Source organism: Amblyomma maculatum, chromosome 5 (assembly GCF_055883805.1).
Source record: "Amblyomma maculatum isolate TAMU_Amacu chromosome 5, ASM5588380v1, whole genome shotgun sequence".
Taxonomy (NCBI): domain Eukaryota; kingdom Metazoa; phylum Arthropoda; class Arachnida; order Ixodida; family Ixodidae; genus Amblyomma; species Amblyomma maculatum.
Genome location: NC_139348.1, coordinates 134,451,381 through 134,706,940, shown reverse-complemented (window position 1 = coordinate 134,706,940; position 255,560 = coordinate 134,451,381). Strand labels below are relative to the sequence as shown.

Sequence of the window (255,560 nt, the reverse complement as noted above, 5' to 3'; positions counted from 1 at the left end):
CTCGAGTCCACTGCGTGTGGTCGGCGGTCGGGGCGTTCTTGCAGAACTGCGCAACGGTATCACCGCGGCTCAAGCGTGTTGCGCGCGCTCGAGCGCACTGTTGTGTCCTGGTCGCCCTGGAGACCAGGGCAACGCATGGCCAACCACGGTCGCACCAAGGTCGGACCTGCGTGGCGCGCCACGAATGGCGATGAGCTCAATCAGCGCTTGTTGCACTACCAGCCCACATTCTAACACGCTCTGTGACCCACAGGACACCACATCGGCATCTATGCAGCAGGGCATCGTCAATGGCTACCATCCGGCCAGCAGCAGGCGCATGACGCAAGCCAATGACGTCAATCGTTGTGAACGATGTGATTGGACATTGCGCATGGCGTAATCGAGTTTGTCGTTGTAGGCTGCGGGAGAACGCATTACATGAACACAACAGCAAATACCTTGTCTAACTCCTTGCTTGTTAAGTGACCAGCGAGACACCAATTGTCGGTATGAATTACATTCAACCATTAAATTTTAGACGCAAGAACAAGCAAGAACTGTGATATACCGGCCGGAAAAGCGCGGACTTCAGCTCCTGAAGAACGAATTAATGCAACTAAAACAAAGAACCTAGTCCTTCGTTTAGGTTGCGTTTTTTTGCTCGCCCACCCGTACCAAGTCGTGCACTATGCTATTTTGACTTCAGCTCACCTGTTGTCAGCGTTTGGTTCATCCTGCATGTACGGTTTATCGCTTTATCCACTTTATAGAACGGTATTTCTCTACTCTTGCTACAGTAACCAGAGGTAACCTTTTTTTAACAAACGTGCCTTCGATCAGCCTGAGAAAACCATGTTTAAAGCAAAGATTTCAACATAATTTCGCCTAAAACCTGCACCCAAAAGGCAAACCTGTTTCAATGGGAGCCCGGAGCATAGCGTATACTGCCAATGAGGACTGGGCTAACTAGTTTTATTTTACCGCCAATAGAGTGGTCAAATGCACACTGTACCGTCAGCAGGTACAGCTGGTTAAAACCCTTCCTCTAGTAATGTGCACTACGACTGGTTTTGGTTCAGCTAGCCTTAAACCTGGTTTTGAGGATCACATAAAACTTTTATGGCGCGTGGAAACAAACTCGACAAACAAATTTTTGAAGGTGACTGATGCTAAAAGAACGACATTGATGAACATTTATTCTTCAAGTTTTGTCGTAAGGGCTGTAGTGATGAGGACGGATATTGTCTCTTAGTGAATGACCGTTTCCAGCCCATTTTCATTTGTTTATTTTCAAGTAACTTAAGTACACGTTGGCTGTCTAGACAATAAGGTACACCGATCTTGGAAATCTCTTTTAGTACTGCGGCAATTTGCGGAATATTGCAAGTGAATCTTAGTAACGTATTTATCGGGATGATTCAGTCTGCCGAAGCGTAGTAAAACCTTGCTTTTAAAGCCCGTTATACGCTCACAACAGTTAAGACTGCCATGAACCAATACTTTGCATTTTCGACCATGAATAGCTGCAGACTACAAGCTCCTTGAGGGATGGTCAGCGAGTGTGTTGATTGTTATGGTTCACTGTTGTGACCTGCAACAACATAGTACCCATGGGCGTTATCCTGCTGAAAAAAATGTGCTTCTACACAATTTCTGAGCACTAAAGATTTTAAGAGATTATCACACACAAGGAAAACATGCACAGTTGTGCCTTGTGAGCGTTCTTGTATCTAAATTACCACGTCTGAACTATTATTAATTAATTCTAGGCACAGGTCTTGCGCGTAGTGCATATTACGTGTCCGATTCTATCATGTTCTATGGGACGTGGTTGGGTTGGTTTGGTTTGGTTTCCGGAGTTTGACTTCCCAAAGCGACTCAGGCTATGAGAGACGCCGCATAGGGGAGGACTCCGGAAATTTCGACCACCTGGGGTTCTTTAACGTACAACTGACATCGCAAAGCACACTGGCGCCTTGCTTTTCGTCTCCATTGAAAAGCTGCCCGCGTGGTCGCGATTCGATCCCGCATCCTTGGGTTCATGAGTCGAGGGCCCTTGTCATTGAGCCACCCCGGCTGGGCTCTGTGTGACGTGCCACCCGTTATTGGAAGCCAAAAAGGTAGAATAATCCTAACTGCGCTTTAGCTTCCAGCCAGGCTTATTCTACCTTTTTGGCCAGCTTTCCAGTCATCTGTTTCATTGTGTAAATAAAAACTCAGTATAAATGTGAAGTTCTATCATTATCGAATAGCATCTCCTAACGTATAGATGGATTTTTACTTCGTAGAAGCCGAGCGCCACATTCTTAAGCAACCATAAAATAACGACAAGTGAACGTTAGGAGCAAAATATGTCCAATTTAAGGTCGACGCCTCAGGGCGCCTGGTAATGCATGCTGTGTGTTGTTAAGCAGCGTAATTCTAAGATACTGCTGCGCTATCGCCACGCCGCAAAGCAATAAGTTTCTCGCCGTTTACACGTCACGCCAGTCGGCAACGCGTGGGCAGCTCTCTCTGTACTCTTCTAAATGAGTCCGCCCGCACCGGGTCAACCTAGCGTAGCGAGCACCGCGACTTCGGAATATACATTATCCTCGGGAGGAGGAGGAGGGAAAGGAGTGGGGAGAAAGAGATATCCGAGGCGTAACGGGCGGTGCAGGTAAAGCGCAGCCGGTGCACTAACTGCCGCTCTGTTATTTTTGCGCCATTCCGGAACGCCATACCTGTTCCCTTCGATCTCCCGCAGCTCATGCTTTCGCCGAATGACGCCCGTTGGTCAACGTCACCATCTCCGTGCGCAGTGATGACGATGGTCGCGCGCGCCTCCGACATGACTCCTCTTCGGAGCAAATAATCGCACGCGGCGTGGAAGGGGTGGCGCACAGCAGGATTCGCGACCTTCGCGCACGCGATGTAGCGAGCGAACGACAGTCGGATCGAGTGAAATGGGAGGACCACCTATCAAGTCTGCTTGTAACATTGGCGTGATTCCGGTTCGAGTGGATCCCGCTAATCGACACTTCATCTCCGTAGAGGAACTTTAGCGTGCGCTCTTATAAAAAGCATTGCAGAACGGCTGTCACTGTGTAATGCTAGTCAAATTGAAAGAGGTTGTTTGTGGTGGGGGATATATTGTTTACTAATTATGATGATCAAGATCACCATATTTATTCCTAACATCGTAAAAACTAGATGTTTGCCGTCAGTAAAGAAAACGTCACAAAGAAACGCTTGTCGATGGCCGTCGTCACCCAAGGTTTGTCCCGACAGGGAGACTGCACCAATGACAAAAAAGCAACAGTTCAAAACTCTAGTAACGTTCATAAAAGGAACATAAGAACGAATTCAACAGTTTTACTGCAAAAAGAAGCTAATGACATGCAAATAATTCGCAACGTTTCCGTAAAGCAAGGAGAAGCGGATACAAAATAAATTTCAAATGAACGTTAACAACGTAACTACGCCCCGCCGGTGTGGCACAGTAGTTACGACGCTCGACTACTGTGCCCAAGGATGAGGGATCGAATCCCGGCTGCCGCTTTTCAATGGAGGCGAAAAGCAAGGCCATGGGCAGTGCGATGTAATTGCACGTTAAAGAACCTCAGGTGGTCGAAACTTCCGGAGCCCTCCACTCGTCTTCGTAAATTGGTTGATTCAATGGAGGCGAAAAGCAAGGCGCCCATGGGCAGTGCGATGTAAGTGCGCGTTAAAGAACCTCAGGTGGTCGAAACTTCCGGAGCCCTCCACTATGGCGTCTTCGTAAATGGGTGATGGTTTCTGAACAACTATTCAGTTCAGCTTTTTTTTTTTTTTTTAGGTGGTATGGGCCGGGACGTTTTATATTTACTTCTTTTTCCATACAGTCAACAATATCGAAATATTCTTGAAAATAGACGCCTATGTAGTATTTAGACTACCTGAATCTGTTGTCTGTCGTCTTCTCGGACACAGGTAATTAGAAATTGTCATGTTCTTAGGCAGCGTACACATGATGTCACTGTACCGGTGTGTTTGGACCACTCAGCATGTCTCGTTGAAATGACGGCATACGCGACGTCCGCGCGTGATCTCAGAAGCGAGAGACAGCCTTTACTGGATTCCCACGCAAAATGCAGAAATCAGCATATCGATGTGGTTGTGCTGCTTTTAGAGCGCGAGAATGCAGTGACCAAAACGGTTTGCCACACGTGAGAAACCAGGAATTGAAGGCCACTGCGACGTCTCTCTGTCTTATACGAAATTTAACGATAAATTCTGCTTGCTAATGCATTAGGCAAATTTTTGTGAGCTTACGATGCTGTCGGAGTTAGCCATTCGGTCCTCTGTCTAAACTACTTAGTGATCTAAATTGCTGCGTCTTTCAGTTGACCGGCGAGGGCGTGTTTGTGTTCCCGGAGAGTTTCACGGAAGTTCCTGTCCCGGAGGTTCCCGCAATCCCGACAGTTTCTTACTTTCATCTGTTTTTAATTTCTGAGCAAGAAATGGTTCAAAATATCGGTTTCTATTCGAACCAGCATATTCAAGACAGTGACGAACAAGCAAACTTTTTTTATCATTCTTCATGGCTCGTTAAGTGGCCGTAGTTCTTTGCTCTTCACAAGAAGCTTGGAAATTGTGTTGCGGCGATTTTGGACTAAAAACTAAAGAGGCTGCATTAGGCAGCAAAGAGATAGTTTGCCTCAAAAGTTTTACCTGCTGTGCAGGGGTTGGTCGTTATTGCAAACGCAACAGCAGTGCGTCGATGGTAAGGACGCCTCTTGCACTGACTTCACGCGGAAAATATGCCTTCATTCAAGGACAACGGCGAAGAAAGGGTAGTCCTATCTACTGCATTGCTGGGTATATTCTACAGAAAGAGAAACTGAGTGCCTCAAAGTGGCACTCATATTCGTCCGCCGAACGCGGTTCCAGAGAAGTCGACGGCGCCTGGAATGGCTGGGTGTAGGAACCCTTGGGCGAGTCCGTCATGTTCTGCGCATGCCCTTGGCGAATGTGCCCCGCTTCCAACTTGCGAACCTCCCGCACTCTGGCGACGGCTCTCTAATTCCGCGCAGCGCGTTTCAAAAGCCACACCAGTTCTAAGACGTGCCCGGTAGTAACAAAGTCCCACATTTCTTCACGGCAGAAAGTCGGACAGAAACATTTTCACTAATTAAGTTGATGCAAATAGAATTTCTATACCCAAACAGCTACTTGAGTACTCACAGGTGTTGTGAACTATTCGACGTCGACTGTTACTTCTCCAAACTGATGTACAAGCTTTACATTTCAAGCATTTTTTTCTTGCATTGTGTTTATGCCGTTTTTGAAACCTTTGTCATCACCGGCCCGTGAGCTCAGTGATATTGTTAAAGTTCAGCTATGGAGGCTGTCTTTGATATGCCTGGAAAATATATATTTGAAACGAATTGAAACGGATTTGGACGAACGAAAGCCCCCCTGAGACAGGGGCTTTTCGCGACGCGAAGAACAAAGTTTCTTGGCAGAAAAAAGGTATCGCGGCGGAACAGTGAGCCTAGATTCAGACAGCAGAAGTAGCAGTACCTTTCCTGCGCACTGCAGATAACTCCAGAATACAAATGTATCGACCGTGGAATGACACGAGTTTGCCTTTTCCGCAGAAGTAAGTAGTTCTGGTGAAGAATGCCGGCCGGCCGGTCGTCCGTCTGCGCTCAGCGGCGGCCATCTTCTTCGCGGAGAGAGTGCCCGCCCATGTCTGGTCTGCTGCGCCCTAATCGCGGCAATTACGCCGTGCGCTGTTTTCTTCTGCCGTCATCGTCGGCATCGTCGTCTCTAGCGTCGCGTGAACAAAACGCGCATCTTGCACCCGCTGACCTCGGCGGCCAGACAAGCGACGCATATACGCCGGGGAGGCAAGAACACAGCAAAACAAGCGGATTCTCGTCGGTAGCACCGCTTCAGATATAATGTTGCATTACTAGGCGGGTGCGCCCGAGGGTTTCCTTCTGTTGCTTTATCGGGAACGGGGAAAGCGAGGTGCGGGGGAAACGAGACAGAGTGATGAGACAGAGGGACGTACTCGGGTGCGCACTTCTTTTCTCGGCGTGCATCATGGTGGTCAAGCAAGGATGCACGAAAAACATCACACCCTTAAAAAAAAAAAAAAAACGCTTTTCAGTGTGTGGTATCATATGATACGGTACGATACGTTAAGGAATGGTTCAGTACAGTATGGTATGGTATAGTATGGTATGGTATGGTATGGTATGGTATGGTATGGTATGGTATGGTATGGTATGGTATGGTATGGTACGACATGGTATGCCATTTGCAATGAAGGAAGCCGTAGTGGAGGGTTCCGCATAATTCCGACCACCTCCGCGTTTTTTACCGTTCAATGACAACGCGCAGCAGACGGGAGCATATGCACTCACCGCCTCCGAAATGCGGCCGCCAAGGACGCTGTTCGAACCCGCGATTTTGGGCTGCTCAAAAGCCGAATGATCTATAGTCCACTGAGCCGACTTGGCGGTAGATGAAGTGTACTGTCGACTGCGTTGAACCAAACTGAGTCATGCACGACATTTGCGCTCGTTCCTGTCTTCGCTCAGTTTTTATTTCTTGTCTCACTGCGCTATTTTTCTCAGTGCAATGAGCGGTGTGTGGCTTTTCCTTTCCTTACCTGATTACCGGCGGTAAAAAAAAAAAAAAAAAAAAAAAAAAAACTTATTGCGCCTTCATTCGTTAACTGCTAAAAGGGCTTGACTGTAAAGATTCAACCAACCACGGAATAATTTTTCAATGTCTTCATCTCTTATTTGAAAAGCCTGTATCGGACGCAAATGATTACAGAGACCCCGCCGGGGTGGCGCAGTGGTTACGGCGCTCCGCTACTGTTCCCAAGGGCGCAGGATCGAATCCCGGCCTCGGCGGCCGCTTTTCGATGGAGGCGAAATGCAAGGTGCCCGTGTGCTGTGCGATGTCAGTGCACGTTAAAGAACCCCAGGTGGTCGAAATTTCCGGAGTCCTCCACTACGGCGCCTCTCATAGCCTGAGTCGTTTTGGGACGTTAAACCCCACAAACCAAACCAAATCAAACAGAGACATTGGCGACAAATTTAAGTTGACCGCGTTTCATAATGATTTCCCTGAAAAAGGATCTTTACAGGATGAAAAAAAGAAAAGAGAGCCAGCTGCCATCTTCACCATTTTTTTCGGCAGACAAACTGAAGTCTGTCAAAGCAGTTCGCAACGCAGATGCCTAAGGAATTATTAGTTACACCGGGAAGTAAGCGTTACACGAAGCAGGATCGAACGAAAAGCGAAAGCATGCGTTAGACGCACATTGACGCACAGTGCCACGGTAGACTGTCAGACTGCGTGCATGTATTTGAGAGTTCTGAAGTGACAGCTTCACTACGCGAGGTAAAGCCAAGGTCACCGTGTGCTTCCGATGACCTTCAAACAGCTTCAAGGTCAAGTTGGAACTTCAGCCGCAATCATTTTGGGTAGCTATGTCCCCAGCAAAGGTCACGGTAAAAGGTCAAAGACCAGCTGACGTGGGAATAGTTTAACGCGTGAGCAGCTGCGTGGCGAGACACGTGATCGCTGACGTCAATCTCGACTCTATCGCCTCACGCTAGGTTTAATCGAAGCTAAACCACAGCCATTTTTTGTGGCTAGGTGCCTTTTTTGACTGTTCTCCTTTTCAGTGGCATACTGCGCGGTTGATGCACATCTGTGTTCGCTTTGTTAATTAGGGGCTTCGCACTGTTTTGTGTTTTTCCCGCACTCGCACTTGTAGACCGGCATCTTTGTTGCAATCCGATGGTTCTTCGTGTCCTTTATTTGACACGTGAGGCACTCGAGGTGCTTACTTCCTCAGAGCAACCTGTTAGCACTGTCTTCTTAGTAAAGGTCAGCCCAGACAAGAACTATCGCCTAAATATTATTTCCTTGTTATATATATATTTGCTCGTTTGATTGGCCCTGCTTTTCATTAGCCGGCGTCGTTGGATTAGATTGCAAGTGAGCTGCAGAGGTCCCTTATATAAGCTTTGTATTCCTTCACGAATAGTGTCTGAAGCTTTCCTCAATATTCTTTAAGATGACAGCAACGACAGGCCTCAGCGTCTGCACAGGCAGCCATAGCCAAGTACACAACAGGTGCAGCGGTGTTCATATGGCTGTGGACGCTAGATGCTTCTTCAATCAACTTAGGTTTATTTCTGCCGCCGAGGCCGGGATTCGATCCCGGCCTCGGCGGCACCTTTTTGTGGAGGCGAAAAGCAAGGCGCCCGTGTGCTGTGCGATGTCAGTGCACGTTAAAGAACCCCAGGTGGTCGAAATTTCCGGAGTCCTCCACTATACGGCGTCTCTCATAGCCTGAATTGTTTTGGGACGTTAAACCCCCTAAACCAAACCAAACCTTTCTTATTAGCCGAATAGCGACTCATGCTACGCCTCTGCTCTACGCGAGGCAGGTACTGTGGCCATGAGGTGGTAATCGATATCACCGGCGTTCAAGCCTTGAATGGGTTTATTTTGAAGCTATAATTTTCTCCATGACTCCTTACCCATTTCAGCCTCTTTCAACAGCATGCAGCCACCTATAATATGGCTTCAAGTATATTATTTACCGTTATATCATTGGCCCAATAGCAATTATGGTTATCGAGCCCTGTTTAAGTACAGGGGTTATTCGGACGATCAATCTCATTCAAGCACGCTTCAAAAAGGGCCCTGAGCCAAGTCCCAACTATCTCAGTCTCACAAACTTAAAGTGAGAAGCGGAAGGGACAGCCATTAAGCCAAAATCCGGCAATACTTGGCTTCTTCTTTACACGGCAGAACAGCGTTGCCATGCAAGAAGAAAAGAAATAGCTCCTTCGCCCCGGAAGCCTCGGAAGCGTCCATACCTCGCAGCGCGATCTGCCGTCATCAACTCAACACCGGATGTAGCGGCTTTTGTCCCCGCTAACATAACAGCCCCTAACTACGCGGGAAAAGTGCGCAGGAAACGAGCAGGCGCCTTGAAGGCTGTGCCAGTGCGAAGTGTGCGTTACACGCCGCACCATTATCGCCGCTAGGATGAGGAGGAAATTAGAGGCGGCCGCCGCTCACGGCGCCCTTGGAGGAATTACGCCGCGTTAGGTAACGTGAGCGCGTGTCGACGCCAGCTCGCACAAACCAAGGCCGCGAAGTGCGCGCCACTCAAACGACAGCGCGGCTGAACACGCGCCTTCCTACAACAACCTCCGATTGGGACCGAAGACGCCGGCCTGGTCTACCCTCCTCAAAACGCTGGAGAAAAGGAAAACCATGAGACTGTTCTTGGCACGGGCCGTTTGCGGGCTAAATTACCCCGACATCTTCTGCCAAGAGGCCAGTCTTCAATGTGCCGGTGCATATAGCAGGATTGTCGTGGGAAGACATAGTAAGCTGGTTGTCCAGTACAACTTGGACTGACCGTCATTCTAAGCAGTCAAATTAGGGCTTTTGCAGAGCTCCATACGTGTACGCCTAAGCTTGCATGCGGAAGTTTTCATCCCTCAACTTCCTCGGTCAGCAGAAAGGCTTTTTTGCCCCTTCTTACACTGAGAACGTGGAGCTGAAAGAAATTATAAGAAAGACGGTTCTCAGATTCTTGTCTTGCAGTGACTTGAGGTGGGAAATATCGGATTCAGTGTACTGTAACGAAGTGGAAGTTCATGCCGGCTCCGCAGTTAGTATGGGCGGGCGTTAGTGAATTGCATGACTTATAACATCGCCCATTTACTTTGAGCGGTGTTAGGCAGCATATACACTGATGTAATAATATATATATTAAATGAGAGAGAGCAAAGAAATTAATCATGCAATGAGACGAACGCCATCTTTTGAGGCGCAGGTCACAGACAGCTTCGGTTTTGGTGGCCTTACTTTGGTAACCCTTAGCTTTGTTAAAATTCTGAGGATCATATTTTTGACTTGACAAAATGAGCTTGCCGCCACCAATCGCTGGAATTCGAACTCTAGATCAGTGAGCACCATTCGCGATTCGCTGGTAAAAGCACTTGCCGAAGGCTCATGCGAGGCATCGAAATGAGGTGGCCTGTTTTCTTATTTACTAAAACTTAAATGCAAAGGCCATCTAAGCGCAGCTTGCTGTATCCTCAAGACCTCGTGCTGGTCATTTCGTTCATGAACAGCGGACGCGTTCCTGCTTCGAATTATTTAATATATGCAATGCATTACTTTCCGCGGACGCTCAATTCACACAAAAAAAATTTAGTTCTCTGGATTCCCTTCTCTTTCCTTCTTTGTGGATGTTGGCTACCCTCTGATATGGGTACGTATTTGCGCTGTGTTAATTTTGCCTATATTTCGGGCAAAATACGCCTATATACGCCTAAATTTTGCCTATATTTCGGGCTTGCTAGTAAATATTGTTAACATGCCGCTCCTGTAACAGCCCCAGAAAGGCTCCCGGTATTTTCAAATATTGGAAATAAATAAAAATTACTAAAAGCTTCGCAGGCTCTGCCAAGTCCACGCAAACGCTACAGGTACCATCGCTGCCTGCGGAGGATCACGTCTCACCGCTCGGCGTCTCGCCTCAAGGCTTCCTGTAAGCGTCAAGCCAAGGAAGGCCGCATTCCTACTGGGAACTGCTGTTCGGCTCTGCGTCTTCCTCCCTGTGAATCTAGATTTTCTTTTCCTCCTGTAACGGAGAGGCGTGGTGCCCTGCAGGAGCAAGAGGCGAAGGGACCTCAGCAGGCAATGGGACGTGGGTGCCGCCTTTTGAATGCCAGATGAGACGACAGAAACGTGACTTGAAACACAGCACTCTCTGTTTCCGAGCAAAGTTTGACGATGCTTTATGGCGGCGTTGGTGCTCGCGGTGTACGGAGGCTGGAATCCCTGACTGTCGTTGAGGGACGAGGGGTTTAGGTAGGACCTAAGGAATGTTCGGATCTATGGCACCTAAAAGAAGAAGCTTATGAAGTGATGATCTCCGTCAAGAAGTGCTGGGAACTGGGGAACTGGGCCTTTGAAAAACATAATTTGAAAGGAAGCGCTTCATAGGCGTACAGAATTGTGCTAAAGAAACGGACATAGACGTTAAGCGCAAGATTGTCACCCCTATTTTGACAACACAGTAATTTTGTCCTGTGCAAATGATAGCATAACGCGTGAGGTTGTTGGGGCCTTCGCCATAATTTCAGATGAGAGGGAATACGCTAGCTCCTCGTCCGTTGCGCTCACTTGAAGGGAAGTAGATTTCCTGCGCACGAATAAACTAATGACACGAGTGGCTCCTAAGCGTGTGCTTCTGTTGGGTGAGGAAGTTATTGATTGAAACTTTTGGTCGTTTGATTTATTCCGTCTTCACGGTCATCGCTGCATGTTTTGGTGGTTTGTTGCTTTTTTCCTGTTAATCGCCGGACCATTGTCACGTGTACTTGATTTCTTCATTCCGATCCTCTGGAATAAACACCCAGTTGGTAGAATTGCACTTAACCTTTTCTTCTTCTTCTTTCTTCTTCTTCTTCTTCTTCTTCTTCTTCTTCTTCTTCTTCTTCTTCTTCTTCTTCTTCTTCTTCTTCTTCTTCTTCTTCTTCTTCTTCTTCTTCTTCTTCTTCTTCTTCTTCTTCTTCTTCTTCTTCTTCTTCTTCTTCTTCTTCTTCTTCTTCTTCTTCTTCTTCTTCTTCTTCTTCTTCTTCTTCTTCTTCTTCTTCTTCTTCTTCTTCTTCTTCTTCTTCTTCTTCTTCTTCTTCTTCTTCTTCTTCTTCTTCTTCTTCTTCTTCTTCTTCTTCTTCTTCTTCTTCTTCTTCTTCTTCTTCTTCTTCTTCTTCAGCACACGGTGCCACGGTCGAACTCCTGGCTCCGCTGTCGGTGGTGCCACACCGATGGCTCGAGTTTTGTAGCTTTCGATACAAAACAAAAACAAAAAATTCCTACCGCTGTGCAGAGGGATTGCACGCTTCTTTCCACCGCAAGAGAAGCTCGCGTCGTTTCAGCACTTCGAGAAATTGCAGCAACGCTCACTGTAATGGCACGGCAACCTCTTCCAGCTTATATCGATCTGCGTATTATGTATGGCAGTTGACCATCACCATCACAGGGAAAGGCACGCGACCTTACCACTCAGCACTCGCACGCACTTTCCTTTGCACTGTCGGAGGTGCATGCTCAAAGCCTCATCGTAGATTCGTCAATTCGCGGCAGTATTGAAGAGCAGCGAGTTTCGACTGCTAATCCAATTTTATGAGCGTTTTATTGGCTTCTGAGGAAAGGGAGGGACGCAGTATTTCTCTGTGGACCCTGGACTGCGTCGTAAGGAAAGACACGAAGAAAAAGGGAGGGAAAGAAGGAAGAGAGAAAGGTAAGTTATATGTTACGTGAACATGATCTCAACAGGAGTGGAGTCGAATTTACATGCTTTCAGAAAAGAGTCGAAGCGTCCGAATTGATTGTTGGGGTCTCGGGCAAAATTTCTACAAGCCGACGAGTTATTAACGTGCACTCACCCCGCACAGTACACGGGCGCCTCGCTTCCAATCAGGCGCGGTAGATTCGGTTGGGATTGAGCCATGCGCGACCTTGGGCTCAGCAGCTTAGCACCCTCCCCACTTGCCCGCGTGCTGCGTGCAATTTAGCACATGTTACAGTTTCTCTCTTTTGTTCCACAGGGTCCTTCCACCCATCGCCATCCTCTTCCTGTCGCTGTCAGGAGGCTCTGCATGCGGTACATGCTTTGGTACTGTGAGTATTCAGAGAACTGGACACCTGAGCAACCGGTTCCCTGCTGTTGGTTTGCCTTGATAAATTCCGTTTAATCAAGTGGATGCAGCTAGCACAGAACCGGGTTAAGTGTAGAAACATGGGAGAGGCCTTCGCCCTGCAGTGGGTATAGTAAGGCTGATGATGATGCTGATGATGCTGATGATGATAATTTCTGTTTAATTATCGTGGACGAGCAGTAGCTGGCTTCAACGAGCTGAATCCTGAACCCATACAGTCATTCGCTAATTCATAAGAAAGCTTCCTAATCAGGGATACAATAAACATGACCGAGACCAATTATAAACACAATTGAATCTCCAGGGCAAGAAAGACGCTCGCTCAGACGTTGGCGTAACATCAAAAGAACCCTGGCTATGATGCTATGCCGAGGTCATGCGAGCCCCCAGTTGGGTGAGAGGGGCGAGCTATGGAAATGCGGTAAATGAGAAACTCTATATATCCAAACCAGATGATTGGCTGAGAGCACCAGGTAATGAGCGAAGAGAGAGAAATAAGGCAGCGAGAAGGAAAGAAAACGGGAGAAAGGCAGAAAGAAAACGAAGAAGAAATAAAGAATCCACGAAAAAAAAGTACCATAGCGCGCAACGAGGATGAAAACGCCTTAAATCCAACCTTGGGACTAGTATTAAGAACTCAGGGCAGCTGTTGTGTCTTAAATCAGATATGTGAAGAAGTGAAACAGAGAAGGAGGTAGAAAATCAATCAGCTGTGCAGAAAACGATGGACGAAGAAGCGAACAAGCTGGTTCACTGTCACTAAAATGAAGGACACTTTAGCAAGGCTTGAATCCGAACAGCATCGGTAGGGAGTACCGCCCACCGACCTGGACCCAGACACCAATAGTGCACGTACGACTTTTTTGAGCTCACCTCTGCTTGGTCTATGCTCTTTCTCAACGACGCTACCGTGGTAACTTGTCTCCTAGTCCGTGAACTATTTAAGCATCGCGGTTGAGAAAGCTTGGCTATCTTCGATGAGCTCATGTATTGTTTCGAGGTCTCGAAGCCCGAGAATAAACATGAAAAAGCAAAGTGGATCAAGAACAAGTAGGCGACTCCTGTGAATGCCTGTTCGGCGAAGTCGCGTTACAACACCCCACTGCCGCGTTCCCTCGAATGCCAAGGACGTACACACGCAGTATCATCGCCGGCACTGTGGAGGCCGCCGCCTCGAGAGCGGCGGGCGGACGTGATCCGCATAAAAGCAAATCAAGATTTCTTTGACTGCGCTGCTCCTCACCCGTTCAGTCACTCGAACGCCGCTGCTTGCGCGGTGCTCGTGTAGTTAGTACACTCCGCTCGCGTACCTTCCACGCGCGGAGGAGGGCGGAGAGCAAGAAATGAAGGTCTCCGATCTCGGTTTCCTCATTGCTGCGTTTGCTTCGTGTTTTGCACAGCGCGCGCGGAGCCTTGACTTTCGCACCGTCGTCAACGCGTACAGTGTCCAGGATCTGCAGGATATCGCTGCTGTTACGCAGCTGTAAGCCCGTCCCCACGTCTGTGATTTATGGGCCGTGACGCCGATTTTTGCATCCGGGCGCCTGTGCTTGGTTTGCTCAAGCCCATCAAGTAGAGACAAGACGCTGGACTGCAAACGACCAATCAGGAAGCGCTAGGAAACGTTGAAAACAATATCCCGACGCCTGTCGTGACCTCATCAGCTTCGCGACGTTAATTAACCATGGACGCGTATTTCGTAAACTTCAAACACATTAATTACACCGATCTGGCACTTCTATATTTTTTTCGATTTTATTTCTGACCGCTTCTCTCCCAAGTGGTACGGGAATACAAATCACGATATATATTCTCTGCTTTTTCCTTGTGCACTCCTACAATGTTCTTTTCTTTTTAATAATCCAGATCTCTATTGAAGTGATGTGCCAAGTTTCCGTACGACCAGCTACTCCCGATTAACTGAAGTGCAATAATAACGGTTGTTTTATTTAATTTATTAACGTAACTCTCTCCCTATTGGCTGCCATATGTTTCGTCGCCATCAACCGTTTTCGTTAAAAAAACTACGCTGAGTTAGAACAGTTTTTCTTTCGTGAATTCCTGGCGTTAGGCCTCACCACCATTCACTTACTCCAGACCACAATACTTGATTAGACTCAATTGAAGAGACAGGGATTATTAATTTGCATTATTCCTGCAATCAATTGATCTTCTACTGTAAAACAATCCTGCTAGCCCCAAAGAGCCACAACATTAATTTAGAATAAAAAAAAAATGGATGTACTTGTGATCCTGCATGATGTCCCTTCAGCGGACAAATAGACACGAAAAAACGTTTCCGATGTTTTCAAGCTGTAGATGACATTTAGTGCTGACTAAAAGATTAACCTGAGGCCATAATAAACAATTGTCATCCATGGAGCCAATGCCCATTTTTTATTTCAGATACATTTCTGGCATTGGCCACTGTTGGATGATGACGCTGTGGGTTTCAAGCATCTGTGGGTAGCCACCGCAGCAATGGCTCATTTTCGAGCTGACAATGGCGAGCTTCGTAGTGCGGCAAGAGCACAGTGCGAAGCAGTGGCTATCGTCGACGGCACGACAACAACAACAAAAACAACAACAACGGCACACTAAATTCTGATTTTTGCGGCTGGCCGTTCGCTGCTTTCCTCTGATGCTACCGTCGAACTAATGTGAGAGCAAATGAATGGAAATTTAATTTTGAAAGGATTGACATAAAATACAGCCGCTGTCCAGCACATCACGTTTCGGCCTAGCATGGTTGCTTCACTGAGTCCAACCAAAATATACTTTGTTCACAGGCAGCGTGCGGAGACATACAGGTAATGAAATAATACTCTGGGTAAGAGCCAGAGCTAAATGCTAGGTTTTTACTGTCACGGATACCGCATTTGGGCTCATGACATTGGCACAAAAAAAAAAAAAAAAAGAGGGAGAGAGAAAGCCCAGGCCTACGGCTTGTGATAAGCGAGACTGTAAAAGAAACGCTACACGGGTTGCTAGTTTGTTTTCTTTAACCACTGTTTCTATGTCCTGATTGTTTTTCTCGACAACCACGTGCACAGGAATGCTCCGTTCACGGGAACAGGAAAAAAAAAAAAAAGCTAGCAACCTTTTCTGTTTAGCCCCTTATCTTTCAAAGTCCTTGTGCCTGAGCGCGCAGCTGCTAACAAAGTCTGCCGAAGAAACCACGACGTTTGTTAACCTACCAAACCACACTCAAACGAAACGAAAAGTGCTGCTCCCGTGAAGCAGTGCCTGAAGTTGACCTTCAAATTACGTTTTTTTTTTATTTCGGCCACTGTCAGAAGCTGGCACCACCGTCGTCTTGAGGATGAAAACAGCTTTGTAGCGTATAACAGGACCTGTGAGAGCTTCAGAGGCCGCGCACATCCGTTTCAAATCATGTTTTAAGGATTACAGCCATTGCCTGATGAATTGTCGCTTTATTGAACTGAAAAAACCCGCTCCGGACGCTGATTACTATCTAGAAACCAATTTTTGGGTTAAACATCATGTGCCTGTGATTGAGACCTTGTTTTGCCTTATCTTCTTTCCCTTTCTATTCTGTATATTGTTCATTTCTTGTGCTTGTTGATTACATAGCCTTTTCTGTGCATGTTTAGGCTTACTAACTATACTAAGCATTTTCAATAATCAATAAATGTTCAGATTTCTGGTGTATGCTATGTGTATTGCGCTTGTGTTGTGTTTCGTTTGAAAATAACTCGTCAGTCTTGTAATTTATTCATCTCTGTGTCAAAGAGCGTCACTGCCAGGCACTAACCCCTCTTTTTATGTCCACGTAAATAAAAAAAAAACCGAAATCTTATTAAACCTAACAAGACAGATCTGATGTTTAGCAAGGTTTGTGCAAGCCCCCACATCCGTTTATTTTTAAATAAGAAAAATTAACCTTGCGTGCGACAGGCGTATTACCCAAGCAATTGAGCAGTATCTCCACCACCTCTTTCTTCTCTCACAGTTATTTTTTCTTTTTGTTTTGTGGACGGCACTGACAAACTCGAACTGTGTCCGGCTTGCACGCATAACGAAGCCTTTGCACACCTGCAGTGCTTACCAATGTCAGTGCAATGTCGAAGCACTGCGAGGATCAATTAAAGCTTATCGAAGGTGCTCCAAAAGTGAGCACAGTGTAGTCGAGGCACAGCTAGGGAATCAGCATTAGCAGTCGCACTGGGCGAAAGGGAGACATGAGGAGAAAAAGAAGCCGAAACGGGCATCGCGCGGAGACGGAGGACGCACGACAGCTGAAAGCCAAAGAAGTCTCTGCACAGCAGGTGTGCGAGGATGGAAAGGCGTGCCTTGTCCGTTATATTCTTCGGTGGCCTGAGAGACAAGCGAGACACGTATAGCGTGCGGACTGCATGTGGGGCGGCCGGAGCGTGAAGCAATCGCTCATGGCCGAAGAGTGGAAAGCTACTGGCGCAAGTGCGTGCAGAACAAATTTATGTTGGTATATTGTCCCGTCTGTCGTAGCTTTCAGACTCTGTGCTGGTGTCAGACTCAGCGTTGCGCAAGTAGTGCACTACAGAAGGTACTGGCCTGCTTTATAAGCCACCCCTACTGCCGAATTGCGAAAAATGCAGGGTCAGCGGAGTGTAAGAATTCCAGTGTACCTCGAGAAAGGAGGCTTGGCCGAAGACTTGTTCATCAGTGCAAATTCGTTGCATGTTGCGATAACATGGAGCCATATAAAAATGGGTCGTATTCCGGCACACTCGATGTCACGTGCGATCGATGTGTCCTGAAATATGGCGATCATGTTGTATGAACCCAAGGTACAGTGTTTGGCTGGCCAGTGTTATGTACACTTCTGTCCGTTGATATAATGGGCGTCTAAACTATAGGGATCTCAGTAAATCTTCTTTTATCCTTCTTTTTGTATTTCTATCTTCTAAAACTTTCAGATCGGCACTGGGATCCTGATGGCTGAACCATCGCGCAAAGTTCGAATATTTCGTGATGCATAGCGGAGGAAACGCAGCACCTGTAAGCCCGGCTTTACACTTTGAGTTAGGCTCTCCTGTGTGCCATTGATCCTATTCACGCATGTCTCTCAGTGGGCTGCAATTCTCTTTTTCCTTACACCACTCCTCTCCCCCTCCCCCCTTAAGACACTATCGGTTTTCTTGTTTGCCTGTTGCGATTCGGGAACCGAGTTGCGAGTTGCTCATAATTCCTCTGCGTTCGAAATTATCGCTGGCGGCGATGTCTACTAGCTTTTCAATCAGCGCCATTTTTGTCCCAGTGTGCAGAAGAAAAATATGCCTGCAATGGTAATGGCTGCCGTCTGCGGGCTCCTCTTCCGAATGTTCGTTCGCTTTCATGCTATTCGTTACTTAACTACTCGCTTAACCCTCAATCTGCGCCTTTATTGAGGCGGAAATGAGCTGCGGAAATATCAGCAGGAAATTTTTGCTAAGAAAAAAAAAAACATCCGTCTCCATTGGAAACTGAATCACTATTCATCCGATCTCCGGCCGAGCGCGAGAAGCCAATTGTAATTCTCCTTATCAAGAGTGAGGGTGATAGTAGCGATGACAACGCGATGCAGTTAGTGATAATGATGAAGGTGGCAGTAGCGACGCCAATGACGGCGCATTTAGTTCATAATAGTAGCGATGACAATGACTATGCAGTTAGTGAAAACAGTCCTTTAATGTGGTTTCCGCCATTTCCGCTCTTAAGCAGGCTTGAGCGCTGTCCTGTAAGTTTTTCTCGCTCATTCTCATTAGCAATGTAGTCGTAAGCTTCAACGTTATGTGGAAGACCAGCCGACATATATAAAAAGCTCCTCTTTAACGAAATTGTGAGGACCTGTGTGCGTGACATAAGAGTCTGTCTCGAGAGTTAAGGTAAGGTTTATTCCCATCTAACCCTCCCATCTGAAAGGAGAACCTAGAGTTGGCACCGTCTGCCAACTCGACATTGCATCGTGTATGCAGTTTCGTGGCGTCACACAACCCGCCGCCCCAATCACTGCCCGGCCATATTGTCTACGAACTACATTCTAGAACCCCGCCGGGGTGGCGCAGTGGTTACGGCGCTCGACTACTGTTCCCAAGGACGCGGGATCGAATCCCGGCCTCGGCGGCAGCTTTTCGATGGAAGCCAAAAGCAAGGCGCCTGTGTGCTGTGCGATGTCAGTGCACGTTAAAGAACCCCAGGTGGTCGGAATTTCCGGAGTCCTCCACTACGGCGTCTCTCATAGCCTGAGTTGCTTTGGGACGTTAAGCCCACAAACCAACGAACTACATTCTAAAAGCGAATACGCCTACACGGGAGTAAAAAAGGAGTAGCTTACCCCCTGGCGCACTCTATTAAAATCTGGGCATGATGCTCGAGCGCTGTGGCAAATCACTAGACATTGAGAAGCCAATGTTCCCTTCAAAAATATGTGAAGTTCTACCAAAGTAATTACCAAAATCAAAAATTATGGTACAGCGGTTAAAACTCTCCTTTCATGGCTTATTACATCCAATAAATATTATTTAGGAAGAGAATGTGCTTAAGTTACCAAAGTGTGTCATTCCGTGTAGTGAGTGGCGAAATTCTACCTGAGGGCTTGGAGAGAATACCTTGCTCCTACAAGCGAATGTGTTAGAGGATATGTTACTCCATATTTACTCCTTTTAGGCTTATTTTCGTCTAGAGTGTATACCATCTGCCAGATACATGCTATTGATCTGTCGCTCATAGTACCGACGCCGGATTTTCGGAACAATTGCGCCCTTAAGTCTATAGAGTTTAAACGGGTCTCTTTGGACGTAATCGCCATGGTAGATCATTTTGAGGTATATGCATGGCATATTTCTGAGTTGGTGTTTACGTTCGTACAATGAACGTGGGTGGCAGCAGTCGCGTGAAGTGATGATGAGAACATGTCCAGTTTTAGAGAAGAGCGAACGACAAGATGATAGTATGGATGGCGTAGGGCGCTGCCAGGAGACCTAACACAGCTTTGTACCCGTGGCTAACCGGTTTTCTTATCTCGGGAAAGAAAAAGGTTGTTTACGTTACCCTAATCATCTCCCATGCTTATGCGTTTTACGAAAGGTGGTAACATAGTGTTGAATTGCGAGCTCTTAGCGAGAAGCTGGAGTGTTGCTTCCCTTATCAAATTTGGCGCAGACATCGCTTTCGAATCTTTGTTATTTTACTTTTGGCTAACAGTGGTGGTGGTGGGAGTAAGACCGTTTATTAAAAAGAAACAATTTCACCTAGTACTGTCGGTTGTCTGTTTATTCAAGACCCAAAAGGCGGCGGCCGTCGCTTTCACCCGCTCGGCCAGATATCGCTGCTCGTGGCGCTGGAGGCGATCAGTTGCTCTTCCCATGTGATAACGCAGCACGTCTACTAAAACGCTGGCATGTACAGATGTCGCGACGATCGCTGCGTCCCACCCACGTAACGTCACACATGAGTATATATATGGACGCCAACACTGAGTAAAGCAGTTCCCTCCCTGGCATGACTCGCTGCTGACGTTAAAACACCATAAGACTGTTGGTTACGGCGGCTTTACGTAGCGTAGCACTGCCATACCATATGGTAGACGGTTAGTATATCTCCGTAGTGTGGCCAATTCGGGTAGTGCAAATGAGGACGGGGCATGGGAGAAGGAAAATAGAAAGGGCTTCTGCGGCCCTCATGCGTCTCATGCGGCACACACTCGCTGGTTGAAAAAGCGGTGAACTGGATGGCAGAGCTTGCGAGCCATGCATCATGGTATGGGTCATCTCGTGTGAGCGAGCGAACCCGCTCGTTGCAGGGAAGGTCCACATATCCTGCAACCAAGATAAATTCAAGAAGTACTCCTTGTTGGTACTAGGGGAGTGATACCATAAGGATTACTAGAGTGTCGTGGCTGCCGGTATGCCGCTTGCGCATTCGTGAAGATATGTATACCTCGTTGAGTGTAGGCAAAGGAGTTGGTGGTTACTTGCGCACATATGTTTCTCCATACTACATATAGTTTCGTGCATAACTCGCTAGCTCGCATTGACTACCCGTTACACCTGACACAGTTCGCTACCATTTGCATTACCGGCATTTTAGCATCAGTTTGTGCTTGGTGCAGTGATACCATCTCCCCGGACGCGCACTGAGCGGCGACCTGAAGGTGATCTCGTCGACCTACTTGGACTGAAAGGCGAGGCTGTTCGGCTCGCTCTGCAAAATCCAATGACATCGTGCGTTATCTGCTGCGCCGACACTCAGGTGGCTTGCTGCAAATCACGCGGGACGAGTCGGTAAATTTGCAGAGATGGGATTCTTGGCAACACTAGACAAAGTGAGCAAGTGGGAGAACGAAACTTCAGTGCAGTAATCAGGCGCTGGTGTTGTCGGCGCTGTCGGCACAGTGAACGAAAAATCGCGAGCATGGTACTGGCAGGGAGTCCTCAAGTAGCACCAAAATGTTATAATAAAGTTATTTATTTGTTTCAAACAAAGCTAATAGAATATTTTTGCATCGCTTTATCTAACGTTGCTGAAATGGTACACAAACCCAATTATAACGTTATTCTAACCTTATGATAAACTTTATATAGAATTCAACCAACTCAAAATAACCTTAAGATAAAAACATTGAGAGGCTAGAGCCAGTAGATGTGGTATTACGCGCATGCGCATTGACAGCTTGAATAAAACTTGGCGTGAAGAATATGATAGAAGAGTAACAATAGCCCAGTAGAATATGGCACAACTATAAGGCATCTAATACTCAAGCACTTACCTGATGCTATTAACATAAGCTCATGCTAAAATGTGCATGTTACCCATGAGCAGTACCCGCAAACGTGTTAGTGTCGAAGGGTAAATGAGTACGGTTTTTAAACAATTCTTGAAGCAAATTTCCGGAGCCCTCCACTACGGCGTCTCTCATAGCCTGAGTCGTTTTGGCACGTTAAACCCCACAAACCACCAATTCTTGAAGTATATATTCTTGAAAAAAAAAAAAAAGAGAGAAGACATCCGTTGTGTCTTCTTTCTTTTTTTAGAAGCTCAAAATTTCTGGGACAAACAAAAGTGAGTTTAGATTTACCTTAGCCCTGGGGCTATATAGGCGCGGCTGAGGACACCAAGCAAGATGCAAACTGCTCCAATTATCTCTCTAATTAACTAAATAAGCTAGTCAACTATTTAATTTAGGGTGTATATTGTATTTGCAGAATTGGAACTCGCCCTTCAGATAGTATAGCCACGAAGAAAGATTTTCTTAAAATGAGTTGTAACGCTCATTATAAGGCCCTGAAATGTCCCCCTGACAAGCTGTTTTACGCATTAGCACAACGCCTGTGACGTACATCGCTCCACCCAGAAATTTCGTCACTCTGCTGGCATCACCCTAGGCGCCCGTGTGCTCTGCGATGCCAGTGCACGTTAAAGAACCCCAGGTGGTCGAAATTTCCGAAGTCCTCCACTACGGCGTCTCTCATAACCTGAGTTGCTTTGGGACGTTAAACCCCATGAACCAAACCAGAGCCACACGGGTGCACGACGGTTCGCTGTCAATTTTGTTTCGACCGCGGCCTCGTGATAGCCGCCGCGTCGGTAGACAATGAGCGCAACCGTAGCGCTTGCAGTCCGGCCTCAAAGCGCGCTTCGGCAGAGCGATCAACGTCAGACGCGCCGCCTGTGCTGTGTGACTGAGTGACAATATTGACCGCCTCTCAGGGCCACATTTATGGGCCCGAAATGCACGCTGATATTTCGCTTTAAGAAAACCTTTGTTCGCGGAGGAGCTTTATTGTCCTCTATAATATATAATTGCTCTCATCAGAAGCAGCCAGGTTTTCTTTCTGCAGTCTACCTGCCCTGGCAGTTTGTAGACTTCAGGTGAACAAAAACAATGGGTACGCTTACCGCAGCCTCTCATAGTCGTAAACGGACGAAACGTGATAACGCGAGCGCATCGCATGCGGCAAGTTTTACTCTTCATAAAGCTTAAGCACTTCGGAACGCGCCCGAATATATTTAGTGAGACGACTCTGGTTAGAGTGCCGTAAACGACGTTAATTGCCCGCACAAGAAGTTTGGGTCACCTTGTTTCGTTCGTTCAATCATGTGCCTCATCCATCCACCCCATCCTTATTTGTCATACAGTATACCATGAGTATAACTTGAGAAATTAGGAGCCACGAATAAAAAAAAAAGTGAGGATGCTGAGGCACATCAATAAGCACGTCTTCAAAGTTGGCAGTTCTTGTCAACACGACCGTCTCCTGCGGTACCTTGACACAACACACGCCGCAGGGCAATCTTTACTCACGGCCGCAGCCATGTCTCCTGGCAGCTGTCACCTGTAAACTCACACCTGTCAGATGCCTGCTCATCCTTTCTGACTCCATCCGACGAAAAACCCCCACGCCAGACCTTTAACAAAACGGGGATCTTAACTCTGTTGTATAGAATGCAGCCCTGTACTACACAAGGCAGCTATTAACAGCATTATGGAGGAACCAGCCCATAGAAAAGCGCCTAATGATTTATGACGATGCACTGGTCCCTGTGAACGCGTGCTGTTAACGCGAAATATCGAACAGCGCGCTTCCGATCGTGTCGCCCTCGAGCTGCGGACTACGGTGCGTCTTCAAAGCGCTTGAACAAACACCCTAAGGTAGATTGTTCTTGGATATGCTCTGAAGTTTGAGTCGAAGTGCATTCGCAGCGGATGCTGCTTACTTTCGTACGCAAATGTCTAAAAGGGGAATTATGATTTCATTACTGTGAGCATCCCTCCCCGAGCAGCCGGCGAAGCTGTCGCTTTGCACGCCGCCTACAGTGTTATTGTCGCCTTCAGCATCTTCGTTTCACCATCGCCAGCGCTTCGTACTCAAGGCTCACTTCGTTGACATGACTACACAGATGGATGCCAAGTTGGGAAGACGTGAAACGTCGTCCACTCGTAGTTTGAATAAGGCAGTTGAACATGACCATTATCGTAAGCAAATAAACGTACGAATAAACAAAAAGAAAACATCAGTTATACCGGCGAAAGTCACACCTGGGATAAGCACTTAAGATCAAAAGTGAATCATTTTGACGGACACCTCTAGAGAGATAAAGAGCAAGGGCAGCAGCAGCACACTGAGGTTGCGTGAAAGAAACTGGAGTAAAGAATAAGGAAGAATATATGAATAAACGAAGGCTAACTTCCGCTTCGCACTGTGCCGGCAGGTCTCCTCTCAGCAGCGTCTATCCTCCTTCCTCCGCGGAGAAGGAATGCCGGCGACAGCAGCGGCAGGCCTTGGCCGACTGCCGCGCAATATGTAATATCCGCGCTCGCGCACTCTCCCGCCTCCGTAATGCCCCGGCACAGTGCACGGCGGCAGCGCGGAGGCCGCCGATGGCGTTCGCGCCGTCCTTGCTGTGTTTTCTTTTAGCTGGCGGCGGCGGCGACGGCGTCGAGGGGAGGCAATGCCAAGGTGGGCCGCCAAGGCTGCGACGGCCGCTTCCGAGCCGCTCCATCCGCCGGCCTCCTATATGCTCGGCCGGCGGTCGGCCGCCTGCTCACTGCCAGCCACCGTGAGACATGCACGCTGAATCGTTTAACTGCACCGGCTATTGGTTTATTAATGCATCACCCATTAACAGCAGCGCTCCTGATGGGAACCACTCACGCCGCAGACCCCACGTCCACTCTCGCGTTGCAGAACGGATGGTTCATTGTTTATGGGACATCTTACACCACTGGTCACGTGTAGCGGCCCCACTGTGGTGGTGCAGTGATTAGACGCCTTTCTACTGTGCTGGATTTCCCGGGTTCAATCGCAACCGCCGGCGTCTGCGTTTCGATGGAGGCGAAACCCGTGTGCTGTGTGATGTCAGTGCACGTTAAAGAACCTCAGGTGGTCGAAATTACTCCGGAGCCCTCCATTACGGCCCCACTTTCTCTCTTTCCACTTTCATTCCCCTCGTTCATTCCCATGCGGTGCGGTTCAAGTGTCCAAAGAAATAAGTGTGACAGATTCGTTTATAACTGGAAGTTAAATCAAGCTTTTAAACAGGAGGTAAAAGAAAATTTAAATTCTCTTCATGAATTATTTAATCTTACCAGAAGCACACATTCTTATGTCCCAAGATGTACAGAACAGTGGAAGGTGGTAACTCCGCGAGCGAATTATTCTACACAAAAATTATCATACACATTGCCAACATTTTTACATTCGTTTCAAAAATCAGGTCTTGATTTTCATACATGTCATGTACGAGCATTACGTGAACTTTTTTTAATATGCTTTCTTAAATAGCTAAGCAGAAATTTTCAGGTGATTTGTCTCTCTTGATGATTTTATTTTTTGCATATATTTCGCATTAGTCAAGTGCTAAGTATGTCTTTTTCTTTTTCTATCCTTGCTGGCCTTGTAAAGGAGGCTGCGGGCTTTGTCAAGTCGCTTGCTTCTAAAGCGACTTTTACCCGCAGCCCCCTCCATCATTGATGGAAATAAAAGAAATTTTATTATTATTATTATTATTATTATTATACTGCGCTTTTCCTTTCATGTGAACCAATTATCACGTGTAGCTCTCCCGCCAATCGTAGGCGGTCGGGAAGAGTGGCAGTTCCTGGCCCTACGGGGCTGGGACGCTAGGTCAACGCCGCTTGCGGCGGGGGTTAGCCAGCCACCGAATTTTATCTTTTGTAGGCCGTCATTGCATCCGCCACTGCTTCGGTAGTGGACGACGGCTGTTGTTGCGGCGCGCGTTTTTCTGTCCATCTTCTTTTTCCATTCTTCTCTATTTTCTCTTCTGTCCGCACGAGGCAGCGGAGGTGGCTCAGCTACAGGGCCAGTAGCAGGCCCGTGCATTTTCTTTTCCTTCTTCCTACAGCCACAACAACAACCCGCCATTCGTAACACCGACTTGCAGTCAAGTGTCCAGCTCTGGTCCCTTCCCCAGCATCCAGCCATGCGCGCCCTGCACCGTGCAAATTTAAGGGATTGACGAAGGACAGAAGAGTTATGAAATACAAATTTCGCGATTTCTTTGTGCGCAGCATAACGGGCGTAAGTCGCTTCATTAGTTTTAAAATGCGCACTAGTGTCTCCTGCTCATTTGCTATTGTGCTGCAGGCTTTGAAACAAGTGCTTTGCTGTAAATCTAATTGCTTGCTCTGGATAACAATCTCAGCAGATTGTCAGCACCTGTATAATATATATATATATATACATACATACATATATATATATGCGCCGTCCCCTTTAAAGGCACAGCTTAACTGTTCACCGAAAAAAAAATCCATTTGCTTTCTTTTCTCTCTCTCTCTCTCTCTATATATATATATATATATATATATATATAGAGAGAGAGAGAGAGAGAGAGAGAAAGGAAAGCAAAGGGATTTTTTTGCCACATCACATACAAGGCCTCGCTATAATAAAGCCGTGCGAACATGTCTGCGTGGTGTAGGGGTAAAGTAGTAAATGCAAGGCTCCTGGCAGGCTGATTCTGATATCACCCTTCTATATGAAGGAGAGGCCTGGGTGGGCAGCTCCTGCCAAATATAATATCAGGCGCCCCTAACGACCAGTTAGTGCTCGGCCATTTCGGCTGCCAGCTACGCGCCTAACAACGCCATTGTCATGATTTCTCGCTCCCAATGCCAAAACGGGCGCCGGATTTTCGGTGAACGGGGCCTTTAACGTTATCACATTAAAACGACCACATACCTCAGATGGGACCAGAACTCTCGACGTATGAGTCAAGAAAACAGCCACGATCATGTAACTATGCGCTGAGAAAGAAGGAAAAGCGCCAAACTTTCAAACCTTCTACCGCGACAGTGGATTGCTTCTTTTGCGCGTTTGTGGCGCTGAGCAGAAGGTCCACGGGTGATAACAGGCTTGTCAAGGACGGCAGCATATAACAATTCATACACTGTGCGGCAACGATTAGTTCCGCTGACCTTGCCGAGGCTGCTGTCCGAAATGTCTTTCATCAGACACAGTGTAAGTGGGGCCCCCTCCCCGTGAATGGAGATAAAGGGGTGCCGCGTCTCCTCGTTTGTTTTTCGACCACCGAGTAGCGCCCGCAGCACTCATCGATGTCGCTTACACATGCGTCGATGGGTTTTCAGCGGGATATGACAGCGCCCTTTCTTCGCCTGATCAGCGGGAATAGACTCTGACGCGGCATAACCGTACTAGACGGCGTTCGTTGCCACGTAGCTGCTTTCACCTTCACCTGACCAACCCTCCCACAGAGCGCGTGCATCAAGCCGCACACAACATTTGTTGTCGCAGGGTGACAAGCACAGTCACCGATTGCCTCTAAGCGTATCTCGGACGCTCTGTGCTCATTTGCGCTGGGGTTGTGAGTAGATGTGAGACTCGAGATAGTAGTCTTAGAGGGAGTGGATGCCTTGCCAGTTGTAGTTTGGTTTGGTTTGGTTTGTGGGGCTTAACGTCCCAAAGTGACTCAAGCTAAGAAAGACGCCGTAGTGGAGGACTCCGGAAATTTCGACCACCTGGGGTTCTTGAACGTGCACTGACATCGCACAGCAAGCGGGCACTTTGTTTTACGCTTCAATGCTAAAGCGGCCGCTGCGGCCTGGGACTCGATCCCGCAACCTTGGGGCCTTGCCAGCACTGTAAAAGAAAGAAAACGAAAAGGATTAAAGTGGCAAAGATTAAAGAAGCGTTTAGGCTTTCTCCCGCTGAATTTCACGACTTTGGAATCGTTGTGAAAAAAGAGTCAATTTTTGCTTTGAAAAAAAAAACATTTATTTATAGGAAGGGAAAGGCGCGGTAACAGTCTCACTTGTTTTTCTGTGGACACCGCAACCGCGCCGTAAGGGAAGGGAGGAAGATGGGAGTGAAAGTGGAAATAAAGAAAGAGGAGCCGTAGTGGAGGGCTACGGAGTAATTTCGACCACCCGGGGATCTTTAACGTGCGCCGACATCGCACAGCACACGACGCCTCTTCGTTTCGCCTCCTTTGCTTTAAAACTCAACACAGGCAACAAGGAAGCGGAGCGGAGCTCATTTTGAACGACCCGCCCCGCCGGGGTGGCGCAGTGGTTACGGCGCTCGACTACTGTGCCCAAGGATGCGGAATCGAATCCCAGCCTCGACGGCCGCGTTTCGTTGGAGGCGAAAAGCAAGGCGCTCGTGTGCTGTGCGATGTCAGTGCACGTTAAAGAACCCCAGGTGGTCGAAATTTCCGGAGCCCTCAACTTTGGCGTCTCTCATAGCCTGAGTCGCTTTCGGACGTTAAACCCCACAAACCAAACCAAGCCATTTTGAACGAGCCATTTATCGCCGCACTCAAGAATGTTTCTAGATTGCTGGGCGCGCGTGCTTTTTTATTATTCCGTTCCCATGGGTCGTGGCACGCACTGTGCCTAGCCCCTGGTTGTCCGTGAAAACTTTGCAACGCCCAGGAAGCACACAAGGGAGTTCTCGCACCCGACCTCATACGACAATGACGGTGCCCAAATAAGTGTCTCGCAGCATCTGGCGAGGCTTATGCTCCTGTGACAAAAAAAAAATCAGGAATAAGAAGCTAAGATCACTCACATGAAGGGATTTGAGGAGGATGAGACAATTTCATCAAGTATAGGAAGTACAATGCGCACACTGCGTGCGATTGCAAAGCTCCTCCAAAGGCGGGGCTGGTTGTGGATTGCGGCATGCCACAACAGCTGCAACATGATGACGCTGTCGTAGCCATGGAAGCTCCCTGAGGGGAATCTGTCGTGACACCTGTAGCTCCCGACGTGAGCACCATTTAGGCTTTTTAAAGTTGTACTGGTTTTGAGAATAGTTGCTTCGCTTGGTCCTTCGGTGCCTTGTTCTCATTTTCGCAAGGTGCATCGTACAGCCGGGCTTTCGACCATGGCGGGAACTAAGAGCAACAAAAGTTCAATCGCTTGCCCACATAGTCATATTCCCAGTATGCTGACCGGAAGCGGCTTCAGTAAGAGTGCGTTTCTTCCGTAATAACAAGGAACTTACTTCCTCTTTCGAAGCTCTCTCCATTGGGCGTTGTACTTCCTATTGTTCAGCTTATGTCCTCTAGCGAAGATGGTACCTCAGCGTTAGCAACGTTGAAATTTACATGTATAGTAAGCCAGAGCTTTAACATGACAACAGAACAACGCTAAAATGTCCCTAATTTGTCGCTGTGCAGTTGTTAGAGAGCTTTTTTAACGCATGCTGCTTTGTCTTGCGGTGTTCTTTCGCGTCGCCCTAAGTGAAACGTGGCGGACGCGGTTGCAGATTAATCTTTCGCATACTTCGGCCGAGTGAGAAACCATCTGGACTCCTAAGTTTTTCGAGAAAAATATTCAGGAAATGTATTATGCGAGTGATACTGTAAGATCAGAATACTTAAATACGTCCTGTCACTACGTTCTGCCCCTCTCCTTATCCAGAAATGTTGGACATTTTTTAGAAAAGCTTTTTTTGAACGTCTTTAATTTTTCTCGGATATTGTATAACTTCACGATAACAAAGAATATATCCACCGATCTTCCCTCGATAGTCGTTTAATTTCTTCCTATAAATTTTCGAAAACGCGCGCTATTGGTTTCCCTTGGTCATTCGACTTAATTCTTGTGAGCTAAAGACAAACTCCAGAAGCAAAACTTTAGTACGTACCTGCAACTTGGATGATTTATATCAAATATGTTCATGAAAGTATCTTCAGGTATTCCGCATATGCCTAGCAAGTATTTAGAAACGCATCCAACTGACTTTTTATGCGGAACTTCATTACTCGTTGTGAGCGTAGGACTAACTTAAGATGAACTGTCTCAAGCTTAGTCCATTTATATTACCCAGGTTGCGCAGCTGAAGCCCTGTAGCCTTCAACCGAATACCTGACTCGGCTGGACTCGCCTGCAATGGTGAAAGTGAAGACTTTCTGTCGATAGGTTCATAAAAAGCATATTACAATATGTTACAGCTCTCTCAGAAGTATTACGAAAAACACAGTTCATTTGGCTTTCTATGGTAGTTTAAAGAATATTGCAGCTGCGAATGTGGGGGAAAAATTTCATAAGCAAATTTCATCCACGCATCGGAATCGTAGATAATTCCGGTTTGGTTTAGTTTATAGGGTTTAACGTACCAAAATGATTCGGCTATGAGAGAAGTCGTGGTGGAGGGCTTCGGGAATTTCGAGTTCTTTAACGTGCACTGACGTCACACAGTACACGGGTGCCTTGAATTTCGCCTCCATCGAAAAGCGGCCGCCGCGGCCGGGATTCTATCCCGAGTTCTTAGCTTCAGTAGTCGAGCGCAATTAGACAATTCTCATCATGTGCATAACAGTATCTTATAATATTCCATTGTATAGTCTCATAATTAAATGTTGTCCCAGAATCCTGCCTGCTCCCGTGACCTGCATTTACAAGATAAATTAAGGCGTATATACGTAAACAGTACACGCGGAAAAAAAGGGTACTGCTGCTTTCCTCTTAGTACGCCTGGCGAGTGACCCTAGCTTTAAATGACCTTATCTCACACATGCCTCCCTGTCTCGTGACCGCACTATCAATTTCAGCTGCAACGCATTTGAAACGATTCGAACGCGTAATTTTTAGCCGAATGCCAGAGCCGAGAGATGAAAACAGAAATCTTCGGGGTGAGATCATCTGTACCAAGCGCCACGGTTTGGACGACTTCCAAGAAAAATACCTCGCCGCTACAGAAACCAGCAGGACCACACCTGTCTTTTTCTCCTTCTCGCTCAACCTGCTCAGGTTAGCGCGATGCCCTCCCATTGGTCTAGACGTGCACCGGAGGGTGACGCAACCGCTAAACTAAGTCGCCCTCATTGGTCTCTGCAGGTGGCGAGGGAGTACTCCACGACGGGCATTCGTCTTTGCCGATGCTACGGTTCCGCCCTTGGCGTTATCAACTTTTGTGACGATCAAATAGAAAAAAAAAAAAAAAGAAAAAGTAAACTTGAAAATTTCTTCCTACCTTTTCCGCCCCCGGAACGAGGGGGGTTGTTATTATCGTGATTCAAAGCTAACCCTGAGTAATGATTCGTGGAACAGCTATTATAAAGGTCAATGATGGCAGCCTAACGCCGACCGAAATACGGTACTCGAATGAAAACAAAAAAGCGGGTCTTATCTTTGCTCGATCCATGCAGCACTGTTTTGAGTTGCTTCCCTTTCCAACTGCTGTGTATCATCTTTTGCAATTTTTTTTTTGCTGATCGGATTGCTCTATTTCTACCATACAGCATACTCAAGATTTCCAGCACATTCATGCGCTACTTGCGAGGCATGTTTATCAGCAGTAGTCACGGAAAGGTGGGACAAGCGGGGACATTGACAGCGGCTCGCTTGAGCCCGCTGTTCATCTTCGAAAGCGGGGGGAAAAAAGTAAGCATAATGTCGAATACGATCTGCGATAGCCGCCTAGCACACTTGTAAACGCACGCTGCAAAGGTATACAGAGAACAAATACAAAAATAAAAATAAGACAAGTCGGTTACAGCTCGAAAAGCTGTAAAGGAATGCTTCTTATGTGCCATAAGCCTTCGGTTTCGCTATGCTATTGAGAAGCTGTAGAGAAGCTGTAGAGAAGCTGTAGAGAAAATGAAGTACCAAAAATTGGGCAACACTTCAGCTCCGCTTTTAGAGTAGGACACTAACATTACAGCGTTAATGGGTCCCATGTGCGGCTCCTATGCGTATTCTTGCTCGCGTACATGCGATTTGCAACTCACTTGACCACAAATCTTTGAATTTTGCCTCCATTGCGTCACGCATTGCTTCACGCACACACGCATGTGTGTAGCAGTGAACAGTGAAATGGCACAGTGAAATACCACCTGAAATAAACATAAAGCCCCGTTACAACCATGCAGTAAGAATGGGCGAGCATATGTCTGTTTTATCAAGCTGCAAGGGTTTCGGGTTTGATTTCCATCGCATCCTCTCATGCATCTGAAATTAGCTACGCCAGGTGGCGCCACTTTTCACTAGGTTATGTCACGTGGTCTCGTGATGTCACACGATCCGCGGTCCAATCAGCACCCGGTATTTTTTTGGTCACAACGCCGGCGACAGTTGTCCATGCCGGGATGTCTGCAGAAGGGGGTATTCAAAGCTTTCGCGTTAAAATGAAAATTCAAAGTAGATAGATAGCCAAGCGATCAAGTATCAAGCCGAAAATTTGCGGTATATAATTTCAGGCAACATATTCCTTTATAAATGTCAGTTATTTGCGTCCTCACCGATAGAAACATTTTGTAAAAGAAATATATATATATATAGGAGGACTTAGAAGTGGATGTGACAAAAATAAACGTAAAAAAAGCAAGCTTTGAAGGCAATAAAAGAGGGAAAAAACGGCAAGATAACATCAATTTAAGAATCAGCGTATTTTACCCAGTCTGCTGATGAATTATTTCACTCGCCTCGAAGACTTCACGTGCTCTTTTGTCAGAGCACCATTTCCGAAGTGAAATCTTGGGAAAGATGCGTGTATACAACAACGCTGAACACCTTTTTCCCCGCTTTAAAAAAAAATAAAAGAAGACTGCAGTTATATGTCACCCTCTGCGACTGGCTTATCGCTGTTCCATTGCACGAACACTTTCGTCAACATTTAACTTGTTTAAAGAAGCAGTACTGACAGAGCATCACGCTGATTTGTATGCCGTGCGTATGAGGCATGCCGTGTGCGTAACTAATAAAAGCTAAAACTTAACGAGGTAATAAAACGTGTATTTCGCTGTTAGTTCGTTGGCGTATGGATCGAGAAAGGTGCTGAGGGTAGGACGCAAGCGATGATGCAGAAGGACGCCTGTGGGCAAACGCCAACAGTTTTTTTTTTTTATTTCTCGGCTCCATAGAGGCCTGTTTGCGTCAGGACTAAGCTCAACTCACTCGCCGCAGCAGCCCCTTCTCATTGCTTGGACAGTATAAGGCAATCATCGCAAAGCACTACGAGAGGTGAATGTAAAGAGCAAATTATGTCATCCACATTGCCACGGAGAGCCTCAGACAGCACAAGAAAATGGTCCAATATTGGGAACAGTGACCAGTAGTGACCAGCCGACAACATCAGAAATTTATCTAGTTTAGAATTCGATATACTAAATACGGTTTGAGAGGACCATTATCAGTGCATTATGCGAATGTTCGTCTATGTATAGTTGATATGAGGTACGGAAGAAAGTTCAGAAAACGGGTTTAACTTTCGGGGAGAGCAAAGGGGTTTGTTACCTTTTCTATCGTCATGTTCTAGACTATCAAAAATAAAAAAAAAATCTAGAAACAGCGGGGGTAAGTTTATCTGCGCACGACGTACGCCTTAAAATGGGGGTAAGTCAAATAACTGTATGTGAGGTTTATGCTTCTTTATGACTCGAAACAAACTCTGAACGACAAACAGTACTGGACGATACGGCATTATTACTGGTTTCTCTGCAAGCAAGTGCGGAGATAACCCTTTCTTTTAATAAAATCTAGCTAACCAGTCGAAGTAATGTGGCTGTATGTACGATACCAAAATGGTTCCGGAACCATGGTTATTACTAAAGCTTGCCCTTGCCACGTGCGTGAGGTTCCTCCTGCCTTAGACTTGTTAGCAGGACGACTACCAAGGCGTTCGACAAGCAGGAAAAAATGCCAAGGGCACCAGATATGTGCACGCCCGTGGATGGTGCGCTAACCTTCGTCAAAAGGAAAAGGGAGGTTATGTAAGAGAAACTTTAAAGTGACAACTCCGCGTACCCCGTGTCGCCTTGTATAGGCACGGCATTTCGGTGCAAGTGATTCCAGTAATCCCGACCTACAGAGATCAGTTTTACTACTTCATGAGTACAGGCCCAAGCCTTCAGTCACGTGTGGTGACCGGAACACCACTACCTCTAATACCTCGCCTGATTGTTTCTTTGCCACACAAAAGCACAAGGATCTCTACTCGGACTGATGCCAACTAGTAAGTACCCTGTACAAAGCCGAGACATCCCTCAACGCATGGTTCCAATCAGAGCTCATTTCCAAGATATCAGTTTTGAGATCGCGCACTCCATTTGCTTTTATATTATATGGCACTGCGTAAAAAAAAAAAAAACGATTTTTGGTCGGAACCAGAAAACAAACAAACAAACCTACGCGTTTGACTCCAACCAGGGCATAACCACAACAATTCACGTTAACAAAACATGAATCAAAAGCTACCTCTACATATATGTTTTACATAATACAAATAAAAAATATCTAGGGCTCTCACGAAGTATCTGCTGTTGAACAAGTTTGTTCTCGCGCCCTAACAGTTTTCGTTTTCAGGACCCACGGGCGTAAAAACTTACGGACATTGATAACGTTTTCCCTATACACTGAAGCTTTATTCTGTACAATATTGTTGCAAAGTAGCGATAGGCAAAACTAATTTAATTACAGGGTATAGAAACGTCGCGGAACGGTCAGCGAACGGTCATATACTCAGCCCACGTGCCTCCTCTCTTCAAGCTCTTCATCTTCATCTCACTGCTTCTGAGCGCAATGCATCAATATATTTTATTTTTCAGAACAACAGATAATGACCATAGGAATCACTGCTGTTGATAAAGTTTTCCTCTACTACTGTCATCCGGTGCCTTAAGCCCTGGCCGTGAAGGCACAGGTTGTGTCCTGGTGCAGCGCTCTCGCCGTTGGTTCAGAGGCGCGGAGTGATGGTCCTCCCCCGGCGTGGCCGCAACCCGCGAATGCACGCAGCAAAGGAACGGGTTTTTCCCCCCGCGCGCGTCGGACCCGGCGAGCGAGCGCGGCGGCAGCCTTGGCCGTCGCCAAACCAACGCCGCCGCCGTGGCGACTTCACGCCGCTTCCAAGGCGTCGAGGTTGCGCAAGGACACCCTCCGAGGAGCGTGCGGGTGCTGCCGACGCTTGCTCCCGGCGCTCTGACAGGAGGGAACTGCAGCATCCGACCCTGGCGCCGCCTCCAACGAGGAGGAGTCCAAGAACGATCGGTGCGCGACAACCAGTGGCCCTCTCCTCGAACCCTGCGCCCATAAGTCTCTGACCTCAGCAGTGCGGCTGAAAAAAAGTGCGTCTACCAAGGAAGCGGTGACCTGTGTACTGCCCTACTCGTCGATGACAGCTACTCTCCCGCTCTGTGTGTTCGACCGACTTGACCACACGGAGCAGAGTGGGGTACAATATGCACACCTCGGGACCTCAGCATATCATTTGGTGCTACTTTCCCTCTGCAGACGGTGTTACAGGAAGAATACGCGCGGCTTCTCGTCGGCAACATTCGGTATCATCGGTGAGGCCGGTGTCCGCTACTCCAACGTCTTGCCCACGCTGCACTGCTGAAGGTCCTGGCGTGCTTCAGCGCGCCTAACTTGTGATCGAGTGTTCCCTCTTCATTTTCCAAGCCTTTCCGCGATATGATGCTCTTTTCTAAAGTTCCTTCACAAGTACCACTCTGCAACGTCTCCGTGCCTCGAGGCAGCCGTCACCAAGCAACGTCATGCGCCCTGTGCGCAGGTGTCGCCAGCGGCAAGTGTGCCTCCGATTGGTAATCCATGGTTGCCAGCTGGTCCCCAAGGCTGCTGCTCACCGTCGGATCGCTGCGCGGCTCGAGGACATCCGGGGTCTAGTTCCCGCGCTGCCCGAGACGACTGCGCACCACGATGCCGTTAAAAGCTCAGCGCGCAACGTCGCAACATTATCGAAGCCCATCTAGCCATCAGTGCCCATGAGTACGAAGTGGACGTGCTTCTGCGTCTCCTCTTCGTAAGTTCGAAGTGTTAGTGCCACTGTGCCCCGGATAACCGAAGGCTGATGACATTGCCGCCCTCTCTCAGCACTGAAGCTTACTGATTCGCACTGTGTTGTGTTCTCTGCATGATAATTGCTTGAAGAAGCCGACTCTCGGGCAGTTCCCGTGTTGTCGCCGAGTGTAGTGATTGTGTCCCTGTTTGCCCACCGTTGTGTGACAGTGCTCCCTCAAAAAGCCTGGCGCGATCCGCCGATTTGAACAACATCGAGATAACCGGCGTTTTTGCGAGAAGTCCGTCGTGCCTTTTGATCTCACATCTACGCATCGCCTTCCAGCTCGAGATCCTAATAGCTACTAGCGGCTCAGCTTTCTGGAACGTCGGGAGGACTGTGTCTTGACACGCCGTAGCGCACGGGCGAGGCGCCGTCCTCCAGGATTACGGAGTACTCCATTGTGACTAGCGTAGGCGTTCGCACTTTACGCGGCTAATATCGGAGAAATTCTGGCGAGTAACGAAGGACGGAATTGTTTTCGGGCCCAGCTGAAGCGACGTTTTCTACTCTCCGTGAAGTTTTTGAAGTTTGTCTTTCATATTTTGGGACATAATTTCTATTCCATCACACGCGCTTCAATCTTCGATGGTTCTCGAGCTGTCTACAGGCAGGTGTATTTGATTTCTCATTTTTTCCTTGCGGCATTGCAGTGCCAGTACAACGAGTCTCGAATGCGGATGACACTCGGATGCACAGAGGTTTGGCAGGAGAGACGTTTTCCTACTCAGTGATCGTTCGCTGCAGTAATTGAAATTTTCCCCGTATCATTTCATTTCTTTGCGCAGAATTTATTAAAAAAAAAAAGAGCCTTCGAATTTTTGTGCCAATGGCCAATAATTTCAAAAAGCGAACTCTCGCTATTACGAATCCAAACCCCTGTCTTTCATTCTAGCGCACCCACTACTGTGCATACTCAGAGCATACTGTTATAAAAACTTGTATTGTTGGTATAATCTGATTTAGATTAGATTTCTTTGAAGCTTGTGTATAGCAGACATCTCTAACGTGTGGCTGATCACTGTGTTTTTATACTGACTGCAAAAGTACGGACTGAAAATTTCAGAGCGAATATCTAACGTTACCAAAGTTGTTGCTTTCAAAACACTGTTTTAGTTTTTATCTGATACGCGATGCACTATTCAAGCTGCGATAACTGATACTCATAAGCGGCATATCGAAAACACGGAATATTCGGAACTCAGTGCAAAAGCAGGTTTTAGAAAACTGGTAGGATCACCACGAAGCAGTTGTCGTCGCATGATACCATTAGCAAACGCATGATCCTGACACGCTCGTTCGCGCGCGGCTTATCCTTCGCCGCCAGATTAAAAGGGGCAAGCTACTTAGGGGGGCCAGTTTTCACGACCAGCTCTAATACTTGGTCTCCGCGTGCGGCGAAATTGCCGGGAAACCGTCCTCAGGAATAACAGGTTTCTCTCGGTGGCGACACGCAACTCTGCGCCCTTCGCAGCATTGCCGACAGGGCGATCCGTTCTGTGATACAGTTGCCATAATAAATAGGCAGCAATTTGGCTGTCAGTGGCTGCCTCGACCATTGTTGGCACAGAGAAATTAAAAGAAATGCCCTAGTTTGGGATTTGGGGCGCCTTCTGAGGAGTTTGAACAATTAGTTAACAGTGTGCGCAAGAGATAAATGAATTAATGTATCCAACTGTATGTACTTATCAACAAAGAAGAGAGAAACTGACTTTCGCTTTTTAATACAATCGAAAAGATTTGAAGAGCCTAAAGTGTTCTTTGGGAATAACGTAACAAAATTAAAGATAACGGCCAAAGTATTGAACATGGAACACACATAGCATATTGCATTTACATGTGTGAAATTCTCGCCCTGTCCCGAGAAAACAGATAGCAAATAAGCTGTTAATGACGCGCCAGTCCAAGTAATTCGCCTGAGTACATGTCTCTAAACTTCGTGTTAACTTTACAAAAGTTAAAGTTGCAAGCTTATTGATCACTTAAAAATAACATAAGCAGTGGCAACGAATGGCGATAGCCTTTGTAACTGTAAGAATCGTTATCGACGAGCTGTCTTCCAGAAAACCTGCAAGGCTGGCACAAATCGAGTGACAAAGAGAGCAACCGCAGTAATAGTAAACGCGAGAAAGCTCTCCCAAAAACGCTGTGGCAAGATTTTGTCACCTACCAATCGCAAGGCTCTCTCCCACCTACTGCTTAAGTCCATAGCTCTAGAATCCTACACTTCGGAATGGTATTGACTGGTAGACTGATATTTTGGGGGTAAAACAAAGTTTTATCTTTATCTAACTGGGCGTAACTTCGTCCCCAGAAAGCAGGCAATTTCGGAGATATCAGTGGAGAGTGAACTAGTGTAGCCCTCCAACTCGGGTTCGGCGAATTCGCGCTCTCCAGCTGAACATTTCATGGCCCTTCTACCCCGCCCATCTGCCGCTGGCTCAGGCTTGGCGATCAAGATTTTTTCGAATACCTTTGTTTGTTTCCAGTCTGAAATTTCACTCGCACCACTCACTAGTCACCTTGTTCCGGCCACCTCCTTGCGTGACTTCAGGTGCGCAGGCAGCATCGCAGACTCCGTGTCAAATATGCTCCCCTCTTCTTCGTGCATCGATCTTTTCTACAGATTTTCGGCCGTACAGAGCGAGTATTCCGCGGTGATCGTTTCCGGTCCAGGCCGTCCGCAGCTTCCCTGAACTGCTTCTCCACACTCCGCTGAGTACCCTTCCCCGTTCCTCGGTAGGCAGTCCTTGATCTCGAACTGGGCCTTCGTATCCTTCGAGCCTAGGCGGCTGGACTCGCGGCCTTGTGACGGCCGCTCCCTGCTGTGCTCGGGTAGGGCACGCTAACCCAACCACAACGTGGCGAACATCCAAGCTCCAAGGAGAAAGCGGTTCGGTCGCTTGTCACGCCGCTCGTCATCTTCCTCACTCGGCCTTCTCCAATTCGCTTCACACTTATCTGGTACCTCCGGGCGCGCCTCGCGGCCGAAAAAACGTGGAAATGCATCAGGCTAAGCCATAAGCTTTTATCAAGCGTCTATTTGCGCAGGTCATCACAAATTCGCGACGGCTTGCTTTTTTTTTTTTTTTTTTTCTCGCTCAAGCCTTGACCGTGTGAGCCAACGCTGGCTAACTGAACACCTTTCTCTGCAAAGTAGGGGCAAAAAAAGCTTGTAAGAAAGTAAGCAGAATCCAGTAGCGTGTCCACTTGTGTCCATGCCTGTGATCGATGAAGCTTTCGAAAAACTAGATTGAAGCTTTGACTGAAAGGTTCTTTCGTGCTGCGAATTGAAGGATATGGCATCAGCTTCATCATGTGTCGAAGCGTTTAGAAAAAAAAATGACGCTTAGAATGGATGCAGAGGAGCCAAATTTGGCGGCATAAATACTTATCACCATGTACCTGCAAAGACCTCGATAATTGTATGCGCGCGTGATCCCTCGAAGTCTTCGGATTACGCATGACGTCATCACGGAGTCCCAACAGGAGAGTGTTCTTATGCGCCTTCGAAGCTCCGAAGAAAGCAGCCACGTTGGATCCAACCAAGAACAGTGGTCACGATGTGAGTAACGACTGGAACCAGAAGTGGGCACTTCTATGATATGTGCAGTGCGCCGAATGTTTCTGTTAATGTTGTGTCCCTAGCAAGCATCTCTTAGTGTCCTGCGTGTCAGGTTGCACTCGACTTTTAGTGACGTCACCACTTATGGTGATCTTTCTCCCCTGATCTCATCAAAGTGTGTTTTCTCTCGTAACTACCATCTGAACAACAGTGTGACAACGGCACCGGGCCCTCACGCGTTTTGTGACGCCTTCTCTAGCCTGTTTGTGCTCAGCAAGGGTGTTGAAAACGTGGGCATCTAGGAAGAATGCCGTGCACAGTGCTTATGACGTAAGCTGCGCCTAAAGCACTGTGCATCTCTGTTCAGCGTCTGCCAAGAAGTGCGACGTCGATGTGGATACCATTCTAGCAGCGAAACCTGGAAGAACTTGCTTCGCCCTGGCCCAAGAGCGCCACAAATATGTGACGACGACCAGGTGAGCGAATTTCTCACATTCAGTGGTGCGTCATGATTATATTAGATCTGCCTTTAAAGATTGATACTCGGTAAGACTGGTGCTAGGTTGTGGAGAAAAAAATGTTTATTAGGAACACGCGCACAGTCTGCGCAAACGTTGTGTAGAGCTTCCAAGCAGGGTGTATCGGATGAGGACAACTGCAGATTAAAGGATGCAGTGTGATTTCAAGTTACAGTTACCATTCTGACATTGCTTCTAGGTATATCTAGCTCTACAGCTGGTCAATCTTGCATCTAGAACATAGCAGATGAGTGGAGGCAGTGTCGCCTTCTGTGCAGCCAAGTGCACCCCTAGAGCTTCTCCACAGTGGTGACGCACTCTGTACGCCGTTAATGCACAACACAAGAAAGCCTCTTGTCCTAAATCATTATAGTCATGACATCACAGAATGAGCCCGTTAGTTCCAACTAGTTTGAAATCAAAAGTTAGCGTCCCCTGCGTGAAAGGGCAGTCGAAATAGCTTGAGGATTCAGTTCTCGACACTCCTGACACTCTTCACATCGAATATCAAATCTCTGAAAACTAATCAGTAAAACCCAACTTGCAAAAAGTTTTTTTCTTGCAAGAAGACCAAACTGTGGTTCTCGTTTGAAGCAGTTCATTTAACTGCTCGTTGATAGGGTGCGGTCATCTGCGACCATGTGCAGACCACACATCCTATTATAAAGCACTGGGAAGCAGGAGCCCTTCAAGGTCTTTTTCAGCTGTGACCTGCCACCTCCACGGCTGGAAGGTCGCAGAGAATATCAGGGGCAAATCCCCTTTCCTTTTCCATGGAAACGAACGAATGAGCGCTGTCGGCCACGATGCGACGAAAGGTTCCTAAATAAACGTTAATATTCCGAAATAAAGCTCATTCGGCAATGTTAAGCTGTCGACCTAGCGACGAATCGGGCAATATGGCAGTATAAACGGTATTTTTATTGCGCTCAAAATAGACTGAGTTACAAACGACGCGTTGCAGTTCACGATAGGGATCCATATGTGCGTTTACTTTGCTTCTTTAAATATTCATTCTGACAGAACAACTTTTGAAACTGCTTTTTATTTTTACTTAAGCACGTAGCATTTAAGGAGTTCGCCACTGCTTGCAATTGCTTAGAAAAGAAAACAAAGCAGGTACGAGTAGTACTCGGCAAAGTCTAGCATTGTGACTTTGATTAAACCCATTTCACAGCAGGAAAGGACAAGAATCTACAAAAAGAACGCAGGTAAAAATGATAAAGTTTATAAAGTGCTGTAGGAAAAAAAGTGCTGAGAACGGGAAATTTTTGGTTATGACACGAGACCTGCGCGTATAAATGTGAAAACGCTTCGAAATGAATATCCCAGAGTGGCACCCGGGCTGCTACAGGACGACAGTTTTGGGCGGAGGCATCCATGATAATCTTGATTTACTGCTAGAGACTGCAGTGCGCCAATTGACATCACATCGTTATCAGTGTGTTCACCATAAGGATCATAGTGTGATAAGAGTGTAGCATACAGGAAGCAATCCCAGAGCTGAACGCAATAACAAAACTATACAGTATCTATATCATAAATCACATAGCGCAGCAATAAAAAGTGCAAAAATATTTTATTTGAAGTCATAAATTGGTGAAATCAATTACATGTCAAAAGAAAGGAACATCATTTAGTGCGCGCGAATATAGTACGTTAAATCAAAGGAAATATCAGGCAGTGTATCATATAAGAACTCATGGCACGAACACGGATGAAAAAAAGCGGTGGGGTTTCACAAAAATGGATTAATATTATTCTGTTATAAACTACACATTACGAATAGGTTTTTGTAGCCTGATAAGGTTGCCATTTTATCATTTAAACTATTTTCATTACCACGAGTTTGTTTTAGTGGCCTTCTATATCCTTGTTCTGTTTCTTTAAGTACACTTATCATGTCCTGTTCCATAGCGCTGTGCATTGTCCTAAATTCAAGTTCAACCCTTTTTGTCAGCCTCCATATTTCTGCCGCATAATATGCCTATTAAATACAACTGCTAATTTGAGCGCGAGCTTCACAGCTGGAGCAAAGGACGCTGGTGTCGAATTAGAGGAACAAGTGGGATCACGTGACTCCTTTTACTGCTGCTGGAGCAGGCGCTCGACTGAGTTTGTGCAATTTAAAACTGAATGTGGCGTTTTCCTGTTATTTTAAATACTGTCTTTGTGCAGGTCTCTGTTCGGAAGTTCGAGTATGTTTACATATCTGTCTTCTAAACACTAATTCCCTAATGAAAGCATGACTGCCGGCGAGCTGAGATTGTGAGTGTACTGAACTTATTCAGCGCTCTGGTGGAATAAGACTGCAGCTGGTGAAAGCTAAGTGAGGCGGTTTTCTAGTGAAGCATGCACTTAGTTACGAAAGAGGTTGGGAGTCCCCACAAATACCGAGCATTTAATTGGGGACAGATTAGCATGCGATCACAGCTTCAAGTAGGCAACATAAGAGCAAGCTTTCTCCATTGTCTTATCAGCGTTTGTGCTGATCGAAATGACAACAAATCAATTGGAACACTTGGAATCTCACTCGATTAAAATGCATAGATTTCATATTTTTCGGCAAAATTATGTATCCTACAAACTCGGTACTAGGAAAAGCGCTCATGCATACAAGTCCCAATGTGTATTCACCCAGAAAATACACAGAAGCGCGCCGCGTCCACCTTAATGAAAATATAAAGAGTCTGTTTCCAGATTGAGTAAGCCATGGTTACCGTGAGTAAGAGTGGCTACCCCCCAACTCCCTACTCTCACGAGTTCAATCAATTAGTGCTTTCTGCGGCCAGTGACGCCAAAACTATTAGGTAATTCCACTCGTCAATTCCGGTATCGAATGTATGCGCTTAAAGCCAGTGAAAAGAGACGAAACAGACACAGAAAAAGTCATAATAAATACAAAGTAAAAATGCAGGCTCAATATATGTGCAAGTGGTAAAACCTACTGTACTCTTATAATATATAAAAAAAATTCACAATAACTCTTACGAGAGCAAAATAACATTTGCTACCTACCATGTCATTTCCGGCCTTCTGTGGAAGTTGCGAGGAGCCTAGGAAAGTTCATCAAGCAGCGAGCTGTATTTGGTGCAGCGTACTATGCAAATTTTTACCTTAGTGAGCCCTAAATAACAAAAGAGAGATGCAAAATATCCGCCGCCTTCCGTAACCAAACAAGCTGAGAAAAATGAGCATCAGGAGGAGGTCCGATCACTTCCTTTCCAATCTATTTGAAAGTAAGTTGAGCACGAGGTGACCACGTGCATCCCAAATTTTACGCGAAGCATAAACAGCTCGTTTGGTCGAAACACTGGTAGCTTAGTATTAGCAGCAGCAGTTCAGCACCGCGTGTCGGAAATATTCGAGCGGGAAAATCCTGATTGGTCGACAGGGATATGACGTCACAACCACATGGCCTCTTGTGGAAATTTCAAAAGCCCCACATTCAAAATATAGCCATATAACGAATCGGGGAACGGTCCAAATGAAGCTAAAATTGTTGAGGAGGTTTCTCTAATTGAAGAATTTCAAAAATAACAAGTAATTCAATGAAATAAATAGGTCGGTCTTCTAGATGCCAGGCGGTCAAGCAGCGCATAGACCACGAATAGTCGTTGGTACCCAGCGTGTTCGAGGGGCCCCTAGTGAACGCGTTGTGATTCGTTTTACTAACTAACATCTATTTAGGATGTGTCAAGATATTGCACTAATATTATTTTAAAATAGAAACGATTTAATCAACGAAAATTCTTAAAAATTCCTGAATGAAAACCAAGTGGTAATGGCGCTATCGCGCCTGCTCTTAACGCATGTCTTTCAAGGCAATACAACTTCGCACTGAAAAGCAGCGCTGCCTTTGCGTGAGCACTGAATGAAACGGCGAAACAGTGAGTAGGTTTTGTTAAATTAGCTTTTGATGTCCTTTTATTTTACCTTAATAAAATATATTATAGCGTCTTCTCAATAGTTATGCTCTAAGGTTTTATTCATTAGAAATTGTGTGAAAAATCTTAATATAGTTGGTTGGTTGGTTTGTTCATAGGGTTTAACGTCTCAAAGCGACTCAGGCTATGAGAGACGCCATAGTAGAGGGCTCCGCAGGTTCAGACTACCTGGGGTTCTTTAACGTGAACTGACATCGCACAGCACACGGGCGCCTTGATTTCGTCTCCATGGAAAAGAGGCCGCGATTCGATCCCGCATCCTTGGGCACAGAAGTCGAACGCCTTAACCACTGCGCCACCACGGCGGAGGGGCATCTGTTACTTTCAATTTCCGCATTCTCACTTCGCCGTTGAAATTATGTTATGTACATCATGCTTTTTTTAGAGGAGTTCTCCCTGACAGGCTCACTTCGCGACCCCCGTTTGTGTACTTTTAATAATATAACTTGAAGCGCACTACAATAACCGTTCAACACTTACAGATTGGCATCGCACAGCAGTGAACTTGTTCACATGGATGGTTAAGAGAACCTAGTCGACACACTGAAAGGCAACCGAAAATAACGCTTAGACTTACTTTTACATGCGCTCAACTTTGAAGGAACCAAATTAAGTGCTGGTCTGAACTAACCTGATGCTCGAACTGAGCGAGTTCGAATTAACCGCGTCACACTCGCAGCATCATCTCTGACAGAAGGTTTGAAAATGGTAATAATAAATGGTAAGAACTTCCCCCCCCCCCCCCCCCCCCCCCCCATCAAAACAAACCCAGAACAAGGCCACAGTGGTAGCTACCAGTGGTGCAGGAAGCCTACTAAAACAATACAGTTACTAAAATGAGGCCTAGAAAGCAGCACATTTGTCGCCGTAATATGAGCACTTGAAATGACTAAATATGGATAAATTTATTTTTTCAGTGATAAACGTTTTGTCCACAACGCTTCAAAAATATTCTTTCAATGGCTGTGCTTCAGGGGCAGATCAAGCTAGGTAGATATAGAAACAAACGCTTCTTTTTTTTCACGCGAGCCATATGGCGCTGATAATTCAAAATGACCGCGATAATTTTTAATGTTCGGCTCGCCCCATTAATTTATTAAGTTACTATGGTTGTGCTAAACAGTCGATGCCAGCACAGGATGCATTTTATTGATTATAGTAGGCATAGAGGAGGCAATGACGGTCATGATCGTTATCATGTTCACGCAGAATATATCTAAATTAACTACTGTTATCAAAATCCCAAGTTTAACATTTCCTACTCAGATACGTTGTGAACTCTCCTTTGTGGCCAGCAGACAACGCTGGTCGTTTTTTTGTCAAGGAAATCTAACCATGGAGAGTGACACGTATCAGCGTCGAAGTGATGGAAAAATTGGCACATTAGCTATAATACTAAGTGCCAAGAAACAATAGTACTGTTCAACGCTAGAATACTTTCTTTCGCATGCTCCACATTGATCTGGGGTGCCTCAAGTTCCACGTCTAGCATTGAACCAAACCTAGCAAGGACGAATGTACTGATTCATATTTGCCAACGCCTTATCGTTATATATCGCTCATTTATCATTGTTTTCATATCGGGCTACTTACAAAAAAATACCCCGACTCAAAAAACTTTTTTTTTAAGCTTTTGCGCAGCCTATGGAATGAGTACATCAGAAAGTAATTTAGATGCTTTTACTGGGCATATTTTTAGTCTCAGCATGCCTCTGAAGTAGACGCAGCAAGGCAGGCAAAGTAGAGGCTTGGCTGGGACCATGTACGTGTACCTTTGCCAGGCCGTTGCAGCTGCGAATATTTTCAAAAAACAGAGGGAAACTGACACGGCACTAGCAAGGAAGATGGCGTATTTTATGAAGTCTGAAAACAATATGTTTACGTTGTTCTGCGTAACTCGGACATCTCTACGGGTGCAAGCGTAAAGATCGTCTTTATTGCGCTTTTCGCAATATTTCATTAAGAAAATGACGCTTATGCCAGTACTCGGTAAATATCCACAGGCTGTCGAAATATATCTAGAGCCCGCCTCCACTATCGCACCACTTTATGGCTTTCTTCTTTATCTTTCTCCTTGACTGCTTCCGTCAGGTGCAGCTGAACATGTAGTCTACACAGACTGCAGTCAGGTAGCCAACTACTACAACTGAACCACTACTCAACCAAGGCGTGGTTCGGGCGTTCACCGTAATGTGAAACACTTCAGTGCATACTTCCTTTTATTTTGAATAATATATAATATATCTCGCATGCATCCGAGGAGTTTGGGGCTGGCTTAAGATCGTGCCTCCCATCCGTCCACAACCAATGATGCACGAGGATAAAGACAAGATGTGGTCACGTCATTGCCGGGTATTAGCCAGTCGTAGCCAACCAGAGCTATACATGTGATCACTGACGGCAGGTGTTCGATAAAGCTCTCGCGGTAAAGGGCCAATTCTCTCGCTGCAGCACCCGCTCCCAGCTAGCGACTCACCTCTCACAAAGTGCGCCGTATAAATGTTTATAGCTCTCGCATTAGTCGTTTACTGACGCTCTGGCAAAGACAGCACGTGTAACCGACGCAGTTGTTTCACACAAAAAGGGCGTCTCTATGAGTAAAAAAAAAAAAAAGAAGGGGGAAGGGGGGGTCGTACACAGGCTATGCTGTGTAGGCGATCGCGATTCAATCGGGAACCGGGAGTAGCAATAGCATGACCGTCCGGGCGTTTGACGTGCAGCGCCCATTTGCGGTTGATACGCCTCGTCGCCATCATGGCCAGAGTAACAGGGCTTCGGAGACGTGCTCTGCTTACAAAATTCAAGGTCGCCGCAAGGGTCTCCAGATGCTCGGCAGAACGGGAGTATATACGCCGCTGAAGAGAGCAGCGATAAAGAGAAGGAAGGGCTGGGTCGGAGCACTCGTGTTTATTTCGGAACATTTCCACCTTGCGGCGGTGTTTGTTTTTGTATGCGTGTGGTGGCGACACTTAAAGTGAACACCGTGACAAGTTTTCACATCGGGTTCTTTTACGAGAGACGCTCTGCATACTTGGCTTGCCGCCTTTGGCCACGAAATTTAAAACGGGTGGTTAAGGTTCTCTTTTTCATTTAGATTTAAGCGCTTAGAGTGTTTATTTTGGTTTCCGCAATAACACCGTTACGCGTGACTTAAAATCACGTTTTGAGAAAAATGGCGGCTGACTATGGTACATAAAAAGGATTCGTTGCACACGGCACCAGTTCCGAGATGTAGCCAATGTGCACAGCAATCACATACGACTAACAGTGTATTTTGGGGCTTTGCTCTCAGCAATGCACTACTGATAAAATAAACTAATCTGCAACATGTACGGGAAAGAACTAGAAATTGAACTTTTTCACAGTTGTGTTAGGATGTGCAAAACAGAGGCTGCTGCAAGGGAAAAGGAATAAATTTGAAAAAAATATTGAAGCCATTTCAGAATTCCTTGTGAATGATATTACAACGGTGGTGAAAGAACTCAAGTTGGATACTGGGATCCCCCACTTTATTTCATTACCAACAGCCTTTCAAAATACCTTTTAACATATACATAAGGAAAAAACAAACAAACTGTTTGCTATGATTTATCTGAGCATCCTGATCATTGTTTCTTTTTGCTTATTGGTGCTTTCAGTTCACCTTTTTTGTGTTCTCGCTTCATGACCATTGCTTGCTCAGCGATCTAGGTATAGGTAATAATTGAATATTTTGGAACCGTACCACGTAGAGCGACTGCCTGTGTATGTGTTGCGAGGTTCAGTAGAACGGAAAGCCAAGGCGAGTTCCCTATCACAGTAATAAGCAAGGCTTAAACTTGTGAGCTTCCTCTAAGATGAGAAAGTATATCCTGCCTGCGCTGCATGCTTGCGCCATCCTGTACGCAGCCATGGGCGACACCCAGGACACCCATCTGCAGCAGTACCAGCGACCGAGCCATAGCCAAGTGGCGACCTGCGATCCAACCACCGCAGTTGCCGCCACCACGCAGCTGGCCGAGCCACAGCCCGCCGTCGCCTCGCCCGCGGCGGCCGCGAGCTCCACAACCAGCGCGTCGGAGCCCGGCGGCCACAAGCCGTGGCCTCCGCGCATTTGCGGCGTGTGCGGTGACCGAGCCAAGAGCTACCACTTCGGCGGCATCTCGTGCGACAGCTGCAAGGCATTCTTCCGTCGATCAGTGCAGAACGAGGCGCACTTCCAGTGTCCCAACCGGGGCAACTGCCGCATCACTCTGGCGTCCCGCAAGAGCTGCCAGGCCTGCCGCTTCGCCAAGTGCCTCGCCATAGGCATGGAGGCCAGCTGGGTGATGACCGAGCAGGAGCGTAGGGCTCGCATGCAGCAGCGGCTCCTCGCCAAGGGCTGTGAGAGGCCAACGACGCAGCGTCCTCGCGAGATGCCCCCGTCTGCCGAGGACGTGGAGCTGCTGGAAGAACTGGTGCACGCCTACGTAACTGGATGCGCCTGCGCACCTTTTGCCGGCCACCTCCATCGTGACGAAGAGAAGTCCAGGACTGAATTGCTCGACGTGTTCTTCACTCTCGTGCACCAGATCAGCGGATTCGCTCAGGGACTGGACGCTTTCACACGCGTCCCCGAGTCTGACAGACACATCCTGCTGAGGACTTCGGTGCTGGAACTGTGCTTTCTACGCAGCGCGATGAACTTTGATGGTGGTGACCGGTGGCCCTCGAGGTTTCAGTTCGGTGATGAGGCGACCTCCGTGCCTTCGGTGCGCGCATCCGATGTCGAGCGCCTAGTTCCGGTTGACCTGTGGACACTGCACCGAAAGTTCTTGCTGGCCACGCGCCGACTCAAGCTCGACCCGCTGACCTTGTTACTGCTGTCGGTGATTGCCCTGCTGTGCCCGGACAGAGCTGGGCTCAGAGACTTAGAGACTCTGTCCGTTCAACAGGAACGTTATTGTGCGCTACTTCGAAGGTAATGCCCTAATTATTTGCTGTGCTTTTCGAGGCGTGTTCCAGGGTGAGTGAGCAATAGACAAACAGGTTAAAACAAAACATGTTCCGATAGGTTGGCCTGAAATGGGCGAGAGGACTCGGAAAATATGAAAGGGAAAGGGGATGCTTAAGAAACACGGACATCAAGTAATGACTTACGTGTTATAGATATGTTGCCTCCATGAACCAAAACTGTGCTTTGTACGCCTTGAACTTCTTCCGGCGCTGGTGGAACAGTTCGAAGGGTTTTGAATCGTCAAAGGGTGTGCATCGAGGTAGCCTAGAGAGCAGCACATCGTGTCTTTGGGCGCAAAACATAAGGCTTGTCCCAAAACATATGCCATATTCTCCTCCCATCCCTGTCGCTAATTGTGCCGTCAAATATAGGCCGCGGTACCGAGAACTGCAAGACGGCGGCCTGAGCGTCTCGCTTTTATTTAATCTATAGAGCAACAACGATCTGCTACGCAAGTCAGATGCGGCGGCGCTGCTGCCACCACGCTGGGCAGACTGGGGGTGAAAAGAAGGTTTGGTTTGGTTTGGTTTGTGGGGTTTAACGTCCCAAAGCAGCTTTGTTAAAAGCTGCTTTTGTTAAAAGCAAGTTTTGTTAAAAAAAGCAGCTCAGGCTATGAGAGACGCCGTAGTGGAGGACTCCGGAAATTTCGACCCCCAGGGGTTCTTTAACGTGCACTGACATCGCACAGCACACGGGCGCCTTGCTTTTCGCCTCCATCGAAAAGCGGCCGCCGAGGCCGGGATTCGATCCCGCGTCCTTGAGAACAGTAGATTAGTTTTTTTAGGAATGTATGGAACCAAAACATGTCATAGCTGTTTTCTGATTTCAAATTTCCTCATAATCCCGTCACTTGGTGCGGACTAACTGTGAACATCGTAGAAGAGATTGTGGAGAGGTAGCGGCCATGCGAATGAGGAATGAGTACCGATTTGTGAAAGCTACAGCGCGCCATAAAGGAGAAAAAAAACTTGTGTCACGTCGTGGTAGATCAGACTGAATAACAGAAAGGTGTAGTTCACCGGAAACAGAATAGCGCTACGTGCAGCCCTTTCCACCGGCCTGAAATTAGTGCTCTTCGGCACATACGCACCCGCACGAGTATGCTGCGGAAAGTCTTAATCGCCCTTGACAACCGGTTTGGTCCCTGAATAAACGCGGGCGAAAGGTGAGAAAAAAATAGCCGTCGCGACGGTTCCCTTTGCATCCGGTCCTGCTGACCTACACATAACGAACTGTTCGCCCTCATTTTTCTTTAATGCTAAGCTCGTCCGCATTGCTTTGTTTCATAAGTGGCACAGAGGCTCGTTATGTCGCTTGCACGTGTTTCTGATTACTTCGCAGTGCATATTTGTGACGGCTGGTGCATAAATATTGTGCTCCTGGGCCAATTCGTTTTTCTTGAAAGGGACGACAGTCCAGAATAAAAATATTCGTGTTTTTTTTCTGCGATGTACCATCTAGATGGGCCACGAATAAGCTCGCTCACCAGTTTCAAAATGGGCACTGAGGAGAGTTTGATACAATTTTTCTGCTTAAATAAATTCAGTTTATCACTTCTCTGAACATGCTAATGTTTTCTCGAAAACAAAAGGAGATATAAGTTCTGGTTTTAAAGTCACATTACTTTTCACGCGCGCGAGTCGCTACCTAAACTTGAGATGTCGAGGCTAAAACCGACTCTGTGATCACAGTGTGGAAATTAAAGGCGGTGTAGCCCAGCCTAAGGAACCCGTGCGAAGAAAACTATATTGACTGCCGTTTTCTTGCAAACAGGCTATGGGTTAAGCGTAGACTTTGGCTTTGGAATGTGGTGATCTATCGATTAAGTTTCAACTGATCCTCAAAATTCCTTAAACATTGTTCCTCGAGGCTGCATACGTAGTCCATATACATGTGCAATCCAACGGTACACTTCCTCGATGTGTTTTATTTTTGTTTGTTTTTTGCAGGTACATCGCGTGGCGCAAGATGGCGCCCATTGAGTACGCCAAGGTACTGATGAGGTTGCCTGACTTGCGCGAACTCGCGGACGCACACGCTGACTCGGATCTCATGTTCGACCCGAAGGAAGCCGCCGACGTGCAGAGGCATCTCTCTAACGTCGTGGTGAGAGGCCGCTCGCTAATTTTTATATGATAATCTGCTAACGCCCAGACATGGAAATCGTAGAAAAAGAAACACGAGATTCCTGTATGCTGAGAGCGCGAATAAGAGGACATGCAAAACGCCCGTGCCGTGCGTCGCGCTCACATATTGATTTTTATTTAAGAAGCAATGAATGCACTAGATCGATAATATACCTTGCGAAAGTTTAGGATTTCAACTCTATATGCATTAATTGCACAAAGAGAACGAAATTCTCAGACAAACACAATCGGAACGTAATTCAAATTAACTAATGATAACAATCCCGTCTCGTATTCGAATGATAAAAACTGGGTTTGGACATGCAGGACAGCACATTGAATAAAGAGCAAAGTTAAAAACTGCTCTGTCTCCCTGCAATGCAGTTTTCCAACAGATTGACTGCAACCCCTTTTTACATTATGGTCAGCTTATCTATTATTTATTCAAGTTACCCTTAAGGTCCTGCATAGGAGAGTATTACACAGGAGAAAGGGAGATACATTATTATTAACAACCGCGACACGCATCAGAACAAGTGCAACAAGAAACCTTACTTTCATATGTAGGTTGGAAAAGACCGGTTCTACCGGCGTTTTCTCAGTGGATGTTGTAGGAGCAGGAGCGAAAATTATTCACTTTAGTAACTTATGAGATGTGATTCGCCGTGCATCACGTGTTTAAATGGCACTGCACATGTAGCTGTTTCGCGCACCAAATTTAGCGTGTGCCTGGACGTCTTTGCTCTTTGTAACTAGTCGATGTCTTCCGATGACCCGTATATTCCTCTTACAAGAATGAATATTGAATTTCTGATGTCATTAGGATTTAATCATAATGGCTCATGAGAAATTAATCACGAAAGCAACATCTGTTGTGTTCTTGCATCATACTGATATCATAAACTGTTGACGAGTTTTTGCATCAGGTTTTGTGCATCATACTGACATCATAAAATCTTGGTGATATTTTGGAATCACATTTATGATGTAACAAGTCATCTGAAGTCATGATGCATGAAGACATCAGAGCAGTATCATTTTCAAGCATCATCTGTGTATCTTTTTCAAATGCTCGCGTAGTACTAATGCGCATTAGCTAACATAATTTTGCAGATAAATATCTCAGTTATTGCCCGCTATAGACTGTGCATATGACACGAGATGTTCTTTTACAAAACTGGGATTATTACCAGCTCACCACCAACATTTTCTCGGTGGTTCGATATTGAGAATATATAAGCAAAAGTGTGGGCTATGAAGATAGTTGGATCCGAGAAGTGCATAGGAGTAGAATGTATTTCTACTGGATTTATTGCTGTATTTTCGACGTTCTTGTTACTTGCTGCTTTCAGAGGGTTGATTTAGATGTTTAGCTATTCGTTCCAACATTGAGAGAAAGTGATCAATATGGGCGTTCCGCTGCGTTGAAAAGGGCTTTACTACAGCACCTGTGTAATGTTACAAAGAAAATACAAGAAATGCCATTCGATACATTTTTCATTTTTACCAAACCTCTAGTTAAAATTTATTGTAATTCACGCAGGAATGCACCCCGATATTTCATTTATACGTCACGATTATTAAGAATATCAGCTATCAAGTACTCATCAAATCTTAATCAGAAAGGATGTAGCCAATTTACATCAGCAAGGCATCAGAAACTAAAGTCAAAAGTCACCAGAAATACCTGATGAGTGTGATGTCAACAATCATTGACTTTAAAACAGGAACTATTACACATCTTTGTAAGGGTTGTGAACATCCACTATGCAGTTGTTAAAATAAAACCTTTCTGTGCATGTGCCTGAAAATGTATATTGCATACATCATTCAAGAACTCTGAGTTGGAGTCAGGTTAACATGTGATCGAGCCTTGTGCTGTCCTGGAAAGTGAGCTTCTCCGGTCTTCTCTACAATACAACAAGAGTGACATTTTATTTGCTCACAGTTGCCAGAAACACCAATAATATGCTACGCATTTTGCATAAAGAAAAAATTCAAGTTATTTAATCTGATCTTCAGAGTTTTCAATAATTTTTTATTATGAATTAAGTGCATCTTGGAACAAATCTACTCTACCTTTGTCGTTTGTTTTATATAATGACACTATTTTAATTTTGATTTCTGACTTTGACGTGTTACTTGACCAAGCTTCCTGCGTGTCCATTGGACGTTTTCGATTGCGCATTACGGCAGTTCCACGTGTTCGTTACAGGGACGCACGGTTCTTCCGATGCAGCGTAGCGGCGCCGACGTCAGGGGAGGCGCCGACGATGCCCGCCGGCTTCCCGGTCCACCTCGGTGGCGTTTCCCGGGAGACCTGCAGCCCCTGAGTGCAGCGGAGTCCGCCGACGACTCAGCCGAAGAGGAGGAGTCGGCAGAGGAGTCTAGTCAGAGCTCTTCGGATCGCTCAGCGGGCGCACGCAAGAGCTGACAGCGGCTTTCTCGGCGGGGAGGACTGCGCGCCCTTCTCTGCGCGTCCGTGCTGAACTGCGTGCCAGTGAACAGTATTCGTCTCCGACCGACTGTTCCTGGATGGACTCCTCGCCGAAAACTGAGAGTGTATCGGCGGAGATGGAATAGACGTTTTATTTTAAAGCCAATAATACAGCTAATACAGATGGCTTCGATGGTGATGACGTTTTTATTTCAGCTCGGCAGCTGCAGATTTGGCCAAGGTGCGTCTCCAGTAAAATTTGTGGCGTTTTCGAGGTGGAGTCCAAGGCCTGCTTTTCTCACAGCGAGCCCCAAAGCGTTTAAAACCGATTGACACTGGGCAGTCCTTGGAATCGAGTCGTCCGCTGCATGAGTGAATGCCGAAGTCATTCCCGAAGCCAACAAGATGGCATTAGGCGTACACTGCAGTGTCCAAATGACTGCGGTTGTTTGGCGGACTTCCGCAAGGAACGAGCGTCAACAGATATGACAAGTTTCTAGAAATCAAGTCAAATATAGCATGAGCGTTGGTCAATGCTTGACGGCGCTACGAAGTTTTCTCGGAGGTGAACTAATTTAATTTAATTTATTGCAAATTTAGTTGCGCATTTAGCTATCGTATTTCCTGTTTTAACTCAAAGTACGCGTAGCTTAGGTAAAAGAAAATCTGGAAAAGGAGGAGGAGGAAAAAACTTTATTAAAAAAAAAAAAAGATGTAAACACTCTGGAAAAGAAACGCACGTAGCTGGACCAAATGACTTGACCGTGCACACTAAGTTATGGCTAGGTACTCGCCACTAAGGACGCCAATAAAGGTAAGTACGTGGGGATCCAGGGAAAACAAATCTTTAAATGGGGAGCATACAGTGTCCACTATATTGACTCTAAAATGAATCGTTGCTCTCTGATTAGACTGCTCTCTGCATTGGTGCTTTTGCCTATCACACTTGGAGTACAGACATTTTCTTGGCGGCTATCCTCTATGTTGCACTGTGAGGACAAACTGATAACTTACAGATAAGAGCGCGCTCTTGATTCCTGCAGCAAGGGTATTTCAAGAGCGGGCGCTTGATGCCGGCGGCAAAGGTATTTTTCAGAGAACCATCATCCGTAGAGCTACTGACGTCATCGAAGTTTCTATTGCGCATGTGCGGCATCTAACTACTTACGGCCGACAGCTAGGCTACCCAAGCTTTACTTTTGTGGTTCTACGGCGGCCTCAGCTGGCCGCCTCGGTTGTTTCGTCTCTTGCTGTGCCTAAGGCGGTCGACTGGATTGCGGGGTTGGTATTCCTGCTCTTATTTTTCGTGATCCCTGAGGTCTTCCTGACATCACGGATGTTTTCATTATAATGTTGTCCCAAAACTGTCTAACAGGAAGCACCCTCGAGCCATGCTTCATAAACAAGGCTACAGGGCGATTTCATAAAATATCAAGCAGTGAATGGCTGGTGGACGTGTTCAGTCCTCTTACTTTACCTTCCACTGCGGAATGACTGAAAACAAAGCACGAGCATAAGGTTTTCCCAGGAAAAATCTTGCTAAACAAAACACATATCGATCACGAAGCAGTGGACACCTTAGCTAACGCACACTTCTGCTTTTATAACTAATTATATAAATTATATAGTTTTATATATTTATATATAACTAATTATATATTGTACAACTAATTTTCAAAATTATAAACTAATTTACGACTTTCGCATGTAGAGCGCGTGCATTAATTTTACACAGTTAACAGATTGTTAATATTTCTCTCGTATATTTAGCCAATGTTTTGAGCTACATTCGACTGTTCGAACAATATTCGCTTATCCATAAAAGAGAAAATTTAGAACATGTGATATGTATATGGTTGCATATAACGCGCTGTAGAATAGTTTTGAATTTTGCTCGATTCTTTTTAAGGAAAGAGGCCTTCAAAATCAGCGCAATTAGTCCCAGAAGAGGAAACTTGCAAAATTTTTGTCGAAACAGTAACAACCTGAAATCCAGAAAATCAACTGGGAGCACTGTTCAAAAAGCATACGATCTCCACCAAAACTTCAGTCGTTTTCATGTACGGTCATTCCTAACCAAAAGCTCCAAAACGAACCAGGTCTACAAGAATGCTGTATTCAGAAGGGTTGTATATTCTGCACAAGCAAAATTGTGCTTCATACTTAAAGCTTAGGAATATTCAGAAAGTGCAAAATATTTGAACAATATATAAAGAAAATGATGTTTCTGCTTATTGCCATTCAAAGTTCCCGCGATTCTGTACTTCCTTGAAGTTTGCGCGATATAATTTCCTAATTAGTGAAAAACGTCATGGATATTTTTATTAATTACAGGGAACAAACTCGAGTTAGACGCATTATAGTTGAAATCGAGAAGGAATGTGCATGTGAGAACTTGTAATGAGATAGGAGTATGTGCGTTTGGCAATGAAGGTAACAAATTGGATTGTAAATGAAGGCAAGCCTAACAGGCGGCGGAACAAAATTAGGGGATTAGGTGGGGATGAGATGGAGAAGTTCGCTGGGGTCAATTGGATGCAGCTATCTAACGATCGAATGAACTGCAGGGATATTGGAGGGCCATTTTCCTATCCGGCTGCTGGCTGATGATGGTTATGACCATGTAAGATTGCATAGCCTGAGTCGCTTTGGGACTATATATATATATATATATATATATATATATATATATATATTGTGAGCCCTCCTCGGATCTTGTTTAATTTGTACATACCATCATCATCGCCCCCGGCGCCGGCCGCAGGAAGCAACGTATTTAGCTACGGTGGTAGACAGGCCGGGCCAAAAGAATCGTCTTTTCACGCGGTCGTATGTTTTGTCAAAACCAAGGTGACCTGCAGTAGCGTCATCGTGGAAAGCCGCTAGTATACGTGGGCGAAGCACACGCGGTACGACTGGGAGCCAGCGAGTTCCATCAAGATAGTACACGTAGCGGCGTAGTATGCCATCTTCAAGCTTGAAATTGCGAAGCTTTCGGCGAAGCCTAGCGTTGGGTGGGCTCGAAGAGCCGATAAGGCGGTCGATGATGGGCCGGCAGTAGGCGTCAGCTAATTGCTGTGAGCGGAGAGCGTGCTTGTTCTCAATATATATATATATATATATATATATATATATATATATATATATATATATATATATATATATATATATATATATATATATATATATTATATGTGCCAATAACCCCCCTCGCACACGCACGCACACACACACACACACACACACACACACACACACACACACACACACACACACACACACACACACACACACACACACACACACACACACACACACACACACACACACACACACACACACACACACACACACACACACACACACACACACACACACACACACACACACACACACACACACACACATGCACACCGAAAGAAAATATTTTTGCCTGAAGATTGCGAAATTAAAAACAAATGTAATTGCAAATTGTTCAAACATCCTGAACATACTGGATGTGGTGCTGAATTGCTGTTCAGGTTTTCAGTCATTTTCTCGTGAAATGTTTAGTTATTTAAAACCAGAATAGCCAGAAACAGCAGTGCGCGTGTGGTTGGGGGTCCACTACGTCATGAAAAATGTTTGCTCTTCGAAACATTTTTTGACAGCACTATAGCAGGTAAATTATCCCCAGTTATCAGGCAGGGACATCACATCGCAGGCAACACCATCACCTCCTAAAATGGGCAAATCGGAATTCTTGGCCTGCCCATCTCAAGCTGCAACAGTCCCCAGAAATGGGTTCATCAGATACAACGCCTTTGGCCAGCGCTGCTACACACTATTCGTCGCCTGTCCAACCGGCACGGCTGTGCGCGGCAACATGCCTGCCGTGCGATGGCCCGAGCAGCGGCGGTCGGAAAAATACTCTATGGCACACCCGTCCTCCAACAGCCGAAGACTGACTTCGCTAAGGTCGAACGCCTTCATCGCGCAACACTACGCTCTATTACCGGTCTACATATAAGCACACTCCTATAGCCGAACTTGAGCGTTTGGCCGCTCTTCTACCGCTCACTACCATCGTTACCGAGTCACAGACGCGTCATCGAATACGTCTAGAGAACACTGTCCAAGGGCGTCGCCTGCTGGCCTGGGATAAACAGCGCAACGACTAAACACCAGCCCTATATGCATCTCTTCCCCCTTGGGAGATGACAGTAGTCACACGCCTCCATCGCCGACCTGTAAACCGCGATTTCGTCATTCCCCGGGAGCTCCTCGCTGCCCATCACCGACAAGAGCGAATCCCTGAGACGACTGACATATACACCGACGCATCGATTACAAGCTAATTTGCATCTATGGGCTGGGTATGCGATGAAAACCTTCCCTTTCAGGCGCTTATGCCTGTAACCTACCTCAAGGTATATCCCACTTCATGCTGAGCTCGTCGCGATTTGGGTAGCCTTGTCAGGAGTGCCTTGCACCGGAACTGGTTCAATACGTATTCTTACTGATTCCTATGAAGCTTGCAAGGAAATCGCTACTCCGGGTTCACAAGATGCAACAGCTACGGCCATACAGCGCCTCCTTAAACGCCACCAACTCGCGACCAGAACCGTCGCTATTCACTGGACCCCAGGTCACTCGGACGAATCAGGGGGCAATGCGGCGGCACACTCCGCGGCTGCCTTGGCAGGTGGGATGTCCACATTTACTTCCCCACCCCCTTGCTTCATCCTTACTCGACCTTGGGCGGGCAACTCACCCCTTCTCTTGCCTTTATGCACTATACTCGGACCAGTCTTCGTAGCCTCAGTCAGCATCGCATGCAGGTGACCACACCAGACCCACCTTTTACGAGAAAAACCCACCTCACTCGAAGTCAAGAAGTCTTTTTGAATAAGCTCATCGCCCATGCGGCTTACACGCCACGTATTATGGCCCGCTGGCGTCAGTATACGGAGAAAATGATTACGTGCCCCCACTGTACGACTCTAACTCGCGGCGGCATATCTCATCTACTCTGGGAATGCCCTGCTTTTTCTACTGGACGCTCCGAGATCAAACCCTACCGCCTGAACTACCGTTCTCTTCTAGCAACTGATGCTAACACACAGATGATATTTGCCAAGTATGGCTCGCTTAGTGGCCTGGTTAGAGCAATGTCATTCGAGTGACGACCTAAACAATGAAGATTCTGTCTACTCCCCTTTATCCCCATCCATGGCCATGAGCTTTCCTATTCAATAAAGGACATTCAATCAATCAATTCTCCTTGTCTACCGAGGATAGCGGGATTCCGCGAGTGACAGATACTGTGCCTTTCCTTTCCGGTAAACGAATTGTATAGAATGCTGGTGAACTTTGATGCGTTCAATGGAATGCTGGTTGTGTTCGACAAGGGACGCGCCATGTACCGCCATGACTGATCATGACGTCACCAGGCGATTCAGCCGTCGAGCCCCCCGAACACTGGGCATACGACGAGCGTCTGCAAAATTACGGGGAAATCATCGACCATTATAAATTGAGACGTAGACTGGTACCCCCACCAGATGTTAGACAATAATAGAGAAGCCGTCGCGTGGAGGCGGCTACAAACTAATACGCTCATGAACCCAGTGACCCAGTCTGGGCGTTTCACGCGCTACCAGACCTTAGGGACAATGATCTGTGCAAACACTGTGGGGCGAGAGGGACCCTCGACCACATAATTTGGGCGTGCCCACAATCTCCAGGGATAGGACAAAATATTACAAGTAGGGATACCCTGCTGCGAAGCGCGGGCCCTGCGATCCAGCACCGCACCGTCCATCTGGCGGAAGAGGCCGCAACAAGCCAAGGGCTACCTGCCAGCCTCTAATCCGCGGGCGCACGACTCCTCGTCTTCCCCGGCACGCGTGCCTGGGGCGGGAAAGAGGACGCCCATTTTCGATGGAAATAAAAGTTGTGCAACCAACCAATGCATAAACGAAGCTGGCCCCGCCGGGCGTCCGATCCAGGCGTCTGTGCGGCTCCTTTCATTTGCCGCTTCTTCGAACGCCGCACCACACAGCAAACAGAAGCAGACCAAGATGTCTAGGAGGCGTTAGTACAGCAGGCATCAGCGGCATTTCAAATTGATTTACAGGATAGAAAAGACGCAGTATCTATCACAATTCTCCGCGGACACATGTGCCACACCGTAAACGAAGGGAGGAATGTGAACAGGAGTGAAAGAACAGAGGTGCCACAGTGAAGGGCTACGATCCACCGCGCTATAATGCTGTAACATCATCGCAATTTAGTGGTCGAAATAATTTATTTGCTACTTTTATTGCATTTTATTTGGTCCGCGCTCATTAACGCATCGAAGGTTCTTCCAAATGAAAATATTTCCACGTGACAGAGGGAAGACATAGAAGCGCGGGATGTAGCTCGTCTAGTTCGTCGTCTCAAAGCTTGGCAAACATTCGCCGCGGGAAACTGATGCAAAAAAGGAGACATGTGACATGGAGACTGAGCCAGCGGATTTTAGCGTAGCGAAAATAGGTAAAGCTTCCAACTGCATGTAATCGAGGCTTTTATAAGATCGGGTGTGCCTCTAATGCCGGGACGCTTTGACAGTCTGTGCTCCGGATTTGGACAGTGGGTTTCCCTGTGTCGTTCTTGCTAGCTTTGGTCGAAGGTCTGATACATTAGAGGATAACCGGAACAGCGAGTCAGTGCATCCCATGCTCCACATGTATGATGTATTCACTACATTCTTGTAGTGCAGGTATTCGTGTGGAAATAGTTCCATAAAGAAAACAGGCCGGTGCATTAATGAGCGACTAAGAGTATACACATGTTCAGTAAACCGGAACTTAGACAAATGAACATTTTAGTGTTCTGCAATTAACATTTTCGCAAATATGTGCGAAAAGGCATGAACACGGGCGGCTGATCATGGAAGCGTTTTATAAGCGCCCTATAGACTCTACATCGCTCAGCATGACTCTTTGAGTAAGCAGCTTCGTTTGCAATATATCATTTTCTATTGGCAGGGGAGGGGGGGATTTCAGAGGATTTCTTTTTTTTTTTTTTTTCGCAGGCTTGGGCAGGGATGGATTACATACTTGCTTTCCGGAAGAGTAACGGAGTTATTTAGTAGAGGTTGTGGTCGTCTCAATGTTTTTTGTTTGTCTTGTTACGGCTAGCCACACGTGCCGGAACAGCATGTCCGTACTGTGCGGCGAGTCGAGAGCCACCGATCCATCCGCAATCATGGCAGCCCACGCCGCTTTTGTCTGAAACCCGACGGCGGAGAACGGTCGACGAACGAGAGCGCTGGATTGCGGCACGACGGCTGGAATGCGGGATAACATGCGGACGAAGGCTGCCCCGGCGTTGTTGCTAGTGTGGCGACGGTTCTGAGAACGGGAACAAAGGACCCGAGGTGACGAGGAGAGCAGTAGTCGTACAACTAGTAGTCATACAAAATAAAAGTGATAAAGTGAGCCTCGATGTGACAGCATGTGGAATCGTTTAGCCCCCAAGTGGGCCTGACTCAAAAAAAGCTACGAAGGCGCCGTTGTGTTCGAGGCCGTGAACATTCTGTGCGCGACCTGGGTACCCAGCATAACTACCTACAGGGGTATGAGGGAAACTGATCTAACTTTCCTCTGTTTCCTTTTTTCCTATGTTCCCCTTCACCTATAGGGTAGAAAATCGGGAGCCATTCAGGCGCGCAGCACCGCGGTGCTAGAATTACTTGTAGCACCGCGCGAAGCACTAAGCAATATCATGTTCTGAAATGGTTGCGTATGTGTCAGTAGCCATATTTATTGCGATGAAATCTTATGTAATACTAAAGCTAACAGAGAGAGCGAAACAGTGGAACGGAAAGACAGGGAGATTAAGGTGGCGGTTCCACGGTCGCCATCTTGAGAGTAGTTCAGATTCTGCCACCAAGCTACGCCACTAATCCATGACGCCACTAAGCCATTTTACAAAAAACGCTAACTTTGATCCCAAATACGTTTCAAACTAAATGAAGTAGATAGCTGATATTTTCAGGAAAAAGCAAACCCTGCAAGACCTCCAACTGTGCAAAAAATCTCCGCAGCAGAATGCATATCTTGAAAGTTATTGTATATACAATTACCTGTTTTATACACTTTTCAAAGGCGTGTGGCTAATAAACTAAGCTATACACCCTAAAAAAATGCTTAACGTTGTTTATTAACATCTAATCTCTAAACATCTCGAACGGTTTTTCTCTAGGTACAAAAGGTTTTGCACAATTTTGCATTTCCTGAGACAAGTAGAGCTGAAAAGCCGTTTCTTACCTTTGCGTTTTTCTTTACAGTTTAAACATATTTGCAGCTATTTATAAACCAAATACACCATTCCAAAGCAGAGAAAATAAGCTTTACAAAGATATTAAAATCATATTTATAAACTACACGAGTGAGGCACAGTAGGCGTATGAATATAACCAAAAATGTCGTCTCTTCACCGCTGGAGTGGGACCGCCACCATAATGATGCTCTCAATTGGCCTGACTGGTAGTTCGGGAAAACAGCCGATATGGACTGTATACCTGCATTTCTTTTTTTTTTTCTTTTGTAACTTATAGAAGCTTCGTTATTGGTACAAGTTGAATATTTCTCGTTAGAAAAGCGGTAATTAATCTGTCGATGCATGCCACCTTCATTTTGTCCTCAGAGCTCCTCCATTGTAAATGCAACCTTAATGCTGGTACGAATCATATCCATTCAGCTGCTGTTCAAAAGAAACGCCTTAGGGATGGACTTGGCTCATAACAGCCAGATGCGTGGTGTTGGTGATTATTTTGCAACGCCTAATGTCGCAGGCTCCATTTACAGTGTTACACTAATGAAGTGAGGGCTGAGATGCTGTCGCATTTGCGTCGTATATTCTAAGAGTAATAAGTAGCTTTATTGAAATGAGCCGGGTAGTTTCGACTGCACTGAAGTTTCATCAGCCTTCCCAGCATCCTTAAAAAGAAAGTAGAACAAAAAGGTGTTTGCCAGCCCCGGTATCTGCTATCTAATCATCTGAAGCATCTGATCTGGAGCGGCGGAAATAGAGGGATAGTAAGGACGAGGCAGAGAAAATCAAAGAAAATGCGCACTTGGGTGTCTGAACATTTTTTTACATATACGTGTTGCTTTAATAAATCATACAGTTGATAGTCAGCGCTGTTCCGGTCTACTGGTTTGTCCTTCGTCTGTTGCGCTGTGTGTTTAGGAAAATCAGTCAGGGAAGAAAGGAGAGGGTCGGTTAAAATGAAATAAGTGTCTTTATTTTTTTCTTACAAGTGCAACCACTCCTTTTCAAATCGCGCAGTCGACTCTGCAGCAGGAGGGACGTATCTCACGACACGTTCTTTGCACAATCGCGACCATCCTACAACAGACGTTACATGACCGACAGACATGCACCGGCATGGTATTAAGCAAGTGGAAATGGCGATAGGTGCCTTTGTTTAGAGAAGCAGCTCCGGCTGGCGCCGCTGTCTTGTCCGAGCTGAAATTTTGCATAGATGCGGCGCGTTTTTCATGTGGCTGTACTGAAAAGTGGGGCTTGATGAGCCATTTAAATGTCTCAGCCAAAACGATTTGTAAATCAGCATTATCCGCAGTATTGCAGAAAAAGAAAAAAAGAAAAAAGTTTAAGCAAACATTTTCTGCACCGCCATCTGTCGTCTGCGGCAAAAAGAGAAGACGTGAAAAATGCGCGATGCCCTTGCAATCGGCTGGGGTGGAAGATTCCGAACAACTCACTTTCCTTCAGCCAGATGTAAAGTTGCAAATCTTTTTTTTTTTTTTTTTTTGCTTTCTTTTTCGTTTTTTAGTGCAGCATTCATTTCGACCGCACCGTGATTCTCACCTGATCACGAAAAATCCCAGGGAAGAGCATAGTAATTTAAAAGACCCCTAATTACTTCTGCGATGGGAGACGCGACACAGTTTGACTATATAAATTGACCGAGCACCTTTTTATCTTCTCCTACACCTTCCGGCCGTTCAGGAGGAAGGACGCTTTCAATTGGATGGAGGAATCTGTGAAGAGGAACCTGAAAGGGGTCATTGTATCAAAAAACAAAAGGGACGGGGACAGAGGCCGAGTCACCTTCACAGACGACCCGCGCCCGGAGAGCGCCGCATCACTCGGCGTGGCTCTTTCGCACCGCCGCGCCCGGCCCACACGCGACGGCCTATTCCCGCCTCACGTCGAGATGGGCTCGTCAAATCCAGGGGTTCTATCCATGGCGGCGAGGGGCCTCTTCACGAGGCCCGCAGGACCCCGCGCGGCTACTGAGGGCCCCAGGGGCAAAGTGACCCCGTCCCTTCCAGGGGCAGAAGTCCGCTTGAGAAACCCGGCGTCTCGGGCAGCGGACCCCCCTGTACCCGCAATAACGCGTCGGGTGAACGCGCGGCCGTGGGTCAACGCGCACCGCACATGCCGCGCGAGCGGGGAGTCGAACCCACGACCTCCCGATGCCGAGGCGGACGCTTCAAACCACTAGGCCACGGCAACGGTAGGGTAAAGCCGGTTGCAAGCCGATGTAATATCTGAGCTCTCCCTTCCCGTCATACCCCTTTCCCTGTGTATACTTGCCACCTCGCCCTCATATACGCCACCTCTCATGTTTCGGCAAACGCGCTCACTTACTGCAGCCACTTCAGAGGGGAAAAAGCGGTATAATGTGAGACAGTACATCGGCGACAACTTTCTATAGGTTTGCTGTTCTCTCGTTCTAACAGCTTCAAATTGTTTATAAGGTGTTTATCGTACTTTCGCTACTGGCGTTTTGGGTATGCAATACGACTTGCACCGAGCGAGGCGCTCCGTTCATGCTTGCGGTAGATGTAGCTTAATTATTGAACGAAACACGAAGCAAAATCAACGCTACGCCGATATCTGTTACTGTGTTCAGTCGAGCAGCGATGGGTACAACTTTCTTTTTTCTTTTTTTTCTGCATGTGACAATGCTTTTAGGACGCAATTCAACGTAGGCATCCCACCTACAGTTCTCGCAGGAATCACTCAAACGCCGGCGTGCGGCAGCTGCAGCTTTCAGCAGTTGGAATTCGCGCGCTCACCAGAGCACGGCCAATCGCTGCACAAATGACATCTAGAGCACACTCCAGAACAAAAACCCATGCCTGAAAAGCCGGCGGCGACGACAACGAGCAAGCAAGCAAACTGACGCAAATCGTTGACGCAAAGCCAAACTTGCTTCTCAACCATACTTTTAGACCACTCACCGCTAGTACATGTGTCGCCGCCCTGTGGTCAAAACTAAATCTGCTGCTGTTTCAGTTTCGATCGTGGTCGCGAGTGGCGCTAGAGTCGTTACGAAGCAGTCGCTGCCACTCGCTGGATTGTACCCTTTTTCCGTCGGCCGATCTCTGTTACTGAACGTGCAGAACTTATTCTTGAGAAGCTTATTGTACCTCAAACAAGTTACGTTCATCTATGTGCTGTCGGCTCGAAGCACCATTCAAAAAATGAAGCGAACAGTCGATTTTACTGCTACCTGCCGGATAAAAACGCAACTAATAAAGTGCGCACATGGCTTCCGAGATTGCAGGGGCAATCTCGGAGGCCATGGTGCGCATGGTTGCCTCGATCGGCGCGCGCACGGCGCTTGTTTTATGAATTAATTTATGAGTGAATAAATGTTTTGAAGGTAGTTGTTACATTTCACTGTGTTTTTTGTTACAGGAGTAATGTTCTTTTTTCCGCGTGGCTTTCATTCTAACAAGCGTACTCCAGTTCCCAGAAGCACCCATTTGTTCTACCAAAAATTTGGTGGCTAACAAGTGGAGAGAGGGGGCTTACATTTCACTATGATTCTTTTATTTAGTTGTATTAAATCTGAAAAAAAAAAAAGAAACGTTTCGCAGCTTTCGCTCTTTGCTTTCGGCGCATTGCGCGTAGAAGTTTATCGGCGATAGGTTCTATGTGGTACGGAATCGAAGAAACACACAATTTGTTTCGTACTTTTTTACTTCACGTAATTCAGCTTGCTGTTTCTTTTTCTTTTTTTTGTCAAGTCATCTGTCTGTATAAACTTCGTCGAAAATCAATGCAATAAAAATAAAATGTATCTGATGGTTTTACAGAGTGAATCGCCTTTGTTCAATAATTAGTTATTTCATGTAGCTAAACCAAGCTTTTCTTAATACGGAAAATTTACCAAAGGTTCTCTTCATACGGGGAGTGGTCGCTCTTGAAAGAGTACCAAGAAGAAATTTTTGGGTAGGCTTCAAGGGAGCGAACATTGTCCAAAACAAATCATGAGATCATGGCGGTAATGAAATGATTTGTCTGAGCACTGCCATACCAAAGAAATTATATTTTTAATCGAGAGCTTAAACAGCTCGTTCGGCTAGAACACCCTCGGCGTCATACTAGTAGGAGTTGTCGGCACCGCGTGTCGCAAATAATCAGGGTCTGGGTGGAAAAAAACTGTATCTGGTAATCTGTGGTTCTAGTGATGGATGATCGATTTACGTTTAATGGGCGATGGCTAGTTAATGAAATCATTGTAATTATTGAATAATTAATGAAATAAATAAATTAAAAATAAATTGAAAATTAGGAAAAGGGGTTCAAAGGTCTCAAAATTCTCAGAATGGGAAGTCTACGCTTGATGATGTCAGTTAAAAATTTAGAGTGCGTAATTTATGAATTCACTCATTGAAATATCTGAAAAAAAAAGAGAAATTGAAAAAGGGGGCTCATAATAAAAACCAATGCTTGCTGATGTGAATTACAAAATGTAGCTGCGTAATTCGTGAACTGATGAATTGGAATAATCGAAAAGCGGAAAATGAGGGTTCGAAGGTGTCAAAAGGTTAAGCATGAAAGCCAACCCTACTGAGAAACCAAAAGTTCTACCGGCCAATAACCTCATAAAATCTCATCTGATCGCATAGACTCTCATACGGTGCACATCATTATATAAATATCGTACATAACTTATGATAATGTGCAAGAAACTACGAGACCTTATGCAATTATATGCGACTTGTACGTGATTTGTTATGTGAATTGAGTGAGATTGTGTGAGAAAATGGGAGGTTATTGCCTCATACAATTTTTTCAGTAGGGAATGCTTGGTAATGCTGTCTAGGTTTGCTTTGTGGTATTTAGCGTTCAAAAGCGACTCATGGCTGTGCTGTGAGAGACGCCGTAGTGAAGGAGTACTGAAATTTCGACCAATTTCGACCACCTGGGGTTCTTTAACGTGCACTGACATCGCACAGCACACGGGCGCCTTGCTTTTCCCCTCCATCGAAAAGCAGCCGCCGAGGCTGGAATTCGATTCCGCATCCTTGGGAACAGAAGTCGAGCGCTCTAAACCCTGCACCATCGCTTTTTATTTATTTATTACCAGGCCCCAACACACATCAAAATACATTGCAGAAATAGAAAGTAAAAGCCGCCAACTCCTACGAATATGGTTTTGTCACAGTAAAATTCTCCAAACGCAACCAATGGCTCTAACCTGCGTAACTAGCCCAAGGCACATTTTTGATACTTCAATACCTCAATAAACTTGTGATTACTTTCACGATAGTAGTACATGCATGCATGCCGCATATCCATATCATTGATACCCGGCAATTTGGGAGCGCTCTATACAATGGAGGCCCACGACCATAACTAAATCAAAAGGACAACTATCTTCATTACTTGTAGGCAAAACTCAAATTTCATACGAAGAGAGCGGTAACTTTTTTAAATTGGCTTTTGTAGCAGGTCCCGGAAATAAATCCTTTCCCAACAGTGCAAAAATACGTGATCTATTGTTTCGGGTTGTTTACAGATGAGGCAGTTGGATTCTCATGGTACGAAAAGCGTCTTTTTTTTTTTTTTTTTGGAAGCATTTTACAGAAAAGTTCCAGAGTGCAGTTTGGAAAGGAAATTTTTAGTTCCCTGTGGGACCTGCACCTTCTTAGCCCTATTCAAAACATTATACTGCCTATGCCTCCAGAGTTTAAGGCCCTCTTTACATGGGCTCCAGACACAGAGTGCCACTTATAAGTCTCTCTACATTGTTTGTCGCTTAACGTTGCTTAGGTAATCCCTTGAACAGCAGTCGGAAATCTGGCACTGTATACCTATCTTTACTTGTCAGTCGTGAAGGTGGTTCGGCGATGTCAGCGGCCGCCCCCGGGGATATCTCCTACTGCCAGCATTGCCACCTCGTAAGCGCTCGGAGGTTCTTGATATCCTGCTAGTGAGCTGCTTCAAATGGGAAAAAATATCGCATGCTCGGCAACGGTATATATGGTTCGCGCAAACGAAGCAGCGGCTCCAGCTAGCGGTAGCTTTAATTCGGTTACTGCTAGAGCGCACCACTCGTTGCGAGCCAGTAATCACGCAGTCTGATTTTACTTCATAAGCTGAGTCGTTTTATCTATCAACGTATAGTAGGGAGAGATTGTATTTCAATCAGAGGGGCGAAAAGATCGTTTTCGAGTCAAAACTTGAAATCGAAATATCTCAGCAATAAATTAAACGCGCCTTTTTCTGCTGGACAAGAGGCGGCAAAGTCACGAAATGCCGTATTCTCGATTTCCAAAAATATTAGCATTGATAGGGCTGTGTTCAGTGTCCCTTTAAGGGGACGGAAGCGTCCCCATAATTTTTAATGATCTTGGTATTGCTACAACACTTAAACCTATTAATTTTGACGCAATAATGTTACCCCTTTTGTGCCAATACCCCCAAGAAAATTCGCAGTTGGTAAAATCAAAGAGCTTTGGCAGTAAACAGCTTATATATTCCTTGTCAGAATTATTCACTGCAAAAACAGTGACAAGCAGTAATATATGTTACAAAAGACAGCTTGTAAATTAAGCACATCACTTTAATAGTATGCTGCATGGGTACACTATTTACACACAGTAGTACTTAAATTATTCAGTTATCGAAAGCGAACGGTGTCTGGTGTAAACAATTTGCCTTAACGATGGCGCAGTCGTCACAAGCACCCAGTTTCTTGCGCAATTAACGACACGTAAATTACGCGCACATTGCTGGCTGTTGTGTGGCGGTTCCTGCTGATGGCCCTCACGCAGTTTGTGTGGATTTTCGATTCAACAATATTTATAAAGTTAGTCTTTGAATGTCTATCGGGTACAGGTTAGCGACGATCGAGAAGAGGCTGGAAGATCTTTCCTTGGCTCAGGAAAAATTCGATAACTTTCCAATCCATGACTGAAAATATGAGGCCAGTCATCGAAGCTTAATTCGGATAACTGGCATGTGGCAATCACTAAAGCTGCAGAGCCATTTTTTTAAAAGTCTTTTTAGCCCCGGGAAGACAACATTGTAGGATATTGCCCCGAAACGTCAATGCCAGAAAAGGTCGGAAATTAAAGAGTGGGTTTTGCAATTGGAGACCAACTATGGCTACAGTTCTTGAGTTGGATTAAAACAGGCTCCAAACGCATCATTTGGCTGTATTAGTTACAGGACTTTCCGTTGAGTACCGCTCAATCCACATCGAATTCCAGCATCGATGCTGGAAGACCTGGACCTCGGCGTCTGAAAATATTTGTTTTTACCATGCACTTTTTAATGCCCCCATGCTTCTGCCTTTCGAAAAGTCGACTGGAGATGCCTAGAATACTAATGAAAAGCACGGAAATTTTAACAACAATAAAAAAAAAAAGCACGAAACAAAAGTGGCTAACTAACCTTGCTGAAGACATCTTGAGGTGGAAGAAGACACTAAGCGCTCCCTAGCGTCTTACTTGCTTGACTGCTTGATCCTCCTTCGTTCGCACAGCGGAATCGGAACCCGTACTTACACCTTGCCTACTGCGAGAAGGCTAAGATTGAAGCAGTCATCAGGAAGAGCATAAAAACAGCCCTTGGTCTCCCCATCAGTACGCCTACGCACCGGCTAATGAAGCTGAGGGTGCACAATAGGCTGGAAGAGGTGATAGGGGCCGACCAAGTCTCCCAGTACGAAAGACTGGCGATGACCCGGACAGGAAGAAGCATACTGCTAAAACTAGGTATTCGATACGAAAGCCAAGAGGACCAGAAGACGGATGTCCCGGTGGAAGTCAGGAAGCGACTCAAAATCCCCCCGCTGCCACGAAACATGCATCCAGAGCATCACCAGAAAAGAAGGAAGAAAAGGGCGGAAACGCTGCAGAAGATATTTCAAGGAAGACAGGACATGGTCTATGTCTACGCCGCCGAGTATGAGGAAAGGCATGTTATGGTGGCAGTAGTGTCAGATGAACAAAATCTAAGAATAAGCGGCTCTGTTAGGACGAGTTTAGCCCACACGGCTGAAGAGGTGGCGATTGCACTTGCAATAGAGTTGCAGGAAGGTAAAGGTTAGGCCGGTTTGTGAATACGGAGGTAGCTCTCTCAACCGGTTTGCAACCGTTCAAAGAAGACGTGTTTGCACCTCTACTTTGGATAGAAAGGTGTACAAGATGGGAAAGCCCTAAAACTGAGTATAAAGGGAGGTGTCACGAGTTCTATCAAGGTCACAGTGTGTCTCCGTGCCTTTTGCCGAAGCGCAGAGTCTTTTTAAGTTTCAACTTACACACTGCATCACTATGACATGACTTCTCCAACTTTCCAGTCAAACTACTTTAATTGCCCTCCTCTCTGTTAACTTATACAGATTCTCGTGCCTGCATTCTGCAAGCCACTGCAAATCCACGCGACACCACTTTATTGAGACGCTGTTGGCAGTATGCAAATGGGGAGGGGGTAGGGGGGGGTCATGAGGGAGGGTACGATTTTGCAGGTCGTTGGCCATGCCATCGCCGTAAAATTCAGGCTTTGTTTCCTACTAACGTAATGTAAGTGTTAGGTCTGTTTAATTGCTCAGATTTTATCCTAACAATCGAGCACTGGATAGAGGAGGGCTTCGTCACGGATGACATGTAACTGGTGCAGCTCATTCGCTCCTCATCTCTTGCTGGGTGATTTGTTGGCTCTTGTCGTCTACCCAGGTTGGCGGGCCTCCAATCTGGAATGACAAGAAATGACTTTGTAGAAAGAAACTCACTACGAGCATAAAGTTTTGCATTGTCCACAAGTTGCTCACAATAAGCTCGATGGAAATGCGGCGCTGTATTATCTCATCCTTGATGGAAAGGCGCAGGAATGAGGCTAAGACGTGGTTTCGCATTTCGCTTAGCTATATGACTAGTTAGGAACCGTTAATTTAGTAGTGACAGTATTACTATTGTTGAATCTAGCTTTCAATAAATACTATGAAAGGTTCTGTATCCAGGCTCACCCTTAACTTTCACTTGCGTAAAGTTTATGGAGAGTGAGAAGTTTGGGCTTAAACTGAACATCAAAAAGACAAAGATCCTGGCGTCTTGCCCTATCAAGTCCTGGAGCATCAATGGACAAGGGGTGGAAGCTGTGACAGATTTTCTCTTCTTGGGCTCCAAGATTACCTCGGAAGGAGACTGCAGCCATGAAATTAGGAGACGCCTGCTTCTGGGAAAGAGAGCAATGGTTAGCCTTGACCGCCTAGTAAAGAGGAGGGACATTAGACTGCCAACCAAGATCCGTATAACTCGTGCTATGGTCTTTCCAGTTGTGGTGTATGGATGCGAGAGTTGGACTGTGAAAAAGGCTGACCGCCGAAGAATTGACGCGTTTGAATTGTGGTGCTGGCGAAGACTCTTGAGAGTTCCTTGGACTGCCAGAAGATCAAATCAGTCGATATTGTCGACCATAAACCCTGACTGCTCATTGGAGGGTCAAATTCTAAGGTTAAAGCTCAGCTACTTTGGTCATCTGATGAGAAGAGAGGAGTCGCTGGAGAAAGATTTGATGTTGGGAAAGGTTGAGGGTCGCCGGAGAAGGGGTAGGCAGCGAACGCGATGGTTAGATGGCATCCTCGAGGCACTGCAGATGAAGTTATGTGATGTTAGGAAGATAGTGAGAGACCAGAAAGCGTGGCGTGACATGGTCCATAGGGTCACGAAGAGTCGGACACGACTGAACGACTGAACTGACTGACTGAAAGTTTATGAAAGAAATGTAGAACGCACCAATGGAATTGATATGTGCACTGAGAAGAGAATTGGAACGTAACAAGAGATGTAGAGGCTGATTCCATATTTTCGGCTCCATACTAGCCAAGTTTATTACAGAATCACACTTCCCAGCATTCCAGAGGTGGAAAACGTGCTCACGTAGACGTTGGCGCGCAAGTGTGAGGAACTCGAATTTGTCGTTTTCAATACGACCTGCACGCTTGGCTCCACCATTGTGGACTAACGCTTGCTCAATTATGATTCATCAAATATTGCCAATCCTACGAAATGCCTTCGATGAGCCGTAAGACGACATTTAAATACTGGGACATGAAAGCACGTGAATGAAATCACCCGCGGAAAAAATGTCTGCCACTATTTACTGCAAAAGAGTTTGGCGTATTGTTTCCTTTTTGTTTTATGTTTCACATTTCTAATCCGGATAGCATTTTGCCAGTGTTTTCATTCTGTTTGCTTTTTTATTGCAATTATCAAGTTATTTTCTGCATTAGTATTGAAATTAACCATACATCACTGGCTGGTGGCTGACAGAGGCTTAGTTAGGAGTCGAAGCGACGGGTTTTAGTGCCCGAGCCCTAAGACTAGCACTTCCGTATTTGACTTGATGTTATTTTTTTTTTCCTGTTATCCTCCTGAGCACGCATACCTTTGGTCGGTGGTTGGCACTTGACATGGCCCCTTACACTAAATGGCGGGTAGTTACCGTGGTGCCAAGAGACCACATGTCCTGGTCATATTGGCAGCGGCGGCCATATGTTGCCCATATGGGGCCCTTTTTGAGAACGGAATCGAACTAAACGGGACACTTGGATCCCCAGTCGGACACCCTACTTCTGTGGCTATATGAGAACGTCCGTACAGCTTAGGTAAAGAGGGGCTTCATACTTGTGTCGGATGGTATTTCACATAATGCGGTAGGTATACGACTGTATCACATGTAGTGTGCGTGGCCTTAAACCCAAGCAAGAGTGACATGAGCGTGGAATGACACTCCCCTCAGAGATGCGAAGCGGTGCGTGTTCCTGCTTTCCGTGTCATTGAGTCTTTTGCGCTGCAGGTATATAGTGGAGTACCGACGTGCCCATCGAAATTGCCCCTGACAGAGGTTCCCTTCAGTGGATACCGAAGACCTGTGTGGATGTATTCGTTGCAGATGCTCACCGTCAGTCTCCTCCATCCCTGTGATAGCTTGACGAGCAGCTCGTCAGACTCCATGACGTAGGCGAGGCTGCCCACGGGCTGCGACGCTGACGAGCGTAAGAAGGAGGCGGCATCCCTCCACGCCACCGTTTGCCTCGCCATGGGGCCCATCTCGGGCGGGGCGACTGCATCGTCGCCGTAATCGGCGTCTTCATCTGCGCAGAGAGGTATAGGCTCCTACATCAGGTTTCAGGTTTTCAGAAATGTATTACACAAATTAGTATGATTTATTTGGTACAGAAGGAGGTCCCAAAGCGAAGCTGTCAGGGGGACCTCCTATAACAAAATGCTTAAAACAAATTCACAAATATGGCAGAAATTGAAGATTAAAATATGTTAAAATCCATGAACAACAAGAACAACAATACATAAAAAAACATAACTGTGTGGTTATAATTACTTCGTTAATAAGAATGTTTTGATGTTATTAGTGAAGATACGACCGAACCGTTTTAACATATGAGGGCAGTGAATTCTATAGAGTTATAACTGAAAACAAAAGGGTTTGTTTGCCATAATTAGTGTTAACTCTGGGAAGTAGCAAATTGTCGTTTTGGGAAAATCGAGTCCGATTAATGTTTATGAGGGAAGATGACGGAAGCGCAGTAATGACAATGTCCCCATTGCGAGCGCTGTATATAAGTGTGTCTAATCTCAGGTGGAGGAGACTCAGTAAAGGGAGGATATTAAGATTTCAATATATAGGGGCAGCTGAGGAAGTGGACGGGGAAAAAGTAAGTATCCGAATTGCAGAGTTTTGTAAATGACGGATGCTTGACATATGAGTGAGATATGTAGTTCCCCAGGTTGATATGCAGTAGGTTAAGTGACGGTGAACAAATGCGAAATAAAGCGTCCGAAGAATATGGGGCTGAATGTAATGACGTGTTCGAAGAAGCACTCTAATGCCAAAGGCAACTTTTTTGCATAATGGTTCAGTGTGCATGTTAAATTTTAAATGTTCGTCTAGTAGGATGCCAAGAAATGTAGTACATTTAGAAAGTGGAATTAGAAGCTGCTTATTTTAATTTTGCTTGGTTTACACCTAGTACCGTGTTGCTCAGTGGCGCAGCGGGTTGCTTACGTGTACAGAATCACGCATACCTGCACGAATGCAAGATAATATGAAAAATTATTTCATGAGCTGTTTAAGTGATGTTAACGAATAACGCGAAACGGCCACCGTAAGGCTATTTCACTCAACTATAGGGGGGGGGGGGGTAGCTATGAATATCTGAAGCAATTATTCTTTTTAAAATCTGGCACGGTTTCTTCAGTAAGTCATTGGCTTACTTTATAGCCTGAACCACTGAACCCTGTGTAAAAGCTCCAAATATGGTGATATGGGAGAATTTCGGTAAACATGTGCCTTTGGTTGGCACAGGGCTGTTATCTTCCAACCTTTACTTAGCTTTTTGCTTGTGTGGGGTGAGGCCCACCGAAGAGACTGTTGTCTGGGCAACGTCGACGCGAAGCAAGACACGGAGGAAGCAACAACGTCGCGGTTTAGCACGTATTCGCAAGAGACTACAGAGCATGCCAATGCAAAGGTAAACTCCCTTTATAGTTTCGTTTTTACTCGCCACAGTATATAAACGGGACATGCCGTTGTTTTTATGTATGCATTCTATGCGACAGATTCCTTCCTTTAAGCGAAGTTTTGAGCGCAGTTTCTTATTAATTCAGGGTTAAGTTAAAATCTACAGCTTGCTTTGTCGCAAGTGAGTGACGCATGCATGCCATACGTAATAATAAAGCAGTGTCATTGATTTTAATTTTTTTAGGTTCGGGCCTTATAGGCTGAGTGTCATGGGAGACGGCCAAAGATTATAGGCAATGAAACATTGCCTGTGACAAGAACTCGTGTTTCGTTTTAAAGCGTAAAATAAGTAAGTTAGACTTCAACGCAAGGGTGTATAGATGCGCAGTTATTCTTCCAGTCATGCAGCTAGACGAAGAATAGTCTTGTTGTCGAAACGTTGGCTTGGTACTGAGGCTTCCTCTCAGTAACCCTTGTTGTTTTCCTTGTGTTCGTGTAACCATCCTCCGTGACCTCGTTCTAAGGGAGACGAAAAGGCACCCGGTGGGAAGTAAAGACACGAGCTCGTTAGCTGGATAGTCGATGCAGTTTAGCAACACAGTCTTGCTGCATGATTTTGTTACGTCAAGAATCAGCGGATGGCAAAAGGCAAGAATGAATGAAGGACATTCAGAAAGTCAGTAGTACGTCCTCGCATAGAGACGCAGTATTCCACAAACGGATATACTGTTAAAACGTGTCAGTGGCAAAGGGTATAGATAGAGTGCATGCTGCTTTAAAATTATTCTAACGGTGCGCCAGCGGATCAATGAGTTCTATTGCTGCAAACAAAGAACACGCTTATTGTGCAGCCGAGTTACTGCTTATAGATTATTTGTTCATACAGCCCATTTTCTAGCGAAAAAAACATGTCACAATAACCTCATACAGATTTTCCATACTAAACTCATACATATCTCATACAATCTCACATATTTCTCATACGTTGAATGATATTTGTATGAGATTATATGAGATTTATACCAGTTTAGTATGAGAAATTTGTATGAGATTATTGTGACTCATAAGGTTTTTTCACTAGGCCGATGTTAGGCTCGTTTCGCATTACGCCAAGTCGAATGCAACGATCTCCTCCATCGGGCAGTCAATATGACCCAATTATTCATCGTCTGAGCCAGCGCTTGGCTAGCTAGATTGTTGTGCACCTCGCACATCTGTGCTCCCATTACCTAACTTCCTGTCGACCCTAGACGTGTTTCCGTGTTCGGTGCGACATTAACAGACTGAATGCATTAAAGCTACATGCAGCACAGAAGTGAAGTTGGCCTACATAGATAGTATATCACGCTCATGTCGCAGAGACCAGTGCTACCGAAAAGGAAGCATTTAGGAAGCAAAAAAGAAGAAAAAGAAATACACTTGTCAACCTTACGGCATATATTCCAAGGAAAATGCGTGCATATGATCAGCTTTTTCTCTTCTATTTTGACACCAACCAAAAGCTGCACTACACCACTATTCACTTCAATATGATGGGAAACAGTCCTGTTTGGTGATAAAGTTAAAAGTTTTATTTGATTGATGGCAAGGTCTTTAAATCTCATTTTCTCAGAAATAAATGCGTGTTCATCAGCCGGACAAAAGTTAACACAGCCAGAGAAAAATCAGATAACTAATTTTGCTGAAAAAATATTTAGAAAGAATGGTCCTCAGCGTCCTTTCAAGATAGCAACCATGAATTTTATTTTTGTGTTTAACGAACCCAATTCTTCCGAGATTTAATGCACTTTACATCTGGCCATGATTAAGCAGCTGCATAATAAAACCGCAGTGCATTTTCTTGTTTCTCTCTGAAATTATGTACAGAAATCGGAATATGATGCCAGTGAAAACTCTTGATACCCGATGCTTTGAAATACCCCTGTGCCCTTGTGGTGAATTGGGTTTGCGCCTAAACGGAAAGAGCGGTGACCTACCCTTGTGGTCTTCGAGTATGCTCTTGGTAGCATCCACCCAAGGCATAGGAAGTCCCGGCGCCCCCGGAGGCCCGGGTGGGCCGGGTGGACCGCACTCTCCCTGGTAAGCCAATTCCCGCAGAACGCAGAAATGAGGTGTCGAAAGTTGAGGCACAATGCACTGATCAATATGTCCGCTTTTTTAGCAGTCGGCATAACCTTGAAAAATGCTACCTTAAGCCACATCGCCATGTTTTAAACTGAAAGTGGGGGTGCATTATTTAGAACCCATCATTTTACAAAACTAACGTGAATAGAGCAAAACACGAGGAATTCGCTCATGCCACACATTTTTACGCTCATGAAATATGACCTTATTCCAAATAATATATTTACGTCAAAATAAACTCTTAAAAATATTCTCAATATAAATAAAAATAAACTCAGCTACAGCCTACAGTGTCCTTTGGTAAGGTATTCCACGGTGTCAGTAAAGAAAAGCGTTAAAGCACCTGACAATTTCTGGGAACGCGTTGAACTTCGTGAAGTACGTGTTTGTTCCTCTTTTTTGAAAAAACGATTCTTTTTTCTAGGCCCGAAACGGCCCTGCCTAACCAGGTGAATAGAATAAGAGATAAGTGAAGAAAACGCACCATTGCAAGCATTTAAAAAGTTCCGATAAAGCAAGTGCGAAAGAACAGGCCATATACATAAAATTTGATTAACGGCAAAAATGATGTGCGAATAAACATCTGAATCGCCCCACCTTCTGACCGGGAGGGCCTCTTTCGTAGCGGGGGGGTCGAACTAAAGTCTCGGCATTCGACGGGGGCCCCTGTGAAAAAGAAGGGAACGAAAGAAGCGCGAATCGATTGTTCAGTCAATAAATGATTAAATTTAACAGCCGTACGAACGTTTATCGCAAGTTAGTATTCTGTAAAGGCAGACGAAAACTGCTGGGATAATAAAATTTTCAGCGACACCATTTATTGCTCCTTTGTGGACGACCTAGATGCTCACTGGTGCGCAATGCATTACAAAGGATGTCACACTAGAACACTGCGCTCCTTACACTGGTTCAGATTTCTATTTTCTTGTTAGTAGATCATTACGATGCCCTATATACTATCGAATCATGGCTAACCAGATAGGAAAAACATCATGCACAGTCGATCCGGCGCCACTCACACCTACGTAATTCTGGAAAGCCGATCTCCGCAAGCTGCCGCTTTCTTAGAAAGGACACCTAACACCCAAAATAAACATGTGAGAAGAAGGGTCCAAATGGCTGCTTTCAGTTGAAAGGGACATGGATGGATGCACGCCGCCTTGTTACTGGAAAGTCAGTGGCTGTGCAAGAAGATCAATAAGACTTTCAGCGTCGCGGAGACGCACTAGCGTAAATGTATATTGGTTTACCATGTAGCCTCCTGATTACATGTAGTGGACATGCCTTGACCCACATAAACCACTGCGCGTGAAAGTTGAAAGTTTCGTATAAACTCTAGGGAATTTACAGAAGGGTGGGCTTATAGGTCAAGGAAGATAGGGGCATAGCTGGACGCCAGTGCCCATGCGCAGATTGCTGTTGATCAGTGCGGGTAGAGCCTCTCTCTTTTCTCAGACCCTCTTCCAAAACTGCATGCATTGAGGCTTACTAGCATAGAGGCGTGATGGGTGACCGGATGCCGACTGTACATGCGCGGTGGACCTGCCTTGTGACGCTTATGCCAGTGCGCGTGCGCAGAAGGCGTCCGGTAAAGCGGTATAGGTCCGCAATAACGTGACTCAGCTAGGATAAAATCCTTTATTTGATGAGGAAAGAAATCCTACCGGTGGACCAGGAGGACCAGGTGGGCCCGGACGGCCTCTTTTCCCTCGGCGGCCGGGATCGCCCTTGTCTCCCTTCTGCAACGCGCGGCGAGCCCCAAGTCAGTGCTTTGAACTCGTAGCGCAGGAACTGGTTCATAGTGTCAAGCTATCACGGGCGTTACAAGTGCACGGGACTACAAAATTACAGTTGGATCACGTATAAGCAGAGGTAAAAAAAGGAAAATAATTTTTTTTTTTTGACAGCACAGAACCCTAATCGGTAACAGAGTGAGAAATGACCCTATATATTCTACGCGATTGAAAATGTCTACGTATAGGTCTTCCTGAATTTGAATGAAACGTTGAACTTTTGAATGAATTGTTGAAATCCTTTATTTCCTCGTGAGAAGTTTTTGGTTGCACAGCAGTAGGTTATGGGCTGAAACTGAGCTCAAAATCTGTTGCACTTGCATGTTCCTACTGTCATGTTTAACACTATAGAAGTATGTGCCTCCTTCCGCACGCGTACTTACCTCCGGAATGAAGTCCTCCCTCCTGAATGACTCTCCCGGCTCCCCCTTTGTTCCCGGTTCACCCTTGTCGCCCTGTAGAAGCAGTCAGCAGTGTTTCAGGCTAAGGACATGTGGATAAATTTCTCAGGTGGGTGCGGTTTTTGTTCAACAGGGCAGCTGGAATGGCCTGGCACACTGGAAGGTTGCCCGTACAACTACTGCGGTCGTACATTTTCGCAGAGGAAGGTTACTGTAGTTAAAGCATCGTTATAATTATTGCTATTCATCAATAACAACGACAAATGTTTTGCGGGATTGAGGTTCTATGTTACAGCTGGGATTGGTCTTGTTTATTCTACCGGAATTTGCTCCATCGTAGCTGCACCTAAACGTGAAGTAAATAATTCAGGTACATACCTAAGACCTGGCGGACCTACAATGATAGTACATATTCCTCTCTATCTGTATCCATCTATGCACACAATCACCTGTAATAGTATAGCCAACTCCAGCTATCACCTTTTAAAGTCAAGATCCGAGTCCTGTAGAAATTTTAAAGAAGGCGTGAAGCATCCCCTCTACGCGTCTGGTTTTCAGGCCGGTAGACAATGTCCTGAAGTGTACTGTGAGAGGCTCCTGTCTTCTTAAGTTAATGGTCTATGTCCTTGCAGACACCACATATGGAACATAGTGGAGAGGAACAGCACAATGGCAATATATTCACTGACTGCGGAAGGTTAGCAGGAGTGCTTGAGTCCCACCACAGTTGACAAAACGTTTACTGTTAGCCGCTGTGAGATTTTCGAGCCTTCTTCCGTTGTCTTTCTTGCTACGTATGTTTATTTATTAACGGGTATAAATAAATTTGGTTTCAGAAGTAGCGTTTCGTCTTTCTCTAATGCTTCTCCTTTGTGAAATCTGTTAAGTGTTTAAGTTTGTTAGGCCGATTGTTCTATAAAACACTGATCATCATCACGGAGAGCGCAACTCACCTTTAGGCCAATCAATCCACGTGGACCGCGTGGTCCTTCGTCGCCTTTGTCTCCCTGACAGAAGAGAAAAAAAAAGTGCGGCGGTAAATGCCCTTCATACTTCTTTTTTTGGTCTGCGCTAGTTTATACAGAGAACGAAAATACATGTACAAGTTAATTTACGGTTCACTGATCAGGTTGCCTCATTGGATTTTAAATTAGTGAGCCGTAATCAGGAATAAGTGCTGCCCGGACGATGCATCGACTGCTGGACTGCATTCAGTACTGTCGCAAACCGCTGCCGCTCGGCGCTTCAGCTTGGGTTTTCCGAGAATTGGGTAAGTACCAACTCTAAACTATAGAAGGTGATGGTTGTATGCTTGCGTTCAGCACTGCAAGACGTGCACTGCATAACGGCGTCAAATAATACTTGTCTTCGCATGGCCGTGTTAAGAAGCGAAGTTCCGCAAAGAAAGTAAGCCTAAACAACGTTCGATAGAAACACGACATTCTGCACTTCTTCAAAGGCATATTCGTACTGGTTTTTACTCTATCTCTGTTCCGCAAGCATAGCAAAAAAGAAGATGCCTTCCACCTCACTAATGTGGTGTTTATCACAAATACAGGAGATAAAGCATTTGCGCCGAGTGGAGTGTTCCGACCTTGAGTCCTGACTCTGCCGACCTCTTCCAGGGTTCCGTCTCGGATGCGGGCTTGTCCTGGCTACTGACTGGCTCCGCTTGCTCCGCCCAAGGTGTGCCTGGAGCGTCATTCTGCAGTCGCACAAACAAAAAAGCAAAAAAAAAAAAAAAAGAACGTATGTCTTGCTTTGCTTGCAAAGAAGTGTTTCTGCAACCCACCTGAAACCCAAGCGTGTTCTGGCATAGAGGCACCAGGACTGGCACGCTGAAGAGGCGCAGCGTCTGGATGCGTCCCTGCAAAAAAAGAAAAAAAGAAAGAAAAAAGACCAACTTGGCAAGGACGACACTGTGATAGGTAAATTTACTATTACTTTTCTTCTTCACGAAATTCCTCTATGGAAAGTTACTGAAAGGGGGACGGGTATGATTAATAGTAAATATTTTTTACGCGATCGGAGCAGGAAGTTTTCAGCAAGAAGTTTCAATGAAAGAATTCCGCCAATATGCACTTACATAAAGTCACTGTGTTGCCGGTTTTCTTTCTTTTTTATACGCACTAGTTCCAGCACGGAGATCAGCTATAGTACCATCAGATCAACAGCCGACTTCCGGCCTCTCGGTCAGCTTAGTTAATTAACAAATCATTTTCAAGATTCAAGGAAATGAAAACGGGCACCCATTCCGTTAGTTTGTTTTCGTCCTCGTCTTGCATCACACTTTGCTTTTTTCTACCAACAGTATTAAGACAACGAGCCCAGCTGTATATAAGCTTCGCTTTCCAGTCCTAGTAGTCAGGAAGTTTCTGAGTCTGTGGTAGTCTATCGCTTTTTGCGGAAACGTGAGACTGCGTCGAGTTCGATAGCACGCTCGAAGCGCTAACAGTGACGAGAGGGTTCGGCGAGGGGTGCCAAGCGAGGACCGCTCACCCGGAAGACCCCTCCGAGGATAGGTCCGGCCTGCGCCAGGTAGAATGTGGAGGCGTGGTCGAAGACCAGCTCCTTGGGAATGCGTGTCACGTGCTGGGCCAGCCGGACGTCCTGCAGTGTGCTGCAGTTCAGCAGCTCCAGCCGAAGCTCGTTTCCCGTTGCAGTCAGGCTCAGTCTGCACGCACAGTATTTAGTATCCATTGTAAAAAACAAAAGTCACCGCTAAGGGTGCGTTTAAATGTCTATAACTCACTCCTTACACCCTCTGAAATGGATGCAAGCGGTGAGAGTGTCTCTCTTTTTTTTTTTTTTTACTGTTAAAGACGCAGTCGTCAGCGATGCTAAGTAATGTTTTTTTTTTTTGTTATGAGTAGTAACATGATAATAAGAAAACAAAATCAAACGATTGATAAGTTGATGTTGCTTTTGATGACTGGTGAAAAGATCCCCATGTTTGAGATTCTTAAGCTATTTTGATGACGTCCTCAAAACGTGGTTAAATGTGAATTTCAAGACCCACGACGGAGCTCCGGCAACGATGTTTCTCATATGGACACCCGAGGTATCCGTAGAAGTGACATCATGTCTAGCTCATGTCTAGCAAAGCCATCGCAGTGTGTGTTGAGTGGGCCACTGAACGTTGATAATCTGGTGAGCAGCGCAGTACAAGTGATTCGAAGCGAACGCTGGCTATAGTAAAATCCACAGAAACGTGCGCAAGAAAGAGCAGGGAAGTGCTAACATTGTACCATCGTGCCGCTAGAACGCAGTGGTATACTTCTGCTTTAGCAAGACACTGTTACCACTAAATAGGCAGTGTAAATCAAGTTTCACGCTCATGGACTAGTCATATTTGTTTCATTTGTTATCTTTTGTAGTGATATGTGACATAAATATCATAGGCTATCCACTCATCGCCTTTACCTGTTGGCAACCTTCATTGAATATCGACAGACTTATATTATTCGCCATGTCTCCCTGACCCATACTTGTATCAGGGTCATTTCAGACCTATAAAAATTACGCTACAGTACCAGTACATGTGATTTATACAAGTTGTATTACGCCACCAATGACCTTGGTTATCCCCCGAGATTTCCAAACATCACGATCATTATCAGCTGCAATACTTCTGCCAGAAAGCGATCCACAGGCAACCTCTTGAGGCGGTCTTCGCACTCGTTCAAAACACAGCGCAAAAAACAACAACAACAAAAAAAGACACACAAGGAAAGAAAAGCGCTGTGTTGTCTAGGATTTTTCTGTCTGTATCGTCTGTCGCACTGTGCTTAAAAATTGATAATGCGAACGAACTCGCCCAACTTTCCCCCTTTCAACGTACATCTTATCGAATTTTCTCGCCTCGCCAGTCCATGTTTTGCCTGGAGCCGCCTGATAAAGTTCCCCTTCCATAGGCATGCAGTGCTACCCTGTATTTTATCAGTGGCGATTGCATCAATGGAACTGCATATCTTGTCAAGTCCACTGTTCTCCCTTTGTTTCATAAGAGTACTGTTCATGCTTACAATGTCCTATTATTCACGCCTCCTTATTTTTCAACAGTACTCATTTCTTTCCTCAAACCGCATTACACCCGATAAAGAACGTGATATGAGCGACAAATATTATTCTTTAAATTTTTATGGAAATGGTTACGACCACCAGGGTTACATGTACGAACCATAGTAGCCGAATACGATACATATGCACTAGCGCTCAACAGGTACTTTTCGTTACTTTCCCTATAGCCGGGACCGAGGGCCTACCTGATCCAGCCGTGAGGTCCGGTGGCCTGCTTGGGCAGCCGGAATGTAGCCAGTCGCTGGGAGCTCAGGTGCATGGATACGTCCGTGTAGTACAGGGTCACGTAGGACGCGTCGCGAGACACCGACAGTCCGAGCTGAACGAGTGTCTCGGAGGGGTTCACCACAGCGAACAGGAACTTCTCCTCCTCGTGTGGCTGCTCTGGACTCGAAATTGCAGTCGAGGAGGCCGGGTGGGCAGGCCGGAACACCGCCTGTGACACGCCGAGCACCCCGCCCGGTCCACGTTTCAAGGTTTTTTTCATTTGCTATGGAAGCTATACATAGTCAAGCGCTAGAATGTGAGTACTGTGCATGGATACCGATAAATGAAAGAAAGGAGAAAATAAACAAAAATCAATGAATGAATGAATGAATGAATGAATGAATGAATGAATGAACGAAAAAATGAATGAATGAATGAATGAATGAGTGAATGAATGAATGAATGAATGAATGAATGAATGAATGAATGAATGAATGAATGAATGAATGAATGAATGTTATATATGGCATATGGTTATCTTGATAAATCAGCACTGGCTGTGAGGGACATCACAGTGGAGTGCTCTGAAATAATTTATATCACCTGGGCTTCGGACTTAGCATAGTACACGGGCGTCTTGTGTCTCCCCTCAACTGGAAGTCGGTCTCCGCGGCCCGGATCGAACCCACATCTTTAGCAATCAGCCGCAGTGGTAGGGTAAAAGAGTGAATGAATAAGTAAACACACATTGATTCGGTGCCGAAATGGCCGAGTGGCAGAATCGAAAGAAAAACAGCACACCACTGTAGTTGCATTTACTAATTATCTATCTCAATGCACCAAAGAACAATGTGGAGGATAGCTTCGTGACTCATAACTTCACTACTTATTGATGTAGAATGGGAAAGTGTCATCACCATACAGAACTCAAAGGAAGCGTCCTACACGCGAGCAGTTGCACAAGCCGGCTCACAAGCAGAAACTGGACGCCACTATACGCGATCGACAGCTGACTGCTATATACCAGCGTTATGCGATTCTGCTAAGTCACTGAAGCGTTTTAGTTTTGGAACATCGCTAGTTATCTCTTACCACTCGTAATGGCAGGAATACAAGCGGCTGTCTCCTCCAATAGCGCTCCCTGAACAACGAGTATATATTTGGCAAGTGCCTGCTTCTACGATTGTATCGCTGTTATTTCTGCTATCATAATTAAATGTTTGTATGATATCCCAAATACATTTGGGGGATATCATTCTTAAGATTTCTGAAAAAGAAAAGAACATGCTACTTAAGAAAATCCTTTATACAGCAGGTCCTGGACCGGCGTGCGTCAAAAGAGAGCAGAGAGAGAGGGCCCGAGCGCCGTCAAGTGAATTAACGTTCACTTTTTGTCTCGGATCCCTTATTTCTTCTTGAAATGAAAATAAACTTCAAACTTCAAACTTCAAACTTCTACTGCAAAGACGTATCAGAAGACCACACCTGGCACAGAATCCAATGGGAAAGTTAAATCTCTTTTTGCTCACAACAATAGGCAGCTACAGCTATTTATGTTCTAAGGGCCATAAGTAAGTGAAAAAGGAGTTTGCGTCCGAAAAACTCCCCATCCGCAAGGAGTCGGTAAGGAAAGGAGTAAAGGGTCACGCACGTGCAGGGCGAAGTCCCTGAAGAGGGCGGCGGGCAGCACCAGACGGTATGGAAAGCGGACATCCGCCCGCGGACCGAACTCCAGAGCCAGGGAGGGTCCGGACTCAGGGTCCCCAGCGGCGAAGCGCACCGTATCGGCAGACGCGGAGTCGGGTCCGGGTCGGACGCGCCGCAGCAGGTCCACTTCAGCTGCGGGATACCCTGATCATCCAGAAGACATGTTAACTGTTTGAAGCGGTGCGCACAGGAATGTGTACACAGTGAAATATGTTTTTTACAGAGCATACACTACACCGAGCGCCGTGTCATTTAAGCTTTGGCAAATTTAGCAGTATATAATTTTCGATTGGGGTGCATTCATGTTGTAACTAACATAGTAAATAAACGCTCTCACAACAGTAAGCTTGGTAGCGCGTTCAGTGCCATTTTTGTGCCCTATTCCATGCAGTCATAGTATCACTATCTTCCTCGTTCTCTGCATCCCTTCCTTCCTCTCAAAACTTATTTCGATGGTATATTTTAAAGGTGCTGTGAAACGAAGAGGCGTCCGTGTGCTGTGCGATGTCAGCGCACGTTAAAGATCCCCAGGTGGTCGAAATTACTCCGTAGCCCTCCACTACGGCTCCTCTTTCTCTCTCTCCACTTTCACTCCCACCTTCCTCCCTTCCCTTAAGGCGCGGTTGCGGTGTCCACAGAAAACTAGTGAGACAGTTACCGTGTCTTTCCCTTCCTATAAATAAATCAAAATCAAAATTTAAAGGTGCTGCGTTCGATGGAGGCGAAACGAAGAGGCGTCGTGTGCTGTGCGATGTCAGCGCACGTTAAAGATCCCCAGGTGGTCGAAATTACCCCGTAGCCCTCCACTACGGCTCCTCTTTCTCTCTTTCCACTTTCACTCCCACCTTCCTCCCTTCCCTTACGGCGCGGTTGCGGTGTTCACAGAAAAACAAGTGAGACAGTTACCACGCCTTTCCCTTCCTATAAATAAATAAAAAAAAGGTGCTGCGCCAATAAAAATATTTGCTCATGATTATGAAAAAAAAAATCGCTTGGTTCTTAGCGTTGCAAAGTTAACATGTATTGGCGTTCTTGGGGCCTCGATATGTTATTTAGTGTCAAAACCTCTTGTTTTTTTTTTTTTTAAATAACAACGAGTGCCTGAAGGAGGTAATGGCTCGCAGATCATAAGGTGGAGGTGGTTAAGGGTGGCTGATCCTAGCCCTGATGGGGCTGGGACAGGTAGGCCAACGCCGCTTGCGCGGGGGCTAGCCTGTCACTAATTTTGTCTGTTGTAGGCCGTCATTGCACCCGCCACTGCTTCGGTGGTGCGACGGCTGTTGTTGCGGCGCGCGTCTTTCTCTCCCCACTTCCTTTTCTTTCTTCTCTATTTTCTCTTCTGTCCGCACGAGGCAGTAGAGGTGGTTCAGCTACAGAGCCAGTAGCAGGCTCGTGCATTTTCTTTTCCTTCTTCCTACATCCACAACAACAACAACAACAACAACAACAACAACAACAACAACAACAACAACAACAACAACAACAACAACAACAACAACAGGTAATAGCTTTTGGCGCAGCCGTGTTCATTTTGATTTAAAAATGTAAATAGGTCTCCACGCATAAGTTTCCATCAGAAGTTGTAGGTGTCACTGTCGCAGCCACTACACTTCTTTTATGCAGTGGATATCGAGCACTTATAATTTACAAAGAGTGAACAGAAATGCCCTTTCCTTCCGACAGAACACGTGCATTTCCGAACGTAGAAAAATTCGAAAATGCACGTGTATGATGCAGCTGCCAAATAGTAGGAAACTTATGAATTATTTTGTGGTTAAAATAACCAAAAGTGACGTAAAAGGTGAAGTACTCTTTTTCTTTTTTCAGGTGCTCTGTGTTCATTAGTGCTCTATCGCTAAGTACCTTGCTAGCGAAACAGCCATCTTGTCTGGGGATGAAGCCTCGCAGCATTAATGACCTACAATTAAAGAATTTCAGAGAAATAGAGTAGGTTTTGGTTCCCGGGGCGGTGCGAATAGGCCCGCTGCGCTGCTGCTGCCTTAGACCATTGCTCCATTTTTTTTTTCAACACGCTCTTTATTACCGTGAAAAAATGTTTTATTCGCATGAACTATGCATATACTATTAGGTACTCAGTGTCATACAAATACAATGCATAGAACGGCACATCTAAATCAAGGAACTGAATGAAGACAATGCAGGACGCGTCACTAAGGTTGAGTACCCCTCTGGTACGAACTCGGCCTTGGAATACACTTGCATCATATGAACAAGGATTTTACTGAAGGTGGCCACAGAAGATGATTCCGTGTGCTAAGCTATCTTGTTGTTGTTGTTGTTGTTGTCCAAATAACTTATGGCACATACCCACAGAGGGGGATCGGCCAAGAATTGGGTAGCAAAGATTTTTTTTTTTAATATACTTGCATAAAAAAAAATGATTTGAGGGGTAGAGCAAAGGAAACAAAACGGGAAATAAGTGAAATATAAAATGAAAAGTGGTAACACTCACGGGAGATTGACACTACAATTTTAGAACAAGTGATGTTTAAATATTTAGCAAGGCAAACGATCTTTTTTCGCTGTTGTGTTCTCCAGTTCGTCGTCTTCATCAACCTCCATCCTTGCGCATTGGATTGGGAAATCGAAACCGAAGTGAAAAACGCAGTTTTCTTGCACGGAATTAACATTTGCGCTAAATGTGCCGATATCGAAGCCGCACTGTCCAATGATATCATCATCATCATCATCATCATCATCATCATCATCATCATCATCATCATCATCATCATCATCATCATCATCATCAGCCTGACTATACCCACTGCAGGGCGAAGTCCTCTCCCATATTTCTCCACTTAACCCGGTTCTGTGCTAGCTGCATCCACTTGACCCCCGCGAACTTCTTAACCTCATCCGCCCACCTAACTTTCTGCCGCCCCCTGCTATGCTTTCCTTGTCTTGGAATCCAGTTTGTTACCCTAAGCGACTATCGGTTATCCTCTCTTCGCACTACATGTCCTGCCCATGCCCATTTCTTCTTCTTAATTACCACTAGAATGTCGGTAACTTGAGTGATTTCTCTGACCCACTCTGCACGCTTCCTATCTCTTAATGTTACCCCTACCATTTTTCGTTCCATAGCCCTTTGGGTTGTCCTCAACTTAAGTATAACTCTATTGGTTAGCCTCCACGTTTCAAGGATAAAGTCTCGGTATAAATAACGGAAGATTCATCTACTAGGGTTGGCAGCTGATAACTCTCAAGGAGGGAAATCTCCTCTTTTGTCTTGTATGGGAGAGGGGGACGCACAGAAAACTTGAGTATAGCGCAAAACTCAAATGCAACGAGAAACATGGATATAACAAAAGTCTCCACTTAAGCGGAGTTGAAAGAGCCTATGCTTCCCCATTTCCGCACCATTAATAAAATTGATCGTCCTAATTGTAGGCCCCAATTTAACACCGGCAGCACAAGCACCAAGACTAAAGTAGGCACATAAATTTAAACTGACTTTGCTAGCACGCCTTCATCGCATTGAGTTCAGCTGAGCAAAGTTTTAGTTCAGCGGAGCCATTTCTTTTTATCGCCAAATTCACCAACTGGCTGGTGTTAGAGATAACGAGGGCAAGACAGCACCTCATTAGATTGCAAGATATATAACCAAGCATTAACTGGAATGGAACCGTCGTAGAATACCGGCTAAAGTTTCAATTATATGAGAACCCGGCTGTTGCCGGCGGATAAAATATAGCTGTTAATGGAATGGTTTTGTTTATGAGGTTTAACGTCACAAAGTGACTCAGACTATGAGAGATGCCGTAGTGGAGGGCTCCGGAAATTTCGACCACCTGGGGTTCTTTAACGTGCACTGACATCGCACAGCACACGGGCGCCTTGATTTTCGCCTCCATCGAAAAGCGGCCGCCGCGGCCAGGATTCTATCTCGCATTCTTGGGCACAGTAGTCGAGCACCCTAACCACTGCACCACCACGACGGGGCGCTGTTAATGGAATCTGCAGCAGATAACTTACTTCACATCAGGCAAAGTTCGTACGCAGTAACCACCAGAGACCAGGACTGCACTAGGACATCTTTCAAAAACATGGGCAATAACCTCACATTTTTCCACACAATCTCACCCAATTCACATAGGAAATCACGTACAAGTCGCATATAACTGCATAAGTTCTCATGCAGTTATATAGTTTTTTGTACATTATCATAAATTATGTACGATATTTTATGATAATGATGTGCACCGTATGATACTCTATGCGATTAAATGAGATTTTACGAGGTTATTGCCCCGTAGAACTTTTGGTTTTTCAGTAGGCGATGTGATTATGTCCTGTGCAGGGCAAATGCTCATTTTTGTTAGTGCTCTCTAGAAACTGTTAACTTCATATCCCAGAAAACGTCCTAATATCACGTGACAGCCTGACTTGCAGCTGCTTCGATCGAAATCCCAAAATCAACGCTAGCGTAACCTAGAAGTGCTGTTACCCTGGTACGGATGTCATCGAGCCTACGGGGCTAGGGACGTGAGCCTGCCTGGTGATTGTTTAAAGGGCCACCGGGTAGAAAATAAGAGTGACTTGCATAAATAGATTAGCGTGTTAACTGAACCTAAAAAAGAACCTTTCACAAAGTAGTAAATGCTCAGGAGGTGAAATACAAGTGTCGCCATCTGTGGCCGATTTCTGAAGGGAACTGCAGAGTGCCAACGCAGTTTTCGTTGTGCGAATCTCCGAAGCTAGTCTAGACCACGATTCACTCTACACAGGAATCACTGAGTCTATTTTATTCATATCTCCACGAGTTTGAAGGGAGTGGAGAAAAATGTTTTAATATCTTAAATAAATTGTTCTCGTTCCCAAATGCGTTTGCTGCCGCATGAAAATAGTACTCACAAAGAGCTCCACTATATATTTTATTCATAACAATGGTGCTAAAAATTGTCCTCATTGCGCCCATCAATATGCGTGCAAATAAATTACTCAGATACACTTGCCAACGGCAGCCGAGATGTCCCGCAGCGGGAAAGGCAGGGTGCGCTTTGACTTCTGCGGGGACGCCAGCGCGGTGGCCATCATGAAAATGAGCAGCGAATATCTGCAAGAGGGAGGATAGAGAACAAGACATCGATGCAAGATAGGTAATAACGTAAAAGAGCTCCAGCGTATGCTTTGAAGCAATAAGTTCATGTATACGATGGCTGTCGGACAACCAGTTTTAAGACTGATATTCTTGTGTCTGTGATTATTGCCTAATTCTCATGTCCGCCATTGTGTTTCAAGACGAAAGCCTTTAGAGGCTTACGAATGTACAGAGGCTTTACGAATGTAAAAATTACAGACCAATCAGCTTACTGTCTGTTACGTATAAGGTATTTACTAAGGTAATCGCTAATAGAATCAGGACAACCTTAGACTGCAATCAAGCAAAGGATCAAGCAGGGTTTCGGAAACGGTACTCTACTATCGATCATATCCATACCATCAATCAGGTGATAGAAAAATGCTCGGAATATAACCAGCCCTTATACATAGCATTCATTGATTACGAAAAAGCATTTGACTCAGTTGAAACCTCGGCGGTGATGCAGGCATTGCGAAATCAGGGGGTAGACGAGCCGTACGTGAAAGTGCTGGAATGTATATATAGTGGCTGCACAGCAACCATAGTTCTGCATAAAGAAAGTAACAAAATTCCCATAAAGAAAGGTGTTAGGCAAGGAGACACGATCTCCCCAGTACTATTCACAGCTTGTTTAGAGGAAGTATTCAGAGACTTGGAATGGGGGCAGTTAGGGATAAGGGTAGATGGAGAATACCTCAGTAATCTGCGATTTGCTGATGACATTGCCTTGCTAAGCAACTTGGGGGATGAACTGCAAATAATGATTGATGACCTAGATAGGAAAAGTAGAAAGATAGGCTTGAAAATCAATATGCAGAAGACTAAGGTAATGTTCAACAGCCTCGGGAAGGAACAGCAGTTTACATTAGGCAGCGAAATACTGGAAGTAGTAGGCGAATATGTCAACTTAGGACAGGTAGTAACCGCAGATCCGGACCACGAAAAGGAAATAACAAGAAGAATACGATTGGGATGGAGCGCATTTGGCAAGCACTTGCAGATTATGACTAGCAGCTTACCGGTATCGCTCAAGAGGAAAGTATACAACAGTTGCATCTTGCCTGTACTCACCTATGGGGCTGAAACGTGGAGGCTAACCAAGAGAGTTCTGCTTAAGTTGAGGACAACCCAGAGGGCTATGGAACGAAAAATGGTAGGGGTAACATTAAGAGATAGAAAGCGTGCAGAGTGGGTCAGAGAAATAACTCAAGTTACCGACATTCTAGTAGAAATTAAGAAGAAGAAATGGACATGGGTAGGACATGTAGTGCGAAGAGAGGATAACCGATGGTCGCTGAGGGTAACAAACTGGATTCCAAGGGAAGGAAAGCGTAGCAGGGGGCGGCAGAAAGTTAGGTGGGCGGATGAGATTAAGAAGTTCGCAGGGGTCAAGTGGATGCAGCTAGCACGAGAACCTGGTTAAATGGAGAAATATGGGAGAGGCCTTCGCCCTGCAGTGGGTGTAATCAGGCTGATGATGATGATGATGATGATGATGATGATGAATGTGGACAGGATTTGTGCGTCCGCGGAGGGAGCCACACCGTCAATGTCGATAAATTAATTGATCGATGAGTAAAATAATGGTCACTGCATGAGGTAGAGGGTTAAAAGAAATTTTTGGGCAGAATTTCGTTGCTGTGGAGTAATTAGTTAATTCAAAAACATCATTACGACGTCAGAATTGCCATGGACGTCGATACAGTGTGCAGACGTCAAAACAGACCCGGACGTCGAAATTGTGCAAAATACTTCAAAATTGCGCAGAAAACGTGCAAAAACGTATCAAAGATTTAGGGTCAGGCCTCGTCATTGCGTTACAACATCGGAAAGTAGGTCCAGAGTAAAAGAGGAAAAAAGTAGTCAGAGGGAAAAAAAAAGAGTACAAACAACAACAACAACAAAAAAACAACAACCAAAAGAGAAAACATGAGAGAGTAAAAAAAGAAAAGAGAGCAGGAAAACAGAAAAGAAGCCAGAAAGAGAAAGAAAAGAAGCAAAAGAGTGAAAAAGCGGCAATTGAGTGCTGCTAAGAGTAGCAGGAAAGCCCGCCCTTAAGAGAGATCTAAGTGCCTCCAAAGATTTTTTTGCCTATCTTAAACCTCTTGTGCGCTTGCTTGTTGTGCTGCTGTCCGCACCTGTTCAATGCTGTTTATATATTGTTATTATTGATTACTTAGCGTTCATAATGATTGTACTTCATTACATACGTTCTTTTTAATTTTCTATTAATATTAAAATTTCCCACATGGTCGCTGTACTGTCCTTGTTGTGCTGTGGTTTCTCGAAAAATATATCGTCATTTCTAGTAATTTCTAATAACATCACGGTGATTTCTTACACACAATGTGAAAAGGAGCAGCTGGAGACCCCTTTTGGCACCACTCTCCCTTTTCATGTCCATGTAAATAAAAAAAGTAAAGAAGCAGCAGTCATAACACAAGACACGCACTGGGGAAGTGCAATAAAACCGACACACCATTGAAGCCTTACACTGAAGTACAGTTTTGGGGGAAGAATAACCACCTCTACAGTGAAGTTCCTTTTACTAAGGCTACCCGTACTAGAATTCCGGATATATCGAATTCCAGATATATCGAAGTCGAAAGGGAGTATTAGATAGCTAGCTCGATGTATGAGCCCCTAGATACATGAAACATGACCATAAGTAACCTTATTTGAGACAGCCTGCTTTGAAGTGAAGCCGCAGCCTACGGGAACTTAGTTTGTTAATCATATTAACCAATATAATAATCAAGAATTGGTTACATTCATAGCCAGAAAGCTAGTGCTGTGTCAGTTACTATGGTACAGAGTAAGCCAGTGCAAATCAGCAAAATGACTTCCGATGAAGGGCAAAATATCGCAGCAGCTTACGCATGCTGTCTAGTGGGCAAAAAAGAATACATTAAAACAGTGTTCAAAGTTACTTTTAAGTTTCAATTTTAGTAATCACATCATAATAAATATAATTATGTTAAACTCTAAGAATAATGTTATTTCACTGAAATTATTTTGTGCTGACTCCCGCAAGCGCCTCCCACAGCAAAGCAGGTTATACAAGAACATGTCCGCACACTTAAGACGGCTTGGTTAGTTAGCATCACCACGTGAGAAACAGTGGTTTGGTTGGGTTTGTTGGATTTGACGTTCCAAAGCGACTCAGGCTATGAGAGACGCCGTAGTGGAGGACTCTAGAAATTTAGACCACCTGGGGTTCTTTAACGTGCACTCACATCGCACAGCACATGGGCGCCTTAATTTTTGCCTCCATCGAAAAGCGGCCGTTGAGGCCGGGATTCGATCCCGCTTTCTTGTGAACAGTACTCGAGCGCCCTAACCACTGCGCCACCCCGGCGAGAACGTGAGGAACAGTGTATTTAACTCCAAATGCTTATCATGACAAAAATGTTAGCTCGAAAAATTGGCCGAGAACTTTACCCTGCTCCCTAACCTGTCCGCATATCACGTTGCATCTGGTTACGTGCTTCTACAGCGCCTATCGCTTGGCTAGCAGGCTAGCCTCGCCCAGTGCGGATCAAAGGAATCGTAGGAGCGCTGTTCGTGGATGCACCATCCGGTCATAGGCGAGGAGTTCCGTTGGTTGTACCACTCAGTGGGAATTCAGTGAATGCAGGAACCAGTGCTGACAGTCATGCTGCGCTCTTCCACGGTTTAAGAAGATGCTAATGTCGTTGTTCGACGTGAAGAATATTCCAGTTAATTCGAGATTGTTTCCATCCCTTGTTTCCCTGTCACATGCGGCAAAGTCTGTGTACAGAGCATTCTACTTTCTATGGTTGACCAAATAATTAATGAAAAGATATTGTCTGACAAAAATATGATGGTTCGCTCCTAACTCAAATAGTGGAGAACTTACGGCTTTTCTTATTCAGCCATTGATTGATTTTACTTACGGTAAAGCACCCTACGCAATGCTCACCGGGACGCAAAATTTAGAACACAAAGGCGACATACAGTTGCCGTTGGGGAACATAAGTAAACTACCTCTATGATGCGTTTTGAAGTTAGGGCTGAGAGGTTCACTGAAAAAAAAAATAAAAAAAAAAATATGACCTTTATTTTCAATTCTATAACTTATTTGCACAGAGGCATCGTGTAACATGTGCGTAGACGTTTACACATTTTCTTATATTTTCACGGCACTTTGTCCGACGGGTCACAGGGGGACGTATTCCTTCATATAAGAATATTTTCTGTTGGTAAAGCCGTGGTTTCACCGCTCCTAGTGGGTATATGCTTGTAAAAAATCGGTGTTAGGGCAAATACCGCCGAAAGGGCGAGATATGAATCGAAAAGAGGATATGCTTCACTATTGCGGTAAAAATTATAAGACGAAGTTTATCCCAGTTCCCACCCTGCAAGTCGAGAAATATAATCACTTCTCGTTGTTCTTCCCTGGTGCAGACAGAGGAGCGGTCATGTATATGTGACAATAGCCGAAAAACAATTGACACAATCAAGATCAAAGTACGCGTGTCTGACCATAGCTGTCCGAACTCGACGCACGTATGCGTGGCAGGCGTTACGTTGCGGTGATGCGCGGAAAGCGAAGCAAAAGCGGCTTCACGAGCAATCAAAATTTTTGGACAGAATGCAGAAGCCTTGAGATTGGATGAAATTAGAGCACTGAAAAGGGAGTATGCTGTGCAGAAAACTGATGTACTACTCTGCTTGCGAAAAGTAAGCACGCAACAGGCTTCCTTATCCGTGGGGCGGAATAGACATGGCACCCCTTATTTTTTCCGCCTTACGTCGAAACTCTCCCTGCTGAAAAAATTGTATAAGGCAATAACCTCACATTTTCTCACACAATCTCACTCAATTCACATAAGAAATCACATTTAAGTCGCATATAATTGCATGAGGTCTCATATATCCTTGTACATTATCATAAATTATGTACAATATTTTATGATAATGATGTGCATCGTATGAGAGTCTATGCGATTAGATGAGATTTTATGAGGTTATTGCCCGTAAAGCTTTTGGTTTTTCAGTAGGAGTCTCGTCATCCTTCAAGACCCTTTGGTGATTGGAGGTCTGATGAAGGCGCCAAAATACGGCTCAGAGGCAAAGCACGCTTCCCGGTTACCTTCGGCAAGTACGGCACATTTTGTACACTCATCCGTGTAATAGATAGCAGAACTAAAAGTATCGACCGTTTTTTGCTCAATCACGTATTCATGGCACACGTGCCATCCCCGATTACGATTATCTTTTTCCTGCGAACACATGACCATCCCAACAGGTGTGCACTGCCCATGCCTCGCACCCTGTGCAGTCTCAGCTATCGTCGAGTAGGAAACGCAGTCGTAAGACGCCGCCAAATGTTTCGATGTGGTTTGATTAAGTTTATGGGGTTGACGCCCAAATAAGACTCAAGGTATGAGGATAGCCGTAACTGAGGGCTTCGAATGATTTCAAGCGCCCAGTGCACGAACACCGCACAGTACGCCAGTGATTAGCGCATTTCACCTCCATCGAAATGTGACAGCCTCGAGCGGGATTCGTTCCCACATCCTTAGGACCAGCAGTCGAGTGCCTTGAACACTGATCTACGATACGTCAATTGGGCATTCTGTGCGCGTCTATGTAGGAATTAAAATAGCCATAAAAGCAGATGTGGTAGTATTTTTGAAGTGGGAAGAGTTTCAGCGGTAAAGACAAGGAAGGAAATATAGTTGGAGTGAAAGAGAGGATATATTAAAACATGAAGGCAACGTTAGTGCCCACTTTCGTCGAGTTCCGAGGCTTCCCTACTAAAAAACGAAAAGTTGTACGGGGCAATAACCTCACACAATCTCATCAAATCACATCAACTCTCATACGGTGCACATCATTATCATAAAATATCTTGCATAATTTATGTTAATGTACAAGAAACTAGGAGATCTTACCCAATTATATGCGACTTGTATGTGATTTCGTACATGAATTGAGTGAGACTGTGTGAGAAAATGTGAGGTTATTACCTGATACAATTTTTTCAGTATTGGCTTATGCGCAGCATAGCGTAAAATGACTTGTTAGAGAGCGCTTAATTGTACACGAAGCTTGAGGCTTACCTGCAAAAATGACACGGGTCCGGCATAGTCGCCCTGACGCACCGGCTGGCAAAGGATCTTGCTTTGCGATCTGTGCAGTGGAAAAGGAATTGAGATGGAAAAAGAAACAAATTTGACGAACGGATTGAACAAGCTCCCGAACGTCTCTACTCCTCAGTGCGTAGCAATTAGAACTGAGTTCTGTATTGGCCCCTGAGCCGTTCTTTTCGAGAAGATATAAATGTCTTATCATATCTGATGAAGAACCGTCTACTACTACCTTTCATGTTTTTCGTTTTGCCCGTTTTCTGTCGAAATACGCCTCAGTGCACCTAAGGCATGGTTGGGCTTTATAGAATGCATTGTATGCATGTTTTCGTCAGCAGCCGTGACGCTGGGAAATCTTGAACACGTGCGCAACTTTCTCATTCGGATTGCATTTGAAATTTTCGGAGCACATTTCAACAGCATTTTCGCTGCTGCATCAGCATCACGCTGCTGCATCACTGCGCATGCGTGAAGGACATCTCTGTGGCCACCAGTGTTATGCAGCAAAGAGAAAAGCTCTAAGGATTGGGTAAAAACATTCGCCGAAACAAGGCCAGTCGTCTTCCTAGAGTGCATCGGAGATGACAATGTGAATTTGCTGACCCAAGTTCGCCACCAAATATATCCTCTTTGCCAGCAAAACTGTGTTTTGGAAGATACACCTGTACCTTTGCATTACTACAAGCGCAGTCATTAATTCGGCTGGTTGCTGAATGTACTTTGAGTTTGACCTAGGCTCTCTTTGGAATCAGCTCACGGCCCAAGACTTCGGCCCCTGCCGATGCCAAGTGTACTTATACGAAATCAGGGAAAAAGAGGCCCAAATTGTTTGTTTGAATTTTAATTGCTGCGATCTCTTATTTTTCTCGATGAAACGACAGTGCGCGCTGGATAAACGATCTGTTCAATACAGGGCATTCAAAGATACACTTTTCGGATTAACAAAAATTAAGAGCTGTACACACGATTGAATTGTGCAAAAAGCATTTAGGCTGTAGGACGGACAGAAATTCTCAAAAACAGCGTTATCTTCAACTTAGAAGTTCTCAAAAATTAATTGACTCAAATATTACTCACTGCAGTCAGCATGCTAACTTGTATTAAAAATTCGTAGGCAGTGCTTCGAAGTCGAGTTTGACGGAAATCCATCTGGTCGGAATGGGACATGGCGAAAGACAAACGGCACTGGCCAAAATAAAGATGAAATATCGTTCGAAATAAAATGAAATGACTCCCACGTGGGAGCTGGAACATCATTTCATCGTCCTTTTAGTCCGCGTTATTTTTAGTTTCTTGTAGGCAGTGGAATTCAGAGATTTTTTTTTTCATTTTTTCGCGATTTCAATGATGTGGATGTGCTTTGAGATATGCAAATCAAAACGTTTAGCCCGAAGAAGGTCTAATTATGCATACATCACCGCAGCATTTGTCATGAAGTTTCTCTCTGGTGGGACCCTGCTGTTGCGTATACCGCTTCTCCCAACAAGAATGTGGAGAGGAAGAAACCGCTGATAACTTTTCGTTGTAGGCCCGCGAAACCGAAGATTTCCTTTGAGAATGAAGTGGACGTGGGCTGTTTCTTTGTGTGACTGCTCGTGATATGACGAGGGGGGCCAATTTAAGACATTACATATCATGCGCATCAATATCACATGAGAACGAAAAGTTATTACCGTTGCCTATAACTCCACGTTCTTGTCAGGCGAAGTGCCATACGCAACAACTACGTCACACCAGAGAGAAAGTGCCGTGATCTCGCACAAGCGATTATATGGATTGGAATGAAAGTATAGGCGTACACATCGAAGCAGTCAAGAGATTTGATAAAGTTACTTGAATTAAAGTATTCGTCTATCACCACTGCTTACAAACTATCGAGATGTAAACTCATGCTATCAGCAGCGAATGAAACCGAGGGAAAAAAGTTAGGTAGTGACTCGTAATGTTTCTCACACTTTGTGTCCACCTGGCCGCGTAGCTCATTTACACAGGTGACCTTTGTGTGCTGGCCTTAAAAAAAAAAAAAGAAAGAATCCTGAAAATTTAATTTTTAACACACTTTATACCTTCGTATTTCTTTTTTGCTATATATTTGTAGCCATGGGATGCCTTAACATAAACTATCCCACTCAGCAACGATGCCTATCCGACGACCTCTTATAATATCTTTCGTGAGCGATTGTGTTTACTTGTTCTTGTATTACGTTTCCACGGCTAGTTCCAATCAGCAGTACTTCGTCCACGGCACTAAACACTGCGTCAATGCGAGGCTGCGAAGTGATGTGAACAGAAGAGGCAACGAAGTCGAGAAACTGAATGTTAGTATTACACAACATGTGCGCAAGCGACCTCTTTTCTCTATTTTCTCTAGAAACATGAAGTGAAGGTAAGAGAGACTCAGTACACTTATAAATGGAACTAGCGGTTCCACGGAATGTGTCCTATTTGCTGACATCTTGTAGTCATTGTGAACGGAAGAGGCACAGGGCTAGAAAGACAGACACGTACACTATGAAGCTCGCTTTCTTTCGCGTTCGCCGTTTTACCTGTGATCACAAAATTCAGTAAAACTAGACAATAAACAGTCGTAGCACACAATGTCCATTCACTCACGATTTCAGGCGGCGCAGAAGCTACGGAGTTTGCTCGAAGAGCGGGAGACCGGCAGCGCGGCAGGGGACACAGAGGCGCACGCGGGCGCTTCCCCCAAACAGCGTCGGTGCCCGGCGGCAGACACGACCGGCGCCTCCCAGACGCGACTGCTCGTCGGCGCACGCGCAGAAGAGGAGACGTTCTGCTCCCGCTCATCCCCTTCCTCCCTCCTGCCGCCCGAAAACTGTCCCGCGCCGGGAAGGAGAAACGTCCCGAGGCGAGGTCGTCGGGTCCTCCTCGTCGACCGCTCCATCGCGCCCCAGTTCCTAGATCCCGCGCATTGGCATCAGAGCGTATATTTAGAAAACGATGAAATGCAAGGAGTCTCTCAGGCTACCTATAACCAAATAGCTGTAATACATGGGTTTCATTTAGCCTTTAGGCTACTTAGTTTATTAACGTCATCATCATCATCATCATCATCATCATCATCATCATCAGCAGCAGCAGCAGCACCAGCAGCCTGACTATAACCACTGCAGGGCGAAGGCCTCTCCCATATTTCTCCACTTAACCCGGTTTATTAACGTACCTGCAGCAAACGCAACAATCGCCTTCTAACATTGAAATAAGTTCGACCATTGACGTGTTATTAAAAATAGAAATATGATCGATAAGATTTGTAGCTGACACTTTTCTCCCCCTGCTTTCTCTTTCTCTCTCTCTGTCTCTCAAAGCAGATGCGTGAGCCGCCAGCTATCGTCACCCAGTCCGCACCCACCGTGTCGTATTGTTCGGCACGTATTACTAGACGTTTTGAGCGCTTTTAACCTGCGAGTAGCAGCGCGTTTTATTGTTTTTTTTTTTCATGGAGGAATGCTCGCAGAGTGTCAGGCCCTTTCTGCCTGCCAACATATTTGACAATACCGAGGTAGTTTAAAACTATTTTTCGAATTCCCGCAGAAGCGAACATTCGCGACTACATTCTATGTCCTTGAGTACACCAAACCCATTTCTATTCCAAACCAGTGTTTCTATTCCTTAAACCCATGAGCTGACGTAACCCCCTCGTCTTACACTGGTTGTGCCTCCAATATGGAAGGCTTTCAGCGTATTTCAATAATCAAAGCTAGTAACTGCAACTATGCGCTGTACGCTAACTTTCGATGGCCAGCAGATATGGGTCAGCTGTTAGCTATAGGATCAGTGAACTCAGGCCGGATGGCCGCTCAGGGTCGTTAAAACATGGAGCCAGAAATAGCCTTACACTATAGCGATTTGGCGCTTTCTGCAGTTTGGCTCACTATGAGTAAGGAACTAGCTTTCAGCCACTTTAAGCGTCATCTTCTCTCAGTATATCGACCGCACAGTCTTCGTCGAACGACTGGAGCTCAGGTGGTCTGTTTCTAAGGCGTGTAGTGGCGCTGCTTTAGCGCTGATGGAAGTCCTTTTCATTCGAGAGGGCATGAGAAAAAAAAAAAATAATCGTAACCTTCAGGAGATTTGGAAATCTTCGATGACATTACGAGCCACGCGGTGCTCTCAGAAGCAAATCCCCAGGGTTGTAAACTCTTGACAAATACTGCACTTTTGGTTTAGGCTTCTGCAAGGACTGCATATGCTCTCTAATCAATGAAGCGGCCTGTAAAACGGCCTACCAGTGCCTTGTCTAGACTGGAGCTCGAGTTGGAAGCGAATGCGACCAGTAAACTGCAATGACTTCACAATAAACCGACAGCACGACCTGATATGGCTTTTAGATGCCGATTAAAATGCATGACTGACTGCTGCTTCCTCCATCGACATTAATCCTGGACGAATTTGCATTAAACATGGCCACTTCAACCACCGTCGCTGATATCTCAGTTCGATGTCAGCTGCTTGGAACCTTCATGTCATGTTGGTTCTCATTCCAAATGCCCCATTCACCAAACGACATCCAATGCGTTTCGTAGCCCCCCCCCCCCCCTCCCCCCCCCTCCCCCCCCCCCCAAAAAAAAATATGGCGAATTTTTATTATTGTCCAGGACATGCAATTCCGTTGGTTACACTTTCTAAGGCGTTTTTAACCTACATGTCAGATTTAATTTTTCACTGCGTGGAGTGACGTGCGTGAATCTTCTTTCTGTTGACAGTGGATTGAAATTAAAGAAAAATTATTTAAATTAGCATGATTCAACTTTGCGTACGTTACTGCGGTCACGACGGAGCTGAACATGTACGCAAGAGCTAGAAGCAATAGTAAATTAAGCCATTTGGACACAAGACAATCCTGAGTGCCAAAACGGATTTATTGATGACCCTCAGTTTTATTTTTAATGTTTGTGCAGTTCATCGCGAGCAACACAGCTGGCCGGAATCTGGCGGAAGGGCTCTGATCGGAAGTGCCCTGGCACCGAGCCATTACTCATCTGTTGTGCACGAAGATTTCTGAGACGCCCCCTGCAAATAAGTCTGAATGTTTTATGGATCCCAATGCATTAATGGGCGTTTGGTGCACAAACGCACAATATATCGTAGCAAAGTCCATATATATATGGGGAACCTCAAAAGCTACAGAAGCTTTAATTTGTTTTCTTTGTCTGAAAGACAAGACAATTTTTAAGTCGATAATTTATTCTTGACATCAAACTGGAAGTCATCTCAAGAATGCTCACTTTTGTGGATGTAAGTGAGACTTTATTGCTTAAGTGTCTGCCTTGGCCAGTCGGCATATGAATAACAAGACCCAAATAAAATGGTACTGCTGCAAGACACAGTTGAAGCATGTGGAGTGGTCTTTTCGTTTTGCAAGACCAAAATGAAAATTTCCACAAAAACCTCATAACAAACCAAAATGTGAAAAAGAGCAAGAAGAGAACCATAATCGGAAACAAGGCGTAATTCTTTTTTTTTTTAACATGGTGGGAGACTATAGGAAACACATGTCATATGCGTCTTAAATTTTGTCTTCATAATTTATATTTTTCTGAAACGAAAGGCGGGTAATCGGTACTATAATGCCGCTATAGAAAGAGTTATATACCTCTGCAATGAGCACTATCCCGCTAGATGGCTGTTAGACGCCTAGGACTGCTCGTAATGCATTTAAAGTAGTACCTGGAAAGCTTAGAGTCATCGTTAAATAAAATGCGAACAGGTAGCAATGATTAATTTCGTCCAGACGACATCCAAGTGCGGGTCGCTACTTACACGCGACCAAATTGGGTTTCTTTGCACACAAGACCTCCTTTTTTTCTTTTTTTTTTTGAGTAGAAGTACAATTTTGAGGCATCTGTCGAGTGCTGTGTACAGGATGCTGTTATTAAAATTGTGACAAGAATGACCCAAATTGCAATGTGCATTTAAACCTTCCTTTTAAAATTTCTTGTTTGCTCTCATCGAGCAGTTAGGACTAATAGAAAGCCCATTGGAAGCACTTTTGACGTGAGTAAAAACGTTACTCGCAAAATAAATAAATAAACAAACTATGCACTTCTAGAGATGAGGTCTGCGGAGGTATTGATCTTTATAGCGACATTGAACGCTAACGCAAAAAACATACAACCAATTTTCCAAGGTTAATCAAAAGCGAAATACTAGGTGAAGTAGAACTGCTTACCGCTGCTATATGCTTTTTATGTATTTTTACTCTTTGTCGAAGACAGGAATAGAAACGAGTAGGTGTATACCGATACCGGCCCAGTTGCCTTCCGGTTCAGTGGCCCCACAAAATGCGCGGCCTAGCACCTAGAGTGACCCCACAAGTTCGGAGTGCGCCAACGAGAACGTCGATCGCAATGGGCCCGCTTATGCAAGGGCATCGCGTGCCACAGCGAAGCGCGCTTGTAGGTCGCGCACGTGCGTTTGACCCTCGTATCCCTGCGCACACCGTCGAACCTTCATAAATATAGTATACACGGACTGCTAATAGACTATGTTGCCGTCCTAGCAATGTCTTTATTCTATACATGGCATATAGGAATATAGAACGTACGTGTAGACAAAAGTGTATATATATAGCAGGAAAAATTGTATGAGGCAATCACCTCACATTTTCTCACACAATCTCACTAAATTCACATAAGAAATCACATACAAGTCGGATATAATTGCATAAGGTCTCATAGTTTCTTGTACATTATCATAAATTATGTACGATATATTATGATAATGACGTGCACCGTATGAGAGTCTATGCGATTAGATGGAGGTTATTGCGCCGTAGAACTTTTGGTTTTTCAGTAGGGTGTATATAGTAGAAAACTGAAGTGGAAATGAGGGGCTCGTTATGACACACGCAGGAAAGAAGCCAACAGTCGGAGATGCCAAGGAAAGTGTAGGGGACTTTTTTTTTTTTTTTTAATTTCTACAATCTCTTATTGACCTGACTTAGTACTTCCCTAACTCAATTGCAGTGCTAATTCAGGTCGATAGCAAATTGTAAAAAGTGAAAAGAGAATCCCCTGCGGTGTCCTTGCCTTCGCCGATTGTTGGCTTCTTTCTTTCGTGTATGCGTGCATATATATATATATATATATATATATATATATATATATATATTTCTTCTACTTTGTGTTTACATATCTTTCCCATGAACAGATTACATTACTAATTTCTGTGATTATCCAAGACAACATTAAAAACAAAAATATATAATGTATCATACCCAACGCTTTCCTTGGCCTCGCCGACTGTTGGCTTCTTTCCTTCACATATATATATATATATATATATATATATATATATATATATATATATATATATATATATATATATATATATATATATATATATATATATATATACATACATATATACATACATACATACATACCTGCCTTCGATACATGCCTTAACATGCTTACTACTATTGGTGATTCACGCGTGGGCTCCGAAGAACTCTCGGCAATGCCACTCCACCAAGTGTTACTGTTTCGTTGTCCTTTTCAACCAGTTGTAATCTGCATCATGACACATGTGTGACTGCATGTTGCAAATATTAGTTTTGGTTTATTATTAGATGGTGACCGTCATCAGTACTGATACTAGTACACCTAGCGTATAAATATAGGACACTGCCTGGAACACAGTTTCTTCCGAAGAAGGCCGGTCCCGCGGCCGAAACGTCAAACACATTCTTTCTTTCTTCCCCATGTCTGACGTATATACGAGATGTCCCTGTTACATGCAGCCAAGTTTAAAAGATATGCAGGCGGAGTACCCTAGGTGACAGAAAGTGCAAGACCATAAATATTGAAGAGGTTAATTGTGTATAACGGGCGTTCTAAGTTAATGCTCCCAAGCTTGAAATAACGCCCAGTGTGCCTTAAGTGAGTGAAAGAAACTTAAAATGGTTGAGCGTCGTGATTCCTTTCCTAGTCATTGTTTACTGCGCTCTGCCAACGTAAGGCCTAACTGCGGCACTAAGTTTTTCATATAGGTTTTAGAGAAACGTGTCCATTCATACGTTGTAGAATTCCCCGAAAAACTGCTTCCTAAAATGTTTACATCACGATACCATTGACGCAGCTTCTTTTACCGCATCCGAAAGGAAGCGTGTGAAATTTAAAATCTATTCCTTGAGAGTGATATTACCAAAATAAAAACCTACCTTATATTCCATGCCCACTGCAAAAGCAAGCTGTGTCGCAGACAGCACTCCACAAATTAACGATCTTTTTTTTTTCTTTCTCTGACAGCACGTTTTGGAGCGCCCACGATGCACAAATACAAATGGTTTGAATTTGAATTTCATGCACCTCCAGCACTGCTCGATGCAGTGCACTCTAAAAAACTTCAGGAGGTTGAAATTGCTTGTCTGGTGATGAGACATAGGCTTTCTAGTATTACACAGCCGCCTATGGTGCCTGTTGTGTTCTAGTGCCTAGTGACAGGTGATGTTCGTCGAAGGTGTCATGCAGTCTGGAGGGGAACCATTCACAAACAACACACTTACCGGAGGTCAAAGACACACCAGAGTTGAGAAAAATTTGTCACACGCCTGGTTTGCCACCAGGCTGGTCATAATGCGCCATTAATGATGAGAAGAAAACGCACAGGCAGGCAAGCAATGTTTTCTAGGAATCCTGCTAGCTCAGTATTCGTTTTTTTCTTTCAAGCAATATTTACGATGCGCAGATGTATTTTTGAAGTACTTTTCAGCACGCGCCAATAGAATCTTTCTCGTAAATTCTCGTTTCGAGTCAAAAAAGAATTAAAGGCTCTGGCAGAGACTGAGAAGCTGAAGTACAAGCTGTGCCTGCCAACGTTTGGCAGCTGCTTGTGTAGTCGTTTCGAAAAGCACGCTGGCATCTCATACGCCATAAACTACATTAACGGCAACTGTACTTGCTGCGTAGAAATTGCCATTCAGCTGTTTCTTCATCTGTTATCATTGCTGAGAATAGCTATCGTCCATCAGATTACTCAGAAGTATACCTATTATTTTTAAAAGGCTCATTTGCCACTTGCGCTTTCTGGCGATAATCATGAGCAGTCAGCGTGAGCTAATTATGTTCGTGTCTTGTTCCACATGCGCGCTTATACCTTCTTATCTTGTCTTTAAACAGCTCTGAAGAGCAGGACGCGGGGAAACATTTCTTGAGTTTTAGACAAGTCGAATGTGGGCAGTTGTATAGTCCGGGGATTCAGGGAATTCGGCTCACCGTAGTCATACATGATGCCACAGAAGAAAAATCGGCTCCTCCAGTGTCTTAAGAGAGAGCTTGCCTGAGAAAAAGATACTGACGTGCAGACAGTACCAAACGTTACGGACCTGCCACTACAATGGCTTGAGGAGGAGCGAACACGAGAGGGCAGGAGCTGCAGGGCTAAAACTGATGTACAAAAAATTATTCTCAGTGAGATTCTATTCACAAAACTTTGCTTTAGGAAATTTCAGCGATAAAATTTCGCGAAAACGAAAACTTTTAAGCAGTTTCAGAGAATTTTGAAAATCTAAATTGCCTCATTTCATTTTCTAATTGCAAAACTTTCGGGCTCCTGTGGAAAAACACATAACCGAAATAGAATATTTTGCGTTTAAAATGGTTTATATACTTGGGAGACGGAAGACTGCTGATTGCACCTGACCACCTCTACAGCGGTTTCAGCTGTATACGACGGAAACCTGCCACCACCAAATTTCGTAGTGAGGCAAGCAGTTTGGTGCTGTCTTTGCGTCGCATCCAGTTCAAAGGCTGGAAGCAATTAGCAACTTTTTACTCAGGTTTGCCGCGCCTCACAGAAGCGAGCATCGTCACAAGTGGCTGGAATTTTGTACAGCAGATATATTTTTCTACTCAGGCAGGTTACGGCGCTCAAATGGAACGGTGTGATCCTAGATTAATATAATGATTTAGGATTCTTTATTTATTTGGTGGAATTCAGTTTACCAATCACCAATGGTCGGCGCTAAACAGACATCAAAGGCAGTCAGTAGCCTTGCATGCCCTAGCCAAAAATTGTTTCTCTGGGACTCAACATTTCCTTTTGTATTCAATTTCCAATTGAAGAAGATTATAAATTGAATTTATAATAAAAAAAGTGATAAACTTCCTTGATTCCCTCAACCTTTACAAAAATTTCTTTTTTCGTTTCGGTGGAGGCGAAAGTGCTGTGCGTTGACAGTGCACGTTAAAGAACCCCAGGTAGTCGAAATTTCCGGAGTCCTCTACTACGGCATTTCTCATAGCCTGAGTCGCTTTGGGACGTTAAATCCCACAAACCAACCAACCAATCTTTTTCCGGCCAATTTTACCCCTCAGATTGTCAGAGAAACAGAAAATTGCGTTTCGATGGAGTCGAAACGAAGAGGCGTTCGTGTGCTGTGCGATGTCAGTGCTGTTCTTGTTGCGACTGAAGGAAGCAGGAAAAGAAAATGCACGGGCCTGCTACTTACTGGCACTGAATGTGAGCCACCTCCGCTACCGAGGGAGAGAAAGACGCGTGTTGAAACAGCCGTCGTCCACCACCGAAACGATAGCAGGTGCAATGACAGCTTACAACAGGTAAAAATCCGGTGGCAGGCTAGCCCCCGCCGAAAGCGGGGGTCACCTACCAGTCCCAGCCCCGTAGGGCCAGCTATGTACAAGTTAAAGATCCCCAGGCGGTCGAAATAACTCCGAAGCCCTCTACTACGGCACCCCTTTCTCTCTTTCATCTTTCACTCTCACCGTCTTTCCTTCCCCTACAGCGCGGTTTAGGTATTCACAGTCCCGCCGGGGTGGCACAGTGGTAAGACGCCCGACTACTGTCCGGAATTCCCGGGTTCGAACCCGACCTCGGCGGCTGCGTTTCGATGGAGGCGAAACGAAGAGGCGTCCGTGTGCTGTGCGATGTCAGCGCACGTTAAATATCCCCATGTGGTCGAAATTACTCCGTAGCCCTCCACTACGGCTCCTCTTTCTCTCTTTCCACTTTCACTCCCACCTTCCTCCCTTCCCTCACGGCGCGGTTCAGGTGTCCACAAAAACGAGTGAGACAGTTACCGCGCCTTTCCCTTCCAGTGAACCAATTAGGTATTCACAGAGCAAGTGTGACAGATACTGCGCCTTTTCTTACTTGTGAACTAATTATTATTATTATTATTATTATTATTATTATTATTATTATTATTATTATTATTATTATTATTATTATTATTATTATTATTATTATTATTATTATTCATACCTCTGCTTTTTAATATATCACCTTTGCTTTTCAATATATTTATTAATGATTTCGCAGGAAATTTTAAAAGATTTAGTATTTCAGTACGCTGATGGCACTGTTTGGTTCTCAAAACATTTTTCTTAAAATGTAGCCATCTCTAATCTGCAGAATAACATACATAAAGCAATGACTCATTTCGCTGGTAACTGTCTAAAGATTAACGCCTCAAAAACGCAGCTTGTTTGTCTCAGATCCCATCTAAAATTAACAGTAATAGATGCGCCAATTTTTCTCCACGGTCACAATTTCAATCCCTGTCGATGCAAGCATGTTACCTATATGAACTCTGTGAAATACCTAAGAGTATCCTTCGACAGTGATTTGTCGTGGAACACTCACTTATCGCACATATGCAACAAGCTTAGAAGTGCTGCATGGTTATTCTTTCATATTAAATTTATCGTTCCATTTTATATATATAAAAAAAAAACACTATTGCACATGCTCCTTTTTTACAGCACTCTGCAATATGGGATTACTGTGTTGCTTCTTGCCCCCTGCGATAAAAAAACCGTGTTGATTCTTTGTTAAAGGATATATTAGAAATATAGCCTAACAACACTCCATTTGCCACAAATTGCAACATATCAGCACTTGGCCTTTCATGGTTTAGGACTGTGTTTGTGCAAACTGTGGTGCAACGGCATTTCTAGTTTAGCGAATTTAAAATATGTTACAGAGCTCCCCGAAACCTTCGTAGTAGTGCCCGTTTTCCAATTCCACGCTCTTCAACGAGATATGGAGAAGCTAGACGTAGTGTTTATGTGCCGAAAACGTTTAGTGATTTTCCGGATGAGATATTCTCGGCTACATCCAAAAAAGTATTAAAGAAAATGCTTGGCTCTTTGTAACACGAAAAATGTATCGGTCTTTAATATGTACTTTTGAGTTCTTTGATGTCCATTCTTATTTTGTGATTTGTCCTTGTTGATATAGTTCTTCCAAACTATTACATCACTTTTCTGTATGTTAATATTGGTTATTGCCGGCTCGTTAGCTGACTTTTGCCGGGCCTAGTCCCTCAAGCCATTGGTGGCTTTGACAGGTCCACTTCTGTAACTTTGTATTCTTTTTGTGCAATAAAACATTATTATTATTGTTATTATTATTATTATTATTATTATTATTATTATTATTATTATTATTATTATTATTATTATTATTATTATTATTATTATTATTATTATTATTATTATTATTATTATTATTATTATTATCAATAATAATAAAACCTCGCACGAGGCTACCCTTATAAGCACCGGATGCACCTTTCAGAACAGCTGAGTGGTGTAACAGATGCGATATACCAGGCGCAACACGCCTCGATGAAAGTGCCTTAGAAAAATTTCCTCTTCCTTACCGAGCTACGAGAGTGGAGTTCCAGGAGCTGGCGTGCAACCATCGCGCAGAGCGCGTAGTGGCGTGCGAGAGATTATGGTGTCCGCTCTCGGATAGCCCGCTGTGCAGGGCGCGCGGTGCTTGAAGAGCGCGGCGAGTTTCATTACAGAACGAATACCGCACGGGACGAGTGATGAAGTCGGGGCACACATTGCTCAAGACGTACTCAAGAGAAAGTGGCTCATATTCGGATAAGTTCCACGCCATTCCCAAGACTTGCATAAGTTCCGGATAATAGCCCATAAGCAGTCCTCACCACGCATACAGTGCAAATGCAATTATATATATATATATACATATATATATATATATAGAAGGAATGAACAATAATTTCAGAGATATCATTACTGAGTGCGCTGTAGAAGTAAGCGGTAGGAGAGTTAGACAGGATACGATAAGCTGTCTAAGGAGACGAAGGATTTGATTAAGAAACGGCAAAATATGAAAGTTTTCAATCCAACAATCCCAGATAGAATTGGAAGAGATATCATAGCTAATCAATAAGCACAAAGTGGTCGATATAAGGAAGTATAACATGAAGAAAATTGAGCATGCTGTAAAGAACGGGGGAAGCCTTAAAGTCATGAAGAAGAAATTGAGCATAGGCAAAAATAAGATGTATGCGCTAAGGAACAGGGCAGGCAATGTCAGCACGAATATGGAAAAGATAGTCAGTGTAGCCGAAGAGTTCTATGCTGACCTCTACAGCCGCCAAAGAAGTCGGGACAATAATGAGATTGGCGGTAGGGAAATGCAGTCAGACGTTCCGCCATTGACGAAGGACGAAGTTAAGAAAGCATTAGAAACTATGAAAAGGGGGAAATCAGCTGGAGAGGATTAGGTAATTATATATTTGTTGAAGGATGGGGTGAATATCGTGCTAGAAAAACTGGCCACCCTGTATACGCAGTGCCTAGTGTCATCGACAGTACCGGAACCATGGAAGAATGCAAACATTATCCTCATTCATAAGAAAGGGGACGCTAAGGACCTTAAAAATTACAGACCAATCAGCTTATTGTCTGTTACGTATAAGGTATTTACTAAGGTAATCACCAATAGAATCAGGACAACCTTAGACTGCAATCAAGCAAAGGATCAAGCAGGGTTTCGGAAACGGTACTCTACTATCGATCATATCTATACCATCAACCAGGTGATAGAAAAATGCTAGGAATATAACCAGCCCTTATATACCTTTGCATCGGGCGAGGAGGTTGCCGAAATGCCTCCTCTCTGGACTGTTGTAGAGCGGTTCTGCTGCCGCCTCCACTGTGTTGACGTCAGGCGCACACAACAGCCCAGCGAGCAATATGGTGACGCCCAGGAGGCCCTCGTTGCAGAGGTCCATAAATAGCAATCATTGATTACGAAAAAGCATTTGACTCAGTAGAAACCTCGGCGGTCATGCAGGCATTGCGAAATGAGGGTGTAGACGAGCCGTACGTGAAAGTGCTGGAATATATATATATATATATATATATATATATATCAATTAAGGGGAAATGAGGGTGCTCGTTATAATACATGAAGGAAAGAAGCCAACAGTCGGCGAGGCCAAGGAAAGTGTAGGGAATGTTACTTTATGTCCTTTTTTTTTTTTACTGTTTACTTGGATAATCAAAGAAATTAGTAATGTAATCTTGTTTAGGGGAAGATAATTAAACACAAAGTAGCAGAACAAACAACGTGCCGATGGTGGGAACCGAACCCACGACCTCCGAATATCGCGTCCGGTGCTCTTCCAACACTCTCAAGGTTCGTATACAGACAACATAAATACCCAAGCAAGTAGCAGGGGGGACAGCGGCCGATGTAGCTCAGTATATATATATATATATATATATATATATATATATATATATAGAGAGAGAGAGAGGGTGCACAGAAACCATAGTTCAGCGTAAAGAAAGTAACAAAATGTCTATAACGAAAGGTGTTAGGCAACGAGACACGACTTCCCCAGTACTATTCACAGCTTGCTTAGAAGAAGTATTCAAAGACTTGGAATGGGAGCAGTTAGGGATAAGAGTAGATGGAGAATACCTCATTAATCTGCGATTTGCTGATGACATTGCCTTGCTAAGTAAGGGGATGAATTGCCAAGAATGATTGATGAACTAAACAGGAAAAGTAGAAAGGTAAGCTTGAAAATCAATACACACAAGACTAAGGTAATGTTCAATAGCCTAGGGAAGGAACAGTAGTTTACGTTAGGTAGCGAAGCACTGGAAGTAGTAGGCGAATACGTCTACTTAGGACATGTAGTAACCGCAGATCCGGACCATGAAAGGGAAATATCAAGGAGAAGAAGACTGGGATGGAGCGCATTTGGCAAGCAATGCCAGAATATGCTTACCGGTATCACTCAAGAGGAAAGTATACAACAGTTGAATCTTACCTGTACTCACCTATGGGACTGAAACGTGGAGGCTAACAAAGAGGGTTCTACTTAAGTTGAGGACAACGCAGATGGCCATGGAAAGATAAATGGTAGGGATAACGTTAAGAGGTAGGAAACGTGCAGAGTGGGTGAGAGAAATAACTCGTCACTGACATTCTAGTGGAAATCAAGAAAAAGAAATGGGCATGGGCAGGACATGTAGTGCGAAGAAAGGATAACCAATGGTCGCTTAGGACAAGAAACTGGATTCCAAGGGAAGGAAAGCGTAGCAGGGAGCGGCAGAAAGTTAGGTGGACGAATGAGGTTAAGAAGTTCGCAGGGGTCAAGAGGATGCAGTAGCCCAGGACCTGGTTAATTGGAGGAATATGGGAGAGACATTCGCCCTGCAGTGGGTATAGTCAGGCTGAGCCTTATTCTCTCTATTTGAGACGGAGCTGCATCCGTTAATCAACAAAATCTAGGCTGTTGCAACCAGGAGGAACCAACACTGACTTGAACGAAAGAAACTCTCTACTTCAATAGATTTTAGAAACAAATCGCTGGAACAGTCAATACGTTATGAGTGGAATGTGGTAGCTTATGACTGTATGCTGATGAGTATGGTTCAGAAAATATATGCCCAGATGAAGTTAATTCGTGGTTAAGCGAACGACAAAGGGCATGAGAAGGGGAGCCGGAGAGAGGAGCTATTAGCGTTGCCCAATCATACCCTCTAGATGCGAACCTAATTGTTGCGCCATAAGTATTTTTCGATGAAACTCAAAGTAACTTCAACCCGATTTATTTAATGACCCATTTTCTATAAAATCTTACGTCGGGATCGGCGCCGACGATATTGCCTTTGCGAGCGAAAATTAAGCACATGGCTCTAGGAGGTGGTGGTTGGTAGGTGACATGGTCGAGAAGATCCGTCCATGAGGACCACGAAGGTGTAATAACTAGAAGAATAAGATTGGAATGGAGCACATGTGGCAAGTACTCTCAGCTCCGGAATCGCAGGTTCCCAGTATTCATCAGCAGGCATGTAGACATTAGCTGTGTGTTATTCGTGCTTACCTATCACCTGTGGAGTAGAAACGTAGAGGCTAACGAATAAGGTCCAACTTAAATTAAGGACAGCTCAGATAGCTATGGAATGCAAAATGATAAGTTGATTCCCATCGGCATGTTACCGACGGGTAAGGGCCACCCCAGCTCTTATCCTTCTAAGGGAAACCTCCTCTAATCACGTTAAGTTACGAGGGAGTGGGAATGTACACGGGGGAATGAGGGCACGTCTACTTTTCTTTAAAGAGGATGCTAAGATGGGAACAGCGGAGCGGGCATCAAAAGGGAGCCTGGTGGGGGGCGCATTAGTGGCTGAAACTTCGTGTGTGAGGTGGTGAACTTTTCTCTGCTCAGCGTTCTCAGCATCGTCTTGTGTCCAATGTATCTGGATGCTCACACTAATTGCTAATAGTTTAAGCGTCAGCTTAACTCGTTGCACGCATAAATCTTTACCAGTTTCGAGCTCTCCTGCGAAAGGGCTTTGCTTCCAGGATAGCGTCTTCCAGGGTTTATAAAATTTAGCTATCTACACATTCAAAACAAAGAAAACACTTGCTTGGAGAATGTGCGTGGTTTTATGAAAGTTATTGAGAAAAAATAGAGTTTGAATCGCTTTTAGCCAACGCAGCCGTAAATCATCTACTTTTTTATACCAAAACTTCAATTTAGTGCTCCACTATTTAATGGTGTGTCGTTTGTAATGCGTCTGGCAATGCATCCAACAAATGCTGACTATCCCGTCTTACTTCAACTAGTGTGCACATTAATTATCCTTGCTTGCGACATCTTTTCTTTCTGATCCTAGAAAATTGTTCAGTTTTGATCTGAAAGCTGAACGGGTGTGATTGAATATATTGTTTCAAGCCGGAAATGGTTCTTGCTTTGTCGCCTCCTGTCGTAATGCCATGCTTTAGAATAGGGGCTGAGTGCTGTGCTTTGTCACCCAGGTGCCTGGCGCCGCGTGTCAAGCTCTCCCCCAGCAGCAGTCGATGACGATGAAGTCTTTCTTCTCACGAATAACAAAACACCCCCCCCCCCCCCCCCCCCCCACTCCCTCCTCTGATGGAACATTTTTGTGATAGGAACGCCGGAACGACGACGCGTTCAAACGGGCGGCGCGCTTACTACTTTGCTGCGGTGAGACGCCCTCCATGCTTTCTGCAGGAAGGAACCCGCGTAGAAACAAGTGGATTCCCGGCTTTCTTTCCCTCGCGTCCTCGGCTCGGCTCACGCCAGCGCCGCTTTAGTCCAGCGCCCCACAAACGAGACGAATCAATACACCTGACAGCGCTAGGCTTGGCGGAAAACGAGCAAAATAGATAAAAAGAATCAATGCGCGCTTGGTTAACGAGAACACAAGAACTGCAGCTGAGTCTATAGGAGCCTTTTAGTCTGCTCCGACGCGGTTATTTTCTGGCCTTAAGTAGCGTATTAATAAAATGTGAGGGGGTCGAAGTACACACCCACACGGGAAGAACGACATTGCAGAAAGCCACTACAAGATGAAGGAAGGACAGAATAATATTAGGCGCACCGTGCAGCTCTCACGCACGGAGGAGCAAAAAGGAGAAATATATTGTCGATACAGTTTTTCTGTTTTTGTTGCAACCATGCTTCTACATATATATATATGTAAAACATTCAAAGGTTGCAGGTTCGTCCCTGCCATGCCTGCGTATTTCGATGTAGGCACCCAGATGCTGTGTGATGTTCTTTCCTTGTAAAGGATCGCATGTTGATGAATAATCCGCAGCCCTCCACTATGACGCCCTTTATAACCCAAGTGTTGAATCATGACGTTAAACACACATTTTACAAATTATATGCCAAATTACACCACACCCGCGCCTCCTTCACGCGGCGCTGACTCAACGAAAATTTACGCTAATTTCGTGACACCTGCGTTACCCAATTTATTCCAGGGAGCTATCTATAACAGGCAGGAAAAGTTTTCTCTTCGTAATAATATTGCTACAGTATGTACCATCGATACGACGACGACGTGCTGATGTGGTGTGGTGAAAAGGACGACGTTGAAGCTGGGTGTAAGTAAAAACGTCCCCGCAAAAAAGGTCCCCAGAAGAGACGCGGCCCCGGCAAAAATGTCCCCGGAAGAAACGGCCCTTGAAAAAGCGGCAACTATAAGAAAAAAACGTCCCCAAGGCAAGGACTGGCCGTAAGAATGATTTCTGTACAAACTCACATACAAAAAAAAAAAAAAAAGATACACATTTTATGTTTTTCTTTATTGGCTTTGAGTTAAATGTTATCATAATTTGGAACCTGTGTTCTCTGGGCACCCGAGATGTTTACAAGCACTGCGGACAAGCATGGTGAAAAAGCCACCTGGCTCTTTATACGTTCTGTGGCTCCGAGGTCCCCAACTCGTTAAGCAATCATTAAGACAGGTCTAATCAGCTTGGTAATACATTGAGAAAGGTTCAATTGGACCGGCACATGTAGTCGCGGACAACTACCAAAAGCAGACGTCAATAGAATTACCTTTCAAACGCTACCAAGGCCTTACTAACTTTTCTGAAGGACACAGGGTTGGTTAATACCCTTTAAAACTCATCTGTGTGTGATTATGTGCGTGTGAAAGTTAACTTTTCTTAAGGACACAGGGTTGATCAATACCCTTTAAAACTCATCTGTGTGTGCTTATGTGCGTGTGAAAGTGTGCGACACCGATTCTCTTTTTTTCTCATTTATTTCCCCTTCCCCTCCCACACTCTGTCACCCTCATCCCTCAACCCTCATCAGGAGTAGCATGCTAGGCTTACCACCAGGCAGACATCTCCTGTTGCCATTTAATTATATATATATATATATATATATATATATATATATATATATATATATATATCTTTCAAACGTTTCCTCTATTCCTCTGATGATGGTATAGAATGATGATAAGGGTGATGTTGGTTTAGGCCCAGGACGAGGCTTAACAGGTCGTGCAACGTGGCCACCCTAAAGCATCATTCCAAGCTTCCGGTCCGGTAAAGCTGGTGGTAAGCTCGCCGTTCGGCCCGAAAAAAAAAAAAGCAAATACAGTTACGCTGTCACTGTATTGCCGCTGCCATAATTTTTTTTTTTTTTTGTTATGAACGCCGGCATCAGTTCGATGTTCGGCAACTTCCAAGCTGGCAGGTGGAAGCGCTGTAATGAAGTTAACATACATCATTCATCATTGCAGCTCGCCACGGGGAAACGCAGTCTACGCCCTATAGCGCAATGACTACAGCCCACGTTAGGGGACATTTTTTTCTATTTCGCAAATAGGGACCTTTTTCCCGGGGCCATTTTTTTCGGGGACATTTACTCCGGGGATCTTTTTTTCAGGGACATTTTTACCGGATCCCCGTTGAAGCTAGTGAAGGTTGATTCTGGTGGTGTGTCCTGCACAGTGGACGGTTGTGGGTACCGCCATGCACTTTCCCTTGACATTTAGTGGAGGATTTTTTGGAGTACTTGAACAGCCAAACTTTGATCTCCGTAGTGGCCGCCAGCTTGGTCCTAGCCCTATGCCATCCGACGCGGCACCGTCTACAGCGCCCCAACCAGCTCCGACCGTCATCATGGCGCTGCCTCGTGATCCGGGCACCTTTTACGGCACCGATTACGTCAGCGTCGAAGGCTGGCTCGCTATGTACGAGCGCGTCAGCGAGTACAACCACTGGGACGCGACCCTCGTACTTTCGAACGTCGTTTTCTTTCTGGCGGGTACAGCGCGCGTCTGGCTTGAGACATGTGAAGACGAACTCACATCCTGGAATATGTGCCAGTAGAAGTTCCGGGATTTTTTTGGCAAGCCGATCGGACGCAAGCTTGGCTCTAAAAAAGACCTCGCATCCAGATCAAGTCCTGGACCGAGTCATATTTGTCGTATATTCAAGACATTCTAGCCCTATACCGCAAAGTGGACAGCGCCATGTCCGAAGCCGACAACGTGGTACACATATTAAAGGGAATCGCAGATGATGCTGTTAACATCTTGCTTTGCAAAAACTGTACAACGGCCTACTCAGTCCTTCACAACGAGACATACCCACGCAATATGCGCCCAGATGAAGCGCACCTTTTGTTGATCGTTCCGGCACATCTGCGCTGCAGTGTTCTTGCCCAACTTCATGACGCGTACATATGTATCGGTAGGGGTAGGGGTTCAAAAACCAGGAATGGGTTTAGGGTTAAACCATGACAATGCCGTTATTGCAGAAGAACTACGATTTCTGTCTTCTTTTGGTTTTAAAACAATAGGAGTATCTCTACGCATTACGTTTCTTCCTTTTTGACGGCGACACTAAAGAGAGGTAAACAAACGCAATCTTCTGCGAACTATATTATGTATTTCAATTAGATAAAGTAAGCAGCAACCCTATAGTAGCTTCCTGAAGCTCATCCATACTTGAACACAATATTGCCATTTCTTTAGTTCTGGTAATAAGTAGCGGCAGAAAGCGCCTGCAATCAAATGAGACACTGCTGGTGCGCCACCCGAAGAGAAGGTCACGGGAACCACAGCCCTTTAATATTTCATCTGCAGAATCCCAGTCCACAATCAACACATTCACCTTAGGCAATATCTGAAAACCAGCACATGCAAGCGCCACCTACAATTTCTGACATGAGCAAATGGCACAAACTACTGCTTTTTACGAATAAAAAATGGTGCAGATTAATTCCGCCAGCGGCGCGACAATCTGCACGTTCCTAATGTTGGGATCGATACGTCTGCCGGTTTCTGGAACGCGGCTGTGAGGGAGAGCTCTATAGGCTAGCTGGTACGATTTGGGAGCCGAGTGCGAGGTCTGTTCGTGACGTCACGAGCCTCCGGGGAAAGGGGAAGGGGGCGAAGCTTAGAAGCGTCGTCAACGTCGCGCGGGGCGGGCGGGCGTGAAGCGAGCCCGCTGTAAGGCGCAAGAGCCGCGCGGTGCCCCCCGCGTTGGGCCGCGTCAGTGGTGCAGTGTGTGACCCGATCGGCACGACGGCCGATCAGGAGGAGGACGCAGCCGACAAGAGCCCGGACCCTGTCGCCGCTTCGGCCTCGCCACGGCCGCCGCGACGCCACCACCACAAAGCTGACCGCCGCCTCTGCGAAAGGTGAGCGCCGCGCTCCGGTTCCAACCGCGGTCCAGTGCGCCAAGGCGGGCCGAAACTGCAGTCCCAGGTGCAAGGACGCACGGATTACCACTGCTAGCACTGTGACAGTTATTACATCTGCATTCCATTACTGAAGAACTGCTGATCAAGATGATACTATACTTTACTAAAGAGATATAGACTAATTGGGGCTCCTAGCATAGATACAGAGTGAAAAGTGATGCAACAAAAATATTGACAATGGTTGCGCCTGTTGCGTAAAATATGAAAGACACCGACAGCAACCTTCTTTTTCCTGCAACTACTTGTAACGCTTACGCCAAAGCGCACTTCTGTGTTTTCGTCCGACCGAGCACGCTCCTGCTATTTGGCACTACACTCTAAATTAAGGGTGACGCTGCGTCATGTAGTTTAGAGGGAAACACTGTCGCCTGTTGCCAGGTAAACACAAGCGACATGAAAAAAATGTGGTTTTATAGCAGAGTGCCAGCGAGAAAGTAAAGAAGGTCACAACGCCTGTAAAGGGTGCTTCGCCGCTGCAAGGGTGTGCGTGCAAAAAAGCAAACATGCAGGAGATACACAGAGAAGGCATTGGTGGTGGAATAATGTGCCGATCATTGCTTTCTGCGCCCCTGTTTTCTCGTCGACAGAGCGATCATTATATCTGCACATAAATAAATTGAATATATCTAAACATAAATTAAACGCGCGGCACTGCGGCAAGAGCAATGCGCAAAACTGGAGGCGTCCCGTTTGTTGCTGCAGAAGAGCACAGTCGTTTGTTGCATGCAAATGCGAGCAGTAGCATCTTGATGTGGGTTAGTTAGCTTAAGTTGCAGGAATACGGAGGTACACGGAGCCCGTAAAGACAAGCGATACACGTATAGACTCTATACGTGTATAGACTATACGTGTGTAGTCTGCAAATACATCTAAATCGCCCAAGCCCATGCTCTTATGACCCTATCGCGCATCATCCTGTACCTCATTAAATCATTCATGCCAGCTCTAAACATCACTTTCATCATCAAGGGAGTTAGTTAAAAAGTGTGAGCTGACGCATTTGCTTTGTAGCTTTTGATCATTTCGCGTTCTCCTCTATACTGCCATGTTTGAGGAACACCGCATTCTCTAAATGGAGCTTCGCAGCGACATATGTATTCGTTCTGGTACTTGATACTGTCAGCATCGCCACTAGAATTAGTGTAGGACCATTACCGACCCTTTCCAAACGAAAAAAGAAAACTAGTCGACTAGTAGGATACGCTTTACTTAGGTCTTGACAAGAGATTTCGGAAAGTGTAAAAACGTTTGCTGTCAGTGAACAGAAACTGAAGGAATGGGAAACAAGATTTCATCTGCAGTACTGCAAGGTTTGGTAGGCATCATCTTGGTACCCTCTTGCGTGAGTAGCGGTGCAAACACCCTCAGGTCCCTCACGAGAGATTCAGTACTGCAGAACGTGCACTGAGTACATCTCCATGCACTACGTAGTAGCAGATATTGACACGCAGAGAGGATTGAAATCACTCAGGCTTGCAGCATTCCTTCTTTCGCTTACATTCCAGCTCATGCAAAATGATTTCCTAAGCCACGTACCCAAAGTGTTTGAACACAACCAATTAGCCTGAACACACGATTTCGCGGACTATGGCAATTCAGACGAACGCTTCTCGCTTTTTCTTTTCACAGTGTTGGTTGAAAGATGGGAAGCTGCCGTCACGTTAGGTAGATATGGCTGAAGCGCACAGGCATTTGGTGGAAGCTTTGTTGCTCCAAACTGCCCTACGTCATCAACTTTACCTCCCGAAGCACGCTTTTCAGCAAGCACATGGCATGTGGGGCGGAGTATCCTTTAAAGAGCTTTGGTTGGTAGGCGAGAAGTAGCGAGCGAAAAGGAGAGGGCAGGCTTTGCTTTCGCTTCCTCAGCATTGCCACCCAATTTCTTTCCAAATTTTGTAGTTGTTGTCGCAGAGCGTATTCTGCTACCGTCATTAGATGTCGCGTGTTGGTTCGCCTGCTTTAGTTATCCTACTCTGGCACGTTATGTTGTGATGTACATTAAATGACCTAAGTCACTACTTCACTTTAAGCATCAAATGTAATAATCACGACGTCGTTATTGAGTATGAATATTGCATATTTATCAATTTCCTCCGAGAATTCGTGGTCGGTAATTAATGTCAGAGTTGAAGGCGTTAATTTGCAGCTCTGTGAAGTGAAAGACTGAAATCGGGTCTTTCCTCAAGCCTAGCTTACGAATACCGAAATTGTGCGTCTTTTAAAGAGGACCACTCCTCACTACGAGCTCTTGAAGGTATAGGAGCTGGATAAATGGGGGTCCCAAAAAGCCTCTGAAGAGTGAGTATGCCACATTTGGACATGTGATATAAACAAGCTAATTGCCAATCCCACTGTTTAAACAAATGTTGTTACATTTAAATTAGAAGCATTAACGTGAAACTTGCTTATAATTTCTCGTGTTAAACTGTCAACTCTATGACGAATGCTTAAAAAGCATTTGACCAGAACGGATTACAAGACAATTGTAACGAAAGTTTGCTCTAGATAAAGTACCTTTTAGCTTGCTGGAAATGTCATGCAGCAATCCGAGACAAAGTTCAGAGATTGTTAGAGAATTATTACTGCTGCTAGACACATTTATAAAGCTCTACAGCAGACTTCGCGTGCATCACGTAGCATGTCGCACAGTTAGGCAACTTACCGGATATCATGTATGTACACAAATCCGACAACCATCCTTAAACTGGAGACGTTCGAAGTGAGTTGGTAATGTACGACTTGAAGCGAAAGACTAGGAGCTAATCTTGATTTAATTTGATTTATTGCAGTTTGTAGCAAAATACAGTTTTTACCGTGGGACCAAAGATAAAGGTGACGTACAAGTCACCTTTAACCGCAGCCCTGAGTTTGATACTGTGGAAAGGTTGTTCGATATTTTAGGCGCAATCTCCATGCCAAACTCTGCGCATCCAAACGCGCACGCTACATGAATTTTTGAATGCTTCGAACAGCTTGGTTGCTGTAGCATACAGTGATCAGATTTTGTTCACAAAGCCTTATGGAGAGGGAGCTCTTTACCTTCTCTGTTCAAAAGGAATCAAAAGCCTTAATCTCCTGACCTAAAAGCTGTGTTTTCTCAAAAGCTACACTAGCAGCACTATCTCTTTTCGGCAATTGTGAGACGAAAGAAGATGCCATGAAACAAAAAGTGGTCGCTGTTGGTGGGCGTTCGTTCACAGCGCTCTAAATTTTCATGCTTGCGGGGTTCTTTCCGCCTAGTGCACACGCTTGGAATGCGTTCCCGCTTGTTGCCTTTTTTTTTTCTTTTTTTTTTTAATGCGTAGTAGTGAACCTTCAAAGTGCTACAGCCAGCAGGTCCAGTTTTTCTTCTCTCTTTTGGGGGGGGGGGGATCGTTTTTATACGCCATTTTCAGAACTTGGCAGCGTTTTTACTCGAGTTTCTCGGTTTTAATAAGAGCGCTTTTTTACAGGGATACCTCACGCGCTTGGTCTATCCTGGCTGTATGCCTTCTTTTGAAATCCTTCCATTAAAAGGGTACCACAAAAAGTATTCTTATACGAGGAACAAATATTTGTTACACTTGGCTTGGCCTATCGGAGTCTAAAAGGAGTAAAACTGCACTTCATGCAGATGGCAGCAGGTACCTGTATGACCTCAGTCACAATCCAGCGAAAAGCAACCCCCCCCCCCCCCCCCCTTCCCACCAGTTTACCCCAACCAACTAAAAAGGATCCATGTTTTGATCCATATTGTAGTGATACAAGTCAGAAGCTCGGACATGCACATTTCCTAAATATATCCAGTTATGTACTCACCAGGTCGGTCGTATGATTCCCTAGGCTTGATGCTCCATCGCAACGCGCTCAAGCTAACCTCACCGAATTATGGGCCACGCCTGAGATCACACTGCGCGTCCTCATTGTTGGTACCAAACCATGACTTAAATGTTTTTTGGTTCATATACAAATCCCCAGTGTCTATGAAACAGGTAACTACAAGGGCCTGTTCCTGCACTGTACTTAAGAAATTGTTTCGATAAGTTCTTGACGCGCCTTGGAGCTTCTTTGCATCTATCCGGGAAGCACCTGTATTTTCAGAAACCGAGGTAGTATGCCCCTCACTTTCTTCCGCCCCTCTGCTGACCTCCCGCATTATTGAAACTAGGTCGACTGAGTGACCGAGGTACGTGACAGACGCGGACGCTTTGCAACGTCGTTCGATAAGACGAAGATAAACCGCTATGTGCGGCGCAAAAATACACAGCTATATCGATCTCCAATTTCTTCCTCCTTAGCGGCTATTCTAGTCTGAACTCGCTGTGGGAGTTTGGGCAGACAGCACCGCTCGGACCACGCATTATTGACCGGCCTTGTCATTAGCAGGCGCAGCAAGAACTGATCATCACTTACTGATGCGCACATGACGGAGGACAATTGGCTTCCTCGTAGTCACATGATTGATAATGCTATCTCACATCATCACGTTAGCTGGACGCAAACATTGTTGCTCCACGGGGCAGAAATCACTGTTGGGAAGTGTCATGGAGGCGGCTGTGGTGCGTCACTTAAACATGAAAAGTGGACTTTCATGAAAAAAAAAAAATGAATATCACTGCAGACTCAGTCTCGCAACAACTTGAAGACGACTTAAACTTGCGACATTGCAACGGGTTTCTTACCAACGAAGGAAAAAAGTTAGCCCTGAATTCAGCATAATTAGTTTTCGGTGTCGGCAATAAGTTGTTTGCAGTGAAATGAATGAGAGTGCCACGAGCTAACTTCCAGCACGAAAGAGTGAGTTCTTGGCATTTCATTTCTTTTTATCAAGGCTTTAAACAATAACTTTGGGGTTTTTATTACACTGAAACTTTCGATAGCCCAGTGTCGAATCTACACTTAATATAACTTCTACCAAGAAATAATAACAAGAAAATACAAAAATGAAGAACACACGACCCGATTTGGTCCTCTGCTCCTCGCTTTCTTACCACAATATTCTCTTCCTGGCCACAAGGCTGAGTACGCAAGTTGCGCAAAAAATTCTCTGGCCTCATGTTCCCTTTTTCGACAGTATATCGTAGCACTTAAAATGTTTACCAAGCTAGTAAGTTCTTTAGAGGGCAAATTAACCTTTCAGCGTTCATTAACGTGAACTGATATTAGAGGCACACGTGCGGATCTTAAATTTTCCTTCCCTGTCTACTTCACGCGCTTAACAAAAAACTTTAGGGAATTGCTTAAGCGCGGCATGGTTGCAACACGCTGTCGTAAGAATCAATTTATTTCGTGCATTTTCCAACCGCTGAAGGAAGCCGGGAGGAAACGGGAATTTTAAAATACTTTTCCAACTTTTTTGGTTAACCTAATAATCTTATTAAGGAACCACACAAATATCGTCCTGGTTGCATGCACTGAGGAAGAAGAGAAAATATTCAGTTTCGATAGTGTTTCACGATAGGGAGTACTTTCTCCGCTGGGATGAGGTGGAGCACTACAGCGTCTGAAAGAAGCTGACCACTCCACTATGAATAAGGGATCTGTGGGAAACAAGGTAAGGGCAGAGCCACATGCTTATCTGCTCTGTTCCCTTTACGGGCGTTAGAGTGGTCTGCTCATGCTGTATGAAGATGAAGAGCAGTAGTAGCTTAGGTTTTCGGGCTTGTTGGGATACGCCATCATGAAACCAAGCCCACGAGCAAGGCGCTGTGCAGCGAATGCAACCGGTACAGCGATTGTTTTCTGGAAATTGAAGCACTGCAAACACTATAAAAGCAAGCGTACAGAGGAAAATGAGTTGTTTTTTTTTTTTTAATCGAAAAGTTTACCACAAAGCACAAGTTGAGAAAGGGGGAATGGGATGCAGGCGATAGAAAGTTAAAAGAAGGAGTGAATTCTAGTTACACTAAGGTATTCGCAGAGGATGGCGGTGCTGGGTGTTAATATAATGAGTTAATATGTGTGGTAGAATACAAAAATTCTTCGACAACTATTAAAATCGCACGGTTATGTATTAACAGGCCCCCTTGTAAAGCAGTGACCACCGTTCCTGAACCAAGCTACTCCAGCTGCTTTTCCCATATTTATGGAGCGCATGTCCACTAAAGACTTAAACAGCATTGCACGAGGAAGCTATGTACAAATCTTAGCTGCCTAAAAAATTCTGTCTTCAGGTACAGTTGTAGGAATCTGCAAGAGGTGGCGCCAAGTGCACTTCGCGGCCGCGCAGTTTTCTGACTTATCGGTAAAGCTGGCATATATGGAGTAAGATGAAGCAGACCTATTAGTAAAGCATAACACAGTAGTATAACGAAGCATAACACAGTACAGCACTGCTGCACTGTAAATGAACTCGTGCCCCTAGAGCAGCTTTCATTTTTTATATGCATCTCCTAGAACTCCCAGCTTTCTCATGGACGCTCGTGTAATGAATGGAACCTTCGCCTGAGAACAACGAAGGCGACCAGCGATACAGGGTTAACCCAAGTCATTGTCGCCATGCAGCTCTCTTAACTCAATCGTTAAGCCGCTCCGTTGGGTCTGTACGCGACAGAAGTTACATCTAGTCACCAAGAGTCGTCAGTTAGTTTCCGGCCTCTGGCGACATCGATTTCCGCGAGGAAAAAGAAGTAGCCGCTGTCTCGTTTATGTCCATAGAAAAGACAAACGCGTTAATCCGCGTTAAAGTTTAGCGACGTTGTGACATCGGAGAGTATGGTGGTCGGAAACTGCAGCCGGATCCCGATCGAAGCGCCATCTTTTTTTCAGACCACTGAAATACTTAGCATGCCAGCGCAGCGGCGTCCACTTCCCTAAGCCCATCAAATATAGAGCGTTCATGGTAGGATATCCGGTGTCGGTGCTTTTGAGGTCCTTTTTTTGTCGAGAGCGAGCGCAGAAATTCAAAGGCTCGCGGTCGAAACGGAGCCAACGTTGAGAGACGTATTTTAGGAATGTGCATACTCTAGTGGTACACGTGTAATATTAACAGCTACTCACTCGAAGGCAGAGTGTTTCTTGGAACAGGGACCTAATGTTTCAGGAATAAGGCACGTTTCCTCCTGTGAATAAAGCTGAAGCAGCATACTTGAGGTCGTCTTGAGACTGAGATATGCTTTTGTTGTCTAGAGAACATCTCAAGTCGAAATTTAATCCGAGGCATTCCTCCGCGTCGTTTCTCGCAGAGTCCTCCCCGCACTTGAAAATTAGGAAGGTAAGACCGGCTTACCATACCATACCATACCATACCATACCATACCATACCATACCATACCATACCATACCATACCATACAATGCCATACCATACCATACCATACCATACCATACCATACCATACCATACCATACCATACCATACCATACCATACCACACCATACCATACCATACCATACCATACCATACCATACCATACCATACCATACCATACCATACCATACCATACCATACAATACCACACCATACCACACCATACCATACCATACCATACCATACCATACCATACCATACCATACCATACCATACCATATCACACAGTTCCGTACTCTATGAAATGCGAATGTTTAATCAGCATTTTATTCACAGCAGATGCAGGCAACGTAAAATAAAGATTTGAAGGCGAAATAAAAAAACAAAAGCCATACTCAAGCGCGCTTTTAAGGTAGCGCGCTTTTAAGGTAGCGCTCTATTGGCTATTTCCTCTATCAGTGTTAAAGCCATTAAAATGCTTTTAATTTTTAAGGACGCTCATGTTTTTTATTATTTTACTAATGGTCAGTCACAGTAACTAAACGTGCGTTTCGGAGGCGTCTTTTCATCCCCAAGGCCCACATAAACCACTGGTATGGCGACAAGAAACTTCTAATGTCCCCTCTGAAATAACTCTTAATGGCTGGCAGCGCTTCTAAACTAAACTATTACTGCAATGGCTCGAAATAATTCTGCGAATGCACCCTGGTTCCTGTCTAGAACAGCCTACATCTCACTTAGGTCACTTAGTTGGCGGTGCCTTTGTCACGGGTGACCAAGCAGCTGTCACTTCGCGTATTGGCGCGATGGATTTTAGATCGGAGGAAAACAAAATGAACAAAGAATGGTCAGAGGAAGCCGTAGTGGACCCTTCGATATTCGTTTTGACTGCTAAAAAAGAGGCAGTTTATCATTTTCAGAGTTCAAAGCTAAATTATATATGGAGAGGTTCGCCCGATCATTTACGTGGTGCTCAGTACTTCTTGAATCTCGCGAATTTAAGCAGCGCATGACCTGTGTCAACTTTTAGTTGCTACGCGGGCACGCAGATGCACACGAGGCGTTTTTTAATTGAATTAATGAAGTTCAGCTGTTCCTCAAGTAGTGAAGCGCATTTTAAAAGAACGCTGAGGACCACATTCCACCCATTTAGTTTCCTACGGCACAAAGAGGCTCGGGTAGTTTTGTCAGACTGAATTTAAATATCAATTCTCGCCACTCTATTCAATGTCATAGGAAGACCGAAAACGACTACTTGATCACTTGTCTTTAGCTTTCTGAACACCGAAGTTTGTCAGGCACCCAAAGATTCAGGTACTCTGATCAGACTTGATTTTTTAAGAAAATTCACCAGAGTAATTTAAGACGGCTTAGGTGTAACAGTGCAGAAGCATTATTGTGCCATAGCCTAACTTTGTTTTCGAATGTGTCCGCTTTTGAACAGGTGCAGTATTGGAGAATTAGAGCTCTGTAAACTGAAGCTGTTGGCTAATCATAACAGATCTCATATACTGCGCAACTGCCGAAATTCTTTTAAATACATGCATGAATTTTGGATCTGTTTGCGGCAACTTGTATGGAGCCTTAGGATTTAACGTCCCAAAGCGACTCAGGCCATGAGAGACGCCATAGTGAAGGGCTCCGAAAATTTGGAACACCTAGGGTTCTTTAACCTTCCCTGATATCGCACAGCACACGGGCGCCTTCCTTTTCACCTCCGTCGAAAAGCGGCCGCCGCGGCTGGGATTCGATCCCGCATCCTTGGGCACAGTAGTCCAGCGCCCTAACCACTGCACCACCATGGTAGGCCTATGGAGTCTAAGCTAGCGCTTTTGCCTTCACTTGTTGCCGACTCTGGCTTGGTACTCCTGTGTCTCTTTGTCATGATTCTTCGTCCTTCTCACGTTGACGGTGTTTCGCCACGGCTTCTCTTTGCCGCATCTATGAGTCGTGATGGCACTTTTGTCGCATTTACCTCGACCTCTCGTAGTTGATGTTCTTCGCTGGCATGTCAGAGGGCACGTAGAGAACTGGCACGACGAGCACGGCTCTTGTCAGGCGAAAGGCACGCCTTTCTCACTCCACCATCGAAGCTCTTTTCGCAAGGCGCGCCTCAATCTTTCGTCGACGCACCCTGTTGCTGTCTATGCTTGCATGGATGCCAGCGTAGACGGTCCGCTTTCCATGTGTGTTATGACGCGTGAACGCCAGGAGAAATGCGCAGGCATGCGAGTATAGAGGGTGCCTTTTGCGCGGGCTCCGGACAGTGCCCTTACGCTTTCGTCATACGCATGTTTCCATGGGCCGCTTCTCTTCTTTTCCGCATACGCCGGCTGACTTGGCATTGTTGCCGCCGACGAAGACCAGGTTTGGTGCTACGAGTGGCCTCAACAAACGCTGACGGCTTTTTTTTTTTTTTTTGATGAATGAGTCTGGTAAAGCTTTCTCATTAATATTCCCGTCACTCACTTTCCATCTCAGGAAAAGACAGAAAACAACTCCGTGATCGCCATCTGCAAGTAAGTGATGCTGTAGCCCAGAATCAGGGGTACGCGCTACAATTTCTGTCGTGTCGCATTTCGCACGCGGAAAAGGACGGTGACGACGGCACTTTGGCTACGTTTTCTTTTTTACCTCTTCAAACCTACGAAAACTTAGTTTTCAGCAAATCTAGCTTCTTCGTCGATAGTACGAAGTATTCTGTCAATACAAGACGACTGAATTGTTGTCAAGGCAATTCTAAAATGAAAAAAAAAAAAAAGTGGAACAAGACTCTTCCTAGTAAACACACAGACGGGAGAAGTTATTTAATTTTCCGTGTTCGTTTGTTATCGACGATAGCACACAGCTTAATGGAACTGTGTTTGCTACGAGACAACGCATCAGAGCGCTAGGAAGATATCATTGTTGTGCTAGGCGTTTCCCGATTCTTTAAAGATTGTTGCCGGCTGCTGGTTTCGATAGTGTGTTGTCGTCTATGTATCAAAAGTGTCCCCAGAGTGAAGGACGTTCCCCCAGTGTTCCATGGCCATTGTCTTGTTTTGTATTTGCTTTTCAAGGCCGTCGAACCGGCGCTTCAGTCCCGCGCAAGCCTTATAATCGGTACAACGTTGTGTGTGCAATCACAATCACTGGAATTAAATTACTTTACGCTCTAACTTACAAGGCTAATTGTTGAACTGGCATGACAAATACTAGCTGCAGGAACTATGGATGCTTAACAAAGTAAAAAAAGAAGACCGTCAAGGCAGACATGACAGGAAGCGCAGATTGAAAAAAAAAAATAAGAATACGTTTATTTACAATACTGCCGGTCTTCTTCCAAGACAACAGGAGGGGACGATTAGTAGAGTCGAGCGCGATTTGAAGGTTATCTCGCGAGCGTCGACCGGGTACATGAACAGCGCCATGGCCCAGAATTCTCTGCCGAGGCGAGGGAGGTATCAAGCCAGCTTCCCTCACTCTTTTTGCTGTTCCTTTAGTAGCCGTCACTCCCTGCTGGGACATCACTTTCATTTTTTTTTTTTTTGGTTCTACGAACAGGCAGTTATCGTCGTGAGCACGACGTATTCTTCGGTATTATCTGAAATTTGACACTTTATCGCAACAAATGGAAAGCTTAGAATAGAGAGAAAGGGCGGTGAGTATGTCGCGGGGGTGATGGTTGTTGCATGGAACAGCGAACGAAGAAGAGAAGAGTGCGAAATCATGATTTTTCCTGTTCCAAACCCGGCCGCCAAGTGCCTGGAGCGCAAGGCTGGTCGACGTTCGCGCGATAACCTTCAAATCGCGCTCGACTGTACATTTCAAGCAGGGAACATATATACATATTTTTCATGAACACCACAACAGGAGATAAAAGTGCATGTATGCGAAAAGGGAAAAATATTACGTGCGCTAAAAGACGCACCTACAAAGCAAAAAAGCACGAATAAAAAGAAAAAAAAAACACAACTTTAATATACAGTACCACATCGCATAAATGCAGAAAACGGTTTGCATATGATTTTCGATAGTATGCCTTATGGCGAGTTAACGAAATAAAAAAATAAAATGACAAAGTTATACATGCGACAGTTTTCCTATCAATAGGTAGAAGGTGCGGCTCTTGCACCACTATCATGAATTTATTAAATACTCTATTTTTGATAGGAATGAAGATATAGATTGTGCAGAAGTAATGTGATGAAATATCTCGCGAAAATATACCTCCAGGAAAGCAGTTCTATTTCTCTATCTCCCGCACACACCAGCGCTTCAGATAATAGGAAATGGGGACAGAATAATAAGTCAAGCAGTCTGTATTCTGCAGCGTCCAGTTCCTACTGATTAAAGGAACCTGGGTGTACTTCCTTCCAAAGTTGGTTCCCAACTCTTCCTGGACACCTTGAGGTTTGCTCGACCGCGACCAACGCACCTGTTGCTCGTTAGGCTGGAAGCTCTCAGTATTGACATCTCGGATCGGTTGTCGTGCAGAGGTGTGCACTGAAATGCGATCAGATATGGCAGCCGGTCGCCGAAGTGCAGGCGGTTCACTCTTCGTGAAGGACAGGGAGGACAGCCTTGATATACAAAGAGTTTGTTGAAGGAAGCGGAAAGGAGGATTGTTAGACATGGACTGATACTGTGGTAGAAGGAGTGAAGCGCCACGTCACGTGTTTGACATGTCATAACCACAAGAGTGATTTGTGTCCGCGAGAAGGAGAGCTCACGGCCTACTCGTTCACCGTGTTTCAGCGGTCTGCCCGCCTAGTGTGGGGCCGCCCAGGATTGAAGAGTTGCCGTCAGCAGCACGTCAATCCTCCATGCTTACCAACGAAGACCAGATTCGGTCGCGTGGATGGTAAAAAGAGACGCTAGATGCTTGGTAGCGATGCGTACGCGAGACGGCAATTTTTGGCCGCTATTAAATCGCCGGTTCTCCCCTCCTAATCATCAGCTAGCTCGAGTCATCCACGCAATAAAGGTGTGTAACTGAATTTTCCGCCGGTGTTAAGCAATTTATTTGTTATGGATTCTACACAGGATAATGAAGGTGCAGTGTTGCAGAGACAACGGTGTTTCAGCACAGAGCCCTGGGCCGAGAATGCGATCGAACCAAGGATCCCCCCCCCCCCCCCCCCCAAAAAAAAAAAAAAAAAATGACCGACTACCACGTCGGCGCAGATAGGCTTAAACGTAAAGCGTCCAACCAGGCAGACGCACGCGAAACGCTGCCCCAGAATAACCACCTCTCCACTGATTGATATCGGTTTGCGCTGATCAATTCAATGAGCTGGTAAGCTAGCTCTGCTATTGTTTTAGCCTTTTATAGCCTGTCAAACACCTATTTTTGGCGCGCATATACTGTTTGTCGTCATAAAGCGGCAAACCATTGAAACGGCTGCCACGGTCGCTTAATGGCCGATCTGTTTGACTATGGAGTTTAGGGATCGAATCCCGGACGGGGCGGCCCCATTTATTTGGAAGCAAGTCGTCCACCCGCTTTGAAAAGCCAGTGCACTTTTAAGAACCGCCAGTGGCCGAAATTATTCAAGTGCTATCTACTACTTCGCCAGTCGTAGCCCATCAACACCCTCCCAATGTTTATATCTGAACGCACGGGATTCGACCGCTGAATCGATAAGCGCCGTTTGACGGAGCATAGCGGCTAAATCAGCGAGAATACGGCCATGCGTGCCGGTGCAACTTTACCAGACTATTACAAGAACCAGACCCAGTACAATCTACTTTTATGTACGCTATCGCTTTTTCTTCCGTTTGCATGCCACTGAGAAAGAAGATTAGGAGAGGAAACGTGGTGTCATCTTCTTCCCTGTAGGAGAGGAAGGTGGGAATTGATAAGCGAAATAAGCCGACCAGACGTTGTTGCTATCGCGCTCCACGTTGTGCAACGCCTTTAACCTGGTTTAGTTATTACCAGTGCGAGCAAAAAAAAATCCTTATCGACGCTTGTTTTTCTTCCGTTCTCGCTCTCGAGAAAAGCACTAAATTTATTTCTGTATAGACATTGGCAAAGCGTCTGCTCTATTTCATGCAAGATGAAAGTTTCTAATCAGCAGGAATTACAGCGACAAATACTACGTTTCCGGCTGGAATATTCTGCATGAACCATAGCAAAAAGAAAAAAAAAATTCTGATACGTACGTAGTATAATCTGTGAGTGTATATCGCATTCCATACAGCACAAGGGCTACCACTTGAACCTTAACTTGATGACATCGTTCAAAAACAACAAGAAAGATGTCTTTGCCGGTGTTCAAAAGAAGCGGGAGTGAGGTCCTATTCTTGGAACAGCCAGCAAAGGACCGCTGGGCCGAGGTGTTCATAACGCGCACGCGCATATTCTCGCATATAATTAGTCGATGTGCGCCGTTATACGGCGCCTATCGACATATCGGCCGACGCTCACGCGTTCAGGTAAAAACATTCGGACGGTGTACATACGAGACGTTATACCGCAAACTACATATGGTATTACTATTTTGATAAGATAGATAGATAGATAGATAGATAGATAGATAGATAGATAGATAGATAGATAGATAGATAGATAGATAGATAGATAGATAGATAGATAGATAGATAGATAGATAGATAGATAGATAGATAGATAGATAGATAGATAGATAGATAGATAGATAGATAGATAGATAGATAGATAGATAGATAGATAGATAGATAGATAGATAGATAGATAGATAGATAGATAGATAGATAGATAGATAGATAGATAGATAGATAGATAGATAGATAGATAGATAGATAGATAGATAGATAGATAGATAGATAGATAGATAGATAGATAGATAGATAGATAGATAGATAGATAGATAGATAGATAGATAGATAGATAGATAGATAGATAGATAGATAGATAGATAGATAGATAGATAGATAGATAGATAGATAGATAGATAGATAGATAGATAGATAGATAGATAGATAGATAGATAGATAGATAGATAGATAGATAGATAGATAGATAGATAGATAGATAGATAGATAGATAGATAGATAGATAGATAGATAGATAGATAGATAGATAGATAGATAGATAGATAGATAGATAGATAGATAGATAGATAGATAGATAGATAGATAGATAGATAGATAGATAGATAGATAGATAGATAGATAGATAGATAGATAGATAGATAGATAGATAGATAGATAGATAGATAGATAGATAGATAGATAGATAGATAGATAGATAGATAGATAGATAGATAGATAGATAGATAGATAGATAGATAGATAGATAGATAGATAGATGATATTTATTGAAAGGAAAAGGCAGAGAGGTTGGCCGGAATAATTCAAATCTGGCCTGCTACTCTGCACTGGGGAAGGGGAAGGAGAGAAGAAAGAAGGTCATGATAAGTGACGATGTGGGAGAATGCATATGAAATACATATTTTGATAAGCAGCTACATGACTCAGTATACAGCGTGCTTTCAAATTCTTTACCCCAGCGTTTGCTGTGAGTACCGAATCTCGTCCTCTGCATAATGACAACACGTCTCGGCGGCCGCTCTTATGTCTATAAAGCGCGCTGGCCCGAGGCGCGAAAGCCCTTGAGTCGCCCTTTCGGAAGATGGTCCCTGCATCGTCGGCCCCGATCGTCGTGCGGCGCCCTCCTCCGAGCCAGGCTCGAATGAGGAGGCCCCTGTCGATGATGCGCCTTGTGCGTGACAGCCAAGCGTGCCCTTTACGCGAGGCGGCGGCACCTGAATAATAGCGGCCTTGGTGCAGCCAGTGCCGCCCGCAAGAGGCCCTTTGTCTTGGAACGCGCGCTGCTGCGCGCTCCACCTTCTTGTACAACGGTGCCTGTTTCTAGCCCTCCGCGTTACCTCTCCATCTCCGGGGAGGAAAAGGAGGCCGCCCGGCGAATGTTTCGTGTGAGAAGAACGTACGCGGCGCTCGCGGGCTCAGTGGCAGGGCCACAGCCTGCGCTCTACCCGTGTTCACACAACAGCGGCCACAAAAATGAGGTAACAATAGGGGAACAGCCTTCGGTTCGAGGGAAAAATCGAGAGGATGTAGAGAATCACGCCGAGAAAATGATGTCGCTCTCAGCGTGGTTGGTAATTTTGTCAAGAGCAAATCTATTGCTACCTAATTATCCCATCACGGCCTAAAAAAAAAAAATACTGGCTACTTTTCCAACTAGGATCAAAGGTAATTTTTACGATTGTGTTGGAATGCTCACGTGAACGCATTTTTGTGGAATTATCCTTTGCTTGCAAGGGGTGCTGGAGACCAAAAATTCAGAGGGAAAACGTGATGCCGTCCTTGCTGGTAAAATCTGTCCTCATGAACATAGGAACGACCTTTTTGTGTTTTTTTCTTTTCCCCCAGATCGCTGTTCCCAGAAATATTTTAAGGCGAAGGCCTGCCGTGGACAAAATGTGTCCCACTTTTGCGGCGGCTCTGATTGGCCGAGGCGGGATGACGTCATAGGAGTATCGACCAATCACAGAGCACCACCACAGTATGCGCGAATGCGTGCCTTATATGGCCATATGTCAATCAATAACGAATTACTAATAATTACTACGATTATGATGTTAAGAAGATAGTGAGAGACCGGAAAGCGTGGCGTGACATGGTCCATAGGGTCACGAAGAGTCGGACACGACTGAACGCCTGAACTGAACTGACTATGATTATACCTAATTATTATAATAATTATTCATTATTGATGCCTAATTAAGTAATTTGTTATTACCTAAGTAACGAGTAATTGATTATTACCTATGTATGACTAAATAATAAAAATTAACTAATGACGAATAATTTAATTACCTGATTTTTTATTATTTTCTAATTAGTGCCAGTTGCGTAGCAGAATCCGGCACTCAGGCTTTCGCGTTTCACTGCTTTAGTCGCTTATGTCCCTCGTAATTTTTATCAACCACGTTCACCACCTACAATAAACAATGACCCTACTTGCGTTATGAACGGTACTAAGCTCGCATGAAGCAAATCACTTTTGCTGCTGGCCCATCAAGAGAAAAAGCATTAATTCACTAATGAAGGAACTGCGTACGTAGTACCCCCTTCAAAGAGATATTTAAGAAACTCACTATTCGCGCGAGTCTGGTGTCCTGCATCAAAAATGTTATGTAACCCCTTGACAAAATGAAAGGAAAAAAGCCAGCTTCGAAAATCACGCCCTAATTTTACCACACCCAAAAACGTAGAGATAAATATTAGTGCATTAAGGCAACTTACTGCTTCTGAAAGCCATGTCATGTTCCTTTTTGCTAAAACAGTATGCAATTTGGAAGTGTTTCGCAGATGTATTATCAACAGATGATGGTTGTTTCGCTGAGTTTATGAATAATTTGTGACCCTTATAGCGTTACTACAAAGATAAGCTGCGGTACGCTGCTTGCATAAGTTTCTCTGAATTTTTAATTATGTGATTAAGATACGACGTCTTCAGATTTGTTTTTGTGTGTTTGCATTCTTCCTTTATGGCTACTAGTAGAGTAAGATTATTGTCAGGTCACTCACTTTTGCAAGGGTTCGGCGCCCGCAGAGTGCATTTTGAAGAAGCATGCTGTAGGAAGCATATATTGCATCAGCATAATTATTCTCGCAACTAGAAGGAAGCCTTTTCCACAGCATAGCAGCTTGCAGCCTACCAGTGGCTCTATAGCAACCAACCTAAAGCCTACACCTAGTGGCCATCCTATTAAACATCCCGCTGCCCACTTCACAACAGATATATTAATTCCCAACTATTCAAACGCAGGGGCACAGCAGGCCAAAAGTTAAGGGTGGGGCTGTTTTAGCAATTTCAGTAATTGCGCAAATCCTACCCATTGCAGAGATCGAAGCATATATAAACATCTTACGTTCAGGAGATTTGGAAGGCAGGCAATGAAAAATAAGAAGTAATCTCCCAGGCTCTCCACATCGAACAAAGGGTGAGAGAGAGAGAGAGAGAAAACTTTTTTTCAAAAAGAAAAAGGACAAAAAAAAAAGGGGGGGCGGGCAGTGAGTGGAGTCTTCATTTCAAGACCTCAGTGGCCTGGGCTGCCACTGGGGTCTTGAAATGCCACTGGGACAAAGGGTGCATGTGCGTTTGGTGCATACGGGGAGCAAACCTTGTTTCCGATGGCAGGAACAAGTAAAGAAGAAATGTAAAAAGAAAGAACGTGGATAATACTAATATCTACCAAATGCATTTTCATTTGCTGCAAATCTATCATTTTAAGTATGGTGCGCTCTATCTGTAAAGTTTATCACTGTTTGCTTCCTATCAATGTTTTTTTCGTAAAAATTAATACTAAGCTTTTTGAGTATCACAACAGCTTGCGACAGGCTACGAGTCTTTCCAAGTGCGATAAATTCAGACAGAGGTTTTCGGCCTCATAAATTTGAAAACGGCTACCTCAAGAAATAAACATGCGGATGCTGGAATATGCGTCAGCTACCAGTATTTGCAGCAGGTTACCACCAATGCCTTGTTGTTTCTGCCAACATGTTTACCGAAGATGATGGTGAATAATAGCACGAACGAACTAATAAAAAAAAAAAAAGTTATGACACGCTAGGAACGTCTTTGAGACAACAATGGTTCCCGACCAACCCGGTTTTCATTCATACACACGTGCTTTCTCTCGAATCAGATCTGGTCGCTGCTACTTGTCTCACTATTGCAAGGATAAAATGCAAGATTCTCAGGCATCTGTATTGCCTGCCAAATGTGGCTCCTATACGGACATTAGATCTACTGTACACCCTTCCTGTACGCTTTATTATGCTTTCTTGTCCCGTTTTCTTATACACGGCAACGTATACGCCTCATTTATGCGAAAAAGCATCGCCGGCGCCGTACCTTAATTTTTAGAAAAACGCAAAACAATTGCAAGTCATTTCGTACGAAGACAATGACACAATTGTTTGTAGAAAATTATTGTGGGTATCTTAGCATTTAGCCCCCCCCCCCCCCCCCCCCCCCCCATTTTAGCATCCCTCTGCTAGTCATGTTGAAGGCTAGGTAACGATAAGGATTCGAACTGAGGACATATGTACCTCCAGTTGTACGCAGCTCATTATAAGTCTAGGTACACACTGCAAAGAAAGACAATGGCGCGCCTTCCTTTCTGCAGAAACCGAATCAACTAAATAAAGATCCCCAGGTGGTCGAAATTACTCCGTAGCCCTCCACTACGGCTCCTCTTTCTCTCTTTCCACTTTCACTCCCACCTTCCTTCCTTCCCTTACGGCATGGTTGAGGTGTCCACGGGAAACAAATGAGACACCACGTCTTTTCCTTCCTATAAATCAATAATAATAAAGAAGTTTAATAATTAATAATATTTGGTTCACAGGAAAGGAAAGACGCAGTATCGGTTGCACTTGTTCTGTGGACACCTGAACCGCGCCGTACGGGAAGGGAGGAAGGTGGGAGTTAAAGCGGAAGGAAAGAAAGGGGAGCCGTAGTGGAGAGCTACGAAGTAATTTCGAACACCTGGGGATCTTTAACGTGCATTGACATCGCATTGACAAACTTAGTGTCAGTAATTAATGCCAAAAAATCGTGTAATGAAAAGGCAGTGTTAGAGGTACTATCGCGTTACTCTTAAGGAGAAGCTTAGAGGGAGAGTCTACTGCTGGAGGCGGTAATAAAACTATTGGCATAATCTGGTAGACTTTACGTCTTGGTGGCAGGATCGAAGGAAGAACTCGAGGTTTATCCAGGAATTTATACTTGAAATTGATCAAGAAAGTCAGGTTTTAGCAGACGGTGGCTCCATATTGCGTCCTTTAGTTTCTTCTAAAATGGTCTCTGTGTGCAGCGTCTGAAGTGAATATACTACTTTTTATGACTATACCACATTCAGACAGGCATTGATGTTCATATATACTAAGGGCAACCTAAATTTGTATATTTCTCTTCAGTAACTTCGCTTATTTTTTCTTGTTTGATTCGCTTTTAAAATGCGTTCAAAAAAGAAAAACGCACAATAACAAAGCACCGTACTTATGTGGCACTGCCATCAGCAGCGCTGAATGAACGATTAGCATCCAAAACAATGGTAGAAAGTATGGACTTTCATCTTTTTCCTTTTTTCTAAGAATGGACGCTAATACTTTGACGATAATGGTGAGAGGTATTAAAATTCTCCAACTGTGAAAGGGGAGTTAAAGCAGGGAAAGTTTTGCAAGGCTCAGCAAGAATTTGTTTTTTAATTGGTTCACCGGAAGGGTAAGGCGCAATATCTGTCACACTTGCCCTGTGGACACCTGAAACGCGCCGTAAGGGAAGGAAGGAATGAAGGTGGGGAGCGAAAGTGGAAAGAGAGAAAGGGGAGCCGTTGTGGAGGGCTACGGAGTAATTTCGACCACCTGGGGATCTTTAATAATAATAATAATAATTGGTTCAAAGGAAGGGAAAGGCGCAGTAACTGTCACACTTGCTCTGTGGACACCCGACCCGTGCCGTAAGGAAAGGAGGAAGGTGGGAATGAAAGTAGAACGAGAGAAAGAGGAGCCGCAGTGGAGGGCTACGGAGTAATTTCGACCACCTCGGGATCATTAACGTGCGCTGACATCGCATAGCACACGGACGCCTCTTCGTTTCACCTCCATCGAAACGCAGCCGCCGCGGCCGGGTTCGAACCCTGGAGCTCCGGCACAGTAGCCGGGAGTCTTACCACTGCACCACCCCGGCGGGGCTGGGGATCTTTAACAATCTCATTTTCTATTTCTGTTCTAGTACCCGTTAAGACGTAAACAAACAAAAAAATAAATTCCTAATTAACCTAAAATGAGCATAAATGCGGCGCTTACAAAGAGACAGACAAAACGCAGACACAAAAACAATGAGCTAAAGCTCTCCGACGCGCGTATGATCGCCTTTATTTTGCCGCTCGTGAGTACGAAACTATAGCAGCACCGGCTGACTTACAGCCGCCCTGCTGACCTCGCCACGTTGTGCTCCTTCGACCACGATACCATTGGAGCGAGGATGAGGACCTCTAGCGTGCGTCGGTAGGACCTGTGCTGCCTCCCTCATTTGCGTATGACGCGAGCACCGCATCTGGATGGTAATCGTCCCCGAACGAGGCAATTATGAGGATCGTGTCGGAGCCCATTAAGACCTCTCGATCTTCTCACCAGAGCAGCATTGCGCAAAAACGTCTTTACCAATCACAACGAACATGATGTAACACTTAACTACCGGTAATAGCTCGAAAACCGATATACGGCCATCTTACGCAAGGAAAGAAATTGAGTGCCGTTTAGGTCGATAGTCCAAGTATAGTCATTCTAGCTAAAAGCTTAAAGCTACAACACTTACCCGAAACCAGGAGAGTCTTTTTTTATATATATTGGGGCTGTTGCTGGACACGTTCGCTGTAGAAAGGAGCCGAATTATAAATTGGTTTATAGGAAAGGAAAGGTGCAGTATCTGTCGTATTTTTAACGAAATAGCGTTAAGGACCCCGTGTCGCAAAAAAGCTGGTGTCGGCGTTGGGGTTGTAACGTGAAAAATCAGAAGAAAGTAAAGAAACGATAAATGTTTTGCGGAAACCCCCGGAGTCGAACAAGGTTCCTTCGCAGTGGGAGGCGAGCACCCGACCACTCTGCGACATACTGATGATTGATATAACCGAGAGGTCCTCTGCTTGAAAATGCCTACGAATCAGTCGAGTTCTGGTTGATCTCTAGATTGATCCGGTAGGGATAAGTGAATATTCGAACATTTCAAGTAAGAAATCGGATATCCTAGTATTCGGTTCGGCGAACAGATCAAATAGTGGGTGTCCAAAAGTTTTAAAATAAGTCAAATATATTGCGAAGTTTTCAGACAACTGGCACGAGATCACATAGGGCGCCCTAGGTTTTTCAACGGACGACTGCTTCACAAACCGGGCCGTAGACGTCAGTGTAGACTGACATCAACAGTCGCAAATATGTTTTCTATGCATATGACTGTCGGTTATAGAGTTGTAGTGGCTATACGTGCACTTCCCATTGCACATTGCTGTGACTCTGATGTTCGCAATAGCGAACATCAGTGTTACAGCTTTCGACCACTTCCGCTTCAATTCAGTGACGTAATGCCGCTGCTAGAGTTTCATTGTAAAGCAAGCGTATCAAATTGGCACGAATATCAGCTCAAGTAGCGAATAATCACGCAAAGTTTTTATTCGTATGATAACAAGTATAATACTGAGAAAGTGAACACTACGAATATCCATCCTTTCGTACAAATAATTATTTTGCACCGCGGAGGCGCGTTAGAGTTTGAGTGCGTTGCGTCGGCTTATATTTAATAGCATATAATATAAACCTACAAATACCGGTTCCTTGAAATCTAACAGGATTTCAAAGAACCAGAATTTGTAGGTATTCAGAGATTTGGTATCAAGAAGCGACGATTAGTACACGCAAACTGTCTTTGCCCGTCGCAGGCAATCCGACCGAGCAAACACAAAGTCGGAATATTTTTGCCCTCATCAGTATTCCTATTCAACTGAGACAAACGATCCCCTTTTATTCAGGGCTGTTAACTTGCGCGTTCCTGAACCTAGCAGCGATAGTACATTAGGATACTTCATCCTAACTCTTCCGCATTCAGAATTCCAATTCGATTTTTATCAATCAATTGCCATGCAAGGTTGTCGTTATCGGCTCGAAACATCCCTACTGAAAAACTAAAAGTTCTACCGGGCAATAACCTCACAAAATCTCACCAAATCGCATAGACTCTCATACGGTGGACATCATTATCATAAAATATTTCGCATAATTTATGATAATGTACAAGACACTGAGATCTAATGCAATTATATGCGATTTGTATGTAATTTCTTATGCGAATTGAGTGAGATTGTGCGAGAAAATGTGAGGCTATTGTCTCATACAATTTTTTCAGTAGGGATGTGCTTGGCAGGTGCGGATTTCCATGTTTCTTTAGTTTCTGTATCGCAAAGTTAATTTCGGTGGAATGAACTACCGCTTTCTTTCTGAATAACAAGTTCAAAAGAAAGGAAAAAAAAAAGAAAAACCACAGATTAGGCCACAGCAGTAAAGGTATACGTTGCACGACCTGTTTGTAGTAAATAATTTAAGAGTGCCTCTCTATTTTTCGACGCGCTGTTTGCAGCTTTTCACACATGGTTCATATTGACCATGCTATACGTTGCAATGCTTCCCCAATACTTTCAGTAGAATGTTGGCCCTGCGGCACTACAATTTTTGCATTGGAACAGACCCTGGTGTGGAGCTGTCCGGTTTGATTAAGAAACCTGTCTTGTTTATGTAGCAGTTTTCTCAGACTCGGTGGCCTCAGGTTTTCCCACGCTCTACCGCTATATTAAGGAATCGTCATGTCCGGCCTCGGCAGACATGAACACGGCGCAATGCGCTAAACGCGACCTTTGGGGCCGATCTAGAGTTCTACCCGCCGCCGGTGTGAAACAATAACATACATCTGCCAGCATAAACACCACGAGGCAGGGCTGAGCAAGGCGTTGAGTTTGAACGGAGGTGCGACTGTGCGCGGTAACTGGTTCTAAAGGTTCTACATGTACCCGACTGCTCCTCGTATTTACGGGCAGTCATGGCGGCTAGTCCCAGTCACAACTGTTTGCGATCCTTGTGTGTCATGCTAGGCCCCGACTTATAGAGTTTACTACGGTTATCTACGGTTGTTTATGCGGTGTCTCCAAAAGGGCTTGTTTGCTTCAAGGAGAGGATCACTAGCTGCCTCGACCTCTGCTTGTTGGCGTGTCAACTCAGAAAAGGTCTAAGCTGTAGGCATTCGGGCCTGAAATGAGCATTGGCCCCCGATACGTGAAATACCTGAAGCCATTATTTCGGGCTCGAGCCTTGGAGTCCCATATAAGGACAACGCCGCCGAAGATGGGAGCCTTTCAGAAACACGCATGACATTAATTTTCCCACTTCTATTGCTATATCGATGTGAAAGAGAGGAACGGTCGCTTAATATACACTGCTGTAAAACAGCAGAGGAAACAATGGTATAGCAGTGTGGGAATAGCTATCATCCTAGCGTCACTCTGTGGTTTAACCGAGGGATGATGATAACAGAAAAACCAACGCAGAACGTTATTCGAGTCATCAAGAGAAGAATGCAAATTGTATCTTAGTGTGTTGTTCCTGGCTGGAAAAAGGCCCGTGTCTGGATTTAGGGATGATGGCAAAAATTTTAACAGTTTTTACACCACGCTCGCGTTACGTTCGTTCGTGGCTAAATGTACGAGATCCTGACAGCTGAATGCAATATTAACTACGGGTGGTGGCTCTATCGCATAAATTATGAGCGCCTGCCAAGCGAGCTCTCTCCCTGCGGGTTGCATAATGCGCCGAGGATGGGAGCTAGACGAGTTTGCAAACGCGGCTCGCTCACTCCGGCGAAGGGGAAAGGGGGATCCGCAGAGCGCTTTACGAGTCAAACGGTAAGCCGCGTGACCCAAGTTCGTCCTGAGCTCGAGTGCTCAGTGTGGAGCGCAATTAGTCCTGGCAGCGTTGTTCGCATCGCTCACGAGCCTTGCATCGCCGCCGCCGCAGCGGGGTCTGGCAGCACGCGATAACTGCGCGGCCCTGCAAAGGTCGTGGGTGGCTGCTGACAGCACGAAGTTGGGGAATGCACGGGGCCAGTGCACGACACGGCACATTGATTGAGTCGACTGGCGGGCGAGAAGGGGGTGATCGATTAATGTAGTGGAGATTTGGGAATCAAGGCGGTGATTAGACGAAGCCTGCCTAAGGTACAAGCAAGTGAGAGGTTAAGTGAAATAGTGACTGAGTAAGTGAGGAATTGAGTGAGTGAGTCATTGAGTATACTATGTATACAGTCTCTTGAACAAACTATCCTCGACGAAACTACTTCTTGTTAGATAATGCAAACTGCGCGAAATTTAAACTGTGAACAACTACAAGTCTTGCTTTGATTTGTTTCTACATGGTAAGTGGTTATTTATTAAATAAATATCAAAACAAGGAAAAGATGGTTGCCGGCCCCGGTATCTGCTATCTAATAACTGAAGCACAAGAACTAGGGCGGCTGAACTAAAGAGATTGTATAAGAAAGCTATAGAGGAAATCAGAGGTGAGTGACAGGAAGAAAAAACATGGTAGGTTAAAATAAAAATGAAGGTACATTTAGTGCAAATTTCTACATCGCTGCTTGTTTTCTTAGAAAATTGTATGCAAAAATCCAATTTATGGAGTGTCAAGCTATAGTTAGCGCCTATCTAAAACTAATCCTTCCACTACTTACAGGACCTCCCCAAGGTGGAATAGTGGAATAGCTGAAAACTTTATAGCTCTTCTTCGCCGTCGTATGGCTTCGTTTGCCTTATATATATTATTATGAGACGCAAATTCTTTTCTCGCTTGCGTCAAGATAGAGAAAGCTCCTTGCTGCTCATCTTCAAGATTCGCAGAAACGAAAAAAAAAATTAGTTTATTTATTTATTTATTTATTTATAATACCCTCAGGGTATTATAAGTTGCATGTACTTAGATCTCTCTTAAGTGCGCTATGGCGAAAGCCTTTTCTGCTACTCTTTGCAATCACTTGCAGCTTTTTCTTTGATTTGTTCGCTATTTCTTTTGCTCCTGCTTACTTTTTTACTCTTTCTTTCTTCTGAATATTTTTCTCTATTCCAACATTTATTAGCACAATTTTGACGTATTTTGCACAATTCTGACGTCTGTAGATGTTTCCACGTCTGCGCACTATATCAACGTCCTTAGCTATTTGGACGTCTAATTGACTTATTCGGCTCTAACTAATTACTCCACGTCAACGAACGCTTGCACACTAAGATTGTTTTTTCTCCCTCTACGTCATACAACCATTCTTTTACTTATCAATAAATTCATTTCTCGAGAATAACGGTGTGACATCTTCCTCGGACGTACAAACCCTGCTCACGCTCATGTGCCTAATAGGGATTTCGCTTTAAAATGTAAACAACGTTCCTTGGCGCTGCGCGAAAACGACACACAAGCGAGACCGTCACTTTTTGTTCCGGCTGTCTATGCATCGTCTTTATGCACGACCTTGGCCACGTTTGCCGTGCCACACAGCTACACCAGTCCTGCTGAGAGAACGGGGTTCCGTCTATTGTTGGGTTCGTAACCGGCGGTCACTCCGCCTTTTATTGTTTATTCAATATATAGACGCATACTGAATGCTTCTATTCAGCATACATTATAGTAGTGACTGCTGCCATTCAATATATGGTAGCCTTCAATATATGGAAGTCGATGTACTGTCACTCCCCACCTTCGCGTTCGAGAGCGTGGGAGGCAGCGGCTCACTATCGCTCCTACTTACAGACAAAAATCGTTGGAGGTACTTGGATCTCTCTTAAGTGCGTTAAGGTGAAAACCTTCGTTGTGATTGTTTCCCTTATTTGCAGTTTTTTCAGTCATTTGCTTTTCTTTCCCTCTTATTTTTTTTTCGCTCCTTTGCTGCTTTTGCTTTTTCCTTGTTTACTTTTTGTATACCTTTTTTGCACTTCAATTGTGTGTGTTCTTTAACTGTTGTTATTGTTTTTTCTCGTTTACTATTTTTTCCTCATTTGCCCCTGACTGATTGTTTTTTATGTTGTAATGCAATGACGAGGCCTGACATTAAGCTTTGCATCGTTTTCGGACGTTTTTTTTTTTGCACACCTTTGACCTGTTTTGACGTATTTTGTGCGAAGTCCGTGGCTGCTTTGACTTCTTCACACTATATCAACGTCCGTGGCTACTCCGACGTCGAATTGATTTTATTGCTGTTATAGTCAACTAATTACTCTACATCAACGAAATTTTGCACATACAATTTTTCACCGTCTACCTCGTATAATTAACCATTCTTTTACTCATAAAGCACGTCATTCTTTGACAGGGACGATGTGACGTCATCTGCGGACGGACACTTTCTGTGGACACCTATGAGCGTATTAAGGCTTTCGCCTTAATCGCTTTCTTGCCGATTTAGAGCCTTGCAGACTTGAAGCGCAGCTGTTAAGGGCATGTTTGCTGGTTGTGGTTGGGCTCATTTGCGCAAACACTTGCAAAACACCTGAGATACCCTAGACGCCTCTGAGTCAGAAGTTACGACTTCATAAACAAGATTGAAAAAGACGGCACTCGCTTACAGCTCACAAAACATGTTGCCAAAGCTTCGAAACTTCTTAAATTAATCGCAGAAATTGCATAGATATCAATATGTTGTAACAATGTTACGAGATGTCATATTTGTATTGTGAGCTTTTTTTCCCACTGGTTTTCTTCACACTCACAGTAACACTGTGATATCTGCTAAGCTAACCACCAACAAAAGTTGTGGGAAGCCTTTTAAGCAGCAGAAGCAGGAAAAAAAAAAGGAGCGAAAGTTAGTTGAGAGAAAAAGCCGTCTTGAAGAACTGCGCTTGGGGAAATGGATGAGGATGAGGGCATATAAAGATGAAGGAGGGAAGGTAGTAAAAGCATAAAGCGTACGGCAAACTCATAACCTATAATTCAGGCCAGGAGCCCTGAAGGCGCACGGCTGTGCCTGATGCGGACCTTTAGCTCCTCCAAAGATCGCCGCGCTCACTGTATAAAAATTATCATCTCCATCAGTGCATGGCATGGAGACTATCTGTCGGCACTGAGGGTAGCCCACGCTCAAATAATGTGTGCCATGGTTTCGCTGCACGCGCAGATACTTTATTCAAAGCTGTCTGCCGCACCGATAACACAGGAATAATGGGCCGTCATTCAAACACCAAGCCTCAAGCGACAAGTTGCTTCCCATCGTAGTATATATCTCGGGAGGAAGTCACAGCTTAGAAATTGTAGACGCGGATTCGGAAGCTTGTCGTAATTCCAAGAGAAAATCGTGATTTCGGCCTACCCGGCGTGTCCACTCTCAAAACTTAGATCAATATACAATCACCGTAATGGACATTGGCAGCTTCTGCGACCTTGTTTGCGCGTTGATTGCCTGAGATACCGCTGTGTGAGGAAAACGAATGACAGTGTTCTGTAATGATGACAAAGTGACGATGGTCGTTTTAACTCGATACCATTAAAGGCGGTGTTCTCCAGAATATCTCGGCATAACTCGGGACCGTTGGAGACACGCTACCCTATTTCAAGGCGGTACGTTAGTATAGGCTTGGTTAAAGTGACTATCACGTACATAATGTGATAGCTTAAGACTGTGTGCTAACCAGTATATGCGATATAATGTAGACATAAAGAGGTTTGTGGTTAAGCAAGGAGCAGAGTTCATATTCGACGACGGGGAGGCACAAAAGGAGCCGTCTACGCGAGCCATTAACTCTGTCTCGTCATACCCTTAAAGGTGGAGCTTAAGTGTCCTTTCAGTTTTTCCAAGGTCATCTGTTCATGCATGGTGGAAGACCACTTGTAAACCTTGGAGGCTTTCTTTTGAGTCACTGAAAGTAGATCTGAATAAGGGTATATTATGCATCCAATGGCGACACAATGAACGGTAACTCCTTCCCCGGCCGACGGAGCCTGTTGTGATAAATGTCTTAACACCGATATCTGTGGCCTTTACTGGGACTACACCAGAGGACGAACCACTGATGGGGTTCACTAATTGTTCGTGTAGACATTGTAGCTGATGTTCGTGGTTCGGGTGCAGTTTATCCAGGAGTGGCCTGTTTTGGGCCTGTCGGTGATAAAAGCGATTTTTCGAGCGCACTCGTGAATGTTACGAGCAAAATGACAGAGAGACGTTAAATTAAAGGAGCTCACTATAGGCTCGCTTAGTTGCTGGAATACATCAAATTCACGAGAAAGCAGCGAGTACTGGCGCGTACGGCGCGTTATTGGCAAATAAGGAGAAGCTTCAGTAGATTAGGAGGGGAAGTTTATGGTCTGATGAATTTTCGTCTTGCCGCGGGTTCATTTGCAGTACCAAAAAAAGGAAACGCCGACGAAAGGTTTGGGTAAAACCGCAACGATGGCAGTCTGCTGCCTGCGTAACCAAGATGCATCGGACGATTATTGAAACGTTCTTAAACAGTGCTCTTCAAACAAATTTTTCTGTGAACAAGGCTTCCGTGTGGACGCTGAATGGTCTACATTTTGTTTTTACCCAAACCTTTCGTCGGTGTTTTCCATTTTTGGTACTAATAATGAGATAAAGAAAGTAGGGATATGTTCCGGCAGACAAGAACGCCGATTTCAGCGACAGAGAATGGAGGAGAGAAATTTGGTCACAGTCGCTGCTTGATGCATTGTGCTAGTATGATGTACGCCCTTTTGTTGAATAAATATCAACACACCCTTTTGTATAACATGCCGCATTAGATATAGCGCAAACAAACTTTTAGAGATATTTTTACTTTTTTTTAAAGCGATGTCTTATATTTACCTAAGTTGTTCTGTACTACGGCGGATGTACACAGGAGAGGTGCCTCCTTGGTTCCATAGTTCACATATGCATGCAGCTCCGCTTCTGACAATGAAAATGACCCAGTTGCTAAACGATTAGAACGTCTGGCGCATACATTCGTTATTTTTCTTCTCCTGAGACATGCAAGAACCGAGCTGCAGATGCCCGCTCAGAAGACAGTGAGCAAATCCTCGAGCAAGGCGTTCTGCAGTCTCGCTCCGGCAACCTGCACTCAGTGAGATCAGCAACGCGTGCGCACTGAGAACTTTCCTTCCACGGTTAATTGTTTCGTGTTAGTGTACAGAGTTGTTCTCTCTCGCAATTTCCGGTTGGATGTTACTCCACGCTCAAGTTCGCTCATTACGAAGGTGCTCCACAGAAGTGTTGTCAGCAGGCATTCCATTCCAGCGGTCTTCGTGTATGCTGTATTCTTATATGCAGTCTTTCGCGTGGTTATCCGTTCCCATACGTGCACCCGTGCGCCAGTGAATACTGCAATCCCGCCCTGCGTGTTTCTGTCAGGCGAAAGTTTTGCTGGGCTCAAGGACAAGCTGCAATGCATTAACGCTTCGAGGAGAGACTGCATCTTCATTGGTTTCAACCTGCATGGCCTAAAATGCAGAATTTTTATTTCGGTTTTCATGGCCCCCAAAAGTTTCATTAACTCAGCGGCAGATTAAGCGTGTGAGGAAGTAGAGGGTCCGTTATTAACTGCAGGGATAAATTATCTATGGGAAACAGCAGAGCTGTCGGGTTTGGGACCAACAAGGAACGAAAGGTGTATATTGGTTGCCTAAAATGCTTCTTCCAAGTGTTAATCTGGATGTCTGCAGATTGCCAGAAAAAGGCGAAGCAAGTACTGCGCAGGAAGAGAGGAGGTCGATTGCGATAGTAAGTTTAGCCGCTGATGCGAAATGGTTGTGAGGGAATTAGTGCATCGACTACAGGAGATCACAGCAAAACTATTGACTACGATACTAACGACGAATACTATAATGCTCATGATTTCGTATCGCAGGTCTCGGTAGAAAACTAATTTTTGCTGCTCACTTTGTAGTTAAAGAAATCGCGAAACCACTTAATTAAAGTTTCGTTCCATGAAACACCGCAGCGCTTCGCCACGCTTCACAGTTGATCGTTCACGAGGTGGTTTCACTAGGTTCTGGAATAAAAGACCGACAAACTTAGCACCTCATTGTTGACTAATCCGCAACTGCCATTTCCGAAAATTGAGGAAGCCTACCAATCAAGAGATCATAATCACTACGCGGTCTACCTGCTCAAAACTGCATTGAAAGCCTACCTAATAAAAAGGACTACCAAATCTAAGCGAGAAGGTTAAGCTGGCCACTCGTATCTATCTTCGTGGTTTCTTCGAGAGCGCCGCATTCTCCAAGCTTTTCTTTGCTGACCACCTATTATTTGACACTGAAAACTGCTTAGGGCGAACTTCTCCGAGTTTAACACCAATGGTAATAGGATTTCAGCGACAGAGAATGGAGGAGAGAAATGCCCATGGTAGAGGTAGTGGTCAGCTGAGTGCGGGATGTATTTTTTAGGCACTATACATTCTCATTGGTGCCACGTGCTTTAGGAACCTCTTTTGGCAAAATAATAATATAATTGGCTGAGAGGAAAGGAGAAGCACAGTATCTGTCACACTTGTTTTATGAACACCTGACCCGCACCGAAAAGGAAGATAGTGAGAGTGAAAGTGAAAAGAGAGAAGGAGGAGCAGTAGAGGAGGACTGCAGAGTAATGCCGACCACCTGGGGATCTTTAACGTGCACTGCAATCGCACAGCACATGTGCGCCACTTCGTTTCGCCTCCATCAAAACGCAGCCACCGGTGGTCGGGATTGAACCCGGGTACCCGGCACAGTAGTCGGGCATCTTAACCACTGCACCTCCGCGGCGGGGCCTTCACTAAAGAAGCAAAATACAATAAAATTTCACACTTCTCGGCGTTTCCGCTGTGAATAACGCCCACTTTGACTGCACTGACAAAGACGATGGCAGGTGTTGCTGTCGTGGAAACTCCCCTGATGGGGCTGGGGCAGGTAGGTCACCGCCTTTGCGGCGGAGGCTAGCCTGCCACCGAATGTTTATCTGTTGTAGGCCGTCATTGCGCCCGCCACCGCTACGGTGGTGGACGACGGCTGTTGTTGCGGCGCGCGTCTTTCTTCACCTCTTCCTTCTCTTTCTTCTCTATTTTCTCGTCTGTCTGCACGAGGCAGCGGAGGTGGCTCAGCTATAGAGCCAGTAGCAGGCCCGTGCACTTTCTTTTCCTTCTTCCTACAGCCACAACAACAAAGACGATGGATCTGGAAACCAACTGTCTCGTCTATGTAGCGTTGTGTTTCGACTAAACTCTCATTGCGCAGAAAACTCGCTCGCGCTGAGCGCTAGCGGCGTCTGCATACCCGTTCGCGTCGCTCGGTGGCGACGGCGTTGACCGCGAACATCGACCGGCGACCAGCGCGGCGTGCATCGCGCGTTTTGCGAGGCAGCGGTGGCACGGCGAGCTGTCGTCCGGCGGCACTCTCGTCCCGAGGCCGGTCGTCATGGGGCGGCGCGAAAACACGCACCTCTCGCCTCCACACATCACGCCAGAGTCATTGCGCCGACTCCCTTTCCTCTGCACTCCTCCAAACAGAGCGCCGTCCACTAAGCACAACACGCAGCAGCAGTGGTGTTGATTCCACGGCTTTTGTTCTGCTCGTGTGTTTATGCGTGCAGGGGGGAGGAGGAAGAAAGGAAGTACAAATTTCTCCGTGCCGTGCGCGCAAATTCGAGCGGTGAGGATCGATCTGCGTACACGGGACCGACTTTGCCGCTCAGAAAGGAGACTCACAGGGCCCGCTAGAAACTATGGCGGAACAAAAAATTGACTTTTCCGCACAGTGGAGCCGTTTGGCACACAGGGGTGAGTGCGGCACGAACGAATTCCGAAGCTGCGGCCGGTAATGGCAGTAGCGCGGAGGCAGCAGAGTGCAGCGCATCTGCTTACAGGTATGCAGGCAGACGTCACCAGAAACGTAGACATGAAAGAAGAAAGGCGAATGCCATCGTTTCCGTTTGTGAAACTGGAGTCGTACTCACGTGAGCGCTTTTATGCACATATACTGTATAACGCTACATTTGAATTTTTTCCTCATCGGTATAATTCTTCCTCTCGATTTGTCAGCATTTTAGTTATTTTTCTGCACAACCTCCTTTACCTCCATGCTCCGCAAAGGTTCATTCTGGGGAAATAAATAAACAGGCAAAAACCGAGACAGCTGGTTGGGTACGTCTACTCGTCTTCAAATTATGTGTGCTTCTGTTCTGCTGTTCTCGAATAACTGATGCTAGTCAGTTAGATTAAATTGCGTCATTATAGAAAATGGGCAAGCGTCCTGTTGCTACTGATTCCATTAGCGCATACGTCATCTTCTCTGCCTTTGAATTGTTTCATCCTCAACATGTTCACAGGATGTGCGAATAGGGATTTTCCTAAACAGAACCGAATATGAGCAGGATAAACGCAAAAATATTTCCTGCTTTCCGCGTGCGAGCCAGAGCTTTGGAGTTCTTGAGACTGTGCGCTAGCGCTTGTCGCGGTAACTAGTGGGCCTACAGCTATCTCAGGGGACGAAACGCTTATCTCGTCTAGGGGTACGCAACACAGAACTCTTCAACCCCCCCGTCGTACGTATCTTACACTACTCATGGCGGCAAGAAAAAAAAAATCTGAAAACACAGCAGGCACTGCAATACAGAAAGGCGGCACTCTAAGCGTTGATGCAGCTGCTGCGATGCTAGATGCTTAGGCATCTCGTTTTAAGTTTTTTTTCTTTCTATTTTGTCTCGCAACCTTGCGGACTCGCCCTATACTGCGCTCGCGGACCTCTCCCGCACTCATTCAGGTGGCGTATGTGTATAACGCGTTTACTTGGAGCAGTGCATATTGAAGTTCATGAAGAGGACCATGCTCGCTCCACAGTGCGAGACTATGTAGTCGTTTTACACGAGTCGTGATCGGCTGAGGCGATAGTGTAGTGCTGTCGTGCATTGGCCTGGGCAGACGATTACCGGATTTTCCCGGATTTTTTATTTCACGTCCGCTTCGGGTCCTCGAGGCATCCACCATTCTGAAAGAAAATGGTGTCTGCTCTTTGCGCCCTATTGAGCGCTTCTTAATCGTGCCTCTTCTTTCACCAGAGATATTCCAAATTACAATGAAGAACTGATGGCTGTCAAAGCAGTCGAAGGATAGGGTGTGCAACACATATGCTGACGTAAGGAGCAGTCAGCCGCAGCGTTCCATTTTATCCGTACGCCGCAAAGAAAGTGAGCTCGCCGAAGTGAGTTACTGTACCGTCCCCCGTGTGCACTGAAATCTCCACAGCACAGTAGGCTGAAGACTGCATCTGGGTTCGGGGGAAGGCGTGGGGGTCTGTGTTAAGAAAAAAAAAAACGAAAACATGTGTAGACGTGGCTTCAAAGGTACGGCCCCTTCACTCTCGCTGCTATGAGGCGAAAAGAGCTTCAGAATTATGCGCGGAACGAAGTGCCGATTGCTGCGAAGCTCGGAACGACGTAGTAAGTAAACGAGACATGGATATGCCATACGTTAGTGCCATAAGATCGTAAACGATGTCGGGTTTACGCTCTTGAAGCGCAGGCGGAACTCTTATTTCTGGAGAGAGGAAGATGACGCGAAGCTAGTAAAAGCTAGCCCGCCTTTTATCACGTATTTTGGAAGCTGTCATGGCATGAATATTGTGAGAACGCAAAGATAGAACGAAAAAGTAATCGTCATCATCATCATCATCAGAGGGCGAAGGCCTCTCCCATATTTCTCCAATTAACTCGGTTCTGTGCTAGCTGCATCCACTTGACCCCTGCGAACTTCTTAACCTCATCCGCCCACCTAACTTTCTGTCGCCCCCTGCTACGCTTTCCTTTCCTTGGAATTCAGTTTGTTACCCTCAGCGACCATCGGTTATCCTCTCTTCGCACTACATGTCCTGCCCATGTCAATTTCTTCTTCTTAATTTCCGTTAGAATGTTCGTAACTTGAGTTATTTCTCTGACCCACTCTGCACGCTTCCTATCTCTTAATGTTACCCCTACCATTTTTCGTTCCATAGCCCTCTGCATTGTCCTCAACTTAAGTAGAACCCTCTTGGTTAGCCTCCACATTTCAGCCCCATAGGAAAAGTATTACAGTGCAACTGCAGAATTGGAAGACAATTATAATAGAATAGCTCAGTGTAGTGCCAAAGCAGTTCAAATGAATCTGGATAGGCAGGCGCGTGATAGACGAAATGGTGCGATCATATGTAACTACGTTGAGGGTCTTGCGCTTCATGCTTCATCTTGCCATATGATCGCGGTGACAAACCGCCCAGATGCATCGTCCCTCGTACGTTGCGATCACTTTCAATTTAGGACAACGGAGCCGCTTCGACAGCAGATGCGTCTCATTGCTCGGGCACCAGGATGGGAGCTGCGAGTGTGGGTCGTTGTTGTGGCTGTAGGAAGAAGGAAAAGAATGCACAGGCCTGCTACTGGCTCTGTGGCTGAGCCACCACCGCTGCCTCGTGCGGACACCATGCTGTTTAACCTTCGTTGGTCGAAGAGGAGGAGGAAGATGAGGAGGAAGGCAGGGAGGTTACCCTGTAAAAGAAACCGGTTTGCTACCCTGCACTGGGGGAAAGGAGTGAGTGGATATAAAAGCTGTGAGAGAGGGATGGGTGAAGTTAGTACAGTCACAATTAGAGCGCGTTAGAATTGTGTTTCTTGTTTACCTCCTCGTCAGTAATGACGGCTACAAAGCCCGTGGAGCCTAATAAATTTTAGATTCTAAGTAAACTACAGAAAGCGCTTTTCTCTGGCCGCGGAAAGAAAACTGAAACTTCAATAAAAATGACTTCATAAAGGCGGGCCACTTCGCAGAGAGAGACATTTGCAGATGCTCCGCCCCCGTAGCTTTAAAAAAGGTGTCGGTGAACATGAAACGCGCCACTGGTGCCTAATGTGTTCTCCGTCTGTATCAGGTGAGACATAATGGGCCCTTGTATACAGATTACAAAGCCACTACGGTACTCCCACGGCAGGGATGTCGAACCCCTCACCTCGCTTATAGGCAAGGCGGAGGCTCACAGTTCTGGACCATCCCGACGATCTTGCAAGCGGACAACAAAGAAAAATACTTTTAAGGTGCAGTCAAAGCCTCCATAAATGGCCGCAGGAGCTATAGCCTAGAGTTGGACATATTTCGGGATGGATGACTCAGCATATGTGTGTCACGTCCAGATTCTCAACGCATGGTCGGCGGTGTCGGCGGTGGCACCCGGGTCAGGGTCCAGAGGTCGGGGGCTTTTGCGCCGATGTCCAATGTGTAACCTTGCCGACAGTGGCACCGTGAGGGGGTTCGTGGGCGGAAAATGTGCGACGCCTGGTTTGTCATTTCGAGTCACGATCCCTGTGACAGCCGAAGTGTGACGGGGACATCACTCGCCCGTTCATACGCGCTCAATCCACTCCATCACGCGCGCGTCAGTTTTTGCCACTTCCCGGCCGCGTCCTTCTGTCGAGCTCACCTCAATCTACCGCACAGAGCCGTTACTGCTCTCCTCTTTCTTTCCCTATTCTCGCTCCCTTTTTCCCCGAACGCCGGCCGCACGGAATTGTTTATGACGGGACCGTGACCGCCGTGAAACTAGCGGCCGGCAGTTCTCAGAAGGCGAGGCACGTTGATGCATGTCCCGGACAAAAAGCGAGACGAAGTAAAGATAGAACGATAGAAGAGGCGGAGTCGAACGAGGGAGCAAAAAAATGAGTCCATAAAGCTTCGCGTCGCCGCGGCGTAATCCAATTAGGCTAATCGCGAAGGATTTCTATTAACCTCTTGCATCAAGTCCCGCGTGTCCGCAGACGACCAAGCGCTGAGGAGTAATTGCAGCCGCGCGACGCATGCGTTCAATAAATTTTCAGTGAAAGTGGAAGAAGGAAATGAAGTAAGATACATGCTGCTTAATGATCCATATCATTTTAGCACATCAGGGGCGCTGTAGGAGAGAGCTTCGGGGGCTTTTAGACCATCAGGGTATCTTTAACGTGCCCTGACAATGCAAAGCACACCGGCACTGTTAGGTCTTAAATGAATAAAATAAGATTGTTTTCGATGAATTTAAAGGCGTCGCTACCTGCCGCATTCTCGATGCACACCTGAACCTAACCTCAATGAATGGGAGGAAAGTGGGAGTGAAAGAAGGCAGAAAGAGTGGAGGGGCACTTCGACACGTCGTACTGGCAACGGACGTGTAGTTGACGATGACACTCGGAAAATTGGATGACACTAAACTTTATATAGCGCTAACATTAAACAACAATTTAGAAGAGTGTACACAAGAAATAGGCGCCTTCGCTTCCTGCTATAATAACTGACTCGAAACTAAGCACTACTACACAAGCTTGCACGATACAGAGCTCTAGAGTTGACAGCTCTCTCCCCGCTGCTTTCCCAAAGCTGGGACCTACCTGCATCCTCTAAGCCTGACCACGAATCAGCCATCGCGGCACGACGCGCTCTTAGAAGTAGCTACGCTCTCGAAAGTTTCAGAAGGGAGAAGAGCGCTGAGAGAGAAAGCGCAAATCTCGCATCCCACGTGGAAGAGAAAGCAAGCGTGTATATGTTATAAAAATCAGACTAGAAATGGTTTGACGTTTTTACGGCTATGCACTGTTTGCCTTCAGTTGGTATTCTGACCTCTCCTTTCCCAAATATTTGACTGATCGAGGGAATCGCAGAGAATTTCGTTTTCCTTTTCTAAAGCACTGACTGGTTGATATCATTTCCCCAACATGATTAGTGGAACATGATCGCTTTCCTAGCTTTTAAATGGTCAATAGTAATGTCAGTTACAATAATCGTTGCTCTTCTCGCTGAGTTCATACAGAGGGCAAATTAAGAGCTCTGGGCCGAACCAGGACTGAATTCGTCTGATCAACGGGTTAGTCACTTTGTAAACGAGTTTCTCCTTGCTGTTTGCTCTTGTGCTATTTATGACGGAAGCAAACAATTACTTTACTAGTCATCGCCCCGCCGGGGTGGCGCAGTGGTAAGACGCCCGACTACTGTGCCGGAGTTCCCGGGTTCGAACCCGACCACGGCGGCTGCGTTTCGATGGAGACGAAACGAAGAGGCGTCGTGTGCTGTGCGATGTCAGCGCACGTTAAAGATCCCCAGGTGGTCGAAATTACTCCGTAGCCCTCCACTACGGCTCCTCTTTCTCTCTTTCCACTTTCATTCCCACCTTCCTCCCTTCCCTTACGGCGCGGTTCGGGTGTCCACAGAGCAAGTGTGACAGTTACTGCGTCTTTCCCTTCCTGTGAACCAATTTAACTTTATTTAACTTTACTAGTCATCCAATATTATGATAACAATTGGTTCAAAGGAAGGAGAAGGCGCAGTATCTATCCCACTTGTTTCTGTGGACACCTGAATCGTGTCATGAGGGAACGGAGGAAGATTGGAGGGAAAGTGAATAGAGAGACAGTGGAGACGTAGTGGAGGGCTACGGAATAACTTAGACCACCTGTAGGTCTTTGACGTAGACTAACATCGGGGACGGAGGGAGGTAGAGACAGAAGAGTCGTAGTGGAGGGCTACGAAATAATTTCGACCACCTGGGGATCTTTAACGTACACTAACATCGGGGACCGTGATAGGTGGTGAATAGGGGCTGTTTCTGGCCCTACGGGGCTGGGAGTGGTAGGTCAGCGCCGCTTGAGGCGGGGGCTAGCCAGCCACCGAACTTTTATCTGTTGTAGGCCGTCATTGCACCCGCCACCCGGTGGTGGGCGACGACTTTTGCGGCGCGCGTCATTCGCTCCTTATTCTTTTTCTTCTCTACTTTCTCTCTTTTGTCCGCACGAGGCAGCGGAGGTGGCTCAGCTACGGAGCCAGCAACAGGCCTGTGTATTTTCTTTTCCTTCGTACGGCCACAACAACAACAAGACATCGCACAGTAGGTCGACGCCTCTTCGTTTCGTCTCCATCGGAACGTAGCCTCCGCGATCGGGATGGAACCCGGGTACTCCGTCCGGCACAGCAGTCGAAGGTCCTCCTACTGCACCACCATTGCTGGGCACCCCGTATATTGTTGTTTGCTGTTTAGAACCCTTAAACATGAATCCCTATTCCATCCTCAATACATACTCTTCGCCGCCACCTGAAGGGAAAACGCAACTATGCGTTAAATAGATCTCTATGCGAAAAACAAATTTAAGCAAACGCATTCATATGTGTGATAAAAGTTGCGCATTCGCTATTGAATAATTTGTATTTCACGAATTACAGCGAGATATTAACCAGGAAGACATTGAACGCTTCACTACTTCCGTCTACGAATGCACTCTTCCCGTTCGAGCTATAAGGGAGTGCCGTTGAGTGCTTCGGGTGGACTGGTATCGCTTATGGGACCCCACAAAACGAGTCCAACGCTTACGGTCCGAGACGTCGGCGAGATCGCGGCCGAAGAACGCCCCTCCGCCTTCATTTGCGCACGGGTAAATTCGCAGAACTATACTCGTTGCCATGGTACCAGACGCGTCGGTTGCGGAGCGCGAAAACAGAACCATTACTAATCAAGAGGACTCTTCGAGGAGACACCTGGAATGCTGGGGGCACATTTTCTTCGCGATACACGCGCGTGGTTAGATGGCGCACGCACGCACACACCCGCTCCGCACCGGTCGACTCATATTTCTTTGTCTCCGATGACGACTCATCGTGATCGCATACTCTCAGGTGGACTCCTTCGGTCCGGCTAACGCCGGCTTCTAGAGCGTGTAGGGGCGGTCAATAAACAGCGGCCGGTTTTCACTGCGTGGCACCGTCTCCCTCACTCTCTCCCCCAGCACGGCGTTTAATCAATCGCACGACGACAAAGGGGTCCCGTAATCGATTTTAATATTACCGTCGCACGCCCGGCATACGCGTTAGACGAGGGGCGTTTCGGGGAGGGGAAAATATATGGTGCGATCGACACTGTGCCAAAGCAAATCTTTGCCCTTTCGAAGAAAACGAGGAAAGCAAAGAGCGTCTACAATCTAAAAATTCTATCCACCCGGCCATCGGTCCAAAAAAAGGCCGATTTGGAAACAGGTGCATGAAATGTTTCACGAGGTAGTCGCCATTGAGAAAAGTGAGCCGTGGGTTAAAAAGAGTTGCGCCATCCGCGAGCATCGCCAAGCCACTTGAACTATCCCGCTTGTCTTACAGCACTGCGAGTGTATTAGGAGGCGGCTGTTTTGGAGATAACGCCGCAATTCCGCAGTCTGGGCACAATAAAACCGGACACGAGCAGAGCGGCTGTATGGGATGTTGCAGCTGAGCGAAGCGGGAAAATGGAAAACGAGAGAAGATGACTGCTATACGAAGCGATGACGCTGCTGCGCTCCGCCTAACGACCAGCGCAGCTTAAAGTACTTTGGATAAGTTGCATTACATTATAGTACCTATTACGACGTCGCCGCGGGCACGACCGAGAAGATGACGATCGTTGTACTCTCTCCGTAAGCTCCGTATTTCGAGGGTGGTATATTCATCTCTAAAATCTGACTAGTTAGACATTTTAGCTTGGGGTATATGGTGGCAGGGAAGCAGGCTGGGTGATATGAATAAAGACTCATAAAATGCGCTTGTAACGATGTCGTAGCGATGATGAAGAAGATCAATTTTTTGCGTAAACGTGAAGTGGGCACCACTGGTAAGATTACTTGCATCCCAGTGATGTTCATGATTGCTGAAAGCTAGTTTTAGTAAATGTACTGCAAGTTTCAGTACATTGGACTTGGTAGGAAGAGTCCAGTAATTTTTTCTATCCCTAGCGGGGGCGACTTGCTCTCAAATGTCCCATTTTCCGACAGCGCTTGCTCATACAAAAATAAAAAAAGACAGTGGCGCCAACTGTCCTCGCCGTTTCGAGAAATTTACGACCTGCAGGACCGCACGTAGATATGAATGAGGCGTTTAGGATGGAATATACTCCGCGTACCCTTTCCGACCAATAAAGCAAGACTGCCCCGCGGGTGCCTCGTGTGGATGCGACAACCACTGCTTGCCAAGCGTGCAATAACGTGTCTCCATTTTGCAAGAAGCTTCAGGCTAAGAAAAACTAGACAGTCTGCGAATACGGCTTGACGCGTGGGGCTCGCGGATAAAATTCATGATTGCTGTCATTCAGTAAACGGTTTGGAGGTATATGAGAGCAGCATAGCGTGAGAGAAACACACAGTTTGCTGACTCTACTCATGAAAATGAGATATCCGATTTTCGCGAAGGCAGTTGCTCAGAAAGCAAAAGCCATGCAAGCCATCTATCCTTTTTTTTTTTCTGAAAAGGGTTAATTTCTTTAAAACACTTTCATGGTAGTTACACCGGGTTAGTCGGATAATTTGTGCGATATTTCTCCTCCAGCCTGCGTTTTCGCTCTGTACAAATTGATGTTATAGATTTTTCTGTGCGATGACCTGAATTGGGCTGATCTCTACGGGCAACCTTGAATACGCCACGTAATAGGATGTACGTATTTCAATATCCGCCGCGCGTTCGGTGAAGGAAAAATTATTCGAACCAGTCACGATCACATCACACAATTAACGATCGAAGCTGTCACGAGCAATCATCAGTAGAGCTCACAAATGAGGTTTCTCTTAGGCAGGGAAGTGAAGTCTGCTTATAATGACTGCAGTTTTGTCAAATGCTTCGTTATTACGGTCTTGGGCTGCGCTGCAGCTAAATATGTATCACAGCAATGGCATCACGCCTAGGATACAAGAAGAAACGTTTAGGTATACCTCGTTCAGTTAGTGCGAACGAGGAACTGCCATAAGCTCGGCCTTGTAACTGAAAAATTCTCTTGGGAGTAGATACTGAAGAGCGTCTACCCCACTCCCATAGAATACCCACTCTACCATGAAAGACCGTGGTGAGTAAAGAAATCGACAGAAAATGCGGGATGCATGGACGCATGCACTGCCATCAAAACCACTTACGAAACTGTTTGAACGCAAGGTGCGGCCATAAAAATGCATGCCTTGACAGGCGGCGCTTGTGGTGGTGTGGAAAGCACTGTAAACTTGGTGTTATTGGCCTCCTATGCGAAAGCCGGGCTGCGACCAGTACCTGCCATTTGTCAATGGCACGTCTATCGAGCCGCTAGGAGGAGGAGGAGGAAGATGAGGAGGAAAGGCAGGGAGGTTAACCCGTAAAAGGAACCGGTTCGCTACCCTGCACTGGGGGTAAGCGGATATAAAAGTTGTGAGAGGGATGGGTGAATTTAGTACAGTCACATCACAGACATGTCACATCACGTCACAGTCATATCACGTAACGTAACAGCAAATTCATAGCCTTTCGATTAGGCCTGTGCTTTTCATAAAGCGGAGCAGTGCCTGAGAGGCCTTCACCGCAAATGTTCGCCGTGGCCAGGGACATAAAATGACTTTCTAGACATGCCGACCGACGAGATACGATGCGCATGCTACACACAAAAAGAAGATTCTTTGATGAAGAACGATACCCCCCCCCCCCCCCCCCTTTTTTGCTCATGGTGAATATCTCGCGTCTGCGAGATGTTTTCGGGAGTGGTATCAGCGAGATGTGTTTGTGAGACGTCGCAAATTGTACGGACGTCAACACGTTTTCCCGGTAAGGACGTCTCAATAGGCTCTGACGACGAAGCCAAAAAACAGAAAGTAATGAAATTATAAAGAGTAGACAAACACGCAAGATGGAAGAAGAAGAGAAGGGGTAGACAGAATAGGAAGCAGAGAAAAAGGAGGAAAGGATTGCGTCGTTAAACTCTTAAGCGAATCTAAGCGCACTCGTGTGATTGTTTTGTTCAAAAGGTACCATTATGCACAGATTTTAGGATGGCGGATGACGTTCCATTTGTTAACCTACTGGTGTATTGAATTCTACTATTACACGGCGGATATACACGGCAGTCGAGCTCGTTTTGCGGACTACCGCCTCCTTCGATGACCAACAGTGGCTTTCTGCACCTGCGGCCGGATGCAATGATCAAACTTTGAGGCAGAGCATGGACATCATCCACGTGCTCAATGTGTCCCGACTGCAGCGCGCCTCAAGGCCATGGATGCTGATAGCAGTTGACACACCAGGTGTCGGCGACTTTGTTAACAGCCGCGGAAGTGCTTAAAAACGCATGGTCTGAAATAGTTGGAGAGCAAGTCCTGATATGTCTTCGGGGAGCAAGGCTGAAAGACCCTGGTACGGTAGAGGACGCTGTCGATCATCGAGCAAGCGTGAATTTCTGGCAACAACTGGTTCAAGCTGATGTCACCTGGTGATACCGGCAACACTGAGTCATATTCGGACAATGCCAAGTGCAAGAACTCACCGACTACCACTAATATGATCATGAAGACGTTGACAGGAGGTCCTTCCAACATGAATTGCCGTGAGCCATTTAACGATGATTAGTATGCTACATCGCGTAAAGCATTTTCATGGCAGCAATGGTTGTCGCGAAAGTGCAGGACCGCTTGGGAGAGGTTGGAAAGAGCTATGGGTGAGTCCATTTCGATAAAGCAGACGTGTATAACTGGCTAGTTTTTAAAATAAACGCTATGTTTAGATTGCTTACACGTTGTCCTTGTAAGAAGTGAACTCTGCTTAGAAAGAGCCTAGAATGCAACGAAGCAAAATGTATTACCTTTAGGTCCGCGGTCACAGGGGCTAAAAGGTCAACATTTGAACAGTTGCACCCATGTTGGTAAAATTTTAAAGACTGCTTATCTTCCTATTATTAGAATATATTCTAAATTTCATCCCATTGGCACAAATAGAAAAAAAAAAAGGTGTAGCTATCATAATGCGCAATTAAGAGTCTCCGCTTTGAAAAACTATCGTTTCAAAACTATTGAGGTACTAACCGTGTGTATATAGATAACTCCTAGACAGTTGATTGTGCAGGATAAGCCCTATTGCGGATTATTTATGATGCTTTTGTAAATATCACAGCCTTTTAAAAAAGGGAACTTCATTTTTTTCGTTGTCATTATATGTCACATATTTGATACCTTTCTAACTTAGAGAATGATTAGGAATTCAAAAGTGCCTTATCTTGTTCCTACCAACATTTTACACCGACACCACCTTGAAAACAGCTTTTTGGCGAAAGAGTTTGCAAATGGTGTCAGTCCAGTTCAGTCGTTCAGTCGTGTCCGACTCTTCGTGACCCTATGGACCATGTCACGCCACGCTTTCCGGTCTCTCACTATCTTCCTAACATCACATAACTTCATCTGCAGTGCCTCGAGGATGCCATCTAACAATCGCGTTCGCTGCCTACCCCTTGACCGGCGACCCTCAACCTTTCCCAACATCAAATCTTTCTCCAGCGACTCCTCTCTTCTCATCAGATGACCAAAGTAGCTGAGCTTTAACTTTAGAATTTGACCCTCCAATCAGCAGTCAGGGTTTATGGTCGACAATATCGACTGATTTGATCTTCTGGCAGTCCAAGGAACTCTCAAAAGTATTCGCCAGCACCGCAATTCAAACGCGTCAATTCTTCGGCGGTCAGCCTTTTTCACAGTCCAACTCTCGCATCCATACATCACAACTGGAAAGACCATAGCACGAGTTATACGGATCTTGGTTGGCAGACTAATGTCTCTGCTCTTTACTAGGCGGTCAAGGCTAACCATTGCTCTCTTTCCCAGAAGCAGGCGTCTCCTAATTTCATGGCTGCAGTCTCCTTCCGGAATAATCTTGGAGCCCAAGAACAGAAAATTTGTCACAGCTTCCACTTGTTCATTTATGCTCCAGGACTTGATAGGGCAAGACGCCATGATCCTTGTCTTTTTAATGTTCAGTCTAAGCCCAAACTTCTCACTCTCTTCTTGTACGCGCATCAGAAGTCTCTTGAGTTCCACTTCACTTTCTGCCATTAAAGTGGTATCATCCGCTTTAAGTGGTATCATCCATCTAAATGGTATGCAAATGGTGTGCTCTTATGCAAAAAGTGCGAACTGAAAAAATAATTTCGAACATTTCAGAACATGCTATTCAAATAGATGGCCTAAATCAATTAATAAAACTGGCCTGGTGCATACGTTGGACCGTCCTTTTTAACTGGGATCTGATCTGTGGCGATCGATTTCTTCGAGTTGCCTCTTTTTTTCAGCTTTACAGCTCTTCAGCGCCGTTTTCTGCACTTTTATTTCTCCGGTTCTTCGAGCACTTTGATTATCCAGGCTCCCAGTAGCTGTGAAAACAGTGTTCGATGGTTACGTGTGGCGTTTTAGTAAATCCAAGCTCCTATTTCTGTTTACCAGGCCATCGACTGTTTCCACGGCCCAAAATTTGCCGTTTCTTTCTGTTTTTCTTTTTAATTGTGTGCTGCACTGTCGATAGTAGGTTCTTTTTGGATAGAGAGCGCGAAATACACGCACTCTAACTTGTGGCTACACTCCACGCTCAGTTTCTTGCCCGCTATGCTGCTACGTCTTGAAATCAGCTTTCATAGGCGCTTTCCGTGGTGAGTTACCCCATCTCGAAAAAAGCATGATTTTTTTAATTTTCCACCGCACACATGACAATCAAATTTCGTGAGCATTTTCTTTAATATATGCACAATTCAAAACAACAAAAATTTAAAAGTGTTGTTTTTGATGAAAATTGCGTCTTTAGCCCCGCATGCCTCCCTAAAGTTGGCTAGAATGCACCCTTGATTTCATACCTTGCTCAAAACAAAGTTTAGATTTGACTTCCCGGATTTTACTATTTTATTGCTGTGTTGATCATTAATTCTGAAATGCTCTATATGGGAACTAACACAAGGAGATACAAGAAAAAAATTACGAGGGACTTTAGCGACTAAAGTAGTGAAAGGCGAAAGCCTGAATGCCGCATTCTGCTACGCAACTGGCACTAGTTAGTAATGAATAAAAGTCAGCCTTAAGGTAAACAATTATCATTTAGTCAATATTCAGGTAATTTATGAATAGCTCAATTATAATTATTACATAGGTTATAATTGAATCGCACGCTCAGTTGCTAATTACAATAATTATTATTTAATTATTAATTAGTAATTGGTCGTTGATTGACATAAGGACATATAAGGAACGTATTCGCGCATACTGTGGTGGTGCTCTGCAATTGGTCGAGACCTCTATGACGTCATCCCGCCTCGGCCAATCAGAGCCGCCGCAAACGCGGGACACATTTTGCCCATGACAGCATGAGCCATTAAAGACTCTCGCCTTAATATAAAGTGGTAGTCAATTAAGAAAGTCTGAAAACTCTTCGGAGTTACCTTTCACATCTTTTTACTATGCTTCATGCGATGCACGCCCTCTGAGATAGTGTTCTTCAGCTGGCTTCTTTCCAGCATCTTCTTTACTCGTCGAATATTGTGTGCAGTCTTCATCAAGGGAAGCACGCGAGCGGCGAAAACCCAGTCGAGTTTCTCCGAACGAATGAGCTCTGTTTGCGCAAAAATTAAAACGTCTGACTTGATTAACAATCGGCTGCGACCTCGTTTTGTTTGCGTGCGTCGTATCGCGCACATAGGAACAGGTACTCACGAACACGGCTCGTCAGGCCCCTACCGCTGCAGGGCGTCTTTATCTTAAATAAACACGGTCTAAATTAAACTATTGTGACACCATGCTGTGATGTGCCAAATAGAGAGCTTCAGCAAGTCTTTAGCGAATTTAGTTTTTACAAGGATTGAAAGACAATGTAAGCGAGGTACAATTATCACTTCGAAAACAGCAGGGGTCACGAGAATGCCAGCCCGTCACGTTCCACACACAAAAAAAGAAAAAAAAAACGCGCCTAGAAGACAAACAGTGACATTTGAAAACACACGCAACGCAGAAGGCGAGGGATAGAAATGAGTACTCAAGGCAAAAAAATTTGTCTGGGGCTTAGTTAACGTGAAGCCTGAATATCTCGAAGCGAAAAGCTTCGGTGATGCTGCTGGCACTGGCGGCTAGAAGCCGCTTTTGAGCATATTGTAGTCGTTGCTTAGCGAGACGCTTCTCTCGTTGCTCGGGTGTTTCACTAGCTCGTTTGGATCTGGTCCTTTCATTATTCATTTGCAACAGATATTCCCGAACTTTCACCATCTTGGCTACTCTCAGCTGACATCGCCGAACGTCACTGTTCAGCTTCCTTTTCAAGCCGTTTAGCGAGACGTGCCTCTCGTACTTCTGGCGTTTCAGACTCGGCTTTGCTGCGTCGTTTAGCGAGACGTTCTTCTCGTTGTTCGGGTGTCTCGGATGCTCGTTGAGCTTTCAGTCTTTCATTTCTTTGCTCCTTTTCAGCCATCTCCCGTGGTAGCACTTCTGTATCGGTAGTATTACTCTCTTCTCCTTCCATGTTGAATGCACACGCGTATTCTCTGGCAAGCGGTTATATAGCCGGCCTCCACGATAAACACGCACTTGCGGCAAACGTCAAACGAGGACGCATAGCGCATGGCAGCGTCCATCTACGCCGCGCGTGACGTCACGCGCGGCAGCGGCGAGAGGTCAGGTGACGGAGTCGGCGGCGGCCACCTGCGCCGTGCGTGACGTCACTCGTGCTCCAACATACGCCGGCTCACACGAAGCGCGGTGTTGACTAGCGTAGTGAAGCTTTTCGCTTCAAAAAGCACTGACTTCTAGCTTACGGTATTCACATGAACTTATAGGCACGCACGTGCACGCCAGAAGGTTCGCAGGTAATTAGGAGGAGGACCTTGGCAGATCGTGTAGACAGAGCAGGCACTTACAATAGTTATTTAGGTGAAGATGAGGAATTCTCCGGCGCTATCTGTGGCAGCTTTGCTTTTATTGAAACGAATAAAGAAGGGCCTAAGAGAATTTACGGCACCCAAATGGAACAAGAAAAAGGTTTTTGTTTTTGCATCTATGTCGCAGTCTCAATGAATTTTAAAGCTACATTCACAGCAGTCTATATAGTAAACAGAACACGGCAATCCGTTCAGATTGAAATCGCTCGTTACTAATTGGACATGATGAAGAATTATTTGTTCCCGTCAGAGAACACTTGCGCCTACTTTCATCGGGCGCGGTTTCAAATAAACATCACGTAAAAACGTTGCAGGGCAAGAGCGCACTCCGCTCACATTCGCGCGCTCCTGTGCATGGTGAGAAATGAGGCCCATTACAGGTTCGAAGTCCAAGTTCACCTGAAGTGTAATACATCCCAGCACCTGGAAACCTGTGAATAGGAACGCCGCGAAGGAGAGCGGAAGGGCGACATTCTGTGGCTCTGATATCATCGTATTGCAGTCTGATTAAATCGCTCATTATCTCGCTCAATTTCCCATGGTTAAGCATCTCTTATAGGGAAGCTGCCAAAAAAAAAAAAGCACTTCTCGAAGAATATCGGCCCTTGTACGTATCAGGGGATGGCTATGAATAATATAGATGCGGAAAATATGAGCGTTGAAAGAACTAGTGAATCCAGCTTTTTACAGCTCCCTTATGCTGCAAACGTTAGCAGCGTATTGACCTGCCCCTTATCTACCCAGATAAGCCCTTTTCAGGGCCAGTCAAGTAGTCCTCCCAAAAATCTGCTGCACAATATTTGGGCGGCAAAGCACAGACCTGTCGGTTTCAGAAGGACTACACTCACCTGCTCCACTTAACAGCTTAGCGTTCCCGAAATATAACCTTTTAACTTCTATGGCGGCCAAAATTAGCGCCCTAAAAAGATAAAGAAACTAAGAAATAAATTTAACGTTGTAACGCTGTTGATAAACATTAGACAGAGCTGTACCTCTCTCCTTTAATTCAGTTGTGGCTTAAATTACGTGAACATTCCCGCTGTGCACTTATATCTGTGCGCGTACGGGAGAGCAATACGGAAGTGTCACTGAAACGATGCAGAAACCATTGCTTCCACCTCGCGGAAGCCACGAAACCACGAAAAGGAAAGGATAAAATAATGTTGCTTCTAGGATTACGTTTAATCATTAATGCATTCGACTCGCTCCGGTGCTTGTAGCTTGGCAATTAGGTGAACAGCGGCCAACACCGGCGCGGAATAGGAGCGCGTGGGTGGGTGCTTGCTGTCGCTGACGTCACGTGACCTGGTTCGTCTATAGACTTACGCCAAAGCTCGATGCCCGCTTTTTCTCCAGAATAAAACTCTTAAGCCTCTATATTAAAAAAAAAAACAATTTTTTTCTTAGCAAGAATTTCTCGTAAGTCACAAATTTTCAATATTATAATTTACATTACGCTCTCTGCATTTGTACACGCGCAGAATAAAATCAACACTACAGTGCAGTACGTCCTTTTTAAATTGAAAAAGCATCGCCTCGCTGACGCTGAACGCTATTTTTACAGTGTCTGATTTACAATTCATGACTCAAATTCCTTTCCTTTTTCTTTCTCTATGCTGATCGGGTCCCAGTCACCTTATTTCATTTCTAGTTTTTGTCTCAAAATTCAATTTTCTTGCCATCGCCTGAAGGCCCTCCTTTTCCGCCTTTCTTGGTCATCGCCCGCATCCTTGGCCAATCCCCCACTGGTGTCTGCGAGCCGTTATCCTCCTGACGCCGACAGCCATAACAACGACGCAGCCTAACGGGCGCAATGAATGCGTAACGCTACAAAAGCGCCCAGCAGCGCAGCCCGAAAAAGAAATGTAATAAAAAGGAACTAGGGGATAAAAATGTTAAGAGCAAGCGGACGAGTCGCGCCGGCCGTAAAAGGGCGCAAAGAGCACTCTGAGCGAAAGGGCGCCGGAGAATCGATTCTGCCCCGCGGGCCACCTCTTCCTCTCTCTCCCCGGTTCCCTCGCTTCCCTATCCCGGTTCTTGCACGGCCAAGCAGGCTGCTTCTTCGCTGCACGTTTCACAGCGCGGCCAAGCGGGAAATGAAGGAAACGTACAAAGAGACCAAGCTATAGCACAAGAAAAACCACGCCAGGCTCCCGAGCACGTTCGCTCAACTCGCCCTGTAGAATTCCCTTCCCAGGCACTACACCACGACTGTGCATGGTTAGAACGGTGCAGCGGTTTGGAGATTTCGAGTACCGCGGAGGCGTTGGCCAGTGCGACAGCGAGTGATTGCACCATGGTTTAACGGCACTTGAAGACGTGCAAATATGAAAAACACACAGTACATGTCTTTGTGTTGCATGTATTTCGTACTTTCCGGCGTAGGTAAATCGTGAATCAGTGCCAACTAGCGAAAATCGAATATCCAATTAACTGATTTTGCCAGGCGGAAAATGTCGCTCAGAACTCGCCTGGCGCAATGACTGTCCCCAAATTCACAGGTTAGCAGACTGTCACGACACCTACCGCGCGAATATGAACTGATCAGCTTTACCTGAGATGCACATAAAATGTAGGAACCTCGACTTTAAAAAGGGCCTGTGCAATCGTTACTTCGAACACGAAACTGGATGTTGCGATCCGCTTTGCAGCGTCGTCTGCTTCAGTTCCCGAGAGCAGACGACGGAGTTGCAACGCCTGTATTATGGACGAACACTGTGCTCTGGATTACGCGCAGCCTTGGATGACGCTGGGGCAAGCTTCTATTGCACTGCACGGTTCTACTGGGGCCCGGGTTAACCTTTTCCCGCAGACCGAACCCGAGCCTCGCTGCCGCTGTGCGCTCGGGCAAAATCGCCCCCCCCCCCCTGTGCAACGTCGGGCGGCGCCACAGAGACGCAGGGTCAAGTGTGAAGGAACTCTCCGGGGGAAGAAGCGCATTTTCTTCCAGTTTGTCGTCGTAAGGGATCGAAGTGCTATTTCCTTTTTTCCTCCCATCAATGACGCAAGCAAGAGTGCAAAAGGAAAAAAAAATCAAAAGCTTCATCACAAAAAAAAATGCTCTGAAAACGACGCCCTCTAGTGGAGTTCGAACGGTTTCACAAACGTTGAGGATTAAACTCCATCAAGCAAGCCAAACGTACCTTTTAGTATGTGTTTCTTAAGCTTTTTAAGTAGTCATATTCGAATAGCACTTTTTCCGAACAAGATTATGCAAGAAGAATTAGCAAGAAGAATTAGCAAGAAGAATTAGCAAGAAGAAGAAGAAGTATAGAGCCCAGGGGTCTGCGTTTGAGCTATTTCGTGCTTCTTGCAATGAACTTTTGAATCTCATAATGGTAACAACATGTTTTTGTTCTACCCACTCCAATGGGAATAATCTTCACTAATGCTAAATCAGGTCCATTACAAGGCTCAGAAGCAGGCTCCCTGGGCTCTATACTTTTGACAAAGGCTGTACTTGCATGGTTATATACGAACTACGCATTACAATACGTGAACCATGTGGAAAGTACATGAAAAAGATGTGAATACTAGGAAGAAGGCACTGACAACATAAAGACTTTCGGATATTTTTCCTCACGATATGAGATTATATTCTCATACTTTCATATGATCGGCTCGTATTGAAATATTCATCAGGTCTGAGAAGGAAACCTCATTGTGTGGCTACCTTAGTCAAAGATTGTGTTTTGGACTTACGCCTAAAACACGCCATATAGATGGTAATTAAGCTTAACCACATTAATTCGAAACGCGGGCAGATTTGTCTGAAAACAGGCGAGTAAAAGAAAAAAAAATGGCTACAGCTTGGCTAGTGTAAGACTGGTTATGCAAACGAACAATTTGTTATTTTATACTGTTTTGCTAAACCAGGTTAGACCCGCATATATAAATAACCTAGTTTACGGAGCGTAAGCTCCATTAAGCATTGTCAGACATGTTTTGCTGTAGTTTAACTCCTCCATGCCTCTCTTCGAACCTAAAGGAAACGCAGCCGAAGCACTGGTTCCAGAGCGCGACTTCTCCGTGGCTGTATGCGAACCTTAACGACACCACAACCGGGTCTAGATGACATGCAATTGGTGTCGAATACATTTTGAAGACTGGGGTCTCAAGGGTTGACCAGGGGAATGGTGGACGTGGATGGAAAGGGTAGACAGGGGACTGCAAGGCTGGGTGACATTGTGTCAGGTCAGTCGCGTATTTTTCGAGATATCAGTTCAGTTCAGTCGTTCAGTCGTGTCCGACTCTTCGTGAGCCTATTGACCATGTCACGCCACGCTTTCCGGTCTCTCACTATCTTCCTAACATCACATAACTTCATCTGCAGTGCCCCGAGGATGCCATCTAACCATCGCGTTCGCTGCCTACCCCTTCTCCGGCAACCCTCAACCTTTCCCAACATCAAATCTTTCTCCAGCGACTCCCTCTCTTCTCATCAGATGACCAAAGTAGCTGAGCTTTAACTTTAGAATTTGACCCTCCAATGAGCAGTCAGGGTTTATGGTCGACAATATTGACTGATTTGATCTTCTGGCAGTCCAAGGAACTCTCAAGAGTCTTCGCCAGCACCACAATCCAAACGCGTCAATTCTTCGGCGGTCAGCCTTTTTCACAGTCCAACTCTCGCATCCATACATCACAACTGGAAAGACCATAGCACGAGTTATACGGATCTTGGTTGGCAGACTAATGTCTCTGCTCTTCGAACCTAAAGGAAACGCAGCCGAAGCACTGGTTCCAGAGCGCGACTTCTCCGTGGTTGTGTGCGAACCTTAACGACACCACAACCGGGTCTGTCGCAAATAAAATTTTCCAGTTGTGTGAAGAAGAAGAAGAAGAAGAAGAAGAAGAAGAAGAAGAAGAAGAAGAAGAAGAAGAAGAAGAAGAAGAAGAAGAAGAAGAAGAAGAAGAAGAAGAAGAAGAAGAAGAAGAAGAAGAAGAAGAAGAAGAAGAAGAAGAAGAAGAAGAAGAAGAAGAAGAAGAAGAAGAAGAAGAAGAAGAAGAAGAAGAAGAAGAAGAAGAAGAAGAAGAAGAAGAAGAAGAAGCCGCAGGTTTCCGAAGTACAAGAAGCGAAGCAGCAAAAAAAAGAAGAAAGAAGCCTCGCCAGCTCCCCGCCGAAGAAGCACGGCGCTGGCTCCACGCGCTGTACCTTATAGGTCAGATTCCCCAGCGCAGTATGAAACATAAGAAACTTCAATCACCGCCTGATTAAGGACAATCTCCCTTGAGGGCATGCGCCATTTGTATGAGGGTAACAACAACCAGACGCTGAAGACCTTGGCTTGACGAGGCCACTAAACCTTTCTCTGTAAAATACACCTTTGAAGCTCTTAACAGCATATTTCAAGAAGTACCCAAATTAAGTAAAAGTTAAGACAAAAGTTAACGGAGCACGCTCTTAAACCCTCTAACGATTCCGCCATGTTGCCTCACTGAAACTGTGAGCTACAGTAGTAAGTTATCTCTGGTAGTAAACACTAGTGCGGTTTTATAGACAAAAAAAAAAATTCTTTTCTAGCAATAAAAGCGTGATTTAGAGCGGGAAAGCGTGCTCCTTCTTCTGATTCCCATGCTTACAGCTTTTAACGCGACAGTTTTAAAGGCCTTGTTTTCCAGTTAATCCGGTGTCGGCGTTGCCGATGACGTGCGCGAGAAATCACACGCACACCTGTGACAGGCGCAAGCTGGCAGATTCCATGGTTGAACACTGATTAGTCGGCGGTTTGTATGACATCATATGTTGTCCTTTGAGATGCGATGGTGAAATCAGGATCTAATCTTCAAGGGCCTTCGGATCGTTAGTTAAGACGCTCTTTCCTAAGACTATCCTTACTTAAAAAATTGTATGAGGCAATAACCTTACAGTTTCTCACACAGTCTCATACACATGCAAGTCACATATAATTGCGTAAGATCTCATAGTTTCTTGTACAATAACAAAAATTATGGAAGATATTTTATGATAATGATGTGCACCGTATGAGAGTCTATGTGATTTGATGAGATTGTGTGAGGTTATTGCCATGTAGAACGTTTCGTTCGGCTTGGCTAAAGCGTTGCTTTACAACTTCCTCGGGTGGACTTTCATATAATGTGGCAGCTTGCGGGCTGTATGCTAATTAGCATATGCCAGATAATAGTGGCGGAAATTACGGGATTAGTGATTGGTTGAGTGGGAAATGGAATAAACTATCAGTCCACCCAAGTTTTTATTTTGTTTACGCTTATGGTATTACGAGCGAATAAATTTTACGCACCGCGGGCCCAAAAATAGAAAGGCCGAACCCAGCCGCGGTGGCGCCGCAGTTAAGGTACCCGACTACTCCCGGAGTACCTTTGTTCGAACCCGACCGCTAGCGACTGCGTTTTGATGGAGGGAAAACGGAGAGGCGTCCGTGTGCTGTGCGTTGTCAGTCATGCATGTACTCCTGGTTCGAAATTACTTCGTAGCCCTCCACTTTAATGCCTATTTCTCTCTTTCCATTAGGGTCTGTTTCATCGCTTGTTATCCTACACAAGCGCAAGAAAAAAAAATGGATCCGGAGGGTGGTCACTTACCAGCTCAGTTGCTTGAATTAATGGAAAACACAAAGCTCCGCCAGAAAATCTGCGCGTGGGAATGAAACGTAAGACAAAACAACAACGGCTGTGCAAACCTTACGCATTCATTATTTATTCGAACCTAACTGTACACCAACCAATTGCGCTGGCGTTAAATAACTAAGTGCACATCTATACAGCGAAAAAAAAGAAAGAAAAAACTGCCTTGTTTTGTTTTTCTCCGTGGCTCTCCCAAGTACAGGTACGGTGTACCTTTTTTTTTTTCTTTTTTTGCTTCGCCTCGCATAGCAATGGCTCTGTCGTGTCGCACACGGCATCCACCCCACAGTGGAGAACGCAATTCACCCTAATCAAAGGTCAGCGAGAGACACGGCACCAAAACCGCGTGTATGTTCGTGACGGCTTGTTTGCCACCATTATTCACGCGCTCTTCCGTGAAGGGGAGAACGGAAACAAACAGGGGTGAAAGACGCCGACGCACCAGAAGCGCTGTCGCCGGACGATAAAGTCACGTTCGCCGTCGGCCAACCGTGAAGCGCCCTCAGCGGCCCCTGGGGTCAAGTGTGAAAGAACTGTACGTGCTGATGTTTTCCACCTAATCGGTCGCTCTCATAACGATCCCACGGCGACTGCGGCTAATGACTCCCGGGTGCCTCTTCGCCTAATGAACCTGCACGCTTCTGGGAGGAAAATACAAGACTCGTTAATTCGTTTTATTTCATCTGTATGGGAAGGAAGTGAGGATGAGCGTACACTTTATGAAACGGCAGCTGTTATGAGCACTCTTCACGGTTTTGCAGCCCTGGCGTAACATGAATGAGCGCTAGACGGAAAGCTAAGTGGGTACACCGCGACTCTGATTGGTCAGTGTGTAGTGAGGTCACGCCTGGCGTCAACAAAACGCACAAAGCTGAGTGAACAGAACACAGTGAAGTCACTAGACAAATCAGAGTGGCGTAACGCGCAATCTAACACAGGAAACAAGCGGTGAGGGAATAAATAGTTGCTGAACAGCATATTGCAATATATCTAATAGAGTGCGATGAGGGGCTAGTTCGTAAGGCACTATGGAAAAATAGAACTGCGCCGAAAGGACGTCCTTTTGGCGCAGTTCTGTTTATAAATATAGCAATAAACTCTTGCTGAATGTCCCATCACAAAGTAGTAGGCGCCATCCGAGTTTTCTGCTATTTTATTTGATATTCACCCAATCAGACTTTGATACACATATCAGTGTGCTGGACTATAGGTTTCTACACCCAATCTTCCTGATCGCCCGTAATTATCTAGAGCTTTGCTTACGCTAGTCTTAAGCTCTCGTTAGGACTCATAAAAATGGGCCTTTCCTGACGTCATTTCGCGATCACTTTCATAATCTGCTAATAGCGATGCGATCAGCAAAAAAGAAAACGCACGATCGTAAAGACTTCCCTTCACCCAGTCTAGTTATCGAAATGCGCTTGTCGTAGAATTAGGTCTGAATATGTGTAGAACGAGCACAGAATAAACACGGAATAGTTTGTAAATGTGGCAAACTTATGACAAAAATAATATGCGCTGTGTGATAAATCTTATACGAAAAGAAAAATAAGGTTGAGTGCACTGTCTAAGAACATATTTAGGTTAAATAAATACATTCAGCGCTAGGAACTACTTTATATTTTATTAACTTCACATTGTTGCTCAGAAACATTCGCAGGACGTCCTGCTGGTGACTCGTGAGTTCGTGCAGTGTGGCTCCTTGCGTATCAGTGCGTCAAGTGTAGTTGACGAGAGGCAAAATTTTACGCACTATCAGCCAGTGAATGCAACATCACCACGTTGTTTTTTTTTTTTTTTTCATTAGTGCTTGTGGTAGAACACGCCAACGTTAGTTTGAAAAGTAACTAAAATGTGCTAATAATTACTTTGTTAAATTCCGTAAGTGTTTTGTAATAATTCAGCCACACTACAGACTGGTCACACTATATCATGACTTACATCACTATTACAACCCAAAGTGTTGTAAAGCACGTTAAAAAAATGGCACTGGCTTAGCTCGGCTATGCCAAGATATACGTAGCGTTAACTAAATTCAGCTGGTGGCTACTACGCAACAGAGGAGCACAGCTGGACACTCGCCGGCGCCAGTGCGTCTTGCCGCAGCTAAGACGTCACTCCTCTGGAATGCGCAGACCGGCGAGGCGTGCGCGCGGCGGTCGCGGAGTGCGCGGGCAGCGTCATACTTTGCTACTACGCAACGGATGCGCACAGCTGGGCACGCGCCGACGCTAGTGCATCTGCTGCAGCTAAGACGTCACTCCGCTGGAATGCGCAGACCGGCGAGGCGCGCAGCTCCGGCGCGCCAGCTGCGCCGGAGCACGCGCCAGCCGTGTGACGTCACTGCTCCTTCATGTATGCGCAGCACGGCTCTCCAGGAACCATGAGAAACTGATCAACTTCGGTTAGTGTCGCTAACGCTACAAAATTGTCGACAATTGCGATGCTCCATAGTGTGCGATTCCAGCGTAGCTGTTCAGGTATTTAAGCTTTGCGACAAGTGGAAGAATTTTAAACAGACATGTTTCTGTACATGTGCAGTTATAGCCTACTTTAAACTCCGTTCCTGACTGTCATAAAGGAGGCGCCGTCCTTTGCTATTCATTTAATGAACACTTTCGAAATATCTCCCTTTATTATCTCGCACATCATCTCAAACACGCATAGCATTCAGTCGTAAACTACTAGGTTATGTAAAAGACTACTCAACATATATATAAAGCCACGAGTTAACTAACCGTTCCAGCGGCCTTGCACGGCCTAAAGGTTGGGTGTCTGACTCAGGATCCAAGTACCTTGAGTCCATTTTTAACCTCACCTTCCCGTTGGCAGCAACTATCATCCATGTTACCAGCTAAGCAATGCGCATTAGCCGCCGCCAACCGAATGCGACCTTTCTCGTCAGCCTCCGCCATACCTTCCACCTTACGTTGTCACCTTACGGTCTTCTGCCGCTGCCTTCCTCATTCTGCGGCCATATCCGCCTCCTCCACCTTTAACTCTCGCCATGATGCGGGGCGCATTACTGCCATCTTGCCAAAACCACCTGTTCACCGTCATGTTGTCCATTCTTCAGCTCTCATGGTCATATAACATCCTGCTTCCACCTCAGCCTCCTTCCATCTTTTTCCAAACCAGCACTATTCGCATTTCTCCGCTCTCACCAGATAACTAATTTAGGCCGCCCGTTGCAACCCACCCTCTCTTTCTCTTCCTACTGCCATAAAATCGGGGAGGGGATCTCCCTCCCTCTTCACACTGTGCCATCTGGTTAGGTTAAAGACGCCGTAGTGGAGGATTCCGAAAATTTTGACAACCAAGGGTTCTTTGACGTGTAGTTACACCGCACACGCCTTGCTATTCGCCTCCATCGAAAAGCGGCCTCCGCTGCCGAGATTCCATCCCACATCCTCGGACACAATAGATCGAGCGCCCTAACTACTGAACCCCGCGGCGGAGTATACACTGTGCAATCTGATAGTCTTCGCAAGCTGCATTTCGCTCTGCTTCTATAGCCTGTTTTCGTGGGCAAAGAGAAAATCAGCGGTGGTCCCTTGTTCCTCCTCTCTCTGGCTGGGGCGGGAGCTGAGAGGAAATATGGCAACGGCCACGTGAAAGCAGTCTATATGTGCCACGGCTGAGTCTACTGCGATGACGACTGCACCGCCAACGACAACGGGCAATTCAGGAACGGGCGCTTGAACAGCACTTCAATGTAAAACCGTTAGTTTGACTGCATACAAAGGAATGCACTTGGAATTGCGACAGCTCACATATATATATCGGGGATTACTGTATATCTCATCGTAGAAGTAACTGAGAAAATGGAGTCGAAAATTCTGCCTGGCTTTGTAGTCACGTATAGAAGCTTTAATGGCGAAAATAGCAAACCTGGCTTCTAACAAAAGCAATTTAAGTAGTTATTACGTGCATTTGTTGACAAATATTAAGTTCTTCCGAGTGTTGGTAACGTTAGTGAACTGTTAGACAGGAAAGGTCTACAAGGGCAGGGGCTACATTACAAATTGCAGGGGAATGTAAATAATTTACAGCAATTTACTCGTTTTAAAGCTGTTTCCGAGGACAAAATGGCAATAACCTGTGTTCCTTCTGCTTGACCGACATCTTCCTGCAGGTCGGATAAAAGCAGCGAAGTTGGGAGCGATGGGTGAATTTACCCTAAATACGAATACATTTGCCTTGCTGGTCTTTCGTTTTGGGAAGAACAAAAAATATTCAGAAGTATTATAGCTAGACTCAAGGCGAATGTGCGAGAATTAATAGGCTCATACAGCAGAAAAGCGTCCACAAAAAGTGTATACAAAAAATGTCTATTCTCACTGCCGAAATTGGCCTCTCGTGACCCTCAAAAGTCTACTTCGTCCGATTCCGTTGGACCAAAATTTGTGTCCAACGTAATATTTCGATGGCTAACTGAGTGGTGCCTTCCAAATTCAGGTGGGCTACCCCGAATATATGGTATGTCTAAGTATTCTTTGCACGCGGGAGTCAGTGCGCACATTTGGAATTTTCGGCAAAGTGACGAGTAAGATTTAGACACGGGTTCGGTGCAGGGGACCCTTATCCGTATTTAATTAAACATCAGTCTCAGTGAAACGACGCTGAGCCCCTGTGCATGCTTTATAATAGTTCTCTAGTTAATGGCAGACGGTGCAAAGTGTGGATGAAAGCTATTTGTTTTATGAAATTGAGTGATTTCCAGCTGAGATGTGCAGCAGGGATTAAGCGAAGGGTGGCTCCACTGAGCGAGCAGTCTCAAAATGCAGGCGCCAGTTTATCAAGCTTCGAAGTAATTGTTAAGAAAGCTTTGGTGCTGCGCAGTAAGGTCACACGAGAAAAGTGGTACGGGTAAGGGCCTGAGATCCGCATCTCAAGTTAAATCTTAGGCTAACAGCCTCCACCCTCTGCTGAGGTTGTATAGAACTCGGATGTCTTACTTGCGTGTCTCATAACTGCAACACATTTCAGCATTTATTGTTGGCGTGGTCGGCAACCACGCCTCGGCATACTGGGTACAGTAGATGGCGTACCACTGAAGTGTAGCTGAGCTGTGACTGTAGACGAGCAGCACTTGTCAAGCTCAGTTTACCAATAATTTCTGGCACTTTCTTAGCTGTTTAATTCAGGCTTTAAACTGTTGTGTTCTGCCCGAAGAGGATCAAAAAGCGGTAATGACTCTGTGCGAATATTTTGCGGTGTCGTAATGGTAGGGTTAAGAACACGACAAAAAAAAAAGGTAGAGATTTAATGACTCACCGACTTCTACAAGCATTGCAAATCTTTCTAACAATTAGTACTTCATATTGTTAAGAGTTGCCAGATTCTGTCTATAAGTTCTAATGTCATCATGAGAGTGGTCATGTGCTATAACGGTTGAAGTCACGCAATATTGAGAGATTGCACGTATACATTGCCAAATAAATAGTCTGTATTTGCTACATTTGGTCGTCCCGGTGTCTAAGGCAATGCCATTTTTCACCCTATTGAATCTATGCTAAATTCAACCTTACGGGTCGTTGTGTTTCTTGCGCAGGCGGGCAGGGGGGGCGGTCGGCGGCTGGTGCGACGGTGGCGCCACCTGGTCTCCGCCGGCGACTCCACTCTGGTTGGCCGCCGCCGAAGGATCCGCTTCGAGGCGCTGCAGGGCCGACTCAACGCCAGCAGCGACACTCGTGCTGGCCATCGTGAGTGACCATGCCGTCATCCCAAAATGTGCTCGACCAGAAATGAGTGAACTGTGTGCAAGGGCTTGTTCCTTTGGTGCTAACTGCAGCACCACGATCTATTAGTTGCTTTAAGAGCAGCCATTAAAGTTCCGCACTAATTAAGCGCAAACGTTTCAAAAGTCCATGTTATTCTCAGCATGAACTATCTGCTTGTCTCGTGCCAAGTGCTGTATTTAGCGTCATTTTACCGATATCAGGCTTGCTAGATTACTTGATTACTGATTGCAATGGGTGTTCTGCGGTATAAATTAAAGGTCATTAAAAATTTGCACCATGAGCCTTTTTTCTGTTTTCTGAGTTCTATGCCTTTTCATAAGGCAATTAGCAAGGATTAACAAGAGCAAACAATCAATGCCAAATTGCGGTCGAAATGAGTTAGCATTCGACACATTCTTCTGCGTTTTATTCCAAGTGTTTAAGCACAGTTCAGTTCAGTTCAGGCGTTCAGTCATGTCCGACTCTTCGTGACCCTATGGACCATGTCACGCCACGCTTTCCGGTCTCTCACTATCTTCTTAACATCACATAGCTTCATCTGCAATGCCTCGAGAATGCCATCTAACCATCGCGTTCGCTGCCTACCCCTTCTCCCGCCTATCACCCATAAACATTACCACCGATTCGTCTTCCTTCTCTTCCTTGTTAGAAAAAAACATGGAAAAAGCTAGGGATACACCTTCTTCCACCCTGTGGTGTATAACTATCACCCCTTGATACGGACAGGCGGACAGATGTTTTAGAAAGTATAGAAACCTGATGCTAGTACATTAAAATATACTGTCACTAAAGCCCCAGAAAATAACAGTTTTAATGCAAATCTCTGAAATTTAAGAGTTATAATCAGTAACGCAACGCTTCGAGAAAAAAAAAAGAACACACTGGGAAAGCGCTGACACCTAATATACATAGAGCAGTCGATTATCTGCTATTATGGTGTGAAAGCGATAAGCGTAACAGTGTACAAACCGACTGTCAGGGATTGCCGGACGACAGGAAAGAAACGACCGTGCTTTCTGGAGCACTCGATGCCTGTTACGTTAACGCTTGCTAGAAAAAACTAGCATCAAGTAGATCCTGGTTTGCGTCTGCAGTCTTGTACCCATTAAAACTTGAAAACTTGAAAATTCTCTCTCCACAGTATTTTATTTGAACCGCAAAAGGATAAAAATGCAAAACAAGAAAGCCTGAAGGATCATCTTGAGGAAATATAAGCGCGAACAGAGACGACGGACGAGGAAGTACACAACACAAGCGCTGTTGTGCACTTCCTCGTCCATCGTCTCTGTTCGCGCTGTCTATTTCCTCAAGATGAACATAACCTAAGTAGTCCAACTTGCCACCCTGAAGGATTCCGTGAAGGAAAATAAACATACCGCTAAGTCTTATTCTGATGGAAACATAGCCCCACTCGCCACTTTCAGACGCTTGCGAAATTAGTTAGTTTCCATAAAATGCTTGTCACGAGTGCCTCCGTGCTGGTACTAGAATGCTTGCGTTAAGTTGGTCTCAAACTAGGGGGAATAAGCAGCCTACATAGTCAATTTAATGCTTCTCATATACTATATCTCAAACCATTACGTAAACAGATCTGTTAGAGACAAGAAATAAAAGAAGACAGATCTTGACTGCGATACTAAAGGAAGAGGCCGCAAACGCACACTTTCCAAGCCACCATTTCTAATTCTCCGGGCAACCTTGAAGCAGCACTTTTTCCTTGTTTAATCTTATAATTATCTGTCTCTACTTCCTCCCCTAGAGAAGCAACAGCGTGCCACGGCTTAAGATACGAACAGCGAGGAGATCGCCGATTTCCGGAAGGGTGAGCAGTCACTTTTCAGGCACTCAACATGATCAGGGGCTGTGCTTAAGGTTCACATAATTCCGCCGTTTTGCTTGATTCCCGGTTGATAAATCACTCAACTACTAGCGTATCTCACGTTTATTAAATCGAAAAGAAAAGTTTGTAGACCTTGTTTCAAGCCGTCATGTTTCTTTTACAGAACCATGAGTCCAGCCGTGATTCATCAGAGTCTGCAAGCAGCACCTGTTCCACGCGAAGAAGGTAATAAGAGCACATATCCCGCGTCCCCTTTCATCTTATAGATATGTATTGTACACCTCTAAATATAACCATCAAGTACAACCTAGCTTCATATGCAGGCCTATTTTAAATGAAAAATGCTTTCAGTACTTCATAATTATGTACATTAGCATTTCTGTTAATTATAGATCTTCTATGTCACAGGTCTGTGCCTCAATAAAAACCCAATTTAGGGCAGAGTGTAATAGAGAAGGTTATGCGACACAATGATCAACAGCGCTCCACATCAACACAGGGGATGACATCAAGTGGAAAATCATTGCTTTCACAATTTTTAATCATTACAAGGAAATTCAGCGGACGAGATCAATACTTCCTTTTGCGCTGAGAAAAGTAGAGAAATCGGTATGTCGGAAATTTGCAGGAACATTTTGGCCTATTTTTGTAGCTAGCCGGGTTTGTGTGAAAGGATCGAAGGCTTCAAATCAACTCGAGGCCTAGAGAGAGCCGATAATCCGTTATCCAGCAAAATCTTATCTCCTCAACATGCCCCAGAAAATGTGAGAACTATTTTGAATTTTGACATCCAGTTGTACATTAGTGCCCAGTTTTTTCCATGGCGCTTCTTTACAGTAGCGCCCTAAGTTATGACCGGAGAGCGCTCGCCACTGACAATATTAACTTCGTGTGCAAGCTCCACATAGTAATTTGTATACATGGCGCTTGAATCGTATTTCAGAGATCCACGACACTGGGCGTGAAATAAATTTAGACTCCATTCTCCACAGAAGCGCTTCAGGAACACGTAGCATAAAATGTTTTGTAACAGTAACGTAGAGTAAACTTTAGTAAATTAGTAGGGACTAATTACTCAGTGACAACCACTCAAACACAGTCATACACAACAGTAGAACGCCCCTTTCCCCGTGATTTCTACTCTTCCTTTTCAAGGTAACGGCACACAAGATTTAGCGGATCAATCCAAATGTGACTGCGTGACCATAGGAATCGCATGAACTACTCGGGATCCAATTGTCGTGACAAATATAGGTTCCGTCCTTATCTACAAAGTGTCCCCGCCGGGGTGGCGCAGTGGTTACGGCGCTCTACTACTGTTCCCAAGGACGTGGGATCGAATCCCGGCCTCGGCGGCCGCTTTTCGATGGAGGCGAAAAGCAAGGCGCCCGTGTGCTGTGCGATGTCAGTGCACGTTAAAGAACCCCAGGTGGTCGAAATTTTCGGAGTCCTCCACTACGGCCTCTCTCATAGCCTAAGTCGCTTTGGGACGTTAAACCCCACAAACCAACCAAACCAAACCAACCTTATCTACAAAGTGCTACCCACGTTGGAGCTCTTGCCAATTCAGCCATGACACGTGGTCTGGTGACGTCATACAGCATGCCCTGCCAATCAGTGTCTAGGCATGTAACTTTCTAACTACCCCCTACTGGAGGCATGCTTGTATATACGCCGTACAAATCAACAATGACCGAAAGCGAAATGGGGATAAGACCTCCACTGACAGGCAAAAACATAAGAAACGTGGAATTATAGAAATGGAATACTCGGGCCAGAAATAACAATAATAGCACGTCACTCTTTTCACTGCTGCGCGTGGCGGGTTTCCGATGAATCGCCAGAGCGCTTGCCATAGATCTTAAGTAGTGGAACTCTTTTTTCACGACGCGATCTCCCTTAAAGTCGACTCAAAGAGCGCGTCATTCGTCTTGTGCAGAAACAGGGCGATGAGGTCGGAGTGGGCCAGCTCGTCGACCAGAGCTCATCAGACGCTGTCGGAGACAAGTAGGAAGGAGTTCGAACCAACGACCAATCCGCCAGTGACAACCACCGGCTATGCCATGGTAAGTCATTCGACATTGAATCCGACAGCTAAACAACGGTGGCACCGGGCACTCGAATTCTTCTTCTTTTTTTTTTTTTTTTTTTTTTCAATTCGATAACTCCCACCCGGTGACATCTGGCGCGGAATTAAAACAGTCCGCCTGCATTGACAGGACTATAGCACAGAGGGACGCAAGAAGACCTCGCAGTCCTCTGCGCTTTTGAGCTGTTTTCTGAAAAAGCCCTAATGGTCAGTGCGAAAGGCAAGAGTATGTTCGAAATTACAGCACATAAGTATTCAATTATGTTATTTTTGATGAGTACTGCCGGCTGCCTTCTGGTAGTCACACTGCATAAATATTGCGATATAATTACAAAATTACTAGAAAAGGGAATTATAGCAAGATTATTACAAATCTGTTAATACAAACCAGGAGCAATGCAAACAAATTACCCAACGTCAATGTACGGAAGAGAACAAAGAATAAGAAAATGCGCTGCACACTACACTCTCTACTCAGACTCATGCGACGAAATAGTGGTCAAAAATAAAGATGCTGATAACACCATACTGCTAAATGTCACATGGCAGCCAGTTCGACTCGAAAATGGTGTGTGGAAAGAAGAAAACAAACAAGCTTTAATTCTGCAATTCCATGCCAAAGGAATCTTCCGAAGATTGTTTTTGGGATTGTACGTTGTATTTATTTTCATTTGCTAATAATCTTAGTTTTTGTTTGTTATGAGCAATATTAAACATAATTTTAGCCTGTATACTCTGCTATGCCTTTCTGGCGTGGAAATCTGTTTAGCAAATCACGTACTGAGACCTACCTGCCTTATCTAAGCGTAATAAATAAATGATAACTAATTGAAGGCGAATGATTGTCGTTCTGAAATGCATGTACAAAGCAAACGAGCATCGTGCATAATAATATTAATAATATTATCGTTAATGATTTGTTCTGTCATTCTTCGGTAGAGAAACTGCGGATTTTCACGTTAGTCACAGCGTTGATGGTCGTCTTCCTGGCATTTTCAGGGAGTTGGCCTATTTATCCCATTTAATAATTACAGCGTTGTTTTGTTTCAATTATATATTGATTTATTTGCGACCGCGATGCGACCGTAATGCTCAAAGTATTTTACCTCGCCTTATCAAGCTGCTAATAAAGTATAGGTATTTATCTTTTTATCTCTGCGTTTTTTAACTTAGCACTGGTGCCTGCTTATCCTAAACGCTTGTTTTTGATAAGCACAATATAGAAATAGGAGCCAGCGGGAGAGAAAACGAAATGGCGTGGTCAGTTGAAATAACTGGCCGGTGAAGGGCGTGTTTACCATCGATAAATCGCACTTGCCCGTATGACGGCTACAAACTGCGTTACCCTCCTGTGAAAGCAGGAACAGAAACCCGCGTCTCCTACTCACACCATCGCCCCTCCCAAAGGCGCATCTCGAGTCCACATCACAACGCATACATAAGTGCAAGTTTGTCTTTAAAAGAGCTCTAGCGGTCCCCTAAAGACAAACGAAGCGAGATTTTACACTTGATAATATGTTTCATGGTGTGTACTCGCGCTGGAGTGAAACTGCTTCAAATAAAAGCAGGAAATAAACACACACTGCCCTAAACACAGAAGTTGCGCGCCGATTGTTTTATTTTTTCGCACCAGACTACACCATTGCCGTAACGATGTTGGAAGTTCGTGCATACAATTAAGTTGCTTGCTCGAATGGAGTGATGACTGCGCGAAAATTTTTCTGAAGTTCGGCTTCCTGAAATGAAGTCCATGCAGTGTAACTTCGAAATTGAAACCATCGCGAAACATTTTAGCTTTCAGTTTCACGCAATTATTTCAAATAGCCTTGCTTACTTGTAATAATTAATGCACTATAAACTCCATACGGATCATATTGTCACATATTGAAATACCCCATAACAATATTTTTGTGACTTCCCACACGTGCACCAACACGAAGTGCTGTGGATCATGATACTATTCAGAAGGCTGTGCATGCAGGCTGTGATCGTGTGCGGTCTGGCTCCCACATAGAGCGTTTGGACTAACAAGCCGACTATGTGCTCTATGTCACCAGTTATTTATTTTAAATCGACTAATACAAACTGTTGGGCAAATCTGGGACGCTCACCCTTAATAAAACATCACAATTAAATTGTGCAGTCAATGAAACTATGTTATTGCGCGCAGTCTTATCACAGGCCTTATCACACCTCTTTATTCGACTGCTGCACCAGCTGCCTTCTGTAAATATCGGCACTAAAATTTGCTTTACGCTACTCATTAATATTACATAACTGATATTCCACAATGTTCGACACATCCGAATGAATGCAGACAAAACCTCTTACAAACTTGCTTTGACCACTGCCATGCCTTAGGCAAATTTGTACAGCGTGAAGTTTAAATTTAGAAATCCAATATTGTTCCCTTATACTGGGCTTCAAGTTATTCAATACACGTTCGTCTCTTCAAAGTCGTGCAAGATACTTCAGTGTTGTCAGTACATGTTGAATTAAGGGTAGAGCGCGCCTTTACAAAAAATGTGTTTCGAGTTCCTAATTTAAATTCGGCGAATTTCGACATCACACTCATCAGGCATTTCTAATAACTTCTGAGTTTATTTTTGATGTATTGCTGATGAAAATTGGGCCACCTCATTTCCGCTTAAAATTTGATGAGTGTGTTTTTGCTTACAATCTGATTAAATTGGAATGTATACGAAAACTAGTGCATTGTGTGGCTTACGATAGATTTTAACGAATGATTCAATCAAAAAAAAAATAAAAACATGTATTGATCGTCGTTTCTTGCATTGCCACTTTAAGATCCCACAAATGCTTCAGCAATGGTTTCTTTAACGCAGCGTAAACAGCCATACAGTTAACTTTCTCTGATGCTTGGAACAAACCAGGACTAACTCGGCCATTTAGCAAAGAGCTTCCATTAACCGCCGGAAAGGGGCCGGTAACAACCTCGAGAATAGGCCTCTCACTCAGCGAGTTAGCGGCGCAGCCTACGTGCGCGCGCTTTTTTCGGAGATGCGGGTAGCTGTGCTACAGCACTAAACGATGTTTTCGGACCTCAAGTGTACACTCTTACACTGAAGCTGGTAAAGTCTAGGCGTCTACATAAAATACCGAGGTAGATTGCGTTCTTAATGACATGGAAGACGTTTATGTGATTCCTAGCTATGAAATTGCCACGTTCATTATCAAAATGTACGACAAAGCGAGCTTATCCGAAGTGTGAAGAGTATCTTTTAACTTCGATATTTTGAACCACATTGTCCTGTTAGATTTTTTTTAAACAGTAAAACCGGTTTCAGCTTTGTCTTATCTCAATTTATTTTGTGTCCCTAAAATTAAAACATTGAGTGTTTTTTATTTATACAATTGTCTTTTTATTTGCACTTTTCCGAGCCAATAATTTTCGCTTTGCCGTGCACTGCATACCTGAGCTGACCACACCGCGCACGTTTCACTACGTTTGAGCAAAATTTGACTTGCATATAGTATAATTTCGATGATACGAATATCAAGACATCAGCGATGCGCCGACCGCGCGCCGCCGAATTGCGGCTCCGAAGACTGCTCGCTGAGGGTACAGTGCGGCTGGCGATCTCTTGGTCAAAGATGTGCGGGCAGTGCTGAGTGCTCACGGCAGAGGTTCTGGTTCGCGCGTTTGTATCATCCATAGAGGCGCGGGAAAGTGTTCGGAACAACCGAAATTCTGCACTTTGTATACAATGCACTCCGGCCGGAGAATATTGTGAATGCTTATAATCCCGAAGCTGGTTTCAACCAGATTCCTCCCAGACGGCAAAATCCCCATTTCCAGCTGGATTATTGAACCCGTGAGCATAATCTTTCCAGCTGGCAACCATGCTTTTCTAACTGGAAAAAAGGCAGTTCCAGCTGGAATGATATCTATTTCCAGCTGGGGTATTGAACCGGAAATCATGGTCGGCTGGAATGTTCCAGTTTCCAATTAGAAAATTTACACCTCCAGTCAAGCTCCAGCTCGGAAATTTCGGAAAGGGATGCGATTCCAGCTGGAGCTACTCCAGCTGGAATCGCATCCCTTTCCGAAATTTCCGAGCTGGAGCTTGACTGGAGGTGTAAATTTTCTAATTGGAAACTGGAACATTCCAGCCGACCATGATTTCCGGTTCAATACCCCAGCTGGAAATAGATACCCCACCTGGAGCTACTCCAGCTGAAATCGCATCCCTTTCCAGCTGGAAATTCAATTGGAAATGTATTTTCCCAGCTGGAATGGGTACTCCTGAGGAAAGTCTACCGACTGTCCATTTTATTCTATCACCTAAGTCTGCTGTAATTAGAAACATGCCGTAGGTTCGATAATTGCTGATGAGTCCGTTTCATCCTAGTGGCTTCGTGAGAATCGCAGTCATAAATGCATAAGTTATTATAGTGTATAAAATTGTCCGCCAAGTGTGGTGCTTGACGCTTTTCGTGCAAAAGCGCAGTTAGCTAGAGAGGCAAGGGAGAACCATCCGGCCGATGTTGACCACGAGGGCCCCTGTGTACGCGTTTAATTTCTCTTTCCCCTTTGCCGCTTTTTCTATATCTTCGCAACCCCAGTGCAAGGTAGCCAGCAGGGCATACACTTCTTGTTATTCCATAGCCCTTTCCATTCCCTGTCTTCACGTTCTCTGTGCCGTTTGATGTACTGACAACAGCTACGGTGTATTGCAGCCCTCGGTGTACTACCTGAGGCGGCGGCTTCTGCGGCACCACTCGTCGCAGACAGAGGAAGACCCTTGCACCGAAACTGACTCAACGCAGGGAAGCTGTGGATCCCCCTTACAAAAATGTCAGTCTCCGATCAGCAGCAAAGGAAACGTATATGATCTCCGCTGTTTTACATTACAGCCATCCAGATAAGAGTGACTTTTAGCTTACCGTGATCCGCGAACCGCTACAGTGATCCGCCACCGCGATTTCCACTGCGCTTGCTCAGATCCCTTGACACCGATAGATGGCGCCACATACTGGATGTTGCACATAGACTTGCCGCGTCGGGGCCAATCAGCTTGTGTGCCCCGCCCACGCACGGTAGCGGGTCACGGTAGCGGATCGCGGATCACGGGAAGCTAAATCTTTCTAAGAAGGATGTGCAGGATACATAGCAGTATAACTGTACCAACGGCAGTGTTACGCAAGGATTCATGTCATTTTCGTTTCATTGAGTGATCTGCCATTGGTCTATACATCGGTGACGTAGGCCGTGGGAAGTTTGCATCAACACGTCCCCCGCTCATGCCCACTGGCTGCGTCACAGACGTGTTTGGTGCGCTACATGAGAGTGTAAGGTTTCGACAAAGAAACTGTGGTGGGAACAGGTGCAATATTTGTTGCGCGTGAATAATTTGCCGGAATTGACGAAGAGACAGTAGGACGACTAGCGATGGCGCTCTTTCCGAACCTGTCGTGCCTGGAGATATGTAGTGTGCTTGTCCACTTTCTCGTTATAACAAACGGAAATGAATGCACACTGAATCCCTGTGACATACGGCCTTAATTACTCTAACAAATCCTGCCTTCAATCTCTCTAGCTGCAATACATTGCAAACATCCAACTTTCCTCTATATCTCTTTTCACCTTTGTCCAGCGTGGTGTAACAGGCCAGGGTCTTTTACCGCAGGCCAACCTCTACGCACCCTACGCAACCTCCTTTCGTTAAATACGTTTCTCTCTCTATGAACGACACACGACGGGTTTCAGAACACCATAACCCCGAAAAAAATCTGAATTTGACTGCTGCCTAACGATGCGACGATTCATTTAAAGCTACGTTGTGTGTGTCGCAAATGCAATTGTGGAGTAGATTGTTCAATGTGTGGCTGGGCACTTGTGTATACTTCCATGCGATCATTGTTTTATTTCTAATTATTCTGAAAGCCTTTTTTGGACATTTTTAGCCCTAGTCTAACTTTAATTATGCTTAACATTTTAAGGAGCCTCATTGCAGCTATAAGAGGGTTAGTCTTTTTGGCTTCGACAGAAATTATTTAACAAACAAACAAGGACTTTGCTGTTACTTCATGAAGTTCTCTGGCAGGTGCCGAGACTAGCCCTAGTGATGCTACATGCAGATCAGCCGAGCCCTCCTCTGGCGAGGAGACGAACAAGCAGCGATGGTGTCCGCTGCACTCGAGACCCGCGCACCTCGGACCTCGACTCGAGCCTAGTGAGTAGCAGCAGCGGATCCGGAGGACTCGCCCTGCGATGCAGCACCAGCAGCACTGCCTACCAGCCTCTGCAGGTCACGTCCGGAAGGGGAGGACAGGTGAATGCATTGCGCCTTGCTTTCCATGTAGATGCACTAGCTTCGGGATGCAAAACAATGCAAGATTGTTACCAATCTCTTAAACCTCTCATTCAGTTTACATTAGGTAGCGAAGTACTGGAAGTAGTAGGCGAATATGTCTACTTAGGACAGGTAGTAACCGCAGATCCGGACCATGAAAAGGAAATAACAAGAAGAACAAGATTGGGATGGAGCGCATTTGGCAAGCACTCACAGATTATAACTAGCAGCTTACCGGTATCGCTCAAGAGGAAAGTATACAACAGTTGCGTCTTACCTGTACTCACCTATGGGGCTGAAACGTGGAGGCTAACCAAGAGAGTTCTACTGAAGTTGAGGACAACGCAGAGGGCTATGGAGAGAAAAATGGTAGGGGTAACATTAAGAGATAGGAAGCGTGCAGAGTGGGTCAGAGAAATAACTCAAGTTACCGATATTCTAGTGGAAATTAAGAAGAAGAAATGGGCATGGGCAGGACATGTAGGGAGAAGAGAGGATAACCGATGGTCACATAGGGTGACAAACTGGATTCAAAGGGAAGGAAAGCGTAGCAGGGGGCGGCAGAAAGGTAGGTGGGCGGATGAGGTTAAGAAGTTCGCAGGGGTCAAGTGGATGCAGCTAGCACATAATCGGGTTAATTGGAGAAATATGGGAGAGGCCTTCGCCCTGCAGTGGGTATAGTCAGGATGATGATGATGATGATGATGATGATGATGATGATGATGATGATGATGATGATGATGATGATGATGAAACCTCTCATTTCGTACCCGCCTCATTCAAAGTCATTTTATTTCTGCTAGCATTCCAAGTGGGGGTCCAAGTCCGCATTATCTCTTCCGGAAAATATGTACTATACTGTATCATAGCCTTCAGGGCCATGTCAACAACCACACACTGCTCTCTCGTTTTGTATTTCCTTGATATGTTAAGGATTGGAAATACTGATCATTCATTGCTGCCATTTTCTTCACTAGTAAATTTTGTACTCTATCCATAGGCCCGTCATTCTTCTTTTTGCCAGTAAGGTCACCACCGACGCTAAAGGAAACTCGTGACTGTATGAAGATGTAACAAGAAAAGTAGCACCCAAAATGAGTGAAACACAAATTTTTATACAATTTCTAAGAAAAAATAATAAAAAAGCCATCTAGTAAAGCTAGGAGCATACACAGCAAGTAATGTGTACTATAGCAGGGTACGAAAAAATTTAATATTTGATTTTTTTCTATTGTGGCCTTTTACAATGCTAAGCCTTGCTCATAACTGAATGAAAATCAATGTCAGAGTTTTTACACAGCTTCAACCAGTACTTATATATATATATATATATATATATATATATATATATATATATATATATATATATATATATATATATATATATATATATATATATATATATTAAGCCTTAATTTGTTCCCAAACTAATTTTGTTAAAAAATTAACTTTTTTTTCTGCACGAAGGTCTGGGCAGCATTATGCACTTCTTATCAGAAAATGAGGTGTTGGTCCGAAAAGTACTTCTTAAAATTGCCTAACGCCGTGTGTATTTCGTACGCCAGCATCTTCTATTAATCAGTGCTTAACACAGAAGAGGCATGGGAGGTGTTAACGAACGTCTAGTTCACATTTCCCCATGTTTTTAGCAGCTGGTCATTTTTTTTTATACTGTTGACCCTTTTGTCTCTCGGGCGACGAGCGTTGTTTATGCAGGGATGTTCTGTTAAATAAATGCCCCTGTACTGGAACGAACATTTAATAAGGTCAACCCTCGTATTGTATCGATTTCCCGGAAGCGTAGGATGAGTGCACCGGTTTGTCGTTCGTTTAAACACATGCCAAAAGCTACGATTGTTGCTATGCAACCATAACCTTACCAACACTGCCCTGATAATCCACCTGGTTCAATATACTCTGAATTCGTTACAGGAGACTAGCTCCATGAGAGCATAATTAGTCCCGTGGCGGAACATTTTGTCTCTTAACGCACAAAGCTTATAAAGAGGTCGATATTAAGTGCATTTCGGGCATGTATACAATAAATCCCACCATTTCATTACGATAAGTACTTCGATTCTTGGTTACAATTCGTTCAGCTTGCACTCCGCCGATTGCTTATAAAAATGGGCAACGAAGCATGTACCCTGAAAATTCAATCTCAAAACTGACAGCAAATAATACACAAGAGACAGAACATGAATGCAATTGGAAGCGCTCATGAAAGGACAAGCATGAAAAACGAACTGAAAAAAGACAGTTACACCCGCAACTCTTGGTTGGCTGAATAGGTATTATTGTATGAGAATGGATTATGAAAGATCACATCAGCACGCCTGTTATAGAATATTTTTACTTAACACAAAAAATTGAAAACATCACATTTTCTCGTTGTTTATTATATGTCTAAAAAGAAAACGTACAGCCACAATGAATCAATGTTTTTTCATCACAAACCCTATAATAAAAGTATTATGGAGTGCTTTTACATTTGGTTTAGGTGAAGTTATTAGCGAACATATACAGGTTGCCAAGAACAAAGTCTTAGAGTCAGATAACATTCGACAAGCTGTGCGTTTCACGAACTCCGTTTTCATCTGTGTGTTCCAGGACCAAAGCCCCGGCAAGTCACGGAGCCCCTCAGCTCGAAGCCGCAGTGGCGGAGCCGGTGACGGAGCCGCCCAGGGCGGCGACACGGGCTACGGCGAAACATCGTCGTCCGAGGAGCAGGACTCGAGCTGGAGCGGCAAGAGCTCAGAGGCATCGTCCGCGGCCCCTTCTTCTTCCTCATCATCGTCGTCGGCACCGTCGGGAGGCACGGCCAGCACTGCGTCCGGGGCGCTGGCTTCGGTGTCCGACGACCAGGACGACCCGGACGAGACGCAGGCCGAAGACGATGACGACGAAGACGAGGAGGAAGGCGAAGTCGACCTGAGGTAAGTACCTGCCCATTAAAGCTCGCGAAGCGTCATTGAGAGGCTATCATTGGAAATGGATGATTATTTGGTTTGAATGTCTCTGTGTGGGCGGCTTCTTTTGGAGTTCTCAGTCTCTAGGCTCCATGGTGCACAGGAACTCGCGGTATTCTTATAAATAGAAATAGCTGTATCACTGCGTTTTTGATGTCGTGCTCTTTATAAACTACTTTATCTTGAACCTAGCTTTAGGTTTTGGTGCTAATAGTGCAGAAATATACGTTAGCACTGAGAAAAGAGAGCAAAAAAGGAAGGAAACGAATAAGATTATGAGTAAAGTGTGTAAAACGAAAGGAGAAAATTATCACCGCTTTTATATGCTTTCCTGGATAGCTGGCCATACTTCATGGTTCCAGCTAGGCCATGGTGCTTTGTTCGGCTTCAAGCGTAGATGATACGCCATCACTTGCTGAATACTGATACGAAAAAAAACAAAAACGAACACCAGCATAGCACGCTCGCGAGTTTTGACGAGATCCAAGGTTTCGTAACAGTTTGGCCGGCATTGTGCACTGAGGCTGAAAACAATGACGCGTTGATTGTTGTCTGTCACTTTGTTTTCTTTCTTTCCGCTTAGATTTTGCGCGCTTGCTTAGATAACTAGAAATGATAATTTAACATTTTATTCGGTTGTGTGTGCTCTTCTGCAACCGCTCCCATGTAAAATAGCTTTGGCCTTGTGTTTTCTAATAACAAGAAAGAAAATAAACAAATAGTGGGTAGGTCGAGTTACAGTACCGCATGAGAGGGCGATAATACTGTGCAATTTCATTTCACTGCCGAATCGGACCTTCACAATATATATATATATATATATATATACTTACTGTGGGTTCAAACTCACAGCTATTATTCTATTGAAAAATTTAGCCAGCCTCGTTATTCTCGTGAGATGAGGCTTTTTGCCGAGGCATGCTTGTATGGAAAGAAAAGAAAACATACCAAAAGCGGACTATTCTGACTAATATTTGAGCTTACCCGGAACAAAAACTATGTGAGGCTCGTTTACGCATATTGCCAAACCAAAGCACAGCATGTAGGAACACGCGACACTATACAGACATTCACAAGATAGTTAGAATGAAGAAAAACTGAAAGAAAAGGGGCCCCGGCCCTTACAAAAAAGCTTAATGAGTTTCTGATTAAATATTAATTACATTTCTCATCATGCACATTAACATTTCTATACATTTTCTTGATGCATATTTAATGAGTTTCACAAGAAAGTTGGCCACCGTGCTTCTGGTTGGTACCTAATGTGTGCATTTCTTGTGTGTTGACCAATGAGCGCCTCATGGCTTTCACTTTTGGATAAAAAGTAAAAGCTAAAACATAGCGAAGCCCCTCAACTACATTAAAAAAAGCTAAAAAATAAAAAAAAATGAAAACTAAGCGAAAAAAAAAAACTGCACCTCTGGCGCGATTCGAACTTGGTACCTCTTACTCCGTAGCTTTCTACGCTAACCACTCGGCCACTCGGGAACTGGTGACGTTGGTACCGTATTTGCTTCTTATGTCTGGACTGCATTCATAAGATTGGGACTTAATGTTTCGAAGCATGTTTCGAAGTGTACAGGCCATTGCGGCTGCTCTAACAATTACAACTTCTTGACCATTAGAACTTGCATCTAATGTTCTGGATACCTATGCGTACTATTTTGTCCACTGGAGTCATTTTAACATGTCGAGTTTGGCATCGCTGGCAAATTTATCAGCGCTGGCTCTTCGGTGGTTGCTACCTTGGGCGTAATTTTCGCTGAACACGGAGCTGTAGCACGAACCTTTAAGGAAAAAAAGTGCGACCAAGCTTCAATACCGGCAAGCGCAGCAGCGCCAACACTATTTTACTGGTAACTAAATCTTATTTGTATCTAAACATTTCGGGAAGCGATGCGATGACTGAGGGCTCGGCTAATCTATACGCAGAGCAAGAAGGAGCTCGAAAGCTTAAGAAACACGCAAAATATCATGCATTATAAAGAAGGCATTGCTTCTCGTGCCCTGGTCGCACACATGCTCCCAGGACGGTCCAGTTCCGAGTCAACGAACGGCTCGGGTTACGTCCGCGCGTCGTCGTCGGCGCAGGCCTCTCCAAAACGGCCTGCTCGCAGGTGCGTGGAGGCATTGGAAATGGAGCGGCCTTGCGTCTGTTTGCTTGGAGGCGGTGTGGCAGTGCGTCGGTTCGCGTACACAACAATATCCTTGCCCGTAACACCCTCAAGCATATTGTCCAACCACAGCACCCATTCGCTTGGCAAGAAGTGATTTGCAATGGCACAAACACCCAAGACGCCGGGTGTAAGCGTGTTTTGAATAAAACAAATGTCCAAAAAGTTGTTTTTGTTTTTACAGTGCATGCTAAACAGAAATGAAAACATAGTAAAAAATATACATTCGCTTAGTGATGTATAATTTCCCTCATTTGAGAAAGTCAATGCATTTCTACATTAGCTCCTATACAAAAATACTGTTGTGTTTTCCAAGTACAAAACTTCTTGCGTAATCTCAAATGAAAGTCTGTTGCGGATCTCATGTTAAAACACATAAAAATTGTTTCTTAGGCAACATCCTACATATGCTAATCAGAAATGAAAACATAGGGCTCTGAAAGTGTGCAGTTAACAAAGAAATAATATATATTCACTTAGTGATGTATACATTTCCTCATTTGAGAAAGTCAATGTATTTCCACATTAGATCCTACCCAAAAATACTGTTGCGTTTTCCAAGCACAAAACTTCATGTGTGATCTCAAAGGAAAGTCTGCCGCGGATATGATGTTAAAACACATCTAATCTTGAATCTCCTTTGAGTGGTTGATGACTCATCAAAAACACATTACTTGGGTAACAGAAATTCAATATCCATTTTTGTAAGGGCTGTTATTGAAAAGTTGTAGTTCACTCACTGTTCGTTTTGAGCCATAGTTAGTGCATAACTGGTATGCCAGAGGAACACAACACATGTGGGAGCAGCTAACGCACTGCGCGCTCTATCCGCTCTGGTTTCTGCGATACATTTTTCTCTTCCGAGCGTAACGTCTTCTTCGGTTTTTGGTTGCTTCTTATCACAGTGGCTACGTTTTCATGAATATCTACCCGCTGCTCTAGATTAGATTAATTTACTTTAGAGCTCTCTAATTCAATTTCTGAGCACCAATTGCTCTGCGTCTGCTTCTAATAAAAAGGCGAAAAGCTCTGACAGAGATCTTTAGCCTGTCTGTAGGAGAACTGTAGACTCATCTTTGTGCTATTTGTACCGCTCTTTGTGGGCTTCACGGCGGTGTTTTTTAGGAAAGATCAATTAGGGAAAAAATTAAAGGTGATGATGCTAACAAGAATCTTAACGAGTGGTTAAGTAAGGCAGAACATTGAAATTAATTGAAGTAAGCCCTGAACGTCATCAGCCCTGTGAGTTGGGTGCGTTCTTTGAATATTTGGTGATATTAGTGCACAAAATATTCCAGACTACTGCGACACTTCTGGAAGAGTGAACACAAAAAGTTCACTGTTGTGTGAAATGAGTAGGTGTATTTTTACGTTACGCGTCTTAAGTAGGCCTCCCTGTGTACCTTCATTAATGGTGCCATAGCGAAAATGTTATGAGCACAATATTTTTGTATTTTGTATTTTTTTTTTGTATTTGCGCCACGACGCTTGTAGATTTCGGCTATTTATTCTAAAAACGTATCCTATTGGTTTTCGATGCCAATATTCAGGGCGAGCTCAGGACGAACTTTAAAAATAAGCCTTCTCTGCGTATCGCAAGGTTAGGCGATTCCTGTCAAGCACTTTGGGGCTTTCTTGAGCACTTCCTTAAAGAAGCAATGCGATAGGCAATGGAATGTACGAATAATCTATATGTGCTGTTTTCTAGGAACTTGCATTGACCTAACGGATTATATTGATTCAACCACATCTTTCGTCTTAATCTACCCAGAAATCCATCTTAATGAAACTGTGGGCAGACAGCTTCTCCAAATATATAATAAATGAAAATAACAAATAAAATAATAATTTTATTATAACAATAACATATTAACAAAACCCTTAATCTGTCCCTTAGTCTGCATTAGAATTTCTAAACTTTTCGGTGGCATAACCTATTTAGTGGACTGTTTGAAAGTTTTCATATTGGTCTACTTTTTTTTTCGTTTGGCGTGGCAGAGCCACCTGCCAAGTATTAGAATCCTCCGATTCTTTTTTTTTTTTTTTGTAAACATTTTAGGAGGCTCCGTCAAATGCGAAATATTTGGCCTCAACCCGCGTTTGGTTCTTTGGTGTCGCGTGATAGTGATGACGCTACACTTCTGTCGATCAGTAAAGAAATTTCGCGACACCATTCACGGGTTTTTGCCGTCGGCGACAGCTTAAACGCAATCGAATTACACGTTCTGAAGAGCATCTTACAACAGTCCACAGCTGTTTCAAAATTATGCCTGCCGTTCCAGAAAGCTTAACTCGAAAGGCCATAGGAAAGAGTGTTTGTCCAGCATTGCATGCGGGCAAGGCTGATGACGATGACCCAGCCATGAAGATGGTGACAATTGGTACAAATGGTGACCACGTGACGACTTCCACGAGTGTTCCTACGCGCATTTAAAACTTGTGCCTACGTGGTGCAGAGTTAACGTATATTTCACTCTACGTCGTTCTCAGACGCGTTCTTTTTCTCTCTTTTGCAGTAAGCTGGAAACAAAAACCAAGGCAACGCCATTCAGCTGGCCGCCAACAAGCATCTCCCAAGTACAGATGCTTGACGCGGAGGTAAGCGGCATGCAGGATGACCAGCGGTAGCGATTGCCTGCTTGCAGGAAACTTAAACTGATTTAATTGGAAAACCTCGGCAACATACGAGCACAAAAATACTCCCAGTAACTAAAAAGAAAATTTCCTCAGGTTCACACACCTACACTCCGACGCACAACAATCTGTGATGAGTTCTTGCTTGCTTTTCTAGTCTAATAATAAATAATAATTGGTTCACAGGAAGGGAAAGGCGCCGTATCTGTCACACTTGTTTCTGTGGACACCTGAACCACGCCGTAAGGGAAGGGAGGAAGGTGAGAATGAAAGTGGAAAGAGAGAAAGAGGAGCTGCAGTGAAGGGCTACGGAGTAATTTCGACCACCTGGGGATCTTTAACGTGCGCTGACATCGCACAGCACACGGACGCCTCTTCGTTTCGCCTCCATCGAAACGCAGCCGCCGAGGTCGGTTTCGAACCCGGATACTCCGGGAGCACAAAAATGCTCCCAGTAACTAGAAAGAAAGATTCGTCAGGTTCACACACCTACTCTCTTGACCCGCCGGGGTGGTGCAGTGGTAAGACGCCCGACTACTGTGCCGGAGTTCCCGGGTTCGAACCCGACCGCGGCGGCTGCGTTTCGATGGAGGCGAAACGAAAAGGCGTCGTGTGTTGTGCGATGTCAGCGCACGTTAAAGATCCCCAGGTGGTCGAAATTACTCCGTAGCCCTCCACTACGGCTCCTCTTTCTCTCTTTCCACTTTCATTCCCACCTTCCTCCCTTCCCTTACGGCGCGGTTCGGGTGTCCACAGAGCAAGTGTGACAGTTACTGCGCCTTTCCCTTCCTGTGAACCAATTTAACTTAACACCTACTCTCCGACGCACAACAATCTGTGGTGAGTTCTTGCTTGCTTTTGTAGTCTAATAATAAATAATAATTGGTTCACAGGAAGGGAAAGGCGCAGTATCTGTCACACTTGTTTCTGTGGACACCTGAACCAGGACGTAAGGAAAGGAAAGAAGGTGGGAGTTAAAGTGGAAAGAGAGAAAGAGGTGCCGTAGTGGAGGGCTACGGAAATTTCTACCCTCTGTGGATCTTTATCGTGCGCTGACATCGCACAGCACACGGACGCCTCTTCGTTTCGCCTCCATCGAAACGCAGCCGCCGAGCTCGGGTTCGAACCCGGGCGCTCCGGCACAGTGGTTGGGCGTCTTACCACTGCACCACCCCGGTGGGGCGCTTTTCTAGTCTCAATATGCCTACTTTAAGAGTAGTGCGAGTTCCAGCGAAAGAGAATTTGATGATTAGTGCGACAGATAAACTGCCTAATTTACTTTAACAAAGGGGAACATAATAGCCTTTTGTTTTAACAGCGTTTGTATTTCGTGGCTTTTGATGCACAGCCATCTAGGTATTGGCGAAAAACCTGCAAGTGGATTAAAGCACTAGAATAAAGCATAACACAGGAGACACGCAGGTCAACGCGCAGTTAACTATTGCGGTAAATGAACGTAATCTAAGGAGAACTATAAACGTATTGGGAAGCAAGAGAGAAAATAGAGAGAGAGGAGAAAGAGGAGTATTGCCAAGGTCTTGCCATAGAAAAAGTTCATTGAAAACAAACACTAACAAGAATAAATCACTAGGCGCTTCATATGTAATATACACATCGAATCAGCCCAATAGTTTGATCACTAGCACTAGAGATGCCATCTATAAGGCTATACCAAAAACAAGAATGCAGCTGGACTTCCTACACTGCTACTATCGAATTTTATGCACCGTATCTTGCCGAGTAAATTTCAAGCCATAAAAGTGAGAACCAACGAGATCTATCGCCGGCTTTGAGCAGCTGCTCCTACACAGCCATAGTATAGAATAACTACTGTTCGAGACAGGTGGTATACATACACTTTCACAGCGCAGCGAAATACCCAGGCTTAAATTTTTTATTTCAACTTTATTACGGGCATTTCAAAATAGCCCCAGTCTACTTACCTTCATGATCCATTCAGGCATTCTGCACGGAATGAATATTGAAAAATAATACAATAGCACATGATTTATAATTAATCCCAAAAATACTCATTTTTCCCAATTACTATCATGCTTTGTATTCACTTGCGTGCCGTAGCAGTAATTTGTGACATGCATTTTTCTCCTTTCATCACTGCACTCGCTAATTTTCTTCGCTTATCACGTTGTCAAACAGAATTTCTACGCCTGCGCAGATGTTTTGGAGCGTAAGCTCCACTTATCGTATGGACAGCTCAAGGTCATGTCGTTCCGCACCAGGAAACGTGAAATGATGCGTGTGATTCTCTCGCTCTGCAGTTGCGCCTAACCAAAGTTACTCACCGCTGGCTCCCCGCCATGCGCTCGCTTTCTATCGCGGTGAATCGCCTTTCGCCTGACATTATAGGCTTGGGCGCTGCTTGGTGCTTCGCAGAGCTATGGAAGAACCGGTTGCAAGTACTAGTCATTGAAATCGCGCATTAAAAAAGGCAGTGTTATGGGGGCTATCGCGTCTACACTCAATGCGAAGCTTGAGCATCCACCTAATTCAAACCATACATAACCTTGCTAAAAAATGTGGAGCCGGGATTAACACAGCCTTCACTCGATCAAGCTATGCTCAACCCCCCTCCCCCCCCCCCCCCTTTTTTTTTTTCGAGGCGACCATGAAATTTATTTAACCACTCATGCTTGGGCCTCACTGATCGTCCAGTATATGTTGAAAAAAAAAAAAAGAAAAGAAAAGTAGTATATTTTCTCCTGTTTTGACAACTGAGCGAAGAAACAGAATTAATGAGGAATATCTGGCGCAGGAGGTAATTGCTTTTTTTCCTCAGTACTTCGGGCCGGCCATTTTTCACAACGCGAAAAAAAGCGAAGCGTGCTCGTTTGCGAGCGCAGTTGTAGATGGGCCTCGTCAAGTGGTGCCGCAGCACGGGCGGCTTTAGAAAACGCATTTTATGGTTTTTCTTAAGACAGACCCGGTTATCTCCCTTTTTTTTTTTCTTCTTTCATTACCGGAGGTTAGGAAGGAAAGCGCGCTGCTCTTCAGAAAATTTTTTGCTTCTAAACTGAGCTACCTTGAGGTGACGTTGCCGCATTCGCGTACCTGTAGACGGTGCAAGGTACTTCCCCCATGGACGGTGCGGCACACACGGCATCGTAATAAGATGGAATCCTCGATCGATATTCAGGCAAAAAGAATTTTCAGACTGAAGAAAAATAAACGCGATTTGTAGTCCCCTGCCCAAACGAATAGAGAACGTGCTGAACAGGAATGCGCATGCTAGTTGCACTCCCTGTAGTCAACCACACATCCCAATTAAAACGTGCTAATAAGGTAATTAAGTAGCAGTCACTGGCGCTGGACGAGAACAACGAAAGGAGGCGTGTTTAAAGGGACCAAAAGTGATCAAAATTTTAGTTTGGGCCAATTTCTTCATTAGTGAAACATGTAATACCAATGCCAAGACTGCATAATTTACTGCGTGATCAGTGTGTGACTGTTTTCGCTTCATTGATTTTTACCGTTTATCGTGCTTGCGTGCCGCGCCTTTCAATGTCTTTTCCCGATACCGCCTTTTAGTCATTTGGTTCAACATGTAGACAAAAACGTACACCTTCGTTTCTCCGTTGTCGTTTATGTTAAGATGCCCTCTCGTCCCCATTTCAGATTTTTGTTAGTATTGTGATGCCTTGGGGTCTTGTATTTAGTTACTTTATCCTCTGTTTTCTACCTACTCTGCTCATGCTAGAGTGCGCGGTTTTTTGTTCTTCGTTTTTGTTTTCAAATCTGACAGCTATGATCAGTTTCTATTAAGATGCCTTTTTTCTTCCGTAACTGTCTCTTGACTGGGATTTGTAGTCTTCGATTGCCTTGAGCGTTCGTTCGTCCCCGCCATTTATTTTTTTTTTTTTTGCGCGCAGGTTATGTATGCTTCAAAAGGACGCAGAAGAGCACTGTCATTAAACACTGGTTAGAAGAAATTGTTTTCTGGGCTCTCTGTTTGCGTTAACGCTTGTCAGGTAGCGAAAGAAGCATTTGCTGCTGAGCTGATGTAATTAAGAAAGTGAGAGATTTTTGCTTCCCTCAATTTGTTTCAAACCTGTCAAGTCAATTCTAAAAAAAAGTCCGCGACCACCGCTTTCAACGATGCGCGCTCGAAAGTGTTTCTCAACTTCATCGCAGGTTCTATAGGAAAATGACCGATGACGGTGATATTGGATTATTTCTGACCTTTCCTAGCTTAAAAAAAAATTTCGTCTCAGGTGAAGTTGACTCTTTTTCATTGCCACGGGGCAATTCAGCGGTACAAACGAACTTTTGTCTCCTGTGTCCCTTTAAAAGCGCGGCTGTAGTGATGAGTGTGACTGCTTCGATTAATTAGATTTATTTATTTACTAGTACGTATCCAGCTAGTTACCACCCATTTGGCGCACCGACTGCAGAGAAAATATGGTACAGTCATGAGCAAAAGTGGAGAGACCACGCTAACTGCTACGATTGCTTTTTTGATGTATAAAAAGATGTGCTAGAGAAAATTGCTCGGGCAAGAAGGCAAGTATACTATGCATGGTACCTAATGCACTTCTCAGAAATAACTGTTTCACTGTCAGAAAAAGCTGGCAGGTAGTTTTCTCAAAGCGCATGGTCTCTCCACTTTTGCTCATGACTGTACATATAATCGTGCGAACAAATATCCATCCATAGAAGTGTGTATACGTAGAAATTCTGGTGTACATTTTTGCACTAACACCGTTAGTCGATGCAGCTGTTACACGAATACTTGCTTCCACGAAGTTCACTGGAACACCTAATTACAAAATGTGCTGACGGCGCCAACACATCAGAAGGTGCCCCGTTATCGAGATCTTGCTAACCAAACTTTCGCGGTTATGCTTGCGTACGTTTGCCGGCACACAACCAGACATATCTTCTGATAATCTATCTGATAATCTATCTGATAATCTATCTGATAATCTATCTGATAATCTATCTGATAATCTATCTGATAATCTATCTGGTGATTAGATGTTTCTAAAAACCTCGAGATGGTGACACTGACGCAATGAAGACGCACCACTTCTGATCTGAAGTTGTCATTATGCCCTCCTGACAATCGCCGAATTTTGTACCCGAGGCCGCATCTTATCCCGATGAAGCTTGTAATGTCATCGCTTGAAAAAAATTAAAAAATGACACTACCCTTGACACTGACGCTCAAATAATATTCTTGGCGAATGCCAAGGTAATAAGCCAAATATTAAGTTGAAACATTTCTGCTTATTTAATGAAGAAAAAAATGCAGGCACATTTTTAACCTAGAAATTAACAGCATTTTTTTTTCTTTAAACATAACTTTGGAATACACGATAAATAGAATAAATATAGAGCGTAATACGTAGGTATTACCCAACCGATGGCAGGTATAGTGGCTGCAAGCAAGAAATTAATTATACTCCCGAGGACGAGTGGAAAAACGTTTGTGGTAGGGACTTGTGCTGTTCTATACATTTCAAGAATAATGAAGTGGACGTCTTGAAAAGCAGAAAATTGCAGAAAATTTCATGAACTAGGGACAAAAGAGAACAAGCCGAGTGTTAATTAACGCTCTACCTAATAGGAATTTATCGCATGTTCATTTCGTTCGTTCATTTTTGTCAGAAATGTACGGGAACTGCGTTTACTAAGCACGGACATCGATCGAAGAACACGAAACGACGGAACACACCAAGATGGTCCGAGCTATTTAGTTGTTACCTCAAGGAAAACAACAGCCAAACAAGAAACACCACACCGAAAAGAGGAGTTGTTAGTTTGCTGTTCCAAGAATGCCATTTCAGACATCAGAAGACTGCAACAACATGGCTAAAACAGAAGCATAGTCAAACACTAGTCATTGCCATGAAGACGAAATGTACGAGCGGCGAAGCGCCTTGATACTCCTGGCCTGTCTCCACCATTTGAAGTTTCCGAAGAAGGTTAATTAGACTTCGCTGATCCGAGGAATCGACAACCGCAGCATGCGCTCAGTAATGTTCAAGTCATGAAGATTTCCGCCTGACCCAAATACCCCCTCCCTCCCTCCCTCCCTCCCTCCCTCCCTCATGACCCATGGCGACGAGTGTATCCGGGCACCACTGTGCCCTAGCCGAGGGAGCGAGGAGTGTCACTGCGTGCTAGCCTAGGCTTCCTGCACGTCGCTCCGGGTTCCGAGACACCCTTACGGGCATATGCAGTCTTGCTAATGTATAGAACAGTGGTGTCATACTGGTAAAAGTGATTCCGAAATGAAATAAATCTTTTGATCCGAAATTACTGTCTTAAAGTAATTCATTACATCACTTATTCGCTACTAGACCACAAAAGTAATTTGTTGTACTACTAACCAACGGGAAAGTAATTAATTTACATTAATTTCATGTCAGTAATTCAATATCTGCTATGTCTTCTTTTTAACAGGCACAGTTCAGATTCCCATTTCTAGGACTCCCTGATACATTGCGCTGTGAGAATGACAACCTTCTACTAATGATTGGAGTTTCTGACAGACTCACCAGTCGCTTTACGCCTTGCTTTGTAATGTGTTTAGGGAGAAGAGCAGGAAACCGAGCCCGGGACGAACGAGCAGTTGACATCCACGGAAACCGACGAACAGCTCCGCTCCTTGGACACAGAAGACGTATCGCAGACAACAGTGGCCAGTGAGTGTACGGTGGACGACACCGCAAGGGCGGAACCCGAGGAGCTCGCCGAAGACAGCAGCCAATCCGAAGCTCAAGCTGAAGCCATGCAGCCTGCCGAACCGCCCGTGCCGCCGACACCGCAGTTCCTCAGGCCCACCATTGAGATCGACAGCAGCGACATCCTCCACACGGCCAAGGTGAGCCAAATGTTAACATGTCACCTTACCATGCAGTCCTTCCTTTGTTGGAGTTTATATTCAGCATATTTAGAATGGTAGCATATGAAATACACATCCTCTCTTCCAACTGGAATGAACTTTCACACTTAAATCATTTTTTTGGGTCAGCCCTCACATCGTTCAGAATCAGCTTAGAGCTATTTCCTTCACTTTGTCTACAGGCAACCCAGGGAACAATGCCATTCTAGACGGTATAGTTTGTAACATTAGCTTATATTGGGCAATGTGGCAACAGGACACTAGGACGTTCCAAGAATAATTAGCTGCACTCAAGGCACCTCACCTGAAAGCATACATGCTTAAACGCAGTGAGATTTTCTTTGGATGCCTGCCTAATTTTTTCTTTTTTTTTTTTTTTTGCTCTAGGAGCAGGAGGAGAAGTAGGAGGAGGTAAGGCAGGGAGGTTAACCCGAACAAGGAACCGGTTTGCTACCCTGCACTGGGGGAAGGGGTTGAGTGTATACAAAGGTGACGGATAAAAGGCAGTCACAAGGATATGAAGTCAGCATAGCGTGCGGCAGAATCCCATCTATCGTGCAGGCCCGTGGATCGCAGGAAGCGGTGTAGAGCCTGGGATGCCTTCACCGCCGACGATCGCCGCGGCCAATGGTGTCTTCATTTCTGTTAGTGGGCATCCATCTAAACGCTCCAGCGCACGGTAGAAAGACTGTCTTTCCGCACTGTAAACGGGGCACTCACAAAGAATGTGGCCTTCGTCGCACCCGCAGTTTGCACATGCAGGTTCAATGTTCAATGTTTGCAGAATAAGAATGGAGGAAGGAGGATGTTGCTACCCAAACAACCCCTACCGTACATTGTCATATTATCTGCGAACGAAGACTAACAGCGATATTCTCAACCGCAGCTACACTTGTAATCAGCCTCAATCAAATTGACTTGAGTGGAAATTTTATTCCGTAGCTAAATATTCAAATCGACAACGTTCAGCAAAACGATTTGTCTCTTACTTGTTGGGTTTTACACCAATATATGAAAACATTTCCATCATTCTCGATCTTGTAGTACAACCAGTGGTGTATGCCAAGACAAACCCTGATATCAGGATATCAGGATACCCTGATATCGACTTAAGCCTGTGCATACCTTATTTATCTGTGTCTGCTTATTAAACGTTGCAATTAACCGCAAGGTTCAATTTACGCTCCATCCAGAAGGAAAGTGCTTGTTTTCTTTTCCTGGTAGAATGCCTCGACTATGCTGCTACAATAATGCTCCGGCGTGCTTTTCTTCGTGTCGCGCAGCCCGAGATCGACGAAGGAGACTTCGGCGTGGGGCCCTCTTACACGAAGATGACCGAGGCAGAATTCGTGGCTCGGCTCAGCATCCACGAAGCGGCGAGAACGGGAGACCTGCACGTCATCAAGCTTCTGCTCAAGAGTGACCCCAAGCGAATGGAGTGAGCGCTTGAACCCCGTCACAATGGGCTGTCGGTTATGTCTATGCGCCACTGTGTGACGCACTTATGATCTAATACAAAAATGCACTTGTAAATTTGAAAGTTTGCAGTTCAAGACTCCTGCCGCCTTAGCATTCATGCTTCATCAACATGTAATATAGATTCGCCAACCATTAAACACACCAGTCACTTCTTGGTCAGCATGTAAAGATGAATTCCAGCATTCTAAAATTAAGACTATGGGCGGGCTTCAGTGAATACTTTTCATACAGAGCCTGTTTATTAGGTACAAACACGTCCAAAGAAAATTATATTCTAAAGAAATCTCAGTTGCGCTGAGAAAGCAGCCTATCCTTGAATAACTAAAATACAGCGCCATGACGACGAACACAAGCAGGGAAAAGCGCGCTGTTTCTTAGTTATTTAATGATGCACCAACAGGCTCAGTTTCCGGTTCTTCGGCAGCCTATCCTTACTTTTGCTGGGAAAGCAATTCAGGGCTTTATAAAAACATGAGCATTTAAAAAAGCGTCAATGCACGTCTAGCGTGTCTTGCAATTGAATCTTCGCAAGTATCACAATGGAATGGCACAACAGTCTTTAATTTTCAAATAAACGGCACGAATTTGGACAGCGGCATAAGAACGACAAGCGCCGATGAGGGCTGGTTATCAGCTGTAATTTTAGTATTAGATCACGGAGGTGAAGGCAGTCACAGGGATATGAAGTCCGTATAGCGTGCGGCAAAATCCCAGCGTATCGTGCAGGCCTGACGATCGCAGGAAGCGGAGCAGTGCCTGGGAGTCCTTCCCAAACAAACAGACCAGCCAAAAACATAAGGACGTAGCAATACTCGGACGCCCACTTTATCTGCCTGATGGGTGCGGCTATAGCGGCGCGTCACTTCCCTGCAGCTCCAAACCCCATTTCCTTTGCTGGCATTACGAGAGAGGATCTGCTAATCAATAAGTACTTTAACGACACGACTTCTGCGGCTTCTACGACTATTCGGCTTGGTTAAAGCATTTTTCTTAACTTTCATTTCTGTAAAGTAGAGACTTCGCGTCATACTATCCGCGACATACGCCAAAGTTGATTATAGTGTCATTTAGGTGCTCGCTTAAGCATTTTCACACCTTGCCAACGTTGCACAACTGGTTTTAGTGATTTATCGCTCTATACATTGTAGAACAATGACCATTTTATGACTTGCCAGGAAGTTTAGTGAGCAATGGCTCATTCAGTTCAGTTCAGTCGTTCAGTCGTGTCCGACTCCTCGTGACCCTATGGACCATATCACGCCACGCTTTCCGGTCTCTCACTATCTTCCTAACATCACATAACTTCATCTGCAGCGCCTCGAGGATGCCATCTAACCATCGCGTTCGCTGCCTACCCCTTCTCCGGCGACCCTCAACCTTTCTCAGCATCAGATCTTTCTCCAGCGACTCTTCTCTTCTCATCAGATGACTAAAGTAACTGTGCTTTAACTTTAGAATTTGACCCTCCAATGAGCAGTCAGGGTTTATTGTCGACAATATCGACTGATTTGATCCTCTGGCAGTCCAAGGAACTCTCAAGAGTCTCCGCCAGCACCGCAATTCAAACGCGTCAATTGTTCGGCGGTCAGCCTTCATTAATTCGTAGTAAAAAGGAAGCTGTACTGTTGTGCCAACAGCATCGCGAGGTCAATGCACGACGAAGCAGCGCACAAGCGACCGTTTATGTCCGCTTTTCGGCCCACCAAATTGATACGCTGTTGACGGACTATGAATATAAAGTCAGCTTTTAGCTCTGAACTATACCTGGGGCTGCAATGATCGCTCAGTTTATATCAGTGATACAGTCACTAAAGCTTCTGTTCTGGTGGCCACTTTTGCCAAAGGCCGAGTGTCATGGCGAAACCCAAAGTGATCTGTAAGCGCTCTTGTAAGTGATGTATTCACGCCAACTTGCCAAAATATATTATTTTATCTGCGAATATTTCATTTGTTCTTCATGTGCAGAACTGTCGACGAGAGAGGCTGGACCCCCATTCACCTGGCTGCTGCCAACGGTCACACTGAAATTGTGAAGGTGAGCCTATAGCTTCTGCACCCGTCACGTGTTCCTTGTTATCCCTGATCTACCTGGAGGCGTTCAGCATTGCTGACAACTACCCTAATGCAGTATTTATTGTAAGTAACCGAAGAGCAGGGAATTGTCATGTCGGAGCCCCATCTGGCTTCCCTAAAAAATAGGAGGTCTTGACAATCTTAAAAGGTAAAAACAAAGTTCCGTCTCACCTTACAGAAACTCACAGCTTGATGGGCTATTGGAATAACGTACTGCTCCACTATGGCTAATTTTGGCAAAGGCATACCATCTAAGTGTCAGTAAATCATCTACCTAAACAATACCCTTATCAGTTACAAGTTAGGCTACTTGGCACAGAAGTTATATATTGTCAATAAACTAAAAACCTTCATATTCGCGAAACGACACAGAACAGGGCTTCAGGTGAAAGTATTGCAAAAGGTAAGTCGTGATCATAGTGGCTTTTTTGCCGAGTTCTAACCCGTATTAGCTCTTAGGTGGAAAAAGTTATCGTATTAGCACGAATGGTCTCGTAGTGAAGCATTATTAACAGTATTTCCTGTCGCGCAGTACTTGGCGACTGAAGGCGCGGACGTGGCTGCTCTCGATCCTACAAGTTACACGGCGATGCACTTGGCTGCCATGAATGGTCACAACGGATGTCTTGAGGTAGGGTGCACAATTTTGTCATGCAGCACGGTCTTCAAGCGCTTGACTTGAAGGCCTCCCCCCTCCCCGTTGTCCTCTCTACGCACTACATGTCCTGTCCTGCCAATTTCTTCTTGATTTCCACTAGAATGTAACTAACTCGAGTTATTTCTTTGTCCTACTCTGCACGCTTCCTATCTGTTAACGTTACATCTACCATTTTTCGTTCCATAGCCCACTGCGTGGTCCTCAGCTTAAGGAGAATCTTTTTAATTAGCTTTCAAGTTTCAGCCCCGTAAGGGAGTAGAACAACCCGCCAAGATGTCAAAAATTCTTCCCTTGTTTGCCCGGAATGGAGCATCAATTTGCAATCACGTCAAATGAGTGTCGTTTCCATATTCACTTAACGAGACCCCGAACTGTCACACGCGTCATCACTGCCAAATCTGATTTGCATCTCTTCAATGTTTACATTGTGACGTCGTTCAGAAGGGCTCTACTCTCAACTGGAAACTAGAACCTATTCGCTATTCAACTCGCGCGAGTAAACAAGAATGGAACATAAGAGACAGGAGAAGCGACACTGTCTTTTGCCTTTAGTCCGCTTATTTGTGCGTGCCGTTGTCCTGCTCATAAGAAGTAGCATAACGGATACCTAGCAGTAATGTGTGCAACTGGTACTCCAAAGACCACTTCACCCAAACATTTCACCCCTTAAAAGGCACCTGAAATGGTCTGAATTAGTACTTGCAGTAATATTATAATGCAAGAAATTCATAGACGATGTCTAGAGGGAAACCGAGTCAAGTTAAAAGGTCTGTGTGGAGTCTATAATTTGCAAATAATCTTTAGAAAGTGCCCCTGGCAACTGCTCGCAAACGATTAGGGCGACGCTGCCCTGTGCGCTCACCACCCGATGATGTCATAGAAGATTGCTGGCTGCGCCCATTCATTGGAGGCTCCCAAGTAACAGGGGCGAGGCAGGGCGGACAAGTTTTATTCATTTTTTTTTCTTGCGCGTCGTCGTGTACTGAGTTGTGGGGGAGAGCATGGAACACCATTTTCAATCGTCCATATGTTCGGCGCTAATCGAGCTAGCTTGCTTTTTTTTTTTTTTATTGAGCAGATGACTGATTGCATACCTATTGGTCGTGCGCGTTTTCTAACTTTATTTAATAGGTTTTCATTGGTCTTTTAATGGCCCAGCGCAAGGCTGGAATAAACTTTATACCTGTTTGGAAACCAGTGGGCACCACATGCCACCCAGGACCGAACTTCGCACCTTGTGCACGTGAGGCATACACACAGAGCAGTAAGGCCACTACATTTTGAAGTGAGCGTTAGCTGACACTGCATGCTCCTCACGCATATGGCTGTAGGTCATGAAGGCGTTTAATGCGTACCAACCGACTTGTATCTTTCATTACAGCATCAATAGTTAGGGGTATCGCGTGGACAATATATGTATTTTCCAATATATGTTGTTGTAGGTTCTCCTGAAGGTGGGAGCCGACGTCGACAACATCACTGCCGACGGTTTCACTCCGCTGCACTTGGCGGCACTGAAGTGAGCCCTATTTTCTCTCTTGAGGCAGGCCACTCCAGCTTTCTATGAAAAGCTTTCTAGCCACAGGAAAAGTGTGTTTTAGCAGCCCGTATGGCATGAAGCAAGTAAAAAAAAGAAAGAACAGCGTCTAAAAGCACTTATGCACGAATGCACGTGGTTTCAGTAGTGAATGACATACACTTATGTTAACAAAGTGGTCTGAATGCACCGTCATGAAGACAAAGAAATGGTACTGCGCGTGCTTAACTGGGTGCACTTATTCGAGCGTGCATGCATGCTTTTCACAATAGTCTTCGATAACGCATAGGCCCGCGCGTCTAAATCATAGAAAAGGAATCCGTTCATTGTGAAGCACAATTTATACAGAAGTTCGGTGCCGAAATCCTGAAGCGGCGACGCTTTGTGCGCCTTTTGTTTTTCTTTTTGCAGCAACTACGCGGACTGCGTGCGTACTCTGCTCTCGTGGGGTGCCAACCTGGCCGTGGAGGACGCGCTAGGCCGCACAGTTCAGGACATGGTGGAGGAGTACGCCCTGGACGACGTTTCGGCGCTCCTGGCCGCCATCTGGGCTCACGTCCACAAGTACGCGCTCAGGCAGCAGTACGTCTTTCCGCACACAAGCAGCGCGGAGACGTGTCACTTTGTAACCGTTAGATCGAGTCGTGTATCGAGTTTCATTTACTTTGTAGCCACCCATTTTTCACTTCTATGAATCCGCTGTAGTGGCTTAACTTACCACCTTTGTCCTTCGGCTCTGCAACTACAACGGGTGGCGGAATCTAAATCCCGGCTGCTGGGCCCCCCTTTCAATGAAGGCGATATGCAAAAACGCCTGTATGCTGAGTGATGTCAGCGCGTGGTAAAAAACATGAGGTGGTCTAAATTAAAACGGAGGAGCTTTTCGTTATGACCTTTGTCAGATGCCATATGTGCAGCTGTGTGTTTGCAGTTGTGGAAAGTTATACCAAACAGGAGTGAACATACCATATACCGCAACATCTATACCAGCCGCTGAACTCGCCATTTCGCGATAATTTGCATGCATAGTAGAGATTTTTAGCTTACCGTGATCCGCGATCCGCTACCGTGATCTGCCACTGCGCGTTCCACTGCGCATGCCCAGATCCCTTGATGCCTATAGATGGCGCCACATACTGGATGTTGGCCCATAGACATGCCGCGTCGGGACCAATCAGCTTGTGCGCCCCGCCCACGCACGGTAGCGGGTCACGGTGGCGGATCGCGGATCACGGTAGGCTAAATCTCTCTAGTACGTCAATAAACAAATGAAAAGTTCAGGGACACCGTTTTACGCGCTGCCCAAATTAGTGTCTGCTAACACATAGCATATAATGTGGCTCATTACTGATGCCAAATAGCAGGGCAGGACGCATGAATATTTCACAGTGAGACAGTTCAAATATTCACCAGTAACGTGCCTGCTTTATGCTCTCGTGCCGTTACACGCAATATCAATGAGGCGTCAGATAGTGGGAACGTTTCGAATATCACAAATGGTGTCCATAACGCTCGGTGCCCCGCTTGCTTAGCTTCGTGTCCGTATACATCTGCCTATTGAATAACACGCACGTAACAGCTATCAACGTTGCTTGGTTGACTTTTCGACCAGAACTCGAAAATTTAAACCAGACAATTCCGGCATGTGAGTTCCAGCTGTGTAATCAGCCTAAAACGAAAAGAAAATGGCGTAATGTGGTGCCAGCACTGTAGACACATTCCACAATTAGCAAAACGGAAGTAGATAAAAAAATTATGGTCCCAATCAAACCTGCCCGTATTTCGAGTTGTTTATATTATGGGGGTGCTATTGGCAAGCCACGAGAAGCAGTATCATAGCAGTATAGACATGATTCTCAACCAGATTAGGTGGATGTCAGAACTTTCCTGCCTGGAAATACTGTGATCCCTACCATGCATATTTCCCCTCCCCCCCCCCCCTTCCCCGCCCCTAAATAAGAATAATAACCATACTATAGCGAGGTTCGAGAATAAAGGTTCAAACTGAGCCGTGGTAGTGGGCCCAGTATAGTCTGCTGCTTCAGAAATGGGGCCGAGCACTCAACTTTTCTTACAGGGTATTGTAGGACACTGACATCTTCGAATGGGGATCATTGTCAGATTTACCGGCTGCCCTTTGCTCGTGTGACGGCGATACGACGCGACCGCCAACTTGTAACGCACCATAATTTCCTGTATAGGCGCGCTGTACATTTGACGTCCCGTGAATAAGCTCTACAAGCATTGCAGGACTCGATGGGTCAACTTAAGCGAAGAGAACGGGATGGAAAACCAAATAAAGAAACGCTAAGAAAAGATAGCCTTTCCTTCTCTGCGTCCGTCTGTTTAGTCTGCAACGGTGCTCTTGTTTGTGGAGGGTGGGTCTACCAACTGCTTCTGTTTGAACTACTGCTTAGATAGTTTCTATCGACGTCAATCGCAACCACTGCCCTTTTACTACTCAGGTAGAGTTAAGGTTTTAAGGTTGTGAGGTTGTATGGATTTTTCCATCATGAGACAAGTCCTAACTTTCAAATTGTTATTTAGTTAAAAGCACATGTTCATGTTGTTGTTGTTTTTTTTAGAAATTATTTATTGAAAGATGGCGCTCTTCTTGTTCACTTTTCTTTTTTTCACCCCTTTATTTGTGTGTTTAAATTTAATAATATCTAACCATAGACTTTTGCAGGTTTATTTGGCTGTTGTCTTTTAAAGAAACACTATTTGTTTATGTGTCTTTATTTTCAGGCCTGCGCTACACCACTTGGCTGAGGAGGAGGAAAAAATTAAACCACGAAACTGCAGACGCGAGTTCAGACACAGGAGAAGAATGTGGGCCCTGAAAACAATAATTGTTTTCTGAGGGACGTAGATAACTTAATGAAAATCGTTTCTAGGGGCTTCGACCTCCACAGCATCGCGCCAACCTTGCTCTTTCTCTCTCCTCCTTTCATACACTGATTTCGATCTGTGAAATTACCTTTGCAAAACGAATTGTTTTTCCGCAAAACAAGACGTAGAAATTTCTGCCTGATTTCGGAGTGAAGCAGCATTCTCCCGCTCGACAATTGGTCTAAGCCGTCTTCCCATTCCGCAGGAACGGCCAGTCCGGAAGCAGCGGTCGGCGGCGCTCCAGTCGCAAACTGGTGCAGATGGCAGCGGCGGCCATGGGAAAGCTGTGACCGCTGCGGCGCAGCAGCCTCTTCGTGCCTTCTTGTCTCCAAGCTCAGCCATCGCGGATCCCACTCGGGCTCATCTATCGACACCGCCACGCAGAACCAACACAGACGCGGGCCAGCCCCAAGGAAAAGCGCAGGCGTCGAGGCGTTCTTCACGGAATCCGCCGCTGCTTTAAGGGCAGCCGGCCCTCTTTCACCGTTTTGATACGCTGAATGTGCGCCCCGAGAAATGGTTTCACTTTTCATAACGCGACATGTCAAGAGTGAAGCGCGGAACGTGATAAGTGCAGTCGTATTGGGTTTCAGTGCAACTTCAGTCCCATGCGGCTTCGGTTCAGATGTCAAGGAAGCCGTGCAAATCTTTTTTTTTTTTTTTTTCATCTTCATGCCGGTTCACTATATTGCACGGGGACACGACCATTCGCTGTCATCACTCTGTGCGAGGCCATAGTCGCGTACAAGAATACTTGCCGTAGAAGGTCTGCCGTTTAGGTCGCGCACCTTCGAGGATGGGGGCCCATGGCTGCCACTCCTTACGAGTCCCAAGTAGTATGGGTGTTTTTCTTATATCCACACATGCTATAACTTTATCCAGTGCACAGTGAACCCAGTGAAGAATGGCCTATGAATGATTTCCGCCGTGGCACCCTAATCCCGACTGCACTCTGAGAATACGCAAAGAGCTTCTCGTAGAGGGCTCGGATGCCGCGGCTATGCTTTGAAGGGACCACTAAGCTAGCGCCAATGAATCGTGAGCACTGTACTCCATACTACTCTTCCCGCCATAGCTCAGCTCCAACATGGCGCGAAATAGCCCCACTGGACAAATCTCTGCAGAGCGCACGGGAATGCATTCGCTAGTCGTCGTGTCTGGTGGTCGCGAAGGGATACTGTGATCGGCTGGTTGTTCGTCGCAGCCCGGACAGTGAAGCAAATAAGTTATAGGTAGAAAGCCAAAGCGCCTTGATTGTACAAGTTGGGAAACTACGTCCTCGAAAAACTGACTAGTTTTTGTGGTCATTTCTGTTATTATCTTTCAAGAGCGTCCACTTTGAATTAATGCGATGAGGAGGGCCATTATGTTCAGCATATTGCGCATGTATATTGCTCTACAAGCCTGTAAAGCTTAAAGGAACCAGACAGAAATTCTCTTTTCCTTCAAAACAAATTCTATTCACTTCTAAGCTAAATAAATTGTGGGGATCTGGCAGAGACGAAGTCTATAGGAGTTACAATGAAAAGTTGCCATCGGCATTGAGCATTAAAACTCCGGTGGTTTTTCCATTATTTTGTGTTTTTGGTTGATTTAAATTCCTCGGCACGTCCTGACGCCAACACAAGAAAGTTTTTCGAAATTCCAATTAGAAGTATTTTTAAAAAGGAAAAACAGCGAAACCGAAACTGCTTTCAAGGCCAGAAACGACGTCCCACTTGACGAAATGGTGACGTCACACTCAGTATTAGGAAAACACTCGTACGTGCGTTGGATGGTGAAAATAAAGTATGGAAATCATGGCGCATTGCATAAAATGTCTGAGGAAGTTCAATATAAGCATCACAATTTTATCATCATGAGGGAAGTGGCCAGTAGCTCCGGTATACTGTTTGTGACGTCAGAAACTTAGTGTTGCCGGCAGGAATAGTCTCAACTTGTCTCAACTTAAGCCATGAAAACAGCATATTTTAAAGTCGTGTTGCGCGCGAACGGATTATCGTATGACACCCAAATTTTGTAAAATGTGTCAGGACGGAGAGGAGAATCTACAGTAAAATTTTTATTAAAATATTCTAATGTCAAAAAACCACCGGAGTTGCCCTTTAAGTACAGAAACACTGAATTTCAATGATTTCCTATCTTTTCAAACTATTTTACCTGAGAATTTCGGTACCGCATATTTCCCCTGACTTCGTTTCCAGGCGACACCGCAGTTATTAACCAGCAGGGAGCTTCGGTAGTGTGTGCAACTTGCAAGTCTGGCCAAAGCACGCCACTGAGTTTTAATGAATTCGCCTTTTACGATGTTTCACAACTGGTAGAATCGAAGATCTTCGAGTAGAGTTAGGGCAAGGTGCCTCGGTACCAACATCGTTGTGGCGCGGACCGTCGAGGTTCCGCACGCAAGGACAACGAGTAGCGCCCCCTATGCAAGCGGGAAGACACTCGTTTCTGCGGTGGCGACATGAGCGCCACGCTCTCCATCGGCCAAGCCGCGCGTTAGAAGTAGGAACTCGCGGCGCCCATTGGGCGTGTTTCGAACAAAATGGAAGGATGAGGTAACAGTATTGTTTCGGTTGCAGTGAGAGCCGCTCACGTTAGTACTCTTGCTTCACCTGAGACGTGGCATCTTTGTATAACTACTTTAAAAGCCTCACGCCCTTCCTTTCGCTATTGCACGTACGCTTGCACACAGTAGATGGGGAGCGTTCAAGGCAGTTCAACTATCCCTAATTGGAGCAAGAATTTCAATTGTTGTATCGCGACTAAACAGAGAAACCTTGCTCCACTAAGGTTTCGTGGAATGAGCTGGACCTCAAATCGCATTCGTGACTTAAAGTACGCTGCATTATGTGTACCACTCACGGACTTACCAAATTACAGACTTTTACGGAGCAAGAAAGCGGCCTTTTTAACGAATGGTACTTGAACTGTAAAAGACGCGAAAATTGCGCAATCAAAACTACAATTAAGAAAGCCCTTTTACCGCACGCAGAAGATGCTGCTTGCAAGAGGCGTCTGTCGCGTTAAAGCACGTGGTCAAATTCAGCGAATGCAGCTTAAATATGCAACCGCTCCGCGAATACCGCAATAACTAATCTCGCCGGAGACAGTGCGAGTCAAACTTCGCCAGCGAAACCTCTCTAAATACTTTCGGCTATGCACGCTACCATGCGCATGAAACAAAAGCATCACGTTCTTCTACGCTGGAGTGATGCTAACAGGGAGCAAAAATTCATAATGGTGCCCTCGCTAGGCTCATTTGCGAGCCATTTCCGACCACCATAGTGCCCACTAACTTAACCACTTTCCCCCCTCAAGGTGCAAGCAGTTTTCAACGCCATGCACTAATCTATGCCCGAGCAGCAATATAGCCTGCATTGCACGTATGCACATTACCTAGCACAGTCCCAATTTACAGTTCTCGTGCTCACAGGTCCAAAGAAATATGCATATAACGATGTCCTTTTTGCAGCTTTGCATTTAGCTTTGCTATTTTATTCTAGTCTGTCGTCACATTCCCCACCAAGCACACTAGGTTATGCTCTCGGAATCCGCGTCGACTGCAGATGTGCGAGGCCGGTTTCGTTTCCTCGCTTCGCAGCTTGCTTCTCTTTTGAAAGCGGAATTTCACTGCAAAGAGCGAAGCACTGGGAAGATTGTCCGCGTGCTTTTGTCTAAACTTACTTGCCTGCTCGCAAAAATGAATAATCACCTATTTATTTATTCATTCATTTATTTATTTATTTATTTATTTATTTATTTATTTATTTGCTGAGCTATGACTAGATCGACCGATTGATCAGCCAGTCGATCAGTCGTTTAAATTACTTAAAAGATTAAATGGTTCAAAGAATGAACGGACAGACTGAGTGACTAAAATTACCCGCAAATATTCACTAGAATATAAAAAAAAATCGTTTGCTTTTAACGGAATCTTGTAGTGGTATTTAAGATCATATTCTAACGTAACAAAGCCGTAGAGGTAATTTTTGTTTTCCATCCAAACTGCAAAGCTCTGCGAGCACCCTATAATATAAAGACAAACTTTAGGATTGGCTCCTCTCGACCACTTTCAACAGAATAGAGGAACACCTCACCGCGTGTTCTTAGCGGCTTCTGCTCGCTGGCGAAACATGGGCCACCGGGATGCATCCTATAATTGGGTGGGAGGGGCCACCACGAACTGTTTTTTTTTATTCTCTTCTTTTTTTGCCTAGGAGTGTATTGAATGGATATCGGGGAGGAGGAGCATTATTTATGATATCCGTTATCTTCGATATCAGTGAAACTCGCTTGAATGTTTGCGTTGCTGAGACAGCTGACGGAATACGGTGTGTTTTTGCTTGTTTTCTTCTTCTAGTGATTGTTTTTCATGATCACTTAAGGGACCGTCGCTAGATATACTGGTCAAAAATTATAATTCTTTTCAACCACAAGGACTTGTTCAAGGAGAGCAAAAGGGTACCACGTGTACTTACAACGTGACGGCAATTTCCCCACTGCTTTGTCTCATGCTCGTAAACAACACGCCTATAGTGCTGCCTACTGCGCGAAACTTCACTTTTATGAACGGGTTGGGACCAACAGCACTGGGAGGTAGAGAGGTGCTGCTATTCGGCGCTTTGACTCCCAGGAAGACAGAGGCTTCTTTGGTTGAAACGTAAAATGCAGCATTTCTATTGGCCCTTAGAGTTCCAACGGCTGAAAGCGTGTATATGGCTCGGGTGTCGCCCCCCCCCCCCCCCCCCTTCCCCGACTCTCTTTTATTTTAGAAATCAGCTAAATCTATCTAAGCAAGAAGTGAGCAAAAAGCATAATTTTATTATCTCCGTAAGCAGTGCCGCCATCCAAGCAGTTAGGCGATATGCTTTGTATGTAAGGTCGAGGAAAAACACAGATACACGTACTAAAAGTTTGTGCAAATAATATGGTCAGTACTAGAATATAAACTACCGGTTTGGCTGTTTTCAGTGTGACACTCTGGATTTGACCTATAGGTTACTGAAGAAAAGTTAATTTTCGCGGTGGTAATTGAAGGCCTAGTTTTGAATATGATGCTTCAAAATGAGAATTGTGCAAATCAAGCAGAAAATAAGTATCCTTGGCTGCTCGGTTACGTTAGAAAAGATTATAGATCTCTATAGGGGAAGTTCAGTTCAACCTCACAGTCGCTTTAGGCTAACCTCCGTTTCTGTTGAATGGCGTGCAGCGCAAGTGCGAAAGGTACCGCCAGTGGCCTGACACGGTTCATACGAGTGAAGTTTCGCACGGTTATCGTATCAACGCCCGTTCATTCCCCCCAGGCCTGATTTAAGAGCGATAACCACAAGCTACGCAATAGTATATGTACACGCACAGCGCGCTCCAGTCACAGCAACCGCCCAAGCCCGGTGCGCTCTCATCACTCGCGCGTTCAACCTGTTCAGACATCTCATACGTGCCTTCTTGCCTCATACATTCTATACTTTCTAGAGGGTTTTATATACATACAAGCGCCGATGCTCCCCAGACTCGCGCTACCACCGTTGTACAGTTATTACCGACCTGACATGACAACCCACGCGGCCAATGTATAGCTGCACGCGTCGGGCACATGTCGCGCCGTTCGGACCTCGGAGGCGGACTGCAGGAACCACCAACAGAGAGACGCTGAACGGAGGTCGTGGCGGTGACTGCCACCCTCAGCAGACTGGGTGAAACTTCCTGAGATCAGTTTTACGACGGAAAAAATAAAACAGTTGAGGATAGTGTGTGTGTGCTGCGATCGATGGCACCAAGAGCCAAATTTGGTGCGAATAGCAGCCTCGCATGCTGCACTTGATGCGTTGCAAATTCATGACGTAACATACCATGAATTCGATACTTCGACATTCAGGCTTTTTTTTTTCTTTCGTAGCCACTGGGAATAGCTTCCTATAAAACAAGAACATAACGTTTACACTGTGTAAAGAATATATAAAAGGGATGGCTATAAGGCATGAGCATATTAGAGACTTAGAGACCGTGACGGCAGAAACGGATAAGCGACGTTTGCGTGATGACGGGAAGCCAAAAAACTTTATGTTAACTTTGACTTTTGTACGCACACGAGGTATCACTGATGTTCCATGCCGTAAACTTTTGTAAACTTTGTACTGCTCCGCAAATATTTGTTCAAGTTTTACCGGAGATTTTTTTTTTTTTTTTTTTTAGAAAAGGAAAGAACTCCAAATAGAGTTGACTGCGAATTTTTTTGCTCCTAAAATCGCAGTATGCTTCGAACATAAAATGACGTCTTACATCACTTTACATTGCTCCGAAATCATAAAATTTGTAACAATTAACAAGTAAGCCAGGTTGCCAATTTAGGGCGACTCGGTCCCAATCAATGTTCAATATTGGTTCTTCGCGCATTCCAAAAGCGCACAGTGGAGTGCTTCGAGAACATCGGTGAGTATAGTCGTTGTTCTGATCTCTCTTTGGTTTATCAGAACATCCAGGTCGTCTCTCTGTTGCCGGTTCCCTCAGTCCGCCCGGTGCACTCTGCACTTCCGACGTTCGATTCAATCAAGATTTTATGCAGGTGTTGAGAACATAGCCGAACCTATAGACATGCACCAACACAGCATCTTTGTAAACTGTACATAAGCACTTATCGCTTCGTTATTTTTCGATGAAGTTGTCGAGACAATAAAGAACTGGAACGTTAAACAGCTGCCTCTGTGTCAGTCCCTTGGGGTTTAAGAGAGAAGCTCCCCGTCTCACTACAGCCAGAGCTCTTTTTTTCCTTCTTATTAACAGCGTGTTATAACCGCACCTGCGCGTACAAGAAGGGAGTAAGAAGTCTGGGCTTCAACTGAACATTAAAAAGACAAAGATCATGGCATCTTGCCCTATCAAGTCCTGAAGCATCAAGGGACAAGAAGTGGAAGCTGTGACAGATTTTCTCTTCTTGGGCTCCAAGATTACCCCGGAAGGAGACTCTAGCCGTGAAATTAGGAGACGCCTGCTTCTGGGAAAAAGAGCCATGGTTAGCCTTGACCGCCTAGTAAAGAGCAGAGACATTAGTCTGCCAACCAAGATCCGTATAACTCGTGCTAAGGTCTTTCCAGTTGTGATGTATGGATGTGAGAGTTGTACTGTGAAGAGGGCTTACCGCCGAAGAATTGACGCGTTTGAATTGTGGTGCTGGCGGAGACTCTTGAGAGTTCCTTGGACTGCCATAAGATCAAATCAGTCGATATTGTCGACCATAAACCCTGACTGCTCATTGGAGAGTCAAATTCTAAGTTAAAGCTCAGCTACTTTGGTCACCTGATGAGAAGAGAGGAGTCGCTGGAGAAAGTTTTGATGTTGGGAAAGGTTGAGGGTCGCCGGAGAAGGGGTAGGCAGCGAACGCGATGGTTAGATGGCATTCTCGAGGCACTGCAGATGAAGCTATGTGATGTTAGGAAGATAGTGAGAGACCGGAAAGCGTGGCGTGACATGGTCCATACGGTCACGAAGAGTCAGACACGACTGAACGACTGAACTGAACTGAACTGATAACCACAACTGCTACATAGGAAGAACGGGTGCCCAAAGCGTGAACCTGCTACCATTCACCATCGTTCCGTAAAGTGTGGAGCAGTGAGCCTGGCTTCATTTCAATAATTACCTGCATACTAACGGAATCCGAGAAATGTAATCCGAGAAATGTATGACTGCTTCCTGCTAGCGGTGCAGAATGTGCGCCTCGCCCTCTTGAACGAATTTCTTTAGTGTATATGGCGGCAAGCTGGAAAGGTGGCGACGAGGTGCGGCTGCCGAAGCAGTGAAATAGATTCTTAGACGGTGATACAACTGGTCGTATATATGCCTTATATGGTTTCAGGTAGATTTCACCTTCGAGGGGCAGTTTTGGTACCACTCCAATGTATAAGTCAATGGCCGGAGTAACTGAAGCCCACTGGTAGTTGCCTCTTTCACGGTTTTCGCTCCAGCGAGGTATGTATGACAGCAGCTTGTCCAGGCTGGCAAGTACAGGTGACCTCATACTCAGTTATTTTCGCAGTCACTCTGACACAGAGTGAACTCATCATGTCACTCTGACACACCTACAGAAGTACGCTCTGGGTGGCAGGCCCAGGTGGTTGATTTTCGTTAGGCTAATAAACTTTATAATGGTGTTTCAGAACATTTCCCGTATGGTTTCTAGTTGATAGCCTCATTCAAATGGGATACTGAACGCTTTAGCACCATTCTGTACTAGGTATCCATATCTTTGTGGAAATAAACTTCCTCAGTAGTTTCAACAGCGAGGATAAAAGTATCAGACGGCCCGGGTGAACAAAGAAAGCAAGGGAACAAGAGGAACTAAAAAAAAAAAAAAACCATAAATAAGCGCATTAAAACACATTGCAGTAACTGTGCGCTGAGAATCAGAATTTGCAGAGAAGACAAGAAGTCGACATCTGACGGAATTCCCAAATTAGACGATCCAGAAGCATATGCTTCTCTTTAGAGACACCTCTTTGAAGCTCGAACTCAGCTTGGACTGCCGAAGCGAGTGATATATAGTGCAGACTTGGTCATACATGTGTATGATGTGCTTTCGTTTCTATAAGGTTCCTCATATCGCTTACACCAACCCCCCTCCTCTTTTCAAGGAAAATCTATAGCTGCCAAACTACGTCGTTAATAATGTATTTCGCCTTGACCGTTGAAGGCTGTCGGGCGGCCGCGCAGGAAAATGCAATTATCATACAGCTCCCCCCCCCCCCCCCAAAAAAAAAAAAAAAAAAAAGCTGCTTGAGCATTGTTTTCATTTGGTCATCTCATGTCGATGCCCCTAGCACACTACTAATCACGTGGCAGAGAGTCAAACCCTCCAACGGGTCTCGATTAAACCTCAACCGAACTTGCAATGCCCTTCCTTCCTTTTTATGGGCATGTCAATAAAATAAAAAACTACTGTGCGGAGTGCAAGATCTTGTAGCTTCAGTGATTGGTAGTTAGATGCTCCGGCATTTGTTGCATTTGTAATGAGTGACGTCATGACGGAATTGATTAAAAATTAATGAAATGAAACCAATCGTAGAAAATTGGGTTCCTTGGTAACTAGAGGGATTCAAGTCTGCCCCCGTCTGCACTTCAGAATTCAGCCTTAGGGACTTTTGCCGAATTTCCTTGAGTGGTCCATAACAGCTTGTTTGCTCCCAGACTCTGGCTGTGAGCTGTGGACAGACACCGCCACAGTGCAGACAAAAATAAGTCCTGCTCGTGATTGGCCCAGAAAGCGAAGTGGTCGATACCGTCCTTAGCGAAGTGGTCAATCACTTCGCGGTTCCGGGGCACTTGCATCGAGAACACGAACACTTGCCCTGAAAGCAAATGTAAATGAAAAAAAAATGCAATGTTAATTATCAGAAGCTTCTCGGCTTCGGCCTTAAAAATGCTAAGTTGTGTGGACCACTGCCGCCAAAAAGAAAAAAAAAGGCGTGCTTAATCTAAACTTCTGTTCCATATCCCTGACCATTTCTATCCCGCAGGCTTTGCCCCGAGACGGCGCAAAATATTAAAAAAAAAAGTATTTAAAGGATGTGCGAGTTTCGTTTCGCTTATTTCCGGTCACTGAAAGGCGGCGTCTCTGCGCGTATCGGTAGCTAGCAGACAGGAGACGTCGCATTCTCTTGTCTCGCATTTTAGCCAATGGCTACTCGACCTTCCTCCTTGCGTACTGCTCGCAAGCTTTCAAACCCAACCAAACCCTATCATTTATCCTTCCCGCAGCAGTGGCTTGTCGCGGCGGCAAAGTTTGCACCTTGTGCTTCATTTCTATCATTTATCTCCGCCTTCGGTTCCTTTTCTCAGAGCCCACATCAAAGCAAAGCCGGCTCTCTACTTGCATACTTCTATGGAGTGGTGCTATGCTATCTTAACTCCCGACTGGAAACAAGCGATGCTTGCTTCTTTGAGTTTGTTAAGCGTTCGTCTCCACCCAGTCTATCAGCATTCTGTTGGCGCCACCAATTTCCTGGCGCTCGTCTGCTTTGGGATGTCATCGTCTGCTACGCGGCAGGAGAACCAGCTCACCGCGAAGTGGACTGTTTCAGGCCTAATGTCGGCAGCGCTTGCGGGACCTCGTGTATTTCGTCGTTCGTCTCTGTTCAGCACACTTTGAAGGGGATCACGGCACCATTTGACCTAATTGATTGCGCCGCATCATTGGAGATGTTTTTGCGACATGTGATCAGTGCAACAGCGATCCCTTTGTTCTTGTTGCGGTGGTGTGTCTCTGCTTCTGCGCCGGCCGGATCATCCTGGGACGCACCGGACTCTGCTACCTATGAGGATGCACTTCGCGTCGCTCAGTGTCAGGCGTACTGCCTCGACCTTGTGAGTTATTTCGTGGTTATTATACACCTCCATGGTTCAATGGCTCGGCGTACGCGATGCGTATTGGCGTTAACAATTACTGATGGATTATTTGAGAGTTGAAGAAATTAATTTAATTTGTCCTATACCATCTGCCCTGCAGATTTTCTTTGCAATATTGATTCCAGATTTCAGCGATGTTGTGTACTGTTTTTGACACGTATTTCATTGCTAGATAATCAGCAGTCACTAGTATTACTTGTAAACGCGCCAACAGTCTACGAGTCCAAGGTAAACGTATGGTGATATTATTAATTTTCTTTAATATTTTGTAGTTGATCTTGACCAGAATTACTCCTATGATAATTTTAGAGAGAAAGAACATACATGCAAAGAGGAAGGAAAAACAAAGCGCCTGGACGCATTGTTTTTGCAGAGGAGTTGTTTTGTTTTGCAAAGGAAGTTCGCTTCATGCATAGGACCCTTTTTGCGTACCTAGCAGCTGCCTTCCTATCGTTTCGAGCTTATATAATTTGCAGACTCCGTGTGGCTTGAGCATGGCTGCTATACCATATACATATATACTATGTATATGTACTACACTACACTAGACTATGTCATATTAGAGGTGCTATACTATATACTACATGCTATACTCGCATGTTTTTGTTGCGACTGTAGGAAGGAGGAAAGAAAACGCACGTGCCTGCATTTGCACGGCTCTGCAGCTGAGCCACCTCCGCTGCCTCGTGCGGACAGAAGAGAGAAAGTAGAGAAGTAAGAAAAAAAGAGGGAGAGAAAGACGCGTGCCGCAACAGCTAGGGTCCCGTAGGGCCAGGAACAGCCACCTACCTCCACTGCCTCGTGCGTACAAAAGACGAAATGGAGTAGAAATAAAAGAGGGAGAAGGAAAGACGCGCTTCGTAACAACCGTCGTCCACCACTGACGCGTTGGCGGGTGTAATGACGACCTACTACAGGTACAACCACTGGTGGCAGGAGAGCCCTCACCGTAAACAGCGGGTGACTACCATTCCCAGCCCCAGGTGCAGCCATCTCCTCCCCTCCCACTAGCATCGCGAATGCACAGAGTGTGTCTCCATTTGAAAAGACGCTTAAAAATTGCCGGCGATTGCATTACTTATGCGAATTAGAGCAGCTTATCGCCTGTTTCACCTTTTCGATAGATTGAGGCAAATAATTCTAACAAGACATGTATGTACAATAAGACATTTTTTTTATTTTTCACACGGAGGTGAAGAGAAAGGCGCCCGTGTGCTATGCGATGTCAGTGCACGTTAAAAATCCCCAGGAGGTCGAAATTTCCGGAGTCCTCCACTACGAAGTGTCTCATAGCCTGAGTCGCTTTCGGAAGTTAAACCCCACAAACCAAAACAAACCAACACATTCTATACCAACTAGTTCCTCTTCCGCGAGTGACAGATACTGGGCCTTACCTTCCCTGTAAACCACTTAGCTGGCTCCAAGTTTAAATGGAAGCCAAACGAAGAGGCGTCCGTGTGCTATGCGTTGTCAGTGCACGTTAAAGATTCCCATGTGGTCAAAATTAATACGAAGCCCTCCTATAGGGCACCCCTTTCACTCTTTCCGCTTTCACTCTCATCTTCCTCCCTTTCTTTACGGCTCGGCTGAGTTGTCCACAGAACAGGTGTGACAGACATTTCGCGTTTCCTTTTCTGTGAACCAATTATTATTGTTATTCACTGTAATTACCTACCTAATTCAACCACATCAAACGTTTTGTCGTCTGTACACCTTTCCTTAACGTTCTATCCTATGCATGGCACCATTCTTTTCTCGATATACCTAGCGGGAGAATCTGATTAATCTTTTACAGCGCCGACAACGTCATACACGCGCGAAACCCGCCTCGGCTGCGGTGCTGGCTACGAGGGACAATGGTGACGCCGACGGTGACGTCGCGAAACGCAGGACTGGGCCCCAAAGAGCTGCGCTCTAAAATTCTGAGAATACTGTGGAATGTACACAGCAGAAATCCGAATGCCTAAGCGTTGCTGGTGCACACGGTGCATCAAGTTTGCTCTCATTATCAGTATAAACTGATTGCACAGTCATTATCATTGCTAATGTCATCATTGTCATTATCACTAACTGCAGCATCATTGTCATCGCTACTATCATCTGCGCGGTAGACAAGGATAATTATGATGTGCGTTTTACGATACCGGGCGTGGCGCAGTTCTTTCGGCTGAGGATCCAAGGAAAGGAGGCTCGATTCACGTATTTATTTATTTTATTTGTGTATGAAGCTGATTACGAGGAAACCGACGACGCCGCGAAAAGCAGGAATGGGTGCCAAAGAGCTGCACTCTAAAATAGAATATCTGCAAATATACATGAAATATACCTGACACGACTTGCCTTTACCCCCCGCCCCACCTTTAATAGAACAAAAATTATGGGGGACACTTAAGGGTACGACGCGGTAGTGTAACGTACCAGCCCACATATAACTTCCCTCTCTAGCCCGTGTGAACGTGCTTGTGTGATCTGTAGGGGTAACGTGAGTACAAGGGTCCTGGCAGGCTGATTCTGACATCACCCTCCAATGTGAAAGGAGAGATCCGCGTTGGCAGCTCCTGCCAAACGTAGCGTTTGGCGAACCTGCGAGCCTGGCAGCGCATGCTGGTGATTTTTCGCCCATAACGCCGACGCTACCACCGAATTTTCGGTGAACGGGGCTCTTAACGCTATCGCGTTAACACGTACACACCACTTCAAGGTCATATCGTGTCGACAATTAATCTTCAGCACTGATATTCATTAAATGTAAACGCAGTCAATAAATTTTCACCGCCTCTTTCGAGCTTCGCAGAAGATGAACCGCGCCTTTAATGTTAATGTCATCGGTGGAAAGGGCGACGTGCCTGTTGTTAGCACTAATGCTAGATCTGCCGCTTTCCAATGACGCACTTTGGCTTTGGAAATGCTTAATGCACTGATATGGACCTGCGACATGCAGCTGCTTTTCATGACCGCCACGCAATCGTTCACGAACCTCTCCACATTACGCCCACGGAGGCACCACTTGAGTATTAGCGACGCTAGTATAGCATGCAATTTATAATTCGTCCACTTGCAGCCTCACTCGATAATTTCCTAATGAGGTTAGTTCTACGCGTTAAGAAGGCAGCTACGTAAGATATCTATACTGATCCTTTGTTTTCTCTATACGCCTGACACTGCGTGGAGGAGCTCTATGCTCACTGCCCAGGACATCGGCTTTTTCAGAACAACTGAGATATGCCTGCTAGTTAATTACGGTACAGTTCTGCACGGCTGAACTGGGAGCGGCGGGTGAAGTGCCCCCCTCCACTCCTTTGATGGATGCCGCCTCCTAAGGAGCACATCATGGGAGCAGGGCACTAGATCAGCTCTTACTCTTCGCTCGCTTCTTCCACGGGCTTGCACTATCTGCTAATAATGGACGCCAGCGCTCAAAGAAGATTTTGCAATGCAGGAAATAACCAAAAAGCGGCTTACGGATTGATTGTTTCAGTGTTCTTTGTAACGAATATGTTCATGGAGACTGTAAAAAATTAAAAAAAGAACGAGAGTGCGGAAGCAAGCTCAACAGAGCTTGCTAGTTATTATGGAATATTTTGCATTTAGAAAGACTACAAAGTGAAACTTCCTTTTGTTTCTGTCTGCCTACTGTAAGCATAGCAGTGAACACAGAACTGAGCTGACCTTGGTCAAGATGGAGAGAGAAAAAGTAATTTAACGAGAAGAAAAGCGGAGAGGTCGGCCGGCGATAAAGAAAGAGAACCTGGCCTGCTACTACACACTGAGGAAGTGGAGAAGAGGAAGTAAAAGAGAGGTAGGGTGTCAATGAAGGTGATGACGTCATAGTACAGTGAGGTTTCCCTTGTGACCCGAATTATTTAGGAGGCCATGCACACACTTAACGACACTCGTGAAACGCAACATGCCACACGTCTTGGACAGAGACCACTTGTCACTGAACAAACACCGCCACAATTACAAAGAACTTTGCCCTATCACATGCCAGCACAAACGCAGAAACACGCACATGATGCACTTCACCAGAAAACCTCAAAGTACCACACACACGTGTGGTACTCGCGCAATTGAGAAGATTATGCACACTCTCAGAACGCAACATGTCGCATATGTCGAACACGCATCAATGAACACACATGCCGGCAGAAACGTGGAAACGCATACACGAGGAACTTCAGCAGAAAAAGCTCAAGATGGGTCTTTTGGAACTGCTTCCTTCCCGGCTTTCTGGCGTGGTCAGTGCGAGTCTGTTCTCTAATTCAAGCAATTCTATGTGAGCTAATACAACGATGCACATTGTCCTTGTTGTTGCAGCCTGCACGTTGACCGCACACTTTTACTTTTGGGGCACATACAGGACTGAATGGTAAAGGAAATCATGTGGTAAAGGCTTTTAAAGATATTTTACTGCAACAGCGATGCCATTTTCTTCGAACCAAATTAGGTTGTCACCTGCCCTTTGTGTTGGAAGAGACCGTCAGTTTTGTTTTTTCTAATTTCCTTTCCTGGCCGTACCTGCATAACCAACAGTTCATGGAGCTCCAAGCAAATACAACGACGACGAGCGACCTTTCCGACGAGTACCTGCTGCCGCCGACCTGCGAGAAGGAGCTCTGCCGAGAGGTATGTGCTTGAGGAAGACACAAAACGCGATTATTGGTTTTCGATCATTAAAACTTCGGCACCCGCATCGTCCTGTTATTGTTATTATTATTATTGGTTTATGTCGAAAGAGTAATAACTATGTTTGGCACCTACCTGTGGGCAGAAAAGCCGTGTATACGTGTGCGCAGAACTTACCGTAACTTTCAGGTATAAAACATGGCTTTGAATGGACCGTAACTGAGGTCTCCACTGAGTTTTAGACGCTCGTGGTCGGTAAAGTAATCTGTGTTCAAGATATAAAAACACACACATTGTTGGTAAATGGCCTAGGAATGAAACCGGTGAAAGAGATGCGATATTAAAATTTGTTGATATGCAAAAGTCTTGTAAACGAATTACGAGGGAAAAGAAACAAAGAAAAAGAAATGATTTTCAAATGATGATGTCGATCGGAAATAACTTTTGCTAACAATTTCTGCAGATAGCGCCATCATCCATGAGCACACTAAAGGTGGCAACTGGGACTAAAGTTATTACTCTTTGAAGCGGGGTTTCGAAAATGCATTCAAAGCACAATACGCATGCTCGATGCCGGATGTCCTCTTCTTGCAAGTGCCGCTTACACGTACACATGACCAATGGCACATGAGATATATGCGCTATATATGACATATGCGCGTTGTTATGCAGCGCGTGCGCAGTGATGTCTGAAGGGAAAGAACCATTCTATGTCATTACTACAATGACCAATTGGTCATGTTTGCTGCTGTTGAAAAAGAAGATATATGTAAATCTGATGCTGTTAGTTACTGCGGAATCCGGCCCGGAATAGCTTAGCAGATTGCCCAAGCGGTGATTTTGGGAGAAGCGCGGTAGTGGAACAGTTGCCCAGCCATTCGCCGGATTTCTTAACCATCCAATGATCCAGAGAAGAGCGACGGCATGTTTTACTGTCTAAAAAGACCTGAAGCGCTGTATGTGGGGCACCGCTTCACAATTTGTGCAGCATATGACGTAAAAGAACAGAGCCTTGAATGTGCATCCTAGGGGAAAATGCTGTAATCCACAAATCAGTGCGCTGAAATATAACAGTGCTCTTTGTTTAAGTTGCAGATGTAAAGATGCCCATATAGGCTGTAAAATCTGTTTTCTCGGATCGTTTTAGTGCTTCGTGGGCTGCCTTGCTGGCGTCGGAGACGGACACTGCGAAAGAACGTGCGTGAGTATATATATATCACACCGAAAGACGTAGTACTGATGCTGTGTTTGGTATGAAGCGGGTGAGCAGCTCGCCGCGCCTTGTTGGTCTCCGCAAAGCTAAAAGAGGTCGCTTAAAGCGTTCACACCCCGCTAACAGCCACGCATGCGCAATGTCGCCAGCCTAACGCGATGAAGATATGTTATATTTCTCTATTGCAATTAAGAGTGGTACATCGCTGTACTAAATTGACCGCTGCCGAAAATATCAACCAAGAGGTCGCTGTTTTCTCTACCCGCCACTTCTGCATTTTTCGTGCGGTGTGTCAGTATCGTCCTACGGTTGCGACTCAATTTGGCTTCCATTGAAATTTCGATAAAGGTGGACAGCATACACACGTTTGCCTACTGTGCGATGACAATAGCAGGTGACGTAAGCAGGCGACAAGATTTTGTACAACCCCAAAGAAGGGACACGTGTATGTTCTCCATGGACGATACCGGTGAGAAAACTCGAAGGGTAAAAGCTTCTTTCACTGCATGCGGAATTTCACGAATAAATTAAGCCTTGAAGAAATTTATGAGCACAGTATATCGTACGTGTCTTGCAGTTAGCTATTCCCACTCTTGACGAGCAGCATGGTTTGACGAGGGTTGGTGCGCTACTCGACTTTTTGATTGCAGAAAACAGAACAGTGTAACAGTGGCTGCCTGTTCTTCCACGAAACAAGCGCCGGTGAGTATATGCTTTCCATTAGGCTAATTGAATCACCCAATCACCGAGTGCGTTTGTTTAGGTTTATAGGAATTACAGGAATAACCTTCTGGAGTTTTTTGAGCCACTGTAGTTAAGGTAATTGTATTTTTCATCACAGAATTAAGTCGACAAACTTTCAGCAATGAACTTGTCATTCAGGTAAGCTGTGGCGATTGTTCGTATGTTGTAATTACTCCCTCGATTGTTGTGGTTTTCTGACCTCATACAGCTGAAAAAAATGCATGTTCTCACAGCTGAATAAGGAGCGTAACAAATTCAAGATAAACTTTCTTTTTCATGTTAATAACGCACCTACAGGGTTACGATGAGTATTTTATTTTACTGAAGACTATTACGTCTAAAGCGACTCTTCGTGTGCTCCAGACATCCGAGAAAAACGTCGCTAAAACCGAATAATGTAGGCAAAAGTTATTGGAGTTAAAAAATCTCAAATGAAAAGTGAGACATGATTGAATATCAGTCACCTATAGTGCCTCAAATATGCGCTACTAATGAGAATCGCGAATTGCATCCGCAGTGCGAAATATTGCAGATGAGCATTTTAATGGCACCGCCCCTCCGAATTCATGTCGTAGGGCGGGCTACGGCAACAAATCAAACAAAAAAAAAAGTACATGATTTTTCTTCGTAATCTATTTGGCATTGTCAGGATTGGAAATGTGAAACCTGTTACGACCCATTTAGCCTTCTGTTCGGATTTTCTGTTATCATTTGTGGCTAAGGCGTTTCAGTTAGCCTTAATAAAATCCTTTTTCATACTCTTCAAACTCTTAGTCATACTCTTAAATGCAGAGCTAAAGCGTTCTCCTTATCTCTAGAATGGTGATATCGATGTAGTTTTCACGAACATCCACGCATAAATGCCAATAAAAAGAAACACATCGTCCGAAGTCGGTCTTAAACAGAAAAATATAATTTAGGTGTCGTTTTTTTTTTTTTTTTTTTTTTCAGGTGCTCAAAGAAGGTATAGCGATTGCGTAGTGGCGTTTTCTTTTTTTGCTCCATATGAAACACACACAGATTGTGGTGCTACAGTAAATTAGACACCTACAGTTCACTGCAGGCAGCCTAGTGAGCCTCTCGAGTTTTTCCAGCGGAGAACAGTGCGGCCAACGTCACTTGGTCCCTTTCTCCACTGGAGATCGTCTGCTACCGGCTAGAAGGAACGCGCGTTAATGGCGTCACCCTGAAGTGGCACCTGCTAGAAGACGGCGCTTCTAATGGCCCGCAGACGAGGAGCCGTCCCTTGGCTGCTGTGTTTGTGACCGAGATGCGAACCCAAGGCATGGCAGCCAGGGACCCCCATCTGTGGATCACGTTGGGAACGGTGAGTACAGGTGTCCTTGCCTTGCGCTGGGATCACGTTGAAGCATGGGCAAGTGATGCGAAGGTGTCAGAAATTGGCATTGCTGTAGAATGTGTACAATGACTGCAATAATGTCTAATTCCGCGCAGCGCTACCAAGGGTTGATACCAGTCACAAATCTCATCGACCAGCGGCATCAATTCCGTGTAACAGCGGTGTCCAAGAACGGGCCGCTTAACCCCACTAGGACGAGTCCCTGGACACAATACTCCCCGAGTAAGTGGCACAGGTGTGTTGCGTATATCTTCACCGTTTCCGTGCCTGTTGCTGCATTTTTGGAGCGCTTTAAATAATGATGGCAGATATATGTCTGAGAGACTAATTTGCATGCCGATCTTACCCTGCCTGTTAAGATAGATGTCGTAGGAAAGGACTGCAGACTGAGTTAGATCACATGGAATTCTCCAGCTTGTACGGAAATCTTGGTACACTGCACTCTTGTATCTCTCTTCCATGAAAACTGTGGCCATCACTGCTGCGAATTGTTCAGCATGCGGCTAAGCGTAGGACTACGGCGAGACCTGGAGGAACCCTTAAAATGGGCTGGCATAAATCAGACTTTCTTTAACATATTTATTTGGTTTGCGTTGAAAAGTAATGAAAACCGTGGGGGATCAGGTAAAAGGTGTATCGATCTTTGACATAGGCGTATACCCACCCTGCAAGAACACTGCTTATAAAAGTTAAAAAAAAATGCATGAACACATACAACACGAAATATGAACATAATTATACAATGCAATAAAAGGCTATATCAGTGCATATCGCTGAGAAACAATAAACAGAACACATTACTGTAATTAAAAACGAATACGAAAGGAATGCATATATGACCGCAAGGCATCAGAGAAACACACGTATGGAAAAACCTGTCAGGACAAAATGAATTTCAAATTCAGAAACTGCGAGTGAAGCGTCGTTGGGCTTACGTTTCTAGAAGTAGGCTGACTATGCCTTTCCTTATTGTTAATCACTGCAGTTTTCGAGGGCTAGATTCGAAATATGTGGATATGTGTGCAGCAAGCTAGTATGAGGAATTGCATTGTGCTAGAAAATGTGTCTTCTAAATTCTGTCTTTGTTTTGACGAGCGCGTGTACATGATTTACGAGCTTCTTCTTTTATTTTTTATTTTTATAAGTTTGCTCAACGGAAAGAAGACTCCATTTCAGGAAATGTTCTCTGGTGCTTTCATTAATAGATATATGCTTGCTGTAGCGCGCGCAGCTTTTTTGTAGAAGTCTTTTTGTTTTGTTCGTTTGTGCTTTGTCCTACTCCCCCACTGTCTCATACCAGTAATCCACAATAAAAGTATGAGTAAACAGGTAACAGGTAACAGCGTTCTAAATTTATTTGTAATGAAGATAGAGATGGATATCGTACGGTTCAAATAATCTACATGATCAGAACATAGTAGGTGTTTCTAAACAAAGACACCTTAATACTTTAAATAATTTTCCCTTCAGGTAAATTTGCGTCAGAGTGCGGTTTAGCACATTTTTATGTTCGGCTGTTTATCCCCAAGTAGCGAGATTGAGTTGCAGGCGCGGCGGCCACACTTCTATGTCGGCGTACATCAGAGAACGTCATGTATACATCTTAACATGGAGGCCATAGTACAGCTTGAAGCGTCTCTCGCTGTCGTTGGGACGTTTAGGAGCGTCAATTCCCACATACCATTACCGCTTAGGCAAAAGTGCTTGTAACAAATGCGTAGCGCTTTTGTTTAGTAATGTGATCACTTAGCAAAACAGCATGCACGTACACTCGATGAACTGGAATGTTCTCTACAATGCGAGGAGATGACGTGCACGGCTCACAATGCCATATGGGCGAACCACACTTAATAAACATTTGCAGTCAGCAATATGTATGTACAGAGGTTCGATCACCTGTGTACTTTTCTCTTTCACTTCTCGCAGATGCTACTCTGCCAGGCAAACCAGTGAACGTGACGGTGTCCAAATCAACACCAGATGGCGGCTCCGTCGTCTCTCGACTGGCGTGGTCTACTGGCGGCCAACGTAAGGGTCAAATCACCGTTATCGTATTCATGCTGAGTGATTGTATTTTTGGCTAAAAAGTCGAATAATACAATGTACTAAACATGTCACCAGACCAATTACCCAGTAATTCAGCATCGTTGCGGTGCCTTGATTTAATATTTGCTTAATAAACATGGTGCGCTAGCAGGGTGAATGCACTAGGCAAAATCGTCAGCATCTGGCCAATTAGGTTGGTTCGCGGGATATTATACCACGTCTTAAAGGACAGTTTACGTCCATGTAATAATTATCTTGTTTATTGTTAATCGCAGATCCCTCCTGCAATCACGTGCTTGACCTGCTTCCCGACAAGTGGGATGTGCCGTCCTCACACTTTCGGCTTTCTAAGGTACGTTACTCGCTGTCAAACATAAAAGAGAGGATCGTGCTCAAGGGTCTGAAGCCATCGTTGAAGACGCATTATCGGCCCAGTGAACAAGGGCTTTCGTGCTATGAATTTATACGTGCCGCAGTATTTTTCCTCTGTCGGTGGCAGTCGACGAGCCATTCTGTGCTTACAGAGTCTTCGAGCGGATAATGACAGCGCGCTTGGTTTATGCTCAGCCTGGAACGGGGGTTGCTTCGATGGCGCGCCTTAACTATCGCGCTTTTGTATTTCAGTCAGTGTCAAGTGAAGCATGTCATCAAACAGTGACCATAAACAAGCGAAAATGTCTCCACCTAAGGAGTAATATTTCTATTTTGCTTACGTTAGCCAACATAAAAAGAGTGATTTAATTGTTATTGACAATCACGACTTGAAAACCGGTGCAGACACTGGACAGATGAATGAGACAACACGGGTCTGCCTCCGTCCCGTGTCTGTTGCTGTTTTTAGCCTTTATGTTTCAATAGCTGGCCTACTATCTAACTGTTCTAAGCCAGTGATACTGTCCCTTTTTTTTTAGCTTGATAAGCTGAAAATTTGTCTTACTGATTTGTTGTTTTGCTGAAATTGTATTTAAGTCGGGAGAGATTTGTTATCGCTTCCAAAAAGCGGCTACCGCGCCTTTGATCGAGGCCGAAATAAATTACGTGAGTGGTTGAGTTTTTTTTGTGTGTGAAATTAGATATGTACATATCGGCTGCTCGCGTTTCAATTATGCTCCCGTTTCATTTGAACCTGGCGGTACGTGAACGCGAAAGCCAAGGCCATTATCACACAGGCCATATTCAGGAAGTTACCATGACGCATACAATATTTATTTTATCTCTACCGGGGATATTTAATAGGGCCGGAACAAAGTACGGATCACACAACGGAGGACCATGGGACAGAGCTCCGCTCACAGCTAGGCGTTTTTTCATTAAAAAAAGAAAACCTACCAACTCGCCCCAAAATTAGTCGTCGCGATCTACCGCAACTTCCAAATACTGCACAATGCAACCCAACATAAAGAGCTGGTCGTGCGGCTGAGTAGTCACTACCACCCGTTTTGCCCTAACTACAAGTTTAACTTGTTGATATCTTTAAGCACATAATATAATAATAATCTCGCTACATGGCGCGTTATAATAACTAGAATTCGCCATGCTGAAACCTGCACTAGACTAGTGCATGAATTATGATTTGTTTCTTCTTACCTGATATGACGACGGCTGTGATTTATTACGTTCCTACATATCTCCTAAAATGCTAGCAGTCTGTGCTGCCATTAGATAGTTCTGCCATTGCTGTGAAGTGATTTTCTCTTGATTTTCCACTGCAATCAGCCGTACGAGGTGTTCCACTACGACATCCGCGGCCTGAGCTTCGACACCAACTACACGGCCATCCTGCGCAGCACGGACGCCTCGGAGACGGTGAGCAGCGGCTCCGTGACCGTGTGGTTCAGGACACCCACCTGCCTTGACTGCTACCACTTCAACTTCAGCCTCTGCGGTGAGATACAACATTTTTCCAGTGCCGACGGAGGTGCTTGCCGTTATTCTGCAATGGAGACGTACAGTCGTGAGCAAAAGTGGTATACAACACTCAGCCAGTGACAGAGCTCGAGAAAATAGCATCGAAGTGCCATCTAGAGACAGTGTAAGGGAGAGCGACAGTGACATATGCATGTGGATAAAGGAAGGCACTGCCACTATTTTCTCGATCTCAGATAGCTGTTGCGAGATGAAGTTGGCATGCAGTTTTCTCGACCTCGGCCTCCGGCTGAGTGTTGTATACCACTTTTGCTCAAGACTGTACGTTTTTGGAGATGTGACCGCGTGGCACTTGCCGTTTGTGACACGAGCCAATGTACTGAAAGCTTTTAGATCGAAGACGTTTATAGGATTGTTGGTTAGCCATACAGCCCTGCATTCTACTCTGGTATCTACAATCTCAACCGTAAGAAGTTTATTACTAAGATGAATTAATTAAGTACCACATGCCATAGTTGCCAAATGACAAGAGAGCAAGACTCCTCTCCACTTCATAGGGAGAAAAGATGTATGAAAAAGTGAGAGGGAAGAAAGATGGAGGTTGGGAAGAGAGGATAACTTAATCGCTTGGAAGGTTATGGCGAAGAAAGAAGAAGGCTCGAACGGACTGGAAGTTGGCTGCCACGGGAAGGATTCAGTGGGTGGCTACCGGAAACGAGAAAGTTAGGACGAGGGCAGAGCAACCTGAGGGAGGTAATATGGCACTATGCAGGGCTACCGAAGCTAAACCGCTTTCGCTTGTCAATAAGACAAGCAGTGAGATAACTCATTTCTTGTTCTTGCACAAACCATGCTTTCTTGAACATCGCCTTTGATTGTGAGAGAACTGTAGGAGATGGTTTTGGTTTGATTTGTCGGGTTTAACGTCTCAAAACGACTCGGGCTATGAGAGATGTCGTAGTGGAGATCTCCGGAAATTTCGACCACCTGGCATTCTTTAACGTGCACTGACATCGCACAGCACAGGGGCGCCTTGCTTTTCGCTTCCATCGAAAAGCCGCCGCCGCGGCTGGGAATCGATCCCGCATCCTTGGGAACAGTAGTCGAGTGCCCTAACCCCTGCACCTCCACGACGGGGCAACTATTGAATAAGGCACTGTTCTGAACATATTGGCGCGAATCCATGTTAAGTCATTCGATGTGTAGCGAAATAAGGTCATTAAGAGCTTGTACTGCCTCGCACCGAGTAGTTACGAGTGTCACAGGAAGCGAGCGACGGTTATGGTGCCATCTTACTGGATTCCAAAAAACTACATATAAAAACTTTCTATTGAAAACATTTCTTGGCTAGAGCTTGCAGGTGTGATTTCGATGTCATCCTGTCTTACTTTTTCTTGTTTGCCCCCGCCCGCGGTCATTAAACGGAAAAATACTATTTTCCTTTTGACAATAGTTTCAGAAAGCGGTATGCCTGCGCAAGAATGTATTGCCCTTTGCAGTTTCCGAGGAATGTTAGAATTACCTGCATCCTCATTCAGTTTGCCAGTAATTTCGCCTGAACAAAATGCGTTTTTTACAGAAAGATTTAGCGGAGAGGGATCGGAATGCAAATATTCTACTATTTTTTTGTCTCAGTCATGATAACTGCTTGGCAAGAGTAATCGAAAGGTGTAACTTGAGCTGCAACCTGAAGATGGATAGGATGTCGGTTGGGCGTCTGCAAGGGGCAGTTATGACTGATAGCGTTCATTCTTGTCACTAGGCTAGTGAAATTGGCCTGTGGGTGTATTTTTTTTTTATATGTTATTTCGAAATAGTTATGTCTAATAACTTTTATTTTGCCATGCTTCGATTTCGATTTCATTAGTTCTTTTCTTAGATTTTGTTTCTGAAAAGCATCTGAAATCCCTTCAACCGTAATAATAGGCAGCAAAAAGAAGAAAAAAACATCGCGATGTCCCTCTGATAATGGATTTGCATCTTGTTGCATTACATAATGTCACCCTGGTGAACCAGTTGAGGCCCCGTCTGAATCTGCGCCGACATTGACAGCGTCATAAATTTTAGTCACGGTGGATGAAAATGGTGATGAATAAAAAAGATATTTGCGATACCTGCATCGCAGCCTCAGATTTAGCATGACAGCGTCTGCCTGTCTTCAAGGGCTCCTTAATTGAATTTCTTGCACTTTGTTCTTATTAAATGGTAAAGAAAGCTTCTCGACGCCAAAGTGCAAGATAGCGCAGATAGTTATCAATGCGTTAAAATAAAACGTTCTTCTCATTCACAAATTTAAAATTACGTGTGTCATTGCTGCAGCTTACTAAATTAGATAAAAACAAATTCACGCACGCAAGAGAGCCGGCGATTAAGGCGGTACTCCTGCTGAAAATATCTGCATAACAATTTCTTGATCAGGCCCATTGCGTAAGGTAAGCGTCCTAATGAGTTTTAAAACTTATATTATAAATTTAGTCACCCTTGGGGCTTGCGCGATAGCCTTGGGTTCGAACCCCAATCTAGGACAAATTTTCCTTTAACTACAAAGATCCTAATAGAGGTTTAGAACTTTTTTTGTAACCATATTCCTGCACTTGCACAGATGGTAAAGAATAATTACACACTTATTATAGCGTTCTATACTGTGTGGACTGTACACACAGTTTCTTATACATTTGTTTTGGCTTCAGACGATAACGTATCCTTTCCCTGTGTCGAAATAAGTTCAGAGCGTTAGCGCTGGTGGGGATTTGATTTGCCCATCCTTCATCCTGCGCCCGCCATGAGTTTCCATCAACGGGGCCATACTTACTATTTTGATAAATATATCCTGAGTGCAAAGGTTGGTAGTTCGGCGGCAAACGCTCCACGAAGCTCATACGCATCGCACGTATGCCCTAGCACATTTCTTACACATCCAGCGCCGGGACCTCCAAGCCAGCTGGAGGTTCGCGAGGTGCAGCAGCCCTCCTCGACCTGGGTGGCACCGCCTGCCCGCGGGGTCCAGATCGCCTGGTCCCCACCGGCCTACGCATCAGAAGAGAACCGCCTGCTCGGTTACCAAGTGACAATTGAAGAAGAGAAACCCCTGTTCGACATCGCGAGTGGGCCGGCGCCCAGAATACGGCGAAGCGTAAGCGCGGTAAGGGACCGCCAAGAGTGGTTGTGAAGCTCAACATAAACCTCAACGCAGACCTTTATCGCGTAGATTTCTGAAAATTTCTCTGGAAGAAACGACACGCTACCGTCTATGGGAGTTGCTAAAGGCCACCTTGTCTAGCGGAAGAATTCCGGCATAACCGTGCAGATCGCTTTCCGCCCTGGAAACTGAGTTCGTCCTCTAAAACAAGCTGCGCCACTGTGTTTTATTTTGATAGAAAGATTCTCCCATTGCTGGGAGACATTTTAGAGAGAAATGTTCGCTCTTAGATGCAGGTAGAAACTGCTCAGGTGATGTTAGAACGGGTGGCTGTTAACTTTGACTGAGTTGGTTCCTCATTAATCTTAGCGTTTGAAACACATGTGAATATTACGAAATTTTCATCTTGTGGGCTAACTTCCCATTAAATTTATTCATAGCAAGTTCAGGGTAATACATACACTGTAGGAGCATAAAACACCCACTTGCAATGAATAAAGTAAGAGTAAGTTAGCGCTCGCGCTGTCAATTCCGAGTCTGTCCGTGCTGTTCAAGCGCTACAATATTTTGCCATTGCTAAGATGCTTCTTTCTTCGACAAAACGTTTCATAATCATGCAACTCGGTCACATTTTCAGCCTATTAAAAGCCGTAATAGAAGCTATGTTCGCATTTCCCAGAAATCTTGTAAGCGAGAACAGTCGCAGCACCAGTGGTTTCACTGGCACTCTTAATGCATGGTGTGAACGTGTCAAACTTGTTCATGCTCCCCTCGCTGATGGGGATGTTTTAATGGGAGCTCATCCATTTTGCTGTCCCCCGATTTGTATCACCTATGGCAGGAGACGGAGCAGCTGAACGTATCTGAGATCAGGGATGGCGCTCGCTACCGGGTGCTGGTGCAGGCGCAGAGCCTCGCGGGACTCGGACAGCCGGCCGTCACAGAGTACCATGTACACCGTGAGTGGTCCCTGTCATCGCTACATGTGATGTCTTGTTCATTGCGCACTTAGCATAGCTATTTATTGGAACTTTAATTGGGGCAAATGTGGCTGTTTCCATTTTGTGTTGTTTCCTTTTGTTTGTCTCTTTTTTGAACGATAAGCTGCATTTAGCTCGAACACATGGTATGTTGATACTAGACCAGTTTATTAATTTCATTTCATCGTTTTCGTATCATGCGTTACTGTCATACCCTGCTCAATGTGAGCACGCAGAAGCAATTTGCGGTACTTGGTTTGATGAAGTAGTGCTCTTGTATTGCGCAAGTACTGCCTTGACAATGCATGGTTAGGCACACCGCTGGAGATTTATCTGAAATTCATGCTGCATATACTTTCGCTGATCGGCTTCCTCAAATGTTTTGAGCTCTGCTTCGTGAGTGCATAAAAAAGCAATGTTGCCACATAGCTAGGCTTCGTTGGAACGGTATTCACGAGGAGCAGCTACCCTCGTTCACGGCTTTCAAACAGAGTAACTGCTTCTTTACCATTCGGAATGTGGCTTCATGCTTTGCCGCTCCCATGAAGCCTGTAGTTCTGAAATAGTGTTTTACAAGCCAACAATGCAGCGGTGATTGCCCCGCTAAAGAGGCCCTCCACCCAATGGCGTCGACAAAGAGGAACCTCAATCCTTGCAACTGAAGCACAGAAGGATTCCCTCCCCCTGTTGCCAGTAGGCGACAACGGGCATTGTATTGGCGACCGATGTTCAGTCCCGAGAAAAAGAGGAAATAACTTTCACCAAAGAGAGACACGGACGAAGAAACAGCTGGTTCCTTCCCTTTGGAGGGGGACCACAGTCGAAAACTGACATCATTGGCAGGGGGGGGGGCCTCCTTTGAGGGTATTTGGCACGGCGTTCTTGACAACTTATAAGCTGCCTCCGGAACTATACTGCGAGAAAGAACGAAAATGTGTCAAAGCTGGGACTCCATGATAATACTGTAACCACATCCTGACGTGATCAGCTCATGAACTTTATCTTTTCTACTAAATCGTCTAGATTTAGAACTGCTGCTCGGATCGAACGCTACTTTTCCTCATATCTGCAATTTTCAGAAAGCTCTCGATGGAGCAGCGTACTACTATGGGGCACTGGCACCTGCGTGCTGTTCCTTGTTGCAGCAGTGGCGACGGCGTCGTGGTGTACTATTCAGCGCAGGAGTCGTGATTCCAAGGTTGCGGTTCGTATCGCGCACACAACACCACGTCTCGCACCGCATTTCTCACGACTTGTTGCCTGCGTGACGCTGCGCGATTTTCCTTGCAGGATGATGAGGAATGGGCCGGATCTCCCGTGGCAGAGAAGGACCTAGTCACGCCGAGCGAGTTTCTGCAACTCCGCAGGCGCGCCTTCAGCCTCTTCCGCAAGTCCTCGGACCCATTAGAGATTCCATTCAGGGCGCTGGAGCTGCACGAAGAGATTGGCAGGGGAGCCTTCAGCGTGGTCCACAAAGCGCATGCCTGGATAGGGAAGGTCCGAGAGACGGTCGCCGTGAAAATGCTTAAGGGTATACATTAATATCCGCAGCTTAAGTTCGCACTGTATAATCAATTTAATACAATTTGCCCTTTATGTTTCACTCCAGACGTTATCGTGGAAACTGCACTGATAAGTAGAATTCAATGTCCACTAATGGTACTGACAGCAGTGCTATAGTCAGCCTAATAGCATAATGTCGACTAATAGTGCGCAGCCACGTTTGCATGCTAAATGATATAAAGTTACATATGACCATAGTCCTGGAAGCAGAAGCAGTGAGCGTTTCCTTGGCATCGGATATGGCAAATCACTATAGTAAAGACTGAATTGAGATACTATTCGGTCGGTGAAGAAAACGTGCCTGGGTTTTCGACCTTAAAATGCTTGAAACTTGTGTCTTTTGTGAACGAATCAATTTGGGCTCTCTTCACCCACTAAAATGTGTTTCTCAGAGCAGTGCATGCTAGAAGGAACATATGACGTGGAAGAAAGCCAGGTGTAGCATACGCTTTACAAAAAAGATATCTCTCTGAGATACTACAAGCTGCTTTGCCCAAAACAATCGTAAAATTTTTGCGAATCTGCATCGTTTTGTTTTAAGTACGGTTTTGTTAGTTCTCTTCATGTAACAATTCCTTGTAAGTCAAACCTTGAATCAATACTTTCGCGAATGCCACTCGGTAGCAATGATGCTTTCCCTGCAGCTGATCCTACGCCCGAGGAGAGGAGGAACCTGTTGCTGGAAATGGAGCTGCTCAAGCTGGTCGGCCAGCACACAAACGTGGTCAGCCTGAGAGCCTACTGCACCGAGGGACCAGCGCTCGCCCTGGTAGTTGAGTACTGCCCACTTGGAGACCTCAGGACATACCTCATCAGGAAGAGAGCTCAGCTCCACAAAGAGGTAACTGTGCTGTTTGCGGAAGTTGTGTGTCATTTGAGATATTCCAGCGTAGTGAGCGAGAAGAAAAACTGTAGTGAACAGTGAGAGTTGTGGCGTGAGCCACAACACGCCGTGCATAATGAGGAAAATAGAGGAGAGTCAGAGCATTGACGTCGAAGAAACCTTTTTTTAAAACAGTACAGCAGTGGCTTCGAGCCACTTATGTACAATACTGAGAAGCTTACAGCTTTGCTGAGCTGAGAAGTGCTGTTCTAATTTGATGTTTTTAAGACCACAACTCAGAATGAGTGAGAAAAGCATGCATGAGGTGCGGTTGTCACAGCCTTATGAAAGGAAGAGTATATGCCATGTTTACGTATTCAACCTTACTGCAGTTCCCATCTGGATGGGCGCCGCATTTCGGCAAAGAGGGATTAAATCAGAACTGCACACAAATATAAAAAAAAATTATCGGACTATCTCGTCGTTGAAAGTCCATGCAAGCATAAAAAATAGTACAGGAAAGACTTAGCGTATTCTAGGACAGATCATAAAGAATGACACAGGCACCTGAGTCGTGGGGCCGTGTCCCTTGCCAGCCATTTCTCTTTCACGTCGCTTTTCTTCACTAGCGAGCAGTTTTAACTCAAGAGACCCCTCAGTGTGTCACCTATTTATGGCCGTTGTCATGAAACAACAAACTGATATGGTTACCAAAATGTACGCGCAGCCATCAAACTTGTGTTAAATTTATTGACACATTTGACTCAGCTACGCAGGGTTAGTGCTACACTAACCTTCTGAATTATTTTTCTTCAAAGGGGAAAGCCCCCAAAGTGATACTAAAATGTTTAAAGCAAACAAACAACTATATATGATCTTGTCATTAAGGCACAAAAAGTAAGCTCTTTAAAGCAAGAGCTTCGGGTACAACAAGGGCTAGGAGGACAATTTGGCTAGGAGGACTGCTAAGGATCTCCAATGATATTCTAGTTGAGACAAAGGTAGCCTAAGCAGCAAGAGGCTACTGTATCTACTGTCTGCCCTTTGTTTGCCGTCATCTTCTGAAGCTGCTTCCCCTTGCCATGAAAACAGACCGACACACCCAAACTAAAAGCTATGGGTCCGCGAAAACTGGTTTCTGAACCATCGCTCCTAAGGGCTACTACATTTGGGCTGCCCAGCCTTGGGCTCTCCACAGAGACCTACACAACTTGGACAATAAAAACGGGGCTAAAAATTTCTATGCCATTCTGATTCAGATTCATTATTAACTCAATCCTTCTCACGTGCCGCACCCAAGGCCAGCTAAAAACCGCATCTGTTGCTTCCATATTACTTGTTTGCTGCTGAAGGCAAATTGTGGAAACGAGCCTTTTGTGTGTGTGTGTGTGTGTGTGTGTGTGTGTGTGTGTGTGTGTGTGTGTGTGTGTGTGTGTGTGTGTGTGTGTGTGTGTGTGTGTGTGTGTGTGTGTGTGTGTGTGTGTGTGTGTGTGTGTGTGTGTGTGTGTGTGTGTGTGTGTGTGTGTGTGTGTGTGTGTGTGTGTGTGTGTGTGTGTGTGTGTGTGTGTGTGTGTGTGTGTGTGTGTGTGTGTGTGTGTGTGTGTGTGTGTGTGTGTGTGTGTGTGTGTGTGTGTGTGTGTGTGTGTGTGTGTGTGTGTGTGTGTGTGTGTGTGTGTGTGTGTGTGTGTGTGTGTGTGTGTGTGTGTGTGTGTGTGTGTGTGTGTGTGTGTGTGTGTGTGTGTGTGTGTGTGTGTGTGTGTGTGTGTGTGTGTGTGTGTGTGTGTGTGTGTGTGTGTGTGTGTGTGTGTGTGTGTGTGTGTGTGTGTGTGTGTGTGTGTGTGTGTGTGTGTGTGTGTGTGTGTGTGTGTGTGTGTGTGTGTGTGTGTGTGTGTGTGTGTGTGTGTGTGTGTGTGTGTGTGTGTGTGTGTGTGTGTGTGTGTGTGTGTGTGTGTGTGTGTGTGTGTGTGTGTGTGTGTGTGTGTGTGTGTGTGTGTGTGTGTGTGTGTGTGTGTGTGTGTGTGTGTGTGTGTGTGTGTGTGTGTGTGTGTGTGTGTGTGTGTGTGTGTGTGTGTGTGTGTGTGTGTGTGTGTGTGTGTGTGTGTGTGTGTGTGTGTGTGTGTGTGTGTGTGTGTGTGTGTGTGTGTGTGTGTGTGTGTGTGTGTGTGTGTGTGTGTGTGTGTGTGTGTGTGTGTGTGTGTGTGTGTGTGTGTGTGTGTGTGTGTGTGTGTGTGTGTGTGTGTGTGTGTGTGTGTGTGTGTGTGTGTGTGTGTGTGTGTGTGTGTGTGTGTGTGTGTGTGTGTGTGTGTGTGTGTGTGTGTGTGTGTGTGTGTGTGTGTGTGTGTGTGTGTGTGTGTGTGTGTGTGTGTGTGTGTGTGTGTGTGTGTGTGTGTGTGTGTGTGTGTGTGTGTGTGTGTGTGTGTGTGTGTGTGTGTGTGTGTGTGTGTGTGTGTGTGTGTGTGTGTGTGTGTGTGTGTAACTGGTGCCTTTTGACATCGGCAGAATTTAGGAACATATACCGCAAATGATTTTTTCCATACTACTCTAAGCGCAACATAAACGTATCAACTAGATGTATAGGACAAGCCTTTAGATTTCGTGTGGCCGCTCGATTTTATGTGAGCTATTTTTTGCTCGACTATTGTGTTCTGACGCAGGAAGATCAGAAAGAATTGAAAGACGTTGGCCACGGTTTGGGGACGACATCGACTACAAGCGCAGACTCTGGCCTCCCGGAAGGTACGTCACAGAGGGCCGTCGTACAGTTCATCAAGGTGTGAAATTATGCATTGGCCTGGAAAGTTGCTATTTTTGTGGTTAACATCACGAGCTTGTTTTTCGTTGAGACATTGGTCTACAAAGAGGCAAGCACAGCACCTCAATAATTATTACCAGGGTTTTATTTTAAAACGCAGCTCTTTGGCGCCCGTTCCTGCGTTTCGTGTCGTCGTTGGCGTTGGCGTCGGCGTCGGCGGCGTTGCCCCTGTAACCAGCTCCGCAGCTGGGCAGCCCCTTCCCGCTTCCTCCGTGGCGGCGACCGCGCGTGTTATCGGACTGCGGCGCGCGATCTCTCTCCCTCCCCCCCCCTCCCTCTTTCCCTCTTCCTGCGTGGCGGCAGGGTGCTCTCCGGTTGCCCAAACGCCGGCTCGCTATCAGCGAATCACGGTGCATGCATCCCAGGCCGAAACGCAGAATCACGTTCTCTTCACTCGCTAGCGGTGTCAGCGGCATCAGTCAGTCGCTGCTATCTGTTCGTCGCGCTACATTCCTATGGGCCCGCGAGCTGCCTCCCGCAACCTCCCGATAACTTAATTGCTCTCTTCATTTCTCCGACCACAAAGCTTCTTTCATAACAGCCAAGAACTGTTAGTGGAGTTTTCTTGAAGGAATACGTGCGAAAAATTTTTAAAAGTTGTCTGTAATTGTACATACGTATCTTGCTCGAAATATCTGCCTCAATCTATCGAAAAGGTGAAACAGCTGATGAGCTGCGCTCAAATTTCGCATTAGGAAGTAACGTAATCGTCGGCAATCTCTTTATATTTAGCTCAGAACACTTCGCAACTTTGTCAGGACTTCATGCAAAGTCGTGCCACAAGTGTGCCACCATTCAGTGACTGTTGTAGTCCCATGCGGAAATTATTCCAACCAATCCGTTTAAATAGAAGTGATGTCCTTCAAACACATCCTACGCTCTCAACCTCCTCTCTCCCCTCTCGCCCCACTCCCACTTTCACAAGTCCTCTCTACCCAAGCATCTTCAACAAGTACGCAAGCATGTCGCCCACTAAATTGAACATAAATACATGAGTGGTGCAGTCTGCCAGCCTATTGGTGTTTATTCGCTCGCCATTTTGTTTTCTACTATGGCTGCTTCCCAATTCACTCGATCGCATACGTTTCTTCACAGACCTAGGAGAGAAGCCTTCGTTACTTCAGCTGCTTCCACTCGCCCGACAAGTGGCCCAAGGAATGGTGAGAGCTGAGTGCAATGCTTGGCGGCAGTTCCTGTCGGTTTGATGAACTAATATCGGCTTTGAATAACCGTGCTTTTAACCTCGCAAAACATGCGCCAACACTGGCCTGGAGCTCCGCTTGACAGATTCCAAAGATAAAGAGAAGATCCTCTTTTCCACCAATGCTAAAGTATACCCTGCCTTTTATTCACAATGATCGTCTAATACATTCTAGAAGGATATTTGTACTTATGGGTTGCAGATTAAACATTTATTGCGCCAGTGATCATGCATAAAAGCCTCTTTAAATAAAATGTGTTTGTTCTTCGTAGAACCCTATAATGTCAATCAGTTAAATCGTCAGGCAACCTCATGTGTTGTTTGTGTTGATTAATGGTAATAACGACCGTTATCGTGGAGCTCAAAACCATGGCCGTTTGAAAAAGTAGAGGCAGCCAGCTTGGTCCACACTCATTATGACTCTAATCAGTGTAATCACCTATCGCGGTGCCCTTATTGCCATAATGGCGGCCGCGTGAGCTTGCAGAGCTATGGAGAGAACTGCTTGTGAAATTGGCCAATTCTCAAAGGTGCACCAAACCTAGGAAGACTGTTGAAACATGTGGGGGAAACTTGCTCAGCCTTGTAGGGTATCGTGCTACAGTATTCACGGCTTCTATCAGCGTCCTGATCCATGTTAGCGGGCATTAACTCCTGAACAACATGAGCCATCCTAATTACTTAACAGCTATGTTCCTAAATAGTGCTTCTGTAGACTGACACATATTTATTAACGTAATCTTGAGCTACCTTATTACAGAAAGGCCACACTAAATAAATATCTACGCCCCGCCGGGGTGGTGCAGTGGTAAGACGCCCGACTACTGTGCCGGAGTTCCCGGGATCGAATCCCGGCCTCGGCGGCTGCGTTTCGATGGAGGCGAAACGAAGTGGCGTCCGTGTGCTGTGCGATGTCAGCGCACGTTAAAGATCCCCAGGTGGTCGAAATTACTCCGTAGCCCTCTACTACGATCCCCCTTTCTCTCTATCCACTTTCACTCCCACCTTCATCCCTTCCTTTACGGCGCGGTTCAGGTGTCCACAGAGCAAGTGTGACAGATACTGCGCCTTTCCCTTCCTATGAACCAACCAACCAATAAATATCTACGCTTTAACCAAACTATAAGTACGTGCCTGCGAAGCCCAGAGGTAGCGGGTCCGACACCTTAAATCTTCTTTCCAGAGCAATTACTTAACTTTATATATTACATGTCCTAGTGACGTTTAGACAAGAAGCGACCTTGTATTGCTTTATGCTATATTGCTATATAATGCTTTAATCCCTTTTCCATTCCGCCGCTCCACGCACGTGTGACGTGAAACCTTAACTAATCCGGATTTTCTCTAAATGACACCGCCGCAACAGGATTGTCCGCTAAATGGGGGTATTAAAGCTGTCTAAAGGTGAATTCTGAAGGTGCCTTTAAATCCCGGGCTCTCGAGCTTCACTTTCAGAGCATTCTTATAAAGTTCGAATTATTGCCCTGTGCGGCCGACTTTGGTGGTAAAATGAAATAAAACGTTTCGGCTCATTTCTTTACTCTCTTTTTTTTTACCTCTCCGCAGAGCCTAGGAGGAGTGTCTCAAGGCTCAAGGTTTGTTTCAGGCAATCGCGTGGCGGCTTCCAATACGCGGAGCGATCGCATCGGCGTGTTGTTTTGGTGACAAGCTCTCTGAACCTCAAATATGCAGTTGCTCTACCAACAGATTATTTGCATCGTAACCAAAAACACCATTAAATGTTACATTGGGGGCCATCACTTATTAGAGGATTTCCAATGGCTGTCGCAAAGTGTTGATGTTGAGTCTCACGAAAACAATCGACACGGGAATATTTTTATTGCCTTGAACTTAATGTACGACTACGTTGTCTGCGACACATACGTTTATTCACGAAAACCGAGAAAACTAACTAAAAGCGAAAACGAAATTTCGCAGAGCGCTCTTTACTGCACCTTTCACTTGAAATGTCTTTGATCAGCAGCCGCCCTTATGCTACGCAGGAGTTCCTCTCTTCAAAACGTGTTGTGCATCGGGACATTGCCGCCCGCAACGTGCTGCTGGTGAGCGAGCAGCATGCCAAGATCGCTGACCTGGGCTTGTCCAGGGACACCTACGAGGAGGGGCTCTACCGCAAACTGCAGGGCACCGGACGACTGCCAGCCCGATGGATGGCGCTAGAGTCGCTGTCGCACATGACCTTCACCTCCATGAGCGATGTGTGCGTGAGCTTTCCTTGCTTTGCTTTGCTTTGAATGTTGCTCCATACACTCCCTTACTTATCTGACCTTTCAAACTACAGTATGCAGATTTTTCAGTGGTAATCATCGAATATCTGATCGAAACCATTGCTGCTCGTACTTAGTTCTAAACCATAAAATTATTTGTGTAATTGGCAGTAGATAAACGTCAGTGTAGATTAGCTACTAAATAAACCACATCAAAGCGAAACTAAACAATTCTGGGGTACTTATAAGCTCCATTCTTCGGGACATGATGAGTCAGCGCTAGCAGCTCCCGTGTGTGGCGCCCCTTGGGGATCCGCGTGCGCCTACATGCACGTGCTACTCTCGCAATCACTGAGCCCTTTATTATCTCATACATACTCACTAGCCAACAGCCCTAAGAAACCACGTTCTGTGAAAGACCTCCAAAGATATATATGCGTGTAACACGTTGCTGTAACCAAAGCGCACAGACATACCCGCGTTTCCTACGAGTTGGGGTGTCTCACTCAGGATCATAAGTCCTGAACACATGAATTCTCATCCCGCTCTAACATGTCTAAGGACCTAGCTACCCAGTTGGCAGCTTCTGTCATCTCGGTGATATCATGTGGTCTCGTGACATCACAAACCCAGCAACCAATCACTACCAGGCAATCAGTTACCAACTACTACGGGCCACAGGCGTGATTATGAATCCAGCGGATGCTGACAACTCCGAAACTAGATTTTCTGAAGAATTAAGTCTTAATCTTCTCAATTTGAAATATTATTACGACGTAACGTTAACGTCAAGAATGTCGTGGGCTAGGGTCACCAAAGCCAACTGGTCCGTCAGCTGAACCGAGAGCTTCAGGGCAGGACAACAGAAATGTTTCAGATAAACATATCGTTCGCATCATTTTGAACATGCAGAGGACAATACCAATTGAACCAATGCCCATAGCTTCACCAGGAAACGCGTTTCGCAGGTGGTCGTTCGGCGTGCTGATGTGGGAGGTGGCCAGCCTGGGTGCCGTGCCCTATTCTGGCGTCGCCAATCACCAGCTGCTGGATTTCCTTGCCGCGGGCCATCGCCTGGAGAAGCCAGCTGACTGCCCGCAGGAAGTGTAAGGGAACATTAACACCTCTTACTGCAAAGCCATTACAGTGCGTGCGACACTTCAGGTTATAGCTGCTATCGTTTGCGAGAGAGTTTGGCCCTAGCGTAGATAATCTTGCTCCAGTTAAAAAGTTACTGCGAGGTGAGTGCATCTTTATCTGCTGATGAAAGAGAGCATGGCGAGGAAATAACAAAAGAGAAAAACGTCGTCTGGAAGCGTTGCGGCCAGACCACAAAACAGCCCTGTGCTCACCGCTGTGCTCTAAGTGCCAGAATAGAACCAGAAATAACAGGGTTGGCGGGCGAGCCTTTTTTTTTTTTTTTTTTTTGGCTGCTCTCGGATGTTGCAGCTACACTCAATTGAATTCGGAGGAACCTAAATTAGAGTTGTTAACGCGTGATCTGTGTTTTAGCTCTTAGTTATTCACATGGAAGCAGTTATATTAGAGAAGGTAGCAAATGTCCGAAACTGCTGTCTCCTGGAAAAACTGAAACAACCTCTTCGACACATTGCATGCTGTGTCAAATAGCTTTTTTTGCTAACAATGCCGCATGAAATAATTGTGCGATTTGAGGACCTTTTTATTTAGCGCAGAGTTCCGCCATCGGTAGCTCAACGTTTATCATTTAGCGCAATGATTCATTTCCATCAGTACTGCCTAACGATTCATTAAAGTACAGATGCACAACTTGAGCGCTTTTCTTTATCCGACTGCAGATAAAAGGTTTAGTTACTATATACTTGTGGTCGGTAGTCGAAGGGCTGTCATTGGTCTTGCAAGCCAATCTAGTAAGTGTCGATGTGGAACATTAACGCATACAACCATACCTTTTGAATGCTTTTCACACCGTTGAGGTAGTTTTATCAGTTTGATGAGAGGGTGTGCAGGGTAATATCAACATAAAATACGCTACCTATACCCACGTACATTTGTGAGCATAGACGCAACTATCTTATCAGCAAGTCTTTTGCAGTACTATGAGAGAAATTTTCCTGCTGAAAAGCCAAGTTTATTAAAGCCTCCTGTGATTTCAGGTCCCAGTACAGAGTTTCCGCCTAGTGAGTATCTCTATCGGGATTGTGAACCACAGCTTATCTTCTAAGTACTTGGTAGACAACGCTACTTGCCATTGTTTCGGTGTGGTGCTATGCATGAGCAGTTTGACTGCTATTTCTTTACAATCCCATGTGGTGTGACAGCGTGTGTCTGTCACAACAACAGGGGAAAGAGTCCATGTACCTGACTGGGTATATTTTGTTTAAAATGAGGAGACACGGGTATTTCTGCAGTGATCCCAGTTTGCCAACTAACTGCTCCCTACTAAGCTTTCTGTGAGGATTGAGTACTTCCTCCTATTTCCCTGTACATGTTCGAGGATGTCAACGTATGTGTTCAAATATCCCGGTGTTCATTAGTTAGCGATGGCTTGGTTACTGCATCCCGGGGCAATTACATTGGCTCCTAGATTTTTGGCTAAACCATTTTGTCCTGGTGCCCATAGAATGGGTTTTTGCCAGCTTTTGCCTGGGTTTGTCGAATTTTGCATCGCTTTCCTGCTGATTCTGCCGCTGGCATAAGTTATGCAGTCTCTTTACGAATCAGAGATGATTGTAGTTGACTTGCAGAAAGGTTACAGCAGCTTACTGGGCTCAACCAGACGCCCGACACATCCGTCTAAGAAGGCTTGATCGAACATTTAAATTTTATGTTCCGCGTGATATTCCGCGTCATCAGACGTGCTTGATACATCGACTTCGTTTAAACGTGGCTTTCACGCGCAAATACTTACATTTAATTGGACAGCTGGACTCACCGGAATGTTTAACTTGTGGCATCCCAGAGACTGTGGACCATGTATTATTGGTGTGCCCAGAGTATGCGAACGAAAGAAATGTGCTAGCTGCTTCCTTGAAGCGTTTAGACAAGAGGCCTCTGTCGGAGGAACTGCTGCTGGGCGCTTGGCAGGACAAGGGGAAGGGCGTCCAGGCAGTGCGCGCTCTTTGCCGTTATTTGAGCGCCAGCGGACTTGATTCACGTTTGTAAAGCAAGCTGCTGTGTCTGTATATATATTTCATATGCCTTCTCCCACATCGTCACCCATCATGACCTTCTTTCTTCTCTCCTTCCCCTTCCCCAGTGCAGAGTAGCAGGCCAGATTTGAATTATTCGGGCCAACCTCTCTGCCTTTTCCTTTCAATAAATCCATCTATCTATCTATCTTGCAGAAAGGTGGCCTTAGGTGGCCGCTAAAGCAAAGGAGGCCTCTCAAGCTTGCAGCGCTTTGCATTCTCTGATTCCAGATCTAACCCTTTTACAATTTTGAGCTCACCACAGCTGCTATTATGACCTTGTTGTTCTCGTACGTAACATTTGACGAAACGACCTAACGTTTGTTTTCTGACTGCCTCTGCTCTCGGATTTCAGCCCACGTGAAACTATGATTAAGAATGTCAATTGATGAGCATAATGTAAAAAATAGCACGAGGAACACAAGGACAGAAAGGGCGACGCAGACAAGCGCTAACTCGCAACTAAGGTTTATTGCTGATTACACGCAAATATTTTCTTTCCTGGTTTTTTCTTGATGAGTGACACGTGTTGCTGCGTTGGTTTTTTACCCATGACTAGTTTCCGAGGTAACCTGTTTTGTTTTGTGTTTTTCCCTGTGTCATGTATATATTGCAGGTAATCAGCAATGCAGCTCATTTCAGTTTTGAAATTCTAATTTCACTTATTGATTTCCGCAAATTTGAACAATGTAGTGATACGTGCTGCCTGCAAATGACCTTTGGCAGCGAGAATCGGTAAGATGAATTTTAAATTCTGGCATTAATTTTCATCCACACGACAATTGTTATTTCTGAAACTTACCAAAGTAGAACTTGCCTTTATGAAGAGGCCACTGAGTTCTCGAGTATATTCCCTTGCAGTTCTGCAAAGTGCAAGACACGAATAAAATTGCTTTTCATCTGTCTCAGATAAGAGTTATAAAAGAAACGTGCCGTCGACCGTAATACAAGTGAGCTTATCCACCTTCTGCTTTACCCTAATTTCTGTCATTTACAGGTACGACGTCATGACCTCATGCTGGAATGCTAGTCCTGTTTGCCGACCCACTTTCAAGGAGATTGTCTACAGACTGGATGGAGTGTTGGAGCAGTCACAGGAATACTTCAGCTTCAGCTCTGAAACAGACTTGCTAGACTGCACCCAGTTGCATGACGAAAAATGAAGTTGTTGCTTCAAGCGTGGATGAATGAGCGAAGGGAGCTGGCGTCAATGGGAAAAAAGGAGGAGGCAGGACCCTAAAAGCGAAGATGACGGCTCCAGTCAAAGGATCCTGGCATCGTACTGTCTCAAGTCTCGTGGCGTCTTGAAGATGGTCAGAAATGGGCAACGCAGCTCAATGGTTGAGGGATCTTGTGTTACCCTAGGGTCGAGTTAATTTCCAGGACCTTAATTACTTGGTAGAGCTTTATCTGATTTGGTTTTCTCCTTTACGGGTACAGTTAGGAAAAAATGTGCTGAACAAAGATTCAAGGCATAGACGAATGCTTTCTGGCAGCAATGCCTTTAAAAAAATTACGAGCATGCATCCTATTTTATGGGTACAGTCCAATTCATTAGACATTCAGCAAGACGTCAACGTTCACTTACAGCAAGCCGACGACAGGTTCGTATATTGGCCCATATCTACTAGTCTACACTTCACACCACCTAGCGAGATACAGATTGAACTAAAGGTTGATAGATAACGATTATACTGTTGCTTTCTAAGCCTTGAAATGATCAATATTGAAAGCGCTGTTTCAATTACATGCAGATTTCTTGCAGCAAGAATACTGTGCGTTTCATCGTCAAAGTTTACATCGGCTATCGGTCAGTCTGCGTTAGAAGACCATACTGCTCGCGCAACGGGCCCGCTCACGGAAGACGACCTTAACAATGATATTACGCTGCCACTACTGACGCTGAAGTGTACATACTGCTGGAAGGTGCTCGTCCAGACATTCCTGTAAGCGTAAAAATAATATGAAAGACTAAACATAAAAGGAATATGGACGAAATGTGATGTACGGACGGGCGCAATTGCAAATGCCGCCTGATGTCACTTGTAAAGAGAAGCCAAAGTTAGCAACAAGTTTTAAATATTTACAAACCGAAATCAATGTGCGAAAAGCCGTAATCGTCAGGTGTATTTGTTTTTCTGAGAGTGTAAAGATAACTGAATACGCACGGGAGAATTTCATGCATCTACGACAGCTGCAGCGAAATACATGTGCGTGCCGCACAACAACCATCGTGGCATCCGACGAGGAGCCCAATAGCCGACGCACTTCCTCCTTTCAAGTTAATGCTGAAACTAGCGTAGTAGTCAGGTTATAAAGCGATCATGTAAGCAGGCAAACAGCCTACTCATCTTTGGCAAACCCTAAACAGCGCCCTTCATTCCAGCGCGATTGAAAATTGCGCAACGTTAGCAATCTCACGTCCGTGAAGTCATGTTTAATTAGCCGCTAGTTTGCTTCAGCCTTAACGGAGCCACTCATATTTCATGGGATTGCGCCTCTTCATACTCTGGCGCCCGTGGAGAGCGCGGATTGCTCACATCTGCGGCGCCGCCGCAGTGGCGCAGTGGTTAAGAGGCGCCCGACTACTGTGCAGGAGTACCCGAAATCGAACCCGAATGCCTGCGGCTGCATTTCGATGGAGGCGAAACGGAGAGGCGTTCATGTGCTGCGCACGCGATGTCGGTGCACGCTGAGATGCACAGATGGTCAAAATTATTGCGTAGCCCCCCACTACCGACTCCTCTTTCTCTCTTTCCACTTTCGTTCCTACTTTCCTCCCTTCCCTTAGGGCTTGGTTCAGGTGTCCACAGAAAATACATTTGTTATTAACAAGTCATCCATCACGCACAGATCAATAAGAACCGAAAATTGGAACAGTTGGTGAGGATTCATACTTGGCAGCGCTAACTTCATATTTGGCAGCGCCCGCGTATTGTGTCTCCTCGTTCGCTTTTGTCCTGTTTTTTTTTTTTTTTTTCGTTCTGCCAAGTATGAACGCACAGATCCGACGCGCAACTCTCGTGCACAACTCTCGTGCACAAGACTTCGTTCCACGAGGCTAGAAAGGCTTTCACTTCAAAAATTTCGTTTTCCTGCTCGATTCAAGGCTCCGCCGACGTAAAAGGAGTGTACAGTCGAGCGCGATTTAAAGGTTATCGTGCGAGCGTCGACTGGGAACATGAACAGCGCCATGGCCCAGAATTCTCTGCCGAGGCGAGGGAGGTATCAGGCCAGCTTCCCTCACTCTTTTTTTTTTGTTTGTTCCTTCAGCAGCCGTCACTCCCTGTTCGGCTATCAGTTCCTTTCTTTTTTTTTAATTTTTGGTTCTGCGAACAGGCAGTGATCGTAGTGCACAGCATATTCTTTGGTATTATCTGAAATTAGACACTTTATCGCAATAAATGGAAAGCTTAGAATAGAGAGAAAGGGTGGTAAGTTTGTCACGGGGTGCATATTGTTGTTTGGAACAGCGAACGAAGAAGAGAAGAGTGCGAAATCATGGTTTTTGTTTTTCAAAACCCGGCCGCCAGGTGCCTGGGGTGCTAGGCTGGTCGCGCGAAATCGCGCTCTACTGTACTTCCAATGACGGTGTCTTCGACTAATCGGCCAATGCTGCAACCTACCGAATAATCGGTCAGTAGCGTGGGCAGGAGCGCTGAAGTTATGCCCGCTCCGGCAGCTCAAGGTCAAACGTGCAAGCGAATGACCTTGGGAGTTGTAGTTCAAAGAGATTTGCTCTAAATGATTAAGATATTCTCGAATTACCAATGCGAAATCATTTCTTGCCACGCAAGTGGCGTCATCAGGGTGTGTCAGGAAAACGTCTCCTCATTTACTGACACTTAAGAAAAAAACTGGTCCAAGCCAGCAATCGAACTATTGTCGGCGTAGAGAGATCCTTCTCTCTACGCCGACTTGACTTCTTGCGAACGTGTTCATAATTATCCTTGCCTACCGAAGGAAAATAAACAAATAAGGACATTAAAAATAAAAGTAATTAAATAAAAAGAAATAGAAAATACAAGAATTGAAAAAATAGTGATCTAAGAACTAAAAATATAAAAAGTGAATATGACGACGCTTGTATTGTAGAAACGATAGCAGCAAAAACACGCAGGCTTTCGTTTTTTGTTTCTCTCCAGTGCAGATACTGCTCTGCTTGCAAAATTTTTTACCCCTTACTTTAATAAAACTCGCGTGTGCTGAGTGCTTGGGGGGGGGGGGGGGGGGGAGGATGCTGTCTGTGATCAGAGGCAGATGCTGCGATTGCCGATATGAGGTGCTGCAAAAAATAGCTTATTGCCGTTCAACACGATCGTTCAACCTATAGTCGTGGGAAAGTTCCGATTCCTAACAGCAGTCTGGCAGCAAAAGAAAAAAAAATGTTTTTATCCCGGATGGAGCTAACCAGTCTAATAAGCGCCTGACGATATACTTTCACCGAGAATTAAAGCTGGATAAACTTTTGCTCAGCGTCACTCCAAGGATTAAGAATGCGAGTGCTCGTGCGACGCGTTTCAGACTACGGCGCTCAAAAATGCAAATGTATTCCCTTAAAACAAAGTGAGCAGTTAACACTTTTCCCACTTCACACTTTTCTCTTTTTGATGGCTTCAACACCCAGATAATGCGGCCTAACGATCGCTTTAATCAGGAAGTTGTTAGTGAACGCAATTCATTTTCTGCATATCGTAAGAATGCTCCACAGCAAAGAGTTGCCGAGATGTGCATGCCTTTTCGTATTCCTCTATCAGGTAAGAGCTGTCTCCGTAAGAGCGAATTCTACATTGGTGAGCTGGACGCCTGTGTCATCACAGGGACCCAAGATAGCAAACCGGGAAGGCATCGACTGTGGTGAGGTTCCAGTGGTAGATCCGTCGTTAATGAGGTCCTACCCAGCACGCGTCTCTAGAAATAGATCGGCGCCCAGTCAATATATTGCCGCAAGCCTCTCTGAAAAGAGGACAAAGAAGAACAGAGGACAAAGAGCACGAAACTGAGGTAGCGCGTGAAACGGTTCCGATCAGTGATCGCTGCCTTGTACTCGTTACATTTTCTGGTGGAGCAGCCGGGTACGATTTCCCTTTTTGCTGAGTGCAACCCCTCAAGGGCAACCGAGAGCCACCACGGATTTGACACCGGTCCATCGCAGTTGCAGCCGCCGCCTTCGATGTCAGTCGCCAGAGTTCGGGCCTCTTTCCTGCACGCTTGTGGCCAACATGCATAGATCCAACACGAACATTGCTGCTAACGGAGAGTCTTCACCCCATTTCGTCGTCCTCCAGTCTCGAACGCCACCGTCCTTCCATGGCGAGCTTTATGAGGACGCTGAAGACTGTCTGGACCAATTCGAACGGGTCGCCAATTACAACGGCTGGGATGAGCAAAGGAAGCTCTATAATGTCTACTTTGCTCTTGAAGATTCAGCGCGGACGTGGTTCGTGAACCACGAAACGACACTATCAACATGGGACCTCTTTCGTCGCCAGCTGTTGGCGACCTACACCGCCAACGACCGAAGAGAGCGTGCGGAGTCGGCGCTGAAATCTCGTATCCAAGCCCCAAACGAGAGCATTGGAATGTTCTACGAGGACATGATCCGCCTTTTTAGGCGTTCTAATCCAAATATGTCAGAGGAGACGAAAGTGCGCCACCTAATGCGCGGGGCGAAGCAAGAACTATTTGCTGGGCTTGTGCGCAATCCAGTGAGAGACCGGAAAGTGTGGCGTGACATGGTCCATAGGGTCACGAAGAGTCGGACACGACTGAACGCCTGAACTGAACTGTGCGCAATCCACCTGGCACGGCATCAGAGTTTCTAGCGGAGGCCACCACGATAGAACAAACACTTCGACACAGGGCTCAGCACTATAACCGTAACGTGTCCGCCATGTCACCGGTCGTCTACGGTTCCGGCATCAACGGTTCTGATGATGCCTTAAGGGAGCTGATTCGATCTGTGGTCAGGGAAGAGCTGAGACATATTCAGCTACAGGGTCTAACATCGTCGTCGAGGCTTCCATCACTCGCGGAGGTCGTTCGCGAAGAAGTGAGGCAAGCCGTCGTCCCGGAACCGTCTGTGCCTGGTGTGCAGCCACCGCCACCGAGTGTGCCAACGTACGCGGCCGTGCTTCAGCAGCATAACCTCTGTGATCCTCCAAGAGAGAACCCCACTGTGCCGCATCCAAACCAGCACCACAGTGGGTACGGCTCTCCCAGAGCCAGAGTGAACCCCCCTACTCTTGATCCAAGCCCACGCCATCCTCCTCTTCTAGCCGAAGCACGATTTCGAAGGACTGACGTCTGGCGTACCCCTGACAATCAGCCGTTACGACCAAGCATCCGCAATTGCGCGCTCTATTGTTCGCCTGTGGGCATGGATAAGTTTTGTGAATATGTGGTGATGGTCCAATGGCTCTAAGTGAGCCTGTTTCCAGGAATCCTGTTTTGTAAGCATGTTTTGCTTTGTGGACAACCTGCAAATGCCAAATTGACCCTGTCAAGAGAACGTCTGGAAAAACACAAAGAAACGTCCCCCTGCGGGAAATAGCAGGAAGTGCTTTCTTTCTTTTGTCCACCCTTCCAGTCGAGAAGTGCTATCCTCCAGTGATGAATGCCTCCTATCCAAAGGAGACGACAGAGTGACATGTCCGCTGACGTGCAGGACAAGAAAGGAGCATGACTCATACGGCCATTAAGTGATTTCCCGGGAATGCAGGAAAGATTTGCAATTGTCGAAAAGGGACCATGTTGGGAGCCCTATGCGGCGCCACGTGCACTCGGGTTTCTGAGAAGTAAAACCCCTTGTCAGAACCAGCTTGTGGTTTCTTTGCTGAAGAATAGAAATGTACCTCCTCTCCTCGCCGTTCCCAAGCTTTTCCCGCCAACAAGTGATCACGCCCAACGAATGAATGCCGGACCAGTCAGTGCTTCAGACCATCAGTGCAGTGAAGTGTTCGATTGGATGCCGATACCTGAGGGGCGTGCCCTGGATTTGGTTGGTCAGCATCTTCAGAGAGGGGCTGGACATAGGGGGTTTTTAAGGACGCTGCAGAGCACGAAATGTCGCTCTGGGCCCTGGGTAAACGGCTCATCCAGTCGCTTCTCGCTATGAACTCTTAACGCTTGTCATTTTGCTGATGTACCCTTCTTCTTCATGTAAATATTCTTGTAAATATGTTTTCTCAAAGTGCCAGTAAACCTGCTTGTACATATTTTACCAACTTCGAAGATTCAATCCTACTTCAACTCCGAGTCTCTGCACGCTACCAAGTGAAGGCCGGGTCGACGTAGCCCCAGCGTCACGACAACTGGTGGCAGCGGTGGGATCTGAATCTACAAGCACAACATCTGGTGATTGGAGGTGGATCTGAAGCTACAAGCCACAACACCTTGTGATCGGAGGTGGCATCTCAAGCAACAAGCAGGAGCAACAATCGGCCAAGAGGGCAGCTCGGAACATCGATCGCATGTGTGGGTGAGTGCTTGGCTTTTCTTCTGATGTGGACCAGGTTCTAGAACAGGGTTAGATTTTAAGAACTGGTAAAAAGTGTTGAAACGCCTTTAGGTTTGGTAGTTTGCACTGTTGTTTTGGAAGTAGCCGACACTCGGAGCGATCATGGACCTACAAAAGCTGCAGAAACCGGAACTGTTGCTATTGTGTGAGGAATTGGGAATTAATACAAGTGGTTTGGCACGAAAACCCTTGATTATAAAGGCAATCACTGATCTGGGAACCGATGATGAGGAGCTCAGTGAAGCATGGAACCTCATCGGGCAAAAAAAGGAACAGCTCAGACAGCAGAAAGAGGAAAGGGAGCGCGAACGTCAGAGGGAAAAAGAGGAAAGAGAGCGTGAACTTGAGAGGGAAAAAGAGGAAAGGGAGCACGAACGTGAGAAGCTTGAAAGAGAAGCAAAAAAGCTGGACCAAGAAATTGAGCTCCGGAAATTAGAACTAGAGTTGAGCAAGAGGTCGGGCGATTGTCCCCAGCTAGCGGTACCTCGTCTCAACAAGGAGGCAGATTTCAAGATGTCAAAGTACATGCAGCCATATGTGATATCAGGGGATATCGGTCTGTATCTGGCTAACTTTGAGCGAACCTGCGAAAAACTGTCCTTCCAGCGAGACACTTGGTCTCAGAGATTATTGACGGTTCTGCCCAGCGAGGCAGCGGAGGTTGTCGCGCGGCTAAGCAAGGAGGACGCGGACAACTACGAGAAGGTCAAAGCTTGCCTTCTGAGAAAGTATAGGCTTAGCGCCGAGGCGTTCAGACAACGTTTTCGGAACGCTACTAAGTCCAGGGACGAGAGTTACCCTGAATTCCTGTACAATTTAAGAGTAAATTTGGGCGAGTGGCTAA

The 255,560-nt window shown here is 45.3% G+C and overlaps 3 protein-coding genes and 1 pseudogene across 3 annotated transcripts; 3 read left to right on the top strand and 1 right to left on the bottom strand.

The window, feature by feature from the left end:
- The first annotated feature begins 39,370 nt into the window (after positions 1 to 39,370).
- LOC146189628 (nuclear receptor subfamily 1 group I member 3-like) lies at positions 39,371 to 53,241 on the top strand. Its single transcript, XM_084603303.1, has 4 exons — positions 39,371 to 39,532; positions 47,410 to 48,460; positions 50,446 to 50,602; positions 52,838 to 53,241. Exons 2-4 carry the CDS (start codon positions 47,412 to 47,414, stop codon positions 53,054 to 53,056), a joined length of 1,425 nt encoding a protein of 474 aa, XP_084459429.1. The 5' UTR covers positions 39,371 to 39,532; positions 47,410 to 47,411; the 3' UTR covers positions 53,057 to 53,241.
- Positions 53,242 to 69,877: 16,636 nt separating this feature from the next.
- LOC146189627 (uncharacterized) lies at positions 69,878 to 175,455 on the bottom strand. The gene is made up of 14 exons (XM_084605309.1): positions 175,283 to 175,455; positions 89,132 to 89,232; positions 84,100 to 84,299; positions 82,427 to 82,677; positions 80,661 to 80,835; positions 79,954 to 80,028; positions 79,756 to 79,866; positions 79,115 to 79,168; positions 78,144 to 78,215; positions 77,632 to 77,706; positions 76,565 to 76,633; positions 75,820 to 75,919; positions 72,265 to 72,458; positions 69,878 to 70,055 (listed from the first exon to the last, which is right to left on the bottom strand). The coding sequence occupies exons 1-14, from the start codon at positions 175,453 to 175,455 to the stop codon at positions 69,984 to 69,986; spliced, it is 1,722 nt and encodes a 573-aa protein (XP_084461435.1). The 3' UTR covers positions 69,878 to 69,983.
- Positions 175,456 to 177,483: 2,028 nt separating this feature from the next.
- Positions 177,484 to 209,312, top strand: LOC146189626 (uncharacterized; annotated as a pseudogene).
- Positions 209,313 to 219,219: 9,907 nt separating this feature from the next.
- On the top strand, positions 219,220 to 248,360 carry LOC146189625 (tyrosine-protein kinase receptor torso-like). The gene is made up of 18 exons (XM_084605308.1): positions 219,220 to 219,384; positions 223,960 to 224,052; positions 225,200 to 225,253; positions 225,916 to 225,967; positions 227,095 to 227,336; positions 227,465 to 227,591; positions 229,296 to 229,397; positions 229,691 to 229,767; positions 231,132 to 231,300; positions 234,203 to 234,423; positions 235,262 to 235,372; positions 236,691 to 236,931; positions 237,608 to 237,804; positions 240,441 to 240,522; positions 241,694 to 241,758; positions 243,803 to 244,020; positions 244,996 to 245,133; positions 248,195 to 248,360. The coding sequence occupies exons 1-18, from the start codon at positions 219,220 to 219,222 to the stop codon at positions 248,358 to 248,360; spliced, it is 2,520 nt and encodes an 839-aa protein (XP_084461434.1).
- Positions 248,361 to 255,560: the final 7,200 nt, after the last annotated feature.

Excerpts from the sequence above, each read along its gene's own strand:
- LOC146189625 (XM_084605308.1), top strand. The coding sequence starts at position 219,220 with ATGTTTTTGCGACATGTGATCAGTGCAACAGCGATCCCTTTGTTCTTG. Across the intron at positions 227,592-229,295 it reads CTGGACACAATACTCCCCGA|ATGCTACTCTGCCAGGCAAA; the intron begins GTAAGTGGCACA and ends CACTTCTCGCAG. Across the intron at positions 229,768-231,131 it reads CACACTTTCGGCTTTCTAAG|CCGTACGAGGTGTTCCACTA; the intron begins GTACGTTACTCG and ends CACTGCAATCAG.
- LOC146189628 (XM_084603303.1), top strand. The coding sequence starts at position 47,412 with ATGGGCGACACCCAGGACACCCATCTGCAGCAGTACCAGCGACCGAGC. Across the intron at positions 48,461-50,445 it reads TATTGTGCGCTACTTCGAAG|GTACATCGCGTGGCGCAAGA; the intron begins GTAATGCCCTAA and ends TGTTTTTTGCAG. Across the intron at positions 50,603-52,837 it reads GGCATCTCTCTAACGTCGTG|GGACGCACGGTTCTTCCGAT; the intron begins GTGAGAGGCCGC and ends TGTTCGTTACAG.
- LOC146189627 (XM_084605309.1), bottom strand. The coding sequence starts at position 175,455 with ATGGCCAGCACGAGTGTCGCTGCTGGCGTTGAGTCGGCCCTGCAGCGC. Across the intron at positions 84,300-89,131 it reads GGACATCTCGGCTGCCGTTG|GGTATCCCGCAGCTGAAGTG; the intron begins GCAAGTGTATCT and ends CTGGATGATCAG. Across the intron at positions 70,056-72,264 it reads AGGGATGGAGGAGACTGACG|ATTGGAGGCCCGCCAACCTG; the intron begins GTGAGCATCTGC and ends TTGTCATTCCAG.